General features: G+C 39.0%; 1 protein-coding gene across 1 annotated transcript; it reads right to left on the bottom strand.

The window, feature by feature from the left end:
• Positions 1 to 11,172: 11,172 nt before the first annotated feature.
• Positions 11,173 to 139,133, bottom strand: LOC119775656 (glutamate receptor 4-like; the record flags this gene model as incomplete). The annotated part of the gene is made up of 6 exons (XM_038273707.1): positions 138,741 to 139,133; positions 130,624 to 130,782; positions 53,012 to 53,251; positions 22,331 to 22,515; positions 11,587 to 11,640; positions 11,173 to 11,331 (listed from the first exon to the last, which is right to left on the bottom strand). Coding segments are annotated over exons 1-6 (888 nt in total), but the record flags the coding sequence as incomplete, so codon positions are not given.
• Between the last annotated feature and the right edge of the window lie 94,837 nt (positions 139,134 to 233,970).

Genomic DNA, 233,970 nt, shown 5'->3' with positions numbered 1-233,970 from the left:
GAAGATAACACAGAGAGCAGTCAATGGAGAGAAAGTGAGGTTGCTGACTTAATTCATATTTAGAAAGCTCGATTCAGACCAAACTCGAAGGGTCTTACCGGAACCGGGGGAGGGTCTTTCTTTTGATCTTCTTAAAAAGATTTCGTTCGTAATGTGCCTGCTCCTGTTGGAGAAGAACTTAAAGAACGCAATATACGCTGCGGTATTACGAGTCATGTTTACTTCCGCAAACACTGAGGACGCTTGCTACGTGTGACGTCATCGCGTCCTCGAGTGCGCATGCGGGACACTTCGGTTGGACGCATTCAGTTCACACAGTAGATCACATACAAGTCGCATATACTTGGAAGTGTGAACGGACACGCAAAAAAATCAGATTTCACAAAAAAATCGGAATTGAGCATTAAGGCCTGCAGTGTGAACGTAGCCTTTGAAGCACGGTTACCTTGACGACGTTAACGAGCCTGTCAGTGACAGAGAGACATGCGCTTCACTTTCGTTCCTTAGTTCTCAGACTTTTTTGAATGGGATTATCAGCTCCGAACAAACGAGTGCTGAAGACAAACCGTAAATGGTATCTAAAAAATTCCTTCAGTCTAAGCGAGAGCTATCCTTTGTCTCCGATTGGGGTAACTTTCATGGATGTAGCTCAATCACAACCTTGATGGGAAGGAGGAATAAAAAGGTTTGAGAAATCCTGCTGGTCTCATTGAATAACATGCAGCTTAATGGTAGAGCAGAACTCTCAAAAGCAAAACTTTCCCTCCGAACAAACGAGCGGTGAGCCAAAACCGTAATAGGTATTCAAAAAATTATTTCACCGTTGGCGTCAGCCGTCCTTCGGCTTCGACTCTGCCAACTTTCATGTTTCTACTAAAAACTATTTGGCCACGGTGACGATGTAAAAATGTGCATTTTCTGAGTTTGAGGATTTTGGGGTTCGGACAGATTTGTTACCCCCGAACAAACCTTTTTCCTAGCTTAACGATAAAAGATATCCACACACTTCCTTCAATGTGAGTGCTAGGAAGGTCTGAGGAACAACTTCCAGAAGGCTCGTGTTGCTACGTCAAACGGTTCCCGAATGGGAGCGATACGAAAAAGTCTGTTTTTTTGAATTTTCAGTTCGGATTTTCAGAGAGCTCTCATTGGCTTTCTATTGGGGAAGTGTGGACTTCTTCGTGGTCTGGGCCAAACTGTCGGAAAACCGTAAATGCCACACAAATGAGGGTTACATTTCCTGAATCCTGACAAAAATCCCTACGTTTTGATGTAAAATTTATCTAGATAGAGTAAAAAATGAGCGAGTGAGTTGAAGCTGTTCGGCATGAGTGAAATGTTTGAAAACGCTAGAGTGGCACACTCTAGCAGCTGAACATTCTGTCCATAGACTTCCATTATAAATCTGAAAATCTTTAAATTTTCTTTTAAAGTTTGAAGCTTCACTGAAGCAAAACTGTAAAAGTTAGAAGAAAGCCGAGTTAAACAGTAATAGCAGAAAGATACGGAAACATTTTAAAAGTTGAATGGTGTTTCTAGCTGAAAGTATGCTGAAGTAGTTAAAGGTCAAAGATGATGAAGGTTTAGCTGAATTTTGCTGAAATCTAAGAATTCTGTATGCATTTCAATGGGACAAAAAAAATGCAGAAAAAGCTGAATATCGCGAAAACTACAAAAAATATCTTTACCAAAAGACATAACAGAATTCTCCTTAACAAGCTGAACGTTTTGATACCAAAATTGTTGAAATCAGTTGAAAACTGCGGGACTAGTTAGAGTCAGAAAAATTAAAAGTGAAAAACAATAAGTGGGAATGCATAAGCATTCCCACTTGACTAGAAAAAGCTGTTTCGGAGAAACATCAAAGTGGGAATGCTTTTGCTGAATGAAAAAAGCTGAAATTAACTGCAGAACATATAAAAATGTGATAGGAAGTCATTAGAAACTTCAAACTGCAGAAAACAATTGAATCATCTGAAGATTTTATAGGGTAGAAACATCTGGCAGTAAAATGGCAGAAACAAACTCATCTTAAAAGCTGCACAGTCAAACCATACATGATATCAAAAAATGTTGATCAGCATAAAGAAAACAGTGTCATCATTTGAGGATTGAAAATCTACAAACCTATGTGCAAGACTAACCATGAGAAGCAGAGGAAGGACAGAGAGAGAAGCTTATAGAAAGAGAGCTAATACCACTTAAGGAGCTGAATTTATAAAAAAAAAAAAAACTAACCTGCATAATACAAGCCGCTGTGGTGATGAAAGCACAGTTGGCAGGCTTAGGCCGCATGTTACTATGTTAGCAGATGCTTTATTACAGTGTAAATCTTAGAGCCTTTTTAGGAAATGTAAACTGAGGTGTGTGGTCAACAGGCCTTGGTAGTGTAATTTGAAGAAATTGGTTGACTTTGGGTCATAGCTACAAGCCATACTGCACAATGAATGAGTGTGCATAAGGAAGAGGCTTTTATTTTGTAGGGTCCCTTTAGTCTTATTTTGAAAGTCTATCATGGATGTGTGTCAAGGGAAGGGTCATGCCCAGCAGTGATATAGAATCCATTTCTAAATATGAAATCACTGGTTTTCCATGTTATTGGGTGAATAGATGCTGTATTAGAGCATAAATGGGAGACTTTTATTGTGAAATTCACTCTGGGGTATGTTTTGAAAAGGTCCCTAGAGTCTAATAGAAACAAACTGGTAGAGTTTGGGACATAATGCTGAGCCATTTGCATCAATTATTATGCAAGTATAATATAGAGGCTTTTATTTTGTAGGGTCACTGGAGTCTTATTTTGAAAGTCTAGCAGTAGTGTGTTGAGAAAAGGGTCAGACCCAGCAGTGATACTTGATGACTTTCTAATCATTAAATCACTCTTTCCCTTGTTATTAGGGCAGTAGATGAAGTGGCAATGGGAGGCTTTTATTTTGAAATTTGCTGTGGGGTGTGTTATGAAACCCCCCCTAGAGTATAATTTTAAAAAAGTCGTTGAGTTTGGGTCATAATGTTGAGCCATATGCTGGGAAAAAAAATATGAGTTTAATGTAGGGGCTTTTATTTTGAAGGGTCCCCGGAGTCTTATTTTGAAAGTCTATCAGGGTTGCGTGTGAAGGGAAGGGTCATGGCCAGTAGTCATATTGTATCCACTTCCTAATGTTAAATCAGTGTTGTCTCCCTCCATTAGATTAAAATGTGCTGTTTAAAGTGGTGGAGGTAAAATCCTTTGAAGCACGGTTACCTTGACAACGCTTAACGAGCCTGTCAGTGACAGAGAGACATGCGCATCACTTTCGTTCCTTTCCTCTCAGGCTTTTTTGAATGGGAATAGCAGCTTCGAACAAACGAGTGCTGAAGACAAACCGTAAATGGTATCTAAAAAATTCTTTCAGTCTAAGCGAGAGCTATCCTTTGTCTCCAATTGGGATAACGTTCATGGCTGTAGCTCATTCACAGCCTTAATGGGAAGGAGAAATATAAAGGTTTATAAATCCTGCTGGTCTCATTAAATAACATGGAGTCACATGGTAGAGCAGAGCTCTCAAAAGCAAAACTTTCCCTCCGAACAAACGGGCGGTGAGCCAAAACCGTAATAGGTATTCAAAAAATTCTTTCACCGTGAGCGTCAGCCATCTTTGGACTACAACTGGTGTAGCTTTCATATTTCTACAATATTTCGTCTAGGCGTGGTGACGATGTAAAAAAGTGTATAATTGTCAAAATCTTGATTTTGGGGTTCGGACAGATTTGTTACCCCCGAACAAACCTTTTTCCTGGCTAAATGATAAAAGATATCGACACACTTCCTTCAATGTGAGTGCTAGGAAGGTCTGAGGAACAACTTCCACAAGGCTCGTGTTGCTATGTCAAACGGTTCCCAAATGGGAGCGATACGAAAAAGTCTGTTTTTTTTTATTTTCAGTTCGGATTTTCAGAGAGCTCTCATTGGATTTCTATTGGAGAAGTGTGGACTTCTTCGTGGTCTGGGCCAAACTGTCGGAAAACCGTAAATGCCACACAGATGAGGGTTACATTTCCTGAATCCTGACAAAAATCCCTACGTTTTGATGTAAAATTGATCTAGATAGGGTAAAAAATGAGCGAGTGAGTTGAAGCTGTTCGGCATGAGTGAAATGTTTGAAAACGCTAGAGTGGCACACTCTAGCAGCTGAACAATTTGTCCATAGACTTCCATTATAAATTTGAAAATCTTTAAATTTTCTTTAAAGTTTGAAGCTTCACTGAAGCAAAACTGTAAAAGTTAGCAGAAAGCCGAGTTAAACAGTAATAGCAGAAAGATACGGAAACATTTTAAAAGTTGAATGGTGTTTCTAGCTGAAAGTATGCTGAAGTAGTTAAAGGTCAAAGATGCTGAAGGTTTAGCTGAATTTTGCTGAAATCTAAGAATTCTACATGCATTTCAATGGGACAAAAAAAACGCAGAAAAAGCTGAATATCGCGAAAACTACAAAAAATATCTTTACCAAAAGACATAGCAGAATTCTCCTGAACAAGCTGAACGTTTTGATACCAAAATTGTTGAAATCAGTTGAAAACTGCGGGACTAGTTAGAGTCAGAAAAATTAAAAGTGAAAAACAATAAGTGGGAATGCATAAGCATTCCCACTTGATAATTGTTATTATCATTGCTTCCAGCTCCATGGCTTAGAACTTCCTCTTTTTATTACGACCAACATTTTTACAATATTTGTTTGTCAATTCAATTTAGCATGCCTATTTTGGATTGTTTAAAGAACAGGCCTTTAGTGTGGTATGCTTTCGTTCATTTTGTTCACTGTATTCTTAGCTCATAGCTGCTACTCTTAGCTGTATATTTAAATTTCTCTTCGGTCCCCTTCTGTTCCTTCCTTAATCTCTCTTACTTAATCTCTCCCTCAGCTCTCTGCTCTCCTCTCTCTCAGCTGATAGTCATTTCCACCTGACTCATCTGCATTCACTCCTCACTCCCTGTATATACTGTATGCTGCTTGGTTCTAATCTGTCTTTCCTAATTCCTCCTGTTTTCCAGACCATCATCCGAGTCCTTTCATGCATTGCTGTAAATTGTTGCACTTTACCTCTTTGCTTACAGTTCCTGTTATTTGATCCTATAATGAACCAAATATAACAGTTTACACTAATTTCAGTGCAATTAACCCTAACATAATGACGACTGGAGGACATAGGGACCATTTTTCATCATTCTGCTTCATTCTATCTGTATTCTCCCACTAATCAGTATTTTTTAGTTCAATCTCTAACATTATGCCCTCCCTGCTTTTTCTCATATTAGCTTCATCTGGTCTGATCCTGTGTGGCTCTGACTCCATCCTGAGGAGAAATATCAGCTGTCCTGCTGCCATCAACACCCTTTGTAGTTTAAAGGTGAAGGTCTGTTTTTCAGTGTAGTCTTGTTTCTCTGACTGTGACTGGCTGGATGTGCTCTCTTCATCCTCTGACATGGGAGCTGGCTCGGAGCTCGTCTGCCTGGCTGTGTGTTTCCTGGACGGGGCCGCCTGTGGAGCTGGTTGCCAGTTAGCTTTTGTATCTCTGCTTCTTTCTGTATGTTTGCTTCCATCTCCTTGAACCCCAGCCGGTCTTGGCAGATGGCTGCTCACACTAATCCTGGTTCTGCTGGAGGTTTCTTCCTGTTAAAACAGAGCTTTTCTCTACACTGTCGCCATAAGCATGCTTGGTGTGAGGGGTTGACTTTGAGTCAATGAGTCGATGTAATTAGCTGGTTTTCCAATTTTCAATCTGACTGTATGATCTGGTTGAATTGTCTCTGTAAAGTCAGGGAGCGTAATCATAGATCCTTCTTCTCAGCAGCTGTAAGACTTAATAACCACCACTTCCATCCATCTTAGTCAGTTAAATAACATGCTGCTGTTATTTTGCACATCTCTGGTGTTGCTGCTACTTTAAATCTATTATTGTAAAAATGTCCATAGCTGTATGTTGTGTATTTATTCTCCAGGTGCACCGTTTTATATTGTTAAAACACTTTACAGTACAGTATTTTATTTAATTTTATTTTTTACTATTCACCATTATGTTATTCTTATACATTTTTCTAAAGTCCATATTTGTGTGATCATGTTTTTCTATAATCTTTTTTCTGCTGTAACACCAGCATTTCCCTATTGTGGGACAATAAAGGGATATTGTATTGTATTGTATTCTATTCTATTCTAAAGTGCCTTGAGATTGCATGTTTAGTTCCTGCACTGGCAGATCTTTTAGTTTCCGGCTCCTCGACTTTGGAACCAACTACCAGTTTTAGTCCGCCAGGCAGACAGCTAGTCTACATTTATGATTAGACTCAACACTTTCCTTTTTGATAAAGCTTTTTAGTTAGAATGGCTGAGCTGAGCTATCTCTGTAGCTACAGTATGATGCAATAGACTTAGTCTGCTGAAGGACATAGGGACCACTTTTCTAAAGTGTACTTCATTATATCCCTATTCTCTAGTTCTACAGTGATCTGCAGTTCCACCTCTAATTTTATGTTATCTCTGCTTCTACTCATCATAGAAGCATACTCTGGTCTGGTCCTGTTTGGCTGTGACATCCTCCTGGACAACAAACCATCCCCAAAGTCGGTCCTCGAGGGGCGCTGTCCTGCAGCTTTCAGAGGTTTCCCTGCTCCAGCACAGCTGATTTACAATTGATAATTGATTACCAGGCTTATGCTGAACTAAAATCATCAGAATCAGCTGTACTAAAGCAGAGAAACCTCTAAAACCTGCAGGACAGTGGCCCTCAGGGACCGACTTTGGGGATGCCTGGCTTTGTTTATAGATGAGAGTTTGGCCTGTTTTTATTTATCTCATAGACATAGCTATGGGCTCAGCTTTTACTTTAACCAACTGTCTGTTTTATCTTTTAAACATGAAAACTGACCCAGAGCTCATGTGCTTAACTGTTTTTCCATCTATGGAGCTATTTTACTACCATCTTTTCAAACATAGAAAGTATTTATTGATCAGTGCTTCAGTGTTCCCTTTGTATGTCTACTTCTATTTCCTTGAACCCCCAGTTGGCCTCACACCGAGCCTGGTTCTGCTTCTTTGGAAGTAAATATCTACTGTCGCCACAAGCTCATCTAGGAGTGAATCCTGCAAAGTCAGGATGAAATCAACTGGGTTTCCTTTGATAGAAAAATGTTTGACCACTCAGACTGTATGATTTGATTTAATTATACCAGTAAAATGCCTTCAAGAATTTCATGCAAGGGATTAATAAAATAATTCTGCTTCTATTTATTTATTGATACAATTACTTGGTCTTTGGCACTCAAACCTTTGCAGGAAACATAGCGGTTGAGAGAACCTGTCCACGATGAGCAAGCATGAAGCGACAGTGGAGAGGAATAACTCCACCTTGGGAAGAAACCTCTGGCAGAACTTCTGCCATGTTGAATTGAGACGCGGAAAGCAGTAAGAGTCCGGAAGTAATGAAACTCTGATGAAGCTTTATCTACGATGGTGGAAGAGGGGCTGGAGGTGGGTTGAAACGGGGTCATCTGAATGAAGTCACACGGCGCAACCACTGCCTGCGCACTAGGTAGCAGACGAGTTGTGGATTGGAGGCCTTTTAAGATGAACTTAACTCTCACTCTGCCGATTGGCTTTTGTGGAGGTGTGGTTCAAAGCTGATTGGCTGTGTCGTAGATGGATGTAGACGAGTAATCAGTTTATTCAGTTGAACTTCCGCCTAGGCTCCACTTCAACCGTTGCGTATATCAGCTGCAACATATAAATCAAGGTGCTATGACCGAAAACATTTGATTGACAGATGACCGTTGATTTATTATTGGCTGAATTTAGCTGCACAAGCTGACATATAACTAACTGGCCTGCATGAAAAACAAACGAAAAAAACCCCACAGATTTTAAGCGAGGATTTTTTTTTAAATAGAAATTTTCTAACTTTTGGGACAATACCATCTGATAGAGTACATTTCTAATTAAATATGATTTCCATACTATCTTAAGTATTGAGTATGCTTAATATATTAGAAGATCCTAAAAAAGGTTATTTAAGAAAATGTAGTATAAAAAGTGAAAGTTGAACAAAATTGACTGGTTTTTCAATCTTCTCGTTGCTAAATGGGAGATCTGCTTTTGATCCGGCTAAGAAATGTGTCTGCCATCTTCAGAACGGTCCTCTGTGCATTGCAGCATCTCCTTAAATGACTAGCTGCCGATAAGTGGTACATTTAAACACGAAATATTGCTGCTTTTTTTTATTTGGTTAAGAGAGTAAACACGGCAGAGGAAGGCCTGAACCACCATGGTGTTCATTTATTAGCAGAGTCAGGCTGACGGTGATGCAGGCTGTGGACGACTCAGTGGGGAGCGGAGTAATTTAGGCTGAGTGGATTTCCAGGAGAGAGAGCAATTTATCAAGAAATGTAGGGAGGATAAACACACACATACACACAGCTTTATATGAAATCACACTGTGGTGTAAACTTTTAATTTCACCCAGCTCGATCCATCAGACACACAGACAAACACACAACCTTACACACATGCATGCATGCAATGAGCTCCACTCACACCATTTCCACTCTGCTGCTCCTGCATTCAAAATAGAAATCTTTGCTGGACACACAGATTTGCTCCAGGGAGGAGGTTTGCAAACCACCATGGCGTGATGCCTTCTTGCCCTAGTGCCATTTGACATCAGTGTGGCTGAACAGGATTCAAAGTGGGTCAGCAGAGGATGCAGCACAGACGGCTCATGGTGATGCCTCATCCTATTTGCGTTAGCTCCACAGTCTGACGTTTTGTTTTTCTTTGCATTGACCCCTCATAAACAGCCAGTTCCTATTATTCTTCCTAAAAAATGTAGTTTGGTTTCAAGTCGTGATCCTGAAACTAAAAAAATTGCATTTTGACTTTAATAAGAGCTTTCCGCATCCCTTTGCGTTCAAACAATAAGGATAGTTTATTTTGACTTTCCAAAGTGCAGCAAAAAGTAGCAGCTTCATTAATCTACTAGAATGTTTTAGAGATATTGAATCTAGGCTTAGTTCTAAATCTCAGTCTACTGTATCTTAATGTTGTTTAAAGTATCGAGAGCCTCACCAGGACTCCTCCAAACATATTGTCTATCGGTCGCTATTTTCGCTCTTTTCACTATCAAAGCTTCCTCCATAAGTTATTTTTCTAGGAACAGGGGCTTTTGCTGACTATAATCTCTATAATCTGACTATAATCTATTGCTCAAGCTGGTTTCCATCTCCAGTTTGGCTTAAACAATCAGGCTTGGAGGTTAAAACTATTGTTGAAAACCTATTTCTTTTCGTCCACAGGTGACGGTTGGGGCGGTTTGGTGGATTCGAGCATCGTGTCGCTTTACTAAAATAATTCCTCCCCCACTTTGCTTAGAACATAAAAGCTAAGGGTTAAACTTAAGTCAATGTAGCTTCTTAACTGATATAGATGCTCTTAAAAAATTGTTTTTAGGTGCTGCAACATAAGGCTAAATGACATGCTATTATTCAATATATGTTTTTTTTTGTTTTTTTGTAAATAAATTTACTTTGTCCTATTTTTTTCATTATAGTGTTACTTTAACATGTAAACTGTTTTTTTTCCCTCCACAATGGGTGTGGTCATTTTGCACTGGGCCAAATGTCTGTATGTTGAGGCTTATTAGTTTAAAGTAACGTAGGCTAAGATTAGTGAAGTGCTTGGCACACCTTGGCGATTTAGCCAGCGTATACCTGATGCACTAAGAATCTGGCATGCTCAAAATTGCTTGACGTATGGCAGCGTCTGCTCATACGTGGGCCATACGTTACAGGTGAGTAATGGGGTTGTTGATATACGTTAAGTGTAAGTTACTCATAGGTCCTGTTGTCTAGCTTATCCAAAACTTATGAATAACTTGTGCATATCTTATGAGTAACTTATCAAGAATGTATCCCCAACAGATATCTACGTATTCGACGTGTTCAAGACGACTGCTGAACTTGTTTCTCACTTAAAGCTACTGTATGATGGTGTATAGGCAGCATTTTAGTATAAAAGGGGGTTCATAGGAAGAAACCGTCACTTCTCCTCCAGACTTCAGACGTTCCAGAAGAGATGGAGGATCCGGCAAGCCTGAGACAGGAATCCATATTAGCTATCCTTCGACATCAGCAAGATCTCATCAGTTTGACTCTGTTCCAACTGTAAGGTGAGCGTGAAGGTGAGTGTGATGTATCCTCACTGCGTTAACGCCCACTGCCACGACCAACAAACTTCCTAGCAGAAATGACGATGAATCTGCTGCGACTGCAAATCTTTCTTTTTATTTCTTTTTTCTTTTTATTTATTTCTTCTTTTTTGTTGGACGGATAACAGCAGCTAAGTTAATACCGCAATCAAATACATCAATTTATGCAGACCAGGTACCTCTGGGCGCATTGCTGCCCCCTTCAGGCTGCTGTAAGTTCAGCCGTACGTTATGCATAAATAAGGTTGTCGATATACATAAGTTCTGGATTATGAATACTCTGTATATGCCCAAATTGAAAAAATACATAGAAAGTTCTGCGTATGCCAGTATTTTAGGTGATTCTGGGATGTCAGGCATACGCCGGCTAAATCGTCATGGTGTGACAAGGGCTTAAAAGCTTCAAACTCTGCCCTGTTGGAAATATATTGACTGTTCTTAAAAGCCACATGAGTTCCAGGAGATAAATTCACTGATAGGAGTTTAGGTTGAAACTTTCTAAGAGACGTCTAAGCTCTTATATTTTGGGGTGTATGTAAATATTTGAGCATGTTTCTAGAAATTAGACAAATTAGAAGTGCATTAAAGAATATCCTAATTCATTTAAAATTGTTCCCATATAACTTTCTTCAATAAGTTATAGGTTCAATAACTTTTCCACTCTGTAAAATACTATTCAGTTCCATCTTTAAAAAGCATAAACTGAAAACACGTTGATTTTCATGATTAGTGGAGGGAACCTCTGACTACATTTGCATCTGACCTAGCAAGTGTTTTCAGCTTCACAGCACTGCATCTCATTTCAGCAGGAAATGAGCAAAGTTTCCTGCTCTTTGACAGCACAGTTTGCCCACATGTGTAAAGCCAGAGCTGCAATCCCAGGGACAGCAGGAGGAAACCAGTCCTGCAGCCCCCTGGTCAAGATTTCATCTGTACCTTTGGTGGGGCGTCTGAGCCTGGGTATTCTCTCTGATCCAGTTTGTTCCAGCGCTGCATCAGTTTGATGACCATGGGGTTGCTGAAGTCTACCAGCTGGAACCCTGTCACGTTGGCTCCTCCATGCATGAAGCGCTCCAGGTTGATGTCCTTAAAACCCTGAAAGAGAAATAAAGAGAAAGTATTTAAACTCCCAGGAATAACCAAGCATTGCACAGGAAGGACAATACAGCAGAAATATAACATTTTATGATTATTTAACGCTGTTACATTAAAAGACATTAAATGCCAAAAAAGATTAACTATGTTAGATTTACTATACATTAGCACACACAGTAGACTAACACCTATCAGGCAAAAGAAATAGACGTAAAACCCTTAAACTCAGATCTAGCAAAGAATAGCTTCTCTCACCAGATTGGCCATGATGTAGTGGTATCCCTTCACATGTTTCCCAACACTGACGATCTACAGGAAGCCAAAGCAGAGATAATATCAGGGGATTATTGCATGTATATCTTTACAACATTAAGCAGACAGGGGGAAATAAGTGCAGATATGCAGGCAGGTGGACACAGGACCCAACAAGGTGATAACGATTTTCAGGAGCTGAGGTTAGCAGTGAATAAATATAGGGATTATATAATATAAATAAAGTGAGATAAGCTTAAATTATGAATTTAAAAGAATCAAAGATTTATTATTTTTCTCAAAAATTAGACACTTTAACTTATCTTCATAGATATATATGACATCTAGCTTGCAGCAAGAGAGTTCTGGGTTCGATTCCCGGCCCGGGGTCTTTCTGCATGGAGTTTTCATGTTCTCCCTGAGCATGTGTGGGTTCTCTCCGGGTACTTCCTCCCACAGTCCAAAAACATGACTGTTAGGTTAATTTACTTGTATAAATTCTCCTTAGGTTTGTCTGTTTGTCTCTATGTTCCCCTGTGATGGACTGGCGACCTGTCCACGGTGTACCCTGCCTCTCCCCCATTGACTGCTGGAGATAGGCACCAGCACCCCTCGGGATTCCACTTGGGACAAGCGGGTCAGATAATGGATGGATGGATGTAAATTACAGTAAAATAGTTTCAGGAATTTTATTTAAAAATTTTTTGTGGCCCCAAAATAATTTCCACTGTACAATGTTGTTTATACGGGAGAAAAAGACTTGAACCTCAAAGTTAAACACAGTGAAAGAAAATCATGACCAGGAGTCAGAATCAAAGCTTTCGTGTTCTGGTATACTGAAAGAAACTAAGTTTCCCACCATGTGTTAGAAAGATTATAAATTAGTTTAAGGTTCTCTAAACCCATAAAAAAGTCTCTTAAGAGGTCAGGTGGTCAGATGTACAGAAAGTAAATACAAGATCAGTTTGAGTGATAAAGAATCTTAAAGGATGTTTCATCTGTCAATAACAACCCTGATCTTCATCCTGCAGCTGCTCAGTCACATCTGACAGAAACAGTCTGTGTCCGCGTGGCTGCTGCTTGTTTTAGTCACTCCGACAACAGTAATGATGCGTTTCCTGTTCTGTCACAGGCTGCGTCACTGATGGTTTTCTGAACCTCTGACTCCAAACTAATGAGTAGCCGGAAGCTTGGCCCACATCCCTCTGTGACTCACTGACTGCGTTTCCTCACCAGTTTCCTCATTAGCCAGATTAGGAATGCTCCTGCCTGGCGGATCAGATCAAGACTGAAGGATGAGCCTTTTAGGACCTCATTTACACGCACGCTGCATATTCTACTTGTTAGATGGACATTCGTCATTTTCAGGTGAAGCCAATGAAAAGTAAAGTGTAAAGGAGTTTGATTGTAAAGCAGGCTGCAAGATATTTGGAGAACTTGTGAAACTGAAAAGGAGAGCCTGATGTTCAATAAATAAACAAATCTTTAAAATGTTTTACTTCCTTTCTGCTTTGGTCTAAAAGCAATCATAACAGACCATTTATTCATCCTCTAAGATGAAATTCACTTAATTTTTTTCATCTGTACAAAATATTTTATTGAAAAGTGGAATTTAGGCGACTTTGGCTCAGTTGTATTTTTTTATTCATGACCTGACTCTCAGCTACCTCTTTGTATTGAAAACATTTTTTATGCTACATCAGGCAACAGCATAGAGAAGCTGAATGCTTAACCTAAAATATCTAAAATTCACTGCAGTCCAGGCAGTTCTTTGCAATATTATCTAGAATGAAAATGAGATGAACCGAAGCAAAAATCTAATTTAATTTTTAAGGGGTACAGTAAAAAGGAACATTCTCCATCTCTTTCCTGTTCTTTGAGACTTTTCTTGCAGAACGGAGTCATCAGCTTGTTAAATAATGTGATTTAAAGTAATAATAGCACTGTTCTTTAGTGCTCCACGTTTAGGTGCATAAAGGTTAGTGTTAGCATTAGGGTTAATCTATGCTCCATCTATGTTCAATAGATGGAAGCTGGCAATGATGCAACTTTATGATCACATCTAACAGAATTTATTTGCATAAAAACTCTAATTCCCACTAGCCTGACGTAGTCCGACTCAATTCTAGTCAGAATATGAGTCTGATACTGCTCCATAGAGCTGTGATTATGGGGCGTGTTTTGAACGAACCAGGAAAAAAAATGCCTCTGCACTCAATTGGATAGACCTACAACCAATAAGAGCAGCGGAGTGCGTGACGTATGTTAAGCGACGCATAGTTGTTGTCAACGAAAATCAAAGCGTGCAGTTGCACGCCTAGAATAAGAAGATGAGCCTTGATCGCGTTTCTCTGTTCCTCTTTTAAAATGAATTTGCTGTCGATATCTTCTAGAACAGACCTAATAGCAGAATCTACTCACCTAAACTCTCCAGCGGCAGCCATTGTTGTTGTCACCCAAGCGCGCTTTGGTCACGTGGTTGATTACGTTACTGTTGATCATCTGTCCATCATCGTATGACAATTTGATTGGTCCGCCAGATATTGTGCGAGCATACTCCCGCTACTATCGAGCAATGCCAGAACGAACTTCCCGACCTCAAACGTTGTGGGCGGGACTAAGTTCGGAATGGCACCCAGGCTAAATTTCCACTACAGTCAAACCAAGAATCTTTGAAAGAAATTGAAGGTCAAAGTTTAGCTCCAAATGTATAAATGATCCCAAAGAGAAAGCAAAAGAAACATTCCCAGGCATCCCAAAAGAAACTCCTCTTGAAAGCCACCCATGTAATGAATCATGCACATCAACAAAAGGAATAATATCTTCTATATATAGTATAATCAATGGAAAGTTACCTTCTTACGATAAAACAGTGACAAAAAAAGGAAATGGGAAAAAGACTTGGGGTGTATTTACGAGGAGGCAGCGTGGCATCATTTATTGGAACAGGCACAGACTGTGCTAACCTCCACAAAACATAGACAAATTCAGTTTAATATATTTGATAGGACATATTACACTCCATACAGGCTACATAGAATTGACAATAACATTTCCTCTAGGTGTCAGAGATGTTAAGTGACTGATGGGGATGTTATACGCATGCTATGGAGTTGCCCAATGATAAAAGAACTTTGGAAATGTGTCACTGTGATAACTTTAAGGGTAATAGGAATGCAAATTGAACAAGACCAAAAACTATGGATTCCTGGGGACTATTTATGTAAATCATTACAATAAATACTTTATATTACATGCAAGCACTGCAGTAAATAAATGTATCCTGGTTAACTAGAAATCCGAAAATTCCCCGTCAGTAAGACACCGGCTCAATGAGTTTGTATCTTACTGCACACCCGAAAAGATACTGTATAATGTTAGAGGAAAACATGCAATCTTTGAAAAAATCATAGACTTTCTGCCCTCTCTGGACCCAGCTGTCGATGGGGGAGTGAGCCTTTCTGGACCGGCTTCCAATTAGCCCTTTGCAGGTTCTTCTTATATAACTTCCTCACTTATGTACCTTGATAGAAGCAGTGTGTTGAATTATACAGAGATGAATGTGTTGTGTACAGAAATGAAAGGATATTGAGAACCATACGAGAAAGGAGGGTGGGACCTTAAAAGTTTGTTATATTTTGTTTCTTTGTTTTCTTTTGGTGTTAAAAATCAAAAATCATCTTCCTTGTATGGTGTGTCTGTAAGACTATATACCAATGAGTTTGCTATACTAAATACTATTTTCAGTATAACTGTAAATTACGGTGGCTGAGAAGTGCAAAACACATTTACAATTCAAAAACACATTAACAAATAAAAAACAAAATAACATTTGAAGAAACAAAATTATATTTTATGAAACAATTTATTTTTGAAATAAAAGTTACAATTTTTAAAAACACATTTACATTTTAGCAAACAAATTTACATTAACAAATAAACAAAATAACATTTGAAGAAACAAAATTATATTATATGAAACAAATGTATTTTTGAAAAAAAAAGTTTAAATTTTTTAAAACACATTTACAATTCAAAAACACATTAACAAATAAAAAACAAAATAATATTTTAAGAAACAAAATTATATTTTATGAAACAATTTATTTTTGAAAAAAAAAGTTTACATTTTTAAAAACACGTTTACATTTAAGGAAACAAATTCACATTTTAAATAAGTTCGATTTTAGGTGAGAGAAAGTTTCATTTTAGAGAAAAAAAATACATTATAGGGAAACAAATTTACATCTAAAAAAAAATTGACCGTTCGGAAACACTTGTACAAGTGCAAAGACAAAACTGCAAGTGGCAAAACACATTTACATAGCCAAAAACAAATTAACAAAAGACGGCTACACGGAAAGGGAATGTCCCAGTGGCCGGATGTGACGTCACGATTACCCTGACTTGTAGTACAAACAGATCAATCTGTAGTCCTCCTGCTTCACGTGAAAAGTCAGCGGCGATTTTAGATGGAAAGAATTGCACTGAAGCTGTTTTTCTTAAGTTTACGCTAACCGAACAATGTTTTTAGCCAATTTACACCATTTTGTTCTTCGTGCGGACGGTCTCTGGAACTTTTACGGGACACGGACCAGGTGGCAGGACCAAGCAGCAGAGCCGGGCGTATTACTGGCCGGAGCCACTATTATTTTGTCATGTAGTTTTTTAATTACTTTTCTTTGGTATTTAATTATTTTTTGGGTATTTTTCCTGCCGTTTTTCGGCAAATGCTTTATTTATAGTACTTCTAACTAGATTGTTTTATATAGATATATATATATATATATATATATAGGCTATATATTGTGATGTTATCGCTTAATAACCTGTATTAAAATGTATTCTTTATGGGTTTCTTTTTATTGTGATGTTAGTGCTTAATAAACTGCATTAAAACTTTTATAATGTAACATTTAGTTGATGGAACGGAGTACTTTATCTGCGAATACGTGGCCTTGGCCGGCAGCAGCCACCATCGGCCTCTCCGATGGCAAGCTCTGCCGGCAGCGGCCACCATCGGCCTCTCCGATGGCAGGCTCTGCCGGCAGCGGCCACCATCGGCCTCTCCGATGGCAGGCTCTGCCGGCAGCGGCCACCATCGGCCTCTCCGATGGCAAGCTCTGCCGGCAGCGGCCACCATCGGCCTCTCCGATGGCAGGCTCTGCCGGCAGCGGCCAACATCGGCCTCTCCGATGGCAGGCTCTGCCGACAGCGGCCACCATCGGCCTCTCCGATGGCAAGCTCTGCCGGCAGCGGCCACCATCGGCCTCTCCGATGGCAGGCTCTGCCGCAGCCACTTCCACGAATTGAGCTCGGCCCTGCTGCTTGGTCCTGCCACCTTGTACCGTGTCCCGTAAAAGTTCCAGAGACCGTCCGCACGAAGAACAAAATGGTGTAAATTGGCTGAAAACATTGTTCGGTTAGCGTAAACTTAAGAAAAACAGCTTCAGTGCAATTCTTTCCATCTAAAATCGCCGCTGACTTTTCACGTGAAGCAGGAGGACTACAGATTGAGCTGTTTGTACTACAAGTCAGGGTAATCGTGACGTCACATCCGGCCACTGGGACATTCCCTTTCCGTGTAGCCGTCTTTTGTTAATTTGTTTTTGGCTATGTAAATGTGTTTTGCCACTTGCAGTTTTGTCTTTGCACTTGTACAAGTGTTTCCGAACGGTCAATTTTTTTTTAGATGTAAATTTGTTTCCCTATAATGTATTTTTTTTTCTCTAAAATGAAACTTTCTCTCACCTAAAATCTAACTTATTTAAAATGTGAATTTGTTTCCTTAAATGTAAATGTGTTTTTAAAAATTTTAACTTTTTTTTTCAAAAATAAATTGTTTCATAAAATATAATTTTGTTTCTTCAAATGTTATTTTGTTTTTTATTTGTTAATGTGTTTTTGAATCGTAAATGTGTTTTTAAAAATTTTAACTTTTTTTTTTCAAAAATACATTTGTTTCATAAAATATAATTTTGTTTCTTCAAATGTTATTTTGTTTATTTGTTAATGTAAATTTGTTTGCTAAAATGTAAATTTGTTTTTAAAAATTTAAACTTTTTTTTCAAAAATACATTTGTTTCACAAAATATAATTTTGTTTCTTCAAATGTTATTTTGTTTTTTATTTGTTAATGTGTTTTTGAATTGTAAATGTGTTTTGCACTTCTCAGCCACCGTAGTAAATGCTTGCTATACACCATATATATCTTGTAAAAGCTTTTGTTAATAAAACAAATCTTTTTTTTTTTTTATGTATAAAGGATCCCATTAATAATGATCCAAATACTCTACATAAATATGAACAAAACTCAGTGTCAATAAGAAAGCATAAAAAAAAGATATTACAGCAAAACCATAAAATACGACACTTTGTAAATGCAGACGTATACTTTGAAGTAATAGATTGCAGTTGTTGGCTTGTGAATGAAAAAAGGAACCATGCATTCATCAATGTGTCTAGTGTATGTTTATCTGTCTGCTAAAAACTTAAGTAAAATTTCTGCAAACTACACTAAAACATTCGATAAAGCACCACTTCTCTAAAAAAAAAGAACCAAATCTAATTCATATGGTTTTGCCGAATCCAATAAACTACATAAAAACCAATTGTACAGAAGTAAAATTTAAATTATGAGGTAGGTTTAAAGTTACATCCTGACAGACTTTTTTTTTTACTGTCCCCTTCATTTCCTCCCCTCCTTTAACCACGATGCATGATATAATCGGCCCCCTATCGGTATCGGCCTGTATCGGCCTTAAAACTGAATATCGGACATAGGCCACCCCACCAATATTTAACCCGATATTTGATCAGCTTCTGAGTTTCTAAAGTCTAAAAAAAAAAAAAAAAATACTATTTCTTCTTCCTCAAAAACTTCTTATTTACAGACTTAAAAACTTCTATCTTCATATGCTGCTATATTGCCATTTAAAAACACCATATCAATCTCTTTTACTAATGAAATATTGCTATATGTCATCGTTATGCTACGAAATCCCCCGAAAATTCAAGATATTTTGCCATATTTTTATATGTTGATATATTGACGCGGTATCGACCTATTTTACTAACAAAGTCTCACAAGAATTTGCAAAATATCTCGAGTTTGTAACAGAACGATGAAATTTCACAAGATTTTGAAAGTAAAATAGATCGATACTGCATTTTTAAAAATCAATTTGATATCAGCATATGAAAATATATTTGAGTATATTATTTTAAAAAGTGTCAGAAATGGATAACAAAACTGCTATTTTCAATGACTACTTATTTTTGTCCAGCTTTAACATCGGTATCGATATCGGTTTTATGAGTTTTAAAATATCGGCATATCGGATATCGGCCAAAATCCCAATATCGTGCATCCCTACTTTTTTCCTTTCAGTCCAAAATGATCTCTGTGTTTTTCTCCTCTATTTTTCCTCCTTGCTCTCCTCTGACCCTTTAATTGCTGTGTAATGATACTCACTCACATTCTAAGCTATATATCATTTATTAGCAAGCCGATGAAAAAGAGGCTGATTTTGAAAAATGCCCCTGATCAAATGACTTATTGGATTTTACATTGGGAAAGTTTCCTCTGCCTTTTAATATTATGGTTCCTTATGGGATCAGCATGGCACTAAGCTCAGGGGGATAGGGGCAAATCATGATCTTTTAAACATGAAGAAACACAATTGCATTTAGACAGTGACGAAAAATAAGTATTTGAACACCCTGCTATTTTGCAAGTTCTCCCACTTAGAAATCATGGAGAGTTCTGAAATTGTCACCATAGGTGCATTTCCACTATGAGAGATATAATCTGAAAAAAAAGCAGAAATCCCATATATATGATTTTATAACTATTTATTTGCATCATACAGCTGCAAATAAGTATTTGAACACCTTTATATCAACCAGAACTCTGAGTTAGTCTGCCTTCAAAATGTCCACCTCCACTCCATTTATTATCCTAAATTAGATGCACCTGTTTGAGATGGTTAGCTGCATAAAGACGCATGTCCAGCTCATACAATCAGTAGGAATCCAACTACTAACATGGGAAATTTCAGGAAGCTAAACATGACTGTCAATTAGGGCCGGAACGGTTCACAAAATCCACTGTTCGGTTCGGTTCACGGTTTCATGGTAACGGTTTGCGGTTCGGTATATGTTGATTGTTAGCCTGACATGTTGGTCATGTTGCTGTTAGAATAAACAAAACGTGTTGCACAATGCTTGCACACTGTTTTTATCCACAACTTTCTTTCCGCTGTCATCGTAGGTCACTCTAAATGCAAAGCGGTCCCATACAGCAGACCTATAAAGTGCTGCTGGCGCGTCTTCCAACTCCTGTTCTTACCCACTCGCCATACCCACACAATTCTCCACAACAACTGATTTTTTTCTGCTACACCCGGCTACGCTGCTTTGCTTCTTCTTCTTCTTGTTTACTACTGGTGGTTGGCTTTGGTCGCAGTACCGCCACCTTCTGCTCTGGAGTGTACACGCTTCCATGAGAAAAAGGAGCAGCGCATGAACGGAACGCAACACACGTGAATCGAACCGAGACAGTCGAACGTACGGTTTTTATAAACCGTTCCATCCCTACTGTCACTCTCCCTCAGATTGGGGCTCCATGCAAGATGTCACCTCTTGGGGTCTGAGTGATCCTAAGAAAGGTGTGAACCCAGCCTAGAAATACACAAGAGGAGCTGGTCAATGACCTGGAAAGACCTGGGACCACCGTTTCCAAGGTTACTGTTGGTAATACACTGAGACATAATTTGAAATCATGCATGGCACAGAAGGTTCCCGTGCTTAAACAGAGGAGTCATGGGAGAAAGTCATGAGTGTCAGATGAGACCAAAATAGAACTTTTTGGTCATAATTCCACTAAATGTGTTTGGAGGAGGAAAAAAGATGAGTACCATCGCAAGAGCATCATCCCTGCTGTGAAGCATGGGGGTGGCAGCATCATGCTTTGGGGGTATTTTTCTGCATATCAGATAGAGCGACTGCACCGTATTAAAGAGAGGATGAATGGGGCCATTTATTGCCAGATTTTGGGGAAAAATCTCCTTCCCTCAGTTAGAGTATTAAAGACGGGCCGAGGCTGGGTCTTCCAACATGACAATGACCCGAAGCACATAGCCAGGATACCCAAGTAGTGGCTCTGTTAGAAGCATATCAAAGTTGTCATGTGGCCTAGCCAGTATCTAGACCTAAACCCAATAGAGAATCTTTGGAGGGAGCTCAAACTCTGTGTTTCTCAGCAACAGCCCAGTAACCTGACAGATCTAGAGAAGATCTGTGTGGAGGAGTGGGCCAAAATCCCTTCTGCAGTGTATTCCAACCTGGTGAATAATTACAGTTTTGACCTCTGTAATTGCAAACAATGCTACCGTACCAAATATTAACATTGATTTTCCCAGTTAATACTTTTTATAATACTTATTTGCAGCTGTATCATACAAATAAATAGTAAAAAAAATCATATATTGTGATTTCTAGATAATGTCTCTCATTGTGGACATGCACCTACAATGACAATTTCAGAACCATCCATGATTTCTAAGTGGGAGAACTTAGAAATCATAAGATAGCAGGATGTTCAAATACTTATTTTTCTCACTGTATCTTATATCACTTGAGTTGCACATTTATTTCATAAAATGTTTTATTTTTTTATATTTTGTGATATATTGTACATCTCTGGGTGGGGGGGGGGGGGGTATTTTATTATGGATAGATGTTAATGGAAAACTAAATCAGTAGATAAACAATCTGCCTAAGAAAAAGGAAAAAGTCAACTGAGTAGAGAGTAAAAGAGGCTCTTTTCACCCCAGAGAAAGGTGGTGGGCTAAAGGAATAAGCAGAAGGATGTGAAGGAGGAGAAGGGAGGTGCACGTTCTGAGTGTAGTGGTGCCAGCTAACACCACTTGAGATCAAAACAGACGTTTTTGAGGTTCAAACTCTCCTAATTAACAGATATAGCATGCTCAAAGCATCAAACGACTGAGGTAAACAGCTCTTTGAAGAGATTCAAATATTGCCGTCTGTTATAATGTTGCACAAAATCCTTCCAGTCTTAAAGTTGACTTTGGAGTCAATGTTCAAAGAGATGGTATATTTTATTAAAGCAGAATATGAAATGCAGACCTCTGGGGAGAGTGGGAATCACCTCCAAAGGTGGTCATAGTTCAGAAAAGTGCAGCCCAAAAGCAGCAATATAGTGAAAGACCCTCAAGCTCCAATGGTTGACATGAACCTCCCCAACCACCAAGGGGAACAGGAAAGGTGAGAGAAGAGCTTATATATGTAAATACCCCTTTGATCCAGAATAGAGTTTATAATTCACCTTCTCAAATGTTAAGTTCTTAATAATGAAGCTCCAAGCATTAGAGATCTGGATGCTGCATATGTTCCTAGCAGAGCATTTTGTTCCCAGACTGCAGGTTTACTGCTGGTTCCCAGAGGTTCTAAAAGTAGAATGGGAGGCCTATGTTTTAGTTTGTAGGTTAGACCCTCTGTCCTATTTTAAGACTATTCTAAACACGGATCTTGTTTATAAGGCTCTTAGTTACGTTATTTCTGTAGTAATGTGCAGTTTAAGGCCTGCAGAACAAATTTAAACACTGAAAAATAACATTTCTCCCTCTAAAGTGAGACCTGGACTGAAAATATAGAGTAAACCCTTCAGCATGTTGGTCCTACAGAGCAAGCTAAAAGGTAAATGCTGACATGGTGGCTGCATCACCTGTTCCAACATGTTCTGCAGTCTCTCTGCCTCCAGGTCAATGACAAACTTCTTCTCCTGTCGCCGGCCCAGATCCTCCAGCAGCCGGCGATAGTTGGCATCGTTGAAGCTTTCCACGCAGATGGCGCTGACCTGCCAGTTGTTCTGTCCAGCTTTCTCCATGATGGCCTGCAGGATGGCGTACCCTGAAAGAATCAGACAGAAGATTGGGGTCTGCAGTGTTTTACCTTAAAGCTGCATCATTCTATAGCATCGATATTAAACATATTAGATAGAGAGAGTCTTAGCTTTATTTATTGAACCAAACAGGCAAATGGGCTCTGAGCTCTGCTCGTTTGAAAGACTTACACAAAAGAGCTGCTACTGGCGCAGCAGAAGCTCTCGAGGAATCCAAGCATCGAATGGGGAAAGTTTTTGAGCGGTAAATTGGTGTTTTAGAAGATAGATTAGGTGTAGATTAGATTTAACCGTAAAACTGTTTCTTGAACTGATGTGTATCTAAACTCACTGCAACTGGCTACAGAACTACTGGCTACAGAAGCATGTTGGTCGGTTTTATACACAGCAGCATCACGTCATGTTTCCTGGGTGATGTTACAATAACTATGAATAATTATAGATAATAAAACAATTTATATATATTTATATTATAATTTGCATTTATATTATAATTATAATAATTTAATACATTTAAGTAATTTCCCTCTGGGATTATTAAAGTATTTCTGATTCTGAATGAATTAAAAATAAATTGAACATTATCGATCTCACAATAGAGAAATTAAGTCTCTGCATTTCACCCATCCCGTTTGTGGAGCAAAGGGCTGCCATCGTGGGGCGCCCGGGGAGCAATCGGGGGTTAAGGGTCTTTGCTCCGAGAGCCAGAATGGCAGTCTGTTGGATTGTATTTTAAACTCACAACCTTAGGATTCCAAGCCCTATGCCTTGACCACTAGGCCACCAATCCCTCTTTTTGAAGGGTTAGCAACTAATGATTATTATTTAAATTGATTAATCTGTTTATTATATTTCCGAAATCGATTAATAATCATATACTGTAGCCAAAGGTTCCTTAAAGAAAACCTTTTGCAAAATTAAACCAGGTGAAACTAAAACTTTTTCACTTCAGGAGTTCTGGATAGAGCATATTGACAGGCAAAATTTTTTTTAATGTAAAATGCAAAATGTTTACAATTTTCCCCCCCACAATTTTGGTATAAGTGCTGCTCAAGGTGGGTTGCTCTGCCTGCTTAAAACACGTTTTAAGGTCTCTACAGCCCAGTTAACAATTAATCGATTACTAAATTAGTATACGATCATTTCAATAATCGATTAGTCATGATTAATCCAATTACTTGTTTCAGCCCTAACTGCAGAGCCGCCAACAACTCTGTATTAAACACAAGGAGGCCGCCAAACTAACGGCTCTAGACACTGAAGCAAGATTGCAAGACTTGTGCAGTAAATTGTTATAACAATAACCACAACATGTGGATTACCCCTTCAAGTATTCAAATCAAACCACCTCCTGTGTCTTATAGCCCTCATAACGCTCTGAATGCATTTTCAGCCGCATTTGCAAAATGTTTCAGAGCAATTATTCTTCCAGTTGGTGCTTTTCATGCTGCCTAATTGCAAACAGGATATTGCATGGAACAAAAAGCAATAATCTTGTCAGCTTGGATTTACATTGTTTTCATAAACTCATTTTATTTTAGTATTTTTCTACACACTTATGTAAACCTAGAAAAAAAAAAACAAGCTTTATAAAACACCTTTAGCACACGTTTAAATACCTGTATTTCGTTTAAAATATTACTCCATATGAGACAGCATCTATTATTTATTTTATTTTATTTTATTGTTTCTGCTCTGGATGTAATTGTGTCATTGTTAGAACTTAGCTTCTCCATATGTTTACTGATTCAACCAATGCAAACAGCTTGGAGTAGAGAACACATAAAGAGATTAAACATCCTGCCCAATGTTTATAATTGCTGAATTGAATGAGAAAATGTTTTTTTTGTTGGCACAAGAATTGTCAACTGATGAGCTGCTTCCCATGCGGAAAAGAATATATTCTTATCTTTTTCCAGCCAGATCTTGGATTCTGGTCAATTTAAGGGGGAGAAGTCTCCCTAAGTCGGAGGTAAAGCCAACTTTGAGGGCCTCTCGGCTGTCAGGTTTGTGTTCGAGGAAGATGAGTGTCAGAGAGGAAGGGACAGGGAGCTGTGAGGACGGCTGTTCTCCAGCAGGAACAGATGTCCCCCTTAAACGGCCCCTCCTGGTGGCCATCACAATCTGGCAACCCGTCTCCCTTTGCTCCCAATTAGTGGTTTAACCTGTGCTCTGGCAACCTGTCTCCCTCTACACCTCCTCTATCCCCTCCTCAGCCCTTCGCTCACCATTAGAGGGTTGTTGGTGCCAAGAGGGACAAACAAACACTAAGCACAAACACACACTCAAACTCAAGTATAAAGCATGTGAGAATATCCCCAGTCGTCCCTACGGACAGAAAACAGTTCATGGCATTTTGGCTTTTTTACAGCCAAACCCCCAAATGGGACCAAACTGTTTCTAGTTGAAAGGAAAGATAAATGAGCTTATGTGCCAGAAACAGGAAAAACACATTTTGGGACATTTTTTTTAAGCATAATATTTCCGCATGTACTTACAGCTGTAAGATTTTATAAAATACAAAAAGCGTAAAAAATAAAATAGAAATAAATTAATTTGTTTATACAAAAATAACCTGTTCTTCATTGGTGCAGCAGAAAAAAAGGGCACTGCATTTTCTATGGGGCTCTTCTGACGTTTAAGCTCATGTAATGCAAAGTATTAAAGGGTTCATAGAATGCAAAACTGAGTTTACGTTGTCATAGATGAATAACAATAGTACAGTGGTCGAAATGGACGTACAGAGAAGTTCAAACCCCATCGACACCTCCTTTCTCTTCAAATCTTACAATTCCAAACTTCCACCATTAAAAGGGGCGAATCCAAACGAAGCACCGAGTTGATGTAAACTCAGCGATGATGCCTTATTTGATTCTTGGACTTATTTGAACCAGCCCAGTGATTCACTGGTCCAAGAATATGAATAGAGGTCTTGGAGATGCAAGTCATCACATTTTTATCTGTTTAGCCTACAGTTTACTTATACAAGAATTACAAAGCAGGCAGTTTCTCTATTGAAAATGAGCCAGAACCACAAGCGTAAATGCAGTGTTCCAGGCTGCATGGAGAAAGGGTAACATTTTCACAGTTTTCTCAAGGACAAAAATAATCCATGACAGGCATGGGTTATTTTTTGTCTATCAGAAGATCCCCGCAAAGTTTGATGCTCAACTGTTCATTTGCTCTAAGCATTTTACCAAAGACAGCTTTCAAAGCAGGATTTCCTAAACTTCTTTTAGTGAAATGAGGGGTTGTTCCTACCGTAAGACCATCACAACTGCAAGCTGTAAGAATTTATTTTGTCGCTAAGCTGTTGATAGCAATGCTAGCATATCTAGGGTGAACAGATTAGGGTTTCTGAAAAGGAGGACAGAAACCCAAATCTGAGCAGCAGCTAAGGGGAGAGTAGGGTTAGAGCAGAGAGCCATGAGCCGCCCGTCCTCAGCCGGAGGAGGGGGCTGGGGTGCTGCACTTTAGTCGACTCTAAAGTCGTTTTTTTCTAGGGCGTTTAACCAGGCTCTCATTAGGGCGCATAGAACAGCAAATATGCCATTTTCCGCCCAACTAATGTTACACACCCTATTCAGAGACATCAAGAACCAGTACCAAATACCCTATAGAATCATTATATGACCATTTTAAATTCCATTTTCCAAGTAATTAGCCTAGTCTGATTTATTTCCTTAATGTCAGGTGGCACAATCAATTCTATTTATGAGCTTTTAGCTTTATAATTTCTCCATTTTCTATTTTTGGTCCTAGTTTTGAGGTAAAATGTATAGTAAACAGATAGATGTCCTCTGAAGTAAAAAGAATGGGGGAAAAAAATCAATAAATTTCATGGAGGATGGCTGCTCACCTACTGCTGACCCACTTGCTTTGCAAAACACTAATAGGCGTGAGCTGCTGGGGCCAAACATCTCAGGCAATACTTTTGGTGTTTTCAGGAATAAAATGTCTAATCCACAAAAACAACCACTATTTTTTGGCTTCAGTTTCATCACATTATGGTTACTACTCCTCATTATCTACAGGCTAAGTATTGATCTTAGTATTATTATTTGGCCTGATAATGATAAATATGAAAGAGCAGGAGCTGGGTGTTAAACTGAAATCATTACACTGTCCATGACAGCAGCATGTAGAAGTGTGTGGATTTATTTCTGTGGATCTAGTAACTGACCACAATCCTGTCACTTGTGGTAAAATGTAAAAACTTTGTCCCTTTTTAGGTAAAAAAGAGTTTTTGCAAAATAATTCTAAATAAGTGATGCTGTTTAATTCAATTCAGTTTATTTATATAGCGCCAATTCACAACACATGTCACAGGAAAACCAGTTGATTGCATCGACTCATTGACTCAAAGATAATCTCTCACACCAAGCATGCTTGTAGCGACAGTGGAGAAGAAAAACTCCCTTTTAACAGAAAGAAATCTCAAGGCCCAGTTTGAGCGGCCATCTGCAGAGGCCGACTGGGGATCAAGTTCAAGTTTAGCATAGTTTAAATTAGCACCCTATCACTTTTAGCTACTAGGGGAGCTAGACCTGTGAGCTTCAGGTTTAATGGTAGTGCTGAAAACTTTAAACAAAATGAAACAGTCTCCTTCTTTCTTTCTGAATAGCAGACAACTTTGGACCACCTGAAGACGGTTATATCTGTTTTTCTGGCTAACATGATTGTTTAGCTTAGTTAGCTCAGTGCTTTAGGTCACATGACTCAATTAGCTAGGGATTCAAATAACTTAAGTTACAGAGGGGAGTTTTTGCGTGTACAGAGCATCCATATACATTAGGTTCTGCATACTGACCTGAAAGATCCTTTGATGTTTCTGAAATTAAGGTAATTACTTGAGGAATATCGACAGAGTGCTGCATTAATCTTCTTACAGTGCAATGTCTTAATGAACAGCATAAAGCATCAATTTCCATTTCTCACAAAATCTGAGGTGGACTCTAAACTGGAGGCGTTTTATCCATTTAGAATAACCAGTTTTTTCTGATAATGTGGTTCAATGATGTGGATTTGAACACAGCAGTCATGGTACAGGGTGCGGTGTCTCAGCATGGTTAAAAATGAACTCTCTGTGTTTATGATCAGAATATGGTCCAACCTGGATCCAACAAAGCTACCAGCTGTTTGCTGCAACTCTGAAGCCATTGCCCTCCTCTAGACAGGTTTACGGTACCATTGGATACCATAGAAAAAAAACCTAACAAAAGAAAAGGTTTCTTTTTATCAAAGCGAATGCATCTTTAAAGTTGTATTGAGGTAAATGTGGCCTTCCAGACACATTTTCCTACGACTCAGATAATATGGCCAGATATAGTTCTTAGAGACTTACTAATAACGTGAATAAATCCCTGTTTTTTCAACCAGATCAGAAAAACAGCAATTTTTCCCATATAAAATCTGGTTCTCATGCTCAGACCCATAAACTGACTTATCTTTTTAACATGGATTGCAGTGAAATGTTTTGCCTGTGTGTGAAAGTAAATAAAATCAGTGGATAACGTTACTAATTAAGAAGCTCCTCCAACTGATTCAGACCAAAGTAAATAAACTGCAGGTTCTGAAAACTCCCAGAATCTCACGATCAGAGCATTAGTGAACAGACTCAAAGACTCTCTCCCAACAGGTGCTGAACTTCCAAAACCACCTCACACATCAGCAGCAGCTGCTCGCTCTGTTTGCAACATTGTGATAAGGCATGACATCTCATTGTGCCACATGGCGCATAAAGAGCAAGGACAGGAAGTTCCAGTCGTGGCCACTGAGGGAAGCAAAGCGTGCAAAGGGCCAGCTGATTACCAGCTGATAAATGTGTAGCCTGGAGGCTGTATGAGAAGAAGCAGCCAGCTGCAATCAGCATCAGTGTCAAAGACGCATCCGTGCGTGGGTGTCGGTCCACTAATGCTAACGCTTGCTGCGCCGAGTCGAATCAAGCCGGACACTAGATGGAAGCAGCTGCAACATGTGGGGAGTGGGAACATGTTGTTCTGTTAGCTCTGCTCCTCCTTCTTTACCCTGTTTCCTGAACACTGTGAGGCGAGGGTTCAGCACTGTATGGCAAACTGATTTATTATATGCCAGAAGGGAGGATCAGCAGTGAAAAGCCTTTTTTTTTTTAAAGTAAATATATTTCTAAGGAGGCTGCTGATGAGAAATATACACCTAATATAAGTAGCAACCCAAATAATCCAAATGTGCACTTAGTAGAAAGATCTTTGTCGTTAATTATAGCTTCAAGATTTATAGAAACACTTGATTTTATCCATCCTTCTACACAAGCTTTACTCAAAGAATAACAATTTAGGAGACCTCTTTTTAGCTCTTTTCACTTACTTTTATTTTATGGTTTAGTCCCCATCTCTTGAGCAACTTTGATAGTAAAGAATTAAAGCAACACATTTTCTTGGCTGCGTGATTTGCTGAAAACTTCAGACTCCCATCTTCTTCAGATTCTTATCCAAAATATCCTGATACTTTTTTCCATTTCTATATTCTTTAGTTACATGAAGTCTGTTATCAGTGTGTGCTTAAAGATATAAACTATGATTTCCCTTCAGCAAATCTTATGTTTTAAATGTGTTTCACATGTATTTTTCTGACTGAAACAGAAAAATGTTCTGAGCAGTTTCATTTTTCATAGTCATGTTTTTTCAGAGAGAAATGTTGGTTTTCTGATTGACTGCAAGATGAATTGTTGCGTTGACAGCTCCTATTGTTCTCAGTTGTTGCACAGAGTGATTAGATGCAGATTCTTTCAATTCAAAAAGATTTCAAAGAAATGTGACTGTTTTCAGGAACCGGTTTTTACAGTACTTTGGCAGTTGTTTTTTTCCTTCTCTTGGTTTAATTTAAGCCTCTTCTTTAAGTTTCATTTCTTCTCACTTTGTTTCATTTTCTAGCATCTTGTCCTTTAATTCATTCATTAGTTTTGGTTTTTCTTTTCCTTTTTTTTTTTTAGCTCTGTAATGTTTTTTCTTTGCTCCGTCTTTTTCAACCTCTCCTTATTTAATGCTCTTATATTTTCTCACTTGACTTTTTGTTTCCATCACCTGCTTGTTGCATTCTTTTTTCCAATTTCCTCCTCTAATCTTTCCTCCTCTAATCCCATTTCCTCGCTATGGAGTTCCTCCTCCTTCTTCTACCCAATATCCTCATCTTTCAGATTACTTTTTCTTTTCAACCTCTCCAATTTTCCTTTAGTTTTATTTTACTCCATTTCTGATTTCTGTTTTATGTATTTGAAAGTCTCTCTCTCCATACACTCTTTACTTGTTATTACTTGTTTTGTAATAATCTTCCCTTTTTTTTTTCCCTATTCAGTTGATCATTTAACCTTCCTCTCACGTTTTGTGTTTATTCATTCTCTGCTGCTGACTTTAACGCAGCAGCAGCACCACAACAAACAAGAAAATTTTATTCAAGTCAGCATTTCAAAAATTTAAATTTATCTACTACACTGATTGTAAAGTAATTCAAGCATTTACAGTAGCAGCCATTCAAAATGACCCTTCCCAGTCAAACAGCCCATTTCCCTAACCTGACTCCGCCAGATGGATTTGCTCCTTATATCCATCTGGAATCCTTCCGTTGCAGTAATTTTGGGAAAATACTGGTTAGCTGATTGGCCTATGTTGGTGATAGACGGGCCAAATAAACCAATCAGATCAACGAAGCATATGACGTAACAGAGCAACGACGAAGAGGAGCCTATTGATAGATCAAACTCTTGCCGAAACCAGTCAGGAGAAGAGCAAAAACATCTTTTCCTCTGAGAAAAGCCTCCAGAGCAGTGTTTTGCTCTTCTTTCAGTGAAGAAATACTCTGTAATTCCGATAAAACTTGCTCGATAGCCACGCTGACGCTAGTTTCATCGGCTGAAGCCGCCATGTTCTTTAGACTGAACTGTCGCGCTTCTCGCTGCGTCACACCTCAACCCGCCTCAAAGCCAACGCTGATTGAACGTTCGTTTGGTGAACAGCTCCAAATTTTCTTCAACGGAGAGTCTCCAGACTGATTAGCGAGTGAAATCTTGAAAGCTCGCGAGATCAGGATGGTCTCACGAGGCTACCATTTCCCTGCAACACCCTGCAAAAAAAACTCCAACTTCCAGCCACTGGAGTGACCCCATCCTTCTCCTGGGCATGCATATATTTTGACTCTGACTCAACCCCTTCACTGAATTACAGGGTCTGACCAGGAGATGAAACTTCTCTTTAGATCTTAATGTCCACAAATTATGACAGAACAAATATTTTAGTACAAATACTGATGTATAAAAATGGAATCTTAGGAGACCATCCAAGGGCCCATCAAGGAAAATGGGGAAATTTTGACTGGCTGCTACTGTATCTGGTTAATTTTGATGAGTATATATATATAGGCTATATATATATATTTATTTAAAAGTTTTTTTTAGAAATAATAATCAATACTAACCCTTTAAAGCCCGAACCATGAAATAATTAAAAGAACATTTGAATTTTTCTAAATTTAAATGTCACTGAACTACTTTGAAAAATGTTGTATAAGTTAAATTTGATAATTTAAGTGCATAAAATGTTATACATTAGGCAATTATGTATAATATTTGTGTATCGAAATGTTTAAATTAGTGTTTTTGTCATGATCTGGCCTGTCTGCTCACCCTTAATTAGTAATTCCCCTCACCTGCCCTCTTCCTTCCCTGCCTCAATTATAATTTATTCCCCTCACCTGTATCCTCTGGTTTATATTCAGTTCAGCCTGAGCATTCAGTGCCAGATCATTGCTTGTCTTTCTGTCAGTCTTTCTGTTCAGTTTTTATTTGGTTCATGTCCTGGATCCTAGCTGCCAGTGGAAAGAGGGTTTTAGTGTTTGTCTCGTCTCCTGATCGTCCACTGTTCCTCCCCCGTGGAGTCCTCTGGGTTTTTGGCTCATTATGGGGGGAGGTTCAGTTTTTATCTAAGTAAGCCTGGCTCCTGGGTGGAGACCAGTTTAAAGTCTGCTTCAAGTTCCGGTTCCTACGTCCTGTCTCAGCTACCCTCTTCCACTGTGCCTGCCTGTCTGCACCTGATCCTGTCTGCTCCTGTGCGTGACCAACTGGTCATGCTTCTGGTCCCAGTAAGACTCTGAACCCTCCTGGAAGCCTGTGGATGCCTGGAAGTCTGGATCCTGCCACCTGTCTCTGTTCCTGCCTGATCTGGATCCTGCCTGTTTCTGTCTGTTCTGGATCCCTCACCAGGATCAGCTTCCAGCATCACCTCTGGGACTGCAGCACTGGGGACACTCGTGGTCTGGACTGTTAAACCAGAGTGTCCGCGAGCCACAGCTCCACTTTTGTTTTGTTTTTATTTTAATAAACCTTTTGAACTTTCCTACTGACTGTCTCTCCTGAATACTGGGTCCATCTGTCCTCTATTCATGACAGTTTTAACAACAAAAACATCACACTGATGATACAGAAGTCTCAAAAACTCCTGTATCAAATATTATACACTTGGCTTTAAAGGGATAATAACATATTTCTTGTTTCCTTATTGTCCTCTTCATTTACTCATAAAGTTCTACAATCTTTTTTTTTAAGGCTTCCCCTTTTTATTTCCTCATTCTGTTTTTTTTTTTTTTTATCTCCTTCTGTTTTTGGAAGGCTCCCTTTAATTTCTGCCAGCGTCAGTGAGCGTATGCATTCATGGCAGACCTGGGTAGAGCAGTGGCTCAGTAAACACACTCCTCCAGTGTCTCTGCTTTTTCAGTGCAGGGAATCAGGCGGCCACTCATTGACGGAGCTCAGCGGTGCGTGGGCTGATTCTACTTCTATCATGCTCAGCACTGGATGAATGCCTGGTGCTGTGTGTGTGGAAAAAAAATCCCCCAGGCCCAAAGCATTGCAGCCTTCACCCAGAAGCCCTCTGAAAAGCACTCGCATGCGCATCCAGAAGCGTGTGATTCCTCAGCGAAGCATCAATGACGTTTAAATGAAAGCAGCACTCAGCTCTTCTAGACAAAAAAAAACGAAAGAATGAGGGAAACAGTTTTCCGTCTGCCTCCTCCTAATGTCATGCCGCACAGGTTGGACAGTATGTACAGAAGGGAACATGCAAAGGAATAAAAACAGGATGAGGGAGCATTCAGGAGCTCAACACTCAGCACTTTTCCAGCTCAGTGAAGAAAGAAAATGTTGTGATTAGAAGTGGAGAAAATAATCAGTCGTTCTGCTGCACGCAGCAAAACAGATTTTCTAAATCAAGACTGAACAAAACTGAAGGAAAGAAAATGACAGATAAGAAATGTGCAGCTGGCTGTGAAAGTTGTAAAGCCTTGGTTTTTTTTTTATCCACATTTCTTTTTATTTTATATCACACTGTTGTAATTTCCACAAAATTTGTAGCATATTCTTTTAATGAGTAATCCATTTTCTGCATTTTTACCAAACCTGAAACCCAGTAACATCGAATTTTACAGGTTTCCTGAACAATAAAAAAAAAAAAAATCTTTTTAAACATATTTTTTTTTTTCCATTGCTACAGTATGAAGTTTTGACTTCGGTTGTAATTCAAGCTTGGAATCTTGAATGAAAGTTAATAGTTGATAACATTTTTTTTACACTTTTTCCCTCCACTGAACCTTCCTTTAATATGCTTGGATGCAGTATTCAAAAGAGGCATCTACTGTAGCAACAAGCTTTGCAGCCAATGGCTGCCTGCAGGAGAACAGTGAACTCTCTTACTATCATTGTGTTATACTTAATATGACACTTAAGCAGAAAAAAAATAATAATTTTGGCTCTGATTTCATATACTGATTTTCAGAGACACCAAACTTTAACCCTTTCATGCATGAATCATGATAGTATATGTTATGATTTTTTTACCAAGTGTTTTTATTACTCTTTATGAATGAAAAAACATTTTCATCAATTTTTTTTTAAAATATACTTTCTTTAGGGAGTTGCATAATGTCCAACTTAGTGGACACATAACTACTTACAAATTTTTAATAACACAGAATCAATTCTTGGAATTTATACTTAACTCCTTAATTGTTACCTGATGTCCCCATATTTTTTTTTTTACCTGCAAGGATCGCCTAGAATAGAAGGAATGAGCAGATATTCCTCTCCCTCACAACCCATGTGCTCCTCTGTCGGCCATTTTTTTTTTTCCAGGAAAAAACAAAGTCACTTGCAAAGGCTGACAAGTAGGTGGCAGTTTGACAAGTGGCAGGATGATACATTAGCGTCCACTGTAGTAACATATGTGCAAATGTGACATTAAAACATGTTCATTTAAGAGAAAACAACCATTTAACAACTGTCCACTGTAGTGACCACTATGGATGAAAGGGTTAAATTCCAGCAGTCAAATTAGTTTGTAACTGCTTGAGGAAAGAAGTGAAAACAAAATGATGGGGGAGAATTCCCGGTAACTGAGGAGTCTTTTTAGATATCTATAGTTTTTCTTACAGTTTAAGTAAAATTGTAGTCAGGCAGGTTATAAGGGATATCTGGTGTCTAGTGGCAGATTTTTTTTGGACTTTTTTGCATAGTAATCAATTATCCATTTGTTATCATCTCAAAACTGAAAGCATATGTTGTAAAGTTTTCCATTGCGAGTGAACATAATGTCTGGCTTTCTTGCATGTTATGGTAAAATATAGTGTAGCTGCCATCGAAGTCAGAATAAATAAATAAATAATAGATGAATAAATATTTAAGTTAAAAATATAGAGCTCACAAATACATACATTTCTAGTAATAAAGGTTAAATATTAAAAGCATAATTTCATGTGTTTCTTGAATATTGTTTGTTTGATACGGGGGAACGAGTCTTAATTAAGGGGTTAAGGGGATGCAGCCGTGGGTCGACTGAATGTTACCTTTAAGGGTCGGTACCTGTGGATCTGTAACGTAGTTCTGGACCAAACAATCAGGCAGACACCTCGCTGATTCCTCTGCCTAAGCCACCAGTGATAAGGACATTGGATAAAGGACTGAAGATTTTATTTTACTCTCAAGGGAAATCGGCCAATGAGGTACATTTTAGTTTAATTTACTGTTTACTTTGTTTGACCGTTAAAATGTAACGCGAAGAATTTCTGTTGAGTCGTATATTGTATGCTTGCTTTTTTACTTTGATGTCTTTTCGGGGAAATAATTAGTTTGTTTGCTTTTCTTTCTGTATGTTTTAACAGTTCTCACGGCACACTATCATGCTTCTTGTGTGATTAAAGCCAGTAACTAAAAGAACGACTTGGTTTCCTGATTTTCGACTTGAGAGGGAATTACAAATAGCAATATCAGATTATTTACATATTGTACTCTACATTATTCTGTGTTAGTTCTAGGTTTGTTTAACCAAGAAAATTAAGTCGTTTTTTGTTACATTTTTACAATTTCATCAAATGTTTTAGAAACTTAAATCTAATATATTATTCCAATGAGAAACAATTTAGCTTTTACTTGTTCAGTTATCTTAAATGAGAGTAGCTAAGTCCAGAGCCATGAAAAATACAAAATAGTGGTTTTGTTTATGGGTATCTTTAATGATGCCTTAGCATCATTAGCCAGTGGAGGTATCACAGAGTTCAGAGACCAAGCTGTCATTCTGTCTCCGTTTCTGTCAAACTGCATCTCAAAGGATTTCAAGCCTAAATCTAAACTTTTATTTACTTTAAATGTCTATGTAATGCCTTTGGTCATATATTGAAACATTTATATTACTTTCATACATTTTGTGGTTTTGAGATTTCCATAGAAAGTTCAGTTCACCTTCCTCAATGAAAGCTTCTTAGGAGATGCACATAAGCATCTTAAACTTTTGAATAAATGCAGCTGAGGTAGTTAGACGTTCCACTAGAGGGCATAAAACAAATACAGATTTGAGCACAAGCTATGCACCGCTTGTTAAAACGGTGGATCTCTATGAGATATGTATACTACAAAAGAGAAAATAGAGTTTAAGGTGATGCAAGCTGGCCAATGTTTACTGGATTCAATTTAATTTGTCAGTACAACAAGGAAGATTAAAAAAATAATTCCTGCTTTGCTTCAAAAAACAATAATCAAATATAAAGTAGAGAGAAATAATCTTCATTTTTGGGTTCATGACACCATAAAAGCTTGGGTTAAAGCAGCAGTTGCACAAAACAAGACATACAAGACAAACTTATGAAAAGGAGCTTTGATTGAATCTGTTTTGAGAAGAATGTCCAATAGAAGATGTAACCAGAAATCTGCTTTAGAAAGCTCTGCAGATTCTGAAGCAGAAGAACAAGCTTCACCTCTGATTCTCACAGAGTGAATGTATCAAACCTCAACAATCCATCAGAAAATGGAAGTGAGGTGCACTGGCAGTTCAGCACCACGGACAGAGCTCTGAATGCTGAAGCAACCCAGTCTCATGGGAAAATGTACCCCCACTACGTTGGTCCACACTGCAAAGCGTAGTGGAGGTACATTAATGGCCATTTTTTGTGGTACTGTTACGTTTCTTCTGCCTAAACGCTTTCTATTGTTTTACGTCCTAGTCACGTGACTTTCAAGATTCCAGCTGGGAGAAGAAAAAAAATATATATAGATGGCCGACATTAGCTCATTTTCTTGTGGAAAGATTAATGACTTGAGTTTGTTTTTGCATTAAAATGAGCTTTGATTATATTTCTAGTGAGAAATGTATAGTTTGTTGCCAGGATATTTACTCAGGGAATGTACATATTCACTTGCTTGTTCGTTTCTTGCAAAGATTTTTCAAGATAATGTGAAACTGTAACATTTTGGTATAAACATGGCTGAGATTTCTCTAACTTTTAGTGGGAAAATCAATCATTTCAATCAGTTTCTGCATTTAAATGGGTTTTGATTACATTTATAGCGAGAAGTGTAGGGTTTATTTACATAATATTTACTTAGTGAACATATATAATCACCCGCTTGCTAGTTTTTGCTACGTTTTTCGGATCTCGTCAGGATTATGTGAAATTGCAACGTTTTGGCTGCTACCCATCGCCTAGCATTTAGCTTCCGCCCCGATTCAACATTGAATTCTTTGTGATTTAACTCCATCTGACGGATCAAACCCTCGCCACTGCGTGCGTTGTGTCTGAGGTTGATTTTCAGATCAATGCATTATGTCCTGGCATACGGGAGAAACTAATTAAACTAGTTAAAAAAAGGATCATGGGTTAAGATCGGATGTGTTTTATTTGGAAATCTACCGGATCCTTTGTGCATTTAACTTCCTGTTTGGTGCGATCTCATTGATGGATTTTGACCAGATTTTGACCAAAGAGGAACTCAAAAAAAACTAAACAATTTAAATACACAACCAGCATATCTGGAATCAGTGACAGAGAGCGACTGGGACCAGAAGTTTATTAATTTCTCCCCACTGATTTCCATTCAAAATGTTTTCGATCCCACCGGGCTCTAGGGAAGGGGCGTGCATACCGCCACCTACTGTTCATGAGTGTGTAGCAACATTGTTTTATATCTATTAAATTCTATTTTTTAATTTTGTATTCTGAAGATAAATAAATAATGCTTTCCTTAATCTATAAATATCTTTTATATTTCCTTTATTTCCCAATAATCCTTTAAGACTCCATTCTTGGCCTGTCCTTTCAACTCTTTTCAATTTCTTCCTTTCAGGTCCAGATGTTTTAAAGTTCATCAATACATGTTCTACATTTTCTATCTCTCCACATCCTTCACATTTATCATTATTTTTCCTCCCTATTAAGTATAAAATGTCATTTAAATAAGTATGACCTACTCTTAATCTGATCATTATTATTTCTTCCCTTCGGTTTCTCTCATTAATATTTCTATTTAATACTGACTTTTGTACTTTATATAACCTTCTTCCTTTTTATCTTCATTCCACCTTTATTTGCCATTTTTCAATTTCTTTCCTCTTAATAAATGATTTTCCTTCCCCTTTCCCTAAAGTAATTGTAATTGTTATTGCCCCCTTTAATTGCTAATTTGTATACTACTACCCCACTACTACCCGTAGTGGGGGTACATTTTCCCACTTTGACCTTTTAAGGTTAGCATATTGACCAAAAGCTGACACCAAAAATAAAGCAATCGATTATTTACAACAATATGCTACATTTAATGAAGACTAATACAGATTTTACTCTCTTATAAGAATCAGTTTTAGGTTTTATAGGGGAGAGTTTGTATCGGCAGTCATCTGGGAATCTTTTATGTATTTACTGGTAAAGAACAACCTCTCAACCCATTTAATGTAAATGTTGCGTCAAACCAGAAAGTTATTTGAAGAGCATAGATGCATAAATATGTGCATAGCTTTAACAAGGGCCTCATGAAGGTCTGTTCTGTTATTCTCTTTTGGAGAATATAGACATTGTGGGCATTCATTTCCCTGATAAGCTGGTGAAGATTCTTAGACATCCAGGTCATAATCATTCCAAAAAAAAAAAAAAAACTTTGGACTTTGTTTTTCAAGTTTGAAGACTTCCCATTCAGGACGTTTTTCAATTCAAAATTACAGTAGCCCAACAAATACTTGTTTTGGCTAAGAAAATATGCAAATTGAACCTGATGCCTGATCCCAATAGCTTGACTCTGAACCGAATTTGATCCCTATTACTTTTTGGCCACATGCACATTATTGTACTGCCTGGTCAACCCAAAGAAAATGTTCTGGAACTGCCACTGAACTGACACCCAATGCATGGAGGGTAACCCAAAAAGGCCCATTGTTAGAGAAACTGGGTGCCTACAAAGTGCTGTTTTCAACCTAATTAATGGAAAGTTAGGTGGAATGAAAAGTAGACAAATAACAATTACAATTCCTTTAGGGAAAGGGGAAGGAAAATCATTTATTAAGAGGAAAGAAATTGAAAAAAGGCAAAAAAAAGGTGGAATGAAGATAAAAAGGAAGAAGGTTATATAAAGTACAAAAGTCAGTATTAAATAGAAATATTAATGAGAGAAACCGAAGGGAAGAAATAATAATGATCAGATTAAGAGTAGGTCATACTTATTTAAATGACAATTTATACTTAATAGGGAGGAAAAATAATGATAAATGTGAAGGATGTGGAGAGATAGAAAATGTAGAACATGTATTGATGAACTTTAAAACATCTGGACCTGAAAGGAAGAAATTGAAAAGAGGACAGGCCAAGAATGGAGTCTTAAAGGATTATTGGGAAATAAAGGAAATATAAAAGATATTTATAGATTAAGGAAAGCATTATTTATTTATCTTCAGAATACAAAATAAAAAAATAGAATTTAATAGATGTAAAACAATGTTGCTACACACTCATGAACAGTAGGTGGCGGTATGCCCGCCCCTTCCCTAGAGCCCGGTGGGATCGAAAACATTTTGAATGGAAATCAGTGGGGAGAAATTAATAAACTTCTGGTCCCAGTCGCTCTCTGTCACTGATTCCAGATATGCTGGTTGTGTATTTAAATTGTTTTTTTTTTTTTTGAGTTCCTCTTCTGGTCAAAATCCATCAATGAGATCGCACCAAACAGGAAGTTAAATGCACAAAGGATCCGGTAGATTTCCAAATAAAACACATCCGATCTTAACCCATGATCCTTTTTTTAACTAGTTTAATTAGTTTCTCCCGTATGCCACGACGTAATGCATTGATCTGAAAATCAACCTCAGACGCAACGCATGCAGTGGCGAGGGTTTGATCCGTCAGATGGAGTTAAATCACAAAGGATTCAATGTTGAATCGGGGCGGCAGCTAAATGCTAGGCGATGGGTAGCAGCCTAAACGTTGCAATTTCACATAATCCTGACGAGATCCGAAAAACCGTAGCAAAAACTAGCAAGCGGGTGATTATGTATGCTCTCTTATGGCAAGCCAAGAAGGTCATATTTCGCATTGAATTGTATGGCAAGCCAAGAAGGTCATATTTCGCATTGAATTGTCGCGTTAAGATTGAAGTTAACCCGCAAAAAACGCGCGTTCTCCCGAGATTACGCCGCTTTTTACGCCGTCTTTTACCAACAAGCGCCGCCTTTTACGCGCGTCATGATAGTACCGCAAGACGCGCGTTAAATACGCGCGTTGTGTCGGTCAGAACGCGCGTTAAATACGCGCGTTGTGTCGGTCAGAACGCGCGTATTTAACGCGCGTTTTCCTAATATGATAATGATGTCCTTCCTTCTTTTCCCACAGCCAATGCATTTGAACTGGTTGCATCCAATCTCTGATCAAGGCAGCCAGACCAAGAAAGTTCAGCACAGATCTGCTTTGTGGAAAACTGCACAGACCTCAATGTTGCAGCATTGCCAGAATTCACTGCATTGCCGTTTCACAAAGCCTTAATTTTAGGAATATATCCACTACTTACACTTTGCTGTTATTTTGAATCCATTCCATGCCTATTTTCACGTAAAAACGTTTTGCATCAACATGCATCGCCAACTAATGTTTTGTATTCACAGGTATTACTAGGAATGTTTCACCACTTAATACTACCGAGAGGGGGTGTGGTGACTTAGGTGACCGCCTTCAATGCGATGCTTTTGCTTCGTGGCGGGTTCGAATCCGACAGAGGCCGTCCGACTTTTCCCTTTATATTCTGTCTTGTCTCCAACCAAGCCCATTTATTTATTTTTTTTTTTCTGAGAATATAATCATAAATGTAGCCTACTTCACTGTTTTTGATCCATCACCATGCATTCTGTCATGTAAAAACTTTTTATATTGTACTAATAAAATGACAATAAAGGGGACACTTGTCTTCCAGAAAATTTGTCGGTCTGACTTGTTTTCTGTATATTTTCCTGCATATCACCAACCTTTTTCCATAATGCTTTATACAGCCATGGAGCAACTGCTGTTAAAATTAAATTAACAGGAACATTTCTTATTAAAAGTGTTATTAGTGCAATGAGAAAAAACTTGCTTAGTTGAGCCAGTGGAGGTTTGATGATCCCCATAGCTCATGTTCTCTGTCTCCTACATATACATATACATATACATATATATATATATATATATATATATATATATATATATATATATATATATATATATATATATATATATATATATATATATATATATATATATATATATATATATATATATTAACCACGTCACATAAATGTTCTTTCAGTCTGCAGATGGCGCCATATAACGGGTAGGCTACTGGCAGAGCAGCAAACAGGTGTTTGCACCAAAGCTGGGGAACAATATAGGCAAGGTGTGTCTCTTTTTCAAGAGAGAACTGGATACTGGATTCTTCTATCTTTTTTATTTATTATGAACTATTATTGTTATATGAACTGTTATATGTTGACGTATCGTGTTTTCTTTTGAAGATGTATAATTGTGCAGAGGTAAACAGGTGAAATCCACTCTTATTTTTTTATCTAATATGCTCTCTCTGTGTCATGCAAAATAATACATTCAACGGACGGCAAATAAATGTATTGTATTTACATGTGCACTGGAACTATAAGAGGAACTGACACTGAGGATTTTGAAATATTAACTTCACTGTACAAGTTGTACATCTGGGCTGTAGTTAGTCTATGTAGCCCATTTCATAAATTTGTTCTATGGCTAAAACAATTAATCACATCTATCAATAATTTAAATATTCGTCAACTGATTTAGTAATTGATTAATCAATAACTGGAGTATAGAGCCACTAAAATGTGCCTTTAAGCCAATAGAGCGACCCACTTAGAGCAGGAATTATACCAAGATTATGAAAAAATATGTAAATATTTTGCATTTAGGACAAAAAAAAAATTTTTAGTCTGTCAATATTCTCCATCCAGAACTCCTCCAGAGGAAACGTTTCTGTTTCACCTGGGGTCATTTCGTAAAAAAATCTACTTTAAGGAACCTTTGGGTGATCTGATTATTAATCAATTCATCAAAAAAATAATCAACAGATTAATCAATTTGCAGAATAATCATTAGTTTCAACCCTTATTTTATGGTAACGTTCCAAACACATTTCTTCCATCATGCAGCAGTGAAGGGCAGCTGCTTCCCCCTGAGGCTGCCCTGCATCATTATATCTGTTTCCTACATTCATATAATGTTTCTATTATACAAGTGCGTCTATAATAGTAAAGGATTAAATGTAACAACCTTTTATCATCATCCTATATTGCTTGCTGTTTAAATAGCTCCTTATGTCTATTTTCTTTTTTAGTGGCATCATCTATAAACACAACACTAAGAATCAGCCAAAGTTTATTCAAATATAAAATCACTTTTAACAATTATAAAAGACAATATAACACTATCTTATCTGTAATGTAATAGTATCCAAAATAAACAGCCAGATTGAAGCATTATTTACCAGAGATTAATGTACTAATTTACTTATGTACTGTGTGGAAATCTAGAAAAATAGAATCAGTGTAAATAGAGTTCCTCTGTTTGTCTTCATCCTATTTCTAGAAGTAGAATCAATTAAATAGAACTATTTTTATGTGGAAAACAAAAAAATTGAAGAACGTCAGCATCCTTCTCGTGTTGTTATGTTCTACAAAATAAATTAAAAGCTTTTATATACACCTGAACTGCCGTCAAAAAAAAGGAAAACAGTAATAGAAAAGAAATATTGGTGAAAGGGAATCAGAAATGTTGATAGATTACAGACTGCTCATTTCAACAGCAGTTTTCAGAACTCCTGTCTGACTCAGAATATTTTGTTTTATAAAAGAAATCCTAACTTTGGTTACTTTCATTTCTCAAGTTCCAAAAATCCAAACTATCTCCTGCTTCTTCACAGAACTGCAGTCAGAAGCTTTCGCCTGTTTTAGCCTAGAATAAGAGTGGATTTCACCTGTTTACCTCTGTACAGTTATACATCTTCAAAAGAAAACACGATACGTCAACATATAACAGGCATATTTAGACTATATTTGGTTAAATAGGAACGTATTTACCTTCTGTCTTACTGGTAAGTTTAAATGCAAACATTTTCAAAGTGGAAAAAAGTCCTAATTGCACATTGAACAGAGCCAGTGATGCTTCAAACATTGCTAAACAGCATCTAGTGAGTGTAGTGCTTATAAGATTTGTATTAATCTAGGAAGAAATTATGCTGTTCTCTTTAAACACATCAAAGCCTGATGCTCACATTAAGCATTAAAAAAAAGAGTATGCATCTTTTTGCAAAGGACCAATGACATTAGACCAATGAAACTGAAGACCAATAGTGTCCCTACCAAAGCTGAAATCAAACCTATGCCTTTGATATTCTCTCTTGCCTTTAATCAAGAATATAATCCATATATGTAGCCCACTTCTGTTGTTTTTGATCCATCGCCATTCATTCCGTCATGTAACAACTTTTTACATTGTGCTAATAAAATGACATTAAAGGGGCCACTTATCCTCCAGAAAATGTGTCTGTCTGACTTGTTTTCTGTATGTTTCCTGCATATCACTAACCTTTTCCCAAGCTCATAATGCTTTCTGCAGCCACGGAACAACTGCAGTTAAAATTAAATGTAACATCTAAATAACGTAGTACCTGTTTTCTGGATACACCCCCAATGGAAGGTGCTGCACCCATACCTTGTCTCCTACTCCACAATGAAAATGTAATTAGACTCTTGCACATTTGGATCTTGTTCTAGTACACATAAGTAAAGGTATTGACTAGTGGTCAAAGGTAGTGGGAAATAGATAATAGTTCATAATAAATAAATAAGATGAAAGAATCCAGTATCCAGTTCTCTCTTGAAAAAGAGACACACCTTGCCTATATTGTTCCCCAGCTTTGGTGCAAACACCTGTTTGCTGCTCTGCCAGTAGCCTACTCGTTATATGGCGCCATCTGCAGACTGAAAGAACATTTATGTGACGTGGTTAATACATATATATATATATATATATATATATATATATATATATATATATATATATATATATATATATATATATATATATTATATATATATATATTATAATATATATATATTTATATGTATATGTAGGAGACAGAGAACATGAGCTATCGGGATTATCAAACCTCCACTGGCTCAACTAAGCAAGTTTTTTCTCATTGCACTAATAACACTTTTAATCAGAAATGTTCCTGTTAATTTAATTTTAACAGCAGTTGCTCCATGGCTGTAGAAAGCATTATGGAAAAAGGTTGGTGATATGCAGGAAAATATACAGAAAACAAGTCAGACCGACAAATTTTCTGGAAGACAAGTGTCCCCTTTATAGTCATTTTATTAGTACAATATAAAAAGTTTTTACATGACAGAATGCATGGTGATGGATCAAAAACAGTGAAGTAGGCTACATTTATGATTATATTCTCAGAAAAAAAAAAATAAATAAATGGGCTTGGTTGGAGACAAGACAGAATATAAAGGGAAAAGTTGGACGGCCTCTGTCGGATTCGAACCTGCCACGAAGCAAAAGCATCGCATTGAAGGCGGTCACCTAAGTCACCACGCCACCTCTCGGTAGTATTAAATGGTGACACATTCCTTCTAATACCTGTGAATACAAAACATTAGTTGGCGATGCATGTTGATGCAAAACGTTTTTACGTGAAAATAGGCATGGAATGGATTCAAAATAACAGCAAAGTGTAAGTAGTGGATATATTCCTAAAATTAAGGCTTTGTGAAACGGCAATGCAGTGAATTCTGGCAATGCTGCAACATTGAGGTCTGTGCAGTTTTCCACAAAGCAGATCTGTGCTGAACTTTCTTGGTCTGGCTGCCTTGATCAGAGATTGGATGCAACCAGTTCAAATGCATTGGCTGTGGGAAAAGAAGGGAGGACATCATTATCATATTAGGAAAACGCGCGTTACATACGCGCGTTCTGACCGACACAACGCGCGTATTTAACGCGCGTTCTGACCGACACAACGCGCGTCTTGTGGTACTATCATGACGCGCGTAAAAGGCGGCGCTTGTTGGTAAAAGACGGCGTAAAAAGCGGCGTAATCTCGGGAGAACGCGCGTTTTTTGCGGGTTAACTTCAATCTTAACGCGACAATTCAATGCGAAATATGACCTTCTTGGCTTGCCATAGATTTCCAAATAAAACACATCCGATCTTAACCCATGATCCTTTTTTAACTAGTTTAATTAGTTTCTCCCATATGCCACGACATACAGGTGCTGGTCATAAAATTAGAATATCATGAAAAAGTAGATTGATTTCAGTAATTCCATTTAAAAAGTGAAACTTGTATATTATATTCATACATTACATACAAACTCATATATTTCAGATGTTTATTTTGTTTAATTTTGATGATTCCAAAGGACAACAAATGAAAATCTCAAATTCATCATATCAGAAAATTAGAATATTACTGAAGACCAATAAAAACAAAGGATTTATAGAAATGTTGGCCAACTGAAAAGTATGAACATGAAAAGTATGAGCATGTACAGCACTCAGTATTTAGTTGGGCCTCCTTTGGCCTGTATTACTGCAGCAATGCGGCGTGGCATGGAGTCGATCAGTCTGTGGCACTGCTCAGGTGTTATGATAGCCCAGGTTGCTCTAATAGTGGCTTTTAGCTCTTCTGAATTGTTGGGTCTGGTGTATTGCATCTTCTTCTTCACAATACCCCATAGATTTTCTATGGGGTTAAGGTCAGGAGAGTTTGCTGGCCAATTAAGAACAGGGATACCATGGTCCTTCAACCAGGTACTGGTAGCTTTGGCACTGTGTGCAGGTACCAAGTCCTGTTGGAAAATGAAATCTGCATCTCCAAAAAGTTGGTCAGCTGCAGGAAGCATGAAGTGCTCTAAAACTTCCTGGTATGTGGCTGCGTTGACCCTGGACCTCAGAAAACACAATGGACCAACACCAGCAGATGACATGGCACCCCAAACCATCACTGACTGTGGAAACTTTACACTGGACTTCAAGCAACGTGGATGAAGTGCCTCTCTTCTTTTCCTCCAGACTCTGGGACCTTGATTTCCAAAGGAAATGCAAAATTTACTTTCATCAGAGAACATGACTTTGGACCACTCACCAGCAGTCCAGTCCTGTTTCTCTTTAGCCCAGGCAAGACGCTTCTGACGCTGTCTGTGGTTCAAGAGTGGCTTGACACAAGGAATGCGACAGCAGAAACCCATGTCTTTCATACGTCTGTGTGTGGTGGTTCTTGAAGCACTCACTCCAGCTGCAGTCCACTCTTTGTGAATCTCCCCCACATTTTTGAATGGGTTTTGTTTCACAATCCTCTCCAGGGTGCGGTTATCTCTCTTGCTTGTACACTTTTTTCGACCACATCTTTTCCTTCCCTTCGCCTCTCTATTAATGTGCTTGGACACTGAGCTCTGTGAACAGCCAGCCTCTTTAGCGATGACCTTTTGTGTCTTGCCCTCCTTGTGCAAGGTGTCGATGGTCGTCTTTTGGACAACTGTCAAGTCAGCAGTCTTCCCCATGATTGTGTAGCCTATAGAACTAGACTGAAAGACCATTTAAAGGCTTTTGCAGGTGGTTTGAGTTAATTAGCTGATTAGAGTGTGGCATCAGGGGCCATCAATTTTGAACCTTTTCACAATATTCTAATTTTCTGATATGATGAATTTGAGATTTTCATTTGTTGTCATTTGTAATCATCAAAATTAAACAAAATAAACATCTGAAATATATGAGTTTGTATGTAATGTATGAATATAATATACAAGTTTCACTTTTTAAATGGAATTACTGAAATCAATCTACTTTTTCATGATATTCTAATTTTATGACCAGCACCTGTAATGCATTGATCTGAAAATCAACCTCAGACGCAACGCATGCAGTGGCGAGGGTTTGATCCGTCAGATGGAGTTAAATCACAAAGGATTCAATGTTGAATCGGGGCGGAAACTAAATGCTAGGCGATGGGTAGCAGCCAAAACGTTGCAATTTCACATAATCCTGACGAGATCCGAAAACCGTAGCAAAAACTAGCAAGCGGGTGATTATATATGTTCACTAAGTAAATATTATGTAAATAAACCCTACACTTCTCGCTATAAATGTAATCAAAACCCATTTAAATGCAGAAACTGATTGAAATGATTGATTTTCCCACTAAAAGTTAGAGAAATCTCAGCCATGTTTATACCAAAATGTTACAGTTTCACATTATCTTGAAAAATCTTTGCAAGAAACGAACAAGCAAGTGAATATGTACATTCCCTGAGTAAATATTCTGGCAACAAACTATACATTTCTCACTAGAAATGTAATCAAAACTCATTTTAATGCAAAAACAAACTCAAGTCATTAATCTTTCCACAAAAAAATGAGCGAATGTCGGCCATCTATATATTTTTTTTTTCTTCTCCCAGCTGGAATCTTGAAAGTCACGTGACTAGGACGTAAAACAATAGAAAGCGTATAGGCAGAAGAAACGTAACAGTACCACAAAAAAATGGCCATTAATGTACCTCCACTACGTTTTGCAGTGTGGACCAACGTAGTGGGGGTACATTTTCCCATGAGACTGGGTTGGCTGAAGGCTACAAAAACAACAAAACCTTCAACAGCCAAATATAGAACTTTAGAGCAAGATATCTCCATCCGTACAAAAGTTCAATGCTGTTACATTAAATACCATAAATACCCCATTCACTGGTTCAATAGTAGGTCTGCTGTAATCAAAACATGAAGATAATTCTCCAAGCAACTTAGACAGATGTTTGCTAGTGGTTAAAGTCAGGTGGTGTCTACCAACAGCAACTTTTCATTGCTGGGAAAGTATAAATGTAACCAAAACGATATGCTTACTTAAATTAAAACAAGTCTTATTAAATGTTCTTATTATTTTGTCTTCATGTTTTGTGTGCAGACTTTTGTCATATGAGCTTGTGGGTTTTATATTTTTATTGAGCTGCATTTAAGGAAATCATAAATGACACAATGGGAAGTTATTGTATAGGTAAATATAGATCAATTGGCAAAAAGGTAGCACTAAGAACTAAAAGAAAGATTATACTAGATACTGAAAACAATTAAATTAATCAAAGCAGGACTTTAATTGATTAATGAAATGTTACGGTTCTCAATTTACAGATAGCAAACAGGGAGAGTTTATGATTTTCAGGCATTTGCCTTTCAACTACCATGAAACCAACTCTTTTTCTGAATTGTCGTTAGTCTACATGAGGTTAATCAAGCTCAGTTTCCTCTAACTAATCTGCTCCAAGTTTTTTGCCCTTTTCTTAGGATACAAGGAAATAAGTGCTCCTCCTGTTTTTGCACAATTACCCTTAAGTGTCACATGTTTTGAAATCATCGGCATTAAAGTCACGTTGCGTCCTTGGCTCATCTGCAAGGTGGCGCAGTTTCAAACAGGATCCCATGTTGTTTCTGGAGAACACTTGATCAGATACACATCCCCTTTGTTGAGAGGAGAGAAGGCTTTTTACCCGGTCAAGCATGTGTGACCCCAGATAAGAGATGGAGAGGCGGGGAATGAGTTTTTCTGAGGAGATTCGGTTCTCATGCTGCAGCCTCGTTCAGCCAATCTGCTCAAACATTTAAGGAGGCACAGAGAAGGAGAGAGCAAAACTCTGCCTGCCTTCTGGAAAATGTATGAGAGCGAGATGTGGAGATGTGATCCAGGCAGCAGCCCGTATCCTTTCTGTCTCGTAATGGAAATGTGACATGGTGCAGTGAATACGTACAAACCGGCTGACTCTGCTCACAGGAATGCGAGTAGTCATCCTTGTGTAGGGAACGAAGTAAAACACTTTCTAAAGGTTTCACTTTGATATTAAACATTAAAATCATAACTTAGAAAGGAAACAGAGAAATGAAGCAGAACAGGAAATATAACCTCAGAAATAACTTCCTGACATGGAGCCTTTTTATCACAAATGAGTTAGTTTTACATTTTTTTTTTTACTGTTCTCCCAACAGGAAACATTTCCAGGGACTTTTTGCACTGATGGATTTCATACTGAATAAATTTGTTAAAGAGAAAAAATAACTGAAAAATTATCATTTATCAATCTGGAAAAAGGTTAAAGCCTAATTTCTGAGGCTTCTGCACAGGAAACTGGCTGAGTCATTTTTCCAAAGTCAAAAGCATTTAATCAAAAAGCAGTTTTTTTGCTTTTTATTCTTTGATTTGAAGGAGTGATATTCTGAGTAAGAGTGGGAGGAAATTTTTAAAGCAATCAATATAAAGGAGGAAGCTTAAGTGAAGTTCTGATTTCTTCACCATATTGGTTTTAGGTTATCTATGGTGAGCTGACGAGTTTTTCAAAGAGCTGGACTTTTGCAAACGATAAAAGATGTGACTTCTAATTGATCTGAGGAATTTCTACTCCTCAAAAACAGATCTATCAAAACAGTATTTTCTTTTTTTTTTAAGATCGGGACCAAATGTTATCTCAGTCTGACAAAAATTTTATTCAGTTTGAATAAATTTCTTGTTTGGAGTCTAGACCAGGCAATGAGAACCATTATCCTCAAATGGAGAGAACCTATGACTGGAAAACTTTACTAGAAGTGACTGTTCAACCCAATTACTAAGCACCTCATCCTAGAAGAGAACCTACAGCTTTGCTAGTTTTAATGCTTCAGTTAAGGTCAGAAATCATTCAACAAGAATCATAAGAGACACCAGACAAAAATGGTCACTTTCAAGGGCAAACTCACAGTTGATCCAAAAGAACACAAAGATATGTCTCTCATATTTTTCTTGCAAAATAAAGCCATATCTCAATTATCCCTGAGATAATTGTGAAAATTTTCCGTAGACTAGTGAGACAAAAAAGTAAAATATGCATCTACTTACATTTGGTGTAAAACATAACCTTTTCAGAACCAGAAAATAATTCACACAATGATTCCGGTGGAGGTAGTGTGATGGTGTGGGCTGCTTTGCTGTTGCAGGATATGGAGGACTTGCTAGAGTTAATGGAAGCGTGAATTCTGCTCTTTTAGCCCCTGTGACACCTTGAAGTTTTAGCCAGCCTGACGTCCCAGAATCTCCTAAAATGTTGGCATATGCAGAACTTTCTATGTATTTTTAAAATGTTTGGGGTGTATAAATAGAGTATTCACAACGAGTCCAGAACTTATGTCCAACAACAGCCTAACTTATGCATAACACACAACAGTGTAATGCCTAGTAATGTGTAATGTGTCTAGAGGGGGGCAGCAATGCGCCCGGAGGCACCTGGCCTGCATAAAAGACTTCTTTGATTGCGGTATTAACCTAATTGCTGTTTAATAAATAAATCAATAAAAAGAAAAAAGAAAAAGACAGAAAGAAGGTTTGCAGTTGCAGCAGATTCAGGGTCATGTCTGCAAGGAAGTTTTTTGGTAGTGGGTGTGAACGCAGGGAGGATCCATCACACTCACCTTTATGCTCACCCTATGATGGGGATGAAGTCTGGAGGAGAACTTTAATCCCGTCAAACCCCTTTTATACCAAAACGCTGCCAATTCGCCATTATAGAGTAGCTGTAAGTCCAGCGGTCATCTAGGACATGTCAGATATGTTGATATTATGAGTAACTTACAATTAACGTATGTCAACGATCAGATACATTACCTGTAATTTATGGCCCATGTATAAGCATACACTGGCATGCTCAACGTATTTGCCGTATGTTGACATATGCCAGCTGTTTCAGCGTGCTCAAAACTTATACAAAACTGACCCATAACTTATCCAATGTATGTCAAAGTTTCTGCCATTTTTTTTTTTTTGTGTGCCAGTTTTTCCGTACGTCAGGCATATGCTGGTCTAAATTGTCAAGGTGTGACAGAGGCTTTAGTAAAGAATCCTCAAAGAAAATGCCTGACGATCTGTTTCTAGCCTCCAGATCACAAGATAAAGACCCAAGGAACCTCTGAATGGCTTAATAAATAAATTAATAGATAACTAAAGTCAAGTCCCAACGATCTCTGACAGTGATGCTGTGAATTGGGCTTAAAAAAGTTGTTTCAGAAAGAAAACCCTCCAATATGCTTGATTTAAAATCAACTCTAGAATGCAGAGTGGCTTTAAAAGGATTCCTCATAGTTGACATGAACGTTAGCTAGATGCTGCTACCAAGAAAGAATAACAATCTCCTTATTGTCTTCTGGAAAAGGAGAAATTAATCCCTCTTTTTACTTATTTTTTCAAGGCAAGGCTGGTTTGGATAGAATTATTCTCTTTATTACTTTACAATAGTGATAGATAATAATTATAGTTATGATAGTTATGCTGAAAATGGTACATTAGAGACCACAGTTTGAAATTTTACTTTTATAGAAAATGTATCTAACATTTAGGTAATATGGTGTCATACTTTTATTAGTATTTAATGAACAAGAATGGAAACATCCTAAAAGCTGGTAAATAGCAGGTGCTTTTGATGTGAGATTTCAATTTATATTGAAAATATATATTTCAAGTATAAAACGAATATGACTGAAGTTGATGAAAATCAGGGTTTGCAAGTAATGAATTACATTTACTCAAGTTACTGTAATTGAGTACTTTTTATGAGTAAGTTGTAATTTTCTGAGTAGTTTTTGAATTATGTAATTTTTACTTTTACTCGAGTAAATTTTAACCTAAATAGTTTTACTTTGCTACATTTAAAACCCCCTCACGTTACTGAGTAAAAAAAAATAAAAAAATACTGATGGTGAAAAAATGAAATGTGGCCCTGCCTTGCATTTACCCTTTGTATTGTCTCATAATCCAGCGCTGCGCTTCAGAAGATGGCAGTTGCTAATCACAACTTAGGGAGTACGGATGAGGAAAGGCCTGAAGAAGAAACATATTCTGGAGACGAAAGCCAGAAAAACCATCGGCCATATTTGGACGGATTATTTGTTTTCAAATGCACAAAAGGGAACAATGTGATAATGCAGTGCAACACGTGCCTGCCCAACAAAACTGAGCTTTCGGCTTTTAAAACATCAACATCCAGTTTACGTAAAAAATGATGCGGTAAGTTCGTTATCATGGTGTTGTCTGTTGGACAGTAGGATTAAAAATTGTTTGCACTTTATGGTTCAGGTTGTGACTGTCCTTGTGCTGTGAGGAAGTATGTTCCTTAGCCCAGCTGATCTTTTGCAAGTGTGGATGTCCACTGAAAAACGCCTTGAAATTGATTAAAACACCTTGTGGTCAATTCGATTCATGACTCATCCTTTTTTTGCATTAAATAACTCAAAGTAACTAAGTAACTTTTACTCAAATTACATTTTAAATGAAGTCATTTTGTACTTTTACTTGAGTAAATTTTGAGATGGGTAATTTTTAGTGCTGTCAAAATTATCGCGTTATTAACGCGTTAACGCGTTAACGCCATTTTAACGGCGATAATTTTTTTAACGTGAGATTAACGCTATGTGGTTTTATGGTACAATTTTCCAAGTACATCCCGCTGCAGCCTGCGGAAAGGCGGGGCTATTTTCCCCCAGTGTATGCATTTCTCATAGGCTTCGAGAGCGGAGCTCCTCAAGGAAAAAAGACGCTCATACACTGGGTGACTCTAGTGCCTTTTCTTTAAGCCCCACCACCAACAAACAAGTTGAGTGTCTGGTAACTAGTAGCAACCTGAAATACGCTGAGAAAACAGATTACTGAGGTGAAATGGAATCTGCTACGGCACTCTTGCTGTCTGTGTACGCCACAGGTCAGTATCGTGTGTGTGTGTGTGTGTGTGTGGGTGGGTGGGTGCTTGTGTGTGTGTTCTCATTTTTGTTAAGAGGCTGAAAAGTAACTTTCTAGAGCATAGACTACCTCCATCTAGTGATGTCGGTCTATTGATTTTGATGTATTGATTGAAAATTGTTCATTATTATCTTGGTTAATTAACATCTAATGTTAACTGTACTACATTTTATAGCAGTAGGGTAAAATGCTTGTCTTTGTTCAAAAGACTGTATTAACTTTAAAGACTGTCTTTTACATCAGCCTGTTTTCAGGGCCTTTTTGTTTTGGCTACATATTTGTTATTTTTTGCTACATGCCTCCCCATCTTCTTGCCATATGTTTCTATGGCATAAATCAGTATCTGTGACCTGTTCTCATTTAAAAAAAAGAACATTGGCACAAACCTAGCCTGTATGTATTTTTTTGTATGTCATGGACAGTATTTAAATGATTTTCAATCAGGAAAAAAATGTGCGATTAAAATGCGATTAATCGCGAGTTAAGTTAGGCATTGATGCGATTAATCGCGATTAAAAAAATTTAATCGATTGACAGCACTAGTAATTTTACTTTACTCTGAGTAGAATTTAGGCAAAGTAAAGATACTTTTACTCATTAAAATTTTTTAGTACTCTTTCCACCTCTGATGAAAATCTGAGTTTGAACACTGTCTTATTGAAATGGTAATGAGGAAACTAAAAAGGCTTTAGTTGTAATTCCTAACCAAAGAGCTGTTTTCAAAAATCAGCAAATTTTCTGACGATTTTTCTGAATCTGATCTGACTGTGTTGATATTTCACCAGAAAACAGAGCCCACTAATTGACACCAACAGCTGATTGTCATCAGAAACATACCGATTAGCCGAAAGATGACCGTTACTCACCTCGGTCTGTGTCGTACAGGAAGACAAACTTATTCCAGTCGTAGTGGTCGAGTAGGGAAAGCAGCGCCCCCCGGATGGACGGCCGGAGCTGCAGGGTGAACTGGCTCTCGCCCTCAGTGGGGAAACTTGGCGTAATGAGGGAAATGTGCAGGGCGCTGCAGAAGGACGTCAACGTGTGGACTGAGCGCTTGTCGTACAGGCCGAAGATGGCGAAGACACCGCGGGAATACTGCGAGCAAACTGGAGGAAAAAAAAAAAAAAAAAAGAGTTCATAATTCAAGTAACAAAGAGAAAAAGAAATGAAATTAATTCTCTAAATAGTGATAGTTAAAATAAAGACTTAAAAACTTTATTTTTGAATGGTTGTGGAGTAGAGATTTGTCAGTTTACTCCTCCAGATCCTATATGTGTGTAAAGAAGAAAAATGGCTGTTTTTTTTTAAGCAGTTTTGTAGGTGTCGATAGCTGTAGACAGAAAGGATCTTCTGTACTGGTCTGTCTTGATTCGGATCTGCAGAAGCCTCTTACTGTTTATAAACTTTCTGAAGAGGATGCTATATTGTTCATAATTGTATTCCGCTGGACTTCTTAATTAGGTTGCTGAACTTTTTTTATTCATTAGCTCTAATACTGTTACCCCAGCAGATGAGGGAAGAAGAGATAACACTCTGAACAACTGATTTATAGAAGATATGTAGGATCATGCACATGTAGAAGTGTTATCAGGAAAAAACCTCAGTCCATCACTCTACAGATATGTTCATTCCCAAGAGGAAAAATTCTCCAATCATCCCAGTAGATTTCATCAGAATGTGAAATGACCAAAATCCCACCAGCTCCATCTCAGACGGTAAAGGCCTCAGTTTTTAAGCTACGAAGAAAATAAACAAGTTTTACAAACAAGTTATGTGTTTGGAAAACTTTCCTCTAAAAAGATGAAATTGTAAAAATCCAAAACTAAAGTTCACACTTAACCATGAATTGACAAGAATAAACTTTATTCTCCCAAATGTGAAAAAAATGTGGTTGAAAAGGGTTTAATCAACAACCATTCCCACATAATTACACAAACACCTTAATAAAAGCAAATAAAGACATAAATTAAATGCATACAAGCCACTAAAAGAAAGCTGGATTCTGTTAAGCTGATCCAGTAAACAGCTGTCATTTTAAGAATTGTAGATTTTTCCATGCAAGTGGAACCTTGAACTTTCTGCCTGATTGTGGCAGCAATATATAGGGATAAAAAATGAGACGGATCCGTTGTAAATGGCATGTACTTATATAGCACCTTTTTTCAAGTCAGGAGACTTGACCAAAGCGCATTACACTACATTCATTCACCCATTCACACACACACTCACACACTGATGGTGGCAAGCTACATTGTAGCCAGAGCTGCCCTGGGGCTAGCTGACAGAAGCGGGGCTGCCATACACTGGCCCCACCAGGCCCTCTGACCACCATCAGTAGACAATACAGGTGAAGTGTCTTGCCCAAGGACACAACAACAATGAAAGTCAGAGTCGGGGAACCGTCAATCCTTCTATTTAAGGGCAAACCCCTACATCCAACGCCACTGTCGCATCAAAGGAGGTGCTTTTGTTTTTGGGGCTGGTTGATGATAATAATCTTGGGGTCTTGTTCACGAATGAGGGGAAGATGGAGCGGTAGATTGACAGTCTGTACCTGTCTGTTGTGGTGAAGAGAGAGCAGAGCCAAAAAGAAAAGCTCTCCATTTTCCAGTTAATCTACGTTCCTACTCTCATCTATGGTCATGAGCTTTGGGTCATGACCGAAAGGACGAGATCCCTGATACAAGCGGCTGGAACAAGTTTTCCCCGTAGTGTGTCTGGGCTCTCCCTTAGAGACAGGGGGAGGAGCTCCAAGGAGGACTCAGAGTAGAGCCGCTGCTCCTCCACATCGAGAGGAGCCAGTTGAGGTGGCTCAGGCATCTGGTTAGGATGCCTCCCGGACGTCTCCCTGCTGAGGTGTTCCAGGCACATCCCACCGGGAGGAGGCACAGGGGGAGACCCAGGAGACACTGAAGGGTCTTTGTTTCTCAGCTGGCCTGCGAGCGCCTTGGGATTCACCTGGAGGAGCTGTCCCAAATGGCTGGGGAGAGGGACGTCTGGGCCTCACTACTGAAGCTGCTACCCCCACGACCCGACCCCGGATGGATGGATGGATGGATGGATGGACGGACGGATGGACGGACGGATGGACGGACTGTAGATCCCTGATGTCCTCCTGGTCTTTATTTTTGCGGTACTAAATTGTCCCAACACACCAATCCAATATTGGATCAATTTACTCGTATTTAGGTAGAGACCCTGTTGCCACTGCTGCCCCCTGTGCCTGATATTATGTGCTCAGCCAGCTCTAGACTGAGAGTTGTTTGGTAGAGAGCTAAGCACAGACAAGCATACTACCATAGCACTTTCTATTGGTCACTCTAAGCGCAGAACTTGAAGCAGAACAAGAGCTAACAGTAATCTCCAAAAAAATGCTCATCTAGGATGGCTGCGACAAAAAAAATATAAATAAATAACATGGTTAAATTCCAAAAATTAACTATTGGTTGGACTTTTAGAAAGAATATAAGCCATTTATTCTGTTTGTGGCTCATGTAATAATACAGTAATAACAGCTTTAAATCGAAAAGCATCTTTTAGAAGGATTTAAAGATCAAATGTTTATTCTTCTCCTAAATATAATAGGACAAATAAAATGGTATTCAATATTTCTTAAAATTTCAGAAAAGCAAGCTTTAAATCTTAGCAGAGGTCCTCCCCCAGGAGGTTTGAAGCTTGATTCGAGGGATCTCCCCCCTCATTTGGTTAAAGACTGTTGATTGCTAAAATATGTTGTGAAAAACACCAAACATAAGAAAAGCACCTAAACACAAAACATCATTACCTAACGGAAAATCACTTTATTTCATTCCATTAAAAGGTATCAGTGCAGCAGGCAGATCAAACCCGACGTTTCCTCTGACGCTCTCATCATGAAGCTGCTTGTTGTGGATATATTAACAGAAGACGTCGCGCTCACGCAGAAAAGCTTCATGGCACAAAAACAAACAGTTTTTATTGGTCACATTTTGAATTAAATTGCAAAGTTTGCATTTGCATAAAGTCTCCGCAAGCTTCAGCAAGCACACAGGCAGTCCGTCCTGCTTGAGGACATCTCCTCATTATAGAAAGGTTGGGCTCGCTGCAAGAGCCGCACTATAATTGCCCTCCTTTTTTCTTCTTCTTCTCCGCTCACAGAACAACAACAGGAAGATAAGATAATGAGCATCCTCTGCCAGTTTGTGGATACCAGCAGAAAGAGAATGGAGGAAGAGCTCAAGATGTTCCTGTTGTGAGAGAGAAACCGGGGTGGGGGTGGTGGGGTGGGGGGTAAACTAAGAGCAGGACTAGAGACACTGAGATGGTCTGCATCTTTTCTGATCCTCGTACAGAAGACAACCGTCAGAGAAACCAAGAGGAGAACAGCTCCTCTCCTGTTCTACACCCAATTAAAACACACAGCGGTGCAGACAAACCCACCTCAGCACAAGGAACAGAACCGGGTCTGATTGTTCTCTTCTCAGTGAGGAATGCTTTGACAGCGCAACCAGGGTTTGATAAAACTATGTCTTTATTAAACATAACAAAACAAAACATTAGACAGGAACAACTGGTCTGATTTACATCCAGAAATATAATCAGGGAAAGATTATATCCTATGTATATTTAATGTTTTTATTATCATTACTCGAAGATACATGATAAGATATCACTTACACCATAATAAACTTTTTGAAGAGTTTCAGTCTTGCTTTAGAGCTCATCATAGCACTGAAACAGCTCTGGTGAAAGTCACTAATGATATCCTCATGGCCATAGATAATGGACTTGTATCTGTGCTCGTCCTGTTGGATCTCAGTGCTGCAATTGATACAGTTGATCATATTATTCTTTTAGAAAAACTTGAATATTTAGTTGGAATTAAAGGAACAGCACTAGACTGGTTTAAATCTTATCTATCTGATAGATTATTTAAGTTTGTTCATGTTAATGACAGATCTTCCACATGCTCAAAGGTTACCTGTGGAGTACCACAGGGATCAGTGCTAGGACCAATTCTCTTTACTTTATACATGCTCCCAATCGGTAGAGTTATTAGACAGCATGGGATTAATTTTCACTGCTATGCTGATAATACCCAGCTATATCTTTCTATAAATCCAGATGAAGCTAACCCATTAGATAGATTACAGGCATGTCTTGAAGACATAAAAACCTGGATGACTCTTAACTCTCTCTTCTGAATGCAGACAAAGCAGAAGTATTACTATTACTACTATTACTATTACTACTATAATATTACTGGAGTGGACACACTGACAAAAAGTGCTTAGGATTTATAAAACTTAAAATAACTAAATAAGGATAATCAGTGCAGTTTACATGGCCTCAATGGTCCTTTAAACCCATGAAATGAAAACATTCAAATGTATGAAATTTCCCCTTTTGCAAATTACATGCGTCATATCAATTTCTTTTTTACCTTTTTTGTTTTTAAACCAAAATGCATCCAAACATCTGACTTGAAATGTGATGGAGCCACGAGAATTTTCTCAGCCTCCTCCATGTTTTGTTTATGAAAACTCGTCGCAATATCCCGCGGCCGGGAATGCTTGTGACACAAGGTAGCGGGCGTCAATACATCCAAAGCGACATCAACTGGACTGGAAGTTGCATTCCACTTGCTTTTGTCGGATGTGCACCAACCATTCATGTATTTTATTTGTTCATTTAAAAAAAATTAAGAATCGATTCCTGGCATCAAGAATCGATGCAGTAGATCACAAAAATTTCAATCCTGATGCATCGTCATGACGATTATTTTGCACACACCTAATTAATATCACTAAACATGTCTTAGTAACTGCATTTAATGAGATTCTCCCAAAGTAACACTGCTGCAATGAAAAACAAAAAGAAGACAAAAGGACTAAAATGGTAAAAATAAGTTTTTGGAGTTTTTAATTGATTATTTATTCAGATTTATTGTTCGTTATCAAAGCAAACCCTTCTTCCTGCAGATGTTGCCCAGATTCCCCCCCCAAAAAGTACCTTACATGCTAAAAAAAATCTAAGAGTAAGGGTTTTGCAAATGTCCCAGCTGACTGGATTATAAAAGTCCTGTGTTTTAAGTTCACACAGCTACCTGCAGGTGCACATGGGTTACCCAAAGAGCAGAGGAGGAGAATCAGGGAACAGTAAATAAAGAGTGATGAGTTTCATTAATGATGACCGTAAGCATTAAGAACTGAGCACATTATCAACACTCTGAGCCTGCCCTGTCCCTGTTGACCAGCCTGCTCCAAGGTTTTATGCAACACTATCGATCAGTGGACCTGATTGGTGATAAACTCATCTGACAGCATGACAACAACTCCATGAATACAGTTAGAGGCATTCATATATGAAGAAGAGTCATTGCTGCAGTATGTCTGGTTTGAAGGAGCAAGCTTTAGAATCCTGACATCAAGTTCTACAGAAGCAGTTCAGGACATTTTAGTTCAACCATCTAGAAGAAAAGGTTTGAGCTTAATGACCTGGAGAGCCATTAAAAGGATTAAACTTCTATTTCACACTTGCACAGAATAAAAGAAAGGATAAACTCTCCCAAAAATACTCAGCTAGCTACAGAGAACAATGCAGAGGTGCACTAGAGAGCTTGAATTTCACAATTTCCCCGTGTTTCCAAGATGGGGTGAAAACTGCCCGCCTAGTGGTCAAGGAAATTAAAAGTGAATGCATTCAGCGAGCAGCAATTACAGGCCTGAGCAGCCTGCTATGTTTGAGTCCCCCATCTCTTGTTTACTGATGCAGCATTCAATAATTTCATATCAACAATTGATTGACTGTGGAGTTATGAATCACGAACTTATCACCGGCTCCCAGAGCCCGTTTAGGATTTTCCAGCCCAGCGGTTCGGGTTTAAATCCTGTCACTTTTTAACTGTTTGGATCAGTCTGGTCAGCCCGGAGCCTCCCAGATAAAAACAGAGCCGCAGGGGGAAGGGGGGACTTTACATTCATCAGAATAGCAAAAAAAAACTGTGTCTACAGGATGTGGAAATATAGGCAACTGTTTGCCAACATGTTGACAAGTGTAGGATGAATAAATGTCACTGTGCCATTCAGAGCATGTTAACCTGCCCCTCAGTGACCAACGAGCCACGGGTTTTCTGTTTAAACAAAAGAAAGAAAAAAAAAAAGAGAAAATGAGGGGAAAAAATGGGGGAACAAGGGTTGCGATTTTTTAAAAGCATTTCCTCACAGGGGCTTTTTATGCAGCTAGAATGAGCTGTAGATACATGTGGAGAGAAGTTCTTGAATGGTGCAGTTGGGCTATTTCTATCTGGGAACAAAAGTCTGAACAATCTGTACAAAAATGATGATTTTGATAACGAGCATAAAGTTACAGTAGAATAATTTCAGAAGGTTTGTTTTTCTTTACACTTCTTTACATTTTCCTTTAACTCAGCAGGGGAACACACTCACAGAAATAAATTAGAAGTGTTTTTAATTACGTTTGATGATGTAAACAGAAGGGTTGATGTAAAGCAAATATTTTGTCTTACTGAAAGTTTAAATATTTCAAAACTGTAACATAATTTTTACTTTCTAACATCTTGAAAAGATATGAATGAATATGAAAATGTTTGCCAATTTGTTGGTGAGATTAAAGGTTTACCTGATAGTGAAAGGGGGCCCTGTGGGGGGTTCTCCGGGAGTACTGGGTGCCGAGCCCTTTGATACAGGCTGTCAGGTCCCTGTATGACCGGTGTCAGAGTCTGGTCCACATTGCCCGCAGTAAGTCGGGCTCGTTTCCGTTGAGAGTTGGACTCCACCAGGGCTGCCCTTTGTCACGATTCTGTTCATTACCTTCATGGACAGAATTTCTAGGTGCAGCCAAGGTGTCGAGGGGATCCGTTTTGGTGGCCTTAGGATTGCGTCTCTGCTTTTTGCAGATGATGGGGTCCTATTGGCTTCATCAGGTCATGATCTGCAGCTCTCGCTGGATCGGTTCGCAGCCGAGTGTGAAGCGGCCGGGATGGGGATCAGTGCCTCCAAATCCAAGGCCATGGTCTTGAGCCGGAAAAGGGTAGAGTGCCTTCTCCAGGTCAGGGGGGTGTCCTGCCCCAGGTGGAGGAGTTTAAGTATCTCGGGATCTTGTTCACAAATGAGGGAAGAAGGGAGCGGGAGATCGACAGGCAGATTGGCGCAGCGTCTGCCATGAAGCGGGCGCTGTACCGGTCCGTCATGTGGAAGAGAGAGCTGAGTCAAAGAGCGAAGCTCTTGATTTACCGGTCGATCTACGTTCCTACCCTCATCTATGGTCATGAACTCTGGGTCATGACCGAAAGAACGAGATCGCGGATACAAGCGGCCGAAATGGGTTTCCTCCGTAGGGTGGCTGGGCTCGGGCATCTGGTTAGGATGCCTCTTGGACGCCTCCCTGGTGAGGTGTTCCGGGCACGTCCCACCAGGGGGAGGCCCCGGGGAAGACCCAGGGCACGCTGGAGAGACTATGTTCTCGGTTGGCCTGGGAACGCCTTGGGGTTCCTCCTGAGGGGCTAGAAGAAGTGGCTGGGGAGAGGGAAGTCTGGGCGCGACCCGACCCCGGATAAGCAGAGGAAGATGGATGGATGGACAGTGTTTTTTTGGGCTGGGACATGTAGGAATGACGACAGTCAGAAGGGCTTTTCCGGGGGATAACAAACATGGCTACGCCAGAGGACTCACCTGCTGATACTACAATTAACTCTGTTTTAGCTAGAATAGCGAAGATTTATTGTTTAAATTGTAAACGGCCTGTACTTTTTCAAGTCAGGAGATCTGACCAAAGTGCTTTACACTACATTCAGTCAGTCATCCACACACTCACACACTGATGGTGGGAAGCTACATTGTATCCACAGCTGCCCTGGGGCTCACTGACAGAAGCGAGGCTGCGATACACACACTGGCACCACTGGGCCCTCTGACGACCATCAGTAGACAATGCAGGTGACACGGAAAGCCGGAGCTTGAACTGTCAACCCTTCGATTTCAGGGCAACTCCTACACCCAACGCCACTTCCGCCCCCCAAAACATGAGCAAAGAGAAGCACTTTCTAGATTTGTAGATGGGAAAGATGTCTGTGCTTTTCTTCCTACAGGATTTGGAAGAAGTTTGATTTATCAGCTTACCCCACTAGTTGTGAAAACACTCAAGAAGCTGCAGATGAATCCTATTGTGATCATTGTGTCTCCGTTGGTGGCTCTCATGGACAACCCAGTTGGCTGAAAGTGTATAATGGAAGGCGGATACTAGGTGGCATGTTACCCAATCTGCTCCAAGTATTGAACTAAATGTCCCTCCTTTTCACTGACAGACTGAACGGCAGCCATACCAGATTGATAATGTAGAACTCAACTCAGTTCCACACATATCAATCTGGCTACAGCCAGGGTAGATCACAACGTGCAAAATTTGAGAACACAGCTTTTTCCTATGTTCTCAAAGCCTCTTAATGTCATCCAATATTTCTTTAAAAGAGTTGTTTACAATCTTTTCACCATTGTAACATTTATGAGCTAAATTATAAAGATGTTGATTTATTATCCCTCACCTGCAGGAGTGAGGAATAATAAAATAAATACCTTCCATGTAGTTACACATTTTTCTAGGTACCCTGTGTAGAAATTCAGAGGGGCATAGGTGCGGACATTTGGACATTTAATAACACAAGCATAAAGAAGCTTGATGTTGTAGAATGGCTTTGCCAAAGTCCAGATCTAGATTAAACAGAATATTTGAGCAAATGTTTAAAAATGTATGTTGCTTGCTAACGCCAGGCTGAAAGAAGGATGTTCAGTTTGTAGAGACAAACCTGCAGCTGGATCTGCAGAGGAATGAGGTTCTACATAGAATAGACCCATGGAGGCTGACTACAAATAAAAAAATTGAAATAGGATTGTTGATAATAGTTTTGTATTCTTTCTTTTTCGGATCAAATTTTTAAATTGTCACATGTAAAATCCAAAAAAGGTTTAAAATGTATGGTTGAAACCTTTTATTTATTTATATATAGCCCTTTAAAACAGACAGACAGACAGAAATGGAGCTTGTTTAGCGTAAAATCTTAAAAATCATCAAGAAAACCCTGGTCGATACTTTAAAGAAAATCTGACGGGGGAAGTTATGTTCATATATTCATAATTGGTTTGCAGAAGACGAGTTCCTGAGGAGCATTTATGGGTGTGAAACCTTTTTATTTAGTTAACCCTGCTATAGCAGAAAAAATATATATTCAGATTTATTTGCCTTCTCAATTAAAAGCACCTAAGAAGCCTTTAAACCAACAATCACCCTTGCAGGGATGCAGATGGAGATCTATAAACAACAGCAGAAACAAGTTTATGCTTCCAAACAAAATAAATCCTAGCAATGATGCTGCTTATTCCTTTAATCATGACTGCATCTGAGTATGTGAAAGAACATCAAATATCAGAATCCATAAAAAAAGTCCCAGTATGTTACGTTGGCGCCTGAGAGATAACTGTTTTTGTGAAACTACGGCAGAGCGAAGAGAATCTGCGGAGGTCAATAGCAGCCGTCCATCAGATTCAGGCTGCATCACACAGATGTGACCTAGTGGTGATGTGACAACAGTAGTAGTGACAGCGAGCGGGCGGCCGCTGGAGACAGGACGGCCTCCTGGACTCGACCCACACAGCGGTGACCCTGAAACGGCATCCGCTGGCCTCACACTCCATTGCACAAACAGGTCAGAGCGCCCACACGCCCACTGCAGCGCGCCCTGATCAATGGGTGTGACACACTAGCAGAGCAACACCAGTCCCCCCGCCATTTCACACTGCACCGGTGTGACTGCTGTAAGCCCCTTTGCTGGACCTATCAGAGCTTCAGGAATGCAGCTGAACCACCAGAGTCTCTCCGTCCTCAGACCAGCAGGCCTTGAACCGCTGCATCATCAGAGCTCTGCGTAATTCAGACGCTCCAATGTGACATAGTTCCCCTCCCAGGTGTCAGTCCACTCCCACAGCATAGAGGAGTTTGACGATGAGTGTTACAGACCTCTGTGGGATCAATGTATCGAGCTGAGCACCACAGAACAGGCCTCCATTATTAACCACTTGTTTTAGAGGCTTGAACGCCTGACGCTGGTTCAGCAGACGTTTGATCAAAGTCCTTCAGGGTTTACAGAACATTTTGGCTTAAAATGTAGAATGAAAAGCTGCTCTGACAGCCTGCTGACATTTACCAACAAAAACACCTTTCAGCTTAATTATGCACTTCTCGGACCAGGAAGGACAGAACCTTTAAAGGTGTTCACACACTGAACTTTCTTATATTTTCTTAATTAGAAAAAACAAAGTCCACTTCATTTTATATGAAACACTAAAGAAAGAAATAGTGAAAATATAATTTTTCTTAAGCAAAGAACTTTCATATTCCTAAATAACATCCAGTCGTCCCAATGCCTCAAGGTGTTACTCACTCATCATGCACTGCCTTCTTGTATGAGTGCCTCTGGTCTGTAAAAGCGGAACACCACCAGGGGATTTGCACCCCCTGGAGTAAACATGTGTGGCCCCCTGATCTGTTTAACGCGGGAATAATGGTGACCCTCATGCAAACATCATTTCATTTTCTTAGATTTATTCTTTTCAACTTTACTTTATTTAAATGTTGCTTTCCAGAACAAGTAAAAGGAAGAAAACTTGCTTTAAAATGTTTTTTTTTTATTAACTGGAATAAACGTGGCCCCTTGGAACCATTTGGCCTACAGCGGAGGAAGTTCTCGGGGTAATGCTTTATAAACCGATGAGATCGGTTGGCTTTGATACCATCAGAACCTTTTGCAGAAACCATTTGTACCATTTTCTCTTTCTGCCTACCTCAACCATTAGACTTAGACAGCTTTTATTGTCATTTTGTATACAAAGAGTGTATACAAAACCAAATTTCAGTTTGTACAGCTCTCATATTTCCATTACTTAAAGTGCTCTGATGATCAGATGTAAACAGTGTGGGAGAAAGAAACATGGTGCAAAAAAATGCTTTTTTATGGACGTTCAAAGCATTAAAATACATATATGGTGCAATTATGCAGTGCTTTGGCTTGGTGTTGTCAGTGTGTGTCTGATGGCGGTGGGGAAAAAGCTGTTTTGGAATCTGCTGGACCTGCATCGAATGCTGCGAAGCCTCTTCCCAGAGGGCTGCAGGGAGAGAAGTCCATGGTGGGGGTGTATTAAAGGAAGGTACTTTGTTTATCTTTCCTGAAGCCATAAAAAACACAGCATTTTGTTTTAGACAAACATCTTAATCAGGTTTAAATTAAGTATAAGTAACAGAATGGCAGCTTTAATTTGCTAGCTTTGGCTAAGTATAGAGGTGAACTAAAGAACCATGACCGTAGATAGGTAGAACGAAATTAGAAAATTGCAGCATTAAGTATCATTTAACCGCATTTGACACAAAGATGTCACCGTTGCGCACCTACCTTCTACAGCTATACAGTTAAACCTGGCACCTTAGAGCACACTGCTGCCCCCTTTCATTTCCACAGCATTTGTGTGTTTGTGTGTCAGAATGAATAAGGCATTAGTGCCATGTGCTTCTGTGCACTCAGGCTGCATGCACGTGCTTGTCTGACTGCAGGAAACCCACAAATGTGCACAGAGGGACAGAGTCTCTGTAGACGTCATTGCAGGGTCTCTCCGCATAATGCATGAGACACACGTCATGAACACGCGTGCACTGTACAGCAGCCCTTTCTGTCTGCTTGACTTTGTCTCTGAACATGCCTTGGGTAAAAGAGAGAAGGTGGATGGGGGGGAAGGAGAGATGAAGCCGTACTCCTCCTCTTCCTCACACTCATCAATTCTGCCACCTACATTTTCTTGCAGCCTGTCACAAAAATCGGGAAGCTTGATGCTGAACGTTGGTCGGATTGGAGGTGAAATTGATTACAGATGATGTAGGCGCCTCAGAGGAGATATGTTTGTAGCATTTAAAATCAATTGGCTCAGATAGATGAATTATACTTTTTTTCACCGTCTTATGCCGAATAAAACCAAACTTTTCCTGTTTTAAGATGCAACCTCATGCTTTATAGATAAATAAAATGAGAACAGGTCTCAAATATTTTATATTAGGGATGCACTATATAATCTGCCCCCTATCGGTATCGGCCTGTATCAGCCTTAAAACTGAATATCGGACATCGGCCACCCCACTGATATTTAACCCGATATTTTATTAGCTTCCGAGTTTCTAAAGTCTAAAAAAAAAAATAAATGCTACTTCTTCTTCCTCAAAAAACTTTTTTTTTTACAGACTTCTAAAGACGAGGGAAAAAATATTGATACATTAAAATATCAAAATATCTTCATATGCTGATACATTGCCATTTAAAAACACCGTATCAATCTCTTTTACTAATGAAATATTGCTATATGTCATCGTTATGCTACGAAATCCCCCGAAAATTCACGAAATGTTGCCATATTTTTATATGTTGATATATTGACGCGGTATCGACCTATTTTACTAACAAAATCTCACAAGAATTTGCAAAATATCACGAGAGTTTGTAACAGAACGATGAAATTTCACAAGATTTTGAGAGTAAAATAGATCGATACCGCGTTTTTAAAAATTTATTTGATATCAGCATATGAAAAAATATTTGAGTATATTATTTTTCAAAGTGTCAGAAATGGATAACAAAACTGCTATTTTCAATGACTACTTATTTTTGTCCAGCTTTAACATCGGTATCGATATCGGTTATCGGCTTCATGAGTTTTAAAATATCGGCATATCGGATATCGGCCAAAATCCCAATATCGTGCATCCCTATTTTAGATTTTTATCTTGAAATAAGAGTGCATATGCTCCTTAGAAAACCTACCGTAAGATTAGACTGAGAGAATAATTCTGCCAGCAGATTTACCAATAGTATGTTCCCACTGTGGAAGATTCAAAGCACTCTGAAATGCAAGTTTGGTTGCAGCTCAGCAGAAGCGCTGAAGCAGGTCCATAACTCTCTACAGTACAATCTCCTTCATGCTTATGATAACAGGTGAACAAAATGTACTTTGACTTTCAAAATAAGTAGAAAAAAACGGAAACAGTTCTGCAGCAGCCGGAATCCTTTGGGGGATTCACCAGAAGGCACCAAGTGCTTCTAAGTGTGAATATTTTAAGTGAAGGCACTGAGGGAGCAGTACACTAAACTGCTTTAAATGCTCCATCACTTAGCATCCATAATGCATGAGCAAAGCAGGAGGGAGGATAGAAGAATGACGACAGATATCGGTCAAATAGAAAAGGTCTAACTTATACAAATAAGTGCTTTAAGAATCAGCAAACTGGAAATAATCCTCTGTGTGAAGCATCAGAGTGAAGCAAAACGCTACGAGCCAGCATTCCTGGCTGGATATAAAATAGACTAGTTGTTATCGTTAACCCAGATGTTCCTACTCCAGGTATACACAACCCAGCATGTGGTAAGGAACTAAGTGAACCCAAACTTGGTTCTTAGATAAGATGCCCCCAATGGGTCAGCCCAGTGGAAGATTTCCTCAGTTATTTCCCAGTCAGCTGTTAGTTGGATTATGACAAAGGGAGAGTGAGACACTCAGAGTGGAATCTAAGAGTGGAAGCTTTGACCGCTGCTTAAGAGGTTTACTGCGCTGTCAAAAGAAAAAGTTTGTTGGAGGGATGATCCTGATGTGGGGCTATTTTTGGCTGCACCCCTCAGATCCAATGAAATAAACTCTTAATTTTGCAATAAACAGTGACATTATGGACAATTTCTGCTTTAAACCAGGGGTAACAATTAAAAATCGACAACCAGTAATGGTCAAGAGACATTTTTAATTATAGTCTGTTACTTTAAACAGCATTTAACATTGATATAAAATGCAGGTTTATGTATCCATGTTATTGATTGATTTAAAAAAAAAGAAATATAAAAAAATAGAAAGTTTTTCCATTTTATAATCTAAATTGTTTTTGAAGTAGAGAACAACAATCTTTCAGTTTGGTATATGGAAAATTTCCTGACTCACTTTTTTATTAAACACTTGAACTGACTTTTATTCTTCCTTTTTATGGCTTAATGAGAGCAGTGAGCTTTAGGCTGCCCTGCAAGTATTTACACCTGGGTTTGAATGGCAACAAAGCCCATAGCAAATATCAAGGTGCTCATTTTGAGACTGGATCCATATTTATTTTTGATCTTTTTTATTAGAAAAATTTAAAAGAATAGGTGCAACTATATACAGTGAACAAAAAGGATAATCAAACATTGTCATTCGTTTACAGAAAAACCAAAGAAAGACCACAAAAAGAAACTCATTACAAACCCATATCAACAAAAATACTTTCCCTCTTAATTATTTACAGTGAAAAAAATAATGTTTATGCACAAAAATTAATCAAATTGTCCAGTCTTGAAAACGTTTTCATTTACTGAGCAGTAAGAAAATGTCCTGTGAAAGTTGATTGTCGATACTTACGAGTGTTTTCCTGTGATTTTCAAAAAGTCCTATGAGCAGTTTCCAGCAGTCCAGTGACTTATTTTCACAAAGTTTATAGTTCCTGCAAATGTATGTTGAGTGTCTTGCGAGAGAAAGGATTATATTGTTTAAGGTGTGCAAATGAAAAGAATGTTGTCTTTTTTTCTGTGTTCCAAAAAGTCTTATCCAGTCCCATTCTTAGTTTGTTTGATTCTCTTCATGGTGGGGAATTCTGCTTCACAGCATCAGGTTGTAACCTGACTCTGCCAGATGGATTTGCTGGATTTTCTCTGCATATCCATCTGGAAACCTTCCGTTGAAGAAATTTTGGGAAGGGGCGAAAATACTGGTTAGCTGATTGGCCTATGTTGGTGATAGACGGGCCAAATAAACCAATCAAATCAACGAAGCATATGACGTACTAACAGAGCGACGACGAAAACACAACCACAAGCCAGGCACAAGCCAATTGATAGATCAAACTCTTGCCGAAACCAGTCGGGAGAAGAGCAAAAACATCGTTTCCTCTGAGAAAAGCCTCCAGAGCAGTGTTTTGCTCTTCTTTCAGTCAAGAAATACTCTGTAATTCCGATAAAACTTGCTCGATAGCCACGCTAACGCTAGTTTCATCGGCTGAAGCCGCCACGTTCTTTAGACTGAACGGTCGCGCTCGTTGCGTCACACCTCAATCCGCCTCAAAGCCACATGATTGGATGTTTGTTTGGTGAACTGCTCCAAATTTTCTTTAACGGAAAGTAGCCAGACTGATCTGCGAGTGAAACCTTGAAAGCTCGTGAGATCAGTATGGTCTCACGAGGCTAATCAGGTTGAGCCAAACATACTCAAAATGTGCATCTTTGAGCACCATTTCACTTTTTCTTCCAGCAGTCCACACTTTCTCTGCTCTCTTTTTCTCATCGTCTTCTCCTTCTTACCCATTGCCCGGCTTGCCACAGGTTTGCCTGTTGTGTCTAAAAGTGGAAGCAGCAGCAACCCAGACTGACACAGCTCACTGGCTAATTTGTATGTATCACATGCAGCCTGGTGCCGGACGCTTTTTTTTACCATACAAACAGGAGAAGTGGCGCAAATGACGTTTAGACACTGTCGTCGTACAACATTCAGTAAGTTATAAATGTGTTAAATCAGGTTGGGTCCGGATTAACAAGCAGGTGGGTCCAAGCCCTGATCTGTTACCTAGGCTTGAAACTGTGTGGGGAGAACGTTTTGGAATGCACCCATCCTGCTCTAACTTGACTGAACACCAGAGGACATAAGGAAGATCCATTAAGACATGGCTGGGTTTGTTGTGGAAGTACCTGACGGCACTGCGGGAGTCCTGAGCTGTTAGAACACCCCTTAGATGAAACAGAGTTAAGACTGTGAGCCAGGTCTCCTTGCCCAGCATTATTGTCTGACCTCACAAATAGTATAAAAGGAGAAACTTTATTTGTTTGTCACCTATTAAATACCCACTACCACACAAACACTCTCAGACCTTTGAGAGTAGGAATCAGTCAAAGTCAGTTTCCCGCTCGCTGACATTTCCATATATCAGCAGGTGAACTGGAGAAGATGGGTTTTGGACCTCCAATTAGCAGATGGCCTGTCCTCATTCTAGATCTATTTTACTGAGGTGTTGGTATAAGTTATCGCTGCCAGTAAGGCAGCAGGTCCATTCAGAGGAAGTAACCTCCAGATAGGTCATTGCAAACTGCAAAAAATGTAAATCTAAGTAAGTCAATGTTTCTTAAAATAAATGCACTTTTCCTTATATTGAGCAGGAAAGCGAGACACTTGAATGGAATAAGAACTTTAATATTTAAAATAAAATAAACCAATTGCAGTTTTTCATTTCAATTGCATGATATCTATTGATCTTTTTTTTAAACGGTGAAAATACTAATTCCATTGGCAGATCATCTTATTTACAGACTCAAAATAATGTAATATAAAATCCCTTTATTGTCCCACACTGGGGAAATTCAATGTATTTAACCCATCCCCTTGGAGAGCAGTGGGCTGCCATTGTGCTGTGCCCAGGGAGCAGTGCGGGGTTAAGGGTCTTTGCTCAGGAACAACAGGCCATCGAACCGGGAACTTGCAACCTTCTCAGAGCACAACAGCCCTGCTCTAACCACTACACTGGAAAAAAATCAAAATCTAGATGAGTAATTTTTTTCTTGAAATAAGTGCATTTTTTCTTGGATTGAGGAGATAAAAGAGACTTTTTGCCAATGGAACAAGACAACTTCCACCTAAAATAAGAAAACACAATTGCATTGTCTTATTTCAAGTGCATATAATCTAATTATTGTATTTTAAGAGTATACATACTCATTCCATTGGCAAACTATCTGATTAACCTACTCAAATTAAGGGTAAATACACTCAATTTAGGAATTTTTTAAACTTATTTCTCGATCTTTTTTCCAGTGTAGGCCAACACTCCAGAGCAAGTCCCATTAAGGGCAAATAATCTTATTTTAGGAAATTTTTCCTAATTTTTAGATAATGCTTTAAAAAGTTTACTCTTCACAACTCTAAAACTTGTAGATGAAGAAACTGACTAAAAGATCTGTTTATTTACAAATTTCTTATTGGAGGAATATATATATATATATATAGTTTAGGATTTATTTATTGTTCTTAACTTCAGTAAATGACTGTAAATAATCCTTGTAAACCCAATGCGGTCCACCTGTGAGAAATTAATCCCCAATAATGCCATATAAGGGTACATATAAGTGGTAAGGCTATGACTTCCCACACTGCTCAGAAGGTGGTCATTCATAGAAATGACATTGAAGACAAGGAAGAAAAACTGTTCTGGTTCAGAGAATGAAGTCCGGTGGTTGCACTGTTACAGAATTAAAGATAGAAATATACAAATAGACATAAAAAATAAATGTTTACCTTAAAACAGTCAATGAAAAATAGCGATGGAACCAAGCAGTTCAACATATAATGTAAATGCATAATATGAGTTCCCCATAAAACAACACATTACATTCTGATAAACCTCCTTTTAATATACGCACATATTAATTGTACATCTCTAGACCCCATCTGTCATCCCTTCATTGCACTCTCAATCTCTTTCACATGATAACGCATAAACATAAAAAATATTTACGGCAAAACTGTAATTTGACAAATTCGGACAGACCCAAACCCAAATACGTCACAGTTTATATAATAACAAAGCAGAGCTGCCATGGAGTGGAATGAATGCATATCTACTGTTACTTTCCTTCCACTTCCTTTTAACACATTGTTTTGTTGTTCTTTTATAAAAGTACAATATAATGACGACAAATTGAAGCAGTATCCACACAGACATGCCAGCTGCAGGTGTAGTGACTGATGGTTAAGTCATCAGCGAATGAAAATGTAATTTAGAATTTTGGAGTTGCATAATCTATAATGATGCAGCCTAATAAAATTGACAATTACTTCTAAGTAAAACAAATGTAGTTATATAAAAACAGGTTTGGATAACTGAAGACTCCCACGTCAAGTCAAGAGCACTTGAAGAATCAGTTTGTACCCAAGAAAAGATTAGAAATAGGAGAAAAAAAAAAGAAATAGGAGAAAATGGCGGATGGGACATTTTCTCCTCAATCATTCATACAATTTAGGAACTAATTTGTTCCAGTTTTTGCTACAAACAAACCTGACCATGATTTAAACTTCCCCAAAATGTTCTCCCTGATCTGTCTGCTGTGTTCTCTGTTTTTTATGGTGCTGGTCATTCTTTAATGTTCTCGTACAAACCTTTGATGCTAGAAAAAGAAGAATATGATGACAGATATCAGAAGGCAGTTTGTAGCATTATGTAGAGGACAGTGTTGTAGTCAAGACCACCTAACCCGAGACCAAGACAAGACCAAGACCACTAAAATTGATCTAAAAGACCCACATTCACATAAAAACACCTAGATATTTAACATACAGAACTGGACTAAACATTAACATCTTTATTTAGTACTTCTGTGTAGTAATCACAGAATTTCAAACAATTAATCAAAATCTATCAAAATAGTTTTTTCTCTGCCGTTCATCAACAGTACATACATTTATGTTGCTTTTAAATGTGCTATTTCAAAACAATGTGCAAAATTCTGTAAAATGTAAAACTGAAAAAAAGCCAATCATTTCTCTTGTTTCTCTCTCATATACAGATTAAAGCTATATTATATAACTTTTCTTAAATAAATCTATATCTGTCACCAAGTTGTGAAAATATGTTATGAGACAGATAATTTGTTGAAAAAATAGATTGATCTCCTTCACTGCATTTACCAATGAGACAGGTTATTGCTTGGATCCAAGCATCCAATAAAAAGAAGGATCTTAAAGAAACTGATAATATTCTGATGATTAGTGTTATTTCCACAGTTGTGGTCTTGACCGGTCTTGAAATAAAAAATGCCGAGTCCTCAGCGCCCGAGACCGAGACAAGACCGAGACCAAATGCGGTCAAGTCCGAGACGAGACCGAGCCCATCAAAAAATGGTCGACCGATCTTGAGACCAACACCGATCTCGAGTACTACAACACTGGTAGAGGAATGTAAATATAGGCAGAAAAACAAATATATCTGCCAAAGTTTTGCAGCTTTCTATTTGAAAACAATGTTGAAAAGGTAATTTTTATGCAAGGCTTTGTGCTGGACTGTTCCATAAAAAAAAACAATAATCCATTTATTGTAGTAATGTGACAAAATGTGGAAAGATTTTAGGTGACTGAGTGCTGTTAGCAGACTTTGTTTTTGTGTGTTGTTGCTTTTTCCCCACATTCATTTTTCTCCCATAAATTAAACTGATTATATTATTGTTTGGAACATTTGCAACTTTTTTAGCCTAAATGTCTCCAAACTCTTTCATATAGAGCCTGAGAACACACACACACACACAGAAAAACTGGGACATGCATGAATTCCCAAGTGAAAACATGTCAGCAGAAAAACCAATAAGCAGCAATGTGGTTCCCTTGACAGTCAACGCTGCTGCTTCATATCAGCACCGACAGATTTCAAGCGGCTGCCAGACGTTCCTCTGCAGGTTAGTTGGCCGATGCAGGCGTTTGCCTAATAAAGACATCAAAAACGCCACCAAGCAGATGCTGTACAGTAGCAGCAGTCAGAATCAGAATTAGCTTTATTCACCAGGTTTGTCACACATCCAAGAAATTTGACGTTGGTTTAGGCGTGAACGGTTACAGGTTTCATCGTTTACGGCAGCATAAGAAAGTCACAGTTTCACTTAAGTTTACCATCATACCGTTTTTGTGGTTTAAACATTTTATTTTAATTGCAAACCGGTCACAGAGAAAGGGCTCCGGTCCCTCAGGTGCAGCTTCAACATAATTTGTTCACTTGATGCAATACTGCAGACTGCTGTGCTCTGAAACCAAAGTTGGCAATATGGAAAATGTCATCTTCAACAAGATGCGGCATAGAGGAAGAAGGTTGCCCTAAAAATAAGGTAAATTCAAAAAGGCAGCCAGATGAGATGGTACAACCAATATGATGACAAATCTAGGGTAATATCAGTCATCACTATTTTCTAAATTTAAGATTACACTATCTTACACACGACCTCCTTGGGACAAGAGTCTGAGGTACTTCTACACCATATGGACAAAGGACATTCTTTTGAGGACCAGAATGTTCACATTTTGGACAAAGAAAATAGGTGGTTTGAGAGGGGCGTGAAGGAAATCATCTATGTTAAGCAAGAAAAAACAACCTTAAACAGAGAGGGGGGACTAAGGTTTCAGCTTTCAAAAACCTACAATGCAGCATTCCGTAAAAATTAAAAAAATATCCACTGAACTTGGTTTCCAAGATTTGGAGACGTTTCGCCACCTCTCCAAGAAGTTTTCTCAATTCAAATGTCTGGATCCGCAGTGAATTTGAGTCTTATATAGACAAAGTCTTGTATCGCTTGGAAACATGCAAATGGTAACCGATGAATGGGTCGTTTGGTTCCATCGTTAGCCTGTAATATCTGAAACCTGTCTATGATTGAGAAAGCTTCCTGGAGAGGTGGCGAAACTTCTTCAAATCTTGGAAACCAAGTCCAGTGGATATTTTTCGAATTTTTACGGAATGACTATGACCTGGATGACTTAGAATCTTCATCAGCTACAATGCAGCAATTGAGTTAACCCCTTCCCGCTATCATCGCAGCCTCAGCCCCTATACAGGAGAGCGGAGGACCTCGCCTATTCAGCCAAGCCAACAACTCTTTAACAACCCCCCTTTCAGACACTTAGACGGGTATGGGGAATTGCAGAGTAAAAGAAGCCAAATGACCCCCATTCCACAGAGGTGGACCCCTTCATCCGTTTCAATTTGCATTTTGGAAATTTGCATGTTTTTGCTACAAAAACAAGGTTTTGATGGGCTACTGTATAAAACCTCAAACTCAACGCTATTTCTGACATTTTGAATTGAAAAAGCTTCCTGGATGGGAAGCAAAATATATTCAAACTTGGAAACAAAGTCCAGTGGAGTGTTTTTAATTTTCTTTTCTTTTTTTGGAATATCTTGAATTAAACAAGCTACATTTTATGGAGGGCAAAAAATGTCACTAATTTCTAATGTAACATTTAAATCATACAGTTATAATTTCAAAATTGTTTTGTTATTGTAATCAAATTCTTAAAAAGGACTTTTATATTTTATATTTTAGAAATAACAATTCAATGCTGCAACACTATATTTTTTCAAATTAGATTTTTCAAATCAGGGTTGAAAACTGTATCTCTTAAATTTAATTATAAATACATCTCATCGAACATTTAAAAAGTAAATTCCCTTTTTTTCCACATCCATTTTTGGTTTTTTACGTTGCATTTTCAAGTTCATCTTAAAAAAGGACCTGACAAAAACATTATGTTGTTTTTCAACTGTGGCTGTCTATCCAAAGAGAGAATTGTTTTCATCTGAAGAGCGATTGTGATTGGTCTAACTTAGTTTTCAGGGTGTTTATGGATCAGATGGGTCACAGAAGAGCTAAATGTAGAGGGTAAAGCAAATACAAAATCCAATTGTAAAAGGGATTTGAAAATCTTAGAAAAAGAAAAGGGAAATGGAAAAAGTAATTACTTATTTGAATGTTTGATAAGAAAAATATTTATCTCTATTTAGAAATAGGATTGGTCATGATCTTGGCACTGATGACTGGCCTGATTATTCATTTCATTCACCTATCTAGCTCTGCCCAGTTTCTCATTACCGTTCATATGATCCAACTGCTCCAGCCTCTATTTAACATGCCTTCTTCCAGCCATCAGTGCCAGATTATTCAAGCCCTTGGTGAGATTATTCCAGCGTATCTAAGTGTTCCTGATTGCCTGGTCCTGACCCATTCTGTCTCTGGACCTCTGAGCCTGCCTGTTCTCATTCTGATCTGTTTGCCTGATCTATCCTCGGACTCCTACTGGATTCTGCCGGTTAATCGAACCTGGAACTAATTCCTGACATCGTCCTGGATTTCCCTTTGGTAGCTCTTCAGAGCTCTGATCTCCTGACTCTGACTCCCAAGCACAACCTCGACAACAGCTTTTGGCTTCGCCCTCTGGATTATCCTGCCTTCCTTCGTCTGTTCAGTTCAGATCTCCTGGCTGTTCTGCGGGCTCCGGGACATCAACATCTGTGACTCTCTTTGTGGCGCCCCCCACATCTTGTCAGCAGCCAACCATCTGGAAAGAACCTTGTCCTCTAGGCTCGGACTGAATTTTAGATCAAGGTTAGTGACTCACACGTTACTTATTCTCCACTAGACTGACATGGTCACTAACCTGTTCTGAGCCTTGACATGATTTGATAATACATTTTCAAACTGCAGTATTTTATGATAGATTAATAAATATAATTACAAGTCTTCTTTAATAATTCAATTAAAAATGTGCAATTACAAAACGCTTTGATTTGAGTGAAATTTGAAATGGTCATATTTTTTTTTGTGACTCTAAAGGCCTCCATAACCTTTAGTATCAGGTATTAGTAAAACAAATACCAGCTTTTTATAAAAATGTAAAAACAACAATGCATCTGACATGGAATGAGATTAGGAAGTGATATCGATGTTGCATGAAAACATCAGCGCTCCAATTAGTTTACTCTAGCGGCAACAGAAATTACAAAGATTCCTGGATAGGTTTCGAAACATCTTCAGAAAATCTGAGCAAGAGTCCGGTCGGCTACGACCTGAGCCTGTTTCGTGGTTGACATGAAACAGATGACTTAGAATTTACACAGGCATGTTGGAGTAGTAAAATATGCATAGCATCGATCTGGGTTCTCTGACTTGCACAGTCTGAGAAAACAACTGTCTGTGTGGTGGTTTGCGAAAATGTTGGGCTTTGATCCAGATGAGGATGAATCAGCAAGGCAGTCCAAGTACAGATTGATTTCCACATTACATAATTGATAGAAATCAAAGATGTTGTTCTGGATTACATCTCAGAAATGTGGGATTTCCAGCAATTTAAAAGTTAATGCTCATTTCCACTGACCTTTACAGTTCTGCTCAGCAAAACAAGAGGAAATATGTTCAGTTTATTGGCCTCCTTCCTCTCACAAAACTGTTATTATTACATCACCTTGTAGCTAATTTAATGGCATTCTGAGGGGCATTGTTCATTTTCAAGGGGCTGAAAGTACACTGAAAGGTGTCTCCACATATTGTTCTTTCCTTAATGTATCACCCACACCATGATGCTGCCACCCTTGTGTGTCATAATGTCCATGAACAGCAAAAGACAGGTGAAGAAATGATAAACAAACAATGAAAGAACACAAAACCTTTTTTTCCTCTATATGTATCGATTGGAAGTTAAGTTTATATACTTTAAACACTTTACTTTTATCAGACTACAATACATGTCTCCAAAAGTCAGTCTTTATTCCTGAATACAGTTGAAAACCTTTAATCCCAGTCCTCATATTGCTTCTAGGGTAAAGTCTTCTTCCTTACTGATGAAATGTTTAGCCAACGTTGGACGTGATGTACTTTGGTTAGTTACTTTCCTATCTGCTTCAGCAGGATCTTGATCAGGCCTTTGGCTTTAGCTCTGATTTAATGTCATACATAAAAAAAAAGGTGCTGTGTGTTTATCACTTTGCTGAAGAAAACTTTAGCTGTATAAGAAAAAAACAACAACAACCATAATACCATAAAGGCTGTTCTTTCACCCCTCTATAGTCGCATGTGAAGGAAGGGCCTCTGCTAACATGTAAGCTAATGTTTTATGACTCAGTGGATGGTCAGAAAGCACAGTCTGGGCCTGAGGGAAGAGCTGCACAACGAGGCCTCCCTCTGCTCTGCTTGGTCAGGTGGCTGCTGGTCTGCTGTCAGCCCAGAGGCCCCGCTCCGAGCGGAGCCTCAGGGCCCAGACCGGCGACCCACAGAGGAACATATACCTTAATAGGATGTGTTTCAGCTCATGGGGGCGCACGCATGAGCACATGCACATACAGTCAGCCATCATAGCAAAGGGCACCAAGAAGTGCTCTGCTTCGCTGATTTCTGAAGCAGCAGATCCGCCCACACAAGCAAACACTAACAGAGCTTGGATATTCGCAGTCTGAGGACAGCAGTTCGTTTTCGGTCGACGCTGTCACATCCGCTTATCTTCAGAGCAGCACGGGAACATGCAGACAGGGCCTTCCCAAACTGTCTTCATACAGAGACCCAGAAAAACAGCCAGAGATGAGATTTATGTAAAAATGCAGGCGAACATTCAAGGCAGGCAGCCTTAGAGGGCCTGAAGGGGAATAAATCAATCATCCTGCATCCAGAAAAAGAAGGACAGGAGGATGAAGCAGGTCAGGGCAAACAGAGGGCAAGACAAAATATCTCTGCAGCCTCAGAGGGTCCATCTTCCCTGTTTCTCAAATGACTGTATCAAGTGTCTGATCCACCCAAGGCTCCAAGACTGTCATGTAAAAGAAACTAGTCTCTTTAGCCATGAATTAATTTGACATCTCTCACCGTCTCTTTCATCCAGAAGCAGACAATAAAATCGGGTCAGAATTTCTAAACCCCACCTGTAGAGCCGTTGTTTCAGGTGATCATTGCATAACCCTTACAGACAGTATCTCAGTTTTTACTTGTCTCCCTTCTGTTTGAGCTGCCAGGAAAATGATGAGCAGTTTGGACCCGAAGCAGATAAGGCCCATTTCATTTAATGCTTCTATTACCTTTTTTATTTTCACTCATTCCTTATGCTTTTGGTTGTTTAACACTATATTATCATTCCAGGCAGTCCCTGGTGAGCCATCATCTCCATATGTGACTACGTTATGTTTTTAATCAGGAATTCAGTATACCGATGGATCGCAGAACTTTAAAATGACAGGTGTTAATGGTAGAGCTGAACTTGGATGTCATTAAACCAAACGACACAGAAAATGGGTCAGCAAGTCACAGTAGCCATCCAACGTCCCCGTCACAGCTGCCCTGCTTCCAGAAACAAAACGATTATTTTCTTCCTGAGTCAGAGCAAAGTAAAACAAATGGTCTGGTCACTCTTGTTCATTAACATTAGTTTTAAATTATTTGACCTGTACTTTTTCCAGGGTGGAGTCATGATAGAGCATCTTAATTCAATTCAATTCAGTTTATTTATATAGCGCCAAATTCACAACACATGTCTTCTCAAGGCACTTTACAGTTCCAGATCATACAGTCAAATTGATACAAAGTTTTCTATCTAAGGAAAACGAGTTGATTGCATCGACTCATTGACTTGAATGCAATCCCTCACACTAAGCAAGCTTGTAGCGACAGTGGAGAGGAAAAACTCCCTTTCAACAGGAAAAACCTCCATAGCTGCATGTGAAGGACCGCTGGCTCTGATGGCAATTTTTGTTTTGTTTTATTTGACAAAATGTTTATTTGATTTGTGTTTATCTGACTGTGTTAATTATTATTCCCCCACTAAATGAAAAAAGGTGGAATTTATTATTATCTAGTGACTATTAACAGGAGGACAAATGCAGCTTCAGACGAGCTGAGCGTGTGGTGACGTCACGAGTACACTTCTGTTTCAATTGACCCATATTTATGCTGCATGCTCCCATTGTCCCCAAGTCCACACTTTCCTATGTTTTCTCAAGAACATACTTGGTGAAGACGCAAGTCGCGTTCTTATGAATTGAGAATCATACAGTGACTTCAGACTCGACTTCAGACTCTCCTCTCCTCCTATAGATTCAACCGATGCAGTAAAATGCAAACCAACATATGGGCAGAAGTCGACCCTCTAAGACAAACCCCTTCCTCATTTCTGCATAATGAGCCAGAAATGCAGACAGAAATCTAAAAACGACAGGCAGAAATAAATAGCATTGAAGCAATAATTAGGGTAGAAAATACAAAGGAAGAACAAAACAGACAAAAATATTATGACATGCACATAAATAAATAGTTGAAATAATAAGTAATTAATAAATAAAGTTGAAGATTATAATGGACAATAAGCAAATAAGGTCATTATTACAAAGGAGAATAAATAAAGTTAATTAAAAGAGATATATACATTTATGTTTTACTGTATAATTTCATTTCTACCTATTTTTATTAGTTTATTGTATTTTTTGGGGCAATTAATTGTATGCTTATCTATTTATTGAGCAATTATTTATTTTCGGTATTGAATATGGTAGAGCTGGTCCTCCATAGATTCTAGGAGACATTCCACTAAATATTGAGGAGCATGTACATAATTAAGTGTTTCTGTGTAGATTTAACCATTAAATCTGCAGATAAATTAGCAGAACAATATAAAGTTCTCGGAAGATCACTGCCAAATACATCAGTGATCAGCTTAATAGTTACTAGAACCAGATTGGGTCTCTGCTCTCTTAAGAACATTGTTACAAGATGTAAAACAATAGAAAGGGGATCCACATGAAGGAACACGGTCTGGGTCTCCTCACCTCAATCACAGCTTTTGTCCTGTCACAGCTTAGCACTAAACACTGCAGAGATCACAACTATTTTTAGAAAGAGTTGAAAGCATCTCTGATGCTCAGACAAGCAGAAAATCTTAAAGAGCACACAATATATTTGCAGAGTTCCCCGGCAAAGGAACGGATGGGGGTGGATGGACGTTTTATTTACAACACAAAGGTGAGCATTCCCAGGGAACGCCAGGAGGGGCTTCAGCTGCTCCGCTGTGTCTTATAGAGGGGAGGAGACGCAGAGAAGCTGCTGTACAGCTCAGTAAAATCAGCAGATTTTCCCTGTTGTTTACAAATCGGAGGTGGATGTCTATGAACTGCGGTTCCTGCTGATAACAAGTCATGCAAAAAAATGGGAAAGTCAATGCAATCCAGCAACAAGGTCATCTTTTCAATGCCAACACTAATAGCCTGGGAGTCTCCCACCAGAGGGTGTTAAAATTGTGCAAATACAATGTGTGGCGACTCCCTCATTTGTCATTTTTGTATCAGCTTCTATCAAATGAAATCGGAACAAATGTTATGTTTCTCATTCCGGCCTTCTGAAAGAAACCTGCACAAAACCATAATGGAAAAATTACTTTCTATATAACAGCTGTGCAGCAATAGCCAAGCGTCAGCATACATCATATTCACAATTACTTGTTTCTACATGAATAACAATATTTTGCAGAAGGATTGAATGTGATTTAGACAGTCTTGCTACAATTTGTATATTAATAGATAAATATTTGCCATTGCTTAGATGGAAAATAAAGTTTTGTATTGAATTCCAATACAAAGCTTTCAACCAATTAGATGAAGTGTATCTGGACCAACGTGACATCCGTTGTCCAAGCTAAACATTGTTGCTAAAAGATGCAAAATTCAGCAGCATTCGTCATGTGTAAAGAAATTTCACAACCAAATGGAAGAAGTGACTACAATGCATCATTAATTGACAGGAAATGAAATACAATTATTTCAGGATTTAACTGAGAAGCTGAAAGAAAACTGAAGTTTTATATTTAACTCATTAATGATAACCTATAGCCTATATCAACACTATAACAAGGTATTTACATCCCTTCAACAAGTTTCCTTTTTTCACCTCTAACTACAAACTTTAGGGTATTTTAATGTGATTTCATTTGGATAATCAAATCTATTATTCATTACAAATATTTAACAAAATCTCTCTTGTACATTTAAACTTTCCCTAGAAGAACAGCAGACGGCTTGCAGCACCCAGGGAGAAATCTCAGGTTAAGAGGTGGTTCAGGTGGCCAATATGCTGAGTTTAAACCAGGTGCTTGAAGACCTCTCAGAATGCAAGTGCTCTGTTCGAAGCATTCTCTACCACTTTATGTGACAGATCAACATGACGCAGTGCAGAAATTTAAAGTGGATGGAAACTGTAAATTGCTTTCAACGTTTTTAGAAATAATGACCTGGAAAATGTGACTTCCGGGTCATTGCTGACTGAGGGAGAAAAACTACCCTGTCTCTAACAGCTTTCAACATTACAGACTTAAATCTTTCTTTCTTTCTTTCTTTCTTTCTTTCTTTCTTTCTTTCTTTCTTTCTTTCTTTCTTTCTTTCTTTCTTTCTTTCTTTCTTTCTTTCTTTCTTCCTTCCTTCCTTCCTTCCTTCCTTCCTTCCTTCCTTCCTTCCTTCCTTCCTTCCTTCCTTCCTTCCTTCCTTCCTTCCTTCCCCACTGAAGAAAAGTATCCCCCACATCATGATGCCACCACCATCGTGTCGATGTTGACCCATTAGGGCTGTATTAAAAAAATCCAATTCTAATTTAATTCTGATAATTATTCCTATGATCAATCAATATAACCAAATACGAATTACAAAAACGTTTCAATGATAGCCAACACGGACTACTCCATTAATTTGATGATGAATGTTATAACACTGCTATTAATATAATAAACTACATAATCTGCTAATTAAGCTAATAGTTTTTTTTTTTAGACGAGGGCAATCAAAATAGAAACTGCTTTGAAAAACAAGCAATTGATTCCTAACATTTAAATTGATTTTCAACTCTGTGATCCACACCCTCTCTCCATTTTCAGACATTGGTCTGATCAGAGTGGGGAGATGTTTAAAGCTTAGGATATTATCACAGAAGCTAACTGTGCTTTAAACTTCTAGGTTCCTTTGTCTTCATGATGAAAATCTGCCTAAAAATCATCAGATTTGAGTAAAATAAAGCTATTCAACTGCAGTAGACTAGAGCTGGGCGATATGGCGATATATATCGCGAGGACGAGAGAAACATGTCTATCGTGACCTTTCTCCTCTATTTTTTCTATCGTGATAAACTTCTTTATTATTATTATTACTGCTAATATACATTTTAATATAATCTGTTAATATAACATTTTGCGTTTTTGCTATGCAAACTCTAAGTGTATATAACGAAAAAAAAAAGAGAATAAAAAGATAATGTGTAGAGAACGTGGTTTTGCGACACTACACCGCTTTACGTCACGCGGCTTTGCACCATACGTTTGCGACATTACTGATGGAGAGAGCCTGTGAAATTTCTTTCTGGCTTGAAAAAAAATGAATGATGGACACCCAAGAAGATTTTACCGTTAAAGCGGAGCTGCCTGGCTTATATGCTAGTTGTCGGGCTGAAGTGGAGAGAGAGGTACGCAGTGGTGCGACGCATTATGCGTTGACTACGGACATGTGGATGAGTAGAGCAACACAGCCTTATATGAGTCTCACCATCCTTATCACGGACTGGACCCTCCGCGCTCGGTGTCTACAGACCGTGTACTTTCCTGAGGACCACACCGGAGTGATGCTCGCCCAAGGTATGAGCCTGACATTGCTATGCACTTTTGTACGTTCGCTAGTTTTACTATTATTGGTTTTACTAATATGCTTACACCAATGAACTGTGTGCTTTTACAGCATACGCATCCATTACTGGACCTCACTGATATTATAATTTATTCTGAAGGGGGGAAAAGTGAAGGCTACTGCACCTGTGAGTGTTGTGTTTACACACAAAGGTGCTGTAGCATTCACTTTTTCCCCTTCAGAGTAAATCATACTGTGTGTATTAGTGTGTACTGTTTGTTATAGTTTGTTGTATAGTACTGTTGTGTTCCATGTTTTTAAACTGTGCAGCACGTTTCTCTTGTGACTGCTGAAAAATAAAGAGAACAACTGAAACACCCATAATTGTGGTACAGGTCGTATGATGGATCACATTTTTAACTACACTGACACTCCTATCCAGTAGAACATGTGGGCATTTTAATTAATGTATTACCAGTGCAGACACATTTCTTCTTAAATAGGCGAGGCGCCTCCTAGTGGAAAACAAGGTAAGTGAAAGACAAGAGAAAAAACTGGCCTTGGAATTTTATAAAATGTCAATAACAAATGAATATTAAATGATTAATTACTGCAGCGCAATAGCCAAGATTCTATACTGTTCACTGTCATGGCCGCAAATTGCATAACTGGTGTTCTTGGTTTGGGGTTGGGATTCTCATATTAGGAAACAAGATGATGGGTAAAAAATAGGCGATGAAAGATTTTTTTCAACCCTGTCCATCTGACGGACTATGAAAACATAAAATGCAACATCAGTTGTGGTATATCGTGATATATATCGTTATCGTGATATAAAATAATCCATATCGTGATATAGTATTTTTTCCATATCGCCCAGCCCTACAGTAGACAGACCTGATAAGGTTAATATAAATCAGATCCTGTGTGTTTCCCATTTGAATTCTCCTTATTAAGACTGAAAAACACTCCACATTAACCAGATAAAAGAAAAGGCCCCATCTATCATCTCTTTCCTTTAGACACTTGTTCCCTTGCCAGGAAGCAGACCTGGTGCAGTGACATAAATGAAAGCAATATAAAGAAACACGGAAAGCTGAGACCAATCGGGAAGCACAGGTTAACCTGGGATCCTCAAGGAATAAATACCATTTCAGTTCCCATGAGCTGAATTCTGGAAAGCCAAGACATTAAACATTAAAAACCTTTTTTAAGAATGATAACACCCCAGATATCACACTAAAGCATAAGAAAACTACGGAAATAATGCATTTCAAAGATAAACTATGTTGACTCTTTTAACAGAAAGGCTGCAGAAAATGAAGACATGATTGAGTGATGGAGCTTAGAGAGCACGCCTCCATTTACACACAACTTGGAACCAGATGGGTGGGTTAATGAGGAGCGACTCATGCCTGAACATGGCGCCTCTGTGTTGGGCTGCACCAACAGGGAGCACTGAGAAGCTCCTCGGGGATCGTGTGTGTTTGTGTGTGTGTTGTGGAGGGGGGGGAGGGGGGGGGGGGGGGGTTACAGTAAGTGATGTGTGCAGTAAAAAAGAAGGAATGTTGATAAAGACGGCATCAGTAGCAAATACCATCTGGATGCTCGGGGAACTGTGGACACCCAGGGTTTTATCACATACAAACATGCAGGAGCCATTTTCCCAGTCCTACCAGAACTCTGGAACTGAGTTCCAAAGTTTCTCCACATATATGCAATAATTTTAAAGCTAAATAACAAATCATTAATAAACCAGGGGCCAGTCTACGTTTTTGCACACCTCGCAGAACAATTATCAGCTTCCACAGTCATAAGAAAAACTTCTCAAACTGAGCAGCAAAGCCTCTGCTTTAGATGTAACTGCAGCCTCCTTACATCCTAATTAAGACAATAAACATGCCCCTTTCTGTTATCTCAGGGAACTTCATTTATTGAAACTAAGTTACCAATGTGTATTTTTATCACATTTTACAGTGAAACCATGTGACATGAGATTATTTTAATAAATGGATGCACATATAATACACCAGCAAAAGGTCATTATATTATTGTGGTTTCATCAGGGTCATAAGGCCTATAAAAAGTATCAGAAAGAATAAATTGGCAGTTCATATTCAATGGCTGATATACAGACATGGAGTCAAGATTAGTTTTCCAAGACCAAGACACGAAATGCAAAAAGTATCGTCCAATTTTTTATAACTCCCATAATTACTGCCTTTTAGAACCTAATGATAGTCATAGTGAACTAATATTAGAGTTTATAAATATAGCCAGACATCGATGCACATTGTCTAAACCTAATTCATTTGTTTACATCGCACAAAATTATATGTTGAATTGCTGAATAGTCAAAGTCATAAATCTTTGTCATATTTGAAAAAAAAAAAAAGTTTGGTGTCAAAGAGTGTGTTAAGTTTATTTTTAAGAAGTAGTTCTTATATTTTTACGTGACTACAAATCCTATAATATAGATCATAAAAAATATATACATCTGACCAAATCCCCACTGGAACATCAGATTGGAAACAAAATAAGAAGCTGAGTTGTGCATATTTACTATAAACTTACTTGTACTGGTTTTTAATTGATATCAGAGTATTACTTTTTCAGCAACATGATCTAGGCAGGGAGAGAGGAGGTGGGAAAAGTTATTTATATCCACCTCTATGTAGGGTGGGGGATCTATGATGTTGTGGGCCTGTCTCTCTTCCAAAGACCATAAGAAACCGTGTTTATGACAGCATGAATTCTTAGAAATGACAGGAAATTTAAAGAACAAGATCAGCTGATTTCCAGACTTTAATGGAGATATGAAGATGGGTCATCTTTAAGAATTTTAATACGCTAATCTAAACTCAGAAAAGGTTGATCCATATCCATCTCAGATATCAAATATAAATCATTTAAAAAAGAAGGACTATATTATTATTTAGATAATAAAGATGAGAGGAAACGAGACTCGTGAGAAAATATCATGGGAAAATGTATAAATAAGGAATAAATAGCTGCTGTTGCCAATGACTTTGTGATACGCCCCCAGTGACTGATTGTACGCAAATGAGAGGTTGAAATATAATTTCCAATGATTGCATTTCTAATCTTTTTTTTAATCTTTTTTCTCTTTGTAATTTTTTTCTTTTAGCTCTGAATGTTTTTTTGCTCCCAGTTGTTCTTGTTCTGCTTCTAATGAAGTCTCTCTCTAGCTGTGGAAATGAGATGCTACGGTGCTGGGTTTCTATGGCCTCTCCTCCTCCTCCTGCACCATCGCTTCAATAAACCAGCTGTGAATTGCTTCAGCCTGTCCGTTTAATTGCTTCTGTCTTTCAAGAAGGTTCCCTGCTTGCTGTAATAACTGCTGCTCTGGTGTTTTATTTGGGACAGAACCTGACAATCCACATGTAACCTTCGGTGATGATGCTGAAGAAACACCCAGGAGATAAAAAGTAACCATTAAGCAAAAGCCTGATCAGGCTATTTGTGATGAGATGCTTTATTTATTTATTTATTTATTTACTTAGAGAGTCTTTGGAGAAAAAAAAAACATGAAAGGATTAATCCATCCTGCTTTTAATCAATGGTCCAGCCTGCTGGTAATGGTATCATGGTGTGGGAGTGTTATCAGTCAATTCTAAGCCAGCTATCACCAACTTATTGTCATTTTAACTTCATAGTGTACCTGAGGATCTCTGCGGATAATTTCCATCCCACTATGACCATCATGCATCCCTCTTCTGATGGTTTAATGTTTCATATCACAAATCACACATTATCTAAAGCTGATTCCTTCAGTAATTAATTCATTTTTTAAATTCAGTTTATTTATATAGTTCCAATTCACAACACATGTCATCTCAAGGCACTTTACAGTTCACCAGATCATACAGTCAAACTGATTCAGTTTTCTATCTAAGGAAAACCAGTTGATTGCATCGACGAAGGCAATCCCATACTCAATTAATTATCTAACCTTAAGCAGTTTCAGCTGTGTTTGATTTTTACATTTTCCCAATTATTTAGATGAAACAAACATTCAGAGATGTTACAGTTCAACATAGTTAAAGTTCCTTTTATGATGCTTTCTGATGGTTTTTAATGTCACTTTATCTTTCAGTATTTCTTGGAGGCTGCAACTTCCTTCCAAAAAAAACCCCAACAACATCATATTTGAGAAAAAAAGCAAATGTGTTGTGATGTGAAATTAATTCACATTCCTGATCACCTCTTCAAAAATCTGCAATAGCAGCCAAAGTGGCTTTTTACTGTTCTTGGCAGATGGTGTTAAATGCGGACTTGGACAGAATGGAGCAGGAGTTAGGGGTTTACTGGGTGCAAAAGTGCCCAAAATATTTGTCAGAGTCCATATCAGATCACAGACATTCTCCATCATCAGCGTCACCCTTCGTGGTTCCGGCTACTCAAGTAGATCCATCTTTATTGGAATGTGCCTTAGAGGACAGCTGAACCTCTTCATCTCTGTATAAATCTCCATCTAAGGCAGACAGCGGCGACTCTGACCTCATTACTGCTGGTAACAAGCGTTATCATTGCCATTTGGGTCCAGAATTTATCTCTTTCCATCGTCCTGCTTCCCTTTCTCTTTTCACAGGCGTAGACAGTGCTTCAGGGAGGCTGGGTGGCAGCAGAGCTTTACGGATTTCAGTGTAGCTGTAGGACCTTAGTATCAGGTAATTTATTTAAAAATGGACCTGCTGGTATAGGTTACTTCTAAATAAAGCTATGGTCTTCATCAGTACAAGGGGGTAATCTTGTCTAAAAAACTGCTATTGTAGATATTTCTATGTACTGAGGTGAATATTCAGGAGTTACACCGTCTGAAACATCATTGAGCTTTTTTTTTACAGATACAATTCTTTTAGTGCATTAACTAACAGCATCTCTGTTCGATGAAGACAAACTCTTGACCAAATGGACTGGTTACAACCACCTGCATTGCAGCAAATGTAGAAAAACTGTCCTCAGAATGAAGGAAATTGTGACAATCTTCACTCTTTTAACCAAAGAGGTTGTTTTTGCCTCTAAAACTGAGATGTTCTCCTGCATTCAGCCTTTCTTCCTCAATGATAAAATCCCTGATGCACACGATGCCAACATGCTCTCTCCCACTGGAATTTTCTGCCTGGATGTATGTAGAAGCAGCTGCATGCAGGAAGACTTCGCAGCATGACACTAACACCAGTGGACCTTCATACACTGTGCCAAACATCCATTAGACTTACCTAATGGCCACTTTTGAGGTACCGTACATGTTGGATCTTCAGAACTGCCTTAACATTTTATGCTAAAGATTTAACAAGGTGTCAGAAATATTCCTCAACAGATATCGGTTCATCCTGACTTAATTGCATCAGACATTTGCTGAAGATATTAACCCTAAGATGCAAAAATAAGAAATAAAAAAAAATCACAAAGAATAAATCAGGTGGTGAACATTTAAAAAAGTCTTTAAAAAAGCCTTATAATATTATTGTAATGAACCATGAGGCACACACGCCTTTTATTTACAGACATGAAAACTATCTAATTCATTGTTCCAACAGACATCTAACCACATTTGGGAAAAATTAGACCTGCTGTGAGGTGTACCATCTTGCACCTGAGAACTTTCACTGAAATAGAGACAACGAGTTTTATTGTTTACTTCAGGAGTCGAGCTCGCCTTCGGTTTGGTGATGATTAATTCCGACAGCCCACTGCTGCTACGAATCAACTTGCTCTGGAAAGCAGAGTTTGGTACTTTTATATGTTGTCGCCAAAGTCTCTAGTAGCAGAGAAAAGTCGCTAGATTTGGCGCTAGGCACTTCTTTGAATTAAAAGTCACTAAATATAACGACAAAAGGGCTAATTTTGCAACACTGCTCTTCGCATAATTATTAGTGTTGTTTTCAAAAGGTGTGCTACTGACTGTTTGCACCGTTCTGAACATGTCTAGCATATGGACTGATCCATTGTGGTGGACACATGCCACTGCGGAATATATAAATAAATTACAACTTATACAGAATAGAGCTGCTCGTGTAGCACTCAGGTGCAGCTACAGGAGAAATATAACATTAATGCACAAAGATCTTAATTGGTTGTTGGTCAAAGATAGATTGTTGTACTGTATTCATTGTTAATTTTCATAAGAAATATTTCTAATTCCAAATTTCCTTCTGGTTTGTTCAAGCATCTTTCTTTCAGTGTAGTAAATCATCAGTACAGTACTAGACATGCAACTAAAGGTAATTTCACTTTACCCATAGTGAGAACAAATGCCATAAAAACATACTGTTTTGTTTAGAGGTATGAAAGAATGGAATAATCTGCCAAAACATATCCTGCTTGCTAATAATGTCAATAAATTCAAATTATATGTAAAACAGCATTTATCAAAATAATATAGCTGAATGTTTATATTTATATATGTGTGCGAATATGTATGTATATGTGTATGTATGTTTACAGGTGTAAGAGTAGAATGTGTTTTATATTTGTCATATATCACGCCCGCATAAGGGTACATATGTACGTTAATATGTGTATATATTGTATATGTATTTGTATATGTGTTTGTGTATTTTCTTTTTCTTTCAAATATCGGTTGTATTCTTGGTTTTGTTTTTAATGTATATATTTTTTTCAGAACCCCAGGAAGAATAGCTGCAGCATAGCTGTAGCTAATGGGGATCCTTTCAATAAAACTAAACTAACTGAAGGGGGGGTGGGCTTGGATGCACTTATCATAAGCGTTCTGATGGCCTTTTAGCCAAAGGATTTTTATCAAAAACATAATTAATGTGCACAAATAGAGAATAGTTGTATTAACCATACAAGTAAACAGAGTTTTATGGGGCCCCCAGGAACTTGGGGCCCTAGGCAGCTGCCTAGTATTGCATAATGGTAAATCCCCCCTGCCTCCATATCAGATGTGCTGGAACAGAATTGCATCTAATACATCCAAAGCAGGGAAAATATGAAATTGCCTGAAAAGAAAAAGAAGATAGAGAGATTTCAAAAAGCAACACCTCCTGCCCTGATCAGCTGATCAAGGCTTTGGGACCTCAGAACCACAGTTAGAAATATATTAAACACATCTTGGTTCTGTAGCACTACTAGTTATATATACCATCTCTGACGGGCTCCATCTGTGCTGTACTGAACTGTAATGTGCCTTGAGATGACATGTGTTGTGAATTGCCGCTATATAAATAAACTGAATTTAATTTAATTTTGAACCTAAAGAGGTGCAGGAAAACGTTGCAGTGCCGCTGATTTAAACCAATTCATTAAAGCAGAGTTGGTCAACATTTGTCCCCAGTTATTAAAACGATTCATTAGCAGTTATTGCAAACGTTTTGCCTCTAATGGTTTTATTTAACATCTCTTTTATTGAGTCAGTTTCAATGTTTGGGGTAATCCCATTTTACTCTAGTCTGTCAGTAGAATAAAACAGTCTGCCCAGCATTGCTCGGGTTGCCAGTAAATTAGCAGGAGCACAGCAGCATTCTGTGACTTATAACTATGAGAGAGACATTATACAGAAGCAATGGTTTCCAGTCCTGGTTTCTGTTTTTTTAAAGAACTTTACATTATTTTTTGACAGTTTTTAGTTTATGTCTCTATTTTAATTTGTTTTGTGGGTTTTTATGTACATCATTTTACTGTCTTATTATTTTTTACTGAAGCTCTCTCAGTGTTTCTTTTTGCTGCTGCAGCAAAAACCAAATGCGTTCTTGGAGGGACAATAAAAGTCTCTGAATCTAAATCTATTGGATGTAAGTTGTTTCTGCCAAGGGAGGAACAACCCGTTTGTCAGGTTTCTGTTATGTTTTTCTTTAGAGTATCCAGTCTTGCTTTACGCCTTGTTTTCTAGTGTTAGTGTTTAATTTTCCTTTCTCCTTGTTTTATAGTTCTAGTAGTTTAATTTTGTTGTTATTATCCAGTCTTCCAGCTTTCTATTTGTTGCCCTCTGCTGCCCTCTTATGTTCTCCTTTTTCCTAGTTCTTTCCCTCTCTTGTTCTGTGCACACCTGCTCCCAGTTTCCTCATTAGCCCTATCTTTGTCTCAGTCTCCTTTAAAAAGCCCTCTCTCTTCAGTACCTCTTTGCTGGGTCCTCGTCAAACTTGCTCCAACTCCTTCTCTCTGAGCCTTCCTCCTTTGATTGTGATTCCCCTGATGTCTCCATGGTTTCTGGTACGTTTTGACTAGTTTATATGTTTTGATTTTTGGATTTTTGGACTCCTGGTTTCATGTTTGTTTGGACTTTGTTTTCTTTTTGGATTTTTGGAAAACCTGCCTCTGTTTTCTGTTAACTCAATATTAAATCCACAAGAGATTCACCTCTGCCTCCCTGCCTCTGCTTTTGGGTCAACTAACCATAGCCAAATCATGACACCGTTGTTCCTTTTGGTCCACACAGGATCAGCTTGGTTTATATATTTCTGTTCCCTCCGAGAAATGAGAAAAAAAACTATTATTTTAAATCAATGCAGTCATCTTTATCCGATGTTAAAATTGTCTGATCATCTAAACGATTCAAGTAGAACAATAAAATAAAGGGAGCAAGAAAAAGGATTTTGTTACCCACTGTAAATATAGCTGCAAAAACATTTCTATTATATTTATTACACTGCATCTTTGATAGTTTACAGGGGCTTTATTTTCCTTTTAAACATCCTTTTATTCTAAAAAAAAAATAAAAATAAAGAAAAAGACACCAGTTTCCATTGTTATGCAGTTGCTCCATTTTCCATTTCTCTTTATCGTGTGTTTTTTTTTTTTTTTGCTTTTTTATTCGCAGTTTCAGAAAAGAAAATCATGTTTGAGTTAAAACTAAAGGTTCAGTGGGTGTAGTAGAAGATGTTTAATAAACCTAAACACAGGCTGTGTTTCAGTATTGGTTTTAGGAGGTAATTATTTTTTGTCTGTAGATCATTTACCTCTCTGTATGTCAGAATTCTTTATTTGTCATTGCTCCACAGGGGTGCAACGAAATTTCTCAATTGTTGTTGCTCAACTGTTCAGGCTTATAAAGTGAGCTAGAACCATCATCTTGTTTTATACTTTCATGAATATGAGCAAAGCAGCTAAATTCTCCACTTTAATAAGAAGTGCTCTTGCGTTTGTGTAGGTGCTCTGTTTTTAATACAATATGAGGCCCATTTTCTGGAAAAAAAAGCGCCTTGTGGGGCCCGATGCTCGAACCCTACATGGGGAATTGCTGTTTTGGGGGCAGGACTAGGGTGTGAATAGAGTGTAGGTTGGGGTACGGTATGAACCCTTAATGGTTTGGGTTTAGGCTGCAGAAAGAAATGGAAGTCAATGGAGAGGACCCACAAATATAGTAAAACAAGTTTGTGTGTTGGGGGGATGGGGGTGTTTGTGTGCTTTTTATATTAGGTTTATGTCAGAACACATCAGAAAATCTCTCCTTCCTGCATCTCCTCTGTCCCCTGAGCTCACTTCCTTTTTACACACAGTCTCTCATCCTCCAACTCTTTTTATTTTATTTTTCACTTCCCAGAAAAGCAAAAAAAAATAAATAAAGCAGCGTCCCTGTAAAACCGTACTGACTGTAAATAATGTGAAGGATTGTTTCATTCTTCCCAGGGTTATTTGATTTGGTTCCTGTGTTTTCCTGACAGCAAACACGGTTTACTCCAAAGGGACATCATGGAAGCTGTTTGCATTATGGCTGATCTGGTTTTACAATCTCCTGCGAACTACTTTAGAAAAACCTGCACCGATCAGACTAAACCCAAATTCTGGTCTTCATTGAACTTTATTGTATTAAATGACGGTCTGCTGGTTGTTGGTTTTCCAAACTTGTAATTTATTAATTTCCCTTGAATTTCTTATCAAAATCTGCTTTTCCTCTAAACTTCTGGATCGACTCATTTTACACAGAGTTGTTCCATAACCTGCCGGCAGATCATCTTCTGCCTTCATCCCAAAGGCAACTTTTTGATCACAGCATCTATAGGCCCTATCTGACTGAAATCCATGATAATATTATTTTGAAGATGTCCCTTTAAGCTAATGACTGAATTCCTGCGTACATATGTCTGTAAACTCTTTTGATTTTCTATTACTCTACTAATCCTACAGTACTAGTAAATAATTCACCATGCAGGAATATTACTCGTCTATATTCCTGCGTGGTGGACATAGCAGTGATTGATCTTGATCTAGAGTTGGTAACGTTGGATGTTTTTTGTTTTTTTAACACAACAGTGGGTTTTATTCAAATTTGTAAAGCAGAAGTTGCTCTGCACCAATGGACTTTGTGTTTCACATAACGGAACTAATGTGATTAAACCTTTACTGCTCCCAGAAGAATCACCACCACATTGAATGTGACTGTTTTTCAAAAGGATTTAATTTCTAAATCAGGTTTATTTTGTTGTTAAATTGTTGGTTATACAGAGAAAAAAAACCCACATTGTTCTTTTCTTAGTTCATGACCTTAAACCTCAGGAGTTCAACCAGATTTCAATGCAGCTTTTCCAAACTTTCCCCCCCTTTTCTAGCGCAGTTTAACATGGGCTTAAGGAACTTTGGATGTTCTTCACCAAGAGGAGCATCATCTGGCCTATCTGCCTCATTAGCCCACCCTCAGCTCCCCATAGAGACAGGAAATAACAGTGGGAGGAGGGCTGGAGGAATCCAAGCGCTATGAATGACATAGCATGCTTCTACAAGTGTGTTTTATGAAAAGGGGTGGGGTATGAGGCTAAGGAACACAGAGACAAAACAAGCAAGGAGCAAGCAAAAGGTAAAACATGCAAATCTAATCTAAAATGTACCCAGTGAGTCAGATTTATGTCATTCTCTGTACCTATTGTATATTTCATTGTTACTGGTGCCTCGTATTGCTTACCAGGCTCAAATTACATACCCACGCATAGAAAATTATGCATTCACTGAATATAGAGCAGAATCTTATGCATGCATACATTTCCAAAGCGAGGAAAACAGCCGAATCTGGATTAAGCTAAATTTCTTTTTAAAATAATGTCATGCTGTTAATCACAGGTTGTTTAGCTCCATCGTTGGAGCCTTATATTCACAGAGCTCCACACAGACATAAGTTCTGTTCCTTCTGTGAAGAGTATGAAATTATGGTGTCAACTTCTTATTTATTTATACAATTTTCACAAAAGACTGAATAATTATTTTTGGGATGATCTTCATGCTGTCAAACGCTTCAAAACAATTAATTAATCTGTGTCATCTGATTCCTATATTGATATAGATTATTCTTTAAACACAGGGATATACTTCAGATCTTTATTTTATTTGTTTATGTGATTAAGGCTTAACGCTCTTAAAAATTCACAAGATGACTTTACTATAAATTTTCTGTTGAAACTGCTGAGTTTTTCTCCTCCCTCCTTCCTGTTTTAAGGGGATGCTCCTTACTAGGGTCTTTGTTGTTCACACTGTATTCTTAGGGAGTGGAGGCCTAGTGGTTAGGGCATAGAGCTTGGAATTCTGAGGTTCTGAGTTTGAGCCCCACTCCCACAGACTGCCACTCTGGGTCCCTGAGCAAGACCAATGGCAGCCCACTGCTCCCCAACGGGCTGGGTTAAAGGCAGAGGTACTGTACATTTCTCCAATCTTAGATCAATACATAAAAAAAAGATAAAAAAAAAAAAACTAAGAAAATTAACTACCTGAGTGATGAATTGCCTGTCATTAAATATCATCTTTATGTTGATATAGTTATGTATTCCTTTTCACAATCATTAAGACATCTGAATTCTACTTCTCACACTGATAAATCCATTCTGGATGGGATACAGCTTGTTTCGAAGAAAGACATATAAATGGTTATAACTTTTTTCAAATGGTAAGATGCTTCCAAGTCTCAAAGTTATCAAGTATTACAAATATGTAGGTTTATTGATTGTGAGATTCTATTCTTTAAAACTTATATTGGCAATCTGCTTTTTAAGCAAAACCATAACCTTGCTTTATTATTATTTTGTTTTTAATTAAAAGTCTTTCTTCAATAGGTGAGGATGTATTTGTTGTGTTCACAGAGCTGATTTGGTTTGGAGTTTTTTGTTTCTGTTTTCTCCCCTTCATTTTCAGGGTGTGCCAGACAGGTGAGGCTCCCAGCTGTTACTCATCAGCCACAATCAAGCAGGCAGTATTTAGAGGAGTGGATTCCCTGAGCCAGACGACAGATGGTTACCTATTCCAGTGGTAACTGGGTCCCTCTTCAAGACTCCCAAGTTAAGTGAACTAGTTCTGATAGTCTGACTTACCAGTCTTGTCTCTGTTTTTCTTTAGTTCTCCTCCTGCTGAAAGCTGGCTCCTGTTTCCTCCCTCAGCGGTGCTTTCCACTCCTCCCCAAGAGCTGACCTTCAAGATCCACAGAAGCCGAGCTCACCTGTCTGTCCACCCTCCAACGCCTTAAGAACCTGGTAACTCCAAGGTCTTCATTCCCCCCTCTCTGTGGACACTGTTGCTCCCCCTCAACCTGCTTCCTAGCCCAGAGAAGTAAGTCTGGCCTCACTGTTCATCTCTACATCAGCTGGAACTCATACTGATCACCTAACCTGTTTTGCAGTGAGACACCGCTCTGGATTTTCCTGTTTTCACTGCTTCCAGTCTGAACAATAAAACCCCTTCAAATAACCTCAGTTCTCCTGTCGTACGTACAGCGGCTGCGCCAGAGTCTTGATCTGAAATCATGTCAGTATTGGTCTCTTTCACCGAGTCAAAGGGCATCTGGTTCATTTGACCATTCTTCCCCTGATTCACACCTCAGCCCAGCATTAAAAAAAAATTGGATGTGGAAAATCATTGTGTGTTTCACGACTAGCTGTAAATATCTAACATGTCACTGTTCTTTGTATGTTCTAGGGCTGCAACTAACATTTATTTTGCAAATCGATTAATCTATTGATTATTTTTGGATCGGATGGCAAATAGTTCCTTAAAGAAGACTTTTTGTAAAATTAAACCAGGTGAAGCTGAAACTTTGACTTGATGAGTTATAGATGGAGTATATTGACAGGTGAAAAAGATTGTTTATCTTAAATGCAAAATGTTTACATATTTCTTTTACAATTCGGGTAAAAGGTGAGTTGCTCTGTCAACTAAAGGCATGTTTTAGAGTCTCTACACTCCAGTTAATGAGTAATCGATTACTAAATTAGTTGATTATTTCAATAATCGATTATTCACGATTAATCCAATTAATTGTTTCAGCCTTGGTGTGCTCTGGCAAAAATTACATCTTTGACTGATCCCAGGCTGCCTCTATGCCCGGTTTTTTTATCTTTTAATGTAATATTGTGCAATTCCTACTATGCATAATTATGCTTGTCTGTTTTCCTGCGTTCCAGCATTTTCCAGCCCTTTTTATTCTCATTACAATGTCACAAATACAGAGCAATGAAATTCACTCTTTGCATTTAACCATTCCCTTGGGGAGCAGTAGGCTGCCATTGTGCGGTGCAATGGGAGCAGTGTGGGGGTTAAGGGTCTTGCTCAGGAATGCAGAGTGGTAGTCCATGGGAGTGGGGCTTGAACTCAGAACCACAGGATTCGTGGTGCAATGCCCCTACAACTATGCCGCCACTCCCCAAAGAAGGGATTAGCGGAAGGGTCTTGCCTAAGTACCCACACTGGCAGCTCGTTCCCTCAAAGCTGGAATACGAGCCAAGCCTTCCAGTTTACAGGAGGGGTGACTTACCACTTGAGCTAGCCGGCCACTAAACTTGAACTTTTAACCAATATGGCCTGCAGTCTTGGGAAATAATTTTGATGCAGGTCCAATAGATCACAACTGCAATGGGTAAAAAGGCTTTTGAAATTTTCCTACTCTGACTAACAGGAATGACAAACAGATGAGTTCAAAGTTATTATCTCTTGTTACTTTCAGACAATTAAAATACATTTTAAATGGCAAAAACATTTAATCTCTTAATTTTCCCAACGTTAATTTCTGAAATCCTGCTGGTTTATTGTTTGTTTTTTTTAGGTTCTAGCTAACTTTATTTACACTGTCAAAAGCTTTGCTGAACTTTTCAGAGATTATTTGACATTTTTTTTACAGAACAAGCAGTTCCCCCCCCCCCTAAACAGAGGGTGGCAACAGTGACTACTGACAGCTTAAGTGTTGGACTTTTCAAATATTATATTTAAGACAAAAAATACAAAAACACAAGAAAATGGAGCCATGCCTTGTTCTAAATCTCCCTCGGGTGATCATAGATGAAAGCAGAGTGCAGAGCGAATAATGATGAGAACAGAACAGACACCAAAGGCTGCAGACACACATCTGTACCTTACATTAGAAATTATGAATGGATTTTAAGGAAATTGTTACCACAGGTGCACCTCATGCCAAGGAACAATTAATTATAATTTGGTAAAGATCCAGATCATGTACAAGTTTTTCCGCTATTGGTGTATGTCACAATATAGAGTAAAAATTCATGCTTGGCAGAGGTCTGCTCTCTTTACTAGTTTTTGTTATTTTTGAAAATAGGCCTCAAACCTATGATGGCTGCGTTAAGGCTCAAAGTGCACCCCTGCACCACCACCGTGCCCCCGGCTTATTCATCTTTTTTTGTAAGTTTTATGCTGCTTTCTCGGCCAGGTCACACTTGAAAAAGAGGGTTTCATTTCAATAACTTATTTCTCTGGTTAAATAACAGGTACATGCATACACATGCATACAATAACCCACCTTTTGAGAAACAGCAACAACAACTGCTACTACTATTATGAGCATCACTGTGGTAGATCAAAAACTAATTTTAAAAATAATTTATAATGTCAAAAATATAATGTTAACAATCAGTTATTATCAACTGAAATATTGATGAAGTTTCTGTAAAAGCAGAGGCTCAGATAATCCATGGAATGGTAAAATCCTTTAGCTGGCGTATGCAGTCTTTGCAGCCTACCTACAGTAATCATAAACTCACCATAATAAAGAGATAATACATTTAAACATGCCATTTAAGGTGCTTCCAGACCAATAACTGCGTCTCAAGCTTTTAGTCTCTGTAAAAGTTTGATGAATTCATCATGCAGTACATTAATGCTGCTACATACTCCAAGAGAAGCGAGAAACAACTCACTCCCAGATTTAAGAAAAAAATTATGACATTTGGATGGGAGTCGTTGAGTAGGAAAAGTTTGAAAGATTTTCATTCTTTGGTTGAAAATGCCCCTTTTCAGGTGTAGAAAAGATACAGAGGATTGTATAAAATATATTTAAAATCTGTCTTTGCAGAAATAAAACATGTTTTTTCCTCCTCCTGCCATTGTGTTTTGTTCTGTAACTTAAGCAGGGGATGGGAGTTTTTAGGAGTTTGGCAGCAGAGTATCTCATGATATACTAATACCTAGAGACAAAACTTTTTTTTTCCTGTTTCTACCACTGCAAGAAACAAAACTCTTGGTACTTGCAATGTATGAAATAAGCTTTAAGGACCAGGTATCTGCATATTGCAAAGTAAGCTGTTCTCCACCATATCCTGTAAACAGCCCTCAGTGACTTAACACTTTTAATAATGGAACCACTTTTTATAATTAAAGGGGTCATAGAAAATCCAAAACCGAGGTTGCATTGTCATAGATGAATACCGATAGTTCAGTGGGTGAAATGGACTTGAACAGAAGTTCAAACAGCATTGACACCTCCTTTCTCTGCAAATCTCTCAATTCTAAACTTCCACCATAAAACGGGCAAATTCAAACGAAACCCCGAGTTGACGTCAATTAGGGGACGTTGCCTTATCTGGTTCTGGCCTGTACTTTTCTCACGCCCCTAAATTGACATACAGATTATGGTGGTTGCACTGTAGTCGACCAAAATCCCGGACCATTTTGAAATTCGCCCCGGACATATTTTTAGGTATAAAAAGTAGGACATGTCCGGGAAAAAGATGACGTCTGGTCACGCTACCATATCAACAATCTCGATGTTTCAGTGAGTGAGTTCTTGTTGTGATGATACGTCTTTGCATAGCAGCTTTGCTCGTTGTAAAACAACCAATCAGCGCACAGCTCATCTAAATATTCATGAGCATACCATAAAAGGAAGAAAACCTGTTGTTTAATTCTTTTAACCAGGCTTGCATTGGGGTTCATAGAACAGCAAATATGCCATTTTCAGTCCAACCAATGTTACACACCCTATTCAAACACCTTAAGGACCAGCACCAAATACCCTATAGAATCATTCTATTCTATCCCTTCAAGTGCGAAGCCATTTGCATTATCAGTCTCATAGCTAATTTTCACATTTTGACATATTGCATGTTTTCCTTTCTTCTTTCTCAGTCCTATCTCTCCCTTCATCATTCCTCCTAAACACCGACACTTGTTCTTCTTCTTCTTTGCTTCTGATCAAATGTTTCACCAGTCATGGTCACACAACGGAGTGAAATCTTGCTTCTCTGTGGGTCATTAATGTGCATCATCATGCAGCCTGTTTCCACAGGAATGAGCAAGTCAGCGGATTTAGGCTGGGAGAGGAGAGGAGCAGTGTTGGTTATGCTCAGAAATCGTCCTTGAATTCGGACCAGAGATCTCTAAGGTTGAAAGAACCAGATTTAGCGAGGGACTGTAGGTAAAACGGTTCAATAATAAGAGGTTTGATTCCATTACTGTGCTGAAATGAGAAGTGAGGAAATGTCAAGGGCATGGCATAAGCACTCCACTTCTCCTCCTTGCCCTCCAAACCCACTACAAGCTGTCACAGAAAATAAGCCCCTGTGTCTGCTGGCTGAACGTTATCTGACAGGTTGACAAGAAAAAGAAATGAAGCCAACTCAAAGAATCTGCAACATAAGTTTTATATTTATTTTCTGTAGCCAGTGATAAACAGAAACAGCGTTACAAGACGAATTGCTGTGCAACTGATATGTCAGTGTTGGTAATGTAAAATCTCTGCTTACCAGCAAAACCTTAACAAAAAACCCGAAAATCGAAACAACATCACCCACATATGGAATGCCCCCATGTTTGGACGACTTCTGAAGTAAATTCTAATGCAAAAAGGTTCAGTTGGGTAAAACAACACAGGAGACAGCAAACATGTAAAGAATGTCATCTGCTCAGATGATGCCACAGTTTAAAATTTGAGCCTGCATCTAAAATCCATGTAAAAACTGCAGACATGAGGTCTTAATCTGAGGTCCAAATTAATTTCCGACTTTGAGCTTGTGTTAGCATTGCTACATGGTGGCCCTAAAGTCTCCTCTGCAACAGTGCTTTACAAAAATGTATCCACTGACCCACCAACTAAAGCTCGAAAGGTGTTGAGTTTCCAGACATTGCATTTTTATGTCATGTAAATGGATATCACTACCAATATATGGAAGTAAATCTGTGTCACTGGGATTTGAATTAAAAATGCACGTTTTCTTAGTCACGTGACTAAGAAAACGTAACGGGATTGGCTGGGTGTTGGACGCCACAATCCGTTGCTAATGTCTGTGACCTGAAGTAACCCTTCCCTTTTTACACTGAATTTAGACACCGAATTTAAGACAGTGAAATAGAGCCAGTTGAATCTCAGGAGGCTGAAAATATTGAGTTTGAATTTTGAAAGGCTGACTTTTTTTTATATGCAGATTTTTTTAACACTGAAAAATTAAACAGAAAAATAAGTATTGAAAATGTAATCACTTTGAAATAGTAATGTGAATTTTTAGCTTGAAAAGAAAACAACATGAAATTTCAACTGTGTAGAAATAATGACAATAATTATTTTTTTAGGTCAAAAATGTGTTCTGAATATATTTTAACACTGAAACAGTAAGTACAAAAAAACAACATAAAAATTTCAGTGGCATTTTTAATTCAAACCCCAGCGACACAGATTTACTTCCATACCAATACATATTCTTTTTGCATCTTAGCCAGTAAGTTTATTTTGTTGAAACATTAATTGCAAAAATATGAATTACGGCCATAGTTTATGTTATTTAGAGCGTATTATTAGTTCTACATTTTATCCAATGTTCCATTTCTTACAGCGATTCCTTTTCCAGCCTCCCTAATAACGGATTAGACATTCTTTTAATTGAAAAAACCTCTTACAGACAAGGAAATGATCTAAATGTTAGTACTTCTTTTTCCTTGAGTGAATAAAAGGAAATAATTCTGAACAAATATACATAATGAAGACGTGATGTTCTATCGCATATGCATTAATCTGGACTTAAACCGTACTGAACACAGATCTACACCTACATCTGCAGTTGAAAATAAATTAGAATAGTAATGGATCAAAGAGAGGGGTCTGGCTGCAGACCTGCTCTGTTAGGACCCTTTGTTGCAGACCTGCACAATAGTAACTCCTGCACTGTCCGGACCTGAAGTTTATTCTGGATGTTTTATTCAAAGCCTTCAGGAATAGCACATAGCAAATATGTGCTGCCTGATTTTATTAGAGGAAGCAGACATATTTTTTCACTTAAATGTTCCTATTCCCTACTTTTCTCCACTAAAGAGACCAAGAGAACCGTGTTTTATCATATAATTTTTGGATGATTTTCTTTTACTTATTACATAATCTGTCTGATGCATGTTTCAATTGGGACTCCCGCGTGCACTTCGTCAAAAGTTAAACGCTGCACGTCATGCTGTGAAATTTGCTGCTTCTACAACAAAAACGCTTCCGTAAAAATAAAATTAATGGACATTAAAATGTTTATTTAGTGTCTACTGTTTTCTCAAGTGTTGAGGGGGGAAAAAAACAGAAGTTATTGGCTATTTTGGTTATTCATTAATTTACTGTGAGAACATAAAACTTAGTTAATTGAAATCAAACACCCTCCAATGGTAAACCTCATGTATTTGGTCAAAATGCAAAGGGAAGAACATTGCACAAACAATACTAAAAGAAATAGACATATAATAGTTGCAAACATACATAGGACATGTCTTTATAAAAATTATTTTGTAATTCTGGCAATTTCTTGTGTTTTTTACATTATCCAGTTGAACTGGAAAGAGATTATTTGTACAAATTATTAAACACATGAATAGACAAACATATTTCTTTCATGATTCAGGAAATGAACATAGGAACGCAAAAGATTTCCAGTATGCAGTACTTGCTTTTTCTTTATTTCGCTTTTACTTTGAAAGGCCTTGAATAAACTTATGGCTCTTACAGTGCAAGTAGAGTAGGGCAAAAGGTATTTGGGATGTTTTTTTGTTTTGTTTTTTGTTTTTGTTTTTTTAATAGTTCCCCTTGGCTTAAAAGCACCTGAAGTATAATATGTAATTGAAATGTAGCGTTGGCTTTAGACATGCGACAGTCTCAAGAAGCTGAATCTCAAAATAAAACTGCTGCAGCTCTGAGTCAAAAACAGAGAAGTATTCTTCATTTGTTGGAAGCTAAAGAGGACAAAGCAGATTCAGTAAATGCCCTGAAGCTCTGGAACAAGCTGCCTGCAGTAATCGGTCGACAGAGTCAGTGACCTCCTTTAACTACCATCTACATTTTTTTCCCTCCTGTTAAAATCCACTTTTTATCTGTATTTCATGTTTTAATCTGCTTCATTTTTAGAAACTACCGCTTTTGTGGCTTCTTAGATTTATTTTACTGCTCTATCATCAGCCGAATCTGTAGTGTAGGGTTGATGTCACATGTTTACTAGATCCTAAATGATGCCTATATATCAAATACACAAATAAAATTTTAAGCTTTTGTATTTAATGCATATTTTTGTATGTAATCTCTGTCACGGAAGAGACTAAAAATCAATCAGGCTTTGGAACAATATCGCAGGGCCTCCTGGGCAGAACACCTGGATACTGGGCTACATAGATAAGAAGAGGACCAAGCATTGTTAATAAGTGGAGTAGGTGGTGTTGTGGTTTTGGGGGTGGGTCTTTACATTAACTTAAATCAGTCAATCAAGAAAACCCAACAATCACACATACCAAAGATACGACCTCATCAGATCCATGCCGCAGCCTCAGCCCTTCATATATGCTATTGCTTCTGATACCAAAGTTGCTTTGGACATCATAACAAACCACTGTGTTAGCTTTAACGAAAGGGTCACAGCAAGTATCTCCAATAAAATTCATTTTACCCTTTCAAATAGACGCTAATTGCTCTATGCTGAGCAATGTCTGATGAAGGATATCTGCCCAACTCCAAGGCTTGTTTTGCTGCTGCTGTGAGGTTTTTCCAAGATACATGCAAACAGTCACCGCTTCATTGAGACACCTGGTCAACTGCTTATTATATGTACAAGTATTGAATCAATCAAACATATGACAGCAATTTAATGGCTTCAGGTAGCTGTTGAAGTAAAGAAATGTACATCAGAATGGAATAATTATGTTGTGACTTTATTTGTTGAGGACTTCATTCATATCAAATGAATGATAAGTTACTCAGTTAAAAACTATAAGTTAACATTAATGTTGATAACACACTTCATGTGTTAAATGTGGGTAAATTTGAGACTGCATTTATTTTGAGTTGCATTGAGGTGGACTCTTACCCAAGATGCTCTATGAGCAGGAAGTAGAAGAAAAAAAAAAATAACCTTCACGTGAAAAGGGTAGTATTGTTGAGCCGAACTGACTGGCAAACACTGTATGTTTTCCTTCTTTTTTTCTCACCGTTTTCCACTAAAGTTGAACCAAATGAAAGTAACGGTCTCGCTTCCTCATATTTAGTTGCAAGTCACAACAAATTAAGATGTTAGGTGGCTCAAGATGATAGAAGGGCAACAGTAACTATAATATATGCTCTATGAACATGTCAACGGTTCAGACTATTTGTTTGTTTCAGTTTAATCTGGCTCCCCTATTACTGCTGCTTCCAGCAGCTGGACGACTTTATAACCGTCACTGTTCCCAACATCTTAAACAAGTTGTTACATTCATGCTGATTTTGCACAATTTCTTTCTTAGTCAAATAACATGCTGCTGTCATTTTGCACATCTGATGTTGCTGCTATTTTCATTACTGTAAAAATGTCCATAGCTGTATATTGGTTATTTATTCTCCAGGTGCACTTAACAGTACAGTATTTTGTTAATCTTTTAATTCTTCATTTTTCTACTCTAATCTTTTTGCTGTTGTAAGAACCAGAATTTCCCAATTTTGGGACAATAAAGGGATTATGTATGAGATTCTATTATTTTAACTCCACACTTTACATGTGTTATTGTTGACCAGGTCCCCCACTGTATGACTACAGAGTGCTGCAAGCACTTTAAAATGTTACACACACATTTTACATTTGTGTGACCAACTAAAGTTCTGATGCCAAAACGGGGCAAACATGGTACTAGCAGGTGGTGCATCATAATGTGGTATTTTTTAGGCTGCCAAATAAGTTCAGATATTGTATTTAGAGATGGAGTTACAAAGAAGATTGAAGCAATCTCATTCTTCAGAGCCTGGGTGTGCTTAGCTCACAATGAAAGGCAGGTATTTTAGATGATGAGGGAGGTGGGGGTACATCCACTATGTCCTGAGGTTGCTGCCTCCTTCACAGCAGCTGAAACTGTTGGGGAAGGTGCAGATACTTCTATTATATGAATGAAATGTCTTTATGTTGTGAAAAAAGAGCCAAGTGCTCCTGTGATGCCTTTAGTGGTAACACTGTGGCTGGGTTGCACCGTCTTTTGCAAGAAATGGTGAAGGTGTCCAAGATTCAACCCTGTTCCAGTAGAGACCTTTAGGGTGTTTTTAGCTTACTGTAAAGTAAGACAGTGAAAACACATTATGCATGGCTTTATTAATCTCAATTGCAAAACAGCAGAAAAAGTCTAACTTTCTCACTTTTCTTGCTGCTGTCTCTATGTGCACACTGAGGAGGGGGGTCTATCTGCTCTGATAAAAGCGCAGTAATTGGCCAATCATGCTGCAATCAGGGGCTTTTCTCTGGTGGACAGCTGGAGAGAGTCCAAACGCTGCGGCCGTTCCAACAGAACAACACACACACACAAGAACAGTTGCACACTGATGGTGAACTGCTTGTGCAGAATTGATAACCAGTAATCATCTGATCTAATAATAGTCTCATCATGAGACAGAGGAGTAGTAGCAGAGGGTGAGCGGCCAAAATGTGAGTGAGATGAGGCTCGGGGTTGTTGTCAGTGAACATGCTGTGCTGTGTGTCCCCATATCAAGACCCGGATGATTTCTCTGAAGAGTATGGGGGTTAAAAAAAAAAAAAAAAAAAATCAACGCTGGCAGATGTCCAGTGTTACCCACAGCTGCAAATTATTCAACCCAGTTTTAGGCAGCAAAACAGTGACTGAAGTTGGGAAATGCACTGCTGCAAGTAAAGTAATGGATAAAGACAGATAATAAATTACACAGCCATGTTTCATTGTTAGAACAGTATGAAATATTCTGCATTTGTTTATGAGACACGCTGATAGAGAAAGAGAGATTTATAAAAGAAATCAGCTGCATGCATTTGCAGGGGAATGAGGAGGAACATTTGAAGTTGAGGTGGTCAAAGCTGCAGGATGATGCCCATAGCAAAGCAAAATTCAAGATGAAGTCTTCTTTATGACCCATTTAAATATCTTAGATATGACTGAGCACCAATCCAGACCAAAGGGGATTTCTCATTCTTTACAAATCTCTCTCCCGAGAAACAGGTCCCACAGAGAGCCTCTTTGTTTTTTTCTCATCTGAGCAATTAGGAAAATGAGACATATTGAGGCATCAAATTGAGACATTATTTTAAACATGTCTCAATTTGATATCTTCACTTGGAAGCACTGTCTCAGAAATGTCTGTGGTAGTGCAGTGGTTAAGATATGAGACCGTACAGAGACCTTAGTCCTTGGTATGGCTATTGCAGGTTGACATAATGGCTTGTCAACCTCTGTTAGTTCCTTTCTGACCTTGTTTCAACTGAAATTAGTGGGTTAACGTGGGGTTTTCAGCCAGTTACCATTCGGCATTAGACTCCCTTTCCCATTGGCAAAAAAGCTTGGTCTTGTTGGGATCTGGAGCTGTACCACCTTTCTCCAGCAGAGTGCACTGTGGGTCTCCTGGAGCTGGAGCCTTCCAGCACACCTGAGACGCATCTACTCACCAGGAGACCTCCCCTTTATAACCAGCTGCCAGACCTTCCTTCGACGCCGCAGAGTTGACCTTAGTTTGGTTAGCAACCTGAGCCTCTATAACTAAAAGAATCTAGTTGTCTCAAGTGAGAGATCAGATTCTAATTCTCCTCTGTTTTTGCCTCACAGGAAACCTGTCTCTAGCCTGAAGCTCTGGGTGAGCTTAACCTGCCAATCTGCCCTGGTGAGCCAAACCTGAAGATTCCTATGTGGATTCCCCTGCTGCTCTCAAGTGAAGAGCTGGAAACTCTGATCAAGGTCTGCCATTCTAAGCCAGAAGCTAGACGCTGCAGCTGCTCGTGTACTCTGCTGAACCAACAGTCTCTGGACCCAATGGTTCCCTCTCTCTCAAAGAGAAGCCCGGAACCAGTCAAGGTAGAATCTGAATTATCTAAGGACTCATTACTCATCTGCCTGCTCTGCTAATCAAACTATCATCTCTGCAGACTTCAGTGAACCAGCCCGGACCAGTTCCAGATCCTGTACATTATCTTGTGTTTCTGAAACCTTCAATAAACTCTGTTAAACTTTTACCCAGCCTCCGTTGTGTTCTGCATGTGGGCTAAGAACCTTAAACCCACCATGACAGGTCTGTCCTCCAAATGGCAAGCTGCCTGGCCTCACACCATAATGCTGGCTTAGCGCTGATGATGTCACTAGTGTGAAAGAAATCAGGGAAGTAAAAAATGGAGAGCAACATGGAAGGAAGCCAGGGCGTAGTAAGTGTGCTTTATTTCCCTCTTTTTTATCTCAGAATCCTTTTTACCAGCGCTGCGCCATGTTTGTCGAATGCAAGCAGAATTGTTTCAGCGTGTAAGATCAGACACGACTGCCACCGTGTATTGACGTCCGTACGTCGTGCTTATTGGTATCACGTAAATTAGCCGGTCACCCTGGGTCTGATGTTACCACAGTATGCTGATCGCAGCTGAGCTGTTTGAAGCTGATTTTAACCCTGGTCTCTTGGTGAGTCATTTGAACCAGGCAGACGTGGCTCAGAGAGTTGTTCCCTCTGCCACTGAAAGCCAATTGTTCCAGAGTTTTTCGGCCAGTGGGGAAGGTGTTTTACTCAGCCCAAATTCTTGTCAAGATAATAAAAAAATGCTACTGCAAAAAAAATCCTCAGATTCATTTCATGTTCATTTCTTTAATTCTCCTTCCAGATAATTAGAAAAGGATTAAAAACAGAGCCATACTTTTATGAGATATCTGTTTATTTCTCTTCGAGTATTTCTCAAATGGTTTTCTCAACTAAGTCTTTTAATGTCTTTTGATGTTTTGTCCCTATTAGCTTTTCTCTATCTCCTGAGGAGCCCTTACGAGAAGTAATTCAGAAATAAATGATTACATAATGAAGCAAATGTGAGATGCTCAAAATGATCTTATGAGATGAGATTGAACAACAGATGAGCGACACATTTTTCCTATGGGTGAGGCCAAGAACTATTTCAGGACCTTTAGGTTTTGCCATCTGACCTTATATTAATGAAGATGCTTGACAGGGTTTTCCATCACTGCGCCCTTTATTCACACTGGAAATCAATGACTATTACAGCAGACCTTCTAATTATTGTTGTGACACACCTACTAATTCAACTAACAGATAAGGTGATTATTTATCTCTAAGTTCTTCATCATATTAGACTGATGATGCATTGCCTTGATGGCATTAATCTACACTAAATCACTTTATTTAAATTCAGCTTCAGCCCATTAAGATTCATATTTAAAGCAGTGTGATAATTAAGACTAAATGGAGCAAATACAGGAATAAGACAAAGAATACAAGAGTTTGTAATATATTTAACAAATACTAATAGAGTAGAGCTCAGGAGGGTGGAAGAGGCTAAAAACCTGAGGTTAGCCATCTAAAGCAGTTAATGACGAGAACAGATGTGTGCTACAAAGTTTATATGTAAAGCCACTAAATATCTTTAATATCTCTGTGATATTGACAGATATATTCATGTTTGTTTTGCATGACCCAACCCTTGAACATTTGCTATTCCATCTCCACATTTCCTGCCAATTGAAGGCAGCAGCTAAATATCATCTCATGAGTAACACTATTTTCTAAACAGTTTTTTGTTACAGCGTCTGTTTTTGTAAAAGCATCTGCAGTTTGGGACTATTTAAGAGACAAAACACAACATCATGATGTCATGATCTGGCCTGTTTGCTCTACCTTAATTAGTCATTCCTTTCACCTGTCGTTTTTCCCTCCCTGCCTCAATTATAATTTATTGCCCTCACCTGTTTCCTCTAGTTTATATTCAGTTCAGCCTGAGCATTCAGTGCCAGATCATTGCCTGTCTTTCTATTAGCTTGTCTGTTAGTTTTGTTCCTTGGTTCGTGTCCTGGATCCTAGCAGGCCGGTGAAAAGAGGGTTTTTGTGTTCGTCTCGTCTCCTGATCGTCCACTGTTCCTCCCCTGCGGAGTCCTCTGGGTTTTTGGCTCAATATGTGGGGAGGTTCAGTTTTTATCCAGTAAGCCTGGCTCCAGGGAGGAGACCAGTTTAAAGTCCTGCTTCAAGTTCCGGTTCCACGTCCTGTCTCGGCTACCCTCTTCCACTGAGCCTGCCTGTCTGCACCTGATCCTGTCTGCTCCTGTGCGTGACCACCTGGTCATGCTTCTGGTCCCAGTCAGACTCTGAACCTTTCTGGAAGCCTGTGGATGCCTGGAAGTCTGGAACCTGCCACCTGTTCCTGTTCCTGCCTGATCTAGATCCTGCCTATTCTGTCTTTTCCTGTCTATTCTGGATCCCTCACCAGGATCGGCTTCCAGCATGACCCCAGTGACTGCAGCACTGGGGACATTCTTGGTCTGGACTGTTAAACCAGGGTGTCTGAGATTGTGCGGTGCCCCGCCCCCCTGCCTGCAGTGTCCGCGAGCCACAGCTCCTCTTTAGTTTTTGTTTTATTAATTAATAAACGTTTTGAACTTTCCTACTGACTGTCTCTCCTTGAATATTGGGTCCATCTGTTCCAATTTCATGACACATGATCGTCAATCACTTTACTATGTTTTAAATGTCACGCTTATCCAAAGCGGGGTCGGTAGCGGTGCTGGTGCCCATCTCCAGCTGTATACAGGCAAGAGGCGGGGTATACCGTGGACAAGTCGCCACCTGATCGCAGGGCACCACAGAGACAAACAGGACAAACAACCATTCACACACCCACACACTCACACATTTTGGATTGTGGGAGCAAGCCAAAGTCCCCGGAGAGAACCAACTTATGCTCAGGGAGAACATGCAAACTCCTGGGCCAGGAATCGAACTCGGAACATTCTCGCTGCAAGGAGGGCAGTACTACGCACTGCTCACTGAGCATCCCCAGTTACAATTCATGAATTGTAATTCGAAAGAATGTTCTTTTTCTTGGAACTGTTACAGTCACTGTTATTCTGCAAAACTATAACATAAAAAAAAGAAATGCACTAATATGCAATAACAACAACAAGAAACTAGTTTTCAATTTATAAATTGTATCCCTCATTGTCAGTTTTGGCTCTAAATAAAAGTATTTTTTATTTCTGGGGTTCATTTCACGAAGCATGTTAACTGAAAACTTTTCTAAAACTGAAATGTCATAAGGGAATTTTTTTTTTTATGTTCTTAGTGGTTTTTAAAATGAATATAAACCTATTGGTTTGGTAATTTCAGGAAAATCTTTTCAAATCAACTTGTTTTAAATGCTGACCAAAATAATGGTGAGTATATTTTCACATGGTACAGTGGCTAAAGTTGAGGTTGCCCCCTTGTTCTACATGAAGGAGAAACAGATTGGTCTCCAGGGGATTAAATTGCTGAGTTTGATCCCTCAGGTATAACCTCTAAACAAGTTGGTATGGATCCAGACTGAAAGTTCTATGTCCAAATTCTTTGAGTGAGTAGAAGTAGAAACATCTGCATAATATCTTGCGGCTAGTATTCCACACTTTTGCAATCCTGCAGGAATATATGCATGAGCTGCATCCTGCACAGAGCAGCTCTACTAGAAAGAGTGTGTTCCTGCTAAAACCCATCTGTGAACTCACACTCAACTTATTCACTGTGATATGAGAGCAGACGTGCTGCTATTTCTCTCCCACCTCCATCTCTTTCCATGTTGATCCTTTCAAAAATATTCAGGGTGTCCCAGTCTGTGACAGAAGTTCTCTTATAACAATCAGGGAAACACTTGTTTGGAAGCTCAGGTCCATGTTCAGTCAGCACATGAGAACACAGCCATGTTGGAAGGTTACATGGAAAATATGGATGTAATGTAGAACAGACAGAATCAGCAACAAGTTTTACTGTGGTTAACCGCCCTTACAGAGGAAAATCATTTCAGTTGTTTGTATCAGATCTTCTTTCCACCTTGATCCAGACCTCAGGTCATAAAATTGTCTAAGCTCCACCTTCAGATCTCTAAACCAAAGCAGCCCTATGATATTTCTATCAATCTCTTGGCCCATTCTATCAACAGTCAACAACAAACCACTAAGATATCTAATCTCCTCTTCCCCAGCCCCAAATGGAGCAGTCCATCAATTTCTATCAGTGAACTATGGCCTCCTGGTCAGGGGCGGATTTAGGAAATTTGGGGCCCTCCGAATTGAGAACACAACACATAAAAGAGACCCATTATGTAGATACAGAAATTTTAATAGAATACACATACGTTTTTGTTCTATGTTTTGTCCCTCTCTTCTTGCCCCTTTTCTTGTTGTTTTCCTCACTATGTTTTGTACTCAACTGACTTTTCATGCTGTCTCAAAAGGAATGAAAGATTTGTTCCAAGCACTAAGCTCACTTAGCTGATTGTTCCTTCCTGTGTTTCCAAAAAGGTGACAGCAAAGGTAACTATCAGTCCTTTTCTTTGTAGACAAGCCATGATCTGCTTATCTGTTCTCCATTTTTCATTTGTATAAAGTATTAGGTGCATGAATCATGACAACAGCAAGATAGAGGGGAGCAGGAGGCAGGGTAAAGAATCTCGTGCTCTGGAGAGCAGAGTTCGATGCTTTTATATGTGGTCGCCAAAGTCTCCACTAGCAGAAAAAAGTTGCTAGATTTGGCACTAAACACTTTTTGAAATAAAAGGGCTAGAGGGGTCTGAAAAGTCTCTAGCGACAAAAGTGCAAAGTTGGCAACATTGCTCTTCGCATTGTTTATTTTCAACTTGTTGCTGCTGTCTGTTTGGACCTTTCTGAACAGGTGTAGCAAATCCACTGATCCAATGTGGTAGACATGTGGGGGGTAAGGGGGGGCTAAGACACACTTAATATTATAAGGACTTTTTTCAAAAACATAATTAATGTGCTGCTGGAGGTTTCATCCTGTTAAAAGGGAGTTTTTCCTCTCCACTGTTGCTACAAGCATGCTTGGTGTGAGGAATTGCCTTCGAGTCAATGAGTTGATGCAATCGACTGGTTTTCCTTAGATAGAAAACTATGAATAAATCTGACTGTATGATCTGGGGAACTTTAAAGTGCCTTGAGATGACATGTGAATTGGCGCAATATAAATAAACTGAATTGAAATACTATCTCAATATAAAAGCTATATATAGATATATAATAGCTCAAGACTCTATTATTGATGGTAATCAACAATAGGAAAACACCTTCAATTCAAAGATACATCGAATGTTTAAGTAAAAAAAAAAATAATATAAAACTAATTAAATAAATTAAGTTACTATATTTTGATAAAAATAAGATCTAAAAAAAGGCTCCAGGTAATAAGTAAGTCTTGTTGGTCCAATGAACCAATCACAGAAAGAAAGGACCTTTCATCTCCCTTGAATCTGCCTGAGAAAAGAAAACCACACAGAAACTCTATGTCACAGAAGTCTGGATGAAAATCTCTAAATGATAAACACAAAGCAGCTTACCTGCTTTCCTAGTTGGTTGAATATCCATCAGAGCATCCTCTCATCCAAAAATAGACTCCTAATTGAAAAAGACTCTGATGAAGCTGCTGTGTCCCCCTGATGGCTTTTTCAATGTTTAGCTCTTCTCAAAAAGCCACACTGCCTGTAATAGCTAATTACTTCAGCTCCTTTACTCCGCATCCTGCTCAGCTTATTTATTCAAACATGGAGAACGTGGAGGGTCAGTATGTCCCCATCTTCTTTATTCTCTGCCTTAGAAGCCTCAGAACTGTTTTTTTCCATTAACATCTTTCAAGTGTACATAAATAAAAACAATGACAGGTGAAACAAAACCCTCTAAGTCTCTTGGAAGCATCTCAACAAATATCTGATCATTATGACAAACGCATTTCACAGATTTATGAACATTTTTCCATTATTAATCCGTATAATGCCGTATATACCTCCAGTTCTTCAGGGAAACCCTCTGAGTAAACACAGAAAGCTGTGTTTGGATGATGATTTGTAGAAGACAAAAATAAAAAAAAATAAAAAATTATCAGGTTAACATCGCTCTTGATAAATTATTATTTTCAATGAAATGCATCACATTTTTTTAGATATGACCTTATTCCTGCCAGATCAAAGAGTTAAATAGTTAATTTGAGTTTATTTATTTAGTGCCAATTCACAACACGTCATCTGAAGGCACTTTACTAAGATAATACAACCAGAAGATACAAATTGATTCAACATTTTCTGAGCAAAACCATCCGATTGTTCTGACTTCCTGCTGGTCTGGATCAGCATGTGGCAACAACAGCCGTCGATTGCATTGAGTCATTGACTCTACAGCAATCCTTCATACAGGGCATGTATGCAGTAAGAGTGGAAAGGAAAAACTCCCTTATAACAGGAGGAAACCTCCAGCAGAACCAGGCTCAGTGTTGCTTTCAAGAAGGCAGAAGCAGACGTTAAGGAGGAACATTAAGCACAAACATTGATCTATAAATATGTTAGAAAAGGTAACTTTATGCTTAACATAATCAGTTTTAATAACTAATTGCATGAAATATGCAATGAAAGATCAAACAGTCAACAGATCAACATGTCGCGCCCAGATTAAGAGAGTTCAAATTTCTAAGTAGATATGCAACAGGAAAATGATCCAAAGCAAATCCACTTCTAAACAGCTACAAAAAACAAAACGAAAAGAATCAAAACAAAGGATTCTAGTAGCTAAATAAGACTGATATGCTGTGACATAACCATAAACAGGCTGATTTAAAACAGTAAAACAAAGCAGATCGTGTCTAAATTGTTTCCTAAAGATGCTAATAATAGTTAAAATATAAAAAAAACGCTTGATGCCAAGGGTGGGAAATTAATTAATTAATTACTATGCAACCAGTGTTGATTTTCCAGCGAGACTCCCCCCAGAGGGCGAAAGTAAAAGTGCACAGTCGTAAATATGCTCAGCTGTTCTCCTGGTGTCTCCGTCAAGCCAGGCGCAGTTGTTTTGAGCTTAGCGACAGGGGAACGCAACGAATCACCATGTCTACTGCGGTAAGTGACTATTTTTTTCCAATTTTCGAGTTTGAAGATTTAGCATGTTTTCATACATTATTTGTTATGCATGTGTCTAAATAACAAAGATTGTAGTTAGCCAAGTTCTCGCCGTAAAGCAAGACAGACTCTCGCGATGCACGAGACTTCTGAGCCTGTGGGTGCGGGCCGAGGGCTCCTGCAATTGCAAGTACGGTATTTCACCCTACAGACCACCAGGGCGGCCAAGAAAACCTTTGTTCGACCTGAAAGGACTCATTTAATCATCCAAAACGTTATGGAACACATTAATTAACTGAAAAATGTTGCACACAGTAGTATGCCTTTAAATTTAGAAGGGTAATTCTTTTCTTTTCCTTTTTTTCCCCCCACACGACTCTGCAAGTTTGAATAGATTTATTCCATTAATTAAGAAATCATAATTTGAAAAAAAACTTTTTGTATGTGTCAATGACTGCTGTTAAATGTACTAAGATTAAAAAAGTTAAAAGAAACACATCTGTAGTGGGAACAAGCCTTTTGTTACAGCACTGTCCCTTAGAGAATTACTGCTTATTGTAAATGTGTTTTTTCTTTATGGTTTTAAATGTTCAGGGTGTTTTAATATGACAGAGGTATAAACCTCCCAGTAATCGCTCTCTTACATCACAGGTTGTTTTTCTAAACACATTACGAGCAGCATATCACCTTATATTCACCTGTCTCTGCAGCTCATTGCTCTCATGCAGTCAAGCTTCACAAATTTAAATGCGGACGGACGCTTAACATTAAACGCCGACACCGTTATGAGATAATTGGTTAATTACAGGCAGTTTAACTGATGGTTAAATGATTTCTGGAAACAGCAGATTTTTAAACTAAGCAATCACGTTGTTCATCGTATGTTTTATTATTTATATTTCACATATTTTCTATTATTTGTGATTTAATCAGTGTTCCTTCCTCACCTTTAGCATCTCCTCCTCATCATCAGCCGACGGTTTTCCACATGTCCTCTGCTAACAGCACAGCCCTCTCTTTCCCACGCTTAGCCTTGTTCAGCTGATTGTTTTGTTGTTTGCTTTCCATGGCCTCCAGTTTTTATCTTATTATGTAAAGCACTTTGTGTTGCAGTCGCTTTGTGTTAAAGCACTCAATAAATAAAGACTGAATGATTGATTTAAGAGATGCTCAATTATCCTGCACCCCGAGTCTGTATGTTTTGGTTTTGCTCAACGCAGTTAGATTTCCCTCTGTAGTTTGCAGAATGATGCTTAGCCTTGGTTATTTCTTTCAACTCTTCCCATCGGGCTTTAGCAACAGAATTAATCGGTGATTTGAGACGATCATATCAGTAATAAGAATGGTTGCTTTGCTCTTCCTCAAGCTGCGTGTCCACTGCTAATATATAAACGGCTTCTTAACCCATCTCAGGGAGGAGCTCAGAGCAGGAGGAACAAGGAGGGGGACAGAGAAAAATCAAGGCTGCAGGCACTGACTGAGGAACCGCAATCCATACTGTAGGAACAGGAGATACTGTAAAGGAAGCAGAATCTGTGTGGGTGCAGCAGGAAAATGAATCATGTTAAGTTTAACTTAATCTTGATTATTTCTGGCGGTAAAGCCAGAGAGCTAAAAACTTCTATCTGAAATTAATCCGTGCATACACCTTTTAGTTTCCTGCCCACAAAATAACAGGCTGTTGACACGGTATGCAAACATGAATAAAAAAACAGCCATATGGGATGGACCTGAAAGATGGTCACAGCATTGGTAAAATGGTTGCTTTGTAACAAAGAATTTAAATATATTTGCATGTACAGTATTTGCTCCTTTATCCAACAGATATTCTGCATCATTTTACTGAGAAAATAAAAAAAAATCCTTTGTGAGAGAATTGTGCAACAACCTGGCTGTGTAGGTGTGCAAGTCCTTGAATTAATACGGTGCTGAAGCAGCTTCTGATTGAAAGTCATTCTTGAAAAACCTCTGAGCTTACATCCAAACAAATAAGAGAATGATCTCACTGGAAAATAAATAACGTTTTTGAGCCGGCTGTGTCTGAGCCCAGAACTAAAATTGACAGAAAATTTGGGAGATCACCTACAGAGAGCTGTGACGTCCTTAGACGTCCTCACAGCTGCAAAGAGAGCTAGAGGACATCTAAATAGCAGAAATGTATTGAGAAGGCAAGACTGAAAGACATACTCTATAGACTCAATGTTAAACACACTGCTTCAACAAAGTATCATATAAATATGTTTACTAATTGCCAGAACAGTGCAGCCTCTCATTTTTCTTCATTTTCCTCCTGTACAGGTCTGTTTGATTTTAACTTTGTTGTACAGCTGCATACTGGTCACCTTAAGGATGAAAAATAAATATACCATCATGAATCAATCATTGAGTTTAACTTGGCTGCTTTGCAGCAAGAAGCAAGAGAGTCTTGGTGCAGACCTGCACTGTCAGGATGCAGACCTGCACTGTCAGGGCCCTTCATTGTAGACCTGCAAATGGGGGGCTCCTACTGGAAGTTTATTCCGGAAGTTGTAACCAAAAATTTCAGGAATATCATGCAGCGGGCGTTTGCTGCCGCATCAGAGATTATGAAAATGTTAAACTGAGCATAGGAGCAGTTTAAATCATACAGTAAACAAAAATCCTCATAGGAAAGCCAACCTTCATTGTCATTTAGAAAATGTCTTACAGACCAAATGCCCTTTTCCATCCAGCAATCCAAATGCAGAGACTTTATTTCTGTGTAGCACATATCTATTATTCCAGATAGGAGTTTGTTGGGGAGTACAATTGTGCATGTACTTAATTTTCCAGCATAACATCATTTGTTTGTGAAAGGAAGCTATCTTTACAGGCAGGTTATTGAGAGGTAGCTTTTTACTTTAGAAAGGGGGACTGCTGGCTCATTCCTGAGGGCCTCTCCGCTGGCCCCGGCCGGCCGGGGCTTTGCTGGGGCTCCTGTCTGGGGATCGGGTGCCCTTGGGGCCTCGGATCCCTGGGGCCTGGGACTGGATCCGCTTCGGGGTGGGGCTGGCTGTTGTTCGGGGATTTTCGGGCTCGGTGCCGGTGCCTTCGCTACGATGCTGGTTCCTGGGCGGTATTTCTTTCCTATGCCGGTTCTGTGGTATCGGTTCGGGGGGGGGGAGCTGCACGGCATGGTGGGGTGCGGGTCATGGGTCCTGTTCTGGGCTCGGGTTTTTCCGCTCGCACTTCTCCTCTTGCCTATTTATATTAATTGTAATTATAAATTAATTAATTAATTAATTAATTTACCTATTTATTTATTTATGTTTTTCTTATTTTTGTTTCTTTTTTTTTTTTCTCTCTTCCTCGGTGGGGGGGAGCGGTTGCGGGCGGGTCTGTGCCTGGTGTCCGCTGTCGCATAGTGGGGGCTATTTTTTATTTATTTTTTTTTGGGGGGGTTTGGCATGTCTGTTTTCTCGGGGGGCGGGCGGGCCTGCTGGGTGGGGGTCCTGCTGGCGGCGCGCCGCTGGTGTGTGGGGGTCCGGGCAGCTCCGGCGGGGGTGGTGTTGGGGGGCCGGTCTGGGCGGGCTGGCTGCGCTGGCTGGGTATTCGGGTGGGTTTTCCCTCTTGGAGGCATGGCGGGGCTGCTCTGTTCCCGCTAATCGCGGCGGGTGGGGCTGCGGGGCGGGTGGGGGCTTGGAGTGGCTATGGCCGGCAAGTGTTGGGGGGCCGGGGCGGCGGAGCTGCTCTGGCCGCGTGTCAGGGCCTGGTGCGGGCGGCGGAGGGGGGCGGCGGACGTGGCTTTGCTGCTTTGGCTTTGTCCGGTGGGGGGGCGGCGTGGTTCGCTCCGCTCTGGCTTTGTGCTGCCCCTCGGGCTGCTGGGGGGGGGTGGTTGCGCCGGCTGCGGTCTGCTCTTCTTGCGGTTTTGCGCCGGGCGGCTTTTCTGCTCTCGGGCTGATTCTGTGCGCGGTGTGTTTCGTTGCGCGCTGTTGGCATCGGTCTTGGTGGGGTGGGGCTGCGCTTTTGGCCGGGGGGGCGTTTTGGGGGGGTCCCGCGGCGCTCGCGGCCGGTTCGCGGCGGATGCGCGTGGGCCCCGGCCGGGGGCGGGGCCGCCTGAGTGTTTTTCCTGGGTGGTGCGGTCGCGGTGGGTGTTGCGGCCGGTCGCCGGGGCTTGGTGCCGGGGGGCGGGGCGTGTTTCGGTGCTCTGTGGGGCTGGGGCGTTTCGGTCGGCGCCGTGGGGGGGCTGGTGTTCGGTGCCCGGCCCTACTTCGGGGTGGCCGGCTGCCGGCGGGGTCCGCGGACTCGTCCCTGCGGCTCCCCGGGGTGCCGGCATGGCGGTGGCTGGGGGGCTTCTTCGTGGCTGTCTCTCCTCCTCCCTTGGTGGGGGTCTGATTTCCGGGGCTGGCCCCGCCTTGGTGCCTTCGCTTCTGGGGTCCCTTTGGGCACCTGGGGCTTTGGGTCTCCCGGCGCTGGACTCAGTGCTCTGGGGGGTGTGCCTCTACGGCTCTCCACAACCACTATTGAGCATTTTTTCTATGGTTAAAACTTTACATGCACAAGTTCACCCTCACAAACAACTACAGGTGCTAGGCTTCAGGTACTTAGAGATTCACTTCCAAACAGAAACCCCACATTCATATCTTCAGGTAACACAGAGTACATGTCAGACTTAATAATATTACTTTAGTGATAGTTTCAAGGTGTTTGCTTTATTGTATATCTCGTACCATGTCTTTTGGTTGTGCTGTTCTTTTTTTTTTCATCTCATTGCAGGTAATGAAGCAGACTGAAAATGTTTTGTCATTGTCTCCTTCCTATCTCCTCTTTCTTTAATCTTTTGTCCTTTTTTTTCTTCCTTTTTCTTCTTCTGTTTTTCTGCTCTACTTACAGTACATTGCAGTGTCCATATGAACTGTAAAACTCCCTGCATAATTATAATAAAGAAATTTATATACATGAAACAAGTGGAGCAGTATGGCAATTGCGATACCGCTACACTTGTGAAAGTAAAATCTGTTGGGCTCCTTTTGGCATCAAGATAATTATTCTTATTGCCACCTTGCCAGACAGGAAACTGTAAAAAAATAAATAAAAATAAAAAATAATAAAAGCAGATGGGTTTTTTTTGGCTGTTTCTTTCAACAACAAAAAAAAAAAAATAAAAAAAAAAAGAAAGGCTTCAAATCAACTTTGCTTTTACTTTGAAAGTATTTGAATAAACTTTCGGTTCTAACGGCACAGGAAACCTCACAGTGCAGCTCTGCAGCCAGGGTCCTGACAGTAGAGGTCTGCGTTCTGAGATTGCAGGTCTCCAGCCAGATCCCTCTTAGCCTGACGTAGTCCTACTCAATTCTAGTCAGAATATGAGTCTGATACTGCTCCATAGAGCTGTGATTATGGGGCGTGTTTTGAACGAACCAGGAAAAAAAAATGCCTCTGCACTCAATTGGATAGACCTACAACCAATAAGAGCAACGGAGTGCGTGACGTATTTTAAGCAATGCATAGTTGTTGTCAACAAAAATCAAAGTGTGCAGTTGCACGCCTATAATAAGAAGATGAGCCTTGATCGCGTTTCTCTGTTCCTCTTTTAAAATTAATTTGCTGTCGATATCTTCTAGAACAGACCTAATAGCAGAATCTACTCACCTAAACTCTCCGGCGGCAGCCATTGTTGTTGTCACCCAAGCGCGCTTTGGTCACATGGTTGATTATGTTACTGTTGATCATCTGTCCATCATCGTATAAAGCCCGCCCTGACAATTTGATTGGATCGCCAGAGAGTGGGCGATCATACTTGTGCTTCTTTTGAGCATTGCTAGACCGAACTTCCCGACCTCAAACCTTGTGGGCGGGACTAAGTTCGGGATTGCACCCAGGCTAGATCCCTCTAGCAAGAAGGTCCTGAATTTGGATCTTTATTGTAGCCTCTTTCATAAAAACAAAATGATTCTTAAATGGTTAATTGGCTTCTCTAAATTGCTTTTGGTATGAATATTTGTGTCTGACAAGACACAGTCTGCAAGGACCGGTGGTTAGGGATGACAGGTGTTTTGAGATCTGTTACTTTTTTCATTGACCAACATTTAGCTTTAAAGGGGTCATAGAATGATTATATAGGGTATTTTGGTGATGGGAAGTCTTTGCTCACACAATGCAGATCTGGAAATAATTTATTTCATAATTCTCCTTATATGTTACTCTCTAGAAGGTCCTTTCATTTCCTCATTCTTCTTTCGCTGCTGCTTCAGTGCATTAATCTCTCATTATAACCCCTTTCCTTTTCGACCAATCTCGACTTTTACCAGCCATTTCACACCCAAAAGCAACCAGTGACAAAAAGCTTGTGCATATCTTTCCAAGCTGAGGTTTCTCTTAACAAACAAGGAGCACGGGCATCCATTTAAAGGGCAGCAGCAGAACAAGGCCTGCGGAGGGAGAAATAATAGACCCAAACAGAGATAACATGCGGCACAGGCAGCACACAGGCCTAGGGGATGGTGAAAGGAAGCATTCACATGAGGGCTGCAGAGAAATCACGGCCTCACTCCGCGCTCCGAGCTCAGACAGGAGCAGAGGTGGCTGCATACTGTCTGGATGTGGAGTGAGTCAGAGCACCATGCTGAATATGAATGACTCAACGAACGCACATCAAGATGTCACTGTTTCAATAAAGACGAAGGCCAAGGCAGCATGTAGGAGGGACACAGTAACCCTTTCAAAGCTCAACCGCCACCATCACACAAGGACACTGGTTCTGCAGAGAGAGGGGACTTGCTCCCCTTAAGAGCAACCACATTGACAAGATTTTCATTAATGATGGCAGGGAAAGTCTGTAAATTTCCCCTCAATGTTTAGGTTCTAATAAGAATGCAGAATTCACTTGGACTCTATGCATCATGATGTCATACTGCCCTCCAATCCTTCTTTCATTTGAGTGCAATCATTTACTACATTCAAAAATGCCCAGTTTCCTCTGAGAACACCACCTAACAAAACTGATATGTGATACAGATATGTGTTGCACAACGAGGCCTTCAGTCTGCCCAGCTGACATCTCCCCAACGGCCTTTCCACGCTTCTGACTGGACTTCTGAAGACAATTGATTTTCATGAAGGAAAAAAACTAAACAGACTGAAATCTGCACAAGCGTGTTAGCCAGACTTATTCATTTCAGTCAACCGCTTTCTTCTTGAGCCTGCTGATCCTGTAAATCTCAAAAACAAGGGGACCCAATCTTTACTCCTGTAGAGCAAAGTTTGATGGAGACGGCATGCATGCAGAATTGTAGCTCTCCAGGTCTGGGGTCGGGCAGCACAGGTCTAAACCCTCATCTCTGAGCAAACCAAACCCTGTCCATCTTCCACATAAGCATTGCTGCCACAGACAATAAGTGCATATCAGGAAACTCCAGTATGAAGCAATGAAATGTTTGATTTCAGTCTGGATTTTGATCAGTCTCCATCAAAGATTTGCAAATGTAACATAGAAGGACAGAAAGCAAGGATTAAATTATATACATTACACAGAAACAAATAAAAAACAACCATATTTACAGCAATTTTTTTATGTCAGTGATAGCTTTTTTTTTTTTTTTTTTTTTTTGAGCAAGTTGCCCAAAATTCAGCTACCTAAGTCTGTGTTATCTTCCCAATGACAATTGATATTTTTTAACCACTGTAACTTAATTTTATCGCCTTCCACAGTGAGGAAGACCAATTATAATTTTACAACTTAAGGCTTTCCACTATGTGATGACCATTAGTTTACCAATATCACATAAGAGAAGGTCAAAAACATGAAACAAAACAAGATAAAACACATGAACAAAAATCAACATTTAAAAATACAAAAAATAGCAAACAATAAATTTTTTCCCCTGCAAATCTTGAGAGAAACAACCAAAACTGAAGCAAGCCCAGAATGACAACTTAATAATTCACTTTTAACTCTTCAAAACTGATAACAGTTAATGATGAATGAATAATTTCTTATGCTTCTGCTCCAGACAGCTGGTTTAAAGTTCTTTGGTTGCCTTCCATGAGTTAATTCCATATCTTCATAAGTAGCAACCTCCCTGTAGAACATTATAAATCAAACGTGTCTGACATAATATTTGTCTGGGTCCACAGGAAGATTATTGGAGACACAGAGAACATCTAGCATCGTTTGTCCCCGCCTCCCTACCACCAATTATCCCCTTCAGCCTTTCTGACAGGAGCCCTGCATAGCCCCATCTCTCCAAACAAATTAGCCCTGTGTCTCGTATCTCCTTCCCAAACGCACTCTGTGCCCTTAAACATCACATTCTAGCATTGCCTTCTCATATCCATAACTTATGAGGCTTTGATAGCGGACCCAAGCAGCGGCTGAGGAAAATAAATACTGGGAAATGTAAAGCGGCGGGGTTATGGGGGTGAAAGCAAACCATGTGGTTTCGATCTCAGATTCCCAGCTGACCCTGAGCTATCACAGCCATTGATTGGCTCATGTAATTCTGCTCTGATTTGGCTTGGCCAATCAATGCACTGCAGACCGATTTTCAGTGAATGTGCAGCCATTAAAGTTGGTAAAAAAAAAGAAGGAAAAACCCAACAGTACATCCTGAAAGACAAGCCAGTTGCAGACAAACAATGTTTTTGATGCAGCAGCCTGTTAAGAAGACAAAAATCCTTCAAACGAATTCACATCTAGCTTTGGTGGAAAACTGCATTAAGCTAATTACATAAAAACACTTAAAATGGATAAAATTGTGATAGGTGATATTATTTAAAGGAAGCATCTCCATACCAGGTGTTCTCTCTCTGATGTTACCATCCAAGGACTTTAAAAGAAGCACCAGGTGTACCTAAACGAAAATCCCCAAATGAAAATCCTCCCACCAGACTCATGAGGAGGCCTGTGGTCAGAGAGCTTTGACTGATTTATAGCAATTCCTCCACTGTGAGATCAATAAAGTCAATCACTCAATAGCAACGCTTTTTAGTTTCTACTGTCCTACACTCTATGACTACTGACCAAAATCCACCAGGCAGCTCAGCTCCACACTGGATCAAACCAATCGCCTGCTCACATTCATTCACAAAACTCTGAGACTTGATCAACTAGAAAAAAAAAACAGTTTTAAAGGTATACTATGCAACCGATGTTGATTTTCCAGCGAAGCTCCCTCCAGAGGGCGAAAGTAAAAGTGCACTGTCGTAAATATGCTCAGCTGTTCTCCTGGTTTCTCCGTCAAGCCTGGCGCAGTATTTTGAGCTTAGCAGACAGGCGAAAGCAACGAATCACCATGTCTACTGCGGTAAGTGACTATTTTGTTCCAATTTTTAAGTTTGAAAATTCTCGCTGGTTCCGCCATGATAACTGCACAAATATCGCCACTGCGCTAGCAACGAGCAGGCCTTTCACTGGGGGCGTGTAGCAGTTCTCGCCGTAAAGCAAGACCGACTCTCGCGATGCACGAGACTTCTGAGCCTGTGGGTGCGGGCCGAGGGCTCCTGCAATTGCAAGTACGGTATTTTCCCTACAGACCACCAGGGTGGCAGAGAAAACCTTTGTTCGACCTGAAATGACTCATTTAATCATCCAAACGTTATGGAACACATTAATTAACTGAAAAAAGTTGCATAGTATGCCTTTAAGGTCAGCTCAGATGAAACTGTTGATTTTTTTCCAGTAAGTCTCTGCCTAAAAGTGGACTGTTCCAAGCTGAGGGGCCTCCACAGAAAAGGTTCTTTCATCTCTGGGTCCCTTGATTCCCTCTGCAAGAGGGATTGGTTGATTGCAGATCACGGTAAGCAGTGTAGTGCCAAAGCATTACAACTTTTAAAAGTCAGGATTCTAAACTGAATAATGTAATACGAAAGAATAAAAAAAAATGCAAAGGTTGTCGTCAGGAGACGAGGTACTCCATCCTGCAGACACCCCAGCACACATAGAGTTTCGGTTTTAGAAGGGAGATGTCTTATACTTACTTTTTACATTTGAGAGGCTAAAAGTGAGAATTTTTATTCAACCTCATGTTTCACCATCAAGGAAGCTCATTCAATTCTGTAGGACGGCTGGAGAATTTAAATGATAAATCACTCCAACCTCTAAGTTCCACCCCTTTTAAGGGGGTTGAGGGGTTAGATGGTATCAGCCCCCTCTTTAGGCCAGTAAGTCCCACCTAACGTGCTCTCTGACCACACCGTAGTTTTTTATTCCTTCCGATCAAACATTTTCCCACATGCTGATAAATGCATCAGAGGCTTGTACCTGTAACAACTACGACCCCCCCACCATCACACACACACACCCACTAAATGACACACGATCTGTCCCCTTTACTGCCCCACCAACATAGCCACTTCATTCTCAGCTTAATTTAGCCATCGATTTTTTTAACACAGCAGATTGCATCACAGATAGTGGGAACATCAGGCCGAGGTGTTTTATGGCCCTCTCTGGACCCCCACCCCCCGCAGCCAGACTGATAGCGGAAGAGAAAGCAGGTGGAGGATGTTTCTCTGGGGAAATAATCCATGTCTACTACTGTTGGGACACTCAGCCATAGGTGAGTGGAACCATCTTTCGTGAAGCGGTGTGCTGTCCACGATGCCGTCAGAGGCTCTGCCCAAATCAGGGGTCACTCAGTCACAGCTGGGAGGCCCATCAACAGCACTCCGCTGATGGAGGCACATAAACCTTACTTAAACCTGTTTTGGGGGGGTGGGTTAAACCGATAATATGACTTTAATTATTCATATTACCATTTACTTTATTGCTTTTACTTCCAGTAGCAGATGGTAGTTTAACCGAACACACTGTGATGTTCTCATTTATCTCGGCTAGGTGCACTAAAACAATCAGTAGAAATACATTATGACTCAGTCAGACTGTGTGAAATCCAAATAAATCAGCTCCTTGTTTTATTAGCTTACAACCAGTTTTGCAATTCAGTTTATTCATTTACTTCCAGTTCACACTAAGTTCAAACTAAGACACATGCATACTAGTCTGACCGGAGCTCCCAAACAAGGCAGTCAAGTACAGTTAATATTCTAATTGGTGAAAAGGAAACTCGGCTGGAGCGTTGAGTCACTGGTGTGAAGCAACACCTTCACCTTGATGAGCATGCAGCAACATTAGACAGCTAATTGCACCGAGTGGTTGACCGTGCAGCAACATCCCAACACTGAGCATGCATTTACAGGTGCTGGTCATAAAATTAGAATATCATGAAAAAGTAGATTGATTTCAGTAATTCCATTTAAAAAGTGAAACTTGTATATTATATTCATATATTACATACAAACTCATATATTTCAGATGTTTATTTTGTTTAATTTTGATGATTACAAATGACAACAAATGAAAATCTCAAATTCATCATATCAGAAAATTAGAATATTACTGAAGACCAATAAAAACAAAGGATTTATAGAAATGTTGGCCAACTGAAAAGTATGAACATGAAAAGTATGAGCATGTACAGCACTCAGTATTTAGTTGGGCCTCCTTTGGCCTGTATTACTGCAGCAATGCGGCGTGGCATGGAGTCGATCAGTCTGTGGCACTGCTCAGGTGTTATGATAGCCCAGGTTGCTCTAATAGTGGCTTTTAGCTCTTCTGAATTGTTGGGTCTAGTGTATTGCATCTTCTTCTTCACAATACCCCATAGATTTTCTATGGGGTTAAGGTCAGGAGAGTTTGCTGGCCAATTAAGAACAGGGATACCATGGTCCTTCAACCAGGTACTGGTAGCTTTGGCACTGTGTGCAGGTGCCAAGTCCTGTTGGAAAATGAAATCTGCATCTCCAAAAAGTTGGTCAGCTGCAGGAAGCATGAAGTGCTCTAAAACTTCCTGGTATGTGGCTGCGTTGACCCTGGACCTCAGAAAACACAATGGACCAACACCAGCAGATGACATGGCACCCCAAACCATCACTGACTGTGGAAACTTTACACTGGACTTCAAGCAACGTGGATGAAGTGCATCTCTTCTTTTCCTCCAGACTCTGGGACCTTGATTTCCAAAGGAAATGCAAAATTTACTTTCATCAGAGAACATGACTTTGGACCACTCACCAGCAGTCCAGTCCTGTTTCTCTTTAGCCCAGGCAAGACGCTTCTGACGCTGTCTGTGGTTCAAGAGTGGCTTGACACAAGGAATGCGACAGCAGAAACCCATGTCTTTCATACGTCTGTGTGTGGTGGTTCTTGAAGCACTCACTCCAGCTGCAGTCCACTCTTTGTGAATCTCCCCCACATTTTTGAATGGGTTTTGTTTCACAATCCTCTCCAGGGTGCGGTTATCTCTCTTGCTTGTACACTTTTTTCGACCACATCTTTTCCTTCCCTTCGCCTCTCTATTAATGTGCTTGGACACTGAGCTCTGTGAACAGCCAGCCTCTTTAGCGATGACCTTTTGTGTCTTGCCCTCCTTGTGCAAGGTGTCGATGGTCGTCTTTTGGACAACTGTCAAGTCAGCAGTCTTCCCCATGATTGTGTAGCCTATAGAACTAGACTGAAAGACCATTTAAAGGCTTTTGCAGGTGGTTTGAGTTAATTAGCTGATTAGAGTGTGGCACCAGGGGCCATCAATTTTGAACCTTTTCACAATATTCTAATTTTCTGATATGATGAATTTGAGATTTTCATTTGTTGTCATTTGTAATCATCAAAATTAAACAAAATAAACATCTGAAATATATGAGTTTGTATGTAATGTATGAATATAATATACAAGTTTCACTTTTTAAATGGAATTACTGAAATCAATCTACTTTTTCATGATATTCTAATTTTATGACCAGCACCTGTAGTGACACTCGGCAAGGAATTGAATTAAGTTGTAAACTATGCAGCAATCCCTCAAACTGAGCATGTCTGGAGCTAATGGGGAAACAAATAGTCCCCTTTCAGAGGGAGCAACCTCCAGCAGAATTGGAGAGCCAGAATAATCCCCCGATTCCACATACTCCGTCAGCGCTCTGCTCAGCTCCGCCCCACTCATGTACGTCGTGAGGAATACTCGTCTGTCATGTTAATCAATGAGATTGTTCCGCATCCACCGCTACTCCACGTAGATCTTCTCCATCTTCCACCGTCAAAATATGGAGCAAAGCTATTTTGTGCTCTGCTGCGGTCCAAGATCTGCAATTGCAATCGGACCAAACAGGAAAAATAAAACGGCGAGAGGATCTGGTTTGTCAAATTAAAATATAGTAACGGCAGATCGGTATCTACAAATTAGACCATAATTCTTACATATTCCCCAAAACTAAGACCATTTAATTAAATGACTGGATGCAAACTATTGGTACTTCAACGTACCAGGAAGTAAATTTCTCATCTCCATCAAAATATTTATTTTATACTAAGGCTTACAAGTTTGATCAAGTTTAGTCACAATAACTTCCAAGAGCGCATCTCACAACTTCAAAAGAAACTTCTTATGACAGGGATGGAGGAAGAGATGAAGTGTTTGGAAGTAAAGAGCAAGCATAGTTCATACAAACCAATTTGCTATGATCCTAGTTATCCCAGTTACAAAAATCTACAACAAAAAGAAAATATTTGTGCAGAAAATGCACATATGCTGGATACTAATAGGGATTTTTTAATATGTCATGTTAAATTAAGTGTTCATTTCTGCATGTGTTTCTCCAAAGAGTTTAATAATAAAGTCGCGCATACTCTCCTTGAGTTCCGAGGATGTCGGAGCCGAGCAAGATGGGAGGAACCTCAGAGGCTGTAGGCTTTGCTTTGTGCAGGTGGTCTGGAGCGCAGCGGAGCGGGGCGGTTGCGGAGAATATAGGATTTCATTGTTAGTATAAACTTCCATTTACCATAAACAGCTGGGGGTTAGAGAAGAGAAAGCGAAAAACCAACAACAAAAATCAGATGCACAGGTCCAGGAACAATTTATGTCTTGAAATAAAAGCACAGTTTTTACCATTAAGTGGAAACCTGCAAAATACCTCGCAAATCTTCCATCTTTTTACTTGGATTTTCTCATTACCAAGCTTGAATGTACATAAAATTTATCACATGTATTTTTCTTATAGATTAAAATCCCATTGTTGAGATCTATGAGATGGATCCATAGTGACCTTTCTCCTGTTGCATGTTTGTGAGGATCAGTTAACGAGGTTTTGCAACCCCTTCCCAACCTGTTGCTGCATATTCCCATATATCTAGCACAGTGCTGGCCAAAGAAGGGCCACTGTCCGGCAGGTTTTAGAGGTTTCCCTACTTCATTACACTAGACTTATAATCCTCTGAGTATTAAGCACTTGAAAACCAAAACTTCCATATATATTGAGCTTTTTCATACTTCTTCAATGCATCCATTAAAGCATGGAGTATGATATTTTAATTGGACCTTTATCTGACTTAAAAAGAGTGATACATTCTAACTTTTGGTCCATCAATCTGCTTTAGTTCAAGTTGATGCTTCTGATAAAACATGAATCCATCTACTTCCTAAGCAACTTCCTTCATTAAGGCTTTCATTACTTTCTCACTCTATGTACTATTGTTGATGCACAGATTTATAAATCAATGTTTTTGATCTCAAGGTATAAAAAAAAGTATATTAAACCTAAAGCATATCAAAAGACACAGACCACTTGTCGACAGATTCTGAATCTCTAGTAAAATTTCAGGTCAAACAGGTCAACAGCCGGTAATGAAGGGAAATCTGGCTCCTGTCTGGGATGAAATTTAAACAAATCAAAATGAATCACCTCCATAAGCTATGGAACAACTGTTCTCTTTGAAAAGAATCCTTTATATCACCGCAATTTATGGATTATCATCCAGCAGAAAAGTAAACTGAACCTATTTTTATATTATTCCAAAATGAAGGAATATTTGCTGCTATCCGTCATGCTATTTTGTACTTGTTGAATGGTTTCTTTTAGCTCAGATATACAATGATGTTCTGTATCTAAGACGCTGCTTTTTAACAGAATTAAATTTGAATAATCAATGACTGATGTTTGACTGCAAAAAGGAGGATGCAGAAATGTTACAATTAAACCTATCCTTCCATCATTTGAAGACATTAACTTGCTGCAACTACGGTAATGTCAGAGAAAACTAAGACTAGGACAGCCGGTTGGGCACACCATATAGTGTGCATGCTAACATGGCTTCTTGTAGTTTCAGTTCTATTGGTAAACACATCGGCCTCTTGTCTTTACATTCAAGTTTTCGTTCTTGTTCTTGTGACTTCTCATGTCCTCATGAAATGTCATCAGCCTCAGCCTTAGTACTGTTCCAATTCACAAGAACAGCAGACCGAGAACAGACAAAGTCCCAGATGTTGCTCTTGCTAGGGCTGCAACTAACGATTATTTTAAAAATCGATGAATCGGACGATTATTTTTTCGATTAATCGATGAATCGGACAAAAAAATATTTTTTATATTAACCTCTTTATTCCAAAATAAACATTTTAGACAGAACAAACAAGCACACAAGTACAGGTTGCTCATTAACTGTACTGGTGCAATATGAAAAATAAATGTTTGTGTTAAAACTACGCAAACTTACATGAGAAATGTAGCTGTACATCCACAAAATATAGGCTACTTTGTTTCATAAAGCACAAAAAAAGACATTTTTGTTTTTAAAAGCCCCTAAGGGGTTCAAACAATAGGCCCCCCCATTTCAACAAATGAGTTTTTTTTAGACTAGAAGAGTTCTGCCTTTTAAGACAGGAAAGTATAGCAGTTAAAGTTGCTACTTGAGAAAATACTGAACCATAGAGATAAAAATAGCCCTGTGATTCAAATTATAAATCGTATTTGGAATAAAAATGAGAGAACTAGGGGTGGTAAAAAAACACATCCTCCAAAGACAGATATTTACATGGGAATGTGGCATATAATTAATTGACATATTACTGATCTTGCTGGATTTTATTCTGCTTTACTTCCATAAATTGCAGGATCTTCTTTACTTTATCTTTGCCAGAAGATTTAAACTTTAAAAGCTTTGCCCTCATAATTTGCAAGTTAATTTATTTATAAAGTAAATGTAAACGCTGCTTAAGCTAATTCAAATGAAATTAAAAGTAAAATAAGTAGCCAACCTTATCACTGTCTGTAACCTACTAACACGGTAAGGAAAGCATCAGATGAGCTACCTGAGAAACTAACGTTACGTTTCCCCACTTTAAAACCAAACAAACATGGTGGTTCCGTGCCATGTTAATTTGTTTTGAAAAAAGGTGCATGTTATCACTTTTTTCGCTTTACAAAGCGCAGGCTATTTTAATTATTGTGATCAATTTGCGCCGTCAATCCCGGTGCATGCGCGCTTCATTTGCAGTCTGGACGCTGAGGCTCTGACTGCAGCGCTGAGAGGGACTCCTGCGGGAGTAGGGGGAGGCGCCCCACGGCAGAGTAGGAACGATACATGCTTTCACGTAAGAGTCTCCAAAAGCGGCCAGTGACACCGAAAAAAGTCGCCAGATTTGTCGCTAGTCGCTTTTTTGAAAATAGTCGCTGGAGGGGTCTGAAAAGTCGCTGAGTTGGCAACACTGCACCTGCGGCGCTACTTCGCTCTGCCATATTTTTTTTTTCTTCCTCTTTCAGTCAAGAGGCAGTGATGACGGCGCGGCGGATGACGCAATAATCGAGCGACACAACTAATCGATGATGAAATTCGTTGCCAACGCTTTTAAAAGTCGATTTTTATCGATTTTATCGATTCGTTGTTGCAGCCCTAGCTCTTGCCCCTCCCTCTTTGCCGAGTATGCATCAGAGCAGACTTGACGGTTCTTGAGATTGACAGCAGTCCCAGCATGCACAGCAGCAGCAGCAACCAGTGGAGCGCTCACAGAGTTCAGAGTATTAAGTTAAAAGATCTTTTTGTTGCTGTTGTTCAACAAAAGTACATTTTAAGATCATTTGAGGGGAGAACATTATACTTTTAAGCATGACTAAATGGTCCGTTTACCGATTTAATGTGTAATTTAAGAAAAAGGTGTTAAGAGGACCGCGTCAACCAGCAGAGCTCCGAGGGTAACGGCAGCCAGGTCCAATCCTTGCCATGTGTGAAGGACCGCTGGCTCTGATGGAGAGTTTTTTGTTTTACTTGGCAAAATGTTTCTTTGGTTTGTGTTTATCTGACTGTTTTAATTATTATTCCCCCACTAAATGAAAAAAGTAAGAATTCATTATTATTTAGAGACTATTAATAGGAGGTGAAATGCAGCTCCAGACAAGTTGAGCGCGTGGTGACATCACTGTTCCAATTGACCCATATTCATACTAGGTCCACACTTTGCTGTGTTCTTGTCAAGAACATACTTGGCGAGGACACGATTCCCTACTCACATTCTTTTGAATTGAGAAACGGCCAGTAACAAAGATAGCAACGTGAGACAGCACCAACAACCAAAAGTTGAAAACAAACCCTGTTGAACCCAGTCCATGTTTCTCCCCTTACTCCAACTTTCCACGCCAAACCGAACATGGTTTAATGTTTTATTGAAACACCTTAGTCAAAGACAGCCTAACTTATGTCACACATTCATTTGAATATGCAATAATATCAAGCAAGCCAGTGGGAATTGGATGAGTCATACCCTAATCATTTGTTAGATACTTTCAGTCCTTTTAATTGTATGAGATTATATTAATAGAAAATGAAACATTAATTCAATCTAAATAATGAAAAATATAAAGCGGTTTTCACTGCTTTAACTGCTGGCGATCAAGAACACTGCATAATTTCAACTCACAGGCGTTGGTGACAGCGAAGCTGTTGGCCGTTTCAATGTTGTCCACGTGAGGCACCAGGTTGAACGGGGCTTCTGAGGCGTTGGGGCTCGTGTTGTGCAGGAAGATGGCCAATCGGAAAGCGGTGTATTCCTGATCAGTGTTTCTGATAAACAGACCACCTGAAAACAGGAGGGAGAAGCAGGTTTTCATTAAAGACATTGGTTGAACACAGTGATGGGTTCTTTAAATTACTTAACCAAAAAGCATCACGAAGGAAACAGTAAAAAGCACTTATTTTTATCATTTGAGTAAAGTTTTAAGTAAAATGTTACCACTAATGATATGCTATTGTTTGAATTTAAAAGAATGAGGCAGATTTTAGGAGATCTTAGGATGCCTGTAATATTTTAACCACAATCTGATGCATCCATTCTAATAGCTGAAGGACCAAACCACAAAAATAGTAAAAATTATAACAGTTCCTGAAAGGTATAAATGACGTGCGAGGGGATCCAAAGAATAAACTGACAAGAAGCAGGGAAGCAAGTGGAACCTGCCATGGAAAACCGGACGGCAAGTTAATTGAAAGAGGGGAGGAACTCGAATGGCTTCTAAACTGCTGAAAAGGTGTTTGTGGGACCAAACAAGAACATTTAACGCAACTAGGTAGAATCCTAAGGGAAGGAGACCAATAAAGACATGATTGAAAAAAGACAGAAACTGAAAAAATTAAACTGGCACAAGAGACAAGCACGCAAAGATTGTTGAAATTGAGACTACCAACATTTTATTGTATGTCAAGACATCTGAGCATAGCTAATAAATCATATCTGGTACAAAAAACCTACTGTTAGGCTTGTCCCGATCCGATCCACGTATCGGATCGGACGCCGATATTGGCAAAAAAATGTGTATCGGCAAAGCATGTAAAATGCCGATCCAGACTGCCGATCCAGTTTTAAAAAAAAAATCCGGTCCGTATTTTCCAGTTTCGCCGATTGAAACGATCCATTCCACTATTTTGCGCCAGTGTTTCCCTGTTTTGCATTTTTATTAAAACTTACAGTAATACTTGCACCTTTAACTGTTTACGGTTTTACTGTTCACTGTGCAATTTCAGATTGCTATTAATAATTTTGTCCAGTTTGTGTTTGTCTCTTAATAAACAGGTAAGTTTGTTATTACTAAGCAATGTGTTTTATTCAATCTCACCTAATTTAGCTGGCTAGATGTAATCAAGAGTACTAAAACCCTTTTCAACATGAGTCTTACAACTAAGGCTAAATACTTTAACTTAAACTTAAATACATGCTCGGATAGGCTGGTATCGGCCAGTATCGGTATCGGATCGGAAGTCCAAAAACAATATCGGTATCGGATCCGAAGTGCAAAAACCTGGATCGGGACATCTCTACCTACTGTAGATCATTTGTGTTTTAAATTTTTATGAAATATTTCACAGGCCACTTGGATGTTCCCAAATGACGGCCAGCGTCGGATTTAGGAAATTTGTGGATCTAGGTAAAAACAGGCGTGGGGCCCTCTGAATTGAGCAGACAAAACAAAAAATAGACAGATACCCAAAATTTAATAGAATACACATACATTATTTGTTCTATGTTCTGTCCCTCTCTTCTTGTCCCTTTCCTTGTCATTTTCCTCTGTATGTTTTATACTCAGCTGACTTTTCATGCTGTCTCAAAAGGAATGAAAGATTTTTCAAAGCACTAAGCTCACTAGCTCTTTGCTCCTTCCTGTGTTTCCAAAAAGGCAACTGCAAATGTGCATAAGTCCTTCTTATTGTAGACAAGCCATGATCTGCTTATCTGTTCACCATTTTTCCTTTATATGAAATAATAGCTCCATATATCATGTCAGCTGACAAGATAAAGGAGAGCAGGAGGCGGGGTTACCAATCTACTTGCTCTGGAGAGCAGAGTTCCGGACTTTTATATGTTGTTGCCAAAGTCTACAGTAGCAGAAAAAAGTCGCTAGATTTGGCACTAGGCGGTTTTTAAGATAAGGTCCTAGAGGGGTCTGAAAAGTCGCTAAATATAGCGACAAAAGCGCTAAGTTCCCAACACTGCTCTTTGCGCCATTTGTTTTCAAATGGTTTGCTGCTGTCTGTTTGGAGCTTTCTTAACATGCGTGAATTCTGAAACGAAATTTCATGGTATTTCCTCCAACATCATGGTAGATCAGCTGAGAAGTTCCTTCTGTTCCCTTTAAAACAACAACTGAGCAACTGTATAAATCCGTCTGACGTTTCAAATCATTCCTGTCTCTCCTCAGTCTGTTTGACTTATCCTGCTGTTAATATACAAAGACCTAATCTAAGCCGCTCGTGTTTGTGCAAATGTCACAGGTGTTAGAAGAGGTTTGTCTGATATTTTAGATTCAGACTTAAGGCAACATTGTTAGGACAAGACAGTGTAAATGTCATTTAAAGCTAAATGTCAGAGCGTTCTTTTCATGCATGACCTATTTAAAGAAGTTAAACTTCAGAATAATTTACTTTGTGACAGGACATGTGAGCTTGGTTCTGCTCTCATGACGACCCACTTTTTGTTTGCCAAAATGACACCTTTACATTTGGAACACAGATGCAGAGTAACAAGCATGAATCCCAGTGGATATTGGTGGGATTTTAAGTGACAGATTGACACAAAGTATTGCAAAACTATGAAGAGAGAAAAAACACAAGATTCCTTGTTCATTCTTTCATTTTTTTGTGGATTACTGGACCAGTTCCCTAATTTCTGCCAGGTTCTCAGGGGTTCATTGGCGTTTGCCCAACAGCTCCATGGGTTTTGTGGATCTGGAGCATGTCCCTTTAAGCATTTAAGCATGTCACTAAGGATGCCCTGTGGGGGGCACTCCAGGAGTACAGAGTCAGAATCCTTACTAGTGGGCATCCGTTCCCTGTAAAGCTGAGCAGGCAATTTGTCAATTGCTGCTGTTGAGTTCGATCTGTTCCCGGTGCATGTTGGATTCTGACAGAGCTGCCCTTTGTAAGTGGTCCTGTTCATTTATCTGGGCCGGATGGGGCCTGGTTTGGGGACCAGTGGATTTCTTGCCTACTTTTTGCAAATTGTTGTTCTGCTGGCTCCCTTTACCCAAGACTTAAAGCATGGATGTTTGTAGCGCCTCCAAATCTGGGACTGTGGTTCTCAGCTGGAAAAAAGGGCTTGCTCGCTTCAGTTTGGAGGAAACTTGCTGCCTCAAATGAATTAGTTCAAGTATTTTAGGGTTCTGTTCACCAGGGAGGGAAGAGGGGAGCGCGAGATTGATAAATGGATATGTGTTATCACGCAAACATTGCACTGGCCAGTTGTGTGGAAGAGAGAGCTGAGCAAAACGGTAAAGCAGTTGTTATACCGGGTGGTCCTACCGTCACTAATGGTCCTAAGACCAGGATCTTGACACAAACAGTAAGAGTTATTAGAGCTATAGTGAGCGGGTGGCTGGGCACTCCCTTGGATATAAGCTTAGGAGCTCAGTCATTCGCGAGGGGTTCAGTATAGAGCTACTTCTCCTCCTCATTGAACGGAATCAGTTGAGTTGGCATGGACATCTTTTTCCGATGCCCATTCAACAACTTCATTGGGAGGTGTTCCAGGCACGTCCCACGAGGGGGAGGCCAGCCGAGAATAGTCTTTCGTCTTGGAGCACCTCTGGCTTCCCCCAACAAAGCTGGGAGGCCTGGAGTCTGTGAGCTTTTGCTGAGAATGCTGCCCTCATGACCGTTTCCAGGATGAAGAGGAAGGTGGCAAGTATGAGGTTTTCATTTTTTTAAATAAATAAATGTAGTTTCTCTGAGTTAAAAATGCATTTTCTAATCAATAACCAGAATCTAGCCCATCTGAGTCTAACTGCAGTTGTCCAGTTTGAACATCTCCCAGAACTCTGTTCATACATATTCTAAACATGGAGGGAGGATGGAACAACTGCAGACAAACCAAGACATGGATGTATCCCTCAGCTAAGAGGCTGGAAGAGGAGAGCATGAATCAGAGAAGCAGCAAAGAGGCCCGTGGAGGGTCTACAACAGGGGTGTCAAACTGGTTCCAGAAAGGGCCGTGTGGCTGCAGGTTTTCTTTCCAACCAAGCAATAGCACACCAGACTCCATTCATCTCATCAAGTCATTGTGTTCAGATTGGAGTCTGGTGTGCTACTGCTTGGTTGGAAAGAAAACCTGCAGCCTCTGGAACCAGTTTGACATCCCTGGTCTACAGAGATCTACAGCTCAAGAGAAATCTGATCAAAGGTCAACCAGGTATCGGTTGTGCTCTCCATCATTTGGATCCTTAAGAAAGAGTGGTGAGAGAATAGATTCTCGTTGGAACAAATTCAGTAAAAAAAAATTTGCCACAAAGTTTTTGGCCGACATACAAATTGATGAGAGAAAGAAAACTAACATTGCCTATCAGCCTAAACCATCCTACCAGTGTTGAAGACGACATCATGCAGTAAAAAAGTTATTCCACAGCATGGAGAGGGATAGTTGGTTGGAAGATGAATGAAACTAAATCAGTGGTTTCAAATTTCAGTCCTCTGGGGCTGGTCTCCTGCAACTTATAGATGGCCTCTGCTTCAACACACCTGACTCTTATATTATCTAATTAGCAGAGCTCTGTGGAATGCATTGTAGTTGATTTGATTAAAGCTGTTGAATGCAAGTAACACATCCAAATGTTCTAGGTTGTTGGCCCTTAAAGACTCGAGTCCAGGAATGGAGTTTGGGAAAAATCCAATGAGAAAGCTTATTGGAGGCTGTGGACATTATTTGCCAAAAATAGACTTCATGAAGTGATAATGAAGCCATATGTAAGTGCAACACCTAAGAAGTGGAGCAGTGCTGTAGGGGCTTGAATTTATCTACATTTGCATTCTCTTCTAAAGTGAACCTAACACATTCTGAAATCTTGATTGCTGCTTGCACTTCATAAAACCCTGAAATGCACCACTGCTTAAAGCAATAAAAAAAATGTAAAAGAATCTCAAATGGTGTGTGAACTGAGCGTAGAGGGAAGTTGAACCCTTATGATTGTCCTTATGTGAATTGAGAAAGAAGTTTACCTGAACTGTGTTTGGGTTGTTTTTACAGACATATGTTGATAAATCTATAAAATCACTCAATTACTCCAGATGTCAGAACATCCATAATGAGAACCTCTTTTTTCACAACATCTATCAGCATCCCATTCTCAGTTGGACTGAGATCTGGTGACTGTGGAGGTCACCGGAGGTCTGTGAACTCATTATGTTCAGGATACCAGTGTAATGATCTGGAATTCAGGACATGAAGCATTAATTAATAGAGTTTTCAAGATGCTTGCCTCAAATTTTTGTATGTTTGTGTGAATTATAGCCTTAGTTTTTTGTTTTTTGTTTTGTTTTAATTGACAGTAATGGCACCTGCTGTAGTATTTTGCGGCTGTAGTGCATCTGCTTCAGAATTCCACAGCTTGCAAGGTCCCACATTGGCACCAAGGAACGATAGGAAAACCAACAATCCCTTGCACAACATGAAGTATGGGCACACCCGACTGCATTGTGATGAATGAAACATGTCCAGAAGAAGCGTAAACCATTACTATTTAGAATGGTATTACAGCTTCATGTGTGCATTGCCACATACATGTATGCTTTATTTTAAGCTTGTGTCAGTTTAATGGAGGGTGCCAGTCATTTTCTAAATTTGTTTAATTTGCATCTTCTTTATAGTTTTCTTTTAAAAGCTGTATTTCCAAATTTCAGTAGTAGTTCAGTACATGTTTCCATCTCATAATGACAACTGGAAAGTTAAAAACTTTGTTTGCTTAGTAATTGTACCACGTTAATGTGTTTATAGTGCATTTGCATCTCTCGACCACTGTAGAAAATCTGCAGATTTGCAAACTTTTGAACCATCTTATCTGATACCAACAACCACACTATGTTTAGTCACTTTCTATTCTTTTGCTGCTTAATTTGAGTTTGGGAAGCCATCTTCAACACATTCAGATTAATATATGGCTTGTGTTGCTGCCACGTTATTTGGCCATTATAAATTCAATTTAAATCAGTCTATTTATATAGCACCAATTCACAACACATATAAATTTAAGGAACCTTACAATTCAACCAGATCATACAGCCAAATTGATTCAACGCTTCATATCTACGGAAAACCCTCTGATTGCGTCGACTCATTGACTCAAAGGCAATCCTTCATACCAAGTATGCTTGTAGCGACAGTGGAGAGGAAAAACTCCCTTTTAACCGTTAGAAACCTCCACTAGAACCAGTCTCAGTGAGAGCGGCCATCTGCTGAGATATATCTTTGTTAACAACCAAAAATGACAAATAAAGAAGTCTAAGTCTGAATAAAAAAGTGTTGAGTGAAGGAGCTTCTAACCAACAAATGCTCCCACTGGATTTGGTTTAGAACCATAGCTAAATTTGCATGAATTACATCATGCTTACCAGTTTACGTTTGGGCTATATGTGATGCTGTGGATGCTGATATTTCTTCCAAAAAAAACAGGGGAACCTTGTTAGAGGTCATGGAATCATTAATTAATTCTTACTTACATCTGGCCTCTGTGTTTTTCTTAGGGGCTTTTCAGCCTTAATCCATAATGTGGTTGAATCACCTTCATCCATAGCTATTCTTGTGCCTGAAGCCTTAAGAGACGACCGCATCAGAGAGGAACCTGGACTCTGAAACATCTGGTAAGATTGTACAGAAATCAAAGAAATCTAAGCTTGTTCCAATCTTGTGAGATGTGTAGAAAACTCCTCCAAACTCCCAAAAACTGTGATTCTGTCCAATAGAAACATTTCCTGTTTTTTTCTCCTAAATGTAAATGTCCTCAGATTCAATATTTCAGTGCCATAGCAACTCATTTAGGGCTTTATTTCACGTTTGCGAAAGAATTTAATAGTTTTTAGATATGTCTCTATTTCTGCATGAATCCTACATATTTCCCCTCTGACAATAATAGCTGTTAATCTACTGACATAAATCACTTGAGACTGATGTGAGGTTTTGGGGAAATGTTTGTCCTCTTTGGAAACTGATGAGGAAACTTTGGATAGAATGTGAAATAAAATCTGCATCATGGGGGAAAAGCTGATATTTAGTGTTATCTGTACTCCCCACAGGTCAGAGTGGGCCTGATTTGGGCAGAACGATGAGACAGCGATTGCATAAGCACTTCCCATATCTGGCAGCAGTTTTGCTAAACAAATGATAATAAGCTCCAATTGTGGGTTTAAGCAAATATCTGGAGAGTTTATTAGTGATGGCAGAGTACCCCCTCCATCACACACACACCCTCAGAAATGCTCGTTACATAAAAAGCTGACAGGATGGCAAAGCATTTCTGCAGGTTTTTTTGTCCCCCTTTATTTCCCCTCACAGCTGTGAAGGTAGGACCTAATGTTCTGCAACAAACCCCGACCTTTGGCCCCTCGATTGGGGATTGAGTGCTAGAGTAATATGTAGGGACAAGAAGAAGGGTTTGAACAGCTTGTCATTTTTCATCAGCCTCCCTCTAATTTAGAGGCAGGGGTTCAGTGAAGGGTGAATCACCAAAAAGTGCATATTTGACAGACGAATAAAGGTTGCTGGTAATGATGAATGGTTTTAATGAGACAGAAGGAGTGCTTTAAATGGTGATCAACAGCTGGAGGTCACAGTTTGCCCTTCTATAATGAAAACCATAAAGCTTTCACCTTTATTCCCCCTATGGCACTATCTACAATACAAAGTGGTTAAACTGGAACATGATATACTTTAAAAGACAAGGCAGCTGTGAAGAGAATGAACCACTGGGACTGGACTCAAGAGTGTTAAAAGCAGCAGATGCATAGGCAGCCTGCATGCAGAACACAGACACTCTTTACTGCTGTGATCTGCTGCAGTGGCAGCATGTGAGTGCGCTCGGATCAACAGTCAGTGTAGTCCGCAGATAAAAAGCGCATTAACCCTCCTGACTGCATGCTCTAAAGGTAACAACCCGAAAACCTGGTGATGCTCTGCAGCTCCGAGGTTGTTGGATGATGACAGGAAAGCAGCTGCACGCAGGACGTCCATGCACACAGTCACCGGCATGCTCTGCAAGGGCTGACATCAGAACCTTCACTCACCGATCTGAACGCTGCTCGGGAAAGCTGCCATCGCCGGCCCCCAAAAGCCCGAGAACATCAACAGAATCCAGTCACAGGAAGAAATCCTCATTTTGGTTCGGTTATTAACTGAAGAGAAACATCGAGCAGGTCCAATTCTCACCCTCCTAGGGCAAAAGCAGCATCCTTCAAAAATATATCAAAGAGCTTCGTAAAGAGTCAAACATCCATGTCAGCTCTGGGTGGCTTTTTCTCCCCTCTGATGTCCTGCGTCCCCTCCGTCCAGCGCTGGAGATTTTGCGCACAACAGCACCAAGATGAGGGGCGACGCGGGGAGGACAAGGAGGGTGATGATGATGAGGAAGAGGAGGAGGAGGAGGGGGAGAGGGGGCGGGCAGCAGCCAGCGGCGGCCAGTGCGTCTAGATGCGGCTCAACTGGCACCAGAGCCAGAAACACACATGCGCTTTTTTTTACGTGACCGGTGAGACCAGAGAGGGACGTCAGTCCGGGTCCCCCGGCAGGTCCCCCAAACAGGAGCCCAAACTTCCAAAACTGCTGACATAAACATGCTGGTCGAACTGAAAACAGTCAGAGCCATCAGCAATGACAGAGCTGGCAGTCTCCACACAGATTTATTTCAGGTTTTCTCTTTTTTTTGTGTGTTAAATTCAAATGTTTCAACTCATCAGACAAATTTTGATATAAAAAAAATTACGTGAGGAAAAAAAAAAAGGTTGCTTCTGACAATTTCATTTATTTGGGAATAAAAGCTCCAATTCAACTTAGACATTTTGTAACAAACCTCATTTTACCAGTGCATCTCTGTAGTAACCAGTCATGATCAGTGGAGGAGCTGCAGAGTAAATTAGAGGCTACTACAGTTGAATCTGTTTGACAGCTTGAAGTAGGCTGAAAAGCTCCAAACAGCAACACTCTTAATCATAAGGAAGAAAGTGATGAACATCTCTCGTTCTGAAAAGGATTGCATGTATTTCTAGTAATATATCGCCTTGAACATATGTGTTTTTCTTTACTTCAAAGTTGAATATACAACTTCAAACAACTTCGTCAGTCAGTAATATTTATAACATTTAGGCATGTGTTGCATCTGAATTGTTGACTAATTGACTCTTTGGCTGTTTTATGAGAGAAGTAAATGCAAGTAGGTGGACAACTATATGTACTTAAATCAGTGATTAAAAACCAAACAAACAAAAAGAAAAAACTTTTCAATGATATCCTAATCAATTGAGATGCATTCATAGATTCCCACATCTTTCTTCTTTATGTTGCCTTTAAGGAGCAACAAACAGTTATCCTAATCAAAAGGGTCAGTGTAATTGAGCTGCTGCTGCTGTTTCACATTAGAACAGCTCCACACAGGAATGATGATATTTCTATTAAAAGATCGGCCTTCGTTTCTCATCTTTGCACCTTCTTCACAAACAAATACAGATCCTGAACACATAAGAATACATTCAAAAACCAATAAAACATCCACGCACAGAGATCGTTTGACTCATATTCCCTCAGTGGTCTACAAAGTCACAAAACAGGTAATTCATTAGATAAAACCTACATAAAAAAAAATACTGTTAGCTGTTAGATGCACTGATTAACTGATTCGTCAGTAAAAATAACTAGGGTATTTGTGCTGCCATTGCTCTGCATTATTAAGCAGGTGTGGCAGATTCAGCAGGAGGCTAAAGGTCATGCTGCTGAAATAGTTTGGATCTTTTGAATGACTGATAATGAACGTCACTTTTATCAAAAAGCAAGAAAGCCGGAGTTATTATGTTATCGAAGCTGCATCTAATATAAACACAAAACATTTGGGGGTGCTAAACGTTAAAAAGGCATGTTCAAAAGTCATTGGGCCTTTTTAACAGACAAACTGATGAAAATTAGATTAGATTAAATCCAACTTTATTGTCATTGCACAGGTACAGGTACAAGGCAACGAAATGCAGTTTAGGTCTAACCAGAAGTGCAATAGCAGCAAGTGCAGGATAAATAATGGTTCTATAAATACAGGACATGGGTTTCTACTGAATAAGTATAGAGATGAATACCATTATAAACAGAATCTTACTAATAGATGGATATAATATATAGATAACTAATATTATGAATTAAATTTACAGCTGGATATGTACCGAATATAATATACAGGTGGATATTACTATAAAAAGGGTATTTTACAGATATGTACAATAGCATATATACAGATGGGTTTTACTATAAAATGAATAAATAAAGTTTGGACAGAAGCTATCTAAATTAAAGTGCAACTGTTCATAAGATAAAACAATTAAAAAAAATGGTAAACTTTTACAACAGGGAGCACTCTCCAATGGTGCTTTCTGCATTATTCTCAGAGTTTAATTTAAAGTCTTCAGTTCAAAGAAAAAGGTCCAGACCTTAACTTAAATGTAATGTTGGCCCTTTGAAAGTGCTGTACAAAGATACATATTTTCTATGGGATAATGGATGAGAAGAACACTCCTCTCCTGGCAAAACCTCTGGTCTTGGCAGGTTCTGCAATGGAGCACAGTTGCTCTATTCCTCTGGAGGCAAACTTTTTAATTAATCAAGATCGTACCTTTTCCTCCAGATGTTGCTGATGTTTTGGCTGCTTTCTTTCTTTGCTGCTATTAATTAAAAACTCTCATTATATTCTCAGAATGGGAAATCAAAGGAAACATAAAAACCTCAGTGCCAAAATCGGACACTTCGCCTTTAATGAGGTCAAATTGTTAGTTAATCACAATCAGCTCATAACTCAAGCACATCTGCTTCACTTTCTCTCCAGAGACATATTAAGGATAAACGTTTTTTTTTTTTTTTTCTTTTCTAAAGCTTAATTCCAAATAGATTACATCAAACTCTGTAAAATAGCTGCTTGGTGTCCTTGCGTTGAAACCGAGATGGCAGGGACCGCAGGAAATGCTGAAGCTCTGCTCAGCTCCAGTTCTGCTGATTTGGATGTTTGCTGTACCCCCGCAGGTGTAGGACCTATTGAAAATGAGTAATTATGTGTGAGAGAGCTGAAGGTTGATTGTGCTTCGGGTCTTTTCACAAAATGTTCAGTAGTGGAGCTTCAGAATATCTGTAAAACAACTGCTGTTCAGAGGAGGAGACGGGACTGGTGTGAAACACAAATTCATGATTACGCAGGAAAAAGGAAGAGAAATATATATATATATATTCCCCTATACCCCTTCCTCCATGTTGAAGTGTCCAGAAATAACATCAAAACTCTATGCAGCAAGACCTCTGTCAGTAAGACAGCATTGCTACCATATGTTCCCCTGTACAGGTAAATAAAACATGAACACAGAACCAGTAGTACCATAGTTAAAGGTATCCGTCAAGGTCATATGAAGGTAACAGTGGGTGGATGGTGGTCCAACAGATAGAGCCACAAGGGGTCTGAAATGCCTGAAAACAGTGAGTAAATTATAGCTACTTTTCTATGCTAAACTAAGTTGGTTTCCACTGGGTGAAACAATGGTAAAAAAAGGAAAAGTTTAACCTACAAACCTTTAAAAAAGTTATCACCTGGTACTGGCCTGGAATTTGGATGCAGGTCCAGAGTCTGGACTTTACTTTGGAAGAAACTCAAAGATTCAAATTCTGTTTTTCTTTATTGGAAACGTTCACTTAGTAATTCAGCAATAAAATCTCTCTTTCATGCTTATCTAAAATTCTAAAAGATCAAATCATCAGCTTTACCCCAAAATACCCGAACTAATCCACTTGAGGCATGAACCCTCTTCCAAACTGAAGGGAACAAGACACATTTTTTCCTACTCAATATCATAGAGTATTATATTTGGCCTTTGCCAGATACTATTTTGTGATGCGAATTACCAAACAATAGTTCTTCAACTGTTGAAGTAGAAATGCTAAATCTACTCTGTAGAGACAGAAACTCAGGTCAGTGACTTCAGAACTCAGATGGGAAACAATAATGACAATCAGAGTCAATAACCTGGTTAAGTTCAGTCGGTGCGCACAAGAAGGAGTGAAGTCAAAGGAGTGGTTTCTCTGGAACACAGACCAGAACAAGGGCGACCAAAACTCAGAAGTCCGGAGGCAGAAACAGGTCAGGATCAGGCAGGCAGTCAAAACACAACAGGTAGCTTAAATAGAAGCAGGAACAGATTAATCTGATTAGAGACAAAGGGCACAGGGCGGAGCAAAGCAGGTGTGAGAAAAGAGCCACATCCAGCCATAGGTGCCAAGATCATGACAAAAAAAAACAATGGCCTTAGCAGAACAAATTTATATTTTAGACAAGCAGAGCCTGAGTTCAGAAACCTGTCAGAGGACAGCTTTTATTGTCATTCCAGTTTTTATTGTCATTACACTGTCACAAGTACAGAGCAACGAAATTAACTCTCTGCATTTAACCCATCCTCTTGGGAAGCAGTGGGCTGCCATAGTAGGTGCCCGGGGAGCAGTGTCAGGTTAAGGGTCTTGCTCAGGGATCCAGAGTGGCAGTCTGTGGGATTGATGCTTGAACTCAGAACCTCGGAAGTCCAAGCGCAGTGCCCTAACCACTAGGCCACCACTCCCCATCTGGGTTCTTCTTCATAGCCATGCATAAGAGATGTCCTCACCATCTTGCAGAACTGAAGAACGTTTTCAATCACAACTTCCTCTATTAAACCTGTTTGGGGTGTGTATGCAGCATTAATTGACATCACATCCTTAGGACTGGGCAGGAAATAACCAAGTTTTTCTGATTCGTAAGATAGGGGCAAACCATTAAAAATGATGTCAAATCAAAATCAAATTCTGCAGCACATAAAAACAACAATGGTTCACCAAAGTTTTACACAGATAAAAGGCATTAGCAGTGTAAACAATAAACAAAATAAAAAAAACAACTGAACAAAAAAGCAGTCAAATAGATTCGATTCAAATAGCTCAGATATGTGGATGCAGGTTGCTCCACATCTTTGCCCAACCACTGAGAAGGCTCAGCAAGCTCCCTTTTTGATCCATGACCTCAGAGACTAACAACAGACCATAAAGTATAGAAGCTGCAGATGTTCATAAAGATATGATGGTGCCACACTGTTAAGAAATAATCTTGGAAAGGAAGAAACCTTCAGCTGGAACTTGAAACAAAGAAGCCGGAGAAAAATGCTTGAAATTTTGTTTTGAGCTTTTCTGTGCTAAAAATCAAGTTGCTCCGTTCTGATTAGGTGCTCAAACAAAAATATATCTGGTACACTTGATCTATTTCAGGCTAAACTTAATAGAATATTTCATCCTATTAGCATTATTGCTTACAGAATCTGGAATTTCATCTGAGGTGTGTGACATTTTCAGTGTCTCTGCAAGTATTGTGATATTTGTGTAGAAAATCTTGAGAATTTTTCAACTCCCAAAGGTATAGAAAGTCCAGACATGAAGTGAATGACGATATCAATTAGGCTTTGTTTGTTTGAAATATCTTAATTCTTCCTGGGCTCCATAATAAACTCTCCAGGAGTTGGTTGAAAAAAAAAGGTTATCCATCAGATGTAGTGCAGAAAGGTGCTCAGAATATAAGAAGTTTCATGGAAAGCTGCTGCAACGCAGATTTACAAAATGTAAATAGTGGATAAGTAGAGGATTTGGTAAAGATTACTGTATAATACAGAAATGCAGAAAGAAAATACACCTCAAATATCACATCTCTGCTGTTTGATTTAAACCCCTAGACGCAAAGTTGCATACAAAAATAGTTTAAATGTAGATTATCAAATCTTTTTTGTATTAGACCTAAACTGAAAGTGGCAGCAACACATTGTGTGTTTCCTTGTTACCCTGAAGCAGATCTTTACAGTTCTCATGTCCTACTGAGAGGTATCTATAATAACCAGGAAAGTGGAACCATCAAAACGATGAAGAAATTTGAATGATCTCATCATCCATTCTTAAAGTAAAACTGTAAAGAACAACTTTTCCCATCTCCTCACATTAGCAGGAAAATGGAATTTGCTATTACAGCTGCCAAATTTCTGCTGAGTGGCGGTGCACCTGTCAGAGCAGATTTTAAAGGTCTGCTGTGACTGAACAGCATGAACCAAACACATTTATCAAGAAGACAGGCAGACATTATGTATGAAGTGGTTTGCCTACACAAACAACTCTGAAGCCCCCTTAAACTGATTTCTGTCTCAGCAACCAAAATGAACAATTAATCCCTTTGGTAAGAACTGATGATGATGGCTGCACAAATGTGCATAAAAAGCCACCAATCCCCAATTATATTAATAAAAAAACAGGCTATTTTTTTATTTTATTTTATAACCTGCCTTGGCATCATGCTGGAAATTATTTGAGAGGAAACATAGAATTAAATAAAGTTGTGCTGTGCATTATCATTAGGCGTCACTTACAGAATTTCTATATATATATTAGTTTTATTTATTATTTTATTTAGTGCAAAATTATGTAAATTCTGTATGCTTTTCTTTTAATTGTTCAAAGAATGTTTTATTTTAGCATTACTAATATAAATACACCAAACTGTCATGTCATGTTGCTCAACTTAAGATTTACATATGAGTTGTCAATGTTGACACCGAGTTGATTTTTATGGTAATAATATAAAACAAGCAGTTAATAATGTATTTTCCTTTCCTAATTTTCATGGTACTTTCAGCCCCCAGACGTCCCTCCCCAGACACCTTGACTGTGGGAAGCCTCAGACACCCCCAGGCCAGCAGAGGGAATAGTCCCTCCAGTGTGTCCTGCGTCGTCCCCTAGGCCTTCTCCGGATGGGACGTGCCTGAAACCAGAGATGAGAAGTAACGAAGTACAAATACTTCGTTACTGTACTCAAGTAGATTTTTCTGATATTTTTACTTTACTTTACTACTTATTTTAATGGCCACTTTTTACTTCTACTCCTTACATTTTTACACAAATATCTGTACTTTCTACTCCTTACATTTTAAAAAATTGGCTCGTTACTTTAGTTTTGAATAATTTCAATGGAGTTAGCGTTATTATTTTTCACGTCATCAATACTAAATTCAATCTAATTGGATGGGAATCTACGTTGCATTCGACGCACCACTACAAGATGAATCGATAGATTCGGCGGTATTCATTCGCAGCAAATCATTGCAGCTTGGTGGCGGTGGCGTTAGCATAGTAGCATGGACGACGAGATGATTGAAAATGAACACAACGGAGATCTAGTCCTATTGGCAGACATCCATTTAAAATGTAGGCAACGGCATAAAAAAAGTGGTTTCTACTTTTACTTTTATACTTTAAGTAAATTTACAAGCCTGTACTTTGTTACTTTTACTTGAGTGAAGAAGTTTAATCAGTACTTCCACTTTTACCAGAGTACTTTTTAACACAAGTATCTGTACTTTTACTCACGGAAAGTGAGTACTTTTGCCATCTCTGCCTGAAACACACTCTGAGGGATGGGTCAAGTGGGCATCCGAAAATTATTCCTGAGCCACCTCAGCTGACTCCTTTTAATGTGGAGGAGAAATGGCTCTACTTTGCACTTCTCCCAAATGACCTACAAATAAGTTCCCTGCCTCTGTTAAATTTTGGATGAATGGAAGAGGAGATAACAGCGATGCTACCCCAGTATCTCTCTACCCACTTCTCCCATCCTCTAAGAGGCGAAAAAGTGGAGGGATTGACAGAGAAGATAACAGCAGAGTTGGGGAGAGGCGTCCCTTGTTAATGCATTATGAAAAAGAAAAAAACCAAACAAGGGAAGGACTGTCTTTCCATGAATGGGACTAAGATGAAGATAATGAGGATGACGATGATGATGTAGGTCTTCACCCTATCTCACCCGGCACAGCCACCCTGTTGAAAAAGCTCATTTCAGCCGCTTGTATTAAGGATCTCGTTCCTTCGGTCATGATCCAGATTTGAATGTGGATTGAGTGATAAATTACTAAATTTTTTTTATTCAGGTCTCTCTTCACCACAACAGACTGGTGCAGACTCTGCATTATGGCAGCAGCCACACTGTTCCATCTATTGATCTCCCACTCCATCCTCCCTGGTGAACAGGACCCCCAGATACTTGAATGAGTCCACTTGAGAGATAAACTCTCCTCCAACCTGAAGGGAAAGAGCCACTTTTTTTCCTTCTCTATATCATAGAGTATTATATTTAGCCTTCTCCAGATATTATTTTGTGATGCGAACTACCAAGCAACAGTTCTTCAATTGTTGAAGTAGAAATGATTGCATGAAAAGAATTCCTTTACAAAAGGTGACTTTTCCTAAACAGATAACTATACAGATTAGTGAGAGCAAGATGTGCAAAATATAAAATACCAGATGTTTGTTTCTATTTTCAACACTTGATTATTGGATAAAGTGCAGGTACCAACAAATGAGATCTTTTTAATAATAGAAACATTTTTGTTTTGTTTTTTTCCGTTATTTTAACTGATATACTAAAATAGAAAATGTAATAACCATATTTTCTGCATTATCTATAATTTCATAGCAAATAAGACCACAGATCTTTGGAAACTTATAATAAATAAAAAAGACTTAAATAAAGACTTCGGTACACCACATTCCACTTTTGATTTTAAGAACGATAAAGCAAGCAAAGAGTAAAGAGTTGCACAAATCCTTTTCCTACTGCTGAAAAATAGACTTTTTCTTTCAAAGGCCAATAAAATTATCATGTTTAAAGTCGAGCAGAAAAAATGTAATTTGTTTTAGAATTTTGATTTAACAAAAACTTCAACAAAATGTCAGAAGTGGTGGCCCACAAGCTCTACTTGAAAAATTGAATGCATCTGGCAAAAAAGTTTAGACACCACTCCATCATTAAATAAGCTTTTTGGAGTTATGTTTTTGTAAAAAGCAGTTATTGCAGATCTTGAAATTGGATTTACAAAAGACTTACAGACAGCAGAGTTTATACAGCTGAAATCTGAAATAGAAAAATTATCAATTTTGTCCTAATCAAATAGATTTGATCCACCTGCTGTGTGTAAAAGCAGGCTATGTTAATATAAAAGTGAGTTTTCAAAATAAGAAGAAAAAAAAGCAGCAGACCTGTATCGATTATAAAAAAAATCGTAAGTCATTATTTTCCACTGTCCCCACATACGATGCAGCTGAGCTTCTTGTGCTAGATAAATCCTCCTAATAATATACATTGCCAACTGGCTCTGAGTGTAGTGTGTTATGCTGGATTAAATTGGATTATATGTCCTTGGGTCTGATTATGCCTGTACTGTTGAATTGTATTGCCATTATATGAATTATCATAATTTTGTCCAGATTGTTTCCAAATAACAGCATAATTGGACCAGCTGGCTTTGTAAATCCTTTGAAGTACTGTAGGTATTTATTGTAACTTGTTTTGTTAGGTGTGTTTAAAGAAGAGCAAAAGTGCAGGATTCAATAACAAGGTTTAATGTATAAAACCATGGGACAGGACATTAGACAGAGAAACAGTATAATCAGGATGAGAACGAAGAGAACCTGGAACTTAAAAACTGCAGCAGGAAAAGCAGGTGAGAGGACAGTGGGACAGAGAAGCTGAGGAACCATACAGATAGAGCTAAACTGGGACACAAAAAGTCAAATTAGAGATGAGACCAAAAGAAATTAATGACATTTTTTCTTAAATAAATAAAGAACATTGGAACAAACTAGAAGACCAAGCAAAAATGAAACTAATTCATCAGGCAGGATACATCTATTAATAAAATACCTGGAATTTGGCCAAGAATAGTGTGTGTTCAACGAGCAACAACAAAGTAGGTGAAAATAAAAGCACAAAATTAAAAAAGTAACCTAACAGCTAATATGACATTTGGTGCTTTCAAATTAGATTGTTGCACCATTTTCAAACGTCGCTTTTCAGTCATTAAAAGTTCTTAAAGATAAACCCAGAATTCCTTTCTTTTGTCATTGATGATAGCAACTATGAATGAATGATTTGTGTGTGTGTACAGGAGATGGATGTGTGTGGGAGTCAACACATGGTCCTCACTACGATGTTAGAACAAGTATGGGTGTGTTTGTTTGTGTGGATGGACTGCTGCCATATCTGTGGAGCTGAACAGATGGGGAGCCTGCAGTAGGTTTTTCCTGCTAACATCAGGGGTGACAGAGAGTGCTGTTCAACCGCTGTCAGGGAACCCTGAACAACATCCCCAACCCGAAACATTATTGTCCCCCCATCTACAGATGTTTAGATGTGACAATGCTTGATTATCCCTTGAGAAAGAAAACAAAAGGACTAGTCCGGCTGAAACTTTTTAGCACAACTTTGAAAGTTTGAGTTCTTGAACCTCTGTTTTTTTACTTTAAAAAACAGAATAAAAAGAAAAAATAAAAATAAATAAAACAAAAAGACATCAATTGCCATACAAATTGTTTGAGTCAAATGCACAAACACTACTGAAAGCAAAAATGTATTTTCTTGATGAGTAATGCTGTGGGCTACCATTGTGTACTTCACTACTTGATCTTGCTCTCGAAATGGAATTGAACAATTCAGATTAGCTAGCCGAATGAATATAAGGGGTGGAGCGTAGCCGTCTGGCGATGCGGTAATACACACTCCGCTTTGTTTTTAAAAAATATAAATATAACCGCGGTTGTATCGGGGGACAGTGATTCGCCTACATGTTATGAATGCTGGCGTACCATAAAGAATACATTATGAACAGTTGCCCATAGGAAGACGTTACTTGGATATAACAAAACCGAATATCTTCAGACTTGTCATCACAAAAGACCTTCGATAGAGCAGAGATAGTATTATAATCACAAAAATAAGACTCAAGAACAAACTTAAACTGCTGTTTAAAATACTTGTGATGTGACTTGAACTTGAGGTCTAAGCTGATGTCTAAGACCTTGTTCTTATCTTTTACTGTATAATAATGAGGTAAGGGAAGCCTGTATGCTAGCTACAGAGAGCACCTTGTGCATGTTTAACCATAAAATGATGAATTTGGCTATTAGTCAGTGATGGCGTTGGATCTTTATGGGATGTTAGTAGCTCATAATAATTTGCTCATAATAGCTGTTACTTCATAATAATGAATGTCTCTCCAAGTACATCCTGTATTTTATAACCTCAATGCTAACCAACAACTTTCTCTTACTGCTGCATAGCAAGGAGATTTTCATCGTGAATATATATATAAAAAAAAAAAAAACTTCCTTTTTCAGGTTTTTCAGAGGTCTGACCCTCATCTATTCACTTATTACATGATTTGGTTCATTATTTACAAGCTTTACTTTTTAGTATTAAAAACAAATGTCTTAAATGTTTATCTTGAAAATGCTCAAAGTTCTTGAAAACTCCTCAGCTCAGTGTAAGAATATAATATCCTCCAAACCAGATTTAGTGCCATAATGACGAAGTTAACATTACAAAGAGTGTAATAAACAGCTGATAACCACAACTGAAAAAAAAAAAAACTAAACAAAAAAGTAGAGATTCAACAGTAACAATTTTTTAACTGTTGCTTGTTTTTTTTCTCTTTTAGCATACATTTCTATTTATGTTTATAACTGGATAATTTACTAGCAATGACCACATTGAATCAATAATGAGTTTAAAGATTTATTGTCAGGAGGGGAAGAAGGGATGAAGGGGTGAAAGGATGAAGGTATCCAGTGTACAATGAACAAAGGCTATCTTATTCTTGTCATGATTGGGTTTCACAGAGAGTAAGCCCAAGATGCAGAACACACACGGAGACACTGGGAAAAAGTCCAAAGAGTTTATTAAGGGCACAAGCATGTAAATACAGTTCAGGCGGGAGGCAGATTCACTGGGGTCTGAGCTGGGAGAGGGAGATGGCTGAATTTGAGCTTCCAGCTCAAAGCAGTGAACAACAGGAAAAACACGAGGGAACCTTCAGGCTGAGCTTCCAGCACAACGTGGGAAACAACAGGGGATCTCCACATGGGAACCTCTAGGGAAATTCCTCATTGAAGTCGTTAGGTTCACACCATGTAGAAATATTCGGGGTGGCTCACCAGGGCAGATAGCTGGTTAACTCTCCTAGAGCTTCAGGCCAGAGACAGGTTGCCAGAGAGACAGTTCATCCAGAGCTTCACAAGGAGACAGGAGGTTAAGCTCATCCAGAGCCTTCACGAGGAGACAGGTGGTTAAGCTCATCCAGAGCTTTCACGAGGAGACTGGGGTTAAGCTCATCCAGAGCTTTCACGAAGAGACAGGAGGTTAAGCTCATCCAGAGCTTTCACGTAGAGGCAGGATTCCTGTGAGGCAGAGACAAGGAAGAATTAGATTCAGATCTCACACTAGAGAAAACAAAGGATCTTCTGTAACAGAGGCTCAGGAAGCTAACCAACTAAGATCAACACTGCGGCGTAGAATCCAGGTCTGAAGGTAGCTTAAATACTGTGGTCCTCCTGATTACTAGATCAGCCACAGGTGTGTGAGAGGCTCAGCTTCAGGAGGACCCACGGCGCACTCTGCTGGAGGCAGAGGGTAATCTCCAGAACCTGACAGTGACTCCAGCCCTAAGAGAAAGAGACAAAAGAGAGCAGAAGAGGATCCTCGGCGCCCTCTGGTGGGCAAGCCTGAGGATCCCAACAATTCTACTCTATGGACAATGCATCTCCACTACAATACAAATGAGCCAAACTTTGTGTTTTGGTTCAGGGAGTGTTTTTGTTGTAGTTTGTCCATCAATCCACCAGAGGACTTTGGCAATCACGGTTGGTTGTGCTGCGTTCTGATCTGACGCACCTTCTGCCAGTTATGCTCATTAGACAGAAGAGCTTGTTTTCTGTCATTCAACACTGAGTGTTATGCCTTCAGTTGTAACTCAAACCCACTTCTGCTCTGCTCCTATGCTTTGCTTGTGTTCCTGTTTCACGAAACTTACCCCTAATCTCTGTTCCCAGGGTACCTGTCTCCCTGTTAGAACGAGTTCCCAGACAAACCTGTATCCTGAAAATAAAGTAAATCAAATTATAGAAAGTTAAGGTTCCCATTCTAGACTGGCGGCTCTGTCCTTACTACAGTAACTCTGCCTCTGGTACTTGGTCATAACCTGTTCGCTCTCCAAGGTGCTCGCTGGATCATTGTCACAGTTGGATTTCAGCACAAGTTCTTTGTCACTACCAGAACCAATCTCTCCTTGTCTCAATGACCTGGCTGCTGACTGGCTACCAAATCCATCCAACTGCAGATCTCCCTCATTATTGTGTATATCCACTTTGGACTATAAACTATTAAAACTATCTTGTGTTCTGGTAGATTATTTTTGTGTTGGTCCAACAAGCAACTTGATTGATGACACTTTTTTTTAGGAATTTCTTTTGGCCCACATGCCAAAATGTATTATTTGTCCATTATCATTGTTATTTGTGAAATTTGTCCTTTTCTTTTCCTTGAGCTTTGGAATGGGATTGCATAGGATTTTGTCTGAGAGTCAGCAGGCAGGCTGCCAGCTGGAAAGTTTGGAAGCAGATGGTTAGACTGAGAAGATTCCTAAATGGACAGCTTCCATTGCGGAAGCGGAATAAGTGAAACAAAAACAAAAAAATCAGCCTAGCATGCACAGAGGTGAACAAGAGACTAACTTGAGGAAAAGCAGGTTTATTGAAAATAAGTTTGTCTGGAAAATGGTGGCTTGAGTCGATATCAGGCAAAAACAGGCTGGCAAACTGCTCATTAAATTCCCGGCTGGTGATTATCAGACAGATGGCAGGTGTGAATGATCAAGAGCAAGATGACACGCTTACCAACAGGGATCCTCGGTCCGGCAGGGAACTCAGGATCTGTACAACACAGATTTTGACAGGACTTGGGGGGTATCCTTGGCTTAGATACCCCCTTCCTCCCAGAAAACCCCTGTCCCTACTGCAACATCCAGGATTATGTGGATAGAACAGGCTAGGTGTCCATTGATTCACAGGAGACAGGACGACTGTGATGATTAGATATGCAGGCTGGTTAGTTAATGACCAAAATGACTAGTTTAAGTGAAAAAAACATAGCAGGAGTGAGAAATAAATATAAATACATGAGATTGGTTTGAACAATGTTTGAAAGGCAACCATAAAACCAGGTATTACAAAAAACAAGTCCAACAAACACAGAAGTTCCAATAGAAGACCGACAGTGAATCACTAAACAGGTTTCAGTTGAGAATTAAACTGATCATGTTTTTCATTTTGTGACAAGATTATTTCTTGAGTGAAATGCTCTAATTTTAGACTCACAAATATTGATATAAAAATTTTATCAGGATGGAACACAAGAAGAAAAATAAACAATCGTATTTAAATCCACAATACTTTCTGATGAATTTCAGAACATTATTTCCCACGGTTCTGTATGTTCTGCTACATGGGGCATCAAGCAGGCACACATAGTTCTAGACACAGTTCAGGCGGTTGAACCTGCATAGAAGAGCCAAATACTTTGATAAGTGCAATGAATGGATAATCTATGTTAAAATAAAGAACTAAAGCCTAGAGAAGGTGTGGGACTCACTTCCAAAGCCTGGCAGAGGGAAAAAGTAAGGTAAGGAATTAAGGCAATTGCAATCCTAAAATAAGCAGGGAAAATGCTGGGGGTTACAAAGAAAGTGGAGGAAAAATTATTGTGACAGGAAAAAACAGTGTAAAGCATAGAACTGCTGCCATTCCTGAAAGCAGAGTTTGAGAAACACTGACTCACAGGATGCAAAGCTTTAACTCTCTTACCTAACTCTACCTATGATCTGTGTCAGAGGTCCAACAAGTTCTATTCAAAGGACGCTGCATCAGCAGCTAGAGAAACCACATCTGTTCAACCTTCAGCTGGTGAAAAGAGACTCCTAAACACAGTTCACCTAATCCCTGCGGTTCTGAACTCACACACTGTTCATTACTGAGCCGGCTGAGTCACAGTTTTCCTGAAATATCCTCTGGGTCGGAAACAACTGAAGGACAGACAAAGCGGCTGTGGCCGGGAACTCTTTGGTTTCTTCACAAAGATTCTGATTCAGTTAAAAGAACACTTTATCTCAAATTATGAGAAATCAGAATGAGTAAAAAAGTAAGAAAGTTTGTAGAATCAAAATGTTTTGAGGAATTAAATAAGTCAAGGTTGTTTTTTTTGCTTGGATTGAAATATTTTACCCTCTGACTATCCTTTTTCATATTAGGTTTGTTCTGCAGAACATATTAACAGGCGGTACAGCTCTTACACACTAAATGAAAATCAGACCAAAAAAAGACAAATTTATGGAACATTGATGCAAAAGACAAGTAAATCTAGAATACAAATTTGCAGTGCTGCTGCTCCGCCAATGTAAATATTGCTTGTAAATAATCATTAGGTAATCGTGGAAGCAACATTTTTAAAACAAAAAGTGTAAAACTCTACATACACAAAAGAGCAATTTTGCTTTTTTTTAAAGAATGTTCTTGATAATATAATGCATAGTATAGTATTGCTGCAATTGAAATAAACATGCAATTTCATAAAAAGTATATTTATCCATCCTGATGCTTTGATGAATAATAACTGAGCACATGTAGAAAAAAATGATAAAGATTGGGATTAATTTGGGACCATGAAATATTGTTGCTTAGGACACTTAAACAATCTCACTGCTCCTATAAAGAAGCAAAAAATAATGTAAGGTAACACAATCGAATGAGCTAGATTAATTAAGTTATTCAATTATTTAGGTTACTGGTGCATTTTCTTATGTGTGTTATGACTATGCAAAAAAAAAAGGAATTTTATATTTATATTTTTCCTGGTTTATTTCAAAACTATCTTTTTTTTTCAAATGCAAGAATTTTTGTGTCCATCTCCTTCTTATAAATCAACATTTTGTGTGTTTACCCTATTTACAACTCTGTAAATTATGTCTCATGCTTAGGATTTAGGAGAAGCAGGAAGAATTTTATGCGGTTGTTGAGAAAAGGATGTTGTGTGAGTCCCAAAGCAGAAAAACAGCACCAAGTCATCTCACTACCACCAGCAGCTCAGTGGAACAGTGGGTAGCACTATTCCCTTGCAACTAGAAGATTCCAGGTTTGATTCCCTGTCCGGGGGGGGAGTGATGCCTTAGTGGTTCGGGCACTGCGCTTGGAATCCAGGGATTCTGAGTTCAATTCCCACTCCCACGGACTGCCACTCTGGGTCCCTGAGCAAAAACCCTTAACCTCCACACTGCTCCCTGGGCGCCACCCAATGGCAGTCCACTGCTCCCCAAGGGAAGGGTTAAATGCAAACAGTTCATTTTGTTGCTTGGTACTTCTGACAGTGTAATTATAATAAAATAAAATAAAAACACTGGAGTATGTTTCGCTGTATAAGGTTATGTTTCAGAAGCACTGTTAGTTTAAGATGTAATGGGCTCCACCTTTTTCCCATAAATCTTGTTTTATTTCAGCTAATCTCAGCTGGGGATTATGTGTCAAAAAATGTTGTTTTTAAGGGCCAACTGTTCTTCAAAGGCATGTTTTGATCCTTATAAACTTAAAAAAAAAATTGTAACATTTAGCTGTTTATTCAAACTAATGACTATCACTTTACCTGGATAAAATTATTGATTTGATTGTGTAACTCATTATTTTTGGATTTTGAGACATCAAGTTTGACTCAAACTGAACTGAATACACCTACAAAGGACCCAACACAAAGATTTTGATTTCTCTGGATATGTATATATTTATTCATGATCTGCCAGTACTTTTTTTTGTCTGAGTCACATGTGAATTGCGCTCTGCACACAGTCAGATCAAGTCCAAGTCCCAGTCTGTGAAAGAGCGCCATTTTTGTCGTCTCCACATCCTGGGTGGATTTCGCTCATAAATAAATGCAAGTAGCAAAGCAGTTGCGTATAAGCAATGTTATAGCCAGCTAGTTATTAACTAGTTGTTATTAGATAGCTGACATGTCGATCTCCTGAAAATGTGTTTTTGGAACTTGAAATGTCTGTTTAAAGTCGAATTACGAAATTTTACACCATTTAAGGCTATATTAACAATTAATAAATACCTTTAAAGTATTCTGTTGGCCAGGTGTTTTTTAATAGAGTTTGTAAGATGGGAAATGGAAATTATTTTATAAGTTAAATTAGACAGTTATTATTTGGTTATATTTAAATTAATTAACTGGTGTCAATATAAACATTAATTCATGTTAATTTAGTTAAAAAAAAAAGTACATTAGGTTGGTTCAATTTCAATATATTAGTTTGGTTCACCAACTGAAATGTTCAGAAAATCATTTGGATCAGGGCAAAGGTTTTGAGTTGGGTCAAGTGCATTAGTATTATTCACGTCAACATAAAATAATCAGGTAATAATAACAACTGATTAAATTCAGATTCTGTGAAGTCAAATATTTCACATCTGATATTTGGACATAATTATTATTTTTTTAATTTGAGCAAGGTTATACTTTTTCCAGTGTAGGTGACTTTGACTGTCATATTGCTGTCCAAGCACACAGCTCTAGTTGGTAAAACAAACCATATTGTTAACTGAAAGCCTCCTCTGTATTCTTTGAAACAGTTCTAGGATTTTCACCTCTACTATGCTGAGCCCTGAGGAACACATCAGAACATCTGTTAAGTTGGCTTCAATTTCGTCTTGAACAGGGATCCACAAAGATTTTCCCTCAAAGAGGAACCTGACAAAGTTTGTGAATTATAATTTTTATCCACCACTATGTTCTGGTTCAAAGCATTTCGAATGAATTCATATAAATACTTATATACATTTTATTCATTAGGGTGTGTATATTAAATTCCCACTCTGCGTTAGTGGAAGCTGACAGCAAACATTAATAAATAAAAATAGCCTGAGGCTTACATCTCATCTCAGAGGTTCTATTTGCTTCTAGAGAGAAAGTCTATATAGTGTGTAAAGAAATCTGGCGAGTCTTCTTATTAGTACAGTAAGTCTCTGTAAGATTCAGGTTTAACAACTTGTTCTAATTCTGCCAAATAATCCAACACCTTTAATTTTCTACAACGCTTCAAGGTTGTTGAAAAAACTCAAAAAAATGTTTATTATTATTTTATTTTTTTTAGGTGAATGTCTCTTTAACCATATTCAGAAATTGACAGGATAATATTTACCTCTAATTCATCACTCAGCTTCAACTGTTTCGCAAGTCAGTTATTGAAAAGCTCACATGCAATGCTCATCTATTTTCTTAAAACAATTTGATACTCTGCTGGTAATATATAACTATTCTTCTCAAAAAGCATCCATCAATTCAACAAGCTAAGGTGTGACCCAGGTTATTTTTCGCTTGCAATGCCCATGAAATCAATCAACACCCCGCTTAAACAGTACCTCTGGGCAAGTTCAATGTTTGTTTTGGTGATAAAACAACATTTTAAGCGTTAAACATCTGTTAAATCCAGTGAGAGAGAGAGAAAAGACAGACAAGCTGCTGACCTACTCACACATGGAGGTCCACTTCAGCGGCTAGAGCTCCTGTAGAACTGGTCCTTAACACTGTTATGGTCCCTATGTTGAAGACATAATACAGAATAAATGAATGATAAATATATTATGAAATGTACTTCAACAGATACTACAAGTAAATCCTGGACCAAATTTTTTTTTCAACAATTCTATTTTATTTCTGATTAAAAAAAATAAGTTGTTGAACTTTTAGCTCCAGTCATGTTGAGATACAATAAACATTTTTTCTGCTGAATTTGATGTTTCCACAGCTGAAAATTGCCCTTTGGTACACTTGTTGACCTATTTTTTTTAAATGTCTTTTATTATTATTATTTCCATTTTGGTGCTCTCGTTAAAAAAAAAAAAAAAGAAAGAAAATAACAGGCCCCACCATGATCTAGACTGCCTATGTTTGGAGGAGCTTCAGAGATCCACAGGACAGGCAGAGGGCCTTGGAGACGAGGGGAGTCAACGGAGTTGCCTTAGAGATTAGGAGCGCCATAAGAGGGACTTTGGAGACGAAGATAATTCACAGAAAGGTCCACCATGGAGTACAGGGCTAACAGTATAGAAAAGAACAGGCTCTGGGGTCTCTGGACGGCACCGAGCGGGCACCTTATGAGGCTCTAAGTCCGGAGGGGGATCACTAGGAGGTCCTGCCTTAGTGCTCGGGGGCTCACAGGAAGCTACAGGCTTTGAATTGGCTTGCTGATGCCTAATGCAGAGGTTATGGCCATAGGAGAACTAGGGGCTCCTGTCTCAGTGGCAGGGATCCACGAAGAGGCAAGCTGCTGAGGACCCATGGAAAGCCTGCAATGCAGCTCTATAATTCAATTTAATTTCTTTTATTTCTTTCTAAATCTAAAATAGATGAAACATTCATGTTTAAAGTATCTCTTAGCCTCTTGATAAAGGGAACAAATGGTCTTATTTTGGCCTCAAGGGCCTTGTAAGTGGTGTCAGAAGAGCAGGGAGAGGAGTGCTTAGGTGGCTTGACAGTGGAAGTTTAAAAACAAGACCCTACAAAACAGCAAGGAGTGCAAGTAAATTTGGCAGCAGCTGGCATTTAAATGAACCCCATGAGCTGTAGATATCTGTGTTTTTTTGGGAAGAGAAGGTGGACAAAGCTAAGACCTTTGATTATCAACATTGTTTACGTTTGATCATTGCTGCATTTTAAGAATACAAATTTCATGAGAGCTACAAAATGAAATTCCGTTTTGTGTACACTCTGTGTATACAAAATGTCAATAAAAGTTGTCAAAATCAATAGTGGAATCCCTAGCTCAGGATCCCAATGGGCAGCCCCTTGTTCCACCTCAGGCTCATCGCTGGCAGGCAGGCAGGTCCTGGAGATTAGAAGAACTGAGTTTAAAAGTTCATCCAGAGGCAGACCTGAACCTGTGTGGCCAACAGCACCAGGCTAGACTTCACTAGGGTGGGATAATTAGCCAAGGTTTGAATCTGTAGAAAACATCTGCCGTGGTTAGGACCTGCAGTGATGGTCTGGAGCTGTCCACAAGGTCTGACATGGCCTGCAGCAGTCTAGGAGATCAGAAGTGGCATGCAACTGTGCAGACGGACAGATGCTCCTTGCACCTGCCCAAAAAGTCAGACATGGCTAGCAGTTGCCCAGATGGAGGTAGCCAGAAGCAAATGTGTTTCCAATAAGGCTGAATGGCAGGAACAGGCAACGCAACAAACTTCTGGGAACACATAATAGCAGAATGAGTAGTTTACGTTCTGGCAGTAATGGGACAGCGAGGCAGGTATATAAAGGGAAAGGTGGAAAGTCTTCGGGAGAATTAGCAGCTGCTGGAGCTAGTTATGGTGCTAACTGGTGGCTGGGATGTGACTTAAGGAAATGCGCCATGCAGTGAGATAGGAGTAATTAGTCCAAAACTAAAACAGAAACAAGAAATGGAAATTAATTAGTAGATTAAAGAGAATAAACATTATATCCATGCAGCAGGAGTATCCCAGCTATGTTTTATGCCATATCTCTTACTCTGCAGACTGAATGTGACCCATTGAAGCAACACTACACATTCAGGCCCTGTGGGTGGTGTCCACAACTTATAATTGTGCAGGAGTTTAGATGGGTGCAGGTACGTGACTGTTATTTATAATCTGGGCTGTTGCTGCAGGCACCAAAACTCCACTGCTGTAAGAAGAAAATTGTGCTGGTGTTTTATGATAAATACCCTTTTCTTGCCTCACAGCCTATAATACACACACGACTAGCTCTCATCCAGAAAGGCCTCCACACTGAACTCGTACACATGACATTTGCTGGGGCAAAATTCATTTGTTGTAAACAGAGCTGAAGCCTGTTTTCCCATCAACCTGCACCTATTCCTTCCACCAAAGGCTTTTGGCCAATAGCATCTTTGAGATTCCAGGAGGTTCCAGGCTTTAATAACCTTTACCCCACATAGGCTTGTTCTTGTGACAACATCTTGGTTTTGATACAGCAGAGAGTATCTAATGAAACCCACTGTACCGTTCTCACTGAGCTCTGCTCTGGGTCATGAGAAGGAAGGTCTTTAAATCAGACTTTCACTTTCTTTGGTTCAGCAACAAAAGGTATTTTGGACCTGTCAGCAGCCATCAATCAAGAGACCTTTTTAATCCTATGGCCTTGCCTTCCCTCAAGAGCTAAATTATTTTGATCTTACATTGAGTAAAAAGAAAGGCTCAATTGGCTAGACTGTTTCTCAACTCCATTGCTTCTTCATGTTGAAAACCAGTGCAACTTTTTCAGTATTGATAATCGCTGTGTCAGACGAAAACAATAGCATGCTTAGATTTGCTGCAGTAGAAGACTGCCATAAGACTTTTACTAACAGATGTTTTGCATCTCTCTGTGACAGATGGAAATTACATTTAAAGTGGCAGAAATGCAACAAATATATTATCCCTGCAGGTATCACTATATTTCAGTAATATAGCAAAGCACCTAGGGCTATTTTTTATTGCCCTGAAGGTTAACATTTCCACTTCTAGTTAGAAAGGAATGCAACATGAGATTTGGAAGCTTATTTGATGTTGAAGAGATTTTTCAGTTTATTGACATTTTGTCGAATATGCAACTCAGCAGCTGGGACAAAAAGGCCGGCATCTCTGTAGAGGGGAAAACACAGGTTATTGACCACATAACTGACGGAAGACGATTATGATGTGTAAGTCACTAACCCGGTTATAAAGTTCAGTCTGAGTCCAGAAAAAGGAGTGGAATCCAGCCGGATGATTTTTCCATAGCACACGGTGGATGCCACCCAAAGAGTTCCAGGAGCTGAAGTCAAAAAGGCTGCTGAGCAGGCTGATGTGCAGAAGCCAACAGACGAGGGAAAGCAAGGGTTTCTAGAAGGAGAAGCCAAAGCCAGTGTCGATAAGGTAAACAGAGATTCGGGCCAGAATACCAGAGTTCCGAAGAGGTACCAAAGGGGAAATCCAAGTCAGGGTCAAAAGATTGATCCAGGGTCATAACAAGACAGAATCCAGCAGGAGTCCAAAGACAGGTCTTGCAAACAGATCAAAAAAGGGGCAGGCATGCTCAGATATCTATGGAGAGAAACTAGTCAGGATCAAGTTATCAGAACAACACACTGGGTATGCTAGAGAGCTCTTACCTATGTCTTGAATAATCTGGCACTGATGACTGGGGTCAAGCAGCTTGAATAGAGGCAGTAGCAGGTGGATTAGATGAACAGTAATGAGAAACTGGGCAGAGCTAGGCAGGTGAATAGAATGAACCACTAAGCCAGTCATCAGTGCCAAGATCATGCCAAGGAAAGTAGAATACAATCAAAAGATCGATGCATTTTAACAATTTATCTTAAATTCAACCTGGAGAGTCCAACACAGAGAAAAGCTGCAATTAGAAAAGTGTTATTGATAAAAATTAAATATTTTATTGTGCTTTGAAGTTCTTTGAAGACTTTGATACTGTGAATCACTTAATGCCAAGATGAATGACCCCCCAAAAAAGTGCTGGGCCAAGCCAAGAGACTAGACCCCAAGCTATAGGGTGCGAAGGGATAGAAATTAGAGGCAGGGCAGCGCAGTTGATCTCACTGATACAGAGGTAAAGCAGCACAGCTGATTGCACTAATATATAGCCAAATAGAAAGAAACAATGTGGTGGGACGCACTAATAGAGACAGGGATAAATAGAAAGAGACTGAACAAGAGAAAAGGTGAAAGCGGTTTGTCGGGCAAGAGGATGCAGCACTGATACAGAAAATAATGATAATGATGAAGAAGATGATGTGAAGAGCAGTTTAAGTGATTGTGTGCTGGATGAGATGGTGTTGATGGCCTGCAGGTGTGGAGGGAAGCAGAAATTAAGCTTAATCTGGAGAGGAGAAGTAAAAGGAGAAGGCTTACCATCCCCACTCAATGCTTGTCATTCCTAATTGGATAAGCAGTGTGAATGATGCTATGTTAATGAGAACAAACTACTGAAGTAATCTTAAGTAGTCCCGCAAGAAGAAATACTTGAGGTCACGTCATTGTGATGGCAAAAATTGAACTTTAGATACTTGTCAAACTGTTGTTTGACAACAGTTGGCAGCAGTGATAACCTGTGGTGCAGGCATAGACCTGCTGTAATAAACCTGACATGATGAGCTGCAGCTGGTACGGTATGCGCCTGCAGTGATGCACTGTGAGCACAGTGAGTCGCTGTCGGGACGAACTATTGATGTGTACATGACATCTGTACACAGAAGAGGTTATAAATATGATTAAGCACAGTTTCTATGCAGATGACTTTCATAAGTCTCTTGAACAGGCCATCTGCCTTTATCAGCAGCTCACAGACGTATGTTAAAAGGGGGTTTAGGCTCAATAAATGGGTATTTAGTGAGATCTCTGTCCTGTCCCAAATCCTTGAGGAAAACAGAGTAACAGGTGTAAGGAAGCTAAAACTTAGCAGGCACTAACTTCCCACAGAAAGTGCGCTGGGAGTGCAATGGGAAATTTAACAGGATGATTTTTTCCTTCGGCATTGTAAACAAGCACAAACCCAATAACAAGACGTGGTATTCTGTCCAATGTCAGCTTTATTTACGACCCTTTGGGGTTTCCTAGCTCCAGTCATTCTCCATGCCAAACAAATTCTTCAACAACTATGTAAACTGTTACAGGTATGGCATACACTGGCATACATTTTTGAACATGGTCAAAATGTATTGACGTACTTGCCAGACATTGATGTGTGCCAGGGTGTTTCAGCATGCTCATAACTTAACTCATAGCAAAATGTACGCATAACTTATTCAACATATGCCAGTGTTTTTGCCAGATTTTTTTTGTACGAAAAAACGTCAAAGTGCAACAGGGGCTTAACACGTTTTGTGGTGAAGGATAGTGATATGGCCTTAATCTTCAGATAAAGGTAGAACCACAAACAGTTTTCTTTTCAATTTTATAAAACATTAGATAAGACTAAGAATAATACAAAAGAACATTTCAAAACAAAATTTTGGGCTTAAATAAAATTTTCTTTTTTTTCCTTTCAAGCTTTTATTTGAGCAATCTGTTTTGAATTGATTTTATTATCAGAATGAAAAGCTTTTAAAAACAACTGAATATTTCACCAAGGATAAAAATCCACTCACATTCTCATTTGTGCTGTATGAATTGAATAATTACAAGTGGAAAAACACAGAGGGTACACAGAAAATGACGCTTTTTCTTGTTGCCTTAATTGTAGCGTTTTTTTCTTATCTTTACGTAAATTTAAAGAAAAAGTCCAGTTAGCAAGGAATAATCAGTGGATCTTTATGTATTCCTAAAACTAATACGTCCGCAGTGACTTAATGAATTTAGCTTTAATCAGTAAAAAAAATTAAAATAATAATTTTCGTCGCGATCACTGAGTCTGGAAGCAGCCAATTTTGCCCCAAATATAGTAACACCTCACTCCTGACATTTTCCAGCAGTGATTACACGGTGCGATAAGCCTAGCGCTATTCTCCCCACTTTACAAGCAAAATCAATGGGAACTACTAGACACATCTGCAATCAACAACAATTATTGAAGAGAACTTCACCATTTAAAATTCACCAGAGCTATAGTGAAACTGACAATGCCCACGTGCATGGCAGCTGGATGTTGTAATACATCGGGTAAAAGGAAAAAATCGTCCATGGTCGGGTTCGTCGTTGGATTGCCAACTTGAAGAGGGAGAATTTGCCATTGAACTTGTGGCCAGAGCAAAAAAAAAACAAAAAAAAACTGTATTACGTAGCCAAGATTTTGAAGAAGAATGTTTTCAAGATGACTTGGATAATAGCGTGTTGTGACAAACACCAGAAACAGCACTGGGTCTTGATCAACAGCCGATACTGCATCGTGACGTCACAAACCAATAGGTGGCAGTAGTGTTCTTTGACAAACATGTCTCCAGTAAAGTACATTCAAATGAATTTACTCTTAATTAAAAACACTTATCATTCATTGAACAGTGTGTAATCATTTCATAATTAAAGCACTTTCAAAAGTTTGAATTCTGAATGTGACCGGACTTTTCTTGTAATCTAAAGTGCTTGAGAGAGAGAGAGTGTGTGTGTGAAGAAAGCTGAAGAGATACGAAATAACCAGTAGCAAATTGAATAAGGTACCTTTTTAGATTTATATTTTTGTAAATCTAACATTAGAGGAGTCAGCGTCTCACCAACTATGAACCTTACTGCACATGACTGGTTTTAAACATGTTTTATTGGCTCATCTATAGTCTAACTGATTGTTATAAACCAGCTTCTGCACCCCACTGAGCCAGTCTCATAACCATTGGTGAGGGTTATCCATATCTGAACTCTACCCTTTCAGCCTCTCTGTTGCTCTCTGACTTGTGAAGGTGAGCAGGAAAAGAATGAAAGGCATCATTATGGTCTGTTGTGCTAAAAGTGACTCACAGAATGAATCACTGTGTGCTGCAGATCTTCTGAATACCACCACCGTGTGACTTTTAGAGGAAGGTTAAACTGTGTGTGTGCAGCCCACCTTTTTGTGTCCAGACAATAAAACACAAACAACAAAAGGTTTCATGAGCATCATTTCATCTTTGTCATTCAGTGTCTACTGTTTCGCTGACATGTTTACCTCTGGTTTCTTGACCCACCTCCAGAACTACTCAGGGGATACAAACCGTAAGTAGGTTTTTTTTTTTTTTTACAATCACTTAATGATACAAAATGTGCACAGCTATGGGTAGTTCCACTTAGTGTGCATCTAGGGTGTCTCTGGGGGAAGAGAGGAGCGGGTAGATGGATAGAGAGATATAAATGGAGAGAAATATTTTAATTAATGATGAGAAATACAGCTGTGGAAGTAGGCTGTGCAATAATGTAATGCAGGAGGTCTGGAGATGCTACGTTGGCATAGCTACTTGGTCCTGAACGGGGGAGAGAGAGAGGCTCTGGGCCTTGTTGATTAGGCTGGTAGTGGATGGGAAGAAAGATTCCCACAAGAAGAAAGATTCCAGGACTGTGTGGGAATCCTGGAGGTTGAGATGTCACAGCGAAGTCTTGTGCTCTGGGATGGGTTCTTTCAAGAGCGTACCAGAGATGGACATGAGATCCTAATAAACAGTGTACATATGTGTGTTAGTGTATGGGGTACTATACTGAAATATGTCTCTCCCTAAAGGCAGGAACCCGCTTGTCCAAACTAGCAGGGGGGCTCTCCTCCTTTTTTTCTGCTGACAGAGCAAATATCTATGCTGCTGTGATTAAAGCTGCTGTCACTGTGTTTCCATCAGTATCTTCTTCTCCCTTTCTCTACCTCAGCTCTATGAAGCAGAAATATCACTAGAAGCTGGATAGCCCTCCAGAGGGGTTGGCACAGTAACAACAACGATGTGAGCTGAGGGAGGAGTATGAGCGCTTTATGAGAGCTGTAGATCAGGGTGTGTGCAGCTATGCTCTGAACACTTTCATATGAGGTAAATGCACGGTCTCCAACCTGACTTGTTCAATTTAATTCCAGTTTATTACAACTTTAGCTCCTGTTTGTTGCTCAAAATGTGACTACGAGACATTAGGATAACATCGTTCGTTCTAGTGGTATTGCTTTGTCCTGGGAACTCAGTAAAAACGGCTTTATATTGGAAAATGTTTGCAGTTTGGGGTTTGTTATAAAGTTTGTGTATCTTGCTTTCTTGTTGACAAGTGATGGTAGAAAAGAGCTGCAGATAAACAAACAGGTTGGGACCAAGGCTGGAATGGGACAACAAACCAACCTAGACATTTTGAGCAGAGGCTGGCCCACAAAGTATTGATAGAAAGTATGGCTGGGCGATATAGAAAAAAAGCTTATCGATAAAAAAAAAAAGTGCATATTGATTGATATCGATAATTATTGAAAAGATTTGAAACCATATTTTATGTGCAGATCTGCCTGGACTTTTTATAATATTGCTAAATGATTTAATTTTAATAAAAAACACAAACATATACTTCAAATTAAATCTTTATTTAACCAACTTTTTTAACCATAACAGAATTGTTTTAAAGAAAAATAACTTAAGAGACCTGAGTTATGTTATTAAATACTGACAAAGAATAAACTAAAGTGACCAGAAAAGTGACCAAAATAAATATAACAGATAAATAAATCCCCCCCACCGCCGCCCCCGCCCCCGTTTCCTGCTTTAACCTGATATATTACTTTGAAGTTGCTGGCCCCTCAGCATTTTTCTCTCAATTGTTAGAACTACGTGGGAAACTGCCCAGAAATGAAAATATATATATATTTTCCCGAAATTCCCGAAGATTCCTCGGAGGAGAGCCGTGTCGGGGCCTTCACAGCTCGTACTCCTGCGGGTGTGAGCGGCTAAGATGATAAAAAAAAAAGTTGGTTGTGTTATCAGACTTCGTTTTCACTGGTTCCCTATAAATTTTCCAGATGACTGTGGTTTGTTTTTGGTCCGACTTGCCATGACCGAAATACTGCCAGACTGCCGGGACAGCACCTGGGACAGCGACAACTTTGGATGCTGCTGAAGTGTATGATCTACCATAGCCACCAGCAAATATCTGTTTTTTTACATTCGGCACCATCTGCCTTCTAAACTCTTTGCCTTATCTTCAGTTTTTGCAACTGTTTTCCCCAGTTCCCCTTTCTTCTGTGTATGATTGATTGATTGACAGCCGTAGCCCATAAGAGACGGGGCATCGGCCGTCGGCTGCTGTAATTGATCTTGCTATGTTATGACTAATGCGGCAACTCTAAAAGTTTTGTGTAAAAGTAAAATGAAATTGAAACAAAATCAAGTTGATAGGATAGAGAGATCTATAGATCACATCTGAAAATATCCAATTGTGATATAGTTATTTATGAGAGAAAATTGCCATTTTGTCAAATATAATTAGCAGATTTTTTCTTGGTGCAATAGATGCTTAGATGTTGTTGATCTAAGATAGAAGGGGGGCGGGTTCAGAGGAGTGTGTAAATGACAACATGCTGACAGCACACAAGGAAATTATTAAAGGTAATTTTAATACAGCTGGGCTAATTAATGAAATGGGAGACAATCTACCACAGCATAAATCACAGGAAGAGAAAATGAATAGAAATAGACAAATAAATCAAGGAGGAGCCTGCAATTAAAATCATCATCATATAAACACAGGAGAAAAATGCTTCTATAATGACTTCGCTGTAAGACACATTGGTTCCAATTAAATAGAAAACAATGCTGACTGCAGGATTCTCACTCTGGATTATAAACAGAGGTATGAGAGATTATTTTCCTCTCTGCAGATTTCCTTTTATTGTTACACTTACCTGCTGACAGAATCTTTTTCACATTTATTTGGTTTAAACACTAAACACAGTAAGACCTGATTACCATCAGACCTCTTTTAAAGGAATAGTACACCCAAAACATGATTAGCCTTCATTTTCTACTCACCCCCATGCTGAACAACACCCTGGAGTACTTTTTTGATATGCGCACTTTCATCTGGCTTGGTCTGCCGCGGTTTCCGTAGCGTCATGAACGCGCCGTCGCGCGCTTTTAGGAAATCCTATACACTACTGTTTATGCTCTAAAAACATTCTAAATGACTTCGTTTCCAGTAAATTCTGAATGCTACCCACTCAGGACACTTGGAATACATTGGACGAGCAGTATGGAGGAATATTAACACGTTTTTTGCGGACTTTTATGGACCTTTCTGTCTCGGGAACAATAGACCTCCATTATTTGAATGTCAGCAGACAGCAAGAAGCCTCCCAGATCTCCAGATGCATTTGAGATATCAAAAAAGTACTCCAGAGTGTTGTTCAGCATGGGGGTGAGTAGAAAATGAAGGCTAATCATGTTTTGGGTGTACTATTCCTTTAAGAATCAAGCACTCACTACTTTAGAACTAGTTTGAACTGCATCAAAGCATCATTCTGTTATCAAATCACAAAAAAGTGCAGTCCAGTGACAAACAGTGACAAATCTTTCCAGGAGAGGGTGCACTAACAAAATAAGACAGATTTAATACTTTAGGATTCTTACTACTTGCCTCTTTTTAGCTTGTGCACTAAAGTTGGATGTAGCAAAATAGCACTGGTTATATAAGTACATCTTGCTGCCTAACTACTTGGATGTGGGTTTTTTGGTTATAAACATCTCAGCACTGTAGCATAACCGAGTTTTTTTCTCCAGGTGAAATATATGTCACTTTCTTAATTATACTGGCTGGGGATACGTCATGCTTGGGTATGCATGTGGAATGTAGTACCGTTTTTGTTCCTGTTTGCCATGAGTATGCAAAGATTTAGATTAATTACAATGATGAAAAAGTGCTTTTTTTCAATGGGTCCATTCTGCATACTGTGTTAAACATGTGTACAAATATATCAATTCTGTTATATTGGTTTTACCATTTTTTGGACCATAAAAATAAAATTTTCTTGTTTAGTAGGCTACAAATCATTTATGGCAAGTAATCAGTGAAGTTGTTCTAACATATAAAATATAAATGCTGCCATAAGTCTCATCCATCTTTGAACAGATCTTGTTATTGGCTGGGCCGAAAAAAAGGGTACGCAACACTGCAAAAAATGGAAATCTGTATGAGTTATTTTTGCTTAAATTGAGTGAATAGGGGGTTTTCAGGTGACGTCACGCTCACGTGACTACTCAGCGCGTCCGCCATATTGGGTGGCAGCCTTAGGCAGTATTGACAGTGAAAAATGGTGAAATCGTGTGTAATTGTCGGTTGCACGGCCCGTGGAGGTGGAGATCAACGCTCTTTCTATCGCATACCAGCCGTAATCGTGAATCAATGTGAAAAAACAAAACAGCTATCTGAACAACGCCATCACCTATGGCTGACACGGATATCCAGGTCCGATTTGGACGGTGTTAAGCTGGAATACGCCAGAGTCTGCAGTGTTCACTTTGTCACAGGTAATTAACTGACAAGCATTTAAAACATGTAAGAATATATTAATAATAGGGCTTGGGCGTCATGACGTATTACTTTCCGTGGCCGCAATGTTGACCGTCTCCGCCGCCGCTACTCAGACTACTGCCTATGACTACCGCGTACTGGACTCCCTCTCTCAGCCGTGTTTTAATTTGATTAATTTCACCTTAACTTGATTTCAACCAGCGGGAAAAGGCTCAAATATGTGAGAAACCCGGAGGGTTTAGGGAGGTTTGGCAGTTAACGTTACTAACCAAACCTTTGAAACACATAGCAGCTAGTTAAAAGTACATTACATGCCTGAGTGGTTGTTAGAACTAACGGTTAGCACTGTTTGCTGGCTTTATGAGCTGCAGCTCCTGAAGCCATCCATTCGTAAACTGCACATGAGACTCCAAGGACTTGTAGCTTTGGAACTGTTCGCGCACCGCCGGCCGTTAGCCACCTAGCATAGCGAGCCCTGCGTCGGATTGTTTACATTTTTAACATCTTATTAAAACTCAACCGTCCACGTATGATGGCGATTTCCTTCATGTACATCACTTCGACATCTCGTACCCAACCAGATATGAACTGGTTGTGAGCCTCTAGACCCTTGTACGCTCTCATTTCCTCAAGAGTGTGCAGAGGGTTTTCACTGAACACCGGGTAATGAACTATGTCACCGTGCTCTACATTTGGCCAATCATCTGGATTAGTGCTAAACAAGGCACCGTGGAGGGCATAGGGGTCCATATGGTCGATCACGGAACATTTCCTCAGATATGTTCCATGATCTGGTGGCTCTAGCGTGCTGGCGTACTTATCCATTCGCGACATGATATATATGATATACGATAATATGCCACCCAAGATGGCGGACCAGAAGCTGGCCAGTGACGTCACTGAAAACCCCCTATTTTGTCTTGAATTGAGGAGATAAGTGAGACACCTTGCCAATGGAACAAGACAATTTACATTTAAAATAAGAAAAAAACAATTGCTTTGTCTTATTTCAAGTGAATATTATCTAATTGTCTTATTTTAGGAGTAGAAATACTCATTCCATTGGCAAATCGTCTTATTTACCTACTAAAATTAAGGGTAAATGCACTTATTTTAAGAAATTTTGTACTTATTTCTAGATGTTTTTTGCAGTGAACATATAGACAGAAAACTCTCCATGTCTTCTCCAGAAAACATGGAGAGATTTTATTTTCACATCATCCAACCTCCTGTGTCATGATTTTATCTAAGGCTCGGACCCACATCCAGTGAAAACAAACAGAGAGACATAGATGAAAAGTTTGACGGGTTTTATTGAAGATGTTAAGCTCTGTGCTGAGTTTCCCTGAACTCTGCTCAGCTGGAACTGGAAGGCGAGGGGAAGACAGACTGTTAGTTCAGGCTCAGTGGGAAATTTGATTCGTTGATCTTGAAGGAGAGGATCTGGTTGATGACTCACGTTTCCAAAGAAGTGAAGGAACCTTGACTCCAATCTGTGTGTTGGTTTTCCAGTGTATGTCTGATTCGGTGGAGGGCGGAACACGGTTTACCCAGAAGTCGGACGGTGAAGGTGAACGGAGACGCTGATTGCCACTCAGATTTCCTGCTGTACTTGAACGGGTCTTGGTGAAGATGATTCCCTTGCTCAGAGAGTGATTTCAACATCCTCAAAAAAGGAAACTGGATCCAAACCTCCTGTTTGAATCCCTGGCTAGGTTTAGACTCAGTTGATCCCTCCTGGGAGAGAAGGTCCGAAAAGGTCCAGTTTGCAGGATGATTTCCTGCCGAGAGGCAAAGGACAAAAAAAAAAAGTTAAAAGTCAGGGTGACAAGAACTCAGCCTTACTCAGAGAAAACTCAGCTTGGCTAGAATACCAAAAACTGGCAAACACTTTGGCGTCGAGGTAGTGGCAATCAGCAGCTTAAGAGCACTCCGTTAATGAGGTAACCGTCAGCAGGTGTGTGAGGAGGCGAACCGGAACCAGGCGCCTCCTGTTGGTGGAAGGGAGACAACACAAAAACAAACACACAGACAGGAGCCTTGACATCCTGCCTGTTTCTGAGTGCAATCCCACTTCAACTTCGTACAAAAGATTGTATATTTTCACCAAAAAATGCTTCTTACTTTCTAATTTTCGGAAAGAAGAAAAACTCATTTTGATGTAATGCACCCCCATGAGGAGAATCTTGACATAAGATACATTTTCTATTCTTTTTCTGTGGATTATTATTAAGAAAAGGGGGCTCCATATGCCTGGAGTGGATAACTGTGGGACATCTCTGAAGCCAACTATGCTAGGAAAGGCAAATATTTTCATATGGTCATAATCACAGAAATGCACACTTGATTGTTATGTTAGTTGGTGGCATAATTTGAAAAGCTGAAACAGAATGATGTCAATGAAGCTGTTAGTGACTGAAATCACTACAATACAAATAAAAATAAGCAAAATACAGCAGGCCTTATAGACCAAGTGTGGTGTTGATCATTATAAAAAATTGTGAAATAACCCCCTATAAAATTACCACCTGACCAGATAAAACGTGGCATATTGCAAATGATCTAGGGGGAAACACTTGATGGCACTATACGTGGGCATTATTTAATAATGCTCCTGTTTGTTTATTCCCTCCTGTGAAACGTTGCCACCATGGTGGAGCCTCCATCTGAGAGCTTGCTGCACTTCAAGAGTTACACCATGTACGCTATCAAAATTTGTGCCTGCTAAGGTAGGTTGTTCTGTGAACATAATCTCTACAACAATACATCGCTCAATCCATTTATTTTACTACAAATAAATCTGCAGCAAATCAACTGATAGCAGGTATCATTACTCCTACATGGGAGGCAATATGTTTCCTCGAACACTCAGATGCAACAATGCTGCGGTCAATAGTGCACACAGTGTGACAGGCTGGCTGCATTAAATGATTAAATGTTTTTCATTAACTTTTCCAGGTAGAGCTTATGGGAGATGTTGGTCCCATTACACCCAACTGAGCAGCAGGAAATAGCATCAGGCAAACATTGATTTCTAAATGCACAGAAACATGCAAGGGTTTATTTCATTACTCAAATGTAGCTTTAAATATTTTGTTCAGTGGTTTGACTTTTATTGATTAACAGCGTCATGCAGCTGGAAAAGAGTTCTGTTTACATGCAGGAGGTTTATCCACAACTCTGGCTGTGTTTCCAGGAGTTCATTAGGATTCCAGTGATCCCCGTTCGCAGTTAAGCTGCCTCTCAACTGCTCTAATGCTCCTGCAGGGTATTAGACGAATGTAGCTCCATTATAAATTATGCTAATCAGGGAACTTTCAAATAGTGTCTTTAAATGACCTCCTGTAGCATTGTGTGTGTGAGTAACTGAAAAGAGATAAGCAAAAACTAGCTGTATGATTCTCATCCATACCAGAAAATCTTTTACTAACAGCTGTTCCCATTTTTGGCACAATTGTTTCACTGCCTGCTGCAGAATGTTTTAATTAGACCATGATCATAATTGGCAGGGAGTATTCTAAATATTTAGTTTAATAACAAGATTAGATCACTAATTTGTTGCAAAGGTTGGGGTCTTCATCCCTGGTCCTTTGGACTCATCCTCATGCATGTTTTATGTGTTACTCTATTCCACTTACTTTAATAAATAGATCATTTCTTTGCAGGTTTTTTTTATGTCTGGTGAGGAGAAAATGCAATAATTTGATCTAAAGTATACAGGTCAGTCTGTCTTAAAGGAATAGTACACCCAAACCATGATTAGCCTTCATTTTCTACTCACCCCCATGCTGAACAACAATCTGGAGTACTTTTTTGATATCTCAAATGCATCTGGAGATCTGGGAGGCTTCTTGCTGTCTGCTGACATTCAAATAATGGAGGTCCATAGCGCCCGAGGCACAAAGGTCCATAAAGGTCCACAAAAAACGTGTCAATATTCCTCCATACTGCTCGTCCAATGTATTCCAAGTGTCCTGAGTGGGTAGCGTCCATAATTTACTCGAAACGAAGTCATTTAGAATGTTTTTAGAGCATAAACAGTAGTGTATAGGATTTCCTAAAAGCGCGCGTCTGCGAGTTCACGACTCTACGGAAACCGCGGCAGACCAAACCAGATGAAAGTGCGCATTCAGCTCGGCAAAGAACTCATGCTCTTCCTCAACACTGAAGTCCTCAGACATTTTTCTTTCGTTGTTTCTTTCTTTGCACAGGTAAACAGCATATTTCTTCTCCTACGCTTGCATTATCGGCAGAGCAGACGCTGAATGAGCACTTTCATCTGAAGTTTAATTCTGGTTAATTTTGCATTTAACAATATATTTTTACTTAATCAAGAGTTCATCTGAATAAAGAGAAGTGATGTTTTCAAATTATCTTGGTATTTAATACTGGAGAAAATTCTTAAATTATGATCAATTTAACTTGATTAAAGTTCTAAAAAGCAGAGCTAATTTAGCTAATTAAAATTCTTTAATGTTTTCTTCCCACCTGCAACTCATTGAGTTGATTATACCCACCTGTTCATTGTTCAACCAACCACCCCATACCTATTTTCTCTTATTCACTTTAGTTGTAGAGTCATTGCATCTTTGCTCTTGCATTACCTTGTTATTTTTGTGCTCCATTTATGTTTTTTTCTACAATTCTTTTGGTTAAATGTATTTTCTGCCTGTTTCTGGGTGCAATTCCACTTCAACTTCATACAAAAAATTACAAAAGAACAAAAACATTTCTGCCTCAATGTTGACACAAACGTTCATAGTTGGGACACAAAAACTCAATCTCAAGCCCATGTCTTCCTAAATCAAGTATGACTTTCTGAAGTTTTATTTTGAGAAAAAAATACATTTAAACATCTTTTCTCACCTACTTTGACCTTAATCATTTGCTGATATATTCTCTTTTTCTATTAAACTTTAGGTACTTTTAGCACCTCCTTCTGCTGTTGCAGGAACAGATCTGGAAAAAAAAAACGAATTCTGCAGCTGAAACTACCAAGGACTGTCCTGATTTGTTTGGCGGCAGTTATAAGAACTCTGTTAGAGGACAAAGCATCTGAGACTGAGATGAGCCAGAATTTCTCCACATATCCAGTTCTGCACCCAGTCTCAGGGGCTGACCCTTGATCCCTCCCTCTGTTATTTTCCTAATTATCACGCTGCCAGTGAAGGGTAGGACACTAATCGAGGCTGTTGCCAAAATATTTTCCACTCCAGCACAAAGAGTGCCCATCCATCCATCCATCCATCCACACTCATCCAGAGAAGTAGCCGAGGGTTCAATATGTCCTTCACTTCTGAAAAGGGTCGCGCTGTCTCTGTTGACTTTCTGTGCTATTCAGCCATTAGTCTCACATTTCAGAATAAAAACCGATCACTGTCCTTCTCCCAGACACTTGTCCACAGTAGGAAAGGACAAAGTGTCTCAGTTTGAAAACAACATTCAGAATTTTTAGACATGCAAGGTTTGACATGGGTGAGCTGGAGGTTAAGGATTTGTACCATTAAAACATCCAGTTCTACTTAGACATTTACATCCTGCTAAGGTCTTTACATCATAGATTTTTTAAGGCATATATTTTATTTGAAAACTGCAGAAAGAATCATTTTGGATTTACTCTTAAAGAAGAATCAGGCACTTAATTACACATACTTCACATATGATTAGGCCGCCTGCTTCTTCCTCTGGAGGGTCTTGTAGAGTTTACCTGACACACTTTGGTCCATTGAGATGGAAACCAAATGAGCGCCCTGATGTCTGATGCGTCTAAATCTAACTGGTATCATAAAACCCTGTGTGGTTTTCCAAGTACAAAGGTTTATGACCTTTACAATCCAAAGAGTCTTTACAGTTCTAGGTCCGGATAAATAACACTCATTTAAAATTGCAAACATTAACTAAAACTTTGGATGGAAAAGACAGCTTATTAGTTTTTATAAATCTTTCTTATAGGAAATGTGTCTTTGTTTTCCAAATAACCCCCACTTCATCTATAACTTTAAAGTTTAGATTAAGAAAAACGTAGAACAAAACATGAAGAGAAGCCTAGTTCTTTTCTATGAGGTGTTGATAATTATGGAAATGGATGTTTAAAATGAAAGAACCTCAAAAAATAGCATGAATATTTTTGGTGTGTGTCAGGTTGGGTGGAGGTTTTTGGATGAAAGCTGAATTGGTATCTTGTGGTTTTAATGTCCAAAAAGTCACAACTGAATCAAAAAATCGTAAAATAACAAATACAGAAAAGCAAAATCTAGGAGTCATAAGGGAAAACAAATATGAGGAAACACCAAACAGTGACTGAACAGGAGGTGTACAGGTGCTGGTCATAAAATTAGAATATCATGAAAAAGTAGATTGATTTCAGTAATTCCATTTAAAAAGTGAAACTTGTATATTATATTCATACATTACATACAAACTCATATATTTCAGATGTTTATTTTGTTTAATTTTGATGATTACAAATGACAACAAATGAAAATCTCAAATTCATCATATCAGAAAATTAGAATATTACTGAAGACCAATAAAAACAAAGGATTTATAGAAATGTTGGCCAACTGAAAAGTATGAACATGAAAAGTATGAGCATGTACAGCACTCAGTATTTAGTTGGGCCTCCTTTGGCCTGTATTACTGCAGCAATGCGGCGTGGCATGGAGTCGATCAGTCTGTGGCACTGCTCAGGTGTTATGATAGCCCAGGTTGCTCTAATAGTGGCTTTTAGCTCTTCTGAATTGTTGGGTCTAGTGTATTGCATCTTCTTCTTCACAATACCCCATAGATTTTCTATGGGGTTAAGGTCAGGAGAGTTTGCTGGCCAATTAAGAACAGGGATACCATGGTCCTTCAACCAGGTACTGGTAGCTTTGGCACTGTGTGCAGGTGCCAAGTCCTGTTGGAAAATGAAATCTGCATCTCCAAAAAGTTGGTCAGCTGCAGGAAGCATGAAGTGCTCTAAAACTTCCTGGTATGTGGCTGCGTTGACCCTGGACCTCAGAAAACACAATGGACCAACACCAGCAGATGACATGGCACCCCAAACCATCACTGACTGTGGAAACTTTACACTGGACTTCAAGCAACGTGGATGAAGTGCATCTCTTCTTTTCCTCCAGACTCTGGGACCTTGATTTCCAAAGGAAATGCAAAATTTACTTTCATCAGAGAACATGACTTTGGACCACTCACCAGCAGTCCAGTCCTGTTTCTCTTTAGCCCAGGCAAGACGCTTCTGACGCTGTCTGTGGTTCAAGAGTGGCTTGACACAAGGAATGCGACAGCAGAAACCCATGTCTTTCATACGTCTGTGTGTGGTGGTTCTTGAAGCACTCACTCCAGCTGCAGTCCACTCTTTGTGAATCTCCCCCACATTTTTGAATGGGTTTTGTTTCACAATCCTCTCCAGGGTGCGGTTATCTCTCTTGCTTGTACACTTTTTTCGACCACATCTTTTCCTTCCCTTCGCCTCTCTATTAATGTGCTTGGACACTGAGCTCTGTGAACAGGCAGCCTCTTTAGCGATGACCTTTTGTGTCTTGCCCTCCTTGTGCAAGGTGTCGATGGTCGTCTTTTGGACAACTGTCAAGTCAGCAGTCTTCCCCATGATTGTGTAGCCTATAGAACTAGACTGAAAGACCATTTAAAGGCTTTTGCAGGTGGTTTGAGTTAATTAGCTGATTAGAGTGTGGCACCAGGGGCCATCAATTTTGAACCTTTTCACAATATTCTAATTTTCTGATATGATGAATTTGAGATTTTCATTTGTTGTCATTTGTAATCATCAAAATTAAACAAAATAAACATCTGAAATATATGAGTTTGTATGTAATGTATGAATATAATATACAAGTTTCACTTTTTAAATGGAATTACTGAAATCAATCTACTTTTTCATGATATTCTAATTTTATGACCAGCACCTGTATAAATGGGAGCCTGAACAAAGACCAGGCTAATCAGCAGATTGGGAGCAGTTGTGGACAGAAAAATCAAGAAGGCATCTAGGAGAAGGAGACTAACACAAGAGGTCAACAGAGGGTAAAAAAGAAACATATTAGAACTAAAATAATATGACCAAAAAAAACTAGAATAACACAAAATGGAAATGAAACCAATAAACTAGAAAACACAGTAAGATATGAATCAAAGTAGAACTGAAAACTCAAAAAGAAAATTGAAACAGAACCAAAAAGTATGTTAATTGTAACTCTACCCTACAAATTAATTGTACTGTAACTAGTCCATAAAAATCTGAATAAACTGCTGAAAAACCTGTATTTCTTTATTAGATCTATGAACTTGGAAATGGTCTTTTTAAACCAAAGTAGGAAAAGGTGGGGAAGGTCTAAAAAACTACCTGCTGCATGTAGTTGATACCCTTCCTATTGAATCCCTGATTTCCTTCTGGCTGAATTTAACTTACTTCTTACTAACATCACCTGCAGCTGGAGTCTCCCTTTTCCCTTTAAATGTCCCTTAAAGGGAAAAGGAATGAGGGGAAGATGATGGAGCGGGATATATATATATATATATATATATATATATATATATATATATATATATATATATATATATATACTCACCGGCCACTTTATTAGGCTAACACTTAATTTCTAAGCAGCCAATCAGAAGGCGGCAACTCAGTGCATTTAGGCATGTAGACACGGTCAAGACAATCTTCTGCAGTTCAAACCGAGCATCAGTATGGGGAAGAAAGGTGCTTTGAGTGACTTTGAACGTGGCATTATTGTTGGTGCCAGAAGGGCTGGTCTGAGTATTTCAGAAACTGCTGATCTACTGGGATTTTCCTGCACAACCATCTCTAGGGTTTACAGAGAATGGTCCGAAAAAGAAAAAGCATCCAGTGAGCGGCAGTTCTCTGGGCGGAAATGCCTTGTTGATGCCAGAGGTCAGAGGAGAATGGCCAGACTGGTTCGAGCTGATAGAAGGGAAACAGTGACTCAAATAACCACCCGTTACAACCAAGGTGGGCAGAAGAGCATCTCTGAACGCACAGTACGTCGAACTTTGAGGCAGATGGGCTACAGCAGCAGAAGACCACACCGGGTTCCACTCCATTCAGCTAAGAACAGGAAACTGAGGCTACAATTTGCACAAGCTCATCGAAATTGGACAATAGAAGATTGGAAAAACGTTGCCTGGTCTGATGAGTCTCGATTTCTGCTGCGACATTCGGACGGTAGGGTCAGAATTTGGCGTTTACAACATGAAAGCATCCTGCCTTGTATCAACGGTTCAGGCTGCTGGTGGTGGTGTCATGGTGTGGGGAATATTTTCTTGGCACTCTTTGGGCCCCTTGGTACCAATTGAGCATCGTTGCAACGCCACAGCCTACCTGAGTATTGTTGCTGACCATGTCCATCCCTTTATGACCACAATGTACCCAACTTCTGATGGCTGCTTTCAGCAGGATAATGCGCCATGTCATAAAGCAGGAATCATCTCAGACTGGTTTCTTGAACATGACAATGAGTTCACTGTACTCAAATGGCCTCCACAGTCACCAGATCTCAATCAAATAGAGCATCTTTGGGATGTGGTGGAACGGGAGATTCGCATCATGGATGTGCCGCCGACAAATCTGCGGCAACTGTGTGATGCCATCATGTCAATATGGTCCAAACTTCCTGAGGAATGCTTCCAGCACCTTGTTGAATCTATGCCACGAATAATTGAGGCAGTTCTGAAGGCAAAAGGGGATCCAACCCGTTACTAGCATGGGGTACCTAATAAAGTGTCGGGTGAGTGTATATATATATTGATTAGGTGATGTCTAACCAACCAGACATTGTGTTGATCGACAAACAGCAGAAGAAGGCAGTAGTGATAGATGTGGCAATCCCAAGCGACAGCAACATCAAGAAGAAAGAACACGAGAAGCTTGAGAAATACCAAGGGCTGAAAGAGGAGCTAGAAAAGATGTGGAAAGTAAGAGCAGCAGTGGTGCCAGTAGTAATTGGAGCACTGGGGGCTGTGACCCCCAAACTGGGAGAGTGGCTACAGCAGATTCCAGGTAAAACATCAGAGGTCTCTGTCCAGAAGAGTGCAGTTCTAGGAACAGCTAAGATACTGCGCAGAACACTCAACTCCCAGGCCTTTGGTAGAGGACCCGAGCTTGAGGATGACACAGACCACCCCACGAGGGGTGAGAAAACATATATATATATATATATATATATATATATATATATATATATATATATATATATATATATATATATATATATACGCACACACACACAATTTCTCACTTTAAAATGGTAAAGAATGTAGCAAAAATTGACAATGGAATTCAATTACAATCTTTGGGTGACAGAGGTTCCAATGAATGCTACTGAAAGAGCAGAATAGGTGAGGGTTACTCAGACATTCATGAATCAAATCAATCATCACTTCTAAAAAAGTCTGAGGAAGTGTACATTATTCAGTTGTATCATTGTTTAATGGGGGTCTGGAAAAAGAGCAACAGGGCTGACTCTTTAAGATGGGAGTGTATGGAAAAGTCTGGTTCTACTCTTAACACCCACCTAATGTGAAGTAATCCTCGCCTATTTTGCACACCCTAATGGAAAACCAAATGTATATGGAACCCTACATCTGTGTTATATCATTTGAAAGCCAACACCTTCTGGTTTCTGTAAATATTAATAAAAATAGTGTGAGTTAAACACAACCTCAGCTGCATCAGTTCAAACATGACTCAAAGTTGTTGTTTTTTTTACTCTAGAAAATAATAGGTATTTTTTGAACAGCAGCAATAAAGACATGCTAAAAAATAGGCTTGCCTCATTGTATTACATTTGTTCTGTATCTTGTCCACCACAAATGCAGAACATTTCAGAACTCTAGCCCCAGAGCTGTGGGGCTTTGAAATTTTGGTGTCACCGGTGTCTCCAAACCTTTCCAAATTGTGCTGAATTGTACCAAATGCTTTTTGGCAAGGCAAGGCAAATTTATTTGTGTAGCACAATTCAGTACAAAGACAATTCAAAGTGCTTTACATGATTAAAATATAGGAAAATAAAACAGAATCAAAGCAAGTGGAAAAAAAATAAATAAAAAATGCAAAAACAAGAAAGAACGTTTAAAACAGTTGGACTAAAGAAAATAAAAAAAGTTTAACTAATGATGTTTCAGTTGAAATTTTTAACTAGAACAGTCAATCCTAAACAAATGTGTTTTTAGTCTTGATTTAAAAGAAATCAACTATTTGACTAATAGAATAATACTAAAGCATTTTGATGGCCACAAAACAGTTAAAAAAACGTATGGTTCAAAAAATGAAAAATATCGGAATGTTGTTATTCAGCTTTGAACTGTGCTCTCTGATACAGTCTAAGCAGTGTATTTTACTTTTATGCAAGCGGGTAACACGGCTCTGCTTTATGCAATCTAGCCATATCTACCCTTTTCTGAAAGTTTATTTCATTGGCTACAAAGCCAAACAGCCGACGTGGTCTTAACCAATAACAGCAGGACTTAATGAGACATAATATCGGTCTACTGGGTGAATCATTGACTGACAGACAAGGAGCGCTTGTGAGACTTCATCGGTTATACAATACGGCTTCTGGATGCCTTCAAAAGTTGTTGTGGCTCTTTTGTAATGTTTAGATTTTGACATGCTACTATGTCTGTGTTACTTGTGCTTTGGTGCTTGCTGTGTCCACAAAATGAACTTGCACTGGAAAAAATTCTAAATCTAGATAAGTAATTTTTTCTTAAAATAAATGCATTTGTTCTTGAATAGAGAAGGTAAAGGATACATTTAGCCAATGAAACAAGACAATTTACATTTAGAATAAGAAAACACAATTGCATTGTGTTATTTCAATTGTATTTTATCTAAATATCTTGTTTTAAGAGTAGAAATACTCATTCCATTGGCAAACTATCTAATTTACTTACTCAAATTGAGGGTAAATACACTTAATTTGAGTAATATTTAATTATTTATAGACTGTTTTTCAAGTGTGGTGGTCGAATTGTGTAGAATCTAAGCTTTCCAACGATGTCTAATATATCTATACTGGTAAATATATTACCATTGTAATTTTCATGCATTCTGAGTTATTAGTTGTAAACTTTTTCTGCTTTACTGAAATCACAAAGTCAGCTAAACATCTCAGCCCCATTAGGACCATGAGCTGTTTGATAGAGAACCCGGGCTAATAGAAAAGCAGGTGGACATGCTCACCATATAAAGCAGGAAAAATGTCTGCCATTCAGAGGCAATGTGGGCCGTCTTCTTTATGCCAACTGATTAACCCTTAAATCACAGTCAGATTTAAAAATAATCAGCTTAATTAACATCATAATGCAGAATAATTATAGTCATTTAGTGTTAAATCATAGAGGGGATAAGCTGGAGCTTATAGATGAAATTAATTAATACTCCCATGGGAATAATGTGACATAACAACCAGTCCATATGTCTGTTTGTTTTTCTGATAGTATTGTGTGGTTTTTCTTAGCCAGTTTCTGACTCATCCTGAATTAACTGCTGCTGTCTGAGTTGATCGTTGGTCAGGTTTGGCATACAGATAAACGGGGATCTCCTCTGGTCCAAGCCAACACGGTAAATTAACTAAATAAATGGGAAATGCCTTCCTACCTCATTATAGTTTTAATAATGCACAAAGGAGGAATTAAATATTAATAAGCATTTTATTGAGTGCTTATTTATTGAAAGGATGAGAGGAAAATTCATTATTTTTTCGAATGGGCAATCACCATAGGAGTTATTAAAGCTACAGTGTGTAATTTTCAGCGACATCTAGCGGTCAGACTGCAGACCGCAGCAACATGAACATCTCCCCCCCACCGCTTCTCCCCCCCAACAGTACGGCGAGCGTTACGGGACAAAATTTCTTCCACGACGTCCGCATCACCTACCCTCTCAAGTGATGAGGTTTGTTTACATAGATAATTTTACAGATAGTATTTCATTAGTCTGAGTAGGGTATAGATTTCATGTAGACTTAAGATAATAAATATACCCGTTATTTTTTCTACATCGTTGTGACGTTTTGGTGAGCTGCTTTGCATGGTGATATAAACAGACTACTAATTGTAGTCATTAGTTTAACAGCGAGATTGTGTTCGCTGGAAGAATATATATTCCCCGTTTACAGAGTCCAAGTCATTTTGGTGGCACGGGGGTTACAACGCGAGGAAGAGGGAGAGGACGAGGGCGAAGGCAGGGAGGCCGTGCAGCTAGGGCCAGGCGAGAGAGGGGAGCCAGCGGGGTGAGAGCAGAGGAGGAAACGCTTGAAGATCTCCAAAGGAGCCGGAGAGAAGTAACCGAGGTATATATCCAGAAAATTATTTTACTGAAAATTACTGAATCATTACCTATGAAACGTCAGGGACGTTGCTGAATAAGTATACTGGAGAGGAACAGCATCATCACGCCGCAGCATGTTATTGTTTTAGACAGGTCTGAGCATCCTGTACTCCAAAAACTGCAGTGATATTAGACAATTGTGTGTGTAGGATTAATTACCTGTCCAAGAGAAAACTGGCAACTTGAGCGTCACTTTGAAAACCTTTTTCCTCCATCAGTGACTTCCATCGTGTAAATGCCGTGCCAATGTTGATCCGTGTTTTTGGTCGTTTCTTGTCACTCTTGCGTTTATTCTCGTCGTGTTTCCGCTTCTTAGATGACGGGGGTTTGGTGTCCGCCGCTTTTCGTTGTGATACAGAGTAGGCATGATCCTCCATTCGTCTGATGTTTGGCCACACAGTGCCAAACAGTTTGCAAAGTCACTCACGCCTGCCGCCTTTGTTCACCTTTCTTGTTACTGATGCGCAGTATACCTGCTTCTTCTTCTTCTTTGGTTTCAGGCAGACTAAACGCTTCTCAGGCATAATACTGCCATCTACTGTTCAGTACCGTCTCAGTTCATCTCTCTCAACTTGCCGTAGTTATTTTTGAGCGTCATGGGAGATCTCGCAATCGCTAGTTTGTTGCCTCTGCGCTTGCCGTAGCGCAAAGATGTCAGCCTCCATGGCTGCGAGACCCGCTCCTATGTAATTATAAATAACGAATTCTAAGGCAGCGCAAATATTATGGTTAAAAGGCTGAGCTCATAGGTGATGATAAATAACATAGTTATGTATAATATATTAAATTTCTGACTTTATATGCCTGTAATTATTACACACTGTAGCTTTAAGTCTTGTTTTTTAACCCTTGATTATAACAACAAGACACTCAAATTGAAACACGTTGAACATCTATGAAGAAGATAAATGTAATTAAATGGGCTTTATTCTCCTGTGGCTGCTGCTCGGACAACAGCCATGTAGGGCTGCGATTTCTAGAGACCCACAAGGAGCAATGTGTTTTTTTCTGCCAGACAAGACTCCTAAATGCAGTTTCTCCATTAGAGAATAGATACAAAAAATATGCTGATGAAGGTTCTCAGTCATCCAGGTCATAGTCATTCCGTAAAAATTCAAAAAATATCCACTGGACTTGGTTTCCAAGATTTGAAGACGTTTCGTCACCTCTCCAGGAAGCTTTCTCAATTCAAGTGTCTGGATCCACAGTGAATTTGAGTCTTATATAGACAAAGCCTTTTATTGCTTGGAAACATGCAATTGGTAACCGATGAATGGGTCGTTTGGTTCCATCTTTAGCCTGTAATATCTGAAACCTGTCTATGATTCTGAGGGTTGGTCGTTAAAGGGGGGGGGTTGCCGTTAAGGGGGGATTATCTCATGTAATACCTGAAACCTGTCTATGATTGTTAAGAGTTGGTCGTTAAGGAGGTATTGTTCACCGGCTGGAGCGGGTAGGTCCTCAAAAGAATGTCCTTTGTCCAAAAGGTGTAGGTGTACTGCGGAGTCTTGTCCAGAGGAGGCTGCTCTTCTGTGTTGGGCCATGCATCTGTGGAGAGGTTGTTTGGTTTCTCCAATATAAAGATCAGAGCATTCCTCGCTGCACTGAACAGCATATACCACTCTGCTCATATTCGGTCTGGGGGTTTTATCTTCAGGATGCACGAGCCTCTGTTTAAGGGTTTGGTTTGGCTTGAAATGTACTGGGATCTTGTGTTTGGAGAAAATCTTCTTGAGCTTTTCAGACACTCCAGCAACATAAGGGATTGTAATGTTTTTGCGTTTAATTTTCTCATCGCCGTCTTCTGTTGTGTGTCTTTTGGATTTCCTTGCTGATTTGATAAAAGCCCAGTTTGGATATCCACAGTTTTGTAGAGCAACTTTGATGTGTTTCTGTTCTTTGTGCTTCCCATCTGTTTTAGTAGGGACATGTTCTGCCCGGTGTTGTAAGGTTCTGATGACTGAGAGTTTGTGTTCCAGTGGGTGGTGTGAGTCAAAAAGAAGATATTGGTCTGTGTGAGTAGGTGTCCTATCCATTTCAATGTTTAGGCTTCCATCTCCTTCCATGCTCACCAGACAGTCCAGATGAAGAAACGTCTTCAAATCTTGGAAACCAAGTCCAGTGGATATTTTTTGAATTTTTACGGAGATACAAAAAAACAGTTCTTCTTTGAATTCTCTCACATTTTATTTCTGTGGCTGCAAAAAAGTAAAATTCTGCGGGATGCAGTGTCGGTTCTAACCGAGATAGACGTGATGCTAAAGGTTCATACATTCAAGATCTCCTCAGGTTTTCCTCACAGTATTTTAAAGGGTTGTCCTAGAGCAAGGTTGTCAAACTCTGTGTTCAAAGGTCAGGACTGGATTTTTCTAAGGGCAGATTATTCCACAAATTTCTGAAAAGTTGGTGAACTGATGGATTGATGAACTGATGGGCCAATGGACAAACAGAAGCAACTTCAATTCTTTCTAAATATAATAAATTCAGGCTTTATTTGATTCAAATGAATGTTTCCTGTCAACACATGTTCACTTTGTTTCTGTTAGGACTCCTGTCTATGTGGTTTGTGTTTTGTGTGTTTGTCTTCCCTCCTCCACCAGGCGGTGCCTGGTCCGGATTCCCCTCCCCACACACCTGCAAAGGGTTACCTCATTCATGGAGTGCTCTTAAGCTGCTGACTACGAATACCTCGACGCCAGAGTGTTTGCCAGTTTTGTGTACTCTAGCCAAGCTGAGTTTTGCTGAGCCAAACTGAGTTTTTGTCAACCTGAGTTTTTAATCTTGCTTTTTGTCTTTGCCTCTCGGCAGGAAGTCATCCTGCAAACTGGACGTTTCGGACCTTCTCTCCCTGGAAGGATCAACTGAGCCTCAAACTGAGCTGGGGATTCAAACTGGAGGTTTGGATCCACTTTCCTCCAAGGGATCGTTTGAGTTTCACACTGAGCAAGGGATTCATCTGCACCACAGTCCGTTCAAGTACCGCAGGAAATCTGAGTGGCAGTCAGCTTTTCCGTTCTCCTACAAACAACCGCATTCTGGGTAAACCCTGTCCGCCCTCCACCGAATGAGACAAACACTGGAACATCCCACACCGACTGGAGTCAAAGACTGAACCACTTTTTTGGAAACGTGAGTCTGCAAACCATTTCTCCTCTTCAAGTTTCAGAATCAATTTTCCCACTGAACCTGAACTAACCTCAGTGTCTTCCCCTCATCTTTCAGTTCCAGTTGAGCAGTGTTCAGAGCAACACTGGAACCTCCACAAGCCTCACAATAAACCTGTTAAACTTTTTCCCTGGTCTCTATGTACTGGTTTCTCTGCATGTGGGTCCGAGCTCTTGATAAAATCATGACAGTTTCTTCTTAATGTAGGTGTGGTCCTTGTCAGTAAAGGCGTGTTCCTTCACAGTGGAGGTTCTGTCTCCATGGTGGTCTTTTTCTACTCAGTAAAGGTCTGTCACTTTTCTCTAATGGTCTGTTTCATCTCACTCAGTTCTTGCAAGGAAGCATGACATTTTCATTTAGCTTTACGAACTAAAGAAAATAGGTTAGGGTTAGGCCATTCCTGTCTACACTGTTCGGATCAACTCTCTCCTTCTCACCTTGGTATCCTGCCTGATTCCAGTATGCACAGCTGGTGTATAATTGGTCATTCTGTGACACCATTATTGTTAGGACCCCTGAAAAGCCCAGAGACTCCAGCTTGCCAAACACAAAGAAAACTAAAAGACTGAAAAAAGTATGGCTCCCATTAATTATAAAGGTTTAGGAATAATTTTTTCTGTCATGTCCTGAAAAACAATCGGTACTGATTTAGGAACAGTAAGGGGATCCTTTCAAGAACAAATGGTCTTTGTAATGCCTTAACAACTTGGTATTTGTAATCCCTGCTGAAAATTAAGCTGCATTCTTCTGATTATTTGTCTTCCTCAAAATTCTGAATGAATTAAACAGACATGTAGGTGGAGAAAAATACCTCCAAATGAGCTCATTTCATGTTAGGGCAGAGATGTGCGGCATTTCTTTTTTTCTTCTTCTTGAGTCAATGCCTGCAAGACACAAAGCTTCAGTTTATGCTGCACTCGCCATAAATAGAAACATGCCACCCCCTGTAGGCACCCCCCTCCTCAGCCCCTCCACCCCTTTAAATTCAAGGCTGGCCTAATCCCTTAGCTGAGCTGAGAGCTATGCAGCACCGAAATCTCTCTGGAAGGGAGTGCACCAGTAAACGCTTTGATCCTGCACAACAACACTTACTAAACCGAGTCAATGAAGCGTGGCGCATTACTGTTCCTACCAAACATGTTTAACTCACTCAGTTGGTCACACAGCTGCTTCTAAACAATCTAAAACAAGTTGTTCGCTTGACCTCTAGTGTGCACTCTTGCTGCCGTTGCTTCACTAAGGGAAAAGGAGAAATTATTTATGTACTCACATACAACAAGTAAATAATTACTAAGCACACAAATGTGTAAAGTAAATGTATTTCTAAAGGTACGATTCAAAAGAAATTTTCATCAGATGCCGGTAGGAATCTGTCCAACCCACATATAAAGAGTACTCACACAAAGGAAGCATATAAATTAAATGATACAGTTAAAGTAATAAGTATTTGAAGAAAGGGAGGAGCAATAAGTCCTAGAATTTAATGGCACTTGCTGAAATCTCAAAAGTTACCCAGCAATCCTCCAATTTAGTGCAGATTATTTTAAACTACTTTCTGTTGGGCTATAGAAAGCTCATATGGTGAAATGTTGAAAAGTGCACAGATGGAATTTGTAGACATTTGTATACTGAATAACTGATGATTAGGTTTGTCAAAATAGCAGTTAGCGATCAAACTGATAATTTATGCACACAAAAAATCTTCTTGTCATACATAATCCTTTTAAATAATTAAAATCTAAATCAGAGCTATTAAGGTATTCTGCCACAGACCAAATGTATTTCTACATTTTTGGTTTTTATGCTTTTCACTCTTTCTGATACAAAATGTTAGTGTGTTTTATTTTATTTTAGGTTGAGGCAGATCAAATGTGAAACAGAAACAGAATATTTTTAGTGTTTAAATATACATCATGGCTCCGTTCGAAAACCTGGGCTGCATCCTCAAAGGACGCGGTCTACCTAAACTGGATCCTTCGAAGTCCATGAAAATAAAGAGACCGGAAGTGATTTGGCTGTGAATTCAAACAGGTCTACTCTTCGGCGGGTTTTACCACCTGTATGCTCTGTTGCTTAGCAACCGTGAAAGTTGACACACAAAGCAGGATAAGAATGAATACCGAAGTTTTTAAAAGTGTTTGTTTATTTATTTATTTTTTCATTATAAAGTGAACAAAGACTACGAAGAGAACACTCACAAGAATCCAGAGTGTAATAAAGGTTCCAACCACCAGGAGCAGGAACAAATAAAATCAAATGTAATGATTGAAACCTTAGTCAGTTAACTAACATGCTGCTGTCATTCTGAACATCTCTGATGTTGCTGCTAATTTCAAATATCAATCACTGTAAAAATGTCCATAGATGCATATTGGTTATTTATTCTCCAGTTTTATATTGTTAAAACACTTTACAGTATTTTATTGTTTATATTTTAACTTTTCCCTATTATGTTATTTTTAGACATTTTTCGAAGGTCCTCATGTGTGTGACCATTTTCAATAATCTTTCTGCTGCTGTAAATTTGCCCATTGTGGGACAATAAAGGGATTTTCTATTCTGTAGAAGGGGCAGAAATATATAAGTAAATTTAAACAATGTATGTATAAAAATAAATCTGCAAAATCTCTAATATTCAACAACAAAAAATACTTAGTTAAGCATATTGTGCAAAACAGCAATAAAAAATTTAAACTCCCACCCTGTCCCCACCCTGCAGAAATATTAGAATCTGTCCTTAAATTACAGCCAAACTCATTTACACAGTAACAGATAAAAACCTTTAGATAAATAAAATACTACCGCCAATTATCTGACTCTATAACCATTAAAACAACTATTTTCATTCATCTCAGACGGAACTATTCACAGACTTGTATTATATTAAACTGAACTTCCAATTTTCACCACTGTTTGGCGCCAAGTAAGATTTCCTCTGATCACGGAGCAGCCGGCTTGCTTGGTCTCGCAATGAATCCTGGGTAAACTAAGGATAGCAGGGAAACATCGGACCCATCCTTCAAATCGGGCAAAAAGAAGGATGCATTTTAAGGCCGCATAACGAGGACTTTTGGAATCCTCAGCGCCGCGCTATGACGTCATCGTCCTTCAAATCTGGCCTTCTAAGGACGCATCCTAGGTTTTCGAACAGAGCACTTGTCTGCATATCACTAATACAGTAATGCACTTGACCAAAGGATTAGCTGCCTGGAACACCTCACCAGGCAGAAGTCCAGGAGGCATCCTAAACAGATGCCTGAGCCACCTCTACTGGCTCCTTTTGATGTGGAGGAGCAACAGTTCTATGCTGAGTTCTCCCCGGATGACTAAGCTCCTCACTCCTCTCCTCACTACGGAGAAAACTAATTTCGGCCCCTTGTATCTAGGCTCTTGTTCTTTCGGTCATGATCCAAAGCTCATGACCATAGATGAGGGTAGGAACGTAGATCAACCAGTAAATCGAGAGCTTTGCCTTTTGGCTCAGTTCTCTCTTCACCATAACAGAGTAATACAGCGCACGCTTCACAGCAAACACCGCACCCATCCGTCTGCTGATCTCCCGCTCCACCTCCCCTCATTCATGAACAAGACCTGAAGATACTTTAACTGCTACTAGGGGCAGTACATCCTCCCCAGCCCAGAGCAAAAGGTATTGCAGTAAAATGTCAGGTGCTAGTCTGATGTCCATTTGGAGTCCAAGCGATGAACATATGTCCTTTAGGGTGGCAGTTTGACTAGGGAAGCCAAAATAAGAATTTTAAGAAGATTAAAACCACTTTGTTCTGATGTGCACCGTTAACACATTCAGTCAAAACCAGGATGTAAACTAAATTTCTTTTGGTTGTAGCTGCTGTTAAGTTTAAAAACAAGGTTTAATTAACTAGATTCAATTATCGATCCTATTGGGGCTCTGGTAAAGAAGCAGACAGAGGAGAAAACAGAACACATGTGTTTCTTGTTCAGCCCTTATCAAGCCGAGCAATGCACCAACAGCTGGGATCTAACGCTGCCTTTCCTCCATTCACAGCGGCTGGAAGCCTTTTTTTTGTTTAGGCAATTAAAACACACTGCTTAAGCCAGCATTTGTCAAACTAATGGTTATGTTTAAATCCCTGTGTCACAAATTGACCACTAATGGGCTTATAGTACGGACAACAAACTGATCTTCCTGCTGAAACACTACACTCAGATAAGACATTTTAATATAAGAAAATAATTAATAGGCATGGTGATTTAAAGAGGAGGAATAACTGGAGGGAAGTTAAATGAAAAAAAACATAAATGTTCTCTAACAATTTCTACAAAAACAATGCAAACATCTGGAGGATGACCTTTTGTTCCTACATTTGACAAAATAAAAGCTTTCTTACAGTTACTAATAACTGAACTTTATTGATCTCACATTGGAGAAATGTACCTCTGCATTAAACCCATCCCCTTGGGGAGCAGTGCTGCCATTGTGCGCCCAGGGAGCAGTGTGTGGTTAAGGGTGTTGCTCTGTGACCCGGCGTAGCAGTCTGTGGGAGTGGGACACAAACTCAGAACCTCCTTATTCCAAGCTCTATGCCCTAACCACTAGGCCGCCACTCCCCACAATTATACGTAAAAGATGTCCTCTACTTCAGAACTTTCCATCCATTTCTTTATTTATTAGTGAAATCTCGGGCCTGGGTCAAATGTTTTGGGATTTCTTTCCCCAAGATTCTTGGTGTGCTGAAATTTTGATTAATTCCTCCTTACAGAAGTGATGTAATTTGGTCAGGTATCCCTGCAAACAGACACCTTCTCAGCTCTGCCTTCTCGGTCACAGCTTTCTAAAGGAAGCATCAGGCTTGTTGTTTGACTTGTTTGTGCTACTGTAACCAATTAGCACTAAAGTATATTATTTACATGTCTCAATTTTGTCAGAGCCTTAGCTTACCGCCCGATCTCTTCAGATATTGCTTTCCATATGAGGTGTTTTCATGTTTTTTTGTCATGATAGCAAATGTTTTGTAAAAGGCTTCAGTCCCTCCTCTAGAAAAACCTAACCACATTGTGATTGTATGTATTATTTTTCACACCAGATATAAAGATGGTCATTTTGACCAAACACTTATAATCTAGAATGAAATAACTCTAGAATGGAGGTCCGTCTCTGGTGCAATATTCATCTCTGAATAGCATTATACTCTGTGGGGTTATAGAAGTCATGTCATTATTGCTTTGGTTCTTTGCTAGGTTAACACATTTCTGACAATAACTTGTTCATCCCTGGAAGAGAGTGTCAAGGTGCACAACAGCGGACCCGGTATTCAAAGCAAGACAGGACATTTTTTTTTTTTTACTCTGAAATATAATTGTTACCTCAATTCAATTCAGTTTAATTATATAGGGCTAATTCACAACACATGTCATCTCAAGGCACTTTAGAGTTCACCAGATCATACAGTCAAGTTGATTCAAAGTTTTCTATCTAAGGAAAACCAGTTGATTACATCAACTCACTGACTCGAAGGCAATCCCTCACACTAAGCATGCTTGTAGCGACAGTGGAGAGGAAAAACTCCCTTTTAACAGGAAGAAACCTCCAGCAGAACCAGACTCAGTGTGAGCGGCCATCTGCTGAGGCCGACTGGGGTTCAAGGAGACAGAAGCAGATATACAAATAGCAGCTGTAAAAGGCGGCCCCATCCAGGAAACACACAGCCAGGCAGACAAGCTCCGAGTCAACTCCCATGTCAGAGGATGAAGAGAGCACATCCAGCCAGTCACAGTCAGAGAAACAGGACTACACTGAAAAACAGGCAGATCTCCAACATCTATAAACAAAGGTGTTGATTGCAGCAGCACAGCAGATATTTCCCTCTAGGATGGTGTAACAGCCAAACAGGAAGTTAGTAAGGAATCGAACTAAATACAAATTAATATCATAATGTAAACCTGTATTTATAAAACTGGAACTCCTCTGAGTGACACCCTTATAAATACATTTAAACTTGATGAATTAAGAAAAAAATGCAGAACGAAAACCAGCAATTTAATTGTTTTCATCAAGACACCTGAGCTGCTTTGATGAGCTCTGATAGCTCAGTGTGAAAAACAGCAGAATTTCGGCTGTTCTTTACTTCCAGAACATTCCTCTGCTTGGCTTTGAAATGTTTCACAGCTGATGATAAACTCAAAGAAAAACATACTTTTTGGTTAATAAAAGCATGTTTAATTTTTCAATTGGGTCCTAGCAAAGCAGAACAGATCCCAGCGCTATTTTATTTTACTACCTTAGAAATGTTTTAATGTACCCCCTGCAATACCCTCGAAGACCACTAGGGATATGCGTACCCCCCCTTGGGAAACACTGTACTAAAGTTCGCCCACATACTATATATTTTAATTATATTCTAAATAATAGCTTCTGAACAAAAGGATAAAAGCAACATGGGGTTCATCACTTTATGGGTGTCTCTAAACAAACAGACGGGGAGCAGACTGAACATGATGCCTATTAATATTCAAAGGCCTGTATCCCATTCCTCATTTATGCAGCTGTAAATTATTAAAAGACACAAACATCCCTTTCTTCCCATCCTATTATAACAACAGAAAGGCTGTGATGTGAGATAATAGAGAAATCATGCTGGCAAAGTAAAGGCAGAAGAATAAACTAAAAGCTTCCGAATAGCAGGATCCTTTTTAAGAAAACAAATTCCTGATAAACAAAAAGCTGACTTTCGCTTTGCTTTGGAGAAAGATTGCACTGCTAGGATTATTTTTATTGATGATTTACGAGCCTGGTAAAACCTAACAATACCTGCCTGTTAAGTGTCAAGACTAACAAGCTGTTTATCTAATTAGGACAAGATTTAGGAACGAAATGAGAGCACAGACAGTGAGTTATCTCTCAATGTGCATTCCGAATGTCATTGGTCTAAGAACACAGTTTTATCCTGATATGGCTGGAGTCAAAAATGTCTCCTCATTTACAAATATGTATGATGTAATGATGATATGACTGTATAAAATGCTTTTTTAACTGGGATTTGGGACCAACTTCCTGAAGAAGAGAGCCTGGTGTTAAGCGCTGCCATCTGTTACATGAGGCATTTCTCTGGTCTGCTTAAGATTACAATTTGTGTCAAGATCTGTTGTCGTGTCTCATAGTTATTTAATACATTCACGTTATGAGGTGATATTTTAAGTGTTTTCTCACAGTGATCTCTTTTCAGGAAAGAATCGGGTAGAGAAAGCTTAAAGATGTAAACACAGAGCTTTCCATTACAGCATAAATAAAGAATTTGCAAAATATGGATAAGACCTGTCAAAAAAAGGGTGGATGTTTCAGGAATACTGCCAAGAAGGGTCTCGGAAGTTTAATAAAACTTTCACTTACACCCAAACCCTATAGAAATCCCACAAACTATGTGCACAACCCCCTATATTTTCCATGGTCTCTCCCAGAACCTTTAAATGGTGTCTGGACCCCCGGAAGAGGACACAGAAAAGACAGGTATGTCACTTTCTGACCACCACAACACTTCTTTTGCACTTTCTTCTAACAGACTTTACACTAACATTTGCTGAAGTTTCTAAACAGTAACCCTTGCTTGCTCTAAACATCAATTCTCTTTTCCACAAACAACCACCCCAATTGCTAATGGAGAGCAGCTGTGGAGAGCCTGGAACAAAAGGCTACATGCTAACTATTAAAATACCCAATAAATATTCAATAAATATTTTAAAAACCTTGTGTGCAAAATGTTCTTTATGTGCAAATCTATGCTTAAAGTGCAGTGCAAAGGCCCCTTTAAAGTGTTACAAGCTATTTACATAAAGCTATATACATAAAAATAGTCCCAGGAATGAAGACCTCTTCATTACTGTCCTACAATCTATTTTTTTTTTCCCACAGATGCATTCTGTCCATTTTAGTTTACTGGTCTACTGTTCATGTGTTCAGATTTTTTTAAATAGGTTTCGATGAGCAACAACCATTCCTTTTAAACCAGATGCCTAAAAAACCATGGAGATATTTGTAGTTTTAATCTGTAACCTCAGAAAAGAAAAGTGAAAAAGAAAGCTGAACAGACTGATGCATGAACAGGTTCCTCTTTATCCACATTTTCTACTGAAAAGACTTTGTCTTGTTTTGCCACAATCTTCTCTGAGCAACTCAGCTCAGACGGATGAGATGCAAGACAGATTGACAGATATGGAGTTCTAGTGTCAAGTGCTCCTCAGCTCTTTATCTAGCCAAATGCGGTCTGTTTCACAAAGTGGCACACACCAATTTACTCTATTGCACACTGCATGTCTGCTCATATAAATGACTGTTTTTCCTCACAGAACAGCAGGTTGTGTTTCAGCATATGAAATACATCATGTAAGCCTGAATACTCCGCATTTACAGACTGGAAAAGATTATATTATATAGATTCCTAAATATGTGATGTATTATTTACCAAATCTTGTGGAGCAAACAATAAATTTTTGCAATTAAATAATTCAAATTTCAAATCAGTTCAAATGTCTTTGCATTTAATCACAACAAAGACTTAAAAGATACAACGAAAGAGAATCAATCACAAAGAATCCAAGGTGAAAAGTTATATCAACCAAAACATTCCTATTCATTAATCTAATCTAGACAGAGAAACTGTAATGTTGAAAGATTATCTAGTTTCCAATGTGCCACATTTAAGTGTTTTAAATGTAAATAAATATCAGATTAATAGTCAGAAACTTGATAAGTTCATTTATAACCCGTTTAATGAACAAGTGAGGACATTTTGTATGGTTATCGCATTGAAGACTTGTTCCATCAAATTCAGGTCTGTTTTTTTTCTATCACCCACTGTTTCATTTCTCATTCTATAAATGCTGGTCTGTATTTATCACAAGACAGAGAGATTTATAATCATCCTGTCTGCACCGATGGGTCATTTTTACATCTGTTGCCTCAGCTGCAGGTATCAAGCCGATCTGTATAAAATTCCTGCGACAATGGGGAAACCATCTGGCAACTGTTTCCTGAACCAAGTTATTATTAAACTTGCAGAGAGAAAGAAGAACAGTAATGACAATAGATTTTTCATGGATTATTCATTTAGGGTTTAGGTTGCAGGAGGTTTCCACAAGGCAAAATTAGAAGTTTTTAGTTTTGATGGAGAATTTTTTTTTGCTGAGAAGATGGCTCCTGTCCTCTTTAAAACGGTTCAGGCAGTGAGGGGGTCTGAACTGCAGATATGTTCAAAAACAAGGGTACAGCTGAAGGAATGGACATGCAAGTGAGCAGATGAGCCAGCTATCCTTGCAGAAAGAGCTTTGCTTGAAGTGGAGTTGTCTCCCCAGGGATCACCTTAAGAGGATCTTGAATTTGACAGTACAAGGTAAGAAGGTCGCAGAAGTGGGCTTGGCTGAAATACCTAGCATCATAGAGTAACTTTGAACAGTTCTGGGAGCGAGAACGTGAGTTTAATCAACATAAAACGAGACATTCACCATTACACCTCCAGAAAAACTGATTTTGCAACACCACAGCAATGGGAGAAGTGGATACGCAAGTTTGAAAGATTCAGACTATGTAAGAAACTACAATACACCCTAGCTCTGAGGCTAATCAAGTGAACGCGCTCATCTATCCTATGAGAGATGAAGCGAACGATGTTCTGCGAGACCAAGCTTTATCTGAAGCTCAAAGACATCAGTACCAAGCAGTAAGAAACATTCTGGATGCATATTTTGTGCAGAGAAATAACATATTTCACGAGAGAGACGGATTTAACTAAAGAGTGCAGTGGGTTAATGAGATTGTTGACTCTTTTGTTATGCTTTGTCTGAAAACTGCAACTACAGTGCACTGCACGATTGAGTTATTAAGAGATCGCCTCGTCATGGGACTGAGGGACACCAGCTTGGCTGAGAGACTTCAAATGGATAAGGATTTGATGCAGGAGAAAGCAGTAAATCAATGCCAGCAGTCCGATATCAGAAAAAGGCAACAGACAAAGGAGGGAAATAAAATGGAAATAGATGCTGTTTCATCCAGCCTATAAGTCCCAAAATCAACTAAAGTATACAAGAAAAGCCAAAACACCAAATGAGAGGTCATGGCACAGGTGTGGTAAATTAACTGCTTATGGCAATGGACAATGCCCAGCTAAACATGTGATACATGTGGTAAAAAGGGACATTACAGTAAAGTGTGTAAATCAGTCAAATCTGAGCTTGTGATATAAACACATGGCTGTGTTATTACAGCCATGTTTCTTACTGGCCCTAAATAAAAGCATGTTGGTCACAAAGACTTTTGTTGACAAACACCAGACTTGTTATTCCAACCACTATGTGGAATGCTGATGAAGATTCTCAGTCGTCCAGGTCATTGTCATTCCGTAAAAGTAAAAAAAAACAATCCACTGGACTTGGTTTCCAAGATTTGAAGAAGTGTCGCTACCTCTCCAGGATGCTTTCTCAATTCAAATGTCTTATTTGTCTAATTTGAATTGAGAAAGCTTCCTGGAGAGGTAGCGACACTTCTTCAAATCTTGGAAAACAAGTCCAGTGGATTGTTTTTTAAACTTTTACGGAAACACTATGCGGAATGCTTTCCTTGTCAACCTACATGAGAGACAACAAGGAATGTCCAGATGCAGAGAATGCACTAGAGAGTTTGGAGGCCTGGTCTGAGTAGAAAAATTTAACGAACTTGCGAAAAACTGCCCCGTTTGCATAAAGGACCGTGCCAATACAACTTAGCCTTCAATGCCAAGCAAGCTACCAGAGAGACCTTGGTTGATAGTGGGAGCAGATCTTTACACTCTAAGCGGAATTAGTTATCAATTTCTGGTGGACTACTAGTGCGGGTTTGTGGAGATACGTAGATAAAATGACTCCTGTCATTGTGCACCTGAATTCGATACTTTTACTGTTTGTTTTTTTAATTTTACAGATAGTTGTAAATATGTACAAGACAACCTTTCACAATTTTACATGTGCTGAGAGCGCCCTGCTTTCATGAGGTACATAGATATGATTAACTGCAAGTATTATATTTTTGATTTAAGGGGAAAAGTGCTTCCCCAAGAAGAAAGGTTATTAAAAATAGTCAATTACAAAACCTTATTAAATACATTTCTTGTTTGGTTGTTTGGAGCTAAATAAACTTGAGGACATATTACAAGTAAAGACTAGGGTGACCATATTTTCATTTTGAAAAACCAGGACACCTTGGAGCGGGGGGGCGGCGGCGGGGGATCTCTGTTCCCATGCATAGGCCTAGGTAATCCTACAATAACATGATATTAACAGTTGATTTATTAAAAATGCTTTTCAGTAAAAGTCAACAGCAATAACTCCAATAACAAATGATAATTTTATTCAAAATGTATTTATTTAAAATGCTTAACAATTCCTGTAATGAATGAAAAGCACAATGAAAGAAATAATGTCTCATCTAAACATCCCTCACTTAGCAATAAAAGTTAACAATAACTCTCAACTCCCAATAACAGATGATACTCAGCCTCAGTAATGAACGAAAAAAAAAAAAAAAAAAAAAAAAAAGTAATGAACGAAATAATGTCTGTTCTGTAGGTTATTGGAAAAAATAAACAAATGAGCTAATTAACAAAAAAATACCTCTTTTGTAGCAAAAATAACTCAAAATGTACCAAAAACGAACAAACATATCAATAGAATATCTTGACTTTCGGAGTCCAGGTGGCTTTTCAGATCCCTTGCACCTCCATTGGACACCGAGACATATGTGCCTGCTTTGCACACTGTGCACAAGGCCTCCCATTTGTCTCGATCCGGTCTGAAAGCGGGGAAACTCTTTTGTAAATCGTTGGTAAACATACATTTGTGCCTTTGCATGTTGTTGGCGTACTGACAGCCACGCTATCTATATTCTGATTAAGAACAAGGCTGCCCGCACTGGCGCGGCTCAGGGGTGACGTCACACGCAGCGTCATGCGCAGTGCCCTAGTGCCTGTAAATGTAATGGTCCGATGAAGGCAATTTAAAAAAACAGGACATTTCTTCACTTTCTAAAAAAAAACCGGGACGCCCAGGACAGGACGTGAAATACGAACATGTCCTGGGAAATACGGACGTTTGGTCACCCTAGTAAAGACAGAAATTATGAACCTTTATACATATGTTCAGGAAATGTACACATATTTTCGCATGCTGATTAAAGTGTTACAAGTTGAGGGGATATGAAAGGACGGTTCTACACTGGAAAAAATCTACATCTAGATAATTCATTTTTTCTTAAAATAAGTTCATTTGTCCTTGAATTGAGAAGGTAAAAGAGACATTTTGCCAGTGGAGCAAGACAATTTCCATTTAAAATAAGAAAACACAATTGCATTGCTTTATTTCAAGTGCATTTTATCTAAATATCTTATGTTAAGATTAAAATACTCATTCCATTGGCAAACTATCTGATTTACCTACTCAAATTAAGGGTAAATACACTTAATTTAAGACATATTTACTTATTTCTAGATCGTTTTTCCAGTGTATAGGTTTGAGCGGCCATGGCTGTCAGAGTTGTCCTCAGATTGTTGAAATTCACTTCCGCTTCTGATGTCAAAGACTGGTTGAAAGTAATGCTGGAAATCCTGTTATATGAACATATGTTGGATAAGCTGCATAATGACACACTTTCTAAAATTCCGGAACAGTTTTTTTGTTTTGTTTTATTTTCTCTTGCAGCATTGCAGCAAAAAATCTGTGGCTGACTTTTCAGTTTGTTGGTTTTGACTGTTTTTGCTCCCCTGAGGATCTATGCTTAAACATTTCTTTGACTTTTATTTTTTTATTTTTACTTCAGCATAATGTGAACTGACCTGACTTTTTTGTGTTTATTATTTAAAGTTGGTTGTTTAAAGTTGTGTTATTCCTTTGTTTATTGCATAATCTATAAAAACTACAGTTTAAAAAAAGATGGAATTCATCCTTTTAGCACTTTGAGGATAAAGGCAGTGGCCTTGCATGTGGCGTGACACAATGAAGCTTTCATTTATGTGAACAAGGTGAGGGAATGAGGGAGGTTCATCCATCACCTGGGTGAGGCGAGGCAGCCTAAATTGGCAGCTATCTTCTCTGTGGGCTGCAGACTTACGAGGATTCTGTGAGGTTATAAAGCCAAGTCAGCCTTGATGCCAAGGATTCAATGACACTTTGGTTTGTTATAGCTTTTATTCAGAGACCTTACTTTACAGCCGGCTGTAAAAAAAAAAAAAATACTGATGTTGTTTATCCTCTTCTTTTGTTCTCAAAGTTCCCCTTTGTCCTGTACTAGTTCATGAAAATAGCTAATTTTACAGTGTAATAATTAAAAGTTAGTAAGTAGTGTTTTCATTCTATTAATGTTAAACTTAGATGATTTAAAAGGAATTTTAGGGGTTTCATATAACAGTTTTATACCATAATATGTCTTCATAAATATAAGAGTGATTTGTACTGTATTTGCTGCATCCTCTAACATCCTCCATAGCCTCATGAGGCTACATATTTTTAGAAATAAAACACCTTGATGCTTTAGTTTGGGCTTTTGCTTGCGGATATGATGACCACATTGTGGTTGAGTTGTTGCTGTTTCCAAATGATTGCATTTGCTTACAATGTCAGGACTCCAGTCTGTGTGTTTGTTTTTGTGAGCGTCTCCCTTCCACCAACAGGAGGCGCCTGGTTCCGATCCGCCTCCCTACACACCTGCTGGCGGTTACCTCGTTAGCGGAGTGCTCTTAAGCTGCTGATTGCCACTACCTCGACGCCAGAGTGTTTGCCAGTTTTGGGTACCCTAGCCAAGCTGAGTTTTTGCTGAGTAAAACTGAGTTCTTGTCTACCTGAGTTTTAACTTTGTTTTTTGTCTTTGCGTCTCGGCAGGAAGTCATCCTGCAAACTGGACCTTTTTGGACCTCCACTCCCAGGAGGGATCAACTGAGCCTTAAACTGATTCAAACAGGAGGTTTGGATCCAGTCTCCTTGAGAGGATGTTGAAATTTCTCTCTGAGCAATGGAATCATCTTCACCATGACCTGTTTAAGTACAGCAGGAAATCTGAGTGGCAATCAGCGTCTCAGTTCACCTACACCGTCCGAGTTCTGGGTAAACCCTGTTCCGCCCTCCACCGAATCACACAAACTCAGGAAAACAACACACAGATTGGAGTCAAAGATCCTTCACTTCTCTGGAAACGTGAGTCAACAACCAGATCCTCTTCTTCACATCAACGAATGAAATTTCCCACTGAGCCTGAACTATAGTCTCTCTTCCCCTCACCTTCCAGTTCTGGCTGAGCAGAGTTCAGAGCAACACTGCACCGTGCTTAACCTCTTCAAATAAACCTGTTAAACCTTTCACCTCTTTTTCTCTGTTTGGACTTCTGCATTTTGGGTCAGACCTGTAATTAAATCATGACATACAATGCAAGCAGACAGTGTAAAAGAAAACAAAGTTAATTTTAAAATTTAGCAAAAATCTTCTCGGTGATCCCAAAATGCTGGTAAAATATTCTGTAATCTGAGAACATATAAATCCTTTGTAAAATGTGTGCCATGTCACACCTGGTGTAAAACTAAACTAAAACGAAGATTTTGGAAACATGTGTTATGGTTTGAGGCTACTTTGCTCCATGAAGAACTAGAAGAATTGTGCCAGAAATTAAAACGGTTCATTCTGTTCTTAATCAGCATGAAGGAGAATGTCAGATGTTTAAAGGGAAATCTAAAGTTCTCATTGATTCTGTAGCAGAACTATGATCAAAATACTTTGAAAAACTAAAATGATGACTTAATTAATGGCCTTGTCAAAGTCTGCACTTAAATCTACATAAAAACCTGTATTATGACCTAAAAACAGGGTGTTTGTAGTTGGGAATCACAACAGGTTCAAAATCCTGCAGAGTGATCTAAAAGACTCTTTAGTGATTATCATGAACACTTTATTGGAGCTGTTGCTACCAGTGTTGGAACAGACGGTTATTAGGTGAAAATAAAACAGAAGAAATTTGAAAGGGAACAACATGGTTATATCTACCAGCAGCAATTCCTCAGGCCTTACAGCATTGTACTTTTATCAAAATCCATTAAATTGAAATAAGTTTATCTGTTTTTAAAATGTGATCAAAACCAGAAAAATGTCATAGAGAGTTGTATGAAGTAAATATTATAAAAAATGATAATAAAAACATTTATAATACTCTGTCATCACTATTTGTTATCATGACTATATGAAATATCCAACCACAACTTACAGTAAACTGATTTGAAGTAATCAGATACAGGTTCAGATCAGATGTAAATAAGTGAGAGGATTAACTCCTCAAAGGAGTTCATCCTCTAGGATTGGCAGTTAGATTTACAACACAATGTGCAATAAAAAAACTAAATATTCTTGTCATAACTGAAAGAAATGGCTTCTTCAATTATACTAAAATGTGTCCCTCCCGTAACAAGCGAACTGAAAACCATTACTTGGAGGAAAAAGAAGCCTCTCTTCAGCATATGGCTCTGTTTACAGTATAGGCCTTTTTTGTTTGAGATGGCCAGACGGAGAGAAGCAACACATAAAACAAAGCCAAGTCCTTCGAGGCAGACCAGTAATAAATGTGGGTCAGAACACAGAAAGTACAAGCCAACACAAAACATGCATCCGTGTAAATATATCTTCTTTTTCCAATCTTCACAAGGCTAATTTATTAGATCATCTAATTTGAAAAAAGAAAGCATCTGATTCCACTATGTCTGTTTAGGAAAATGCAAAATCTCAATATCTTTGGAAGTAATTGCTCTGGAAGCCAACAGATGTGCTTTTAAGTGCTAATGCAGGGGTGAGGAGGGCTGCCATGTTACACCAGGGATCCAAGCTGAAGTCAGCACATCCAGGCTGATAACAAGCCGGCACAAAGTCACTTAAAAGTCAATCAGCGTTGCATGTGGGGAAACTTCCACAACTCTAAATCAGTGCGGGCAGATCTCATTCTAAGGCGAGATGAGGAGCACCTCATGAAAATCCTCTTTGGGTCTGCTGCTCAACTAATCACACGTAATTTTTAGAGCAATCAAATCAATACAGGAAGAAATGGGAGGACCTGGATATAGGCTGAAAGCTACTGAAGGTGTATGAAAAAAATGTCATCCACTATCAAAATTTGAACCAATAAAGATCCCCTATAATAGAGTAACATCATTCCCTCAAGTTATGGCCTAAACCTCCTATCTTATCATGTCTTTTAGGCTAATTGAGTGAAGTGCTGCATTCATATTAAGCTGTTTTACGGATGAGAGATACTGGCTCCTAAAGTGAACATCGCACAACTTAATTTAGACGAACAGTGTTTGCTTCACATGTGTGTTAGGAGAATCAATCCGGGTTTTATCTCAGCACAAATTCAGTCACTTATCCATGACAAACAGTGTTGCTAAAGTTACTTCAAAAAATGACTGGTATAGTTACTAGTTACTTCTCAAAAGAAATAAATGAGTTAGTGACTTAATGAAAGTAACTAGTTACTAGCCAAAGTAACTATTCAGTTACTTTTTATGATCTAAAATGACGAGAATTTGGATAACTTTCTTGTTATTGTGACTTTAATCTTGATTCAATTATGTAAACGAAGCTGTGCGCTATTAATGACTAAATTTAATAATTAATTAATAAATAAAAGATAAACACATCTTAACATTTTTTAAAATAAGAACTATGTCTTTGCATATTGACAGCTTTCAATTGACTATAAAGTAGGTGTGAAGCTATATTAGTGTTTTTCAAGCGATTTAACAAAAAACTATAGAACTGAACCACGGTAACACAATTCCAGAAAAAAAAAAAAAAAAAAACCCTAGGACTGTGTGATCCCAGTAACACTTTTTCAAAAAATAAAAAACTTAGTCTATTTAAGTAAAATCAGATCCAATAAAGTGAACGTGTCTTGATTAAAGGCACCAAGATGTCAGTCAGTGTTAACATGATGTAAGGAGTCTCTTTAAATTACAGCTTTTACATCTATAAAGTATTCATTCCTGCACATAACAAGCAAATCACAGAACCATCTAGCCTGAACGCTTTCCTTGAATCAATGGCTCTGCTCCATTGTCTCTCCTCTGTGTTCAGGGCATTTTGAATTTGCATGTCACTGTTACGTGCGCTTAGATCAGGAAAGTATAGTCCTTATTTACAAATGCTAATTAACGGATACGCAATCTGTTCGAAGAGCAGTAATCAGTAACGCCTTTTTGACTTTTACAAACTAATTAGCTGCAGGGTTGTTCCAAAAGAGTTAAGAAAAAAACCACTGGACTTTGATTTCCAAGTCTGAAGACTTTTCGCTTCCCTTCCAGAAAGCTTTCTGAATTCAAAATGTCTGGGGTCAGTTTCACAAAGCAGGTCTAACAAAGTCAGATTCAAAGCGGTCGCTGCTATGAATTCATTTAGTCAACCCCAAGTAGAACCACTCCGAATTTAGGACATGTGCAATAAATATCAAAAGCCATTTTAAAAGAGATTTTAATGCAGAATGCAGAAAAAAATTTTAATAAACAGCGATAGAGCTACAAAGGAGAGCAAGATGGCGAAGGAGAAGATTATTGCTCGTGTTATTTACTGTCACAGGTAGGTGCTTTGGCCGGACAGGAAGTGCTCGGACCATTATGATTTAAGGAGGGCCTGCCTACGCACACTGAATATATATATATATATATATATATATATATATATTTTTTTTTTCTTATGTACAAAACTATGAAAAAATTAAAAATTAGGAAACAAAACAGCGTGATTGGCTGTAAGTGGAGCAGAGACAGAGGGCACTCTGAGTTTGCTGAAGAAAACATTCTACCAACCAAGTAGGCTCTAGGGAGAATGTTAGTATATTGACTGAAACAGAGGTTAAGGAAACTATCTATGTGAAATGGAAAAGTCAGGTTCCCTGTTTTCTGATTTAGCAAATGAGTTTTCAGTAAACCAGAACAAAAGCCTTGTTATGGCTTAGAAAACATGCAAAACAAATCCCACCTTTGGTAATGGGGAATCGTTGAGGTGCATAGTTGGTCTGGTTAAACAGGTGAGATGTTTTGATCTCCTGCATGGAGATGAGGTTAGAGATTGCTCCTTCTTCTAGTTATAGTTATTTACTATATTCATATCTTCTGGTAAACTTGCAAAACACACCTAATAGCTCGATACCAGAGCATAAAAAGAAATATGGGAAATTCATATTAAAATAATTTATATTAGGGATATAATAATTGAAATAATTCACCCTCTGAAGAAATACAATGAGAGATGAGCTTTTCATACTGTATGGTATTTATAAATATTAATAATTATAAATGTGATTAATCATCTTAGGAAAAGGGTTTTCAGAAATGTATGCTTAAGGATGAGAGTGAAAATAGAAGTTCATGAAAAATTTAGACCTATTTGGTAAAGAATGGAGAAAATAATGTTGAAAGAAAAAAATGTATTTTATATCAGAATCAAAATGAGTGTTAAAGTTGGTTAGCAGGGCGTTCAGTCTCCAACACAGCTACTAACACATTCAGCCTGGACTCCACCTTGCAATCTTCTGAGACAGATCACAGCTGGATCTTTAAATGAAGTCATTAGATGAGCTTCACCCTAAAGGCCTCTGGTACATTCAGGTGGATGTTCTTGTTATGCTTCATGGAAATTGAAGAGCAACAGCGGCCCAAACTACAAACCAAGATTTGGATATCATCTCTGGTCTGACAGCATATTGAGGAGATGAGCAGAAGCAGTTTCCAAGATCTCTAAGGGATTTCTCTTAAATTCCATGAAAAAGGACAGTCTCCAATGCAAATTGGAATCCACCCTTGTAATAGCACAGCATACCTAATAAAGTGGCCAGTGGGAGCTTTTTAAATAAGCCAAATAAGCCTAAATCCCAGACAGTATAAGATGATCAGTCTTATGGATCAGCTAACTATAAACGCACTCTCCTAGATTTTGAAGGTCTGCAGTTTCATAGTTTATTCTATGAATTAACATTTCATATTTTTGATATATTTTTGTTTATCTTGTTAGATCAAACTTTATCTGATTTATTGTACTTTTAAAAAGTACTATTAAGAAAGACTTTTATATAATTGTCTTAAAACATGTTGATGAATAAATTTTTTTAAAGCTTTTATATTTGCTCTTAAGATGTTGGCCTATTTTATATAGTATTGTGCAAAGGTGTTGTACTTAAAGGAATAGTACACCCAAAACATGATTAGCCTTCATTTTCTACTCACCCCCATGCTGAACAACACTCTGGAGTACTTTTTTGATATCTCAAATGCATCTGGAGATCTGGGAGGCTTCTTGCTGTCTGCTGACATTCAAATAATGGAGGTCTATGGTGCCCGAGTCAGAAAGGTCCATAAAAGTCCACAAAAAACGTGTCAATATTCCTCCATACTGCTCGTCCAATGTATTCCAAGTGTCCTGAGTGGGTAGCATCCATAATTTACTCGAAACGAAGTCATTTAGAATGTTTTTAAAGCATAAACAGTAGTGTATAGGATTTCCTGAAAGCGCGGGCCAGCGCGTTCATGACGCTACGGAAGCCGGCAGACCAAACCAGTTTAACAGGTTTTATTGAGAGTAGGTTGAGAGGAGTCCAGTGCTGCTCTGAACACTTCAAACCGGGACTGAAAAGTGAAGGGGAAGATTCTGCAGTTAGTTCAGGCTCAGTGGGAAATTTGTGTCTTCGATTTGAAGAAGGGAATTAAGGCAACAGGACTCACGTTTCCAGAAAAGGGTGTCTCTTGTTGAAGATGTACTGTAGATCCAAACCATTAGCTTGAATCCTCAGCTCAGTTTGATGCTCAGAGAATCCTTCCAGGGGGAAGAAGGTCCAAAATATCCAGTTTGCAGGATGACTTCCTGCCAAGAGGCAAAGACAAAAACAGCAAGGTTAAAACTCAGGTAGACAAGAACTCAGTTTGACTCAGCAAAACTAAGCTTGGCTAGAGTACCCAAAACTGGCAAACACTCTGGCCTCGAGGTAGTGGCAGTTAGCAGCTTAGAGTCCTCTGGTAATGAGGTAACCATACGCAGGTGTGTGAGGAAGCCAAAGAGAACCAGGCGCCGCCTGGTGGTGAAGGGAAGACAAACAAAAGCACAACCCACACAAACTGGATTCCCAACATATATAAATGGATGATTAAGGCACCTTGGCACATTCTGGGATTCTCCTCAGAGATGTCTTTCTATAAGTAAGGGTTCCCAAACTTTTCCATGCCATAGACCCTCAAGCAGAGTTAACTTCACCAGGGACCTTATTTTTCCCAAACTAACAGACAATGCTACATTATATTTAAACAGAATAGTTTCGTTATATTCTTATATTATTACAGTTGTGTAACATAAGGATAATAACTAGCAGGTTTTCAACACAGTAATATTTTTCCAATGAACGACAAATGTTACAACAAAATGTTAAAAACAGAACAAAATGAATCAAACCTCTCAAATGTGTGTGTAAGGTAGGGCTTTCATACCCATGGGCATATCATCAATCATTTTTAGATTAGAAGACATTCAAAGGTCATCTGCAGCACCAATCCAGATCTCAAGTCTCCTACTGATGTTTCAAGCCTTGCCAATGATTCCCTGATTTGGCCTTTTCAGTTCCTTTAGATCCTTCCTCACCTGTAGAATTTCCCCTGCATTTCCCGGTTCAGCTGGTGGATAACTTGCAGCATATCCTGCAAAATTTGAGAGGCAGCCTCAGAGCTCTTGCTAGCCCCTGCAGCCTCCAGCTTAGCAAACTTGTTAGCTTCTATTGTTTCTGTCTATTTTTCATCCCTGTCAACATTCAGAACAGAAGGACCCAGTATTCAGGAATGACAGGCGGTGGGATACTCAAAAAGTGTTTATTTATAACAAGATCTGTGGTAACAGCTGCTAGTCTGTCTGACGAGGTGTCGCAGTTTCGTGCAGCTCTCTCTCTGCTTTGCTCTGTCTTGTCTTTTCGGAGCCCGCTCTTCATATCACCTAAATTTAAACAATGGTTTTGGTCAGCTGGTCTCAAAATGCAAATGTCCTACCGGGACATACTTCGTGGGAAACATCATGGACTCGTGGAAGGCTTGGAGGATGGTGTGTTTTACAATGTTATCATTGGATGTCGAAGATTTATGGATATTCGGATTTATGATACTCAGATTTATCCTGTTTGGATTTGGAGGATACCTGATGTATCTACGATTACAGAGGATGTTGGCAGTAATTTTGACGCACCCACAAAGGCTGTGAAAGAGCAGGACCGTCAGCTCTGCCTTATGCTGGGTGTGATTGAATGCAGGCTGTCTGCGGTGGTTGAACTCAAAGGTGAGATGTGATAATATCTTGGATGTGCATGCTCACTTTAAGGTGGAAAAGCCCAACAAGTTCTGAATGTTGGATTTTCCATGTGGAGCCATTAAGAAAAGACGCGAAGGCTGACACAAAATTCCAGTCCAACTTTTGGATTCTGCCTCACCCTTATCAAATCTCCCCTGGTTATGGCGGAAGGGTCCAGAACTCCCCCCCCCATACATACACAACTGATACTCAAAATGTCAGATTAACTTTCATGAGGCTCAAGCCTCCGATGTAACCCTCTGCTGAAATGTTTGTCTCGTGTTTATATACGCTTTTCTTGTGCTGATGTTCTTTTTTTTTATCTCAAACTGTATCGTGTCAAGAATAAAGTGTGCAATATGTTTTTTTCCCTCCCAAATGTGGCTCCTATCTTTCCACAGTAATAAAAGACAGCACTATAGGGAACCGCCTCACGGTGGGGCAGCCATAAGAATGCCCCAACGGCAGCACTCTGCGGCATGCATGGCCTCAAGAAATTGTTCCCACATGACAATCCCCTTCTTTATTTCTAAACTGATACCTGGACAACCATAGGACTAAGGTGGAGGCATCAACAATAACTATGTTTATAGAATACCTGAACATCAAAAACTACCTGACAAACAGATCAGTGAGTGAGACAAAAGCCTCAGCTGTCTAATAATTTAGTCAGCAGCACAGGAGTACCATAGGGGACAGTAAAATCACCATTCGTACCATAAAGAAGACTTACTCATGTCTTCCAAAATGAGATGGACCTACACACAGAAATTATGACTCTGTATACCTCCAACTTCCAATACAAGACAGGCTCCTGTCATCTGCAGAAATACCCTGATGACTCTGCAGCCGATGGGTGAATTGGAGATGGACAAGAAGCTGAGTAATGGTAGCTAGTGAACTGCTTTGTGGCATGATGTGAAAACAATTATTTGATCCTGAATGTTAAACAAAACAAGGGGGTTTATGTCATGGTGGAGGAGTAAATATAACTTGGTGTTCAACTAGAGAAAAAAACCTGAAATTATTAAGGAAATGTAGGTCCTTCAGTGTTTGCATTAAGATGCTGTATATCTCTTATTAGCCTGTTGCGTTGAGTGTGATATCTTCTGCCATCGTCTGAGGAAATGACTTAAAGAAGCTCAGCAAGATGATAAAGACGGCTAACTCCCCTAGAAGATTATTTAACAAAGAACAATACTTCATAAAGTGGAGAACATTATTGACAATGGCAAGCATCGTCTTTAGAAGCCTGTTAAACAACAACAGAGTCTTTATTAAAAAGGTTTCCCCAAAAACAATTTAAAACAGACTGCTACAGAAATTTCTTCCTGCTTTCAACATCTATAAATTTGAGAAAAACAAAACTATGAGTTGAACTATCTTAACTCCCTTTATCATTGTAAAAGCATTTTTTTATTGAATCAAAGTGAATCTGTCAGCTGCATTTTTCTTTGAATTGTTGTTGATCATGTTTGTTTGCAGAGGTTTTGTTCAAATGTCATTTGAGCAAAACTCTTTTCTGCCTGCATCCTGGCCACTGTTATTATAATTACATTTTAAAGCCTTACATCAGCTGCTGAACCTGTGTTCTCCAACCATCTATTTGCTTCTTAGAATCTATACCAGCTCACCTCTTCTCACAACGTTTCAAAACCAACCTTCCGCACCCCCAAACATTCATCTACACTTCCTGCCTCTATGTGAGAGGTATGAATCATATAATTTCTCGCTTTATCATTCTTTATTCCGTTCATCTCTTCATCTCTTTTCCATCTTATTCACCCTTATCCCACATCACCAGCATCCCTTGTCTCAGCCATCTTCTTTTCGGTGAACTTCCATAAAATTGAAGATTAGCTTAAGGGAAGTGAGTCTTTTATATGCTTTAACATGTGCCTGCTCAATCTGCCTTGATTTCTTAAATACATTGTTTTTAAAAATTATTCCTGTGAAGAAAGTTTTAAACGTATGATCCTTCCTCTTTTTCTTCTGCACTTGTTCAACTTGAGGACACAATGCACAAAAAACTACCTTAAAAGACAGCAGTAGTTCAAACTCAGGTGTGGATCTGAGTCGCTGAATGAAACAGAAAGAAATCAGGACTGTTTAATGTTTTTCTACTGCAGTGCAACATGTTAAAGAAAGATGAAATGTTGAAGTAACATGAAGGCCAGTTATTCACCTCTTGTTTGGGACTTACACAAATAAAAGTAAAATACAAGAGAGAAGTTAAGCTTGCACCCTCTCACCCCCTTTATGTTATTAGATGAATGGCAGAAACCCAGCACAATAATTAGTTTCCCAGGGGCAGTGTGTTTAAGAGCGATAAGCATTGCTTTGGTTGAAGAGGAGTCGCAGACGAGCGAAGCAGCTTGTTATCTGTGCAGAGCAGAGGGAAGGGAGGGAAAGGAGTCCCGCTGCTGTTAGAACTTTGACAGACAGAGGTGAGAGTTTGGGGGATGAAGATCACAATCTTCTGCATAGATTTCTACTAATATTTCAGCACTCATCAGCACATTAGGAATTGCTATGATGACTCTTTATGACAGTGACTCTATGGGCTTTTAAGGTCCACATGCTGCTGCAGCCAGCAGCTTTCACTGTCTGCTGCATTCCCTCCAGAACACAGTAAAGAACCAAAGCAAAAGAAGGAAAGAAAAAAAACAGAGCAAACAACCGTCGACTGTTCCGCTGCTAACCTTGGTTAGCATCATTGGTTCATGCCACAATCATTATTCATGGTGTGTCGCGGTTGCAGAGCTGCTCATGACGCAGTGCTTGTCAGGATGCGCTTGTCAAGGAAGCCTGACTACCATCGCAAGTGAGGGAAGAAGAGGAAGAGGAGGAAGTTGAAGAGGCTGTTGGGAAATTGATCTGAGATCCATGCAGGGATCGTTTTAAAGGAGTCATTCATGAACAAAGCTGAGCCAAGTCAACTGGATGTGCAGATAACCTAGACTTTTTGAGCTCTGGTTCTTCTATGTGTATTCTAAGAGCATTGGAGAAACAGATAAAATGATAAACCCCTCAGCTAATTATGAAAGCTGGCTGATGGACTCCAAGCTGTACTTCCACAGCAGATGACCTCATTACTCTGAGCTGCTTTAATGGAGAAGAAAAAAACCCTCCAAATTTCTCTTTATTCTGTTACACTGTAATGAGGTCTGCATTGCCTGTTTTTTCCTTTGGGTTTTAAAAGACAAAACAAAATCACATTAGTCTTTATTGCTCTGTTCTGCAGGGGAGGGAAGTTTGTAGTTGAAAAATATATTTTCAAGTTCTTTTTCTTCTTTTCTGATTAATCAGTGATTACATAACGTATTGCTATGGTTACTGAAATGCATAAATTTCCATCCCACTATGAAAAACTCTTAGGTGATTAAAGAATGACAAATACAATACTTAACCCTAACCCTAACCACCCATCCTCTCCTCAAATCTGACCAGCTTACCTGTTCAATTCAATTTTCAATTCAGTTTATTTATATAGCGCCAAATTCACAACACATGTCATCTCAAGGCACTTTACAGTTCAACCAGATCATACAGTCAAATTGATGCAAAGTTTTCTATCTAAGGAAAACCAGTTGATTGCATTGACTCATTGACTCAAATACAATCCCCCACACTAAGCATGCTTGTAGCGACAGTGGAGAGGAAAAACTCCCTTTTAACAGGAAGAAACCTCCAGCAGAACCAGGCTCAGTGTGAGCGGCCATCTGCCGAGGCCGACTGGGGTTCAAGGAGACAGAAGCAGAGACACAAAAAGCAGCTGTAAAAGGCGGCCCCGTCCAGGAAACACACAGCCAGGCAGACGAGCTCCAAGGCAGCTGCCATGCCAGAGGACGAAGAGAGCACATCCACTCAGTCACGGTCAGAGAAACAGGACCACACTGGAAAACAGGCCGATCTCCAACATCTATTAACAAGGGTGTTGATAGAAGCAGCACAGCTGATGTTTTTTCCAGGATGACGTCACAGCCAAACAGGAACAGACGAGGCAAAGCTACTCTGAGGAAAAGCAGAGAGAGCAGAAGGTTAGAGATTGAACTAACAGATTCTGCAGAATAGGAGAACAGAGAGAGAATGAAGCAGAATGATGAAATGGGGGTCCCTATGTCCTCCAAAAGTCTAAGCCTATAGCAGCATAACTATAGAGATAGCTCAGGATAACCTGAGCCACCCTAACTATAAGCTTTATCAAAAATGAAAGTTTTAAGCCTAGCCTTAAAAGTAGACAGGGTGTCTGCCTCACGGACTAAAACTGGTAGTTGGTTCCACAGGAGAGGAGCCTGATAACTAAAAGATCTGCCTCCCATTCTACTTTTAGAAATTCTAGGAACCACTAGTAAACCTGCAGATTGAGAGCGAAGTGCTCTGTTAGGAACATAAGGAACAATCAGATCTCTGATATAAGATGGAGCTTGGCCATTTAAGGCTTTATATGTGAGAAGGAGGATTTTAAATTCTATTCTTGATTTAACAGGAAGCCAATGAAGAGAAGCCAGGATAGGAGAGATATGATCTCTCTTTTTCATTTTCATTAGAACTCTGGCTGCAGCATTTTGGATCAGCTGAAGGCTTTTAACTACAGTTTGTGGACTTCCTGATAGTAAAGAATTACAATAGTCCAGCCTTGAAGTAACAAATGCATGGACTAGTTTCTCAGCATCACCCCTGGACAGGATATTTCTAATTTTTGCAATGTTCCTCAGATGAAAGAAGGAAATTCTAGAAACCTCTTTGATATGGGATTTAAATGACAGGTCCTGATCAAAAATAACACCAAGATTTTTTACTTTATTATCTGAAATCAGTTTAATCCCATCCAAATGAAGTGACTGGCTAATCAGTTTCTGTTTCAGAGACTCTGGTCCAAAGACTATAACTTCTGTTTTGTTCCTGTTTTGTTTCTGTTCCTGCAGAAGAAACACCTATCCACAGCATCATGCTGCCAACAGTTTGTTACACCCAGGAAATGGTGTGTTCAGGGCAGGGGCAGACTTATCATAAATGCAAAGTAGGCAGTTGCATCGACCCCCTAACCACCTACCTATTAGCATCCCTGAGATATTTATGCATGCTTGAAATGCAAATAAATAATTAACATCAAAGCAATAACAAAAACATCACGCACAATACACTGTCAACTTCTTGCCCCCTTTCCAAACACCAAAAATGACTGATGCGTCTTACCAATTGAAACATCCATAGTTGCAGTGTGCTGTTTAAGCAAACAACAAGAGAGATCAGCAAATAGACAAAAAAACTAAGGATGCACGATATAATCTGCCCCCTATCGGTATCGGCCTGTATTGGCCTTAAAACTGAATATCGGACATCGGCCACCCCACCGATATTTAACCCGATATTTGATCAGCTTCTGAGTTTCTAAAATCCCAAAAAAATAATAAAAATACTACTGCTTCTTCTTCCTCAAAAACTTATTTTTTACAGACTTAAAAACTTCTAAAGACGAGGGAAAAAATATTGATACATTAAAATATCCCAATATCTTCATATGCTGATATATTGCCATTTAAAAACACCATATCAATCTCTTTTACTAATGAAATATTGCTATATGTCATCGTTATGCTACAAAATCCCCCTAAAATTCACAAAATTTTGCCATATTTTTAAATGTTGATATATTGACGCGGTATCGATCTATTTTACTAACAAAATCTCACAAGAATTTGCAAAATATCACGAGAGTTTGTAACAGAACGATGAAATTTCACGAGATTTTGAAAGTAAAATAGATCGATACCGTGTTTTTAAAAATCAATTTGATATCAGCATATGAAAATATATTTGAGTATATTATTTTTCAAAGTGTCAGAAATGGATAACAAAACTGATATTTTCATTGACTGCTTATTTTTGTCCAGCTTTAACATCAGTATCGATATCGGTTATCGGCTACATGAGTTTTAAAATGTCGGCATATCGGATATCGGCCAAAATCCCAATATCGTGCATCCCTAAAAAAACACAAACATGAATTTTTTGTATGATACTAAAGTATCATGAGCTATCCCTATATGCTGCTATGCTGCTATAGGCTTAGATGCTGGAGGACATAGGGACCCCTTTTTCATCATTCTATCTCTATTCTCCCACTCTGCAGAATCTGTTAGTTCAATCTCTAATGTTCTGCTCTCTCTGCTTTTTCTGATAGTAGCTTTGCCTTGTCTTTGGCTGCCATCAACACCTTTGTTTATAGATTTTGGCGATCAAGAGCTTTTATAGACCTGAAACGCAAAGAGAGAGCTCTCTCATGAAGAGAGCCCCTAGAGGTCAGTGACCGTAACAAGATTGTCTGCCTGGCTGTGTGTTTCCTGGATTGGGCCGCCTGTGGAGCTTGTTTACAGTTGCCATTTGTATATCTGCTTCTTTCTGGATGTCTTCTTCTATCTGCTTGAACCCCAGTCGGCCTCAGCAGATGGCCACTCACACTGAGTCTGGTTCTGCTGGAGGTTTCTTCCTGTTAAAAGGCAGTTTTTCCTCTCCACTAGTTGCTACAAGCATGCTTAGTGTTAGGGCTTGCCTTCGAGTCAATGTGTCGATTATATCAACTGGTTTTCTTTAGATAGAAAACTTTGAATCAATTTGACTGTATGATTTGGTGAATTATAAAATGCCTTGAGATGACATGTGTTGTGAATTGGCACTATAGAAAAAAACTGAATTGATAATTGAATTGAACCTGACTGAAACCCACAAAATGACATTAGATTTAAATAGTTTTATTTAGAACCAGTCTTACTGTTTTTATTTATTTATTTTTTTCATTAAAATCACCATCCGTTTTACCACAAGCAGACTGAATCGGAAGAAAAAGAAGACAGAAAAATAGTGTTCATGCAGATGAGGCACTGAGACTTCACAAATAATGCACATTAGGGGACCAATTTGTTCATCCTATGATGGCCAGTATGGCTGTTCAGTCAGGGCCCTCAACTTGCCTCGTTCATTATGATGAGAGTAAAAATTACATTAATCGCCTTAAACAGGGCTGCAAAAAGAAAAGCTCATTTCAGAGATGCCAAGGTGCCAGCCACAGAGTGTTGCCTGCCTCAATACTGACTCGGAATGCCATAGTTGTAAGTTACGACTAATTTTCAATTAACCTTGCATGATGTGAGGTTTACTCCAATAAGCATCATGGTGTTCATCATGAGAAACCGAAAGAAGATGAACTTTATCTGAGCTAAACTTACTCTTAAAAACTCTGTTTGTGATGGAAAACAGTAGGAACTCTCTCTGGTAGAGGCTGAATTTCCATTAAAATATGAAGAAAAATAATTAGATTAGATTAGATTAGATGAGCTTTATTGATCTCACAGCGGAAAAATTCACTTGTCACATATTGGCATAGAAGTCACAGAATGTGCAAACAAGGAGGAAAAGGTGCATTAAGAATAAACAATAAACAATATATATATATATATATATATATATATATATATATATACAGTATATCAAGGTAAATAAGGATTAAGGTGCAAATGTAAGTAACTAGTAACTATAACTACTTGACCCTTAGATCAGCTGCAACAATAAAGAGAAAAACTGATTTTGCATTAGTAATGATAAAAAAGATAACTACGTTTTGTCATGGAAGAAAATTAAAAAAAGGTTACATATTTTAACAGGGATCAAAATTAGGAAAGAAATCAAAGAAATAAAATACAAAGAATGCTCTGCACACATTTTGGAGTGTAATAAAAAAACCTGTCATATAGATGTTGTTAGAATAAAGCCCTATTTGCACAGGATTAGCATTTTCAGAGGACCCCAAGAAATGAATAAATCAACCCCCTACATGTGCTTTTTATGTGGTCCATTAACATGGCATAAGCAAAGCCAGAGATTTTGCTGAAATTACAGACATCTCCCAGAGATTATGTTAAAGCTCTGCATACTGTTTTCTTACTCCACAGTGCAATGTGTTAGCTGATCCACCATTTGCATCTGATAACTCTCCTTTGTCAAGCCTTTTCCTTTTGAAGGTCGAACAGGAGATCATGTCACAAGTCTTTATTATTTTTAAGTTAACCATACGTCCTTTCTTTTCATTAATTCAACGAAGTTTAGTGTTGCTTCCATAGTGGATCACAAATTTTTATCTACAACAGTAAACAACAAAACCTTCCAACATTCGTTTTGTTTTTTCCTCCTGTCTGTAAGTACACCAAAAAGAGATGAACAGGAGGATAGGCAGAGCGGAACTGCCTCCAGCCTTTAATAAATAGTAGAAACAATTGAGGGGAAAACAAAATAATCCTTAAACTGCAGTGTCGATGATGTCAAAAGTGTACAGAAGTAAATGAGTTGATATCCCCTTAAATAACATTAAAACTGTAAAAAAAAATAAGTTGCCTTGATGTGCAATTACATGTTAACTTTGGCAGGTCTAATTAGAGGGTTTTTGCAAAGCTGTTTTAGATTTATCAACTTATGACTATGTTAAAGTATCAGTTTTAGCGTAGCTTTTCTCCCACTTCATTACACACTGGGCTCATGGAGGTGGGGACAACAAAAGAGACTGGAGAGAAGTCTGCATTTATTTTTGCATTCATTTTTATAGAACTTATGTTACACATTTTTATTTAACATATATCATAATGAAGATTGCCTACTTTAAATATGATAGAAATGTATTTATTATTTTATTTATGTTCAATAAAACCATCAATAGATTGATGTGAATACAAATATTATAGCATAGTTCAATCATGCATTTGTATGGCATTAAGCGGAGTGCAGGAAATTAGTGTTTTCTACTCAAAGCACTAATTAAGATCTTGTATAGAAATCAACTATACAAGCACCTTTTACTTTTAAGTTAAAGTCAATCCTCCCTGTAGTTTTTTTTTTTTTTTTACAATATTACTGCATCGTAAATCACAATGCATTGTAAAAAAAAAAACAGCGTGAAGAAAAGGCAGTTTTCTGCTGTTTGTTTTCGATTAGGGTGTCAAATTCTGCATTAAATCTAGCACATTCATTTCTCATCATATCGACCCATCTCCCTTGACTGCTGTGTTTGGCTTAAAATGGGGTATTAATGGAGGTTTAGTCTCTCATTACTGACTGTGTATTGGCCTATATTTGAAATTGCAAGTATTGACAGTATCCTACTGTTGCACGACATTAGCCTTTATTCAGAAATTGCATAATGTTGTGTGTCTTAAAGAGTTACATTTAGTTAACCATCATTTCTGCATCCCAAACTACAGCATAAAGTTGAGAATTGTGAATGCAAAATATTCAACTAATGAGAGTTAAGTTTACAAACTGCTATGGGTCTGAACATGTATAATTTCACTTAAAAGTAAAGTAATGTACCGTACATCCTTGATGCATGTTAGATGGACATATCTACTGATGTCAAGGCATGTATCAAAATGGAGAGAAGTGGCATTCAAAGCTTTGTTTACCGAGCTGGAGCTCCATTTGGCAAGATGCCCTGCAGTAATAGAGATTTGCAGTGGCTGGAAATCTGTGCGTCAATATAAATGTCCAGAAGAGAAAGATTTTGCCTGTTCAGGATCACTATTGATTTCTACCAATAAGGTGTTAATTAAAATGAGACCCAGTTACAAAAGCACTTTGGGTTATTACATCATTTATTTTGCTGAAATCGTTTTATTGAGATTGTCCTACCCAATCCACAGCTTCTGTGCTGAGTTATGCCTCTTTCCCACACAAAAGACATAGGTTGATCTGTTTCTATTACTGGACTTGTGTTTTTCGTATATATTATATGTTTGGGGTTTTTTTCTCCTAAGAAAGTATTCCAGGTCCAGTGTGTCCCATGATTTTTTATATTTTTGATGTCTATCTACCCTCAGCTGCTTAAGGTAGATTCATGTTGTCACTGATTCTTGTTCTGTTAATGTCGCCACATGCCTTTACTGGGAAGAAATCAGAGTCAACGGTCATCTTGCAATAGCCGTTGCCACTGACCTATTGGTCACTACACTTGCTGCGGACGTGCCGCCATCCAGAGAACACTGGTTTAATTTTTTGTCATTTCATCAAAAGAAAGAACAGTCAGTGAGCTTTGTGTGAGATCAAGCTATTACTGAAATAACATCTGGAATAGAAAATATTTTGAAATTTCAGAATAAAGGTGAGCAACTTCGTGCTTAAAACTCCTGTAACGGTAACTCTTGCATCTATTTCACTCCATGGTAGCTCCTTGGCTTTGTTATTAACATAAAATGTGGATTGTTTGGATCTTGGTCTTTCTGAATTCATCAAATTAGAGTCTTGCCATCAACATTTATATGTTTATGCTGTCATGATTTTATCTAAAGCTCGGACCCACATGCAGAGAAACCAATTCAGAGAGACACCGGGGGAAAGGTTTAGCAGGTTTATTGAAGAGATAAGGCACGGTGCAGAGTTGCTCTGAACTCAACTCGACTGGAACTGGAAGGTGAAGGGAAGACAAACGATTAGTTCAGGCTCAGTGGGAAATTTCATTCGTGGATTTGGAGAAAAGGATCTGGTTGTTGACTCACGTTTCCAGAGAAGTTGTAGAATCTTTGACTCCAATCTGTGTGCTGTTTTCCAGTGTTATTCTGATTCGGTGGAGGGCGGAACAGGGTTTACAGTACCCAGAACTCGGATGGTTGTTGGTGAACGGAGAAACTGACTGCCACTCAGATTTCCTGCTGTACTTGAACGGGTCGTAGTGGAGATGATTCCCTTGCTCAGAGAGTAAACTCAACGTCCTCTCAAGGAACCAAGATCCAAACCTCCTGTTTGAATCCCCAGCTCGGTTTGAGGCGCAGTTCATTCCTCCAGGGAGAGAAGGTCCGAAAAGATCCAGTTTGCAGGATGTCTTCCTGCCGAGAGGCAAAGACAAAAACGAAGTTAAAACTCAGGTAGACAAGAACTCAGTCTTACTCAGCAAAAACTCAGCTTGGCAAGGGTACCCAAAACTGGCAAACACTCTTGCATCAAGGTAGTGGTAATCAGCAGCTTAAGAGCACTCCGTTAACAAGGTAACCATCATCAGGTGTGTGAGGAGGCGGACCAGAACCAGGCCCCTCCTGCTGGTGGAAGGGAGAACAACACAAAAAACAAACACACAGACTGGAGTCCTGACATATGCGTTAAAATATGAGAGAGATGGAGAGTGCGATGACGGGATGACTGGCCTGGAAATGTTCAGTAAACCCGGTGTGTATTAAAAGGAATGATGTATCTTGTTGGTTGATGGTGAACTCATATTAAGTATTTACATCATATTTTGTACCTCTTGCCTCCATCAGTAGTTTTCTTTGACTGTTTTTGAATCAAATTATTATTTTTTTTTTATATATATATTTTTTTTTTTACTTCAGTGCAATCATGTAATTTACAGCTTTTTTAAAATTCATTTTACTACTTGACTTTCACTGATCCTTTAATTCTACTGCCTAGCTCTCAGGCAGCATAACCTCAGACGTTTTTCATCTTCTGTTCAATTTCTGTGAATGAACATGCATTGGAATTACTTATATAGCATTATTATGCAGTTTAATATTTCTCAGGAATTCACACTCACTTATGCTCGTGTGGATTGTGCCAAGTTTACGAGGAACATTTGTGATCATTCACTGATGTTAAGAACGCTTAATTAATCTGATGTGTCATGTTCGTAAGAGCCCACGGTGGGAGAAAAAGAGAAATATATGAAAGGAATACAAAAATGTTGTTGCATGAGGCCCAGTGGTTCAATGTAATGACCGAAAAACATGTTCTTCAACCAGTTGGTTAATTTGACAGTAATTTTTACACTTTTGTTTAATTTGACTGCATGTTACTGAAACTGATATTATTCTATTAAATTAATAAATATATTTTAACCCTATAATGCCAAATGTATCATATTTGATACATAAAGTTTCTGAAATGTTTTGCGTCTGACACCTTTTGCATAATCTAATGGTAAAAACTTTGCTCAAAATCCTATTGTACACAATCAGATATACCTGATAACAGAGGGCAGAAGACTACACAAAAAATAATCTTGACTTATCGCATAGTAATAAATTATTAATATCAAAAATGTATTTCTGTTTTTTCTTTTTACATATTTTGTTAAAAGGCCAAATAAGGACTTCAAACCAAAAAAAAGTAATTTTCTGTTTTGTTTTATTCTTGGATCGGGCTTTAAAGGGTTAACTCGAATTGGATATACTAGTATTAAATATGAACTTGACCTGTTTGTAATATAGTGTGCAAATATTTTATTATTAGTCGAATGTCTTAAAAGTAACACCTCATTAAGTTGTTCAGATATGAACTACAGTCACAAACAGTAGATCTTGTTAAGTTAGTTGTTAGTCTTGTAATAAAAAGAGCTGGAACACAGAGGCTGTGAAGCGGAGACAGGCAGGTGCATAGAGGAAGTATGAAAAACAAAAGTACCTTTAACAAAAGATCCAAGAAACAGAATTAATGACATCCTGATGCTCTCTGGTTTTCTGCAGGTGATTTAGTTTTGTTTAGGACTTATATGCAAAGAGAAGGCTGCAGAAATATTGTGGAAAAACAGGGTTTTGACAGCAGTGCTTTCATTACTGAATGCTAAACAGACGAGTGAATAAAAAAAATGAGGATTGACTGTTAGAGACAAGGAAATTGGGGTGAAGAAGTAGTGAAAACTAAACCAAAATGTTTTTGCTCAACTCAAATTTCAATAATGCAGCATATTTTTATTTAACCAGCAGGTTGATTGTAAATTTAAACCCCAGTCTTGTCAAACTGGCTTTTATTTTGAAAATAGTTGTCACTTATCTGCTAATGAACATAAAAAATCTGGAACATTTTACCAAGTAAAGAAATATGGATGTGTGAGTATATGTCTGTAGTTCACTTGAGACTAGCTACACTGAAAGCTTTATAAATAGCACAAATAAAAGAGAAGGAGTGAGAAACAGAACAACTTTTCCATGTAGAGTCTGCCATTTGGCCAATCATCATTGCGACTAGCACCAGGATCAGAGCTCCTGAGGGCTGATTGAAATGCTTTTCTGTGCAGTCAGTCACCTTGTCAGAGATACACTCATTGGCAGAAGAGAAGAGTGCTCAGCAGGCTGCACTTCACTCCTGAACGTTCACTGTGAACACAAAGAGCAAAAAGACTACAGGAGCACTTCAATCAGACCATTTGTTCAAGAACTGGGCTCCGATTGAGCCCAGAAACACAGATTCAGATTTTATTACTAATACAAAAGGATGGAGAACAGGACATTTTATAAACACTCCGAAGTAATGCTTGACCAGCCTGTTTTTTAGGTTTGGCATGAGAAGCTCAGTAAAATATTAATATATGCTCCAGAATGAAGAACTAACAGCCTTTAAAGTAAACTTTGAACAATTTAAATATAAACAAAAGTTGGTATGATGTCATTTATGTCAGGTTTTAAATGGCTTTTTGTTTGATTGGTCCTCCTTTTGGGTATAAAAATGACAGCGGGCAGTTTGAAAAATGTTAAACACACCTTTATTTCCAAGACACTTGAAAATAAGTATACCTACACTGTGTGTATATGTTTTTTTAGTTTAGTTGGTTTTGCAACCACCAAGCTTTGGGTTCTAAAATTTGATGGAGTTTATTGCCCCATTTATACTGGCCCTCTGAAACCGATCCGTGCCAACTTCGGACCGAGGTTAAATCAGTTAACTGTGCCGAGTTTGGTTCCTTACGACCATTTACACATCACGTTAGCGCAGTTCCTCGCCTCCTAGTGATGATCAACAGTTCTACTGCTAGGATGGAAGGAGGCAAACAAGCAAATCAGAATGGAACCATGACATGAACAATTCTGATGGCCTTTTATTGTAATGTGCTTAAAGGTCGCAGCGAGGTTTTATAGCTGTTGCCCTATATTTCTACACAGTAACTCAAGCAGGGTAATATACACTATATTGCCAAAAGTATTTGCTCACCCATCCAAATTATTGGAATCAGGTGTTCCAATCACTTCCATGGCCACAGGTGTATAAATTCAAGCACCTAGGCATGCAGACTGTTTTTACAAACATTTGTGAAAGAATGGGTCGCTCTCAGGAGCTCAGTGAATTCCAGCGTGGAACTGTGATAGGATGCCACCTGTGCAACAAATCCAGTCGTGAAATTTCCTCGCTCCTAAATATTCCACAGTCAACTGTCAGCTGTATTATAAGAAAATGGAAGTGTTTGGGAACGACAGCAACTCAGCCACGAAGAGGTAGGCCACGTAAACTGACAGAGCGGGGTCAGCGGATGCTGACGCGCATAGTGCGAAGAGGTCGCCAACTTTCTGCAGAGTCAATCACTACAGACCTCCAAACTTCATGTGGCCTTCAGATTAGCTCAAGAACAGTGCGCAGAGAGCTTCATGGAATGGGTTTCCATGGTCGAGCAGCTGCATCCAAGCCATACATCACTCAGTGCAATGCAAAGCGTCGGATGCGGTGGTGTAAAGCACGCCGCCACTGGACTCTAGAGCAGTGGAGACGCGTTCTCTGGAGTGACGAATCGCGCTTCTCCATCTGGCAATCTGATGGACGGGTCTGGGTTTGGCGGTTGCCAGGAGAACGGTACTTGTCTGACTGCATTGTGCCAAGTGTAAAGTTTGGTGGAGGGGGGATTATGGTGTGAGGTTGTTTTTCAGGAGCTGGGCTTGGCCCCTTAGTTCCAGTGAAAGGAACTCTGAATGCTTCAGCATACCAAGACATTTTGGACAATTCCAAGCTCCCAACTTTGTGGGAACAGTTTGGAGCTGGCCCCTTCCTCTTCCAACATGACTGTGCACCAGTGCACAAAGCAAGGTCCATAAAGACATGGATGACAGAGTCTGGTGTGGATGAACTTGACTGGCCTGCACAGAGTCCTGACCTCAACCCGATAGAACACCTTTGGGATGAATTAGAGCGGAGACTGAGAGCCAGGCCTTCTCGTCCAACATCAGTGTGCGACCTCACATATGCGCTTCTGGAAGAATGGTCAAAAATTCCCATAAACACACTCCTAAACCTTGTGGACAGCCTTCCCAGAAGAGTTGAAGCTGTTCTAGCTGCAAAGGGTGGACCGACGTCATATTGAACCCTATGGATTAGGAACGGGATGTCACTTAAGCTCATATGTGAGTCAAGGCAGGTGAGCAAATACTTTTGGCAATATAGTGTAACTGCGTAATACAGAACGTGACGTGCAGCATAATTTAGGAAATGTTTAGCTTTGCTGAGAAAGGCAATATTTCTGGATATTTTAGTTTGAATGTATTTTATATTAGATCTCCAGCAAATCGTATTCTCAATCATTACTCCCAAGAAGTTAATTTAATTAACTCTCTCTACTGTCATATCTATCAGGATGCATGGTTTTATCCAAATTTAATAATAGTTTTGTTAATATCAAACCATATCAGCCATGAGGGGAAGATTCTCAGTCATCCAGGTGATAGTCATCCCAAAAAAGGTTAAAAAACAATCCACTGAACTATGTTTTCAAGTTTGAAGACATTTTGGTTTCCATACAGGAAGTGTTTTCAATTCACAAATGTTTGGAAATAGTGATGAGTTTATACAGTAGCCCAACAAAGCCTTGTTTTTGTTCGTAAAACATGCAAATTGAAACGGACGGATGGATCCACCCCTTTGCAATGGGGGTTTGGCTTCTTTTGTTCGCCCGCAATGCCCCATACCTGTCCATGTCTCTGAAACTGGGGTCGTTAAGCGGAATTGCTGGCCTGGCTGAATAGGTGAGGTCTTCTGTTCCCTTGTAATGGGGTTGGGGTTGCGATGATAGCGGGAAGAGATCAACTCAATTGCTGCATTTCAGGTTTTTTAAAGCTGAAATCTGAGTCCACCCCCTCTGTTTAAGGTTGGTTTTTCTTTATATCTCTCTATTCATCTATATTAAGAAAAAAAAAAAAAAACCTTAAGCAGAGGGGGTGGACTCGGATATTTAATTTCAAAAACCTACAATCCAGCAATTTTCGTCCGGTGACGGCTCACCAGCCGAACAGTCCCCTTCCACTGCGCCGGCATAAGAGCGGTGCTTCACACACAGTCTGGTGATGATCACATCATTCAGTCTGGAGTACTGATCCAAGTCAGCCACTCGGTCTTCTAAAACTGAAATACGTTTGTCCTTTTCCTTATTCAGCAGTCACAAAGCCTTCACCTCTTCAACCAGGTTCAGAATAGATTATTGCTCGAGTCAAATGGCTTTCTACAGAAGGTTTCACCAGAAAGGAAATCAAATGCTTCCCTGTGGCTTTGGAGTAATATGTTCTTCTCTCCTGCTTTTTTTATTTGAACACCTTGTAGTTGAGGTGCTCGCTACCTGTTCATGGTATATTTATATTTTGTCATTAAAACTACCATCTAAGGTTTACAGATAGTAGTCTTTAGAGATAGTAGTCTAATGGACCCATTCAAGTACTTGCTGATCTGATTCTAAAAGCCTAAACAGAAAACTATTTTTGTGTCCAAAAAAGGACCTTCTATAATTACTTTTTTTCTTTTGAAATTCTGTACTAAAATGAAAGTAAGGTTTTCTAGCCCTAATATCACTGTATATGATACATTTAAGGCTTTTTTTTAATTCACTAAACTACCAACATAAGCAAGTTTGAGGTTTTCCCTGTTCTTTATAATGGTTTCCTGTAAGCAAGCATTGTAGCTTTCACTGATGATAATTACAGTGAAATATTGAATCTACAACGAAAATTCCTGTAAGCACTTTAAGGAGCAGATTTATATGCTGGGGATTTTCTGTGCTGTTTTATTGAATTTAGATGTGTGTAATTAGTTCAAGATTTACAGGCAGTCCCTCTTTATCCAGTCAGGGACCTGTAGAAAACAAAAAACTGGTCCGAGGGGCGTAGAAACATGGGGTCAGCTAAAATTACTGAGACCAAGACCAATTTATTGATACAAGCAAAATGTTCAGAGGCTAGTAGAAACCCACTAATACTGCAGCAGGTGGGTGGAGGATAAACCTGAAGTCATTTAACTGTGCTCCTGCAAATGACTCATCGAGACTGTGGTCACAATGTGCAGCAGCATTTAATCCAACATCCTCCCCTTATTGTGTTCATCTATCACAGGCTTCTGCACTGGTTTTCTTTCTAGGAACATTTGTCTGCTTAATTTAAATCAATATGATGCAGCTCCACTTAGCTGCCCTGAAAATTTCACTCTGAACTTTTGTGATTTATGCAGTTTTTCTAGGTTTTAGAAGCGTAGATGAACAGATGTTCCTAGTTAACGACCAAATTAAAGCACGGATTTCCTCTCTTCAATTTAAGCTAAGAAACAGATAAAACGTGTATTCTGACACTCTCCTGTAGACATCACTCAGTTTAGATTGCAGTGCTGGCCTTTATTTCAAACAGATTAGTACTTAGAGTGTAGTTATAATAAAAAAAAGCTAGTAAAAAAATAAATACAGTTTCAATAATAAAGAGTCACAAAAGAACAGTTAAAAGTGAAATGTATCCTAATATCTCCGTAGCAGTTTCTTCTGTTTTCTGAAATTGTAAGTAAGACACGCAATATTTTCAAACCTATACTGAGCTTAATTCATAATCTGTTTATCCTAGCTTTTAATTCATAAAAGTCCCTTTTTGTTCTTGATTTTTAAAACTCTGACACAAATTCCCCTTCTCTAAAGGTTAACTCACACGAAAAAAAAATCCCATTAACCTGTCAATGCTATGATTATTTAAATAGAGGACATTATTTCCCCTGTGTAATTGAGGGGCAGCTGGCCAACAGAGGGCGCTGGGGTGCAGTCTCACCCACCCAATAACCTTGATTGAGACATAAAAAAACCAGATAAAATTTTAAAACTATAATATTTTGAAATATATATATATATATATATATATATATATATATATATATATATATATATATATATATATATATATATATATATATATATATATATATATATATATATATATATATTTAGATGTGCAAATAAATATTTTATCTTTGATGACAGGTAAAGCTGTTTTTTTTCCTCGGATTGGTGACTATTTCCGCCCTAGGGCACAAAAATGTTTGCTCATTGACTCTCGTAAAAAGCTGTACATGTACCACACCATCTGCTGGGTGTGGTAGGTTTACAATATGTCACCAATTGAATGCCAAAATGAAATGGCTGAATAAAAGGAAATGACAAAATAGTAATTACAATGTAGAAAAGTGTAAAAAGACACAAGCATGTGACACAAGCAAATCATATTCCAGTCCTGTTGAGCTCAATATTTTACAAATTATAGAATTAACCCTTTAATTATCCAATAATGTGACGATTTCTTGCTGCTGCCTTAAATTCATCCATCCTTTGTCTCCTCTGTGGTTGTAGAGGTAAAAGGCCTTCTTTGGACCCCCTGAGGGACCTCAATGTAATCCCAGGAGATGATTAAATAGATATGGCCTCTAAAATGTGTCAACTATAATTTAGAGAATAAAGCAGAAGGGTGGAACACTTAAATATTCCGTTCCATGTTTGGTTTCTATTTAAACTGTGACTTTGATCAAATGTTTTATTTTTCTCCCTAAAAGCTTCTCACAAGAGTTTGCTGATATTTTGGCCCAGTCCTCCTTACCAAACTGACGGAGCTGGACCAGGTTTGTAGGCTTTCTTGTTTACACACAGCTTTTCAGCTCTGCTCACACATTTATTCACACAGGCCTGAGATCAGGGTTTTGAGAATGCCACTTCAAAATATTGACTTTGCCAACCTTAAGACACAATGATGGTCACAATGTAAAGAGCCATTTATAGAACGGTGAATAAAAAGATTGGTAGTGCAAAGGTCAATCAGCTTAACTTCTGACTTTTGATGAAAAGATAATTGTTTTAATGCGAATAGCAAAGTCACCTCCCCGAAGCAACTTTTGTAGCTTACTACATATTACCTCTTTGCTGTTGATTAACATTGAAATAAGCACGAAGAGGTTAACCAGGTCAGAAAAACAATATCACCCATCTGGCTCATTTACTATAAAGGTGCTTTTGTGAGTACATAGGCTTTTGGACAAGATAGTCTATCTCTCAAATTACAACCAGCCTGTAAATTATTCCAAATGTGTTTTATTGGGTTAAGGCAAGAGCTAAGTTCATCCACACCAAGGTCTCTCAAGCATGTTTGTATGGACCTTTCTTTGTGCACTGGTGCACAGTGTTGGGCACGTTACTTTGAAAAAGTAATTAGTTATAGTTACTAGTTACTTCTCCCAAAAAGTAACTGAGTTACTAACTGAGTTACTCCACAATAAAAGTAACTAGTTACTAGTAAAAGTAACTATTGCATTACTTTTGCGTTACTCGCCCCCGTAACCCTCACCACCCAGCCCACACCTTCTCGCCGTGTGTTTCCAAAGCCAGCTGAATAGAGCGGACGACAAAGACAAGAACCTGCAGAGAGTTTAGCATTTATTGCAAGTCAATGTAAATGACATCAGGGGGGGACGCCATGTGAAGGTTTTTAACAGGGCGTTCAGATCTGGTGAAATTAATGACTGGGGATGTCTAATTCTGAAATCCTGTGTGTTTGGGTTGTTATAGATACTGCAACATCTATCATCTATCTATCTATCTATCTATCTATCTATCTATCTATCTATCTATCTATCTATCTATCTATCTATCTATCTATCTATCTATCTATCTATCTATCTATCTATCTATCTATCTATCTATCTATCTATCTATCTATCTATCTATCTATCTATCTATCTATCTATCTATATGTATACTCTGTGTGTGACATAAAATATGGATCTCCATCTCTGCCACAAAGGCCATCAAATAATGTTTAAAATAAAAAATACAGTAGGTTGAAAAGGCAGAGTATCCATCCATCCATCCATCCATCCATCCATCCATCCATCCATCCATCCATCCATCCATCCATCCATCCATCCATCCATCCATCCATCCGTCCATCCATCCATCCATCCATCCATCCATCCATCCATCCATCCATCCATCCATCCATCAATCCATCCATCATCCATCCATCCATCCATCCAAGCATCCAGATTTCTCCCTTTCTCCATATAGGCTATCATTTCTGGCTGTTATCAGGTTAATCATTTGATCGTTCACGCTCTCCATAGTTCTCCTGTGGCGCGTGCACAGGGTGACTGTTGCGCGCCTTTAGCGAGTATGCGCATTTCCTGTCGCTTGCGCGGTGACTCGTGCCGCCTGCGCTGTGCGGAGATGCAGAGGAAACCGTATCTGATGGGGAAACGCAGCTCGACGTAACACCTGTATTTCCATCAGAAAAAAGCTGTATTGCTGCTGGATCCTCCTCACTCTCCATCTCTCTGTGTGTGCTGTATGTTAACACCCGCCAGCAGAAACACCCACTTACACAACTGACAGACGGAATCTCACTATACATGAGCCATTCTCATCCTCCCCTCTCTCATGACAAGGCGCGCACCTCTGGATGACCTAAAAAATAATCTTTAATATCTCTTAAACAAAAGTAGCACAAACAATATTTTTTTCTGCACAAATCTGCACTAACGTTGCACTAAACCATTCAGTCTATTTGCAGAGTTTTTTGACGTGGGTGGGGTGTCAGCTTCACGCAGCTGCGCACGAGTCCTATCATGAAAAAAGGTTCATTGTGCGACCTGAGTAACGCGCAGTAACGGGGTGTCTGCAATGGTAACTGCGTTATAGTTACAGCCAAAGTAATTAGTTAGATTACTCGTTACTAAAACAAGGTAACGGCGTTAGTAACGCCGTTACTTTCAACGCCGTTAGTCCCATCACTGCTGGTGCACATGATGTTGGTAGAGGAAGGGACCCTCTTCAAACCGATTCTATGATGTTAAAAACATGGAATTGTCTAAGATTTCTTTGTACTCTAAAGCTTTCAGTGTCATGAGCTTGGAAACTTGAACCCAATATTCAAAGCAGACGGATCAGGATGATTTTCAAACAAGCCTTTAATAATTACAAAATACAGCATGCGGCTGGTTGTGAGCGGGGTGGATAACTGGATTCACTGCAGGGATAGAAAACTCAGCTCAGTGACAAAGAATAACGGGCTGATCACAACTAGGAGCTAAGTCACTGACTTGGTTCTGAGTACAGTCCGATCCCAGAGGAAGGAGAAGAATTTGAAAGGGAGATTGTCCACCGCTTCCAGAACACAGACTGTTAAGGCAAGCAGACGCCAGCCGACACCGAGGAGGCAGCAATGTCTTTGAGGGAGTATCAAGAGCTGAAGTAAAGACCAGAGAATCAGAGAGCCGATGAGATACCCAATGAGAATCCAAGCCTAGTTCAGTAGCACAGTCCAAGTTTGGTTAACCAGCAGAATCCAGGAAACCAGTCCAAAACAAAACTGACAGAGCAGACAAGGGCAAGGCAAAACTTGGATATCCAAGGAGAGAGACAGGTCAGAATCAGAATCATGGAACAAATACCAGATCAATAGAATTACTCTCACCAAACAGCTTGAATAATTTGGCACCAAGGGAAGGAAAACAGGCAGCATAAAAAGCAGTGGGAACCGGGTGGAAAAGATGAGCGTCATCAGCCTCCACTTGAATTAGAACAGGTGACAGGAGTAAATGAAAATGCCAACCACCAGGGCCAAGACCATGACATTCAGAGCCCGTTTCACTTGAGGCAAGGGGCCAAGCCAGGCTTTAAAATAAAAAAAGAACCTCACAGCACAATTCTCCCTTTATCAAACTTTACAGCTGGAAAAACACAATAAGACAAGTAGCTTCCTTCTGGTAACCACCAAGCCCAGACTCATCCTGTCATAATGGGTCTCTGTGATTAAACCCACATGCAGAACACCATAGGAAACAGAGTAAAAGTTCAACAGTTTATTTTGAGAAGCACACAATGAGTAATGATTGTACAGGTTCTGGTACTGGTCCGGGACTGATATCACAGAGTAATCTGCAGAGAGGGATTGTTTGGTTAGCCAGGTAGCAGCGATGACTTGACAGAGCGTTGATTCTGATTGGTACCTGATGAGGTTTAGACTGATCGATGGAGAGAGGGAACCGGTTGGGTCCAGAGACTGTGGATTTAGCAGAGAGCTCAGCAGCGGCAGGGTTAGCTTCAGGCTAGCGAGGTTCAGACCTTGAGTTGTTCTCCTAGTCCTCTCTTGAGAACTAGCTGGGGAATTCAGACTGAGAGTCTTCAGGTTTGGCTTTTTTGGGCAGGCAGGCAGGTTTCCAAGCACAAGCTCCTCTAGAGCTACAGACTTCAGTCGGGTTTTCCTGTGAGCAGAAAAGACAGAGGCTGGTTAGAATCAGGTTGCTCTCTAGAGCAGACAGAGATTCTCAATGCAAAACTGAGCCTCAGGTTCCGCTAACCAAAACTGGTCAACACTCCGGCGCTGAAGACAGGTCTGGCCGCTGCTTAAGTAGTGGGTCTCCTAATCAGGTGAATCAGCCTCAGGTGTGTAGGTGGCTTCATCTCAGGAGACCCAGGGCGCTCTCTGCTGGAGGAAGGTGGCAGATCTCCAGATCCCAACACATCCATCAGAGTGCCAGATGAAGAACTATCCACCTACCCAAGAACAGGCCTCTACAGTCCAGAGGCAGTGGGCTTTACACCAATGCATCCAATGATTTACATTACAATTGTTGATGTATGGCTTGGATGTAGCTGCTTGACCATAGAAATAAATTCTTGTAGCTCTATTTGGGGGGATACTTCAGCTACTTCAGCTACTTGCAGGTGTCAAACTGAAGCTTATAAAGCTATGAAATCATCATCCAAGTGTTGTATGTAAACTTCGGACATTCAATAAAGAAATAAAAAAATATATAATTATCTCTCACAGCAATAAAAAGGTATGTTACTTGATCTCAAACAAGATGGTTTTAATTTAATGTCAGGCAGTGACAGAAAAGGGCTGTTTATGCAATGCATGTCAATAGCTTGTTTTGGCTGTATTGTTGGATATGTAGCTAATTGGACAATCCTCTAAGTGGTTTGTACTATATAACCTTAGCAACACACATCTATGTATACAATGGAATTATCAGAGGACATGATTTTGGCAGAAAGGTGGAAAAAAAATATATTAAAGGAAAATACATTTTTCGAATTCAAGCTTCTGAAAGTACTTTAAATATGAAATTATTACATACTGTTCAATAAATGATTACTGCTTTTATTTAAGAGTAATTTCATTTGAATGTGCTTTAATGGAGGCATCCTTGTTTATCAAAGAGCACTACTGCCACCTACTGGTTTGTGACGTCACGGTGCGGTATCGGCTGTTGATCAAGTCAAAGTCCTGTCTTTTGTGTTTGTCACAATGTGCTATTATCCAAGTCATCTTAAAAAAAAATTTAAAAAAATTCTTCGAAATGTTGGCTATATATTACATGTTTTTTCTTTGGCCAGAAGTTCGATGGCAAATCCTACCTCTTCACCCGTCAGTGGTGGATCAAAGGTGAAATAACACATCTTTTTTTTACTTTTACCCGATTTATTACAACATCCAACTGCCATGCACGTCAGCATTGTCAGTTTCACTATAGCTCTGGTGAATTTCAATGGTGAAGTCCTCTGGAAATCTTCAATAATTGTTGTTGATTGCAGATGTGTCTAGTAGTTCCCATTGATTTTGCTTGTAAAGCGGGGAGAATGGCGCTAGGCTTACCGCATCGTGACGTCACTGCCGGAAGATGGCAGGAGTGAGCTGTTACTTTTTTTTTTTTTTTTTTTTTTTAACAGTGTCCTGTCTGGCAATGTGGCAATAAGAATAATTGTCTTGATGCCAAAAAGAGCCCAACAGATTTTACTTTCACAAGTGTAGCAGTATGGCAATTGTCATTTTGCTCCACTTGTTTAATGCATAAATTATAAATTGCTTTATTATAATTATGCAGGGAGTTTTACTGTTTATATGGACACTGCAATGTAAATAGAGCAGAAAAACAAGAAAAAAGGAAAAAAAAGAGAGAAAAGATGAAAGAAAGAGAAGATAGAAAGGAGACAATGACAAAACATTTTCAGTCTGCTTCATCACCTGCAACGAGATGTAAAAAGAACAGCACAACCAAAAGACACGGTACGAGATATACAATAAAGCAACACCTTGAAACTATCGCTGAAGTAGTATTATTAAGTCTGACATGTACTCTGTGTTACCTGAAGATATGAATGTGTGCTTTCTGTATGGAAGTGAATCTCTAAGTACCTGGAAACAAGCACCTGTAATTGTTTGTGAGGGTGCACTTGGAGTGAGGTGTTACTATATTTGGGCAAAAATGGCCGCTCCTGGACTCAGTGATCACAACGAAATGTATTATTTATTTATTTATTTTTAACTTATTAACGCTGAATTCATTAAATCACCATGAACGTGTTAGTTTTAGGTATAGATAATGATCCATTGATTATTCCCTTGCTGACTGGACTTTTCCTTTAAAAGAATAAAGGCTTTGATGCTTCCATAATATATAATAACAACAAGTCAGGTTCACCGGTGTTCTAAAGAATTGTTGTTAATTAGAGGAAGGGCACTAGTAGCTCCCAAAAATGCAACAAGTAACTTTTCTCTCACAGTCCAAATATGTTTAAATGCAAATTAAATATCTACCCATAGTCTAGCATTGTACCAATACCTCCTTTCTGTCCACAGTGACTTCTAACAGTTTGACATGTGAGTCTGCACCTCAATTGCTAAAAATGAGTTAAAAGTGAGTTTCAGATAGGGAAATCATTTAGCAAGTAGTATTATATTTAGATCTACATATCCTCCACATGTGAATTTGCACAGTTTGTTCATGAGATTATGATCTGCATATTAATTAAGGCAAAAAAGGTTTCTGTTGTCTCCTGAATGCATAAGTTAATCTGCGCCATCTTTGAAAATTTGCTCTACAAACAAGACTGTATATTGTATTAAGCTGTGCTTACCTTTTGAAAAGGTCCTCTGCATTACTGGAAAAAAATATTTCATGTTTCTGTAGTCTTTCTATTTTTCTAGGTATACCTATAATCTTTGTAATCTATGATATAAATGTATGTAATGCTTAACAGTTGCAGAGGACATTCATTCATGTTATTTCAGCATGGTGAGATACACTTTTGCCTCAAAGACTCTTATGAAGGTCACATGAGATGAATTTGCCACCCAAATAATGAGTTTGCCATTTCCAGCTTGATCAATTGTGATAGAAACAAATAAATATGTCTGCAGACAACAGACTAGAAGGGTGGTTTTTCTCTAATACTCTAAATTTAAATTATTCTTTAGCAAACTTAAGAGGCTGTTACTCTCTGACACATTGAGCTGGCTTTGAAATCTACTGCATTTCAGCAGACTAACAAATGACCTTGCTTTGGCTGAGCATACTTTGTTGTGTTTGGTAAATCTGTAATTACTGTGACCTTTTAAATGAAATTCATTTAAAACTGTAAAACCTGTAAAGATATTTTGATGGATTAAGTTGAAATTTCAGATTAAAAATAGAATAACTTCAAATGATCTTAATAAACACAGAAAAGATACAACTTTGTATGCATGCATATGCACGCAGCATGCATGTATTATGCAGAACACAGCATGGGGCTGCTTTGTGGTTTCTAAGCAGTGCCTGCATTCTGTGCTGTCCTCCTCTGTATGTCACAGTGTGATTGAAGCTGCTTTTGGACATGACGCAGTGGGATAGGATACTTCTAGGACAGAGCTCTCATTCACGTCCATGTTATTGCTGCCTGCCATCACAATACAGCAGAGTGGCAGCTGATGCCATCATCTCTGTCAACCATCAGGCAGTCTGACTTTAAAGCCATATCAGGTACTTTATAAACACCTCTGCATATTTATTTTTTTATAAACTTTAAGCTTATACATAAAAAATATGTCTAAAAGATGTTTTAGTCTAAGCACATGTGAAGGTCTTACCATTGTTTCTATTAGCTTTACAAACCAGAGATTTAGTTATCTTATTTGGGAGGATGCAAATACTTTAATTTTGATTATAATTAGTAAAATATTTCAAACACCCATAATGCCACCACTGCACAGAGCTGAGAGAACATAAGAGAAGTAACGCTTTGTATGTTTGCAAGGGTTGATAAACATATTATTATTGTTCTCATCTGTCAGTGATATGATATGCTGTTCTATCTTAAAGAATGTGTTTTATACAACTCTAGACCATTTTTCCAGTTCAAGTGTGAAAGCAATGTTTTCATAGGGGCTCTATCAGGTTGTTGTATTTTTCCATGAGGAAATAAAATGAAAGACATCATAGTGAGTAAAATTACCCAATATTTAAAATTTACTTGATGTGATCAAATTAAAGGTTAAGAATAAATAGTCAGAAAGGAAAGGGGTATATGTTTATTTCTTTACATTCAAAGGGATATCTCATCAGAAGGTAAAGAACTAAAATGAAATTGCAATTAGTTTATTTGTGCACTTACCAGCCACTTTGTCAGGTACATCTTTGCAACTCCTGGTTAATGCAAAATTCAAATCAGACAATGACAATTCAGGAACTCAAGGCATGTAGCCATGATCAAGATGATCTGCTGCAGTTTTTATTCATCATTTAATTTTTCTGATTAGAATATATTTTACGAGGCTTTTATAATATAATCTTTTGTTTTTTTTGTATATATATATCTATATATGCAGCATGTATGTCCATGCAAATCTACATCCAATATACAGTATTATTCTATTTTTTTTTTGTAACCTCAAAAAAGAAAACTTCAGAAATAAAACCCGCCCCACCCACTCTCTCCATGTAGCAACACATGTAGTAATATTACATTTAGCGCTAACCATGTTTTTGAAAAGCCACAATTAAGAGAAAATTAAACAACAAAAATATTAGAAGAATTGAAACAAGACAGTAAAGATCCATCTCTAATCTGGTCTAATCTGGTTAGAATGCTCAGGAAGGGAGTCCATATCCGGTAAAATTTAGCCAATGTCCAACATATCAAATCCAATGTTTCTTGTTGGAGGATCATAGATTTCCAGTTTTTGTTGTGTATTAATCTGCACTAATCATAAGATAAAATAAAGTTAATGTTTTATAAGTTTAAAGTTGTTTTCCCAAATACTGTTATAAGAGCAATTCAAGGCCAGAGAGGAGAAAAGCAGAGCAGTGAGTATGTGTAACTATTGCACCTGGCCCCAATAGGAGTGAAGTCTGCAGGACAACGCAGGGTTGAGACCCCTTAGTGATAAGAAAGCACACTCAATAAAAATGAAATATTTGACATCTCAAGGTTGCCCAGCTCAGCAAAATTTGGCCATACAAAAAGAGTTGTTATTTTCAAGGCACACGGAGCGGTAATGGTCCCAGAAAGGGTGATGCTTTGACTAAGATACGAAGGGGGAGCAGTAGGCCAGACTGACATGGCTTGAAGCAAGGGAAAGATGTGTTCTGACATGTTTGTGACTAAACCGTCATAAGTTTCTGATTTGAATGCACCAGATGTTTTCATGGCCTGAGAGATTGCTCTCACAAGAATGAGA

The sequence above is a fragment of the Cyprinodon tularosa genome, unplaced genomic scaffold (assembly GCF_016077235.1).
Source record: "Cyprinodon tularosa strain WSP-4 unplaced genomic scaffold, ASM1607723v1 ctg888, whole genome shotgun sequence".
Lineage (NCBI taxonomy): Eukaryota > Metazoa > Chordata > Actinopteri > Cyprinodontiformes > Cyprinodontidae > Cyprinodon > Cyprinodon tularosa.
The sequence above is the reverse complement of the archived record's forward strand: the minus strand, read 5'-3'. Positions and strand labels throughout refer to the sequence as shown.